At 44.8% G+C, this 288,358-nt stretch overlaps 3 protein-coding genes across 16 annotated transcripts in view; all 3 read right to left on the bottom strand.

Moving 5' to 3' along the window:
- Positions 1-5,811: 5,811 nt before the first annotated feature.
- FRRS1L (ferric chelate reductase 1 like) lies at positions 5,812-36,841 on the bottom strand. The gene is made up of 5 exons (XM_074330800.1): positions 36,450-36,841; positions 22,901-22,985; positions 20,377-20,515; positions 14,549-14,795; positions 5,812-11,748 (listed from the first exon to the last, which is right to left on the bottom strand). The coding sequence occupies exons 1-5, from the start codon at positions 36,685-36,687 to the stop codon at positions 11,576-11,578; spliced, it is 882 nt and encodes a 293-aa protein (XP_074186901.1). The 5' UTR covers positions 36,688-36,841; the 3' UTR covers positions 5,812-11,575.
- A 3,743-nt stretch (positions 36,842-40,584) lies between these two features.
- Positions 40,585-157,620, bottom strand: EPB41L4B (erythrocyte membrane protein band 4.1 like 4B). 7 transcript variants are annotated; one of them, XM_074330802.1, is made up of 26 exons: positions 156,718-157,619; positions 125,944-126,048; positions 116,476-116,518; positions 115,538-115,616; positions 113,560-113,604; positions 111,659-111,711; positions 106,783-106,903; positions 105,609-105,696; positions 105,362-105,450; positions 104,994-105,063; positions 104,726-104,895; positions 102,358-102,467; positions 100,006-100,036; positions 96,549-96,582; positions 92,702-92,766; positions 76,470-76,693; positions 74,293-74,411; positions 68,939-69,064; positions 68,044-68,111; positions 65,156-65,254; positions 60,486-60,666; positions 58,544-58,621; positions 52,214-52,330; positions 49,759-49,827; positions 44,362-44,507; positions 43,049-43,261 (listed from the first exon to the last, which is right to left on the bottom strand). In XM_074330802.1, exons 1-26 carry the CDS (start codon positions 157,021-157,023, stop codon positions 43,192-43,194), a joined length of 2,706 nt encoding a protein of 901 aa, XP_074186903.1. In that variant the 5' UTR covers positions 157,024-157,619; the 3' UTR covers positions 43,049-43,191. The 7 variants fall into 7 exon arrangements, with proteins under 7 accessions (XP_074186905.1, XP_074186903.1, XP_074186902.1 ...); XM_074330801.1 differs by having other exon boundaries at positions 60,486-60,675; XM_074330804.1 differs by lacking the exon at positions 52,214-52,330 and having other exon boundaries at positions 40,585-43,261; positions 60,486-60,675.
- A 38,973-nt stretch (positions 157,621-196,593) lies between these two features.
- PTPN3 (protein tyrosine phosphatase non-receptor type 3) overlaps positions 196,594-288,358 on the bottom strand; it is a 94,401-nt gene continuing 2,636 nt past the window's right edge. For 2 of the 8 annotated variants that reach the window (XM_074330807.1, XM_019734195.2), the window contains exons 2-26: positions 261,458-261,612; positions 256,053-256,160; positions 255,935-255,977; positions 253,338-253,416; positions 248,435-248,479; positions 244,665-244,717; positions 238,869-238,989; positions 237,740-237,827; positions 234,518-234,606; positions 233,295-233,358; positions 231,765-231,937; positions 228,603-228,737; positions 226,353-226,529; positions 219,888-220,074; positions 219,643-219,720; positions 218,449-218,505; positions 217,110-217,266; positions 214,555-214,715; positions 207,184-207,274; positions 206,829-206,890; positions 204,892-205,038; positions 201,362-201,490; positions 200,348-200,493; positions 199,685-199,820; positions 196,594-198,009 (exon numbers count right to left, since the gene is read on the bottom strand). In XM_074330807.1, the coding sequence (XP_074186908.1) occupies positions 197,932-198,009; positions 199,685-199,820; positions 200,348-200,493; positions 201,362-201,490; positions 204,892-205,038; positions 206,829-206,890; positions 207,184-207,274; positions 214,555-214,715; positions 217,110-217,266; positions 218,449-218,505; positions 219,643-219,720; positions 219,888-220,074; positions 226,353-226,529; positions 228,603-228,737; positions 231,765-231,937; positions 233,295-233,358; positions 234,518-234,606; positions 237,740-237,827; positions 238,869-238,989; positions 244,665-244,717; positions 248,435-248,479; positions 253,338-253,416; positions 255,935-255,977; positions 256,053-256,160; positions 261,458-261,595 (2,742 nt within the window). In that variant the 5' untranslated portion in view covers positions 261,596-261,612 and the 3' untranslated portion in view covers positions 196,594-197,931. Of the gene's footprint in view, positions 198,010-199,684; positions 199,821-200,347; positions 200,494-201,361; positions 201,491-204,891; positions 205,039-206,828; positions 206,891-207,183; positions 207,275-214,554; positions 214,716-217,109; positions 217,267-218,448; positions 218,506-219,642; positions 219,721-219,887; positions 220,075-226,352; positions 226,530-228,602; positions 228,738-231,764; positions 231,938-233,294; positions 233,359-234,517; positions 234,607-237,739; positions 237,828-238,025; positions 238,165-238,868; positions 238,990-244,664; positions 244,718-248,434; positions 248,480-253,337; positions 253,417-255,934; positions 255,978-256,052; positions 256,161-257,853; positions 257,901-261,457; positions 261,613-265,595; positions 265,782-280,440; positions 280,459-288,358 lie in introns of those variants that run through there. The other 6 variants (XM_074330809.1, XM_074330810.1, XM_074330811.1 and 3 more) reach the window with 6 other exon arrangements.

Raw genomic sequence — 288,358 nt, forward strand, 5'->3', positions numbered from 1 at the left:
CAATGTTTGCTCTGGTATATTTGGCAGGATTTTTAAATCGCAATTAGCACATGGCAGGCCCTGTTCTAAGTGCCTCATTCCTATTAACTAAATCTTTAGAACAACCCTTCAAAGAAGGTGGTATTTTCTCCTTAACAAAGAGGAACACTAAAACACAGAGAAGTTAAGTACCTTGCCCATGTCACACAGCTAATAAGTGGCAGAAATATTTAAATTCAGAGTCTGTTTCCTATGTCTATCTCTTACTATGCTAATTGGTATGACAGGGATCCTTTGGCATATTTTTTTGAAGTTCCTCGGGGGACTGTAATGTGTAGTGATTGCTGACAACCATTGGTGTAGTTAGTGTGGGAGCAATCTAAATCCTGAAAGAGCTCTAGATCAGAGTCTCGAACTGCCACTATTTCTTTTTGAGACCTGGAGTCAGTCAATTAAGCCCCCACCCCCAATTTCCCCTCTGTCACATGGGAATGATAGTAATAGAAGCTCTTGTCTCAGGAAAGAAAAAGGAAGCTCTGGGGCAGTGCAAGGTGCTTCTGTTCTGTTGGAAAAGTCCTAGGATCCAAGGCTACTACTCATAAAACTTCTCAAATAGCATTATTATTATTATTATTATTATTATTATCAGATGAAGCAAGGAAGCCTTTACTGAGTATTCAATATGGGGGTGCTTCAAAACCCTGCAAGTTATCCCTTTTCCATTTTCAATAAATTTTAAACTAAAAGAAAAAGTAAATCCTTTCCATTGGATCTTTGGGTCTCAGATCACAGTCCTTGTTTTTCAAGTGGTCTTTGGACTCTGACTCTGTAAATATTTTGCTTCTGTTGTCCTACATATTGCTTTGCTTCTTAACTACTTTGTCTGGGGCTGATGAAATTATAATTACAAATTATGGTCATGTTTGCTTTCAGCATTCCATTTTACACTGACTCAAGCTCCCATTTATATAACAATGCCTCAGTCTCCCTCCAAAAAAGTCGTCAGTGATTTCTAGAAAGTCCCAAAGGGGTGCTCCTCAGATACCCAGATACCCAGAGACATGAGTTGACCACCAACCATCCTATGTCCACCCTGCTGCCCACATATCTCACTGAGTTCAGTGCCTGTCATAAGATTTTCAGAGCCAATGTCACTATTTCCAGATGCTGGACACTTCCAAACTTCTTATCCTCAGGATACCAAAGCAGAGCTGGGTTCCACTTAGAACTGGCGAGGAGGTTCTTCTCCCTGACTTGCAAACTCTGTGTCCTTTTGTCACCCATGCCCTAAACCAGGTCAGTTGTGCCTAATGTATTATATCTCCTCTCATGACGAATTCCTTCTCTGACCTTCAGTCCTCTAACCACAAGGGTTCAAAACCCATCCAAAGGGTCAGTGAGAGAAAAAAGACCAGACATCCCTTCTGTGCTCCTCCAACCAAAGACTGGGCTCTTTCCCTCTAGTTACAAAAGAAAAGATCCCATGTTCCATAACAAAAGTATTTATCAATGGATGCAAACAGAAACTGACATATGTATGCATTGAACATGAGGGGGCAGGTGGAGTGTTCCCCCAAATTTTGTTGGGCCCCCTGCTCAACAAATCAAAAATGTCCTTTCACGGTTCTCTGCTTCCAAGTCTCAATGAAAGGCAAAATTGCTGACCATTTGAACACTGTTCTAATGGCCAAAGCAATAGAACTGAGAAGTCTCTGTTGGAATTTCTATTCAAGAATGAACTCTAACAGAAACGAAGTTTGAAGTACTAGAAACTAACATTTATACAGCCTAACACAAGGCTGGGTTTCCACAGCATTTTACTCACCCTTCTATGATTGCACTCGGCACGCTGCCATCAAAGTCCGTGGTTTACATGGGTTCAGTTTTGTGTCCCGAGCACCTGACACAGCACAGGGCATGTGCAACACAGATTAGAAGCTCAGAGTTTGCTGCGTAAGTGAATGAATCAGTGATAGCCTTTTTTAAAAACCTGCTTGTTCTTCCTGTGAGAAATAGTATTGAAACCTTGGGAATGTTTCTTCTAGGTATTCTTATGGTTGAAATCAGAGAAAAATTAAAATACTGGGATGTAGGGCCTACAAACTAAATTTGAAAAGGGCACACACAGTTCACTCAAATATCTAGCTCACAAAGCATGCGCTTTTAGGCATCCCCTTCAAAACACGAGGCTACTTGGGTTTTCCTTGTTGGCCCTACATAGCAACTCACTCCGATGACCTCAGGAAAGAACAGACTCCATAGGCATCCAGGATACAGTGGAGATAAAAAAGATTCAGAGGAGTGGCTCAGGCGGACCCTGGAACCACACTGCCCCTGGCCCTCCTGTTGTGTAAACCAATGAATTTCCTAATCGTTTAATCCAGCTTCAGCTCAGTTTTACATTTCTTGCAACAGAAAGCTTTCTGGCTGAAAAATAATATCTACATCATTGGTTGCTGTGAGGATGAAATGAGAGAGTGTGTCTAAAACAGTAGTACAACACCTAGGACATGGTGAGAATCTGATAGTGGCTCTCAGGGGACTCTTCATTTTGTCCTAGAGAAGCCAAGAGGTATCTCCTAAACAACAATTAATGTCCACAGACTCCCCAGGTATCAAGATAACAGCCCCGGAGGTAAAACAAACATAGGGAGCGGATTCTCCAGGACATTGCATCTTCCTTAGAGTCCTCCATAAACATTTACTGAGTTGTACTAAGCACCTGCTTTGTACAAGGTTCCGGGCTTACAATGGAGAGTATACATCATGTACAAAGTGGTATGTACAGTGCAGAAGGAGAGAGCATATGAAAATGTAATCAGACAGACATGCATCCCGATTCCAAATATGAGTTACCACTTTCCTTTTTAGCAAAGTCCATTGCTAATCAACCACTGAACTCATTCTCACTGAGCCCAGACACAGCCTCAAAATCCTTCTCAGCCGAACATTCTAGGGAGCCACTACTAACTGAACAAAGTAGGCACACAAGATGGAACTTATTTGCTTTCCCTACTATACCTAACCATTGAGTATCTGATACTAGATACAATGGGCAGACTAAAGATGTAGGTAACTGGTTTACAGGAAAATAGTTAGCTGTGTATGTGATAAATTATGAGTTTTGTTTGTGTTTTTAAATCTTAAAAGCTAAAAAATAAATGGCACAAACAAATCTGATACCATGAGGCCCTGCCCGACTCCTTGACTACTCCCCCTTTTCTCTCCTCTTCCCATACTGGGACATAAGAACCCACGTACAGGACAGGTCCTGCCGTTTCACGGAGTGGAGTGGAGCCTTTCCTGCCTCCAGGTTCCTGTCTTTCTAGTCTGGGTTCCTGTCCTTCCATCTGTGCTGTCCAGCTGCAGCTAACTTTCCAACAAAGCCCATCTTACCAGTGTGTAAAAAGGTCAGTAGAAAGATTATCGAGTGGATTCAACCAACCCAGTTGAGACCCATTTACCCAGGAAAGGGCCAGATGAATAAAAAATAGCTTGGGAAGTGCTTCGGGTGGGAAGAGGAGGGAGGCATCCTTTTTTTAAAAGTCTGCAAGCCAAGTGACTTCCACTTCCTCTTCTAGGGTGGGAGGGAGGTCGTTAGGGAGAATGGGCATCTGCAAGGTAAATTTTGTGATGAACAATTATTGCTGAAAACCAGAATTGCCGGTCGGGAAAGTGGTTGGCTTTAAGTGTCCTTCACTGGTGGCTCCTCGTCTTCACAGGAGTGATTATATCTGGAACACTTTATCTGGAATGGTTGAAATTGGAGAGTTAGGGATCAGCACTTGAAATTCTTAACCCGCCCCTTCCTTGGCTCTACTCCCAACAATGCACTCCAACTAAGGCTGAGGCCATCCAACAGCCGGCCACCGTCTGCTGCAAATCAGAGCAACACTGAAAACAAGATGGTGGATGCATTTCAAATTGGCCAGACTAATCCCTCTTTATTTATAAATGAACGATCTTCATTTGAGAACCAAGTCTGGCTGGTTTTGAATCCTAAGTGTCACTTTTTTTGTATACTCTTGTCACCACACTGATGTCACTCCAGCCTCGAGCTGGTCTCTCTGCCCTTTTGCTCACTCCAATCAATTCTGTCTACATTACAGCCAGCGTGATCTTTCTAACGTATAGTCTGATCCCTTCAAAGCCCCCTGACCTCATGGGAAGGTATCCGAGCTCTTTCTACGACTTCCAAGGTCCAAGGTGAGGGCCTTGCCTCACCCCTCCCCACTCCCTTCCTTGTCCTTTATCCCACAGTGATGTGCTGGTCCCACAAGACATCCAGGTGTGAGTCCCTGGACCCTGTGAAGTGTGTCACTTTACATGGTAACAGGCACTTTGCAGGTAAGATTAAGTTAAAAGATTTTGAGATGAGGAGATTAGCCTGGATTCTATGGGTGGGGCCTAAATATAACCACCAGGGCCTCATCAGAGGGAGATCGGACTACGGAAGAGAAGCTCTGACCACAGAGGCAGCCAATTGAGTGATGATGACATGAATACCCAGAGCCATCAGCAGCTGGAAGGGACAATGAAGGATCCTCTTCCCTGGAGTTCCCAGAAGAAAGCAACCCTGCCGATACCTTGATGTGAGTTCTGTAAGATTCAGTTCAGACTTCTGGCTCCAGAACTGCAAGAGAAGACATTTCTGTTGTTCTCAGCCACTAATTGATGGTAATGTGTTACGGCAGCCATAGGAAACTAAGACAAACCTTGTCAAATGACAGTGGTTCCCGAACACATCGTGCTGGTCTTTCTTCTGGGCTTGCTCTTCCCTTTCTGAGAGATGCTTCTTCACACCCTTTACCTGCTTTACTCCAACCCCTTCCTTCAGAGTCAGCTTCACTACCCCCTCCTGCTTTCGTGGCTGTCCCAAGCTGGGTGAGGGTCCCTACTCCAGGTTTGCACCACACCTGAGCATTTCCTCACCACTTACAGTCACCAAAAGGTATTATCATGGTGCCTGACTCCCTAACTAGGCTGTGAGACTCTTAAGGGCAGAAATCAGGAGTTCTTTTCAGAATCCTCCATATTCAGGGTCTAGCATAGGGGTTGGCACATAAGAGTTCTCAATAAATCCATATTTATTGAATGAATTAACAAGTGGTTAAAACTTCTTGACCTCCTGGGTGCAGATGACTTACATCCACTCCACTTCAGCTGCCTTTTCTCACAGCGTATCCCTGGCCTTCGTACCTGCAACTGGGCCCTAAGAAATTTCCAAGTCAAACATCAACTAGGGTCGGGTCTGACAGCTGGGCTATCCACAAAGAATACTGCAAAATAATAATACCACAGGGAGCACCTAAAATACAAAAAAAACAATAAATATTTGGGGTTCTTTGTGGGGGGGTAGGATTAGAGTCTATAATGCCAGAGTCTTTCTTAGCATGATATTCCTTGAGTTTCTCCATTTCGCCCCAGTAGAACCAGCAGCTACATAATAGCAATTTCCATTGATGATTCATAAGGCTCTACAACCAAACTGTAACTATTCTTGACGTATTATATGATTTAGTCACCAATAAGGCTCATAATTGAAATTCTTAGAGCTAGTTAAGCACTATTAACCAAGTAATACACTTTAAATGGGATTATCATAGGCCTCCATTTACTATTTGGTAAAGGTATTAAGCTGAAGCTTTAAATACAGATTTATTTTGCAAATTGTTTCTCTACAAGGATTTTTACCTTCGACTGCAACATGATTTTCCTCTTTGTCAAACAAGACACTGTCATCTTCTCTAAGGTCTATAACTTTAGGAAGGACTTTACTAATGAAAGGATGTAAAACAAACAGAAAACCAAAAATGCACCAGAGCATAGCAATAAGGAATTAGAAACTAACTTTAATTACATCAACAGGAAGAATTCCAAACCATGTTGAGAATTTATATTTTAAAATTTAAATCTAGTTAATATATTCTAATGGTAACATAATCCTCTAAGGATAAAAGTAGTTGTGATGGCAAATGGACAGAACAATCATTTAGATAGCATCAAGGAATATTGCTACAATTACATAAATAGAAATCCATGTGTTTATTACACATCTTAGAGTAAAAATTCACATGGGACAGGCTTATAAATATACATAAATCTCAAAATCAATCACAATTGAACATTAGGTACACAATTATTATAAAACAATTATAACCCATCAATGTCTATTTAAAGGCATAGTTTTTATAAAATAGTATTTTGTAGACAGTCTCAAAAAAGTATATTAATACTCCTGGAGCCAGATTGTTCCAGCATATCAGCGCATCTGTGGGAATAAGGCATGTGGAGAAGCTGCATTTACTCTTTCCCGGGGGGCCAGGTCATTCTATGTGATGAAATGGTAACTGCTCTAGTGAATGCCACAACCCCTGCAGCAGCCCGTAACCCGGGAGAATTGCTCTCTACTCTCCAGAAAAATTTGCCTAGTAGCAAATATCCAGGGGGAAAATCTGAAAACATTAGTCAGATATGTGTATACCATTGTAAGTGAAAAATCCCACAGAAATGGATGATTCACTTAAATGTTCAGTTCTGTTTAAAATCACATTTAGCATAGCCACCATTTTTCATGAACAGGAACTTAAGTCATCTATTAAATATAAAAACCAAGAAGTACAACTTGAAACTAAATAACTGAATAACTAAATAAAAAGTCTAACGAAATACAAATAGCTATGGGTTGCATCAACATGCCATGGGCTCAGTTAACACTAGCCTCAGTTTCTTAACTAACAGTACAGAAAAGTCAAACTCAACCATAATACTTTATACATTCTTAACAATTCATGGAATGCTGAATGAAAGAGGCAAGGCTTACTAAAGGATCGAGGAATCCTTTCTGCAAAGGATCCTTTCTGCAAAGGAAATGACTATAAATTCAAGAGTAGCTTTGCCTGTAATACACACAATGTTTTATCTCTTGGGTTTTAAAGTACTCAAGAAATCAGCAACAAAAACAATCTCGGCAAAGGCCTTCAAATGGCCGGCCATAGTATGTATATATAGGCTTATTGTGTATGTTCAAATATATATACAAACACCAAAAATAATCAAACTGTTCACTAAACATAACCAATTCTATTTAGAGAACAATGACATACAATACAATTATATACAACAAAGTATACACATCTCAGCATTTGGCCTATTGCACTGGTTTCAAACATTTTTCTATTACAACACACCAAGTAGATGCCATTGTCACATGTGTACAATTCCTGTGAGTGTAACATTCCTGTGAGTGTAGCAGATTTTGATAAAACTTTAATAAAAAAATGTCTACAGGGAAATGTATTACTCTGAAACACTGTAATCCCCACCACGAAGAGCAATTCAACAGCAAAAGTTATTCACAACTGCCAGAGTTTAAGTAAAATAAAACTGCTGCTGACCCAGCTCTGAATTAACTACTACCTCTTTCCCATCAACTCAGGAAAAGACATTAGAGTACAAGTGCATGGAAATACCATTATTGAGATAAAATAAGTCAGCTATAATTTATTTTATTTTACAAACAAATTACTAACTTCAATATCTTTACAATTAACCAGTAATACATTACTGGCAGTGTACTTTACAACTGATCATGACACAGAGGTATGTCTCTTAGCTGAGAACCAAGTGTGGGAAAACTGCAGCCCATAAGCCAAACCCAACCTGCTGCCGATTTCTGTATGTATGGCCTGCAAGCTAAGAATGGTTTTTACATTTTTAAACATTTTTTTTAATCTAAAAAAGAATATTTGTGACATGTAAAAATTTGATGAAATTCAAATTTCAGTGTCCATTAAGTTTTATTGGAACACAGCCATGCTCATTGGTTTATGTATTATCATCTACAACAGAGTTGAACAGCTGAAACAGACCACAAAGCCTCAAATATTTACCACCTGGCTCTTCACAGAAAAAAAAAAAAAAAAAAAATGTGCTGAACCCTAGGCTAGAACTAAGAATGACATACAACCTTAGTAGCAATATCTCTTAAGCACAAAATCCTGTATATAGACAGTAAACTTAATTACAGAAATAGTAGTAAAAACCACCCGGGATGGAAATCCATCCCTGAGTTGTCCAAACTTTCTGATTTTCTTAATGACAAAAGCCAACTTAAGATAATCAAATATGGCTCCTGCATTTTACCTGAACTCATGTTGACCAATTCATCTTTGAAACTACGGAGGAGTAATGTAAAGGGCATTGGACTCCATGTTAGAAGACCTGGGTTTTAGGCAAGCCACTTTTAAAAATTAACCAAAACAAATACATTCTAGTCTTGTCCAGTCTGTGTATTATTTAAAAGGAAAAAAAACTACTAAAAGCATTAAAATGACTGGTAAAATAAAGAATCAAAATGTTTTTAAGAAGAGAAAAAGCTAATAGAAAGTAAAATGGACCCCTTTCCCCAAATATAACTACAAAAAGTCCTCCTTTTCATTGTAAATTACTAAAGAGGGGAAAAAAAAACACCTGGCTAATTTGAGTGTGGATAATGGGTTCCATTTAATAAAAGCCTTAATGGATGTGCATGAAGGCATGAGTGTATAGGAAATCATATCTCCTTCCTAGACCTCAGTTGTGCCTTTATTAAATAAGTGTATTGGATTAAACAGTTTCTAAAGTCCTTGCCAGCTCTGGTAATTCATGCCAAATGACCAGCCTCAGTTTTTTCATCTGTAAAATTGGATTAATAATAGAATCGACTTCCTATGGTTGTTGTGAGGATTAAATGATTAATCCATGTAGAGTGCTTAGAACAGCACTAAATGCATATAGCTAGCATTATTATTCTGCTCAGGCATTTTACAAAAACACACTGGTAGGGTCTCTGCCCGGTAAAAAGTACTATGTTAGAAAATGGAATACAGAGATAAAATAGAAGTCGATTCTCTTATATTAGGTAAGAATGAAATGGAAGTCCACAGAGTTTTAACTTCAGAGTTTTAGCTATAAATTGATGATTCTCTGAGATGATGGTTAAATGCTGTTTTGCATCCTTGGTCTGTGAATTCTTATTTCTGAAGAATGATTATTGTTAAAAATGTCAACTATGTTTTGCAGGTAAAACAGCATTGTTACTAATGATCTTTTTATTTATGTTTCAAAAGACAAAATTCAGTATTTGCTAAAAGGATGGCTTATGGTTTGATCACATGGAAGAACATAAAAATGTTGGCTAGTCTGACAATGTGTATGAAATACAAGTCTTCCGAACCATACAAACTTTCCATAGAAGTACAGTTTGTTTATTAATTCATTCAACAAGTGTTTGCTGAGTACCTACTACGCAGTAGTGTCTGTTACAATGATGAGTTACAAGAAATGGTCCCTGCTAGGGAGTTAGCAGGGAGGATGAGCCAGCAATTATATTAACATGTGATGGGGAGGCCTATGTAGGGAAGCCCAGTGTGTTATGGGAGCATTTGGCAGGGACCTAAACCTACCTAGTCAAGGGGATTGGAGGAAGAAATACTTAAGCTGTGACCTGAAAGATGAGTAGTAGTTTAGCAAGCACAGGAAGTGGAGAATGGTTGGGCACAGGGCAGATGAGAGGTGAGAAAGCAGGTCTGAAGAACGGAGAGCAGTTCAGTCTTGCTAGGTCATAGCAAGTGAGGAGTGGTGACAGAAGATGATATTGGAGGTAATCAAAGTGGTTTGCATTTTACACTAATGGCAATGAGAAATCATTGAAAGTTCTAAGCACAAATATGCAAAACTAGTAATCAAAGCAGGAACAATTCGTGAAATAATTAGCTTGACTTGAAATGTAAGAAGGAAAATCCATTAATTTATTCCTTCCCTGCCAGCTAGAGAGACTAGATGAAGTCTCTTTATTTTTAACCTATTTATAGCTGAAATATTATACATGAGAAGGAAATATAGAAAATATTTGCTCTTATTTACAATGTGGATGCCTGCATACTCAGTATCTTCACTACTAAACAACCATTTTAGCTTAGAAGGTGATGCACAGGCTATCCGCAGCCATGACCAAAGGGCTTAGTTATGAGGCGATGGTAGTCAGGTGGAACCAGGGACTTGAACCAGATGTCCTGAGTTTGAATCCCACCCAGTTCCATTGCTCACTTGGTGTCATTTAATTTCACTCCATCTCTAACAAGGATTATTTCTCCAACGTCCCTCTGATGTATTTGGTGATCTGTGCAACATCACAGAATCTCCATGTTTTCCTTTCTTTTGTTCAGCTCCAGAAGAATCTGAAAGCTCTCCCCACACGTAGATTTTCACTTCTGACATGAATTCCAAAGATGGCATTAGAAATCACAATCTCCAGTATTGTTTAATCAAAAAAGACCCACATAGTTGGAGCCAGCTTTAAAGCAATGCCCCACCCCCATCCCCATGCAAGCCAGAGGACTCCGGAACGCTAAAGTAGAAATGCCTCAGCAGCATAACCATATCCATAGATTCTTTACCTCTAAATGGGCTGTTAACACAGACATTTGGAACAAATGAACCTTTGGGTTCCTTTGAAAAAAAGGTAATGCATTAAGTCAAAGCATTATTATAAATTATGCTGACTGCAAATCCAATTTACAAGTCTGAACAAGTCTGAATGGATAATCTAGGTGAATTCACTTTATGGGTCATTTCCCATTTTCTAATTTAAAAAATCTCATATTTAAAAAGTTTCTACTCCAAATATCCAAAAATGTTGATTTATTATCAAAGTGCCTTAAATTTTTATTAAGATGATTAGTCTATTATATATTTAATCATACTCAGCATATGCCGACTCTGACAACAGAATTAGCTGTAACCACAGATGAGTACCTTAATTTACAAAGTACAGGGGTAGAAGAGTCCAAATTTTAATTGCTAAGAATGCCCATATTTTTATCATTAATATAATTTTACATTTTCAGGAACACTCAGCTCTGTTTCTAACTTTTCCAACAGCAATAAAAAATGTTTTCTCATAGCTACTCGCTAGTTGAGAGGAAATTTCAAATAAATGTGAACCATTTTCATCTCATTGTAATCTCCCCCATTCTCCCCATCAGCTGTGTAATTATCCAAAAGCACTTAAGCTTCACGGAAATTTGAAAGTTCTCCTGCCTAAAAGGCTGACTGTGAACTAGGGCCATCCAGTGAATTTCTCTTTAGTAATACTCCAAGTAAGTCTCCTGAGTTATAGTTGGAAGAGTAAAGGTTGTTTAGAGACATGACTTCTATGTCTAGCTCTTTCTCTGCCTTGTTGTGTTATCTGACCAAATGGCCAAGGCGACATGGCATGTGGGTCACAAAAAGGCAGTCCTCCTGGGTCCCAAATCCCATTCAGTCAGGTGGCAATAGTAATTTCCATCAATCCAACTCAGAGATGTGAAGCGCAAATAAGGAAACTTACTCGAAAGTGCTTAGAAAAGTTTTAAGTAGTTTCCAAAAGTATGGGATCATTATTATACAATCCTCTTAAATTAGAAAAGAAGCCTTACTTTGTCTTCCAAAAAGCTGAACTCATAGGTAGGAGTCCTTAAATAATAGACACTAAAATTATACTGCATATTGTTTAAAAATATATTTATGCTAAAGATTTTCTAATCTATTTAATCTGTTGGCTTTGCAGCTGTGATTAAGGGGTTCCCATCAACAAGTAGAAGGTCAGGGCAACAATAAGAAGCAAACAAAATGGAGAGGAGAAGGTCTGATAGGCAGCTGATGGCATAAAAATGTCTTCGTACTTGTAAATACTGACAACACGCTCTGAAGTTGGTGGTGAGTCTATATCATGTCGGGTGATAGAGCCTTTAAGAAAGAAATACAAAGGAAGGGGGCAATCAAAAAAAGAATAGATTTAAAATGATACATACAAACAACAACAAAAACTAAAGAAAAGTCTTTAGTGCTAAATACATAAGCCATGATTATAAAGATCTGGAAATCAAGTATTAATGCTATCAGAATTCTCTGTAATTGCACATTTAACGCAAACTACAGAAATTAAATTTACCCCAAAAGACTGGTTCTCATGAATACGCACACCCCCTACCAAAACAATGTATTGGTCTCTCCATGGCACCCCAGGTTTAAGTCTGCTACTTAGTATTGAATGAATGCTTACTTTTAAGGTTTCTGATGAGTTTTACCTTATTAATATCAAATGCAAAACTCTATTTTGATTTCCAACACCAAGAGCTACTAAGTTTTTCCCTCAAATACGTATTTTTATATGTGGATCATTAACAACTCCTGACCACACTGCACTCTCTTACAGATGGCAGCCTTTCTTTCATTGTCTGTGGGACATAAGGAGTAGCCTGCCCCGGCCAAACCAGAGAAGGGTGTGTGTGTGTGTGTGTGTGTGTGTGTGTGTGTGTGTGTGTGTGTGTGTCTTTCTGGCACAGTTGGATGGACTGGTACAAAAAGTAGGAGGATTAAGATACGAAATAAATACTTGGACCGGAGATTTTTTGGACCTGGATAGAAGTGGAAAAAGGGAAAGGCTGTGTGTAAAGGAGATTAATAAACTGACATTGATTAGAAGTGCCTGACCTCGTAATCCACATGAATATCCTTGTGGTATAATCCATATAAATAATCCACATGGAAAAGTGGGTTAAGGAGACTAAGGCAAAAGAGTTCAGAGCAAAGGTGTGCTTGGAAATAGGGCTCAGAGTGAGGGTTGTTAAGTTCCTATTCGCTGGGGAAGCCATGCCAAACTTGACGTGTCAATTCCCTGCTCCAGTGTCAATGCTAGCTTCTGTTAGCACACATCAAACTCCTCAGGCTGGCACGAGATTTGTCCCTCAACAAATTCCACTCACCTTTCCTACCTAACCTCACTCATTGGTCACCTACATGGACTCCTAGGGTTCACCAAGCACCTCCAGTTCATGCCTTCCTCGAGGGAAATCTAATCCATACTCTCCTTCAAACCTTAGCTCAAAATTTATCCCCTCTGAGAGACTTTAGAGAATAGATAGTTTTGATCAACAGAGAGGCGTTAGAAGGGCATTCAAGAAACAGGAAAAACAAAAGCCTGTCTATGGGATAGGAATGTGCCTGTTTTATTTGGAGACAGAAGAACAACAGAAGTCCTGAATGATCTTATCAGGCAAGGCAGGATCATATTTGGAAAGAGCCTGGAATGGTAGGCTATTATGCTGTATACATAAGAAGATGACCTTCTGAAGTACAGCACTTTCCAATTTGTAAAGCACTTTCAAACACCTTTTTTCATTTACCCCTTATAATAGTCCTATGAAGTCAGTATTATTATTATCCCCATTTTAGATAGAAAGAAATTGGAGTTCAGAATTTAGATAAAGGCTAGATACAGCTACCAAGGGGCAAAACCAATGCACATATCCAAAGTTTTAGATGCCAAATCTCATTATTTTAAATGAGTTCATTTCTCTAGGCTGAGCTATAGTTTATTTCCCAGGGTACTGAAAGTACTCAAAGATATAAATGCAGATCCACTGTCGGTAATCTGGGAAATAAGTAAATGGGAAAGATGTCACAAATCTGAAGACATCTAAATGTTTTCCCAATTAGAAACAGGTGGGAAAAAAAAAAAAGGTATGAAATCTCCAGACCAATCAATGGAAACAATTTGAAGGAAAAAAAAAACAAAACAGATTAGGCAATAGATACTTGACGAGCATAGAGTAAGGAAAGATGCAACTCCCCAGAGCCAGAATAGTTCTAATACAAGGACTGCAAACAACTCACTTCCATTCTTGGTCAGGCCATTAGGCTGATCAACCAGGGGGATTGCTGAAGACATGGTGTTCCATGATTTTAGCAGCCTCTAAAAGGTCTCATGATATCCTTGGGTCTTTGTGGGGGAAATGCTGAAGAGCCTTGCCATCCAAAGTGAGGTTATCAATGCACCAGCATCAGTGGGAAGCTTGTTAGAAATAAAGAGTCTCAGGCCCCAACCCAGACCTACTGAAACTGCACTTTAACGATATAGCCATGCAGTTTCTATACACGTTAAAATTTGAGGACTAATGTGCTAAATTATAGGATAGTTTGATGGATTTATGAACACCAGAATAATCATAAAGTGAGCTACTAATGAAACCCTTGGTGTCAATCTCTTGAGAAGTCTCCAGCATGCTCAGTATTTTTATATATTTAGGGCATAGGAGCTAAGAGTACACACTGACTTTGGAGTCAGACAGACCTAGATTTGAATTTTTGCTTTTCCATTAACCAGTGGTACAGGCTTGAGCAAGTTCCTTAAACTCCCTAAAATGAGGATGATATAACTAACACCTCTCAAGGACGGGTCAGGAGTAAATGGGAACATAGTGAGAATTAAATACAGCCCGTACCCCACATGTACCCTGCAAATGATCTGTTTCATTAAGCACTTAGCTCATCAAATGTCATCTTGTACTGTTCTAGCTATGCATGTATATAACTTGTCCATATGTCCATGTGTATAATAAGTCCATCATAATCTTCTGAAGGCAGGATCATATCTCCTTTTACTTTTATATTATCCAAAGTACTTATCACTCTCTTGCCCACTAAATAATAACCACAAGCACAGCAGTGGCTGGTGTTTAATCTAAATGCCAAAATGTAGGCTTACCCTGAATTGCTGGACCCCAAGCAAACAGATAGTACCAACTCAAATGTAGATCGACAATTGTTTCCTCTCTGGGAACGTTCACAGGGCGTTTAAATCTGCAGGTGACTCGATTGTTCTCAAAAACTCCTTCTTCATCTCTGGCAGGATTTCTCTGAATCTCCTTTGCCCACTGGCCTACATTATAGAAGTGCTGTATGCGGACCCTGCCATTGTCATCATGGACGCAGGCCATGACATCGTCACCACCCTAACATGAAAAATGATAAAGAAAAAAGTCAAAGGTATGTCTTTTGCAAACTTTTCTGCTAGAAAGAAATTTCACTTAGAAACATATATTCCATTACCTCTGTAATTTGAAATCTCACTCCCCAAAATTATTTTAAATGCTATTAAAATGCTTTCACCAAGTGACCAAAGTTAGCATCACAACAGCTGACATCAAGCTCCTCCTGATAGCTAGTATTCTTGCTGAAAATACATAAACTAACCTAATCATAAAGATATAATCAACAAATCCAAATTGAGGATCGTTCTACAAAAAATCTATCCTGTACAATGGGGACATATGGGAAGGAACTGAATTGTCTGGCTTCAGGGCAGGGGCTGGAGGGACAGCTTTCTCCTAGACAATGGCAGAAGCCATTGTTTCTTTGTTGAGCATTCTCCACATCCAGGGTGCAGATGCAGGTGGGCGCCATGTCTGAGTCTCCATCAACCTGGCTAACACCATTCGCCCCACCCTGGTGATTCCCTGAGACTCTGCCCCACTCAACTAGTGGGGCCACACAAGCCACTTTCAGTGGCTTTTCCATACAAATGGCTTATCTTGGCTCATGCTGTGGACTTTCCTAAAATCTACCAAAGGTTCACAAACCCCAAACAAGCAGCATCTTGCCTCAGCATGCTCCATACTTCTTGCTAAGCAGCCTCAAGCGTAGCACTAGCAGCAGCTGGCCTCAATGCACAGCTTAACCTATCACAGGCACCAGAACAAGTGGCAACCGTCCGCAGATCACTTTGTAGCTCCAATCAGTGGCCCTGAGCAGGGCACAGGCAGTGGCTGACCTTGGCCTGCAACAGAGCCCCTCCCAAGAGGTCCCAGAACCAACACACCCAGTGGCCAGCTTCAGACCACACCCAACACCACCCAATAACTTCCATAAACAACACACCCAAAGGGCAGACTAGGCAGGCACCAGAATCCCACTCCATAGGGTCAGCCCCTGCACAACAGCTCCTCTATTTCACAGCTTCCTCTACTTCCTCTACTATAGTCATAGCGAGTCTTCACAATCAATCAGCCTGAGGGTCAATCCCTCCCACTAACATGTAAACAGCAACAAAGGCTTAACTATAACAGGAGGGAACACACAATCCACACAAGGGGACACACCTGGAGCACCTGGCTCAGGTGACCAGGGAGACTGTACCACTGGGCCCCACAGGACACCTACTATATAAGGTCATTCTACTAAGACCAAGAGACAAAGCAGCTCTACCTAATACATAGAAATAAAAACAACGAGGCAGCCAAAATGGGGAGACAAAGTAACATGTCACAAAAGAAAGAACAAAACCAAGCTACAGGAAAAGAACTAAAGAAAGTGGAGACAAGCAATCCATCAGATGCAGAGTTCAAAACACTAGTTATAAAGATGCTCAATGATCTCAGGGAGAACTTTGACAAAAAGATAGGAAACATAAAAATTAAGAATGAAAACATTAAAAAGAACCATTCAGAAATGAAGAATTCAATAACTGAAATAAAGACTACATTAGAGGAAATCAACAACAGTACATTAGATGAAGCAGAGGACTGAATCAGTGATTTGGAAGATAAGGTAGCAGAAAACACCCAATCAGAAAAGAGAAAGAATCCAAAAAAAATTGAGGACAGTTTAAGAGGCCTCTGGGACAACATCAACATACTAACATTCACTTCATGGAGGTACCAGAAGGAAAAGAGAGAGAACAAGGCATTAAAACCTATTTGAAGAAATAATGACGGAAAACTTCCCTAACCTGGTGAAGAAAATGGACATACAAGCCCAGGAAGCACAGAGAATTCCCAACAAGATAAACCTGAAGAGGCCAACACCAAGACACATCATATTAAAATGCCAAAGGTTAAAGACAAAGAGAGAATCTTAAAAGCAGCAAGAGAAAAGCAGTTAGTTACCTACAAGGGAGCTCACATAAGACTGTCAGTTGATTTCTCTACAGAAACTTTGGGGGCCAGAAAGTTTCTATAAAGAAACAAAAACTAAGTGAAACATGAGTTGGCATGAAATATTCAAAGTGATAAGAAGCAGGGACCTACAACCAAGACTACTCTATCCAGCAAAGATACCATTTAGAATCAGATAGATAAAGAGCTTCCCAGACAAGAAAAAGGAGTTCATCACCATCAAACCAGTATTATAAGAAATGTTAAAGGGACTTCTATAAGAAGAAAAAAAAGATAAAAAATATGAATAATAAAATGGCAATAACTACATATCTATCAACAATTACTTTAAATATAAATGGATTAAATACTCCAAGCAATAGACATAGAGTGGCTGAATGGATAAGAAAACAAGACTTACATATGCTGCCTATAAGAGATTCACTTCAGATCAAAAGACACACACAGACTGAATGTAAAGGGATGGAAAAAGATATTTCAGGCAAATGGAAATGAAAAAAAAAAAAAATCTGAGGTAGCAATATTTATACCAGACAAAATAGACTTTAAAACAAAGACTATAACAAGAGACAAAGAAGGATCCAGTAATCCCACTTCTGAAGAAACCCAAAGTACTACTTTGAAGGGACATGTGCATTTATGTTTGTTGCAGCATTATAACAGCCAAAATATGGAGGCAACCTGGGTGTCCATCAATGGATGAGTGGTATATATATACAATGGAATATTAATCAGCCATAAAAAAGAATGAAATCTTGCCATCTGTGACAACATGGATAAAGAAACAAAGTAAAACCTAGAGGATATTGTGCCGAGTGGAGTAAGCCGCACAGAGAAAGACAAATGTCACGTGATTTCATTTGCATGTGGAATCTAAAGAATAAAATAAATGAGCAAACAAAATAGAAACAAACGCATAGAGAGAACATTTTGATGGTTTTCCGATGGGAGGAGTTTGGAGGGATGGATGAAAAAGGGGCAGGGATTAAGAAGTACAAACTGGTAGTTACATAACAGTCATAAGCCTATAAAGTATAGCATAAGGAATATAGTCAATAATATTGTAATAACTACATATGGTGTCAGATGGGTACTAGGTGTATTGGGGTGATCACTTTGTAAGTTATATAAATGTCTAATCACTGTGCTGTACACCTGAAACTAATATTATATTGTATGTCAACTGTGATTGAAAAATAAAAAAATATTTTAAAAAATTAAAAAGAGAAAAAAGAAATCTGTCCTATTATCTTTAAAAAGGTCAATGTCATGAAAGACCAAAAATCAAACAAACAAAAGAAAAGCTAAGTATTTCAAAATAAAGAAGACTAAAGATACATGACAACTAATGGTGTTCCTAGACAGAATCCTGGGTCATAAAATACAAATTTCTATAAAGAGCAGGATTGGAACAACTGGCAACATTTGAAAATGTACAGTACATCGGATAACATTAATACTATCAGGTGAAACGTCCTGAATTTAATAAATTAATACTATCAGTTAAACTTCCTGAATTTAATAAATAAATTGATTTAATCTCCAAAGTTTCCAGAAAATAATAAACTAATAATAAGTAGTAGCAGTAGAAGCAGTAGAGAGGTAAAGCATGTGTGGCAAAATGTTATCATTTATAAAAAAAAGTTCTCAAACTAGATTGTGGTGATTGTTGCATGCTGTGAATGTAATTGATGCCACTAAATTGTATACTTTAAAATGGTTAAAATGGTAGATTTTATGTCATACACATTTTACCACAATAAAAGTATCATTTGGTGAATCTAGGTGAAGCATATATATTGTACTATCCTTGCTGTTTGCTTGGAGGTTTAAAATTTTTTCAAAACTAGTCAAAAAAGTTAAAAGTGTTAATCAATTATAGCAAATGTATGGGGGAGGCTATATGTTGGGGGTCAGAGGGCATGTGGAAATTGCCTGTACTCTCTATTCAATTTTGCTATAATTCTAAAACTGCTCTAAAAAATTAAGTGTAATAAAAAAATAATAAGGCACCATTTCAAAAAAAAAAAAACTTACAGGCTATTAACAGGGGTTCCATTTTGCTTTTCCTATGCATCAGGTTTGGAAAAAAAAATTAATCTGTGCTTCTTCTTGGAATAATAGAAAAAGAAAAGACAGATCTATATTTTAAAGGCCTTTAGATGGCAAAATATCAAACCTAAAATTTGAATGCTCCTCACAATTGTCCTCCTCTGAGCCCCTTAGTCTTAACAGCTGCACCAGGAATGCCAGTGAATTCCAAGACAGGACATGGTCAACTGCAATGCAAGCCAGCTTCTGGGTACGGCACACACCCGCTGTTTCTCCTACTGACACTAAAGTGGGAGATAAATGATGTAGATTCATATCCATGCAGTTTTACCAGCTGGACCCATTGTCTTACTGCCTGGACTGGGAATCGAGGGAGGCCCATTCTCCTGGTAGCCTCTCAAAGAACAAAGCCACTGGGGAGCTCCGCCTGCTTGGGCTGTTCTTCCTACCACCTACCTACAACCCATGTCCAACTGATTAGCAAAGCCTGTCTGCTTGACCTTCAAAATATGTCCAAAATCTGAGCACTTCTCACCACCACCATTGCTGTCATCCTGGTCTGAGCTGCCTTCTTCTCACTGCCTGAGCCTCAAAACAGGCCAGGTGAAGAGAAGAAAAAGAGGAGTCCTCTAGAAAGAGCAGCAGCATGTACAAAGGTACAGGGGCCTAACAAAGTCTGGCTGTTTGGGAAACACCCTGGCACAGTAAAGGGGCAAATGATAGTGCTACAGAGGAAAGAGGACAGAATGCAGCACAGGTACATAGAGAAGCAGAGGTAAGAGATGGACAGCTGCCTGGGTTCCTGAAGCCCTGCCTGTTGCTGGTCATAGACCTTTCTGAGGTCCAGATGTGTTCTTGCCCACGGGTACTGTGGAAGACTGAATTGTAATGCTTCACTCCCCTGTGGTAGTATCATATACCCACACCTTTTCATGGCCCCTTAGTGGGGGAGTGTACATCCCTGCTCCTTCATTCTGGGCTTGGCTGTGTGATTTACTTTGGGCAATGTAATGTTAGCAGATGTAATGTGAGTAGAGGTTTGAAATAAGCTTTGGGTGGCTCTTGCACCATGGATGGCCCTGCCTCTGCCATGAAAATAACATACCTTTGTAGGTGTTGGTTTCAGAATGATTAGAAAAAAACCTGAATCCAACCCATGGGCTAGAATCAAGCCCAGCTGAGCCCCAGCTAATCCCCACAATGTAAGCAAGAAATAAATGTTTACTGTCATAAACCATGCAGTTTTGGAAGCTTTTCTTGCATCATTACTGTGGAAATAGTTGTTGAATACAGGTACCACAAAACACTTCGTGTTCTCATAACCAACTCTTTCTTCTCTGTTTAAGCTAGCTTGAGTTTTTTTTAAAATTTGCAATCAGAGAGTCGTAAGTAATATAATCATTATATTACTTTGATGGATTTCTTTGCTTTGTTTTTGCAAAAGACAATCAAATGCCAGAAATTAACTTCTTTCATTTAAAAGGGTCATGGTAGCTTAGAGAAACATAACCATGCTCATTCTCTAAAATCTCAAGTTGCACAACAAATGAAAGAGAAAAATCCACTTCTATCAGGATGTGCATCTTACCATTTTCTTGTCTGAAGAGAATCCAACCGCTACCCAGCCATCTGTGTCTGCACTCAGCTCAAATTCCACATCAGCCCCTATAATCCTGTAGCTAAGGAAATAGTCACAGGTCTCTGCATTACAGCCCGGTTTGCCGTACCTATAGGAGATATCAAAACAGACATTATTGCTTCTTTACCTACTAATTCTAAATACAGTAAGAGAGCATCTATGTATCAGGCAGGATGCTAAAATGGAATAAATTAGATCTTTGCTACCTGGAGGCTCAAAATCACAGTTTCAGTCAGTGACAAGGGACCTCGGAGATGACTTGCTCCACTTCATCTACATGTAAATGGGGTCCAGAGATGGGAAGGGGTTTGCCTGAGGTTGCATAGTGAGTCAGCAGCTGCCAACAGGACTCGAACCTGGGCCTCCAAACTCCCAGCCAGTGTTCTGTACACTATATTAGAGTCTCTTAAATATCAGTTATTACCGAATTATTCCTAATCCCTTGTAGAGGAAAAAAGTTCTCCAAGTTAACAATATAAATTATTTTTGTTAATTAAATGTATACCAATCCGTTTTACTTTCAGATTTGCAATTAAACTAACATTGATTTACAAAATAAATACAAATTAAACTACAAAGCCAGGAACATGTAAACTCACAGCATTTATGTGCTAAACGATGTGGTTTTACAGGAAGTAAAATTCTGCTTACATGCATGGGGTTTGAGTACAGTGTGCAGGGTCTTTTGATTGAGCATGCTCTTACTACCGTGTTTCCCCAAAAATAAGACCTAGCCGGACCATCAGCTCTAATGTGTCTTTTGGAACAAACATTAACATAAGACCCGGTAGTACATTATATATTATATTATACTATACTATACTATACTGTATCATATTATATTATATTATGTTATATTATATTATATTATACTATATTTAAGACCTGGTCTTATAGTAAAATAAGACCAGGTCTTATACTAATTTTTGCTCCAAAAGACGCATTAGAGCTGATTGTCCAGCTAGGTCTTATTTTCAGGGAAACACGGTACTACTAAACGTGACTCCACCCTCCTCCACTTTCACCTGTCTGAACTGCTGCAAAGCCCTCATATGTACAATGCACCAAATGAATACCTCATCTGGCAGTCACTGAGCAGGAATGTATCATCTACTTATAAAATGCACCTTTACTCTATTGGGCTGCTTGGTGCTAACACAATTAGAAATTCAGACCCTAACACATGGAGCAGTATAAGGTGATTTCCCAGGTAATCAGATTGTAGACACATTAATTTTTTTAAAGGAACATCATTGAAAACACGAATTTAAATTTTCTTACAGAGAACTTGTGGATCCTTTAAGACCTGATGAGCCCCCATTAATGGAACACCATTTTACACCATTTTCAGAATGACAGAAAATTATAGCAACGGGTGGAACAATCTAAACTCAGATGGAAGGCATCTGAAGAAACAAGATACAAAACTGCTAGTATTGATTGAGGAGGGAGGCAAGGACTATGCCACTGTGCTGGCAGGTACTCTGCGCAGCCAGGAAGAGAGGTAAGTTCAAGACACCCCGGAATAGGAATGAAAAAGCTGAAAAGGGTTAAGAAAAGCTAACGGAGGAGTGAATGCGCCAGAAAACAGGTCACTCTGACGCTAGCAAATTCCTTCACTTCTCAAAAATTCCTTCACATCTCAACAATATCCCTCAATCACCAGAATTATATATTGCTAGTATTACTGGATTTTAAAAAATTTCTTAGATGTCCTTATAACCCGAAGAAAGCTTAAAACCCCTATAGTTCAGTTTACACCATCCTCCAAGACCTTGAGCACTGAAGAAGGGAAAAAACACAACCCAAAGAAAAAAAGAAAAAAAACAGACCTTGAGTGCAGCAGCCAACAAAATCTTTACTCAAGGACAATTTGTTTCAGGAAATAAAGAATTCAAAGAGAAGGAGCCTTTTCCAACAAAGCAAGCTATCCGTGTGGGAGACCCACTGTCTACGCTGCTGTTTTCTAGCTCCAGGCCATCATGGCTTGATAGACTACTACTAATGATCAGTAAGGACTCACTATACCCGAGATAACAAGCTAAATACAATAATCACTGCTTCATGACTAGTTACCGTGTTTCCCCGAAAATAACACCTAGCCGGACCATCAGCTCTAATGCATCTTTTGAAGCAAATATTATATTAAAATAAGACCAGGTCTTATATAATACCAGGTCTTATATCAATTTTTGCTCCAAAAGACACGTTAGAGCTGATGGTCCGGCTAGGTCTTATTTTCGAGGAAACAGGGAAGTATCATACAGATATCCCTAAGTCATGATTATTTGAAAAGGAATTAGGTATTAGATTTGTCTATCGCTGCCTGTGCCACCCACGCCCCTGCCAAATAAGCAGGGACAAGTTATGAAGGGATACAGACCCCTGGTTAGAATGACCTGCATGCAATCTCAGTACTACCGTGAGAAGTAAACCAACATCTTAAAGTTACCCAACCCACAGATCTACCAACCTAAAGCATCCCTTAGTTTGTCCACAGTCATCCACTTTGATTTTGGCAAATGGATCCACAGGAGGAGCAGTAGGGAAAGGATAACCTAGGCAGTGAGAATAAATAACGGTTAGCAAGTTCAGTACAACTTTTCCAATGAGAATTTTTAAAAATATATTTACTATTTTTCTGTCACACACGTCTAGAAATGTTCAGGGCCTCGGAAAAGGGCTTTGTTTAAGCCTGATCACCCTCTCGGTGAGAGGACGGTGCAGGGCACACATCTTTTTTCTGAGTCTTACCTGTTACCTGAGAAATGAGGCGTTTCCCTCATTTTACAGGTAAGGAACCTGAGGCACGGAGGGTACATAACTTCATATAACCAATGACTCACCACTGCCCCTTGGGAGTTTAAAAATCACAGTTGTAGTAAAATATACACACTCTAAGGGGAAAAAATTTAACAATAATACATTTATATATTTGAAAGTAGAGGTTTTCCATTTATATACACAATCATAGGATTTTTCCATTACTGTGAACTTCCATTTTTCATTAAGCTATATATAACATTTTCATCTCTCACTAAATTCTTTAAACACATCATTTCTAACAGCTATGTATCTTTCTTGTAACCTTACTTAACATCATAACGCATTTAACTGTACATTGAAGAGTAAGCCTGCATTACGCTTCCAGTTTAGGACAGAAATATTTTTCTCCGAGATTGTTTTCTCCACGCACACAGGAACCATCTGTGATTCATCGTGCATTCTCTGCCCTGCATTGTGTTTGGCACTGGACACTAAACAAATCATTGCCAAATGAATAAATAAAATCACCCATAGGCATTAGGTACACAAATACAAATTTTAAAAAATTACTTGATTTTATTAACTTTTCTCATTATTTTGAAGTTGTTTCTTTGTCATGTTTTTAAAATGAGGTTTTGTTTATTCCGTTCTATTAATTATACTTTAAGAAAAAAAGCCACGAAGCCACACTTTCCTAGCACACAGCTGTATATTTTGGAGTTCATTACTAGACCTTGATCACGTACTAAAATACAGCCTTATCTTTTCACCCTCTTTAAGTAACTGGGCCAAATGCATATTTTTTCTAGCTTATGCTTATTTTATGCCAAGATCTATATCTACTTCAGTACTACAGACTGAATCCTGCTTTAGATGAGTTCTTTGTTTTTTTCTCTTAATATTGATTGGAGCGACTGCTCAATGCTACAAACTATTTTTCACATCTTCATATATGTTCTTCCTCATATTTCTCACTTCAATGCTGAGGCCATTTTTTTCGCAGAACATTTTTCCAGAAATGCAATGACTACTCACATGTTTACGACTCTGTAAGTGACTGACAATCTCTTGTAATGCTGCTTGTGACTCAGGTTCCCCATCTTCCTCCATTTTTTCAAACATATTATCCTTACTACTTCCTAATATCTAGAATAATGCATTGGCATACAGCAGATTTCCAGCTCAATAAATGCCATCATATTACTATTGGATTACTACTAAATTTTGTAAACTGTTCTGAGAACTAATAATTATTGGGTAGGACTGTGTCTATAAGAAGAATGTGTTTCTAAGTCCCAAATAAGAGCAAGTTTTGGAACAAAGCTCGCTTACGAATGTGCCTAACTAGTTTTATTAGTGTTGGCAATAGGCCTTTTCTAGCACTAATTTCCTATTATATTACACACTTCTAAAACTTGAAATGGGAATTTGTGTTCAGTCAAATGTGTTTGGGCATCCATTTAATAACAATATTTTTCTTTTGTTTTGTAAGCTGTTGAATAATAAAGAATTTGACTGGCTTTTGTTCCTGGTTCTTGGGAGAGACTAGATCCTTGGAATCTCCCAAGTAATAAGACTATTATTCATGAGCCCCTGGAATCACACCTGAGTTTCTTCTAAAGATGGGATGACTTGGGATGGGGGCTGGTCACTAGAAAGACCAACCATGCAATTAGAGGGTTGGGGCTTTGAGCTAGCCCCTTCCCCAGGGAGGTGTGGGAGGGGGCTGGAAATTGAATTCAATTCTGTAGCCAATGACTAAGTCAATTGTGCCTATGTAATGGAACCCCAATAGAAACTCTGGAAACTGAAACTCACTGAAACTTCCTAGTTGGTGAACACACTGATATGTCAGGAGGGTGACATGCCCTGATTCCACTCTGCACTGGGAGCCCCCCAAACCTCACCCTGTATGTGTCGTCATTGGCTGTTCAAGAGTTGTATCCTTTATAACAAAACTGTGTTTGTAAGAATAGTACTTTCCTGAGTTCTCTGAGTTCTAGTGAATTATAGAATCTGAGGTGGGTGGTGGGTATTCCCAGATTTGTAGCCAGTTGGTCTGAAGTGAGTATAGTCTTGTTGTGGACCATGCCCTCTAACTTGTGGGGTCTGTGCTAACTCTGGGTCATTAATACCAAAAATAGTTTTCACTATACTAGCTGGGGTTGGCATAAGAATATATGCAGAGTAATATTACATTTTCCCCTAGAATTAAATGATCTATTTGGCATAAAATACATTTGAACCGCGTGCCAACATTTAAGGTCCTGCCAGGTTGCAAAAAGCCTGTCATATTCCCAGCACCATCACCCTAAAACGTTTGCATGATTACCTTGTAAGATAATTACCAAAGTGCCTTCAGCAGAACCTGGATCTGAAGAGTAGGTTCCAGACAAAATTTCTCACTATGCCAACAGTGCTGCCTTGCCATGCTATCTACAGCTGCCCTGCACTGGCCGGTCCACCACGGCCATGCCCAAGGTCTGGAAGCACCAAGCAGAGCAGACTAACGAGGAACCACCCCGACTTACCACCCACCGTCCATATATTTATTTTTATATATGTGTATGTATGTATAATATATATCTTGAAAAACATATAGTTTGTGTATGTTTTTAATCTCCACAAATGATCCTACGCAGTGAACCTCACCCTGTTTCTTATTTTCATTTGGAAATCTATCCATCTATGTACGTGAGAGACCGGTTATTACTCCTGACTGAATAGTACTCCACGATGGGCATATAACATCTTCTATAATATCCTCCCAGGTTTGGAACTTAAAGTGCCTGCAATGTTTGCTTTCTCAAATAACGAAGTGATAAACATCCTTATACTACATGTTTCCTGAAGACATATGCAAGAGGTTTTTGTTTGAATAAACCCCAGAAAGCAACAGCTGGGTCACATCTTTAATTCCAAAAAGCTCACTGATATTAGTATTCAGAACAACGGCACCAGTTTACAGCCCCATCAGCAGTTTACAATCCCAACAGCAGCTGTCGTCCCACACCTTTCCCTGTACTTGTTATCATCTGACATTCTCATTATTTTAATTTATGTTTCCCTAAGTACTAGTGCGGGTAAACATCTCTCTTCATTTCTGTATTAACTAACCACTTAGGTTTCCTTTTCTGTGATGTGTGTAAGTATATCCAGATTCTTTGCTCTTTTTACTACTTGGTTTTTGGTCTTTTTCATGGGAGTTTTTGTGTATTCCAGATATAAATTCACTGTTGGTTTCCAATGTTGCAATTGCTTTTCCCCCAGCCTGCCATCAATCTTACTGTTTTCTGTGATATTCTTCCTTGGACCAAAATCTTTAAATGTGATATAGTCAAGGAAATAATATTTCTTCTTTTGGTTCGTGGTTTTTTAAAGCATTGTCTAAAAGATCAATCTCCACTCAAAGGGCATGAAGCTATTCCTCTACATGTTTATTTATTAACTTGATAGTACTGCATTTCACATTTAAATCTAACCCATTTGGAATTTACTTTTTATATGGTGTGAGGTAAGAAATCGTTCGTTTTTCTCCCTGCATTGAATGAATTTTTCTCAACACCACTTACTAAATGATTCATTATTTCCCTGGTGATTTCCGATGACACCTCAATAACTTATTAGTTCTCATATAAACTTAGGTCTATTTCTAGATTTTGTTTCGGTTTTGTTTCATTTTATTTTATTTGACTGTTCCTGATCCAGGAGCACACTATTTTAATTACTAGGCTTTGTAACCTTTCTTAATATCTAGCAAGGTGAAACTATCTTAGCAATTCGTGGAACTTAATTCTTCTATGTAGTGTATAGAAATCAATTTGTCAAGTTCTCTCCAAAAATTCTGCTGCACTGAAATTGAATTAAATGTATAGGTAAACCAGGGGAGAACTGACATCTTTACAATACCAAGTCACTCCTTCCAAGATCATGGGATAGCTCTCCATTTATTCATATCTTTTCTATCTCTTAATAGTTTAATTTTTTTTTTCCACACAGGACTAGTGCATTCTTTGTAAGGTAAAATCTAGATACTATAGACTTTTGTTGCTATTTTAAGCAATCGCTTGTTTTCTTTTACATGTTCTAGCTTATTATTGCTAGAGAAGAAGAGAGCTTTTGGTTCACGTATGCTGATCTTCTTTATGAAAACCTTACTGCAGTGCCTTGGTTATATTTGATTGTTGGTTCTTTTCAGTTTTCTATGTAAATGTTAATATCAAAAAGATAAAAACATACATTCACACAAAATCTTGTACATGGATATTCATGGTAACATTATTCATAATAGCCCCAAACAAGAAATAACCCAAATGTCTATCTATTGATGAATGGATAAACACATATGCTATGTCTATCCAGTAGAATATTATTCATCCATAAAAAGGGATGAAGTACTGATACATGCTATAACATGAACGAACCTTGAAAACATGCTAAGTGAAAGAAACCAGACACAAAAGGGCCACGTATTGTTGGAGTCCACTTATATGAAAAGTCCAGAATATGCAAATTCATCGAGGCAGAACGTAGATTAGTGGTTGCCTGGGACTAGGTATAAGGGGGGATTGGGAGTGACTGCTAATGGGGACAAGGTTACCTTTTAGAATGATGGAAATGTCTGGAATTAGATGGTGGTGATGGTTGTACAACCTTGAGAAGATATTAAAACCACTGAGTTGTATATTTCCAAATGGTGAATTTTTAAAATGTGAATTACAGCTTAATAAAAAATATAAGTTTTTTTTTTTTAAAAAAAGCAAGCTAATAAGAATACAATGAACAACTTATGCCAATTAACTTAGAAATTTAAAGGGAAAAATTCCTAGAAAAATACGACCAAAGACTGACTGAAGAATAAGAAATCCTGAATAACCCATCAAAGAAATTGAGTCAGGTAAAAAAAAACTTTCAACCAAGAAGGCGCCCAGATCAGACAGCTCTATCAAACATTTAAGGGACAGCTAATGCCAACCTTAAACACATTTCAGAGGACCAAAAAAGAGAGAATAGTTTCCAACTCATTTTATGAGAATAAATAACCTTGTTACAAAACCAAACAAGGATGGTCTAAGAAAGTAAAATTACAGAAGATTCATGGACCTAATAAATGTATAAGTACTATACAAAATTTTTGAAGGAATGGAAAATGATATTCCAGAAAAAGAAAAACCATAAGAAAACTTAAAACATAGTAACATCAGACAAAATATAATTCAAGACAAAACATAAGGGGTAAATAATGTTATATACTGATAAAAGAAACAATAAATCAGGATAAATATACCCAAAACAATATAGCTTCCAAATACATAAAGCAGTAACTGATGGGAATATGTAGAGAAATAGATGAATCAACATTTGTAATTCGACGTACCATTCTTGGAATTGAAAAAAATCAAACTTTAAAACTAAGACAGACGATTTGAATTATACAAATAATAAGTTCAGTCAGATATACAGAACCCACAAATACCGAATCATTTTCTTTTTGAGGCTACAAGGAAGACCCACTGAAATCGACCATATACCGGAATAAAAGGAAGTCAGTCAATTACAGACTCTACATCACACAAATGCTTTCTGACGACAGTGTAATAAAACTTGAAATTAACAAAAGTATAGGTTGGAAAATTACCTGTGGCTGGAAATGAAGAAAAATACCAGCCAACATTAAATAATCCATACATTAAAGAGAAAATCATAAGGAAAATTAAGATACACTTATAATGATCATCAAAGCATTGCATGTCAAAATGTTCTGTATGGACCTAAAACAGAGCGTGGAGGGAAATTAATAGCTTTGAATACACTTACCAGAAAATACGAAAGAAAACAAAGGATTTAAGCATTCAACTCACAATGGAAACAAAAAAAGAAGGAAGTAATGCAAATCTGGATATGAATCAATGACATGGAAAACAGACACACAAAATAGAATGATTACCTAAACCAAAAGCTGACTCTGATAAAAAGTCTAAGATACATACTTTTCTGGCCAACACTAACCAGGGGGGGAAAGGTGAGGATGCAAATGAACTAAAGAAGGGGAAAGTTGGCAGGAGTGCTGGATTGGCTCCCTTTGCCTCTGTCTCAGCCTCTCCCTAGTGTGCCTGCCCATGGTGTTAGAGGCTAGCGTACCTACCACCTTGGCTCCTGAGTTCTGGATGATTTTGATTCTGTCAACTAGATGCATGACAACTGAATTCAGAGCTGGGTTAAGTAGAGCAAGGAAGTGGTATGGAAGACATTTACTGGTTTAATATTTAGCACCTGCTTTATTAAGATATAATTCACGTACCTTAGAATTCACCCATTTTAAGTGTTTTTAGAATACAAGTATTCACATGGTTGTGCAACCATCATCATAATCAATTTTAGAACATTTTTATCTCCCCTAAAAGAAATCCTATAACCTTTAGCTATTACCCAGCACTCTCATCTCCCCTCCCCACCACTCCCAGCCCTAGGCAACCACTAATCTTTGTCTTAATATTTACCTTTTCTGGACATTTCATGTACATACAACGTGGTCTTTTGTGACTTTTTCTTTCACTTAGCAAAAGGATTCTGAGGTTCATCCATGTTGTAGCATAGTTCTTACACACTTATACATACACACACACACACACACACACACACACACACATTGGTTCTGTTTCTCTGAATAACCTGACTAATACACTTATCCACTTTATTTATATTTCTGAAGAATCACTTGGTTCCTATGTCATTAAATTTTGCTATATTTTATTCTTTTATTGTTTTTTCCTTCTACTTTCTTTTAATTATTCTTTCTCTGACTTCATAATTTTGGGGATTTCTTCTTTTCTTATATCAGCATTTTAGTCTAACAATCAACTGCCTCCAGGGGTTTCCACCGGGATATTCCACCAGGAAACCAATTTCCCAGGTCCAACACTGAGCTCCTCCACCTCCCAAGTGTCCTTGCGCTTACTTACATTTCCATAGCAGTCAAGAACCCCTCTACCCACCCCCAGTCTCCCAACCCTGAAACCACAGTCCTAGATTTCTCCACCTGGCACATTTACTCAGTCATCATTCCTTTTCTTCCCACCTTAGAAACCTGAGCCTGTCTGTTGGCTATTGTACCATCTCCTGTCAGGTCCCCCCACCTCCCTTCTACTTCTTCCACCATATGCCATCTTTCTAAGGCAGAATCTCATCTTGTCACAACGTTTTAAAGACCTTTACTAGCCTCCCCCGTTCTCTCTCTCCTATACTTACTTGTCTCCATAGCTGTGAGATATATCGGTTAGACCACCCAGACATGGCCAGCTTTCCTTCCCCCTTAACTTTGTCCACTCACCCATTTTCTTTACTGATTTGGGTTTTTTTGTTCAGTTTCAGGGTTTTGGTGTTTTTTGTTTGTTTGTTTGTTTTAGCTGTTCCTTTCCCTTCTCGCTCCATTTTTGGTGCTATTTTTTAAAATCTTTGTTTCTAAAATTAAAAACTTGGATTGAGACCAAATAATATTGGCTTAGGGCAAAAAAAAATTTCTTTGTACCTTCTCTTTCTTGATTCTCATATGTGCCCTATAAACCCTTCTAATAACTGTTCTGTTTTGGGAAACAATTAAAGTCATTTTTTTTCTCCCTTCAGATATTCTTGTAATTTGAAAGGTACTTATTTTCTTGGTTATTTTTTTTTCAGGTTCTCAGTATGGTTTGGTGCTTTCCATTCTTGTCTAATTCAGGGCACTATCTGTTCCTTCTTTGCAATCCCTTGAGCCTGTTTTGCCATACTCCACGGGGTGGTTAATGGCTTCTGGTTTGCTATTTATAGTCTCTAATTAACTGCTTGGATCCCAGCCCTCAGGTATTAATTTAGTACTTGCTTCCTTGATGTTTTAACCAGAAGTTATCTGTTCAAATCTCTGAGAGCTACTGCATCAGCCTCTTTCTCTTTCTGGTCTTCCTGAATCATTGTTTCTGCTTATCAATCATATAATGAAGTAGAAATGTCATGGGACTTCGTAAAATAGAAAGCTACACACACACACACACACTCTCTCTCTCTCTCTCTCACACGGAGCCTGTTTGGCAAAGCTTTCGCTGTGGCACTCCACCACTTAGGAATCGGCAGCTCCCAACTGCCTGCCCTACCAATTCCAAATCGCTCTTCTCAAGCTCACCCATAAAATACCCCATTCTGCTCGTCCCACTGCATTCCCTAGTACATGTCATGTCAAAGGGGCTCTCCATTCCAGGCCAAACGGACACCTTGCACACCTTACCCATAAAGTCATCAAATCCACGTAGTTCTCTACTTTCTAGCTGTGTTGACTTGAGCTACTTAAACTTTCGGTGGGTCAGTTTCCTTAATTCTAATGTGGAGATAATAGTAGTATCTAAGTCAGAGTGTTGCTATCAAGATGAAAGTTATTATGGATAAGGTACTTAGAACAGTGCCTGTCACACAGTAGGCACTTATTAACAGCTCCCGTTAGTGTTATTATTGGGCTAGGTTCATGGGGGATACAAAGATAAATTACATGTAGATCTAACTATGTACATTATTTTTTAAAATTATTTACCTTTTTTGGTGATTTGTTTCAGTTTTATTTTCCTATCCCAAGTTTCAGCAAGATTCAGAGATCATAAGCTATCTCCTGCCTATAAACCGTATATATACACTATTTCTACTTTTTCTTTTTCACTGAACAAGGTGATATTGTCTTTGTTCAAACCAAAGCACAAATGAGGAGCTACTATAAATTTTTAAAAAGGGCATGTGTGTGTGGTCTTTTATTCTCAGACAACGAATGTCTATGCACCATAAGGGGAAAAGCGCCAAAACATGTGTATCCCAAATGTTTATCCACATGCAATATATGGTCCACATGAGAAGAATATAAGCAGATGAAGGAAACTCTGCCCTTTTCTCCCAAGCTCTGTCTTCTCTTGACTGCCTTAATAGCTCTTTCCCAAGATCAGAAAAATTGTGGTCAGAACTCAATGGTCGGAAACTCTTGACTGGGCCACATTTCACAAGTGGTCCAATCACTGTGCTTTAAAGATAAGCAACCAGGCAGCATATGGCTCCAAGGGCAAGCCAGCTACCACCCTCCGTGTGGTAAGACTCAGGGTCTGCTCCTCAGACCTGGCCTGCAGATCTTTGCAGCAGGGAGAAGAGAGCAGGAGGCTTCACTTGGGGACTTAACCCTCAGCCAACACCCAGTTTGGTTTTTTTCAGAGAAGCCTCAGAATAGGCTACTTGCCCACAATCACGTGGTGATCTGTTCTCCATTCTGCTGCTGTCCTGAATACTATACAGATTCTAGTGGAGAACCTCAAGAGAAAGAGATATGAATGGCTGGGTTCAAGCACTAAGACCCTATTCAAACTCCTAACTGCAGAGAGCAAAAAGGGTCACGGCAGGGCTGGTGTGCTGTGCGAGGATATCCTTGCTAGTGGTAGGCGATGGGAGGGGAGAATCAGGGAAGGCTCCCTAAGAGATGGCATTTGAATTGGGCCCATAAGGATGAGTTGTATAGGCTAAGACAGCGGGAACCCTTAAGAATTCTCAAAACTAGCATTGTTAAACTACAACATAATTTAAACTAAAGAATGAACACATTAGGGGATAATTAGAGATACCATATCAGCCAGCGTGCAGCCTCTGGCTTTGGAGGTTGCGGGCAATCTTGACACTGGGGAAATGGTCGCTGGATAGGGTGCATACTGGTCAGTGGGCTCTCCTGCAGTTTCAGTGAATTCTCCATCCCCACCCTCATTATTCTAATTCCCTTTTTCTAATTTCATATTGCTAAACTATCTTTTCATTAAAAACTCAGTTTCCTGGCTACTTTGACCCTGAGAAGAGGGTGCCCTGCATAGAGGAAACAAGTAACCCCATCACTAGAAAAAGACCATCCCATTTGTACTGATAGAATAGTTTAAAGGTACTATTTCTACCTCTTCACTTGCCACATCCTACAAAAATCAATCGGTCTCCCTCCTTCCTTCCCCACTGAGTTCATCCCCAGAAAAGCCACCCACTACTTCTCGTTTCCTGCATCCACCAGCTATTTTGAGTCTTTGTGCTATTGGGCCTCACCATGGCTCGGGACACTGCTTCCTGACATCCTCTTTCCTTCACCTTCTGGCTGGGACCCTTCAGGGACATTTCCTGTTCTGCTTTTCCCTCTCTGGCAGTACCCTTTGAGGGCAGTGTCACTGATTCCCCCCCCTTTCTTCCGCCTCCCCCCTTCTGTTGTCGTCCCACCCCAATGCGCCCTTCTCCCTGGCCACATGGCTTCCCAGCTAGAAGACTACCCCACTCTGGTTCAAGCCGTTGTTTCTCAATCTGGTTGTGTAGGACACAGCTCCCTGGCCCATGCTGGTATTATGAGCCTTGCGCTCCCTCCCGGCTGAGGCAGTTGGTCGGTCTCCAGTCGTTGGTCGGCTGCTCACAGCAGCTCACGGCAGTTCTCATCAGCTGCCGGCCACAAACACTGGCTGCTAGCCACTTACAGCAGCTTACGCCAACCTCTGGCTGCTCACGGCTACCCAGCTCCAGGGAGAGCTGTTGTTCACAATCTTAGCTGTAGAGGGCGCAGCTCATTGGCCCATGTGGGAATCGAACCAGCGAGCTCCACATTAGGAGCACGGTGCTCCCACCACCTGAGCCACCAGGCCGGCCACTGATTATTTCTAAGGATCTTGGGAAAGTCTTTATTTAAGACCCACAAAGCTAAAGCCTAGGCCCAGAGTAATCTAGGGCACTTCCCTTGAAAGGCTCACCCCACAAACATCCCACCAGCACCCACCAAATAGTTGTAGAATGGGTATATGAAGATAAGTGAGCCGGTCAGAGAGAAGAACAGAAGAATAGACAGTGAAAGCTCAGGGTGAGAGACGGGGAGGAGTGAGAGATGGCTGTAAAAGGAAGTCGGGCCAGAGAGAAAATTCCAGATGAAGGGGTTGAAGCTTCCTCCAGGGAGAAGGTTGGAACCATCACAGATATTTGAGGGTTAAAGCCGAGCTTCCAGTTGTATGTGCAGAATGGGTGAGAGGGGCAAGCAGACAAACTAGGAATTTGTACACACATGGCATGACCTGCTGCCCTGTGCGGTCACCTCACCTAAATGCATCCCCCTCTGTCTCACCAAAGTCTTTCACACTTTCTGGCTAATTCTATAAAGCTTTCCTATGGCTGCAGCTCACCTGATGCCCATGTTCATAAAACTGTCTAGATTATACAATTAACCTGGTCTTATATTGAATTAAAATAAGACAGGGTCTTATATTAATTTTTGCTCCAAAAGACACATTAGAGCTGATTGTCCGGCTAGGTCTTAATTTTGGGGAACACGGTACAAACTCACCTATAACATCTGACCTTGTTTCACTTGTTAGGTCCATGTGCCCAATGAGAATACAAGCTCTCACATGCCATGTCTGAGTCACCTGGCAATGTGCTAGCTAGGCTGATTATGAACAGAATAAATATGTATTAGATGCTTTCAGAAGCAGATGGACTTTGAAATATTTATTCTTTTTCAGAGTGACAGATTCTACTTCTGTTTGTTGTCCTCCTACCCCAACCCCCCCTTCTCCCTGGCCAAATGGCTGCCCAGCTAGAAGACTACATTTCCCAGCTTCCCTTGCAGCTAGGTCATATAATTATGTTCTTGCCCCCCCCCAAAAAAAAGTAAACTGTGATCTGTGCAACCAGCCTAAAAGGAAATTGTTTGTCCCAAACATCCCTTCTATCTCCTTCCCTCAAGGTTGAACAAGCACGTGCAACAACTCAACTTTCACACAGATAAGGATAAAGCCTTAGGGGATGGTAGAGCAACGAGATGGAAGAAACCTAGATCCCGGAATGACCTTGGGGAACACAGCTGTCCCACCAGCCCAGACCAACCAGACTCACATAACACAAAAATAAACTGTCTTATTTAAACCACTGTATGTATGTTGATGTCTCTGTTTCAGCAGTTAAGCCTCTACCCAACTAACATATTTCCCCCAAATCCATTCTCTCCATCTTCCTTAATAATTCCAATTTTTAATCGGGCATATTACTTGCCAGCTAAAAGGCTACATTTCCTAGCTTCCTTTACACACATGAGTGACCACCTGACTAAGTTGTGGCTAATGGAGTGTAAGTAGAATTGTTGTATGGGGCTTCTGGGTAATCTCCTTATAGTCAGTGACTTCTTCGTCCTATTTTTCTCTTTCCTACTGTCTGGAAAATAAATGTAATAGATGGAGATCAAGCAGCCATTTTGGACCATGAAGTTACAAGCTAAGAATTGTGAAGAAGCAGAAGACCGGGATCCAATGTCTCTGATGACCAATTCTGGACTCCTTCTAGGTTTCTTTACATGACAGAGAAACTTCTATCTTATTTAAGCTATGAATGTTTGTTCGTTAAAGGTAGCTAGACCTAGTCCTGTGTAACAGATATTCCTAGCATCCTATTAGTGGCTAGGACACCCAACATTTCAACTTTTTTTTGGATATTCTTCTTAGCAGAAATAAAGGAAAATCACTACTTTCCAAACTGCAGGAAAAAAGAGGCCAATTTCCATTCCTTTTGAGCACAATGAGCTTGGCTTTTGGATTCACTGAAGCAGCTCTACAGGGTGGTCTATGGCTGACAAACCCTCAGTCTCTGGGCCCAACAGGCCCCAACAATGGTGACTCACCCTAGGGACCATAATATGCATAATAACATAAAAGAAGTGGGATGGAAGTAGACAAGGAGATGTGACCCAGCTCTGATGGCAGGGCAGTCAGCACAAACAGGGCACTAAGAGACTGGGGTGCTTGCCATTGCAAATCTAGGTCAATACGGACAGAGGGGAAATAAGGCAAAACCTCTCTTTAAGTCGGGATTTCTGCTACCCACCAGCTGCTCTGATCTCACACACCCCAGGCCAGATGGCAGCCTCCTCCCCCAACACACCCTACCCCAATCCCTTAACAGAAAGGGTGGAAGCCAGATGCTGAAAACTGGGAGGGCCCTTGGCTATCTCTCTCCCGGCCTCAGTCTCCCCATCTGTAAAGCAGGCAGCGGGTGGATGCGCTGACAGCTCTCAAGGCCCCTTCTGTAGGCGGCTGGGGGTCTGCGCCGTGCGCTCTCCGTCCCGGCCTCGACTATACAAGAACAGCTTGCGTTGGCATCTTAACCAGTTCCTCACCCCCGCCCCCGCTCCTGCCACCACCCCCGTCCGCCACCCCGGGTGTCCCCTCCCGCAGCCTCTCATGCTCCCGCAGCCTCACCCTCCTCGGACAGGTAGCGCAGGTCATAGAACTCCCCGGCGAAGGTGCCGTAGGAGGAGTCGTGGCGCGGCACCGCCTCGTCGGTACCTGTGTCCCCCCGCGCGCGGCCCCGGGGTCCTCGGCCCCCCGGGCCCGCGCCGTCATCCGCCGGACTGGCAACGCAGGCGGCGGGACCCGCCAGCAGCAGCAAGAGCAGCGGCTCCCAGGCCCTCGGGCTCTGCCCGGGCGGCCGCGCCATCGCTGCGCACAGACCCCACAGCCAGGCCGCTCGGGCCGCAGCGGGGGCGCGGCGGGCACGGAGCCGGGACTTCGCCGCCTTCGCCGCCGCCGCCGCCAGCACGCGCCCGCCCGCCCCCTGCTCGCAGCCCGCGCAGCCGCGGAGCCGTCGGCGCCCTCTGCCTCCAGGCCGTGGTCTGCGCATCCTCGCTGGGGCCCGGAGCCTCCCCCTTCTTCCGAGCATCCTCTTCTCGCCCGCCCTCTCCTTCTTAGCGCGTTCCCTTCGTCCATTCTTTCTCCCAGTCTCCCCATTTCTCCTACTTCCCTGCACGAGTCTCCCCCAGACACAGAGTTGGCCCTTCTAGACTCTTGCTACTCAAAATGTCCGCGGACCGGCAGCATCAGCATCCCCAAAGAGCTTGTCACCATCACTGAATATCATCATCCCACGGCAGATGCAGGAATTAGAATCTGCATTTTACCAAGATCCCCAGGAAACTCCAATGCACGTTTAAGTTTAAGAAGTGCTCCCCTGGAGGGTTTACCTTGGATACACCGTGTCAGAATTGCTGCCTCCCGCACCTTGTTCCAGCGCTTTTTGTTTTATATAAAGCACTTACTATACCCAGTATTCTTGGGATCGCCACAGAAGGAAATTAAAATAGCAAGATCCCCACTATATAGATGGGTAAACTGAGGTGCTTAAGAGAGGGGAAAGTTGAGCCCAGCTCTTGGGTTGGATTCATCAGCTTCCTCTCCAGATTTTTGGAGAGTGTAATCAGCAGAGGCTGCTGGCGCCCTTACATAACATACCCCCTTTAAAACTAGGCAACTGGTTTTACTGTTTCCCCACAACAAGCACGCACAGGCCCTGGCAAGTCCACACCTTGTCTGATGGCCACGTTGAAGTCTCCACTTTTCTCAAATCCATTCCTGTCACTTGCAATTCACTTTGGTTGATTACTCAGCCACCCATTTATTCACACCAAGCACTTACTACATGCCAGGTCCTGGAGTTCTTTTCTAATGGTGGTTTTGGAGTGGTAACACATTCAGAATGCTAAGCTATTTTCCATTAGAAAACATGGACACAATTCCTTTTGTGCTGGTAATGCAGAGTCAACATTTCAGCCTGTTTTTTTTCCATTTATTTTTATTTTATTTTCTTGCATAAACAAAGAAAATAACTATGGAGGCAGAAACGCATAGAGGTTCCAAATGCAGGCCCAGAAGTCAGACTCTGTGTGGTGGGGATCAGTAACCTCTGTGATGGCAGAGAAGGTTAAGTGAGATGATAGAGGGAAGGATCAACAGCGTTCAAGACTATAAACGGGCATGAATGAATGTATAAGATTATGAAATACAAATATTCAGAAGAAAACTCGTGATCTCAACCTTTATTGGCCCAGGGGAGATGGGAGACAGTGCTGTTACTAAAATAGTGAGAAGTGCTGTGCAACCCAGAGATGAAGTATTTGCTATTAGGTATCAGCTGACGTTGATAGTGGGTTGTTCAATTGAAGTTTAAACATGTTTAGCTGACAGGTGAATTAGATGTAATTCATGAACACCTTAGGTTTCACCAGGTCTTCCCATATACGTACCAGTTGTTGCAAGAAATCAGATTTATTGCTTGAAAAAGGTGAGACGTAAAAAATCAAAACAGACTTCTTCCCAAAAGACAGCTTTGAAGTGTATAAAATTCTAAAATACAAAAAAGCCAATCAATTGAAAATCTGTTAACATGAATCTTTAAAAAAACACCTCTTTCTTAAAAATTGAAATTCCGTTCTCTTCTTCTCCTGTTCACCAGGGAAAGTATGGTCAGTTTTAAATGGACCGACGTTTAGCCAAAAAAAAAAAGGAAGAACCACATTTCTGATTTCAGTGTTGATTCTCTGGTCTGGGAAGCTAAGCTGTTACCTGTTACTCTTTTATTCTCTTGATTTCAATTTTTACAATTAGCAGTGATGGTGCCAGATAGAAGGTAAATGAGAACCAGGTCATTCTCCTGGCAAATTTGTCTGATAAAACCCCTGCCTAAAATAAAGCTTGGAGGTAATCTGTGTATTTCAATGATCTACTCATGTTGAAGAACCTGGGGTCCACAGACTCCAAGTGGGCTATACATGGGCTTCAGGGGTGGTGTGAGGGCCCTGTGAGAGTGCTGGAATAATGTTATAGTGAATGGATTTTCCTAGAGAGAGAATACCCCTCATTTTCATGGGTCACTCAAAGTCTTCATGCCTCTCGGGGGCCTTAGAACCTACTGCAGTTTCCAGTTCCCTACCTACCTGGCCACTTCCTTTCATGAAGTTCTCCCATCCTCTGAAATTGCCTTTTGGAATGTTCTTGTTCTTTCTGTTTTCTTACAAGATTTGAGCCCTGGAGGGAGACCTGCTCTCACCCTCAGCATATATCCCCTCTGAGTGACACTGCAGGTTTTACAGAGGTCCTCTGCTCCCCAGCGATGTGAATCCATGAGCAAACAAGAAATAGGTGATTTCCTCTTTTGTGCACATTTTCTGGGGAAGAACTTTCCCTGAACATTTTGAGAACACTGGCTGAACAAGAGCCATCTATTCAAACAAGAACTTAGAGATGAACCTGAGTTCAATTTCATTTTTAAGATAAGCCACCTTTATTTTCTCTTCTCATCAAAGCCATTTCTCTATAACTTTTTTTCTGTTATTAAAAACTCCCCCAAATCAATGCTGCATCTCATATCTGACCAATAACAGATTATCCCATGCTTCTGATGGTCTAGTAATATATGTGATTTTGTTTCCCACTTTTGATTGCATCAGATATAAAAGCTGTGATCTTGGCAGTTCCTCAATAAGTTAAACATGGAGCTTCCATATGACTGAACCATTCCAATCTCAGTTATATACCCAAGAGAATTGAAAGCACATGTTCGTACAAAAAGTAGTACACGAATGTTTGTATTATTCATAATAGCCAAAAAGTGGAAGCAACCCAAATGTCTGTTAACTGATAAATGGATAAACAAAATGTGGTATATCCACACAATGGAGTATTATTCAGCCATGAAAAGGAATTAAATACTGATCCATGCTACAACACGGATGGACTTGAAAACATTGTGTTAAGTGAACAAAGCAGACACAAAGGACCACATATTGTATGATTCCATTTGTATGAAATGTCCAGAATAGGCAAATCCATAGACAGAAATCCCTAAACAGAAAATAAATTAATATTGCTGAAGGGTTGGGGGGGGAAAGTTATAGTGACTTTAGATATGGAGCATTTTTTGGAATGATGGAATTGTTCTGGAATTAGTGGTGATGATGGCACAGCATTGCCGATATACTAAAAACCACAATATTATTCGATTATACACTTTAACATGGTAATGGTTAATTTCAAGTTCTTAAAAAGCTGTGATCTTTGAGAGGGTGAAAGAAAGATAACGATACCAGAATATTTCTGTGTTATTTGGGGATGATACAATTTGGGATACATTCACATGGTATCTTGTGAATGCTCTAAGACAGGGCCTAATTTTTAAAATCTTCACACATAAGAATCTCCTTTGCAGTCTGCAGCCCACATACCGAAGTCTGCAATCCACACACCCTGTGGGTTGCTGGCGTCCCAGGCCCCTTGCACTTGCTCTCCACACCCCCCAGGAGTCCGTGGCTCACACTCTGGAGCTTTTACTCTGGACTGATTATGTCAGCAAGCTGATTTCCACCCCCTGAACGTTAGTTGTGTGTGTGTGTGTGTGTGTCTGTATGGTGCTGTTGTTTTGGTTTTGAGTATATAAAAAAGGTGAAGCGATTATACCAATTCACTTTTATCCCTATGAATCCACCCGACCCCATATCATCCCTCAGGTCACAATGCCAAGCACCCATCAAACATTTAAATAGGCAAATAACCAGGACAACTGTTGAAACAATGGAATCCTCTTGATTTTACTGGTTAGAGTTGAGCTGCCAAAGGTATTGGGTTTTCATATACAGTATTAGCCAAGTAGTTTGTGATCAGACTTCCAGTGACATCAACCTTTTGAAACATCTGTGAACCCAGGGGGACACGGGGGGAAGAAGCAGGAGACTCAGAGCCTCCTGAAAACAGCGGCCAAAAAGCCCATGCATCCCTCCTCAGAAACAGAGCCAGACTGACACAAATGTAAGCCTGTGGTTCCTGGCTTCTGCGTGAAAACTTCTGTTTTGCCCTGGAGGCTTCCATCAGACAGCAGGAGGTGAAGAGCAGAAGACTCAGAAAGCAGGTGAGGAGAGGAGGAGGGTGCTGGATTGGCAAGAGGTGACAGGCCCAGACACAGGTATCGCCCGCCATACTGTACAGGAACACATTTTGCGTCATGTGCACAAGATAAAGAACGGCTAAAGCTGTTTCAAAAGTACAGCCAGGGGTCATGTGGCATGGGGCTAAAAGGTCCCAAATACCACAGTTGCCCCAGATGGCTTCACTGGTCGAGCAGACAGCAGTTAAGAGCCATCAATGAGAAGAGTACAATAGTCTGTGAAAGGCAAAGCCAAGCCCCACATACGGCTCCTGATGACATCACTGCACCACACTAAGTTACAAAAGGGGCTCATGTTTATAATGATGACCATGACTCATCGAGAAAAGGTTAAATACTCTCCAGGATACTCTGTTTACTAAGGCAGGGATGTGTATAATACGTTTTAGAAAGATTTCCCTCAGAAAAATATCAATAGTTTAAAGATTCAGCACTTCAAGGGTTAATCCTGTTATCTGAATATTTGCTTACATACCTCATTTTACAACAATGCTAGTAAATGAGGCGTTGCTCTTTTTAAATAATCATTAGTATCAAATTATCGGCACCATTCAGTTTTAAGTATAGGGACAGGAGAGCAAACTATATAATACAAAATAAAAATACAGTCCTGATACAAATATACGAGATCAATCCCACTTATCAAGTGGTCTTAAGAAATGGATAGACATTTTACACACAAGGAAGTACAGCTAGCTCATCATCACATGGAAAAGTGCTCAGCCTTGCTAGCAATTAAGGAAATAAAACAACCTTTCAAGAACAACTATACACACCTATTATAACACTAGCAAAAATAAATTAAAATGGCAAAACCCAATACTGGCAGAGCTATTGGTAAATATAAATGCTTATACGTTGCTGGTGGCATCATAAATTGTAAAGGGGATTCAAGCATTCAGAGTGGGTAGGGGGGGTTGAACTAGATGACCTTTAAGGTCCTTCCAAACCCAGAGACTGGATCTTTCTAGAAAGCAATCTAGCAATATAAAGCAAGAGCTATAAAATACTTCATGCTCTTTGACCTTGTGATCCCTCTTTGGAGATTTTCCCAAGGGAAGAACCCAAAGGAAGGACATTTTTTTACAAAGACAGTCATAGCAGCACTATTTATAAGAGTGAAAAATTGGATAGAACTCACATGTCTAATAATGGGGAGAAGTGAGATTAGCCATGTTACATGGATATAAAGATATTTAAATTGGTGAGAGCAGGCTCTGCATTGAGGAGGAGCTATGTGTTAGGTGGAGAAACACAACCGAAGAGTATGCACACGCTGATCACAGCTACGTAAAAATGTGTGCATGCTTATTGAGAAAACTTGGGAAATAATTTAGAGGGCTAGTTTGTGATTAGGGGGTTCCTTTATTCCTGCAAATTTGTTCAAGTGCATAATACAAATTTAAAAACATATTTCTTGAAACTATATAAAAAGAGAGCAGAGTTTCTTCTGGTCAAGGTTCTATCAACAGGATATGAATTGATCAACTTTAGAAATAATTTCCCTTTATGGAACACCCAAATGAATCCTGACATTGAATCATCTTAACCTTGTAGGGATTTTTAGACAATTTAAGCTATAATTTCCTACTTTGGGTTCAATGATAAATTATATGTATCCCAAATAATATCGTATCTAACAAACTGACAAGTGAAGTTATGTTTCAGATGAAGCCGCAGTACATTACATCCTGATGATAACAACTTTCTTTTTAGTTTATCTACTCATGTCTGAGTAAAAAATGAATGTTAAGGACTTTATAAGATCTGTGTATCTACCAATGTAACTGAAAAAACAGCAATAAAGAATTATTCTCTCATTAAAAATGACTCTTTAACAAACAGTCAAAGCTTGGTGTAAGTTTCAATCATACAAAATCACATGGTGGAGATTGATAGCAAAGGATTCTGCGCCATGTTAATCCCTGTGGTCATTAATATATACACACAGGTACCTCTGTAAAGGAATCCCCATTTTCCCATTTTTCTTCTCCAAGGCTTACAAGTCCTGTCTCAACTACATTGAGCAGTAGAAAAACTCTAATACTCAGGAGACCTAAATTAACTTTTCCAATAAAAGTCAAGCCAGAAGTTGGCTTCCTCTACCCATGGAGACCTGGGCAAACAGAGCACACGTTTTGTGCGCTGTGCTGGAGTGAGCACACAAAGCCCGAAGAACGAAAACGACAGAAGGCACCATGCCATCCTCCAGGCAACAAGGGGAGAATTTCACAGTTCGGTCATCAACAGTCTTTTCATCATTTTCTCTCTCTCCAGTTCCTGCCGGAGCGTCTCTGCACTGAAAAAGAGTAGGTGACAAAATAGTGAGGTAAACCCACACAAATGAGAAGCGTCGTCTCCCAGATTCTTTCGTGATCACAGTTCGTGATCACTTTCTCTTTAAGGCTCCTTAAGGATACCCTACATTTACTATCATTGCAAGGACCAGAAATTGTCTAGCTACCTATGGGCTTCCCTCACCAGCCTGAGAGTGTCTCAAGGCACCGCTCTTATGAGCATTCACCTCTGAAACCCCAGAACCTAGCACAGGAGCTGGTGCATAGCCGCCTGTCAGTAAGGGCCTTTGGAATGATTCGAAAGACGTCCAGGGGTGCGACTTCTTTAACTCATGCTTTAAATTGGTTTCGCATGCATTTTCTCCCAGAGTTCCCGCCTATGTTTTAATAAATAAAATTGAATGAAATAAAACTGGCTGCTTTAAGAGGTTGCTTCTGACTTCTTGGCCCTCAGGACCAGTTGCCTAGCTATGGAATCTGTCACACACCACCACCACCACCACCACCACCACCACCACCACGGAAATACACATCTTTAAAGGTATAACCAAGTTTTTAAATAATTTCATTCAGGGTAGAAATAAACTATCAATCTACTGCAGTTAAAAAAGCTCTATATAATCTTGCCCCAACCTGAACTTCACAGGCCTGCTCTCCTGTCATTTACTCTGCTAAGACCACACCAGCCCTCTTATGTCTCCCTAACCATGCAGGCACGGTTCACCTCAGAACCCTTAGACCTGGCTGTTCCCTCTGGCCAGTATCCTCTTTCCCCAAATGTCCACAGTTTGCTCCCTCACCACCTCCAGGTGTCTGCCACCTCGGTGAGTCCATCCCAGCATGTCCTATTGCCCTTCATGGTTTTATTCACACACACTTATTTAATGTCTGTCTCCCCTCCCCCAACACTAAATTGTGAATTCCACACAGGTAGGACTTTTATCTGTTATATTCACTGCACATCCCAAGTATCTAGAATACTATCTATCCTTTGAAGACATTTCCATCAATACAGAGTAAATGAATAAAAGAATGAATAAGAGGTTTGTAGGCAACACCAACCCAATGAGCCAAAAACCTGTGCCTGGTTTCCTGTACTCACCTGGCTGCCAGAGAAACAGGCTTCCGCGTGGTATAGATGGTCTGCACTGTGGAAATGGTCTCTGTCAAAGGCCTCAGGGTCACTGCTGGAATCAGCGGGGAAGACTGGCCAGGACAGCACTGTAATTTACTGTCTCTAAAGTCTGCCTGGAGAGGAAACAGAAAAGAGGAAATCAATCTCAATTTGGATTCCATTTTCACACTGTCAGCTGCTCCGTAAGCGTTACTATATAATTCCTGTTATTTTTTTTAATAATAGCTAAAATCAATTTCCATTTATTAAATAATTTTACTTTGTGCCAGAAACTATGCCAAGCACTTTACATACATTATCTCCTGACAATCCTTTAAGGTAGAGATCATATTTCATCACATCTTAGACACTGTCAATTGTAAGATATACCATTTTTGTATGTGCCACAGAGAAAGAAAAATGTGGCCATTCAAACTTTGTCACACCCACTACTGTAATGAGTTTCTGATTTCAGAGATGGTAAAAGGTGAAAAAAATGTGCAACTTAGAACTGATTTTATGAAAAAGGAAAGTGAGGTTCAGAGAGGTTAAGTATTTTCCCAAGGTCACACAGTAAGTGTTCACCAGTATTTAGAACCAGAGTGAATTGACTCCATGATTGTCATTTTTTCACCACTATCACAATGGTCCCCTAATTATGGTCCCCAGACTAGCAACATCAGTATTATCTTGAAAGTTGGTAACAATGCAAATTCTCAGGCCCCACCAAATACCTTTGGAACCAGGATGTCTGGGGATGAAATCTGGTGATCTGTGTTTTCACAAGACCTCTAAGTGACTGTGATACAAGGTAAAGTTTGAGAACTTCTGGTCTAGAGTACACTGCCTCATTTGGAGAGCATAACTGCTGTTGTTCTCATTGAATAGAATGATATGCTTATTCCTTTTATATAGAAAACTTGGAAGATATATAAAAGTAAATAAAGGAAGAAATTCCATAATCCCTTACTGTCATTGTCAATATATTTCCTCACAGTATTTTCTCAATGCATGCTTTTTGTTTCTTTTGTATCCTTTTGATAGTGCCAGCTATATATTTTATAACTTGATTTTTCACATTAGTTCCCAGTCCGAGCCTCAGAGAAATTTATCACATGGCTTTCTAAAGAAGAGGATTTCATCTTCAAATGAGCACTATATCCGTGGTGACTGGACAGAAGATGAGCTATCTCTCCTAGAGAACCATAAAAGCCACTGAAAATATCACGTACAGTTATAGTTCTCCATGGGTATATATGGCTTGAGTAATGGCGAGAGGCTTGTCTTTGATGGGGTCCTGAAAGGCTATTGCTGAAAGATGCAAGCCCCTGTTTGTTTTACACCTATCTCTAGAGGGAGAACTGACCTGGCCTGGAAAGGAGCTGTGCTAAAGAACTGACCATGAGAACAGGAGCAGTATGCGGTGTTTACCACAAAGAGCTTGCACACACGCCATATGGTTCACCAGCTCTTTCTGGCTCGTCCCTTTCCAGGTACCTGGTAGCACTGCACGTGCCCAACCTCTTTGAAGTTAGGCATGGCCACATGCCTTGCTTTGGCCAAGGAAATGTGGGTTGAAGTGCCATGTTTCATTTCCTCTGAAAGATTTAAGAGTCAGTGTGTAGTTTATTACCTTTTCCCCTCTTCTGCCGCTGTGACTAGCAATGGTCCAGATGGCAGCTGCTCCCTTAGCCTGGGTCCCAGAAAGAGAACAACCCAGAGCAGAGCCCTCAGCCCACCCATGACAGCCACGCAGCAGAGTAGGAAATTCAATTTGTCATTATAAAGCATGGCTTAGCCTATGGTTCCTGATACAGGAGCTGGGGTAAGATGTTATTTTGTTGCTTCAGTGAAGTGGGTTGGAGGTTGGGCTTTTGATGCCACTTTTGATATTTTTCTGGAAACAGAGGGAAATGCAGCACAAAGGCTATGGTGGGTTAAAGTCTCAGCCTGAATCAAGGCAGTGGCACCTAATTATACGAGCAGTCATTGTATTTAAAAAATAAAAAAAATTTTAATTGGGGGGTATCGGGGAACTGTGTATCTTTCCAGGACCCATCAGTCATTGTCCTTCAATCTAGTTATGGAGGGCACAGTTCAGCTCCAAGTCCAGTTACCGTTTTCAATCTTAGTTGCAGGGGGCACAGCCCAGCATCCCTTGCGGGAATTGAACCAGCAACCTTGTTGTTGAGAGCTCACACTCTGACCAACTGAGCCATCTGGCCCCCCCCCCCCCCAGTCATTGTATTCTTCAATACCATGCATTCCAGGTGAAAGAAAAAAGCTAGCTTCACTTGAGAACAATGCTGGAGAGCAGTGAAAATTACTAATATTATTAAATCTCAACCCTGAGTTCTCCTCTTTTTAATATTTGTTGAATGAAGACACGAACGAATGAATGAACTTTCACTGGAACAAAGCAGATAACAGAGGGACAGACCCAGGTTGGGAAGAAGAACACTGGACATTAATTTGACTAGAGCCAGCCAGGGGCCCTCATCCTGGATGGACCAAGGAACTCAGCTGAGTACAAAGCAGAAAGCCAGTTAATAGTCATGAATACAAGGTAGAAACTGGTTTTAGGATCAAGCAAGGAGCCCAGTTGTTGAAACCAGGCTCAAGGTCAATGCCGAATCAACTGCCAGACCAACTTTGTACAGTTTCCTGGTGCTGTTGAACTCCCCAGTAACTGTGGCCAGGATAGGTCTGTAGGTCTGTGGAAAGACCAACCCTTCAGCGAGGTCAAATATCTTGACCTTGGTAGGGAGAAGAGAACATGACACACAGGGTGAGAAAATTAGGAGGCTGAAGCCTTTGAATTTGGCTTCAGTTACTATCTGACTGTCAGTAAGTCCCTAATTATTATCTCCAGTCTAGTGTCGCTCTCCCCTGAGTTACAGACTTAGATAGCCAAGTGCCCATTCATTGTTTACATCTGGATGTTTCCAAGGCCTTTCTAACACATCATGGCCATAGGCAAACTCATTATTCCTTCCAATCCAGTCTTCTATCAGATTTCCTAATCTCAGTGAATGAACCCATTATCCATCCATGGTCTGCAAGTCAGAAATCTGGGAGCCATATTTTATCCTCTCTTTCTCTTATCCAATCCAATTCCTTACCAGCCTCCTAAATATCTCCCCATCCATGTATCTCTCTTCATCTCCACCATCAAAACTTCTCTGGATCAAGCTCTCTGCCCTCTTGCCTTTGAACTGCTGCCCTAGATTTTTAAACTATTGTCCTGAATCCACTTTGGACCAAGCTCCCAGTGCTGTCACAGGGAACATTTCCAAATGCACCTGCCCTGTCACAGCACTGCTTAGAGTCCTTCAAAGGCTTCCCATTTCTCTTAGTATAAACATCAGAGTCCCAACTGTGGCCTACAGGGCCAACATGGTCTCCCCTCTTCAGTGTTTGTCCCTTCCTCTCCTCCCCCCTTTCATGCTCCACTCCCTTGCTCTATGAATTCTAGTCCCACTGGCTTTCATTTCAGTCACTTGAACACAGGATGAATCTCTCCTGCCCCAGGATTCTGATTCATGCTGTTCCCTCTGTCTGCTCCAGCTGCCTTCAAGCCACTCTTGCCCAGTTCTTAAAAGTCCCAGCGTGGTTTCTGACATTGGCTTCCTTCTCCATCTTGGCCCCCAGCTTTTCAGGAAGGGCTTTCCTGGGTGTCTCACGGCACTGCCAAGACTGGGCAGGAGGCCAGAGTGCCCATTATGGCCAGCTGAGGGCAGAGGAGCCAGAGCTTCCAGCTGGGGAGCTATACCCAGCAAAACTGCAGGGGCAGGATGAACATGGGGCAGTAGCATTTAACAGCCTGGCCCAGTCCCTGTATCTTTGCCTTCTGGTTCTTAAAATGCAGGTCATAAGCTGGAAACAGCTTATGACCCTAGAAAAGAATGTTCTAGGAGACTGTTTTTGCCTCTGCCTGGATGCTGAAACCTTCCCATCTGTTTGTCCTCTGAAACCTGAATCAGCCACTACTCATGCTTTCCCTCTCCATGTGGCTGAAGCCACCTCAGGCGGTGACCATCATCCAGCTCATGAGACTGTCCTTTGAGCTACCGCAGGCCACCCACAACCCACCCCACCAATCCTCTAGATTGGCCAGAAACCCTTTGGAAGGAGCCTTAGGAAGCATCTGGTTCTGGGAATTACAAACTCTATCCCTGGGAGGAGCAGAAGGTGAGAGGAAAGAGGAGGGACTTTGGACTCCCTGCTCATGCTCCATACAGACGCTCATTATACACTGAGCTTCTGCACAAGCTTCCACTGAAAGAAAAGAATTCCACAGCTGAAAAGAAGCCTGAAAAATCATTGGACTCTCTCATGCTGCAGTTGAGGAAACCACAATATTGAAATGTTTTAAAAACATTTCAACCGTTTGCAGAGAGTTTAAATAAGCTGCCCAGCCACACAGGGAGAGGTGACGCCTTGCAGCTGTTTGTCACAACAACCTGCTCTTGTGAATCCCACTGCTCGGCCTCTCCATCCTTGAGAAACCACAGTCACACTTGACATGGGTGGGATGGTCGGTGGCAGTAAAGTACTTCCAAGTTCTCGATCCCTTTGGATCCTTCCTCACCAGGATACAAGGAGGATATTACTGTGTCCACTTTAAAGAAGAGGAGATTGGTGCTTAGAGTAGTACAGTGACTTACTTAAGATCACACCATTATCAAGACGCAGGTCCAACCCCAAAGAATAAAAAACAAGGACTCAAACCAATACATGTATATGCAGAGTCACAGGGCACTGCTTACAATAGCCAAAAGGTGGAAACAACCTAAATACCCATCAATGAATGAATGATCGACACACTGCAGTCTATACATACAATGGAATATTATTCCACCATAAAAAGAAATGAAGTTCTCATATATACTACAACATGGATGGGCCTCGAAAACGTTATACTAAGTGAAAGAAGCCAGACAGGGAAGGTCACATATTATATGATTCCATTTATAGGAAATGTCCAAACTAGGTAAATCCACAGAGACAGAATGCAGGTTGGTGGTTGCCAGGGGGCCAGTGGGAGGGGGGAAATGGGGAGTGGCTGATTCATGGGTACGAGGTTCCCACTGGGGGCTATAAAAATGTTTTGGAACTAGATGGAGGTAGAAGTTGCATGACTCTAAATGTACCGCATGTCACTGAATTGTCACTTTTAAATGGTTAATTTTATGTTTGTGAAGCTCGCCTCAATAAAATAACCGAAAGATGGAGACCCCCCCAAGCCCCCAGCTGCTTCCTAACCTCACAGTGTTCACAGTGATCAAAAGAAGCTGTCGGCATGGCTGCCTGGCATTCCACAGAAAAGCACGCCACGTGGGAACAATGCCTGAAAACATGGACCGGTTTTCTGGATCTACTTACAGTAAACTGTGGCCCTGTAACGAAAGGATCAGGAAATGGGGTCACTGTATCAGCCGGGAATGTTTTGATCTTCAAAAAAGAGAAAAGACAAGAATGTTACTTTCAGATTAGAACACAAAGTTTTGAAATCTTTGGCAGCGCACTTTTAAAACCAAACTGAAGGATTCAAGGGAACACACGCAGAGACTTCCTTGCTTGTGTAAGGAAACACACAAAGGTCCCTCAGGAGTGTTGCCAGAAGTTGTATCCGTGCCCATCATTGTACTGTAGACGGGGACTCAGCAGGGATGACGGGCTGAAATCTCGTGTTTGTGGGGCAGCCCGCGCTAACCTCGCTCTGGAACTCCCTTTACTGGCATCTGCCTTGGTCTCCCAGTCATGCTGGGCTCTATGTGTGGCCTGATCCACAAAAGGCCATGATCAGGATGTATAATGAGGCTGTCTGGGGTGGTTGCTGATGGCTTCTCTGCAGCTGAGGGGAAAGGACTAGAGGCTGCTGAGACGTCACATCCTGGGACAGTCAATTACAGTGCACAGAGGAGTGACTTACCTAAGATCACATTATCAGCCTGGACCAGGAGGCCTGGACTAATTGGGCCAAAAAGCATTCCCTACCCGTTCCCTTTAGTTGTTGCACTCCCTGTAAAATCAGGGCAACAGAGGGAGCGCACATAAGCATGTGAAAATCCCACTACCATGGCCTCTGGGAACAGACGGCATGGCGAGCAGAGGTGCCTCGTTCTGGGGTGGCTACAGCACACGGCTGTTCTGAACGAGGGTGGGTGCATCGGCCTGATCAGGTAGTGGTGGGCCCACAGGGCCTTTGCTCCCGTTGTTTCTCTTCGGTCACTTTGTCTTTGACCTGCAGGCCTTAGGGAATGGGAGGAAAGGCGCTTATTTCTTTAAGCTGGCCTAACGGACTGCCAGCCGGCCCAGAGACCTGATGACTCGGAAACCAGCTGTGTGTGCAGCCCCCAGGACACACCGGCTGGTGAATGTACACTGTGCCTCCTGCCACTGGAGGGCTGCAGCCAAAACATTGAGGCCACCACGGCCCTTTGTGTCTCACAGGCCCTGCCTATGGACCCTGGGACAGCTACTTGATGCCCTTGAGTCAATCTAATGGGGAGTAAGGTAGGAATGAGTGACAGCACATCAGACCAGATACAAATCTGCTGAGGTTTCTGAATGGGTAGAGTGGTCTCCACCCAACCGATCTGGGATGACAGTGTCCTTGCAGGGTACACTGAGATGTCCAGGCTAAGCCTGCTCCCCTTCTCCCCAAAATCTCTTCTGCCTCTTTACAATTCTCCAAATTCCCAGAATGGACCCCACACTGCCTTAAGACTCATGTGCCAACTCAGATTGCTGGCTGCCTACAGCCCAGCAAGAGAAGGACGGGGTGCCAAGCTGTGTGGTGCATTCTCTTCGCATGGACTAATGGCTCAAGATGGTGTTCTGAGGCCAACAGCAAAATTAAAAATAGCATGCAGATAAGCCTCTCAGACCATCGGGAAGTAGAAGGGGAAAGAGGTTTACTATTGCTATTAAAGAAATGTGAAAGTTGGCAACTCCAAAGGATTATTTTGTACCTGCTCTAAATAAGAAAAAAATATATTCCAACAGTTATACTCTGTGTTGCTCAGCTGTGGCCAAGCAGAGTCACTCTTCTGATGGCGCTGTCCCTGGGTGTAACCGCTCTAGAAAGGGAGCAAAGCCAAAGTCGCAATATTGAACCCAGTAGAGTCTATAGCCTGAGAAAATAAAATGCCTGATTCAACAGCTACATGCGTTCCCTCCATAGTGACAAACTAGACACCAAGCACGCGTCCTGTGGTAAAGAATCGGTTGGGTAAATGGTGGGCCCTTCACTTGATGGAATACAAATAGTCATATAGAATATGGTAACAAGAACAAGAAAGGAACGACACAACCTTAAGTGAAAAACAGGAGATGACATGGATCCTATGATTTAACTATGTAAAATTATGAATGAATATGAATACATATTAGCAAAACAAAATTTGCAAACATGAAAAAAATAATTGTGATAGGTTGGGGTTATGGGTGATTCCTTTCAAGTCATTATGTAATATTCATATTATCTTGATAAATAGCAGGAAAGACAAGCTTTAAAAAGCTTTTATTTTCAATATCAAAGCACCTAAGATTTTTCTTTCTGGGTAAAGCATCTATGCTCATCAAAGCTCTAGGAAAACAAAGTCTTCCTGGTTCTTGAGACCTAGAGACAGAGGGGTAGGACCGCAGCCCTGTGTCGCAGTTGGACCAGGGCTGGCTGATCTCCAAACTCTGCATCCGTCCTGGAGTGAGAGCACCTGGCAGCAAGTCTCCTCTGGAGGTCTGGCGCTCGTGTACACCCACGAGGCCGCCTCCTGGTGGCTCCTGCCCACCTCGCCTCTCCTGGCCAGGCCCCTCTCCCTGCCAGGGTACCTACCAGCCTCGTTTTGATTGGAGGGTACATGCAAACTCCAGTGGTCTCTTCCTTCATGGGGAGAGAGAGTGGAGGAGAACAGCGAGAGTGGGCACAGTGGGGGGCGCTGGCGGGCTCTGCCTGCTCACGAGGAGAGGAGAGAAGGGGAGGAGGAGGTGGTGAGAGACAGGGAGGAGGAAGAGGAGATAAGGGAGGGGGAAGAAGAGAAAGATAGCACAGTGCAAGACGGATCTGTCAACTCCAGGCTGCTCTCAAGCCAGCCTCACCCGCAGCCTACCTCCAGCCTCTGGCCAAATGGCATCTATTCCCTCCCTCCTCCCTCCTGTCTCCACCTTCTCTCCTCCTCTCCAGCCCTCATCTGTCTTCTGTACTATCTGAGCAGGACGCCACATCAAAACCCCACTCCCGGGGCTGGCAGGTAGGGGCCATCTCCTGTGCCAACTGAACAGGACTGGCAGTGGCTTCCTGGAATGCTGCTGAGTGTTCTGAAGCATTGCCCAGGCCAAGCCAAAAAGAGAGCTGTGGGGAATTAGTGATGCCGGCCATGGTGGCACTACGGGGAGTGGCCACACACTTGAGAGGGTTTGCCTTCCAGGCCAGGTGGCCTCCTGTACTCTGCTAAATAAGGGCCTGCATTACTGTGTATCGGTGAGTAGGTGTCCAACAGAATGCTCCAGGAAAGAGACCTGTCAGCGAGGAGGAACCCAGAGTTTAGGGTTTCATCTGTCATGACTCTAAATCTGTGTTCAGAAAACATCCTGGCCCTGAACCCCCCCTCCCACACCCATGGGCCCAGTGCTTGGCATGTCATATTGCCACTGGGTACCTTGCTGCTTAGCTGCAAGTTACCAAGCATTGTGAGAAAACGCCACGTCACTTGGGATACAAGTTTCCCCGCCCTAGCACTAAATAGTGCCATGCACCCAGCAGAGGTCCAGAAGCTTGTACCGGTGAAGATGAGGTTGGTGAAGAGAGAATGCTCTCATGTTAGGAGGGGGGGCCACTGACGGGGTTTCTTTGGGTTTCAGGGAGGGACCATTCACTCTAGAGAATAAACACATGCATCTTTTAGCTCAAGAGTTTCCTTAAGTAGTTGGTATAATCCTGCCATAATGAATAAAGTACAGCCTCTGGGTAAGTTTCATTGAAAAACGATCAAGAAAATTGCAGGTCTCTTGTCCAACTCCAAACTGATCTAACTCGGTCCTCTTTACCATTGTGCAGCTCTGGACGATTTCCAAGGGGCTTTTACAGCCATTATTTCACAATGGCCTTCCCGACAGCCTTGTGTTACTATTTAAATTTGGGGTGTGCAGAAATAGCACTGGTAAAGTCTACATCCATGGGTGTAGACCTTATTGTTGACTGGTTCTAAATCCGTTCTTCAGAAACAAGTGAGTCTATATTAGTCACCTGCAGTTAAGTTTTACCAGCCTATTTAAAATCCCCCCACTGCCTTTTCTGGCCCTCAGGATAAATCCTCCACTCCACAAGAGGGCAGCCACGGCCTGCCTGGAGCTGGATCCTGTCTGCCCTCAGGCTGTTTCCACCACTGCCCAGTACATCGGGGCCCCAGCTGTAACCACTACACCAGTGACCCCAGATCATAGGGCCTATGATAACAGTAGGCACTCAATTTTGAAGAAAATAAAATCTGGTACAAATGACCAAGAAACATGGACATACTGCCTATAGGCCAAAACGTGTACAGCCCACCAATGTTTGAAGTGACGATTAGAATGAATGACTTAAGGCTTTGCCCAGCATTGGACTTTTATGGTCAAGAAATGTTGATCTACCCTACAAGCATCTCTGACCTTTCTAAAGATGCACCTGAGTGGATTTAAACAAAAGGATTTAAACAAGTGGATTTAAACACTCTTAATTCCTAGTAAATGAACAGGTAATAAGATAACACATGTAATAAGATACTATATTGAAAGACCATTTAATATTTTTCGCCTGGTATTTCCTTTCCTTCTTAAGTCTGTCCCACATTCAGGCAGCTAGGTTCTACTTGGCTTTTGAGTTTCAAAACCTGACTCTGTGGGGAACAGAAAGATTTTGGCCTAGACAAACGAAGATGAAGATATGTAAGGCTTATCCTCCAGATAAGAAGAGAGACTGCCAGTTTGAGGACACAAGAGAAAAGTCAGAGGGAAAGAGAGGAGGGGTAGACATGAGGGAGTATTAAGCAAAGGGACCCTGTGCCCCTCATCCACGGGCTGAGGCTGGGGAACAGGGACTAAAGGGCCGAGAAGACCTCTGGAGAACTGGGGAGGTGGCAGCACCCCACCCCACCCCCAGCAGAATGGCTGCAACACACAGGGATTCACATCCCAGCAGGACAGTGATTGTCATTCCACCCTCTGCACAAGGGAAGCAGAGAGCGCCCCAGGTGTATGAGCAAGCGGATGACACCACGAACTTAAAAACAGATTTCCTTCCCTCTCCCTGCGCCCTGGAGAACATGGATGAAGATGCAGCCTGATTTGACTTGAGATTAAGCTTGAGCCCTCCTGATAGAACGAGGTTCAAATTAAAAACTAAGTTATTGAGACAAATGGAAACCCAATCCTTCTGACACTCAACCCAGGGCTCGTTCTGTGCCCTCCACAGCTTTCCAACCTCCTCCCTGACACATGAACTCTTGACTAACGTTTCCTGACCCAGAAGAGACCTGGGTTCTGACTGGCTCTGCTCTGCCGGTGGGTGAGTGGTTTAAGAAGTCCAGGGACCAGCAAGGGACAAGCCCAAATGAGAAAGCATCAGGAACACCGAAGGCACAGGTGTTTATGGTCTGTCACCTGGGGAGGGAAGCTGGAGCGGTGGCAGGACTCTGTGTTCCTAGGCTCAACGTTATTGGTGTGTAAATATACCCTCCTTCCAATTCCCCTCGTTCTACCAACACCAACACCCCCATGCCTGTGCGCACACTCACACCCCTGTAGGGAATACCAGAAGGAGAGTGGGTGCTGTCTTCACTCACTTGGCTTCTCCCCCACCCCACCTCTTCCATCCCAGGCAGAAGCTCCCATCTGACTATTAAATCTGAGATGCAGATTCTGGGGCTGGGCAGACAACAAGCTGCAGAGGGGGTAGGACTCAGATTGCTAAATTGAGCTACATAATAAAAGAGTTGGGGATTAGAGAAGAAATGGTTTGGGAAAAGGAGGGGGAAAATGCTGCAAGAGTGAAGCTGGAAAGAATATTTTTGTGGAGAGTTTGAGGATGAAGGCCGTTGGAGGCATGCAGCGTGCAAGAGAATTAAGACCGCAGACAAAAGAGATTCAAGAAGTGTTACCAGGAGGTGTGAATTTAATCTTCCTGAACGCTTTTTGAGAGATACCAGATCAAGATCGAACCTTTTTATTAGTCTTGGCTGTTTGGACTATGCTTCTTTGAAAATTTCTTCACACAGATTGGATCACAGGGGTCCAGAGGTATAAGGGTTAAACTAGCTCTGATATTGTCTTGGTGGAACATTGTTGAATGAAGGCAAGATAATTTGTCCCCCTTCTCCCTCTCCAGCTCCCTGGTCATCCAACTCTGTTCTCTCTTCTTTCCCTTGTTCTTCAAGGAACCAGGGCAGTGATGTGGCTTTAGCCCCAGGCCCTAAGTCCAGTCTCTCTTCTGCTGTCCTCCAAGAAACAGACAACGTGACCCTCCATCACCCTGACAAACGAGGGCAGAGAGGGCTGCTGCGTGCATTTCTGTGGCACTGGGAGGAGCAGATGGAGCCGCAGGGAAGAGGACCAGACAAAGGGAGAAGCAGACTGCCCGAGTCACTCTCCCTCTCTAGGACCCTTCAGTACCCACGGAAGATAAGACTCTGTAGCGAAGTAAGGTCAAAGCCAAGGATGCTGGGGAGAGCTCAAATGGACTGGGCTCTCGCCCAAATGCCAGCCCTCCAGCCTACCTTCTGTGTGACCACGCACTGGGAACATGCACTCGCGCCTCAAATCCACATGAGCAAGACAAGGAGAACACGTGCTCACTGCAAACTTCACTGTGACGGGCACAGCTGTGTCTTGGTGCATCCAAGGGCCTCAGTTGTCCTGAGCCTGGGCAGTGCAGCAGCCTGGCCCCTGTTTCAGAGCTAAGTAAGAGCTACCCAGAGATGCAAGCAGGGTTTCCTGGGGAGAGAGAATGAGCTCCCTGTTGCTGGAAGGGTACAAGCAGAGGCCGGACAGTCCACTAGTGGTGGCATTTGCACCTTATATCAGGGGACCTCTGGGTCCCTTCCTTTCTAATCTTCATCTGTTATATTCAAAGAAAAGAGGGTCAATTCAATCTACAAACCGGATCCGTAACATGATGGTCTTTATGAGAATCCCATGACTCCTATCAAAGCCAAGATATATTTTTTTCTTGGTAAACTAACCCTAGTTCTCAGATCTATCGGGCCTTTTTAATAAATATTCAGTATTTCACTCACGCTGCGCCTTCCGCATACAGAATGCTTTGGTCCCTTTTCCCCACTAGCTAACTCCTAACTCATACGTAAACCCTGGCATCATAAAGTGTAGGAACTTAGCTCTCTCCCTTTTCTGCCTTCATAGCTCTCAGCTTGTACCCTAGGGCTTCTCCGGTTCCTTTGGGGGATGCTAACCTCTAGCTAAACCGGATGTCCTCAGATTGCTACTGAGGCTTCCATCTCCCACAACACAACACGGCCTCCCTAGGACATAACCAGGAAACCCAGTTGGATCACTGATGTAGCACCAGGCCCAGGTCGCCTAACTTACTGTCCCTTCCTCCATGCCCCTTGTTGAACTTTCCCAGTCTAGACAGTGCTTTCAGCACAGCCCTTCTCCCAGGCATTGCTCTTCTTCAAAGGGGCAAGTTCCCTAAAGAGGAGGCTAGATTTAGCCCCATCAGATGCAAAGAAGGAGCCAGGACACCTGGGTCCCAGCTCCTTAGTCCCTGTGTGATTACGCTACTCTGGGACTCAGTTTCCCCATCAGTGCAAAGAGGCGATGAGGCAATGCGGAAGATCCGCGGTTTCTGAGTTACCCTGTCTTGGCGATTTGTCTAACGCAAAGGCCATGAATAACTTGGTTCCATCTACGTGAACATGGGGACTAAGTCTGAAGGTTCCCAGAGCAAGGAGTCGCCCACCGTCAGTTCTCAGCTGTTGATCCAAAGGCGATGACTCAGAGCTCTCAGGCTGCACCAGTCTCCAAACGAGAAGGAAAATTGTATAAATCACCAATGGTTTCCTTGTGCCGGCAGAGGCAGGACTGGTGATCATTCCTAAAGCCTGAACAGCAGGTCGCCTCATTTGAAAGCTTTCCAGAAATCCCTCCCATCTGCCACATCCAGTACATCTTGACACCTACTTCCGGCTCTCCCTGCATGAGTTCGACGTGGCTCTCCTGTCGACCTCGGCCCTTCATCAACCTGCCTCCTCTCCCGCCTCCAGCTGCCCTGTCCACTCCCAGAGCCTCCACGTAGCCGGGCTCACAGCAAGCTCTCAGGAGATAGCTTTTGACTTGGCTCATGTTTTGGCTCACAGTCCAAATTTGTGGACCGTGATTTATGCTCAAGTACACTCGGGTATTAGGTTGAGCTGAGCCAAAGATACATCCAAGTTTGCCTGTATCCTCTAATAGAATTAATATCCCACACATGTTAATGGTGCTTTATATTCTTGAAGGGCTTCCCCCTCTCCCCCTCCATCCTTATAACACTCTTCAGCAGACAAGGCAAACAACGACATCCTTGTTTGACAGATGAGACAGAGACTATCCAATGACAAGGTTCCTAAGGAGGGAGCTGAGGTTAGAGCCAGGTCTGGCCTGCATGACTCCTGGTTCAGTCCTCTCTCCCCTGGAACGGTTCCTCACCTGCAGGAATCCCACAGGGCCACCCTCCCTAAGGAGAGCTCTGTAAGCAGAGGATGGAGGATGACAAGGAAGCACGAGGGGCCTGGAAAGCCAGGGTGAGGACTTGAGCAGGTGCGCCAGGCCAGCGCATGTTGTTGGAAGTGGCAAGCGATGCCCCATGGGCAGGCATGCGGGGTGCAGCCCAGGAAGCCAAGAAGCTGAGACCCACGCACCAAGAAGCCCTACAATGCTTGAGGAGCAGCAGAGGTGGGGGCGGGACCCGTGCAGCCAGCTTCAGAGGAAAGGGAGCACCCCCTCCGTAGCTCTGGGAGGGACCCATGGTGCCTGAACCCTCAGAGAAAGCCGATCCTTCAGCCTGCAGGCTGTGGCAGGACCAGAGGAAGAGCCTTCCCAACCGCGATGCCCACTTCCGTCCATCTGTCCCACTGCCAGGATGTTTCTATGCACTGTGGCTTTTCTGGTTTTAGCCAAATGGGAAGTTTACCAGAGGAGTGGCTTCCGTGAAATCCATCAGGAGATCACCTGGTTCCAAGGTAAAGGCACCACCTCGGTCAGAGGGACTCTATGAAGGCAGACAAAATATAGCCCAGTTAGTGACAGCTCTGGGTTGACAGCAGAATTTCACTAGAAAACACAGGTGTTCCCCATGTTTCCTTTCCACGCTTTCTAAGAGTGAACTCAAAGTCATGCCAACCCCCCCCACCCTCATAGTTCAACAAAACATTGCCAACAAACCCCAATTGTTTTTTATGAAAGCTTAATGGGTAGAAGCAGAGTGTGGGGTGGAGAATGGCCAGTGTTTGAAGCTGCAACCAATTTTTCTTAAGTGCTTTGAGTGCTTTTTGGTCTTTTGCTGGGTGGGGAGAACAGTTCAGAGTCCTTTGAATATGGAAAGAGGGAGCAAAGACCCCATCCTGGATCCGGAGGATCAAGGCCCCAAGGCTCTAAACTCATCTGCACGGTAGTGAGGCAGATCTTTATGGGGGGAGAGGGGTGCCTCTGAAAATCACGTTCATTTCTTGGGAAAATGTTTTTTTCTCTTGCCCTGGGGTCTCAGCAGCATGGGGGACCTTGAGGCCCTTTGTGGGGAAAAAGTAAGCTTCATCACCTTGGACGGCCAGAAGGGGGAGCCCTATGGCCTCTGGTAGGATGTCGCCCGCATTCCCCACTGAACTCCTTTCTGTTTTGCAAATGTTTTCACTTCGTTTCCACCATAGTTTGTGATACATGACAGGAGCCTGTGTCTGCACTTGGGACAAAGCAGTACGAGGGACTCCACACAGCAGAGAGGACCCAACTGGGGATACCAGGAGGTGATCTACAGAAAAGCAGGAGCTTCAGTCTGAGGGGTCTAGCCAGGTTCCTGTTGAGGAATATGGAAGTATTCCCAGAGACCTTGGGTGGGACCTGGTGAGAGGCTGGCGCTGGTCATGCAGGATGTGGACCTGGCCCGTTGGTGTCAAGATGTCACTGGGAGTCGTGATCCCTGGAGCTGCAGAAGCCTCGGGCATCCAGTTTGCACAAGCACTATAACCTCCACTGGACCTGACACCAGCCCATGAGCTGGGTAGGGTGGCAGATCTTATTCCCATTTCTAGGAGGAAGAAACTGAGGCTTGGAGACAACGGCTGCAGAGTGACTACTCATTTGAAGCAGCCATAAAGTGTGTGAATGGAGCAGTCGGGAACAGAGTCTGGGACTCTATTCCCAGGTCCCCACCCCCATGCACACACCATTCCTCAGTGGGGTCCACGGACCAAGCGGCCTTTATCTTAGCATCTACTTGGAGAGCAGTAGGTTGGACTGTGTTTGGATCAGATGCTGAAGAGTGACCACAGCTAAGGGTCACTCAAAGAAAACCAAGAGAAATGTCTTGTGGGAAGCCTTTGCCACAGCCCATTCACATCACCGGCAATTTCCTGAAATTTCAGACTGACAAATAGAACACCATTTCCCATTTTCAAACTATTGACAGGCTGTCCAACATACGGAACGGGAAGGAGAGACATCTTTGTTTTACTCCTCCAAATTTGCCATTATGGGAGGAAAACCCATTCCTCGCTTTCTGAGTAATAGCTTACGTAGGGATGATATTCTAAAATCAAAATTGCCCTCAAAAATCTCTTAAATTGCCCTTACCATGTGCATGGCTTTATATTATCCTATTTGTCTCTCATAAATGGTTAGTTTATCTTTGAGCGACAGTTATATTAGGTTGGTGCAAAAGTAATTGTGGTTTAAAAGGTTAAACATAATTGCAAACACCGCTATTATTTTTGCACCAGCCTCATATAAAAAACATGCTTTGGTGGTTGCTATGTTGTTTTACAAATACACAGAGTTGATTCTACATGGATGCCACACACTTAATTTATACTGAATTTGCAGCAAGGGCATCTACTCCTACAGGTTTTTCCCCCCCGTACCTGGGCTCCTGGGGACAGCTGGCTCTGGCCTTCTGAATTCTGAGGTGAGCTGAGTTTGTGGACCTTGGGGGACCCCAGCGGCGCTGAGACTTGGGTGGTGGTGGCTGTGGCAGTGTTGGCTGTCGTAGTGGTGGTCACTCCGACTTCCTCAGCCAGGTCTGGAGGGAGGTCATCTTCATCACTGCGGTTACTAAAAGCACATGAAGCTCTGCTCATTACAATAATAAACAGGTGGTGGGGAGGGGGAGGAGGGTGGAGAGGAGTGGGACAGTTAGGGTGGGGGGTAGGGGACCCCCAAACAGATGTCTACCAGAGGTCCCACTGACAGGATCCAATACATTGACATTTTTGCCAAACTGCATGTGGGCTGGATTTCCTATGACTCGCCAAGGGATTAAAACAAAATGTTTTTCATGGAAAGACATGCATGTGATATTATTTTATCCATTTGTAAGTGTATAGTTCAGTGGCATTGAATACATTTACAGTGTTGTGTAATCATCACCATTATCTATGCCCCAAACTTTTTCATCATCTCCAACAGTAAATCTGTACCCACGGAACAACAACTCCCCATTGCTTCTCTCCCTGGTAACATCTGTTTTGCTTTCTGTCTGGATGAATTTGACTCCTGTAGGTACCTCATTGAAGTGAAACCATACAATATATGTCCTTCTGGATGTGGCTTATTTTACTTACCATCATGTTTTCAAGGTCCATTCATGTGGTAGCCTACATCAAAATTTCATTCTTTTTATGGCTGAATAATATTCCAATGTATGGACAGACAATATTTTACTTATCCATTCATCTGTTCATGGAAACTTGGGTTGTTTCCACCTTTGGGCTATTGTGTTTCTGTGAATATTGGTATGCAAATAGCTGTTTGAGTCCCTGCTTTCAATTCCACTTAGGAGTGGAATTACTGGGTTGTATGATAGTTCTTTAACTTTTTGAGAAATCACTAAACAAAGAAATAATATTTTAAATGGCCTCCTGTAGGAGAGTACATGCAAGGCTTGTAGGAACCCACTGCTCTGAGTGAAGGATGTAATGGCCCCTTTTGTGGTGTAACAGCAACTGTTCCTTTGGTGAGTTAAACTGGTTACTGGGGAGGAATTGGGCACACTTGTTTTGGAGCCAAGTAGCTCTGGTCTTAGACCGTCTCTGATGGAATGTGATGATGCAGGCAAAGGACACTAGAGGGGCAGTCACCATGAGAGAGAAGTCTGATTGGCACCCTGGGCTCATCTCCAGCTTGGGTTTGTGGGGAAGGTTGGACCTCCCACAAGGTCTGTCACGGATGGAAGCCCTTGTGATCTGATCATCCTGGCACAAGACCACAGCAGCACCATGGATCCCCCATTCTTAGTACGAGCAGTATTTTCTCAAACTTAATAGAAACTAAGACAAGGCCCCTATCCCCTAATGCCAACCAGGTTGTTGCCTGAGCAGTAAAGTGGCTAATTCAGCAGGCCTGAGGACTCAAGCCCTGCACATTCCAAAGGAACCACTGGTCATTGACAAGCTCCTGGGTGAACCTCTGGGTCCTTGGAATATTCTGCTTGGTAAGAGTGTCTTTATATACCCGAGACCTTGGGCCATGCCATATCATGTATGCTGCAACGTGATTTATGGCAAACACCTGTTTTTGTATGTACACCTGGGGTTTTGGGTCATACGGTATCATTTTGACCTCTGGGGGGCGGGAGACTGAGTAGTTAAGGTGAGTCACGTGGGTGCTCCACGCCTACCTGACTGACCCCCAATAAAAACCCAGGATGCCAAATCTCAGGTGAGCTTCCGTGGTTGGCAATATTTCACATCTGCTGTCCCACATTGTTGCTGGGAGAGTTAGGCATTGCCCATGTGACTCCTCTAGGAGACGACAACTGGCAGCTTGTGTGAGGTCTTCCTGAACTCCACTCTATGTGGCTTTTTCCTTCGCTGATTTAATCTGTATCCTTTTACTCTAATAGACCATAACTGTGAATAGAACAGCTTTTCTGAATTCTGTGAGTCCTCTAGCAAATTGTTAAATGTGAGGGTAGACTTGGGGTTTGACCAAGTGGGAAAGTTAATAAGATACCATGAATTTGGATACATGCTGATGAAGTAAATCGTATCAGTTACATTAGCCCATTTAATTTTCACAACAAGCCTATATTATGATCCTGTTTTCAGAGAAGCAGATGATATTCAATGGCTAATTGTGAAATTACTTGCTCAAGGTCACATAGCTAGTTAAGTGGAAGAGTGGGGTTATAATTTATTTTTACCTTATTTTAAGAAATTGTAACCGGAAAAGCATAGTTAACTGTTTAGTTTTCCATAAAATGCCATTTAAAAAAACATAGCTCATCTTTCACAGCAAGAAGTCAATTGATACTGTCTAAAATTGAAAAAGACTCCAAATTCTTAATGGTTTTTTTAATTCACCTTTTGTCTTAACTTATATCTTCTGGCAAAGCAACTTATATCTAAAGTTCAAATGGTCTTTAGATTTTTACCTCAGCTTCTGAGGTAAATTCATGTTAAATTTGTGAAATAACACTTTAAAAGTAAAAGCATGATTACTTTCTTCGAGATGACTTTTTAAAAAATTTTAACAATATGTATGCATAGAAAAATGCCTAAAATAATAGTCATCAAATGGGAACATTGCTGATTTTTGATGGTGTGATTCTAGGGAATTAGTTACTTCTCTCTTTAGACTTTTCTGTCTTGCTTGAATTTTTTTAGACTTTTACACTATGTTTAAATAAATAGTAAAGTCATAGTTCTGGAAAAAAATAAAGCAGCTCATCATTTTCTAAACATACTAGGTTTGAAAAGGGTTTCTTTAAAGGAGGCAATTTGGTGAGTCGGTTAAATTTTCTTTCTTTCCAGGCCATGTATTCGTCATTGTTTCCAACATGATTACATATCCTAAATGGGTGACAGTAACATTTTGAGTTTCAAAATGTAAAAGTAAAGGCTAATCCTTACAGCTTTATCATTGGGGGAGCAGATTTTTTTATGGTTTAGTTTGATCCCCAGAGATCGTTAGGACTATTAATTATTTGAATCTTACTTGTTTTGGCTTTCCTAGGAAACAGAACTGCTATACTTTCCAGCAGTTTCTACTAAGGCTAATGTGTCTGCCCTTAAAAACCCCTGCCTCTTCTGCCTTTCACAAGGTGCAAGTGGCAGGCCTGAGATGGCTGTTTGAGAGCTGCATCTGGAGTTACGCTCCTTGCCCTACACTTTGCGCTCTGTACCCTTAGACTTGACCTTTTCTCAGAAGTTTTTAGGTCCTGGAGAAGAAAGGAAGGGGAACTAATTCATCCTATGGCCAGGGCACTGACTGGGAGCTTTATCCACATTAGCTCATGTTAACACTCACAAAATTCCTCAGAGGTAGGTATCATCTCACCTATTTTACAGATGAAGAAAGAGAAGTTCAAAGACTAATTTCCCCAAGAGCCGCCAGCAGTCAACTAGCGAGGGCTCTACCAGGCGCCTTTCTCACTCCAGAGCTCCATGCTTTCCATTGCAGCCAAAGATGCCCCTGCAGCTCACTGAACAATGACACATCCAGGCCCGGTGCCACAGCCAAGGTCAAGAAATGGGACCTGCCATTGTGATTGGTACTGCCACTGCCATAAGTATCACCGCCACCTTACTACAGCATTTACCTGTCTTCTTTGGATTACAATTATTTGCAATCTGTCTTGCCCGCTAATAAATTGTGAGTCCTCAGATGGAAACTGTCAGTCATTTTGTTCCTCCCCCATGGTGGGGGAGGAGCCCGGTGCACATGGTAGGCAGCCAGGAAACTTGTGTGAAGCTGAACAGAACTGGGCAGGCCTTGGCAGTTCTGGGACACTTTGGGAAATGGCTCCTTCTACAGGTCTCATTGTTCAGTGATTAGCTTTGGCTCTGTTGATAGACCATGCTGCTTTTGCACTAATATGCCCATGGAGGCGGCTTCTGATATGGCTTCCCACGAAACCTGTTCCTGCTTTTCATGCTCCTGTAGACTCCCCTGCCCTTGAATGTGCGCTGTCCCTAGTGATCGCTTCTAGTGAACAATGATGGGATGTCATTTCTGTGGTTCGATGACAGACAGCTGACTTTCACCTTGCTAGCCCTCTCTCTGGCTCTTCTTGTGTGCTTTTTCTGATGGAGAAAACCAGCGAGGCCCACATGACTTAGGGACTGAGGGAAGCCACTTCCAGCCAACAGCCAGCAAGAAACTGAGGCCATCAGTCCAACTGCCCTCGGGGAACAGAATCCTATCCCAAACCTCATGAATGAGTCTTCAGATGAGACGCAGCCCTTGCCAACACCTTGAATGCAGCCTTGTGAGAGCCTGACACAGAAGACCCAGCTACGCCCTGCCTGGACTCCCAACCCGTAGAAACGGTGAGGTAATAAATGTGCATGGTTTTAATTAAGCCATTAAGTTTTGTAATAAATTGTTCACAGCATTCAATAAGGAATACAGATGCCAACTATGCAGTGTTTTCAGGGAGAAAAGTCTAGTCTCATTATGACCTAAATTGGAAATAAACTATATTTTTGGGATGGCCATTTGGGAATGATGTAAGGGGCTTGGAAGCATTCATAACTGAACATTTAGCGTCACCTTTGTTGTTATAATTGAAAAACTTGCGGTAAGAACTCACAAACTGTATTGTCTTGTTAACTTCCTCACTCGGGGAGGCTTGATTTCTGGCTTTTCCACCGCTGGTTGGGTCGTTTCCACACGTATAGGAATAGGACTTCTAGAGACATACCAAAAAACAGAACAACATGGTTGCTGGAGAAGAGGGGGGCAGGGTGATGGGTGATAAAGGTGACAGGGACTGAGAGATACAAACTTCCCATCATAGAATAAGTCACAGGAATATAATGTACAGCACAGGGAATAGAGTGAATAATATCATAATAACTTTGAACAGTGACAGATGGTTCTAGACTTATCAAGGTGATCACTTCATAAGGTACATAAATGTTAAATCACTTTGTATACTTGAAATTAATATAATATTGAATGTCAACTATAATTTAAAAATAAAGAAATCAGTAAACAGAAACAAAACAGAACAATACTAACAAGAATGTTTATGGCTTTGTTTTGGCTGTAGGGGGGACTTCTTTCTCCATTAATTTATACCTTAATAAAATTAATAGTCAAGACAGCCATTGTTTTCTCCTCTCCTCTCCACTTATTAAATATAATTTTTAAAATGCTATATAGAAAATCCAAAAACCAAAAACGAATCAGGAAAGAAAACATAGCAAGCAGGAACTGAATAAAACTGGGGTATCACATAAAATGTCCCTGCCAAAAAAGCCCCCCTTCAATATCAGGGATTGATTCATAACCAGGTTTTGCTAGTAAAACGAGTAAAGGGAAACCTGCAGATAATCCATTTTTACTTCCAAGTAAGCTTGTAGCTATGTTTAAACACATTCAGAATACATGTATTTAAAGCTAAAGAACCATAAGGTATTTAACATGAAAAATGCATAATCAGAAGATCTTTAAAACTTGCTCTAAAACATTTTAATTCTATGCATATGTGAAAATGTTAAAAAATTAAATTCCACTTTTATATTTCCTCCAGAAAATGTGCCAGATAACCAGTGGGCCCTACTCAAAACAGTAATTTTAAGGAAAAGCTTTCCCACATTTTTGTCGTGGTCATGACTAATTTCATTTAAAAAATCAGAAATTACCTTCTGGGACCAAAGGACATCAAAACAAGTTCAGGTCCTCAGCAAGGGACCTCTGGCAAGTTAACACGTGCCAGAAGTTAACACTTCTTGGCCTCCGTTTTCTCTTCTAGTCAGTGCCTCATATGGTGACAGGCATGTGGCTAGTGCTGAAGCAGTTTGTTAAATAAACACATGAATGGGCAAAGGAGGGATTGGAGTCCATTTATTCTGAGTTTATGATTTCTTCAAGCTGGAAATCCCGAGTCAACTGAATAGAGTCCCTGGAAGAATTCATAGTCTACTAGGGAGCACACAAGTTGGCTTGGGTGGAATGGTTGGCATCTGGAAAGCTTCACGGAGGAGTTTATCCTTAACCAGATGCAGGGAAGACTTCCAAGGTAGGAGACAGAGTGGAGACCTGAAATTACTGATGGGTAAGCCCACGGTGGATGGAGAATACAGGGGAAAAGCAGGGGCCAGGTCATGAGGGACCTCAGGCTGAGCTGTTTACATTGAAGGCAATGGTAGTCACTAAAGGTTCTAGGCAAGGGAGTGGCATGGTCAGACTTGCATTTTAGGAATGCCCTTAGAGCAACAAAGAGGATGCTGGTGAAGGGAGGCCAGCTGCGAGCATCTTAGAAGGCTAGCAGTTGTCATCCAGGATAAGAAAGGGTGAGGGTTTGAGGTAGGCCATAGTTAGGGCCATGAAGAAAAGAGGATAGATGTGGGAGATAATATGCAAGTCAATTTGACAGAACTTGGTGACCAGTTGGATGAGGGCATGAAGTAAGAGAAAGTCAAGGACTCCCAGGTGTCAGGTCTGGATAACAGGTAGGCAAAAATGTGATTAACCAAGATTGGAAAATAGGTGAAGAGATAGTAGGATAGGATGGGAAGAGATGAATTAAGGTTTTGAAAAGTCCAGGAGGCATCTGGGTATGTGTTTCTGGAGTAAGACAAATTTATACCAAGAATACGGACTGGGCATTATAAGGTGACATAGAGAAATATTCGTTTTATTTTTAGCATCAAGTATAAGAATTCCCCCAGGGTGGGTGGTGGTTCTTAGATCCTCTGGGGTGCTTACTGAAACTCTGCTTTCTGTCCCCACTGCTTCCTCCCCATGCAAAGGATCTGAAACGTCTGGAGTAGGATTCAAGAGTTTTTGTTTATAACAAAAGATTGGTGCAATGATCCCTGGACCCATTTTAGGAAATTCTATCATAGGCAGACCTTGCCCGTGTTAGTAGACTACTTGCCAAGGTACCAGTGGGACTGCCACGATCTATAGGTTGTTTCTCAGGCTGAGAAAGGAAGAGTTTCTATTTTCTATGAGATCAGTATAAAAGGTTTTCCTCTGGGTTTGCGCTGGTGGTGGCCTGGAAGCTTTAAAGAACATCGGTGATTGGTTCTTATACTGTCAAGGTCGTCAGTATGAGGAGCATGTCTATGGACCAAAGGAAGAGTGTGAACTGAGCTGGGACAGCGAGCGGAAGTCAGGTCAAACAGGGCCTCTCGTGCTCTGATAAGGAGTCTGGACTCCACCCTGCAAGCAAAGTGGTATCTTCAAAGGATTTTAAGCAGGGGAATGACAAGGTCAGACCTACGCACTTGAGAAGCAACTCAAAGTGATTTCTTTGTTAGTACAACCCACAAGCAGGCTTAAGGCTTATTTTGAGGCTTAAAGGAAGTTGTTTAAGCCAGTCTTCTTCTCTCTCTCCAGGCTCCCATCCTCTCAGTTTTCTTCTTCCTCTCTGATTCTATTAGCAAATGCCCTCATGAGGAATGTTTCGAGGGTAACGTTGATGATACAGACAGTATTGTTTCCCCATTCAAACAAGAAGCAACAGACCTTACATTAGCATCCTGAAGACTGGATTTCTTATTGACATGCACAAACGTTGATTCCTCTTTTCCAACCTGTGAAAGAAAACAGGCAGGTTAGTCAAAATTGAACGTCTTGGCATGCAAAACTGGTTTCACGTCTCCTACATTCAAAGGATTATAGAACTGTGAAGGTGGATCAAGGAGGTAGTTCTTCAAGTACTCAGTCAATAACAAATATTCTCTGGTGTTCATGTAAGTTAACAACAACAACAAAATGTTTTCTGAGTCATCCCCCATCATGGGGATTAACACTTAATCATTCAAAAGCCGTCAATGCTTGCCTTCATGCTTTTATTGAGCACCTGCTATGTGCCAGCTCATGCTTGAATGAGAAAAGGAAGGTGTGGGAAAAGCCAAACCCACCGTTTAATCCCCCACCTCACATTATAGATCAGGAATAATAATCAGCTCTGTGCTCACATAGCACTTATGCTTATAAAGGATTTCAGAATCTGTCCTTTCATGTCAGTGTAATGAGCCTGGGAGGAATTGTGTCATATGATTTTGATAGAAGCCTTGTCCTCCTCCCTCTGGTGAGTTCCACAAAGCATGGTGGGGGAGGAAGGGACACCCACTCAGCCAGCCTGGCCAGCTGAACACACACTGGAAGGCAATGGGACATGCAGCCATCTGCTGCCTTCGTGCCCATCACAACGTACAGAGCTGGCCCTTGCACTGACTCAATTAACAACTGTACACCAGTTAACAACTCTTTGAATTAAAATCTCTATTTACATAACAGGTGTGGTTACTGTCCCTGGCTGGACCCTGACTGACACATATGGCATGTGTGTTTCTTGCATACGGCATGGAGGAAATCCTGTGCTGTGACATCAAAGACGCACCTGTGCTCCACGTACCTGGGCACTCACTCGAGAGGCATTCTCCAACTGGGCTTTCAAAATGTTACACTTCATATGATCGGCCACCGGAGAAGGCAAAAGTGGGGTCTGAAGCGTCTTCTCAGAAACTTTCTTTTCTTCGGCCTGTGACCCATGAAAATACATGCAAGAGAAAAAAGAAAACACGTTCAGTAACCTTTCCCATTAATCATAATTGCAAATAACACATAGACTTAAACATATAGTGACAAGTAGGTCACCAACTCCTTAAATTTGTACCAGTGCTTTTACTATTTGCAAAGAATTCACAAGCACATCCTCTCACTGTTGTGAGAAGTAGGGAGAGGACGCATTAGGGAGCCCATCAGCCAGAAGACGGGGTGAAGGTTCAAAGAGAAGAGGCTCTTCCAGAGTCATACAGCTAGAGCCATGGGCCAAACCATCCAACTCCGAGTTTCCTACACCCCAGTGCAGTGGTATTTCCCTCATAACTGCTACCTCTTACATATAAATACTCAATTCTGTGACTTGTCGGGTCAAAGGAAAGAGTACAAAATATTAATAAGTTGTGATGAAAAATATAATTCTCGATGAGAAATTTGTGTCTAGGTTACCTCATTGTAGAGTGTCTCAGACTTCCATAATTTGATACCACCTTTACTATTTTTGTCACTTCCCATGTATTAACTGAAACACGTACCTGTAATTCACATGCTCCATCTAAGGGGGATACCCTGGGACTACCTATTTTAAGTATGTCCTAAGCAATGATATCTGAAATCATAGGCTTGGTGACTGTTACATGTATTATAATATACATTGTGATAATGACATAACCATTTCAAAAAGCTCAACCATGTATATAACCTGGAATCATCTTAGATGGTACACTCTAGGAAATAATGTCTTATTATTAACCATACCTATTGTGATCATTGCATATCCCAGTGTTAATATGGTGCTTGGCACATAGCAGGTGCTCAATAAATACCTACTGAAGAAGATTAATCATATATATAGTTATTATTAGAAGAGACATGTGTTTAATAGGAAAGATATAAGATCATATGATTGTTAAGTCAATTTAGTGATATCAGGACTTAGTGTAGAATGTTAGCCACAATGTACCAGGGCCAGAGCAAAATGTTCTAAAGGCTTCAAATTCTTCAAGTTGCAAAATTAATCTTATTCACTAATTCAAAAGTCCTATAGAGCACCTTGGTCCACATAGCAGGGGTGTTATGAAAGCCCTAGAGGAAGTATTGGGCAAATGGCGGGTTGACATGATTTAACGAAGAGGGCATAGAATGCAGTGTCTCAGTGGGACCTCCCAATGCAGAGGAACATTTGGCAGAACAAACAGAACTCATCAATTCCTTGTAACAGCAAGATGAGCAGACAGAGACTTGGGTTTGAAATCTCAGCTCTTTCACTTACGAGCACCATAAAACAAAGATAGTGATGATGATAATGATGATAATAAAAAGAAAAATAATGCCAGTAGCCCACATTTACTGAGAGCTTATTATGGGCCAGGCACTGACTAAGCATTGACTCCACTCATTTACCAATCCATGTGGAGGTAGATACTGTCACTATTCCTATTTTATAGATGAGAAAAAGCCAAGCAGAGAGATGGCAAGTCACGTGCCCATGGTCACACAGGAAGTTCGCAGAACAGCCAAGATTCACACCCAGGACTGGGTGACAGCCCTGACCAGTCAGCCGCACTGGTTCCCCTCAGCCTCTCTGAGTCTCACTTTCTTTCTTCATAAGATTATTATAACGGTCAAATGAGACAATAAGATACAAATGGCACTTTCATGTTAGATAAGAAAATATAATTTTAAAATCAGATATGAGGACACTAATGATCCTAAACTATCAAATTGGGAATAAAGAACTCTGACTCATTTGACTGGACTCAGTATCTTAAAAGACTTAACCATTTCCAAAAAAGCAAATAAGTAACTTATTTATTCTGAAAGATGAGCTTTATTGTACAGCTTTAGGATAAGTTGTCATATGTTTGTAAATCCTGTTACATGAAGATAATTGTTCACTACTAGAATGGGTGTGGTGTGTGAAGAGTTAATATTTTAATTAGATTTAATTTTGCAGAATGATATGCTGGGATACAGGAATTAAATTGGTCCTAAAGCCCATTTGAGGTTTTTTTTTGGGGGGGAAGGGGAACAGGACTTTATTGGGGAACAGTGTGTACTTCCAGGACTGTTTTTTCCAAGTCAAGTTGTTGTCCTTTCAGTCTTAGTTGTGGAGGGTGCAGCTCAGCTCCAGGTCCAGTTGCCAGTTGTTAGTTGCAGGGGGCGCAGCCCACCATCCCTTGCGGGAGTCGAACCGGCAACCTTGTGGTTGAGAGGATGAGCTCCAACCAACTGAGCCATCCGGGAGCTCAGCGGCAGCTCAGCTCAAGGTGCTGTGTTCAATCTTAGTTGCAGAGGGCACTGCCCACCATCCCTTGCGGGACTTAAGGAATCAAACTGGCAACCTTGTGGTTGAGAGCCCACTGGCCCATGTGGGAATCGAACCAGCAGCCTTACGGAGTTAGGAGCATGGAGCTCCAACCGCCTGAGCCACCAGGCAGGCCCCCATTTGAGGTTTTTGACAATTGCTTAAGTGGATATAGTAATACTCATTGTAATGACCAAAGACCTACTTTAAAAAACATTGAATGCTACTAAAATAAGAAAAGAATGAGAATTTAGCATTGATTTTCTCCCGGTATTTAATTATTCTAAACTGCTTTTTAGAAATAAAATTCAAGCTGGCTTGTTCCTCTTTGATCTGGACAAAGCAAGAGCTACTGTTCAGCTCTATGAATTGACTCAGGTAGAGGCCTATATAAATTTTGGAAACTTTTAGTATCATTACGTGAACATGTTTGCATAAAAGTCACCTTTAGGGGAGATTGCATCTGGATTACAGTAAGACCACAATTCCAGCCTGGAGAATGGCTGCGAGAGTGCTGTGCTTTCTCTCTTTTGCATGACCACAGTTTGTATTTTACGTTCAATTTGAATTGTGGAAAGATGCTTTATCGTTCAATATGGAAATACAGATTTCAAAACATACACATCAATGACACTTGGGCTTATAGTTGAAAATAGTCCATCTGTTTGGGGATGTCAGTTGAGGATAAAGAAATTATCAGATAAAGTTTTAAATTGTTTATATAATTGTTTTCATATTTGAAATCTGATGAGATTTAAATTCCTGTGATAATTTTGGGTACCACTTTGGAACTGGGCAGTGAAAATGTCTTCTCACCATTATAATTAAGAACAGGAACTTATCCAAACCTTAGAAGAATCAGAGGATTCTCGATCCTTGAGGCTGGAAAGAACCTTAAGAGTCATTGAAGCCACTGGTCCCAATTGTGGCATCGTGATAAGTTGTGAGGTCTGCTGCAAGGAATGTTTTATTCATGATAAAGCAGCATCGTGAGAAGTAATATACTTCGCTTATGTGATAGGAAAAAGTCAAGGATATCTGACATCACTCTAGCCTACTGGCTTACTAATGCATTTCTTTAAGTGAAAGAGAAAAGGGGGCGTTATAGCTTGAGCTCCAGGGAAATGCTTAATAACTCATAGCTGTCTCCGCTTTGCCTTAACCCAGAGCAAGCCATTGATGTTCATGTTCCACCAAATACTCGTGGTGACTACAAATTGCATAGAGCGTGTGCGTGCTCTGATACTAGATGCTATTATATACTATACTTGCTCCCAAAATATGTTTGGATTCTGTCAAACTCTGGGTGAAACCCCTGTTGAAACATTTATTGTGTGTATTGCATTAAAATAGTTGAAAACCAAGAGACAGAGATAGCAGACCAATCCAGGGGCCACATCATGCACAGGGCTGACTCCCCAGCACCTGGTATGGGCCTGCTCAACAAAGGGTTGTTGATTGAATGCATAAGTGCCACCCTGAAGGAGGACGTCTTTCCAGCTGGCCATCAGGGAGGGTAGTCTAGAAGAAAAGTGGATGAGCAGGGCCTTGAAGTTGGGGTCTCATTAGGGATCACAGGGAATTTAGGCTGCCCTGTGGGGGAACAGGGATGCAAGGGAGTGGAAGAAACGACCCCTGAGTGAAGAAGACTATTCATTTGGGGACTTTTAAAATTCAAATATGCGTACGATATTGGTTCTCAACCAGGGGCGATTTTGTCTTTCAGGGGACATTTGGCAACATCTGGAGACAATCTGGTTTTCACAGGTGGATGGGGGTGCTACTGGCATCTAGCAGGTAGAGGTCAGGGATACTGCAAACATCCTATAATGCACAGGACAGCCCCCACAACAAAGAATTACCAGCCCAAAATGTCACTAGTGCTGAAGCTGAGAAAACCTGGTGCAGAAAATGTAGAAACATATTGACATGCAAAGGGTGCTGGACCAGGAGTCAGGGGCCCACGGATTCAGCCCCTGGTGGGTGACCTTGAGAAAGTCATGTTCCCTCCTCTGGTCTCAGATGTTGAGAAGGTTGAACCACATGACAGATTGAATCCAGCACTGGCATTCTACAGTTCTAAGATAAGGCAGCCCATTTGGATTAAGAACAAATCAAGCCAAAAGAAAACTTGGCTTCTGCCCTGCCCCTCGCTCCCTTTTTAAATCATTCCCTTCCTTCCATCAGCAAACAGTGACCGAACATCTACTCCACCAGGCACAGTCAGAAAGAGATAGGAAGGGCTATGGACTAAACTGTGCCCCCCCCACCACCAAAAAAAAAATCATATGACGAAGCCAGACCCCTAGTGTATTTGGAGATGGGGACTTTGGGAAGTAATTAAATTTAGATGGGGAACCTCATGCTGGGATGAGTGGCTTTATAAGAAGAGGAAGAGAGAAAAATCAATCTGGCAAGTGGGGACAAAGCAGGTGACCTTCTGCCAGCCAGGAAGAGAGCCCTTACCAGGGAACCACATCAGCCGGCACCTTCATCTTGGACTTCCCAGCAAGAAATCAATGTTTATTGTTTCAGCCACCTGGTCTTTGGTATTTTGTTATAGCAGCCTGAGCCGACGAATGCAGAAGGGTAAAGATGGAAAGAGGGAAATGAGGACGTGTCCCACATGGGGCTTTATTAGAAGGAGGGAGACACGGCTAAGGTGCAGCTCCAGCCTGTCGTCCTCAGCACTGAGGGCAGTGTCTCATGCGGTCACTGACCAAAAAGAATGTAAGCGAATGTTTGCTCCTAAGAGACATGCTGCGCAGAAACATCGGAAAAGATTGAGTCGGAACCCCTCTAAGACAAAGGCACAGGGCTTAGGAGGCAAGCAGGGTGATAGTCAGAGGTTTGACTTGCGCCCCAGGTGCATGCTCATCACCCGCTTCGGTCCTCGGCACCTTATTTATGTTGATGTGCAGAGCAGGCCAGGGCCCGGCAGCCTTCGCAGTGTCCAGTTCCAGCTTCTTTAGATGGGCAGCGGCCTCGCTGAACAGGGCAGGTGCTCCTGGACTCAGTTCTACAAGGGGCGGGGTGGGGGGGACGAATAAGAAAAGGTTGAAAGGACACAGGGAACATAGGTGGTAAAAGATGCTTGCCAGAAACTGAACCCAGCACCCTTTCCACCTGCCTCCTCCTCCAAATTCAGCTTGAATCTGTTGAGTTTTCGCTAGCTGATGGGGTGTGAGAACACCTGTGGTCAAGGTTTCAAGGCCTAACTCTCCCATATATGAGCTGGGTGGCCTCGGGCAAGTCACTTTACCTCTCTGAATCTCTGAGCCATTTTAAAATGAGTTAAATTACTTACCTTGCAGGGTTGTTGTGAACCTTTAATTAAGCGAGGTCATTCATGCGCACATGCTTTATTAATGGAAAAGTACTGTGCAAATTTGAAAGATTATGCTCAGGCCAACAGGCATATGAACATACCCTTAAAAATCAGGTTATAATTCTAAAATCAAATTCATTGATTTTCATTTCTGTACTACTTTAGTTTGCCGCTCCTTCTACCAGCTAGTATTTACCCATTAAGACACTAAATATTCATTACATGTTAAAAATTGTGCCAAGTATTGTTTGTAACTGACATCTGGTGAGCTGGAATAAAGGGATGAATGAGACAGATGCACGTGTAGATACTCCAAATAAGGTGATAAAAGGCTTATTTAATTGTTATAGGGGCGAGAGGAAAGGCATTCCTAAGTAAGAATCAAAGAGGGGTGTCAGAAAGTTTCACTGACACATTTTAGCTGGTTCCTGAAGGATGTGTAGGAGTTCACGAGGGTGGAGAAAAGCATTCCAGGCAGAGGGAACAGCAGGTGCAAAGAACAGATCTGGGACATAACAGAGTAGTTCCATGTGGCCAGAGCCTAGTGAGGAGTGGGGGGAAAGGCTGAAGGCTTTGGTAGGAGCCACGCTGTGAAGGTTTGTGTGTGGCTAGAAGTGTGGGCTTTATCTTGAGACAGCGAAGAACCATGGAACGGTCTTAAGGCATTTTGTCAGAGCTACCTGGTGAAAGCTCTCACTTTGGCTGCTACATTATGGAGATTGTGCTGGAGGAGGTGCCCTTCAGTTATCCACATACAAAAAAGATGAGCTGTGGCTTTGGGCAAGGGCAGTGTGGACAGTGATGAGGGGACAGAGTTCTGATTCTTCCAATACCAAGTAGAGGATGAGCTCCCATTTCTGGCTCAGCCAACTCAGACTTGTTTTCTGTGGTCTGCAGGTGAAGGTGCAATGGCTCTTCCTTTTCACCAGCTCACTGACTCACAAAATATCAACGCCAGAAGATTCCTTGGCCATCTGTCCATTCCTTGGACACTCTCTACCCCACTTCATAGATGAGAAAATCGAGGACCCAAGAGGGGACTTGGCTCAATAGTGAGAACACACATCAAAGCTTCTTGACTCTTGCCTCTACCTCAGTGTTTTTTTTAAACCCTATGCGACAAAGAATCAGTTCTTCACCCCCACCCCCACCTGTCACAGACCCATTTTTTTGGTAAAATGTAATAAAAATGAATTTCTAGAAAAATAAAATAACATACAAAATCCAAGCCCACATTTTAAAATTAGTTTGGATATAAAATCACTGTCATATTGCTAAAAATGTTTTCATTGCTTACTCTCCATTTCCATAACTTCTCTCACTGGGACCTGTAACAGTGTACACTGGGTCTCCTGCCATCACCTTGCTCTCAGAAGAGGGATGTCAGAAAGGGGATAGAATGGGTTTTCCTGAAATTAGGCAAGTGGAGATTCTAGCCACCTCCTCACGCCGCTTTCTCTTTTCCATTGCTTTGAGCCAGTGCTGAATGCTGTGGAAGCAGAGATCTGCTAAGGACTGAGGTGGAGAGAGGATTGCTACCTTGTAATGAAATCAGAGTCCACTGGTAAACCGTACTCCCTAAATTGCTCCAGTCTAAACGCACAAGGCTCTTGGCTGCTCTTGCCCAGAGCTGGTAACCTAGCACCGTTCCACACTGCACTCAAAGGGTCTGTCTTAAGGATCTCAGAAAGCCAGCCACCATACCCTGCAGCATCCCTCCCCCTCCCCTCTGCCTTGGCCCCTACTCACTTGTAAGGGATTTACCGCTGGAGTTTGGGGACCTCAAAGGCCCCTCCTTGTTCTCCAAGGTCAGTGAGAGGCCATAGGTTGGGTGGTGCTGGTGCTGGTGGTGCTGGTGGTGGTGGTGGTGGTGCCTTCCCGAAGCTTTGGTAGTGAACGGCGTGCCCCCATTCTCCTCGATACCAAAAGGCAGGCGGTCTGAGCTGCTGAGCCCTGGGGAAGGGAGCGGGTAGCTGTGGAGGGTGTCAAAGTCAGGATTTAGAAAAGCAAAGGGCCTTGATATTCCTGTGCATACTTTAAAAGATGTCCTCAAAGCAAGAAAAACCAAGAGAAATCGGTTCAACTAATAGATCTACAAGGTCACTGTAGAGTCGGACAGAACGGCAACATTGCACCCCAAGAAATGGCAGAAAGTGGATATTTGTATACATTAGAGACCTTAAACCTTAAAAAAATTCTTAACTTTGAAATTAAATAATTTCTATTAAAAAAGATGTTCTGTCAATAGAAGGAGAAAATAAAAAGCAATAATAAAAAACAATTTGTTAACCATCGTATGACAAGATCATGATGACAAACTAGAAGTCTTGGAATCACTTTCTGTTCCTTCTCCATCACCCTCCCCATGCAGAAAGCACCTGTTAATGTTATTGATATGACATCTTTTCATTCAAATTGTTTTTTTGTTTGTTTGTTTGTTTTTAACCAATATTGCCTTATTTGAAGCCCATGTCATCTCCTACTTAGACTCTGGAAACAGATTCCTAACAGCCCCCCTGCCTCTACTCTCTCCTTCAGACTATCTCCCACAGAGCAGTAGCCAGACTACTGTTCTGATTATGTTCTGGAACACGGCACCCCTCCCTCCAGGAACTTCCTAGATGCAACATTTCACACTCAATTTCTGGCCCTCTATTGCCTCTCCATGGACCAAGGTTAAGAGCCCTGGATTGCAAGATAAAATCCAAATTCATTTGTGTCACTCTCAGCCCCCCATGATCTCGCCCCATTCTCTTTTCAGCTCATCTCCTGCTACATTCTCTCTATACCCTTACTCCTTCCCATCCTGGTGCCTTTCACCTCTTTCTGCTACCTGGAGTCCTTCCTCATCCCTCAACCCAGCTAAAATACCAAGCTAAAATACCCCTTCCTCCAGGAAGACTTCCAGCCTTTAAGACCCAGATCAAAGGTCTCCTCCTCACACCTTCAGGCAGAGCTCACCCCTCTCTCTGCTCACTCCTGGTGGCCAGATTTCTACTGCATACTCCTTCACTCTTTCTTCAAGGAGCTCCCATTCCAGTGTGGGAAACACTGTGATTCAGTCATTTACAATCACACTAGGACAAGCTGTGAAGGGAGCATAGAGGTAGAGGCAACTAGTTCTCCTTGGGTGAGTGAAGGTGTCTGGCGTCATAAGGAGGATAGCATTTGGGAGAGAGAGTCAAGTTTTGGTGGACAGTATTGAAACAGAATCCTCTTTCTGACAGGAAACTCCATTCCTGTGTTTATATGAGGTTGATATTTCCCCTCAGGGGTGGGCCTGAGACAGAAGCCTGGCCAATCAAAGTTCTCCATCCATCCAGGTAGAATGCTTTGTTCTGGGATATGATCCAATCAGGGACAATCAGAGTTTACTCTAAGTTTTAACACACAGGTTTTTTCTTCCCTTTTAACAGTCTTATTGTGACTTATGTGGGCCATAGCACTTATGCTTTTATCTCTTCTGCATAAAAAAAAAATTTAAATTATACTTTATGACTGTATTTGTACAAAAAGGAATATATGAATACCATATGTTGAACCATTTTCTTTAACTAAAAGTTCATCTTTTTCTTCTAACTTTAAAAGGAATTAAAACATTTTTGTGGGCCCAGTGCACTGCATCTGCTGGGCCTAACATATACATTGGCTCAGACTATAAGGATGACATAAATTGAGACTACTTATGACCACATTCCCTGGACACGAAGAAGTACCTGTGAGAATGAAGCCCATGCACAAAAGGAGACAAGACGAGCAGAGGTTGAAGGTAGGTGGACAGAGAGAAAAATCCCTAATTGTATCATTTGAACCCCTGGTTCCAGCCATGCCTGAAGCTGCTCTACCACGGAACTTTTTCAGTAAATTATTTTGTTATTTATTTATTCATTTATTTTTGCTGATGTAGTTGGGTTTCTTGCATTTATAACTTGCATGCTCTGAACCAGCGGAGGTGTGTTATTTTGTTATTATTTTTTGTTTATTTGTTTTTTGGAATTTCTCTCAAGTGAAAAGGTAGACATAGACATGGCTACCAACGGCCTCAGAAATAGGATGGGCAAAGGAATGGTGGTGCAAAGAGCAGGATGGCTAGAGGACAGGGCGTGAAGCGAAGAAGACACGCTGACACTGGTTAAGAAGGGGTAAGTGTACCTGCTTATCTGGAGGGCAATGAGGCACGGGGAGAAAGGGCTTACGCAAGGGCGTGGCGTGACTGGAGTTACATTTTGTAAAGTCCCTTTTGAGTGCTGGTGGGAGAAGTATTTCAGTCCCTCCATTAGGAGGCTGTGCCAGGGCGGGCCGTGGACTGTCAGTGGATTGTGTGAGGTGAGGAACATGCTGGGGTGTTTCTAAAGTAGTGTGAGCGGAGCTTCCAGGCCTGGTGCTTAGGGCACAGGGGAAGGAGGGCTGGAGGAGGCCTCGGCTGCAGTGCAGGGTACATTCTAGAAGAAACAGCACTGGTTGTCCCCAGTGGTCCCATGAGCTGCATCTCTGATCCACCCTGGCTGCAACCTGGAGACTTTGGTCAGGACAGGCTTACATCGTGTGTGAGTGTGAGTGTGTGTGAGTTTGTAAAAATGTGGCAGAAGGTGTGACTTTGGCTTCTGGGAGTCACAATCCAGCCTCACTCACCTTTCTAACCTGGAACATAACCAAGAATAGCCACTCTCCCTGTGGAGGCAGCACAGGGGGCACTGCATTGTCACTGAAAAGGCCTGGATTCTGACTTAGTTCTGCCTCAACCTGGGGAGGAACATGGGACAGTTACTCTGGACCTGTTTTCTCCCCTGTGACAAGAGGTGGGTCAGGGGATTTCTGGCATCTTCTCTGGATTGCTCACTACACACTTACACGCTGCCTGTATGCAGACTTATACTTATTCATGACATGTCTTAACTTCATAGCAGGGTTCCTGGAGGCAGGAACGGCTTCGATGTAGCCCACAGGAGCACACAAATTCCCCAAACACCTTCCAGAGGAGCCTGTTTGGGGCAAGCTGACTCCTGTTTTACTTTCAGCCCAAGTGGGGACAACTCCATATTCCCAATCAGAACTAAAGCATCAGGCAGATGTTGACGAATATCTCAGGAGAGCTTCCCAATTGATGGGCCTCAGAAAGGCTGCAAGTGGAAACGCTTATTCTCTCAGAACATAAAGCAAATGGACAGAACCAAGAAAACCTGGAGCCTCAAGTAGCCTTGTCTGCTTACCCCCGTGTGCTACCCAAATCCATCCTTTTCTGTGTGTACGAAGGACGAGAAAAAGACAGGAAGCACCGCCTAGACCACGCTCCAGCCAATTAGCCTGGAATTGTGGCTCTGCAACTGGGACTCTCTCAGCAGAATCTATGCAAGTACCACGTTTTTACAACAGATGGTGTCAGCCAGCATCAACTTTATGACTGAACACTAGTGCATTAATCATGTTCTCTAAATACTCACAGAGGAAAAAAACCAAAAGCTAACATTTTTGAGTGCCCAGCACTATGCATCTATTATTTTATTTATTCTTCCAACAACCACTTGAAGAAGGGAGTATTATTATCTTTATTTTACAGATAACAAAACAGGAACAGAGAGACTAATTAACTTTCCCAACATCACACAGCTAGTAAATGGCAGAGCTGGGATTTGAACCCAAGCAACTTGATTCTAGAGCCCTGTGCTCTCTTACATGCTGAGGCAATGTGTTGCCATGTGCACAAAAGAAGCAGTATAATGACATTAAAAGAGTGCCAGTTAGCACTTAGCTCTGCTTTTGCTGCCACTTACTATGTGACCTTAGGTAATTCATTTCACTCTTCTGAGCCCCTGACATTGCATTTTTGGGTAAACGTTTATTATGCATTTATAAGTCAGAACTACAGCTCAATAAAATAAATAATAGTCTAACTAGTATGCTGTACACCTGAAACTAATATAAAATAATATTGAATGTCAACTATAATTAAAAAAAATAGTCACAGGGATATACAGTACAGCATAGGGAATATAGGCAATAATATTCTAAAAACGATGTACAGTGTCAGATGGGTAATAGACTTATTGGGGTTATATTTGTGAGGTATATAAATGTCTAATCACTATGTTGTATGTTGTTTTGTATACCTAAAACTAATAAAAAATAATAATTTGATCTCTGCCATGTCCAACTGAGAGATCGGACAAAGTGCATTTAATCATTATGGTTTCCAGGATACCGGCCACTTGTTTCAGTTTTTGTTTTATTTGGTAGAGACTAAACAGAGTAGGCCATTAGACCAACATATTGCTACAAGTTCTTATTGAATTCAGTGGAAGCATACGATTTGGCAGTACGTAGAAAGCACATTTGAAAAACTGTAGCTTTTCCATAATGGGTTTGAGAAGAAAATTGTGTCAACATCTTAGATCTTACAAATGTTAGGTCTATTAATTAGGGATAATTTCTTCCAGTAACTTAATGGTTTTATTTATTTTTTTGAAAAGCAACTAGAGAGAAAAGATACCCCTACTTCATTTTAATCTTGTCTGAAAAGGTCAACATTTTAAAATGTTGGCGTGGTTTAGATTTCTGTATATGTACTACTAATTGGCAGAAGAAAAATTTCCCAATTTGTATTTATTTGAAGACATTTTCCAAGCAATCAACTTAGAACTAATTCTAGTGTTAGCACAGGTGATGTCTGAATCTGCAGATTGGGAGCTCGTTTTGATTCGTTTATTGGCTACGTGGGGCCAAAGATGTCATCTTCTGCAGCAACAGTTCCCGAAGCCTATTATAGTTCCTGGCTCGGCACAGAAGCAGAACAAATATTTGTTCAGTGAAATGTTGTAGTGCGTTAAATTTTAATTTTCTCTAGGTAATTTATCAAGTGTCTATTCATAAAAGCTTCAATTCACTTTGGTCACTAATTCCCCAGGTTTCCCTAACATTCCATTATAGTCTCTGCAAAACTGCAGAGTAAAATAGTCCACATCTTAAGGAGTGATGAGAGCCTTCAAGGTTGGGTGGTAGCTGAGTCTGTCCTGTGTGAGCCTAGAGTAGGATGTTTGCCTCCATCCTCCATCTTTGAGTCTGAATTTTCCTTTGGCGAAACTGCTTTCAAATGGTGGCAAATAATGGCTGTAAGCAGAAAAGCAGGCCTTGAAAATTTCCTGCCAGAAAATCCATTTTATCCTGATGTGATTTTTGCTAAGTTTGACAGTGGCTTTCTAATTGAGAAGCGCCGAGAAACTGCAAGGAAGGGCTCTATAACTTTGTGGTGAGATCTAGGATTTTCACAATTCCAGATCAATTTCAGGATTTGAGTCCAAAGAGTATTTTCCATGAGTTCATTTTTGCACTGAGGCTCGTGACTAAGAGTTAATTCAATCTCCTTCCTGCCTTAAAAAAATACTGCCATAAATACAGTTGTTTTCCTTTACGGCATTCACTTCTAATTAACCTAACAGTGCTTTCCTTTCTTGGTTTCTTCCCGATTTGATTTTTTTCAGCTTCTTATTTCTGCATTTCAGTGCCCACCCTTTGCCTTAAATGGAGACTTTTTTTTTAAGGTGGGTAACAGCATTAACTTCCCCTAGCCACTGCTTTAAATGCATCACCATACAGTATCATACGAGAGCCCTCAAGGAACAGTAAGACAAAATAATCACTGCCGTGAAAGCACAGGGGCTAGTGTGTAAAATAATGTTTAAAGAGCAAGTTTTGTTTTGTTTTTAACCATCCTTTGCACTTCAAAAGAGCTATGGCAGATTTGGGCATGAACTGTGAGTGTTATTCTTCCACTCTGTAGATACCATTCAACTCACCCAAACTGAAATCATGATTCATTGCAGAAAGAAGTTCATGTTCAATAAATAAAATGCATGCACCGTTAAGGGCAGGTTTTAGACGTTCTAACTGCACAAGATGCCAATGTGAACGGGAGCTGGAGCTCAACACTGGGTATGTGTTTCTGAGGTGATACAGATGGGATTAATCTATTTTGGTTTTGAGAGCTTAAAAATCTCCTCAAATGATCCTCTCTCTGCTCCCCAATTCTTGTAGGTTTTTCAGAAGCTTCTGTTATAAACATCCTCTTAGCCTCTAAAGCCATATACTGGGCCCGATTTTAAGGGCTTGTTTAATTGCCTTTAATATAGATCCAGCATCCATTATTCAGCCATGGAATGATGCTGGTTGAGCCGTTAGTACAGCAATACCTCTTGCTTCTGAGGTCTCAGCTGCAGAAAGTAGATGTTGAAACCATTCCACCATTCAGTAGGGGCTGATTAGGTAGGTTTCTGTGGGTTTCTTATAACATGAGCCTACGGGGATGTTCCTCTAATTATTCTAACCCTTTTTAGTGGATTGCCTAGACTACAGCAGTTTGGGTAAATTCTGCAGCCTTTCCTCCAATAAAACCACTGCTGAGTCTTGGGATGTGGCTGTGATGTTAGATCCAATATATTAGAATTTTAATTGTAACGAAAAGTTAAATTCGTCCTTCCCTCATCAAATGCACTAGGGAAATTTACAATGTCTGAGTGGGTATTTAAGAAGTCTGAGTGGAAAGTTCTCAACAAACTCCCAAACAGGAAAGGAAACATGGATATTAGAAATCAATTCCTTTATCCTATTTTTATGCTGCCCTTATTCCATCTCCAGGGCATGGTATCACGCTGTTACCTGAACTTCTGGAAAGCTGCTTTCAAAAAATGTCTGGTAAATACCAACTCTTCCCCGCTTCCCTGTCTTCACTATTAAAAAAGCTAAGAGGACATGATTAATTTTACTTCATCAGCCCAATCTTTATTAGAGCATCACTCAAGAATGGGGGTTCCAGGCACTTCACAGAAAACAAGTAACAAATGCCCTTCGAAAAGATGAAAACGTATGCAATCTTGCTTACAGAGAAGTGCAATTAACACAGAGATTCTGGGTTTTACCCATCAGACTAACAAAAGTTAAAGTAGTTAGCCAAGACTAGAACTTTGCTTCCTGTGGGCTAGAGGCCCTGTCAAATCGATGAGAGGTGTGTGTGGGGGGTGGGGGTGGCATAATCAGGTACCGTGTTTCCCCAAAAATAAGACCTAGCCAGACCATCAGTTCTAATGCGTCTTTTGGAGCAAAAATTAATATAAGACCCAGTCTTATTTTACTATAATATTAAGACCGGGTCTTATATAACATAATACCCGGTCTTAATAAGAGCAGGTATACTATACTATAATATAATCTTATATTAATTTTTGCTCCAAAAAACACATTAGAGCTGATTGTCCGGCTAGGTCTTATTTTCGGGGAAACATGGTAGAACGTCTTTGGAGGGAAATTTCATCTAACATTGTCCAAATTAAATATGCACATACCTTTTGACCTAGAGTCTCTACTTGTAGGGAATTTATTCTACATATTGATTTTTTTTCAAGTGCATAAAATAGAATACAAGGACCGCAGCAAAATTGTAATTCTAGAGATTTGAGGCAGCCTAAATGTCCATCAATATTGACTGGTTAAATAAATATATGTGCTTATTTACACACAGAATAGCTCTAGACTGACAAGAAAGGCTAACAATGTTTGCCTCCGGGAAGAACTAGGGAACCAGGGAATAAGAGGGTGAAAAGGCAAAGGAACTTTGAGATATTTTTATTTGAATTTTAGCACTGTCTGGGTTACCTACTATAAAAAGCAAAAAAAGCACAGCGGTTCCCTTTGTTACTTTCTACTTAGTCTCCAAATTGTTAAAAGTTTCCTCCACTTTGTGAAAAATGAAATCTCAGGTTGGGGAGAGGTGGGAACTGAGCAGACACTGCTTCAATTCTCCAAACTTTTGAGTCCCAATTGTACCCGCAGAATGGATTCTCAGTGGTCTCACCTCTGTGCCAATTCTGCCATTTGCAGATGGGAAAGCATTGTGCACATTCCTCTTGGACAATTATTTCCAAGTATTCTCAGACAGAAATATCATTTCTATTTCTTTTTATCCCCTCTCAAAAGATCCCCATGGTGTTTCTGCTTTTAGCTTGTTAAGAGTTTCAGAGATCTGTTTTTATATATTGTGTTAACCCTCTTCCATCTGACCTTTCCTTTAAAACCAAAGCACCTCTTTCCATTGCTAAACGTAGACCACACATCTTAACCTATCAACCTATGAGATATACCATTCCTTGAGCTAACCTTGGAATCTCCTTGCCCTATTTCTCACCACGTGGACTGCTAAGGCCTTAAATCTCAAAAACCACTAAAAACTACTATCAGTTATCATCAAACATTGTGCAAAGTACCTTGCATACATATCATTTAATTCTCCTCAACAGAGAAATATTGTTAAATTCCATTTGGAGATGAGGAAAATGAGGCAAAGAGAAGAAACTGGCCAAGGGTCACATGGCAAATGAGTGGCAAAATTGGGATTTAAACCATGTGAGATTCCCAAGCGTCCACATTTCACTTCGTCAGAGAACTACAGGGCTTGTGCCCCAACCAAACCAGCACTGGATTCAGCAATTCTTTCACCAGCTTGCAACGTTCTGCCATTTTGCCTCTGCAAACTTCCACCTGTTTTCCCACACAGGCTCTAATCTTGGCCTGGGTTATTAGACTGATGTGGGCCCACACCCCATCCCTCCCCAATGGTTGGAATTCACTAGCCCTTTGCTTCTGAAGAACAGAAAAAGGACATGGACTTGGTTTGATAGGCTTGGGGGGAAGTGGTTATGATGCAATTAAAGCCATATACAGAACCACCAGAACCCTCCCATTTTTCTCTGCTTCACCATGAGCCTGAGAACGGACAAAACTATGCTGTGCAGACAGGTCTAGCTGCTTATTATGATGTATCCATCCATTTACAGTTTAACATCACACTTACTTAAAAAAAAAATGTTGACCTCTACTTAGGGTTAAAATTAAGCCATTAAACAAAGGTATAAACACAACCAGATAGGAAACCGTGCTTTTCTAAAGGGAGGTCCTCCAATTTCCCACTTCAGACTCTCTTGGGGTGACTGTTAAAACAAAGGTTCTTAGGTCTCACACCTGACCACTTAAATAGAGCCTAACAATCTCCATTTTTAATAAGCTAGCCAAGCGATTTTTTTGGTTCCCTAATTTGGGGGAAATAGACATATTTGCAGAATTATTAAAGATTTCTTCTTTAGCTGAGTGCCAATTTCATGTTTGTTTCACCTTTTAGATACCCCTGGGGCTTAAAGTGTGCTACCTTTCATGTACAAAGGGTCTCTCTTTAACAGCAGTTTGCTTTTTCTCTATTTCTGTCTTGCCTTGTATTTGACTTCTGTACGAAATGGCAGAAGCCAATCATCCTAGGCCTATGAAGGGTATTTATCTGGTCCTTTTGGAAGATTCGGCCAGTCAGGAAATTAACTTAGAGCCAAGTTTGGGAACTATCGATCCAAAGGGATTCATATGGCTGCTCAGGGAGATCTCTGATGAGCTCAGATCTTAAAGGACTAGTTAAGAGCTGGAAAGTCAAGGGCAACAAAAACGACCTATCATTAGCTGTGTTCAGAGCAGGACCCAGGAGGCTGGAGTCATTGACCTGGAAGGATGGTGCAATATTAACAGGCAGGAAAAACAAGGACTCCCGCCCTGTCCTTATTCCTTCATCTTCATGAGCACCATTTTTCGTTGAAATGGTAGGCCAAGAAACGAAACAGGCAAGAGGATTTTGAAGGCCAAGGTAATTACCTGGCATGATTTCAAGACTTCTAGTTCGCATGGATTATATCCATCTGATGTCACACTTGTAGATATTCTGAAGGATCACAGAAAAACAATGGATGATGCAAGACTAGTAAGTACCCAAGTTTCAAATATGCAAAAAGCTAATTCCATTAGTGATGGAATACTGAGGTTAGTTTAGCTGGTAGGTAATACTCCAGGAAAAAAAATGACTAGTTTGTGAGCTCTCCAGAAGGAAGCAATGGATCATCTCAAAGAGTTTCACTAAGAAAATAATGTTCAATCTCTGCTCCTTTGAAAAGGGGGCTGTTGGTGAATACCTGCGTGGACAGGGTTACCAGACCGCTGGGGAGGGTGGTGAGGTGGAAAGCATTCTTAGACATCTGGGTAGGGGGCTCAGGAGGAGAGTAATGGGGTTATTAGCTCACCGGTGAGGGTGATGAGTTACTAGACTACTGGTGTGCAGAGGTTACAGACTAGACTGGTAGTGGTGGTGGTAGGTGTCTTTCTAGTTACTAACTAGATTTCAGTGTAGTGAACTCTTCATCATCTAATAATAGTCTTGTGCAGACGTGGATTGACAGGATCCCACATGACAGAAAGACTAGCAGTGAGAGGCATTAGAGCACAGGGATGGAGGACACAGGCTTTGGAGTCAGAAATCTGCCTTACCACCTACCGGCTGTGTGGCCATATCCAAGCTGCTCAGTTAAACCCTAAGCCTGAGCCACCTACCTCACAGAGTGGTCAGGAAGATCAGGTGAAGTGACATGTGTAGATCACAAAGGACACGTGTGGTTATTTGTCCCCATATAATGCTGTGGGTCTATATCAATCTATCAGGGTTTCCAGTATCCCACGGGCAGACTGTTCTCTGGGTGGTAGTAACACTCAACATTATACCAAAGCCTCAGATGAGAACCCTGAATAATAGACACAATGAATAATATTCAGATGATGAAGATGAAGCCAGAACACATGTAGTGGCCAATGTCCTACTCCAAGTGCGATGCCCCAGACTGGACATGATTGTTCAGATACCTTTGGACCAGCTCAGAGATGATACATGAACTGTCTGTTATCTGGTTTGATGTTTCCTTTAGAATGAGTGTAGAATAACTCATTTGCGGAACAGACATTCATTGAGCACCTGCTATCCATCAGACACCAGGGAACAAAGGTGCGTACGACACAAAGCTCATACTTAGGAGTGTACAGCCTCTAGGATGAGACGAAGAGGCAGTTTTAATACAAAGTAGTGAGTGCACCATTGGTATATGTATGGGGGATGAGGGGTCGTGGAAGAGAGCACAGAAAGTAACCCAATTTGCAGCTGTGGGAGCGGTCAGTGTCCCTGGGAGAAGCCTGAGTGTGAGTGGAGGCTTAAGGGACGAGCAGGGGTTGGGCACAGGCATGGGAGTGACGGCATCCTTGGCAGAAGGAATAGTATTTGCAAAGGCACAGATGGGAGTAACAGCAGGGTATGGTGAACGTCAGGAACTACAAGCAGTGTGGTGTTGTAGGAGTTTAAACAGGAGGGTGAGAAATGGGAAAATATGCTAGCTAGGGCAACGAGACGGAAGCGGGAGGCGGGGATCCCACAGACAAGGCCTTGGACTTGGTCCTGGGGGTGATGGGAGAACCTGGCAGAGCTCAAGCATCAGAATGACAATCAGATGGTGAGTTAGAAAGATAACTCGAGTGGCTACGAGGAGACTGAACTTATCAGGAGAGACGGAAGTCGAGGAAATCAGGAAGAGCATCTCTCAGCCAGAGCAAAGATGCTGCAGCAAGGTCAGTGGTAAGGAGAGAGGATGGGCTAACTATAAGGAGGCAGAGAAGAACCAACCTGGGGACCACCTGGACGTAGGTGGCAACAGGGAGAAGAGATGGCGACTATGTATAAATCCTTGCCATGGGGAGGAAAGAAAGAACTCGGGCCAAGTTTTGTTTTTTCTTCCCTTTCACTAAACGAGGAGAGATTTTAATTTTTGACATGTGGAGTTTGAGGGGCACGTGGAATATACAAGTTGAATGTCAGTCTAAAGCTCATAGTCTGAATTAGAGATAATGGCCTCAGGGTCACAGCACTATGAAGTCATAATGGGATCAGGAGACCCAGGCAGACCATGATAAGTGAGAAAAGCAGTGGGCAGAGGAAGGACTCCTGGAAAACAGCAGTATTTAACAGGATGACAGAAGAAGAGGCTGTTATAAAGACCGAATAAAAAGTCAAAGGGCTAGAAAAGCAGATATCACAGAAGCCAAGGGAATGGTTTGCAGCAACTGTGAGTGATCACTGCTGTCAAATGCAGGAGAGAGAAGTCCACTAAATCGAGGAATGAAATGTGTACGTGCGATTTAACAAGTAGGAAGCCATAAGTACTCAAATGGGTTAGGCCTCTTGGTTGCAGACAACTGAATCCACTCAAGCTGCTTTAAGCACAAAGGTATTTATTGGAGGGCATTAGACAGTGTACACAATCCCCAGGAGGTCCCAGACACAAAGTTGGAAGTCTTCCTGCCAGGAACAGCAGCTGCGGCCAGGACAAACACCCACCCTCACCATAGGACACTTATAGTGGGAACCCCACTGCCACCTGTGACCAGGTACTAGAACCTTCATCAGAGCTGCTCCAGATGAAGAAAGGCCTTATCAACAGCCTGCAAGAGCCACTCTACCCAGTGCAGCCTCCTTCCAGGATGAGCTTGCTCCGTGCCACCTAACTGAATGCTCGCCTTCAGACTTCTAAAAGCTCACTGTTAGTATCACCTACGTATGTCCTCCACAAATGAAACTTCTGTGAGGCATAAAATGAAGATGGAGTCAAAAAAAAAAGCAAGAATAATCTTTATTCCTTGGAAACACATTTGTAAAAATGTATCAATAAGATTAAAAGATTGAGAACACATTAATTTGTATGCAGCACATACACCGGAGGACCAGCACATCTGCTAAAATGAATACACCTGTAAACAAATATCTTAGGGAGAGTTTATAAGTGATACAGACTCCTCTGTGCAGGGCAGGCAGCTGAGTCCCTCCTTCTGGATAGATTTTTGTGGTAACCCCCCCAAAAAAAAGATCAGATTTGAGCAATGAAATACCTCAAGAGACGTCAATATATCTATTTTTAGGCTTACAATGGGCCAAATTACAATTACACACAGAAAAATGGCCCAAGAATTGATTTCATAGGCCTATCTATTAAGAGAAAAAACGTTTGACTCATGGCTTGAAATGGGGGGAAATAAATATTTTGGTACAAGTGCTAACCTAAAAGACCTTAATTTCTGGTTCTACAAAAAGACTGTGCAACACCCCCCCCCCCCACCATGCTAGTCTACAGAGGACTTTGGCACAACTGCATTAAAATCTTAAATGCTTTCATTTAAGCCATAAATGCACCTCAGATTGCATGTTGCTTTTTAAAAGAGAGAAGTCTAGGGTAAAATCCAACCCTCAAATTCTATAAATTCTGACAATGTATATCCATAATTATGTCTTCTGAAATCATGCAAGTTAGCAGCACCAATCATTAAGAAATTAAAGACTTATTTTTGGACTTGAGCAGCAAATTCTATCAAAACGAATGCTATGCAATTTGTGATTAGTAAAATCTCTAAAACTCAAAGTGGCTAAAACTGTTTTAAGATAGGAAATTCAAAGTCTCCCTGCATTATACAGTATCTAACAAGTTATATACTTTAGCTTCTGAAAGGGGAGCCCTGTTAGAGAAAGAGACCTTGCAGTTTCCCTATGAGATAGTTTAGATGTTATATCCGCAGCCTAAAAATATTAAATTTTAATGAATCACAGAATTTTAGACTTGGAAAGGTCCTTGGTGAACATTTGGTCCAAGCCACTCTTCAGATGAGGAAAATGAGGCCAACAAAAGGGACATGGCTTGTCTAAGATCACACAGGGCAGAGGCTGGACCCCAGCAATCTCCATCCCCCCACCCCCCACCCCACCCCGCCACATCTTACTGGTACTCTCTGCACAGCTATCTTCCTAAGTTTTTCTGGTTTTATTTGGTCCCATTCATTAAATAACAAAAGAAATATCAGGTACAGAGCAATACAATAAACATAGACTTTTACTCCAATTTTAAAATCAGAATATCAAAATGATTCCTGAGCCTTTACCTACCTTCAATTTATCGAGAATGCAGTCAACAGTACATTATGACTAGCTATCATAATTATTTTCAAATATTTACATGGACACTGAAAACACCCTTTCAGAACTAGTCCTTAACGACACTGTTACAATTCATGTGATGCCAAGACACTTTTCATGGAATGGAATGAAACTGTGATGGTGAATGGAAGTGAGATGCTTCAGTCTCTCAAAGCGCGGTCATGAGTTTATCTTGATACATCACACTCTGTACTCCTCCTAAGTTCTTCTGGTTCTGGGTGTGGACATAATCGAAATGGCTGTCATCTCCACTGGCTGATGCTTTCCAATGCGGCCTGTCATCCTGAAAGGATGGCCTGTTTTGTTTGCAGAGTGAATGGTTAGTGGGGGAATGGAAGAAAATTCAGAAATGTGAGTGAAACAACATAAGCACAAAAGGAAATGGGCAGGGAAAAACCACGTGAATGGCGATGGCTGACAACCTGAAATGAAGGGATTTTCTACTCCAAAGTATTTTTAAAATTCAGACACGGGTCCTCTATCAATTCCAGGTGGAAAAAAGCTCAGTCTGTGGTTGTGCCATCCTCCCTCAACAGGTGTCTGGTGATCAGGTCAGTCTGGGGAAAGCTAGGGGAAGGTGAAAAAGATTCCTTAATAGGGGACTTCTCAGGGCTGTTATACTAATGTGCCCTGTGAATGCTGATGCAGCATTTGCCACAGGTGTGGGACCCATAAACTTTCTTTTCCTGGGGTAGGTATCTCAGGCAGTGCTTCTCTAACTTTGGAGAGCCTGATAAAACCCAAAATGCTGGGCCCCACCCGAGTCTGATCCAGTAGGTCTCGGGTGGGGCTGCATTCACAAGCTCCCAGGTGATGGATGCTATGCTGCCAGGCAGGCAGGCCACCTGAGAGGGCCCTGGTCCAGCCTTCCTCAGAATTCCTGTTGTGAAATGCTGGGCGAGGTCATGCCTCAGAAGGAAACTAATAAGATAAACTAGGCAGTAAGAAGTATAACATTCTGTAAAAACAAGATTAATAAAAATAGCATTTCTATAACTCTCTTCCGTTTCTCATGTCTGGAAAATAAACTGCCTTTGCAATACAGAAACATTTAGAATTATGACTCCACTGCTTTAACCTATTTTAAAAAGTTACACGAGTATCAAGTGTTTATGATAAAACTGCACTGCAAATGTGGATTCCCCGGCAAACATGGTAAGAACTATCAAGAACCAAGTGCTCTCATCTGCCTTGCTCTAACCAGGTTTATTTCCATCACTCTGTCCTCTGTACTTTCTGAAAGCGCAAGGCTAGAAACCTCACCACCAAGAAATAACTACGCAAACTGAATTCACCAACTATGTTTCTGAAAGAGCTTCACACATAAACACCAATTAAAGCTGATCTTAAAAGGAACATTTGCCTTTACAAAGCTAGCATTAAAACACTCTCAAGCCTAACTATAAACACAAGGCAGGTGCCAGTTTACTTAGGGAGGGTTGTGGTAGGTTAGGGCAGAGGTGAATAAACACAGCCCTCAAACTAAATCCCACTTACCGTCTATTTTCGTAAATAGGTTTTATTGGAACACAGCCACACCCATTCATTTATCTATGGTCTGTGGCTGCTTTCAAGTTACAATGGTAGGGCTAAGTAATTGTGACAGAAACCGTGAAGCTGACGCTGAAAGTATGGACTATATAGCCCTTCACAGAAAAAAAGTTTACTGACCGCTGGGTTTAGAAAAAAGATCCACTACTTAAAAGCAACCCCCCACTCCATCCCTGAAAAAAATCCTTTCAAAAAACCCACAACAAAAATCCCCAAGCTTTAGTTACATTTTTAGTAAATGAATTCTCAGGACAGGAAAACATGACTTAGAAATTTTAAGTAACATTGCTAAGACAAAAACAAACCCAAAATATCTGAGGTTAAAATGACTTTAAAAAAAAACAATTCATTTTTATGTCATAAAGCGTAACTTTAGCAAATCCAGACTCTCTCCTGGCTTCTTTTGCTTTGCAAATGATTAATCTCTGCCATGACAAGGCAACTCTTAACAGTTGTTGCTGATGCAGACTCTCAATTCATGACTAAGTAGAATTTGAACTTTTCCGGAGAAAAGGAGAACTTGTGAAAAGACAGCTCTGTGAGCTCAAGCACTTACCTCACATTTGGAGAGTGAGGGTGCCACCGGGGCTGGCTGGGGTGGATATTGGGATGATACTGAGGCTAGAAAGAAAATACCAAACGTGATTATTCGATGACCTTTTGATTTCAATGGTTTTCATTCACTTTCTCTTTTACTGGCATCCACCCCAGGAGCCCAGGGGGCTGTGAATGGAAAGGCTATAACTGAACCCTGGCTGGGGGGGAAGCACACGTTTCCCAGGACGATCACATTTCCTGTGACAAAAGCTGGGGGCTGGGAAGCTGCCCTTGGAAGAAAGGTGGAAGCATCTGCCTTGCAAGGGTCCCCTGGAGTACCCAGGACAGGCAATAGTCATGTCTCCCAAGGGAACAGACAAAAGGTGCCACCAGAAAGACAGGGAGAATGGTGGGCAATGTCTTTCTTCAGAAACAATTTTTGTCATTGCTGAAAATGACGCCAGCCATGGGTAACAGTTACGTCTGCTCACAGACAGGGACTGGACAGGGATGCCAGGGCCTTTGGGAGCACGCTTTCTTTCTCCCTTGTTTAAGCAATAAAAATAATTTTCTAAAATGCGATCCCAAACCATCCAGAGCACTTATTATCCTGATAAAATGGAAGGAAGAGATTTGTCCATTTTAAGATGAGAAAATAGATCCAGACGGGTGACTCATGAAATGACCCGGGGTGAAGATGAGATGGGGCTGGCTGGGTAGCAAGCTGCCTATCCACTTCTCACCTGCAGAGGGCAGTAGTTCTAGACACAGCTCGAAGCCACGAGGCTTCCCAAGGCTAAACTTTCTACCTGGCAAATTATGCCCTCCTGACATTTAAGTCACTACAGTCTTGTCACCATTACTCTTTTAATTATTTCTTCACCTTCTTCTCCCTTCCCTGCTGCTTTGGATAATAAGCAGAAGGCGGTTCTCTGTTATGGAAAATTCTCAGCAATTCTGTTCATTCAGTTTTCATGGACCTGAGATGCCCTCCCTGCCTATTCTGTATTCCAGAGAACTCTCCCCTTCAAAGATGTCTGTCAGCAAGCTAAGTCTGCAGCCCCCAAAAGGACATGCTGCAGGAAGAAGGAACCTGGAGAAGATATCTCAGTAGCAGAATTTGAGGGCTGACCAGGGCTTTAGAATATCCCTGATGCATTCTCTTCACATTTCCCTCTCTTACGCGGATACAGAAACCCAGCAAGTTTAGATGATTTGTCCAAAGCCAAACTGTTTAAGGGGTTTTAGTCACACAGCCAGGCCCCAAGTGAGGCTCCATCAACTGTGTCTTCAACCAAAGAGGACGACTGAGAATAGAAACAGACCTTTTGATGTACTGCCTGTCTTCAAAGCGAACCAAAAATATTCAAATCAGGGTGGGTACCTTACCCACAAAGACCCAGAAGAAGGAAATTCCAGAACCTTCCTTGGTCTCCCTTGGTAATTTATGCACACTCTAAAGCAGTCAAGGAGTAGTTTAACAATGTTAACCCAGAAGGTTCTCAACCAGGGTGGTTATGTCCTCCTGGGGACAACTGGAAATGTGTGTATGTGTGTTTTTGCTTCTCACAATGACTGGAGGTTACCTTTAACTATTGGGCAGAGAAGAGGGAAGCTGAACATCATGTAACTCTAGAGACAGTCCCAAACAATGAAGAACTGTCCGTCCCAAATGCCAATAGTGTCCTCTTCGGGAACACAGCAATCCATCCTTTGCAGCTGGCTAACCTTCCTGAGCTCAGAATAAGATAAATGCTGTAAGCCCGTCATAGCCTTTTGAACACCTTTCTCAGCAGTCCGATGCTTATCGGGCCACTTCTCAGGACGTTCTCTTCCCGGTCAATTGACTCCCAAAGCCCAAAGCTTGACAGAGCAACACAACCTCTACGACTGGCAGGGTACAGACGCCCAGTGGTTGCGAAGCTGGAGAATAACAACATGTAGGTGACAGTTTGTGTAGATCTGATTCCAACAAGCCATCATCTGGGTGCTCACTCTGAGCAGCGCGTGCAGAGTGAGATCCCCCACGAGGCTGGTGGGGAGACGGCAGGGGCAGCGCTGCGCTGGGACTGCTTTGCCTCATTTATTTTAATTTTGTTCTCTCCTGCAAGCAGTAAATCACCCATTAGCAACTCTTCCCTTCCCCCACAACATTCCAGCCACTCACACCTGAAAATCCCTCAAAAACAAACAAACCAACAAACAATCTGTGAATAAGAAGATTCAAGAACTTAGAGAAGGCAAGGAGATGGGGAAACCTGGCCTTTCCCCAACCGGGTACAAAGCACCTTTTATGTGTTATTTCCTAAAACTCAGAAGTCATGTCTAGGGCCTGCACATTCAGAATGGATTTCATGTAGAGAAGACAGTATCACAATTTCCTTCTGCAACATAATTTGGAGACCTAGTCGAGAGAATGCACAGAGAGGATCCCCCCCTCATCTAAGGGATTAATATCTACGGTACCAAAAGATCAAGAATGAGACTAGAATCAGGTTCCAAAGTGAACCCATTGGAGGGTAGCTTTGTTACTTGTGACATTCAAAATCAGACTGGTGATAGAAACCTGGGAGAGCAGTGTCCCTTGGACAGTCACACCTGCCCAGGACAAAAAAGCTGATTCCAAGTAAGGAGGCCACCAGACAGGGATGCTGCCTCTAAGTACAGACAAATGACAACCTGGGAAGCAAAGCACACGTCATCACTCCAGGGTTCCCCCACCTGGGGTTCCTTGCAACCACTTTCAGAGCTTTGAAGCTCTCATATACCCAGATCCCCCACTCCCCAACCCCCCCCCCTCCCCCAGCGTTTCTGATTCAATCAGTCCAGGGTGAAGCCCAAGCACTGGTTATTTTTTTAAAGCTTGCCAGATGGTTTTCATGTGCAGAAGGGCTGAGAACTGGTGTCAAGTGAGACGATCAGAGAGACTCTGGGGCAGAGAGGGCTTCTGAAGCGGACTCTGAAGGATATTTTCATGCGCAGATAGGTAGGAGGCAAAGGAATCCCAGGCAGAAGAGTATGGACAAAGGAACGGTGGGAAGAAATTAGGGGGCAAGATATGGGATTCTCAGAGAGCTAAACATATGTTGTGTGATGAGGAGCCGTGAGAAATACATATAGAAAAGGAAGGCAGAGCTTGGTTGTAGAAGACTGTGAATGGCCAGCGAGAGCTACTCACAGGTAGGTTTGCAGGCCCTGGCGGAAAGAGCAGAACTGCAGCCACGGAAACCTATCTGTGCTCCTTCTGCAGGCAACAGGCCTAGCATAATGCTTCACAAAGGTTCTAGAAACCACCATCCCATTGATGTCAATGGGTACACCACCAGTGGGTAGAAAAAAGGGAGCTGAGGAGAGAGGCTAGTTTTTTTATTGAGAGGGGAGTGTCCAATAATCAAATAATCTTGGGGAAAAAGTAAAACGTGTCTTTTTTTTGCAGGATTTCTCAGTACTTTTGACACCCCAATGGATGCTGTAAGACCCAAAAAGGGGAATGAAGGATGCAACATTTCCCGAACATGTGACCAAGACGACCTTTCCTGGAGGCACACCTCAAGCGACTCGTGTTCCCTGGGCCTAGAACACACTTTGGCAAAACGCGGCCTCACTTGAGTGCCCCTAAGAGGTTGTTTGACCACCCAGAAACTTAAACATATGTGCCTGCTGCTTGCCAGTGGACAAGGTTAAGAGAAACGGGCAGAAGGCCAAGAAGAAGCAGGGGTCAGGAGGAAGACTCCCCTCTTATTTTCTCAGAAAAACATGCTATCATTTCTTTAAAATCTGATTATAAACATAATGACTGCTCAATATGGAAGTTTAGAAACTTTAAAGAAGTATTGCATGAAAAGCTTTAGAAGCAATGATCTTACCTGGTAATTATGGACTTCAGGATTTGATTTAGAGCTAAAGGAAAGAAAAATCACAATGTTATCAGGTTGTAAAGCGGCAGTTATTACTGATTCACAAGCATACCTCAGAGATATAACATTACAGGTTCACTTCCAGACCACCCACCGCAATAAAGCGAGTCTCAAAATAAAGTGAGTCATAATCTTTTTGCTGGTGGAGGGTCTTGCCTTCAATATGTTAAAACACAAACACAATGCCTGAAAAGTGCAATAAAGCGAAGCACATTAAAACAAGGTATAGCCATATTCAACAATAAAAAACTAACCCTAAATGCGGCCTACTCTGTTAGGAACTTTCATGAATACTATTCATTTTGGTTATTAGCTGCTTAAAGTGAACATACAACTGAGGAAACCAAACAGCAACTTTCATTTGTCACTTTAGAGCTCACAAATAGAAACAAGTAGGTAATGTGCCAGTGTCCTATTTGTGATGTCACGTTTTGGTGGCAAAAAGGAAGTCTGCCCACTTGGGCAAACCGAGTAATTTTGGCTCCCATTCCAGATCTGCCCTGGCATTGCTGGGTGGCCCACAGCCCCAGGCAGCTCTAGGGATGCCCCGAGTTTTCTCCAGCTGGATGGAAAGCCACCAGCCACTTCTGAGCACCCGCCACCATAGGTTCCACTGTCATCAACAACGTGGCCGTGAGCTGGCCACCCCTTTGGAATGTTCATTCCATACAAGGCTCTGTACTGGGAACCTCACATCTGTTATTATTTAATCCACGCAAAAGGCTATGAGGTCAATCAATGTTACCACCTCATTTCACAGATAAAAGACCGGTTGCCTCACAGAGAAGTTAGGAAACCTGCTCAGGTTCTGTCTGCTAATCAATGGCAGAGCCAGGGCTGGAATGGACGTCTGCTCAGTCCCAAAGTCTCTACTGTTTCCATTAAGCCGAGAAGTTTCCGGGCTCCTTGTGCATGATCCTATTTTGATGGACTCTGAAGTATAACTACTCCGCTAAAAACGATGGATGGCAAAGGTTGGTGTAAAACACAATGTGTTTAATACGCAAGCTTGGCATCTCTGCTAGAAAAACCACACACACAGCACAATCACCGGGCTGTGTTGCTAGGGTGGTGTGCTTGAAATCAAGGTTTATTGCTTCTCCAACAACGAGAGGGAGACATATCATTGTTATGAGTCTTGCTTGGGGTCTAAATGGCTCTGTGTTCCAGTGTTCAGAGAGAGCCAGGCTCTGGGCCAGATTCACCTCCAGCTGAATTGCATCAGGAAGGTTAAGTGTTCTGCCAGGTGCTATTTTTCTGGTATCACCTCTGTAGCCCAGAGCACAGTTTCATCCCTGGCTCCCATAGCAATCCTACTCACTCTGGAGCCCACAGGCTGCAAAGAGCAATTGAATAGCTGCAGACAGTGGTTATTAGCTCATTTGTTCCTAAAGGGTATATTTACCTGGGTTTTTATTTATTTTTTTGGTGGAGATTTGTTTTTACTTTGTTTTGGTTCCCAATATATGTAATCTCCACTAGACACTAAGTGGAAAATGTAATTATATTAGGGAAAAGCAAACAAAACAAGCACTTCCTTAGAGAGCAAAGGAAAGAAATGTAACTCACAAACCTCTGAGAATTAAAAGCAACAGGCGTTGACAGGTGGAGAAAGGTGTAACTACTATTAGCAACTACCTGCCACAGGGATCCTAGAGATAGGGCAAGCCTGAAAGCCTAAACCGAACCCATGCAGGAACCATGCAACCTCCTCCCACCCTAAGCGGGGCAGGACATGACGCACAGCAGTTCTTCTGGACCTCTGATCCCCTTCATTAGATGCTGAGAGCTGAACCCACACACAAGACTCAGACACTTGACTCCTAGCAGAATGGCACTGCAGGTAGAGTTTGGAATCAGAGACATGAGGCTGAGTCTCCAGCTGTGTGATGCAAGGGGCTGGTTATGTTCTCTAGAACCTTGGGGGTCCATGAAGGTGCCTTGGGGTTCCCTGAGGGGGGCAGATGAGTAGCAGGCATTGGCCCCTCCGTCCCCACTCGGCTTCATCCCTAGAAACTCCACTTTCATCCTGTTTTCTATGTCAGGTTTCTTCTGGGGGGTGAAAATCTGAGGCTAAACAAGTTTGAAAAACCGCTGATCTAGTTCAACCTCCTTGTTTTCAGATGAGAAAATGGAGGCCCAGGAAAGGGAAAGCCAAGGCCCCAGAGCTGGGTCAGAGCCACGCTGGGGCTGGGCGGGAGGTCTCCAGATCCCTCGGCCAGCGATCTCACCACTACCCTGGGCGCTGGCTACCCGTTCCACCTCACGCCGTGCTCTGCCAACTGTCCAGAGTGCATGGACAGCCGCGCTGTGCTGACCTCAAAGACCACCATCCCTAACAGCCAAGACCTGTGCAAGTTGAGAGGCTCGCTAAACTGTGCTACTACTGGTCAGTGGCTGGAGCTTGGACGCAAGAGCTGAAATAACTACACTGTGTCATTCTCTCGCATGACAGCTGTGCACTTACTAAGTCAGAACTCACATAAGAGAACAGTTGTTCCAGAGGAAGAAGAGCATATACAAGGCAGGAGAATGGTTCTCACCTGGGCTGCACAGCAGAATCACTCGGGAGCTTTCAAAACCACAGAGATCTGGGTCCCACCCTGTTTCTTAGCCTGGGGTGTAGCCTGCTGAGGGCACGTGTCCAAGCTCACTGGGTGATTCCAATGTACAGCAAAGACCCAGAAAGAACACCTGTGCGAGGGAAGGGGCTGCGAGCTACGCCCCGTAGGCCAAACCTGGCCTACCTGCGATTGTGAGTCAAGTTTCTGGCACACTTATGTGTTGTCTATGGTGGCTTTCGTGTTCCAGAGACAGAGCTGAGTACTTATGAAAAGTGAGAGGATGGCCTGCAAAGTTTAAAATATTTCCTATGTGGCACTTGATAGAAAAAGTCTGCTGACTCCTGAGCCAGAGATTTGGTCTTGTGACAAGTACTCTTTCCTGCAGGAATTTCAATAAAGGTGTGTGATAAAGGTCTTCTCTGTTATATGACTGTAAGAGCTCCCTGTCATTGGGCGAAGCCTGCCTCTGCTCTCGCGTAGCTTTTGCTCGAGAGCATGGCCTTTCTTTCTTCTCATCCCTGCCTGCAGTGCCATTAGCACCGTGTGCTATACACATTCCAATTGCCTTTATCACCCACTGTTATAATCAACAAAGCACAGAGCTACTCAAACAAGGCAGCCGTGTTTTCTAAAAAAACAAAACAAACTGTCTTGGAACATTCTATTGTGTACTTATTGAAAGCCATGGAGATGGTATAGCCAGGCAGCAGAAAAAGACAAAAAAAAAAAAAATCAGGAGACTCACCCGGTGGTTTAATTGTATTAAGGAAAAAGTCAACATTGAAAGTAAATATGATAATTAGAGAAAAGAGCTGTCCCCCAGAGTCTGGGGGGGCACTTACCAGATCTGAGCTGCAATCACTGGGTTGCTTGCTTTAAAACAAAACAAAACAAACAAATAAAAAAAACACAGAGATATGATATCATGAGCTTTATCACTTTTACCATGCGTTAACAATGACAAAGAAAGAGATTTCCTGATCTAAGAGCGGCCTCAACTCCAGGAGGCAGCATCTTCACGTGGGCTACTGCTCCTTTCTGGAGGAAGAGTAACCGGCCTTCCCTCCGTGCCCTGCTCTCGCAATCACTCAGTGAAGCCTCACTGACTGAGCACATTCCCAGGGCCAGAGATGAGAGACCCAGTCCTTGCTCTCAAGGAACTCAGTCTTGACGCAGAGACAGAGAGGCATGAAGGTGGTAAAGGCTGAACTACAAGCATGAATTTACTGGGGACCTCCGGGCAGTCACGGCTGCTGGAGCGGGGGTGTGAGTCTGCGGAAGGGCCCACGCAGAGAGACAGAGTTCATCTGTCAAGACCCCGTTTCATTGTAAAAAGGATGCGGCCTGGGAAACCATTAAAAGCTTCACAAAGATGCCAGACCTCTGGCTGGAGACAATGTCAGTAAAATAAAGGAGGGAATGAGGATGGAGACCAGGAAGGTAAGTGGCAGAGAAGCACAGAAGCTGGAGCCTGGAAGAGTTCTAAAGCCATCGCTTTACGGGGTCAAGCCGTAAGATGCCACCTGTCCCCTGTGGCAGCCATACCAAGGGGTCTTTCCCTGTGTGCCTGGACCCATGTCCAGGGACTGGGAGCTCACTACTGTTTTCAGATAGCAGTACGTGGGGACAGTCAACAAGTTTTTCCTTCTACCCAGGTATTTCTGGACAACTGTGACCCCAATGGACTACAGCACAAGCATAATGCCCGTCAGGGAGTAACACAGCCCTTGGGGCAGAGAGCGTGCCCACCCCTCACTATCCCCCAGCCCTTAACTTGGTTACTCCCACTTCCTGTAATCAATCACCCTTCACCAACGGGCTCCCTTCTCTGGGCACACCTCATCCTCCGGTTTTTTTGAAGGTGAGGTCAGCATTTCCTGGGCTCTGGGTGTTTTTCTCCACTAAAGCAGCCAAGAATGACTTTAGAGCATTTCCGGCTGCCAGGCTATTGCATAGTTGGTCCACAAAGGAAGGAAAGAGTGGGGAACACAAGGTTGAAGACTCTAGAAGGGGAAAGGATAGGTGCCAGGGCCCACCAAGGCCCACAACGTCCTGAGTTATACAAGACAAAAAATACGGAATGGCCACGATGAGTAAACAATACGTAGGAGGGGGCGAGGGGAGCTGAGAAGGCAGAGGCCCTGCTATAAAAGCGCCCACAATTTAGTGCTAAGCTGGGTGTCCTGAATGGAGGAGAAATCACAGGTGGACAAAGGAGAGCTACTTGACAGGGCCTGGAGGCTGGGTTTAAACAGAAAGGAGGCTGGCTTGCTCCTTCTATGACTGAACCTGAACCTGATATCAGCCTCATGCTGGTGTGAGGCCACTGCAGCAAATGACACGACAAGGCTTGGGGAGTTCTGGGAGTGGGGGAGGGGCAGGCATCTAGGACCAGGCTACATTCAAGGGCAGGGTGTGTTTGAACTATCCATGGGACCTGAGCCCAATATTTAAAATCTGCTTGTATATGGTCAAAATTCTGGTTAGCGTGAGACTGATGTCCTCGCTTGCAATTCCAAGAGGGAAGAGACAAGGGACTGTTTTTCCCACCAAGACACAGTATCATCTTCCATAGGCAAGAAACGTATTAGCCTATGATATTCTGAGGTCCCTGGTCCAAAAGAAAAGAAATGTGGAAAACGGGGAGAAGGAAATGAACACATCCAGTGGGAAAGATTCAAGACAGCAGATGGCCCAAATGTCCCCATTCCCATTAAGAGAATCCCCCAGGGGTGTTTCTTAAAAGAAAGCTTTGGAAAACTCAGAGATACAGAGAACAAACTGATGGTTGCCAGAGGGGAAGGGGTGGGTGGATGGGTGGAAAAGGGGGAGGGGCTTAAGAAGTACAAACTTCCAGTTCTAAGTCACAGGGATGTCATGTATCACACAGAAAATACAGTCAATAAGATCGTAATGACTGTGTATGGTGACAGGTGGTTACTAGACTTACTGTGGTGATCACTTTGTAGGGTATATAAATGTCGAATTGCTATGTTGTACACCTGAAACTAATGTAACATTGTATGCCAACTATAACTAAAAATAACATTTTAAAATGAATAAAAATAAAAGGCTTTGGAATGACAGAGCAGAACAGTAGACAGTTCCTTCAAAATCTGCTTCACCAAGCTCCTTGGGGATTAACCAACCAAATTACAATGTAAAATACCAAGGCAGAATGAAAAACACACAACCTTTGAATGTCGAATGTCTCCGGGATGGATAGCGTTTACTAGGCTTCCTCTCAAAGGTGCTGGTTCTCCGTAACCGGGCGCCATGTGTAGCTTGATATTCCGTCCGCCCACTGGAAAGTAAATATTTTATTGAATGTCACCACCAATATTAGAATATCAGTCCGTTATACTTATTTAAAAGTGAACTTTTATTTCTAAAAGCTCCAACATCAATTTCAACTTATCATGACTTGTTTGGTAAAGACACACATTAAATTCCACCTTCTATTTGGAAATAAAATCACCTTTGCCAAACGCGGGCTGTATTACAGGGACAGGTATTTCCATCAAAGGACAGAACCTGCAATTTAGGTACCAGCCACTTGGCTGCACAAACCAAGCTGGTTCGAGTACTTGGAACATCGAAGAGAACACGGATTTGCACATATAATAACCTTTCATAAAACACATTATGTAGACATTTAAATCTTTGCAAAGGCTGTTATCAATGACCACTTAACTAAACCTTGGCTGTCTTTGCTATGCCAAGAGCAACATTGCTTCTTTCACCAAGGCTTTCTGGGTTTCAACCAACGTGCTGCCCAGCTGCAGTTTCCAAGAGGCACGGTGCTGCTGTCTGATCTGTCACTGCTTCATTCCAGCCACTGTCAGTTCATGATTTTTCATACAGAAGGAGCCACGAGCCACTTGCCACCTGCCCGAAGTGCCTCCAGGGGGCGACTTCATCTCCAAACTCCCCTGTGTTCTTCCTCTTTTCAAAGAGCAGAAGGGAGCCTGGTCTGGGCCAAATCCTGGGGGAGTTTCCTCTCAGGATGGAAAAGCCTGCCTTGGCAACCACCCCCACTGTCCTTCCCTTTGGAAGCACTCACTTCCACTAGAACAGACATTAGCATACAGTGCGATATCTCCGCTAACCTTTGTAGTTCTGACATTCGCCAGCCTCCTCAGAATCCTGAGTCAATTCTCAGAAAGGACTTGTTTTTCTTCCCTCCCTTGCAGCATTTAAAAGTACGTTCAAACAAAATAATTCTTTAAACACAAGTGCACAGCCATTTCCTTGCACAGCAGATACATTTGAAATGAGCAAATCTTTTGGCATTTTAAACAGAGTTCAAGGACATGCCATGTGTGGGTAGAGGTTATGAAACATGTGAAGTCTTAAATCTTGTAACAGCTATTCTCAGATCTGTAAATGTGCCTCAGAAATCAAGCTTGGGAGTGCATTTATAAAATGCACTTTCCCAGGCCTTATTCAGACATGCACATGTGGGCACCCATGGATTCAGACGAGGTCAGAAATCCTCCTTTTTCACAAACACCCAGGGAGTTCTCACACGTGGTGAGAGACATGGCCTCAGAATCCTAAGTAAAAATTTATCAGAATACAGTTTTCTCTATTTTCTCAGGGTCTTTTCAGATTCAAACACTAAGCCTACCCTGGACTACTCACACCCATTGACATCTGCTCTCACTCTTAAATGTCACCAAATTTCTTGACATTGGCATGTGAAAGACAACAGAGTAGTGGTTAAAATGGAAGACCCAGATGGCCTGGGGTTGAATCTAGGCTCTACCAGGAAATGGCTGCGACTCTGGGCAGACTGTGCAACCCCCCTGACCCCGTTTCCTTATCTGTAAGATGAAGATAATCAGATGACCTTTCTTCTTCTTCTTTTTGGTAACAGCTTGTACTTTATTACATATGCAACCCTGCCATATCTGCCAGTTGCTCCCCGCTTTCTCCAAAGTATCTTCTTGTGATCAGTCCCCTTAGGGACCCTGAGCTGCTCCCCCGTGGCCAGAGTAAATGGAGTCCCAGGCTTGGGCAGTGGGCAGGGGCAGACCTACAATTCATCCTCACAGACCTACTGTAAATACGTGTCAGAGGACCCATCTTCTACGACTGCTGCGAGGATTAGGAGTGGCACATGAAAAGCTCCAGCGCAGTGAGTGGGGTGGGCAGAGCTTCCCACCACGATGCTGTGTTCCACGTCTGAGCTGCCCGACATGACGGCCACCTGCCTCGTGCGCACTGGGCACTTGAAATGTGGTTAGTTGACACCGAGAAACTACATTTTAAAGTTTCTTTAGTATTAATGGATCTCGACAGCCACATGTGGCTAGTGTTTCCTGGATTCAACTGGTTCAAACTAATTGTATTGTTGTTATTATTATCCCCATTTCATCAATGAGAACAGAGGCTGAAAGAACTTCTTCAGGGACTCGACTAAAGCTCCAACTTAAGAAAGAAGCAGAGATGGGACATCCAACTCAAGCCTCTGGAGGCAGATCCAGGGCTCCCCTCACACAAAACATCACTGCTGCCCTCCTTCGAAACACGCGATCGTGACGTAAAAATACAGCCTACCTGAATCGGAAGCGAGACCCTAGCCTGATAAAGTCGGACCGATTCGATTTGCTATTCCCGGGTGTCCGCAGTCGGAAGAAGGCGTGATGCTCGACCGCACATTTCCAGAGGTGCTTGCAGGTCCTGGCGCTGTCCAGCCGGAACACAAACGTGTGCTCCTGCTCCCGTCCCTGAACGGGGAAGCACAGGGGTCTCGCTTAAATGGGTGCTCCTGACATGGACGAAGGGCTGCTGACAGCACGGAGGAAAACCGGGGAGCAAGGCTTACCTGGTCATCATCCTCCACGACCACCAGTGTCAATTTGCTCTTTTTAAAATCCATTTTGGTAATTTTAGGCCTGGTCGAGAGAAAACAGTTTAGAAGTGCAATCTGCAGGAAAACTATCCACCCATCAGACAGCAGTTTCCTGTCTACGTTTAAAGCTTAGATTTGCTAGATCAAGCATTCATTTGTTCAAGTGTAATTACCCAAGAAGTTTCACGGCCATTGCCAAACACCCACAAACACACGAAAATGGTGTTGTTTTTTAAAATGAATCAGGGTGTTGCAAATATCCCTCAAGAATCATCCATCACATAGAATTCCACCACAAAACAGGAAAAGACATTTTTTAATATTAGACAAAACTAAATTACCAAAAGAATAAGCCTATTTTGTTAGCTCCTTCAAAGATTAATATGCCTGTCGGGGTCAGTCCAAGAGAATATTCACAGCCATCTCTTCCCTACAAACAAACGAAGGGACAATCGGTAGAGGGTTCTAACAGGTCGGCACAGAGCAGAATGCCAAACAGTGTGCTCACCGCATGACGCTGTGTGCCCACTGTTTACGCATTGCTCAGGTGCAGCGAGACCCAACGACTTAAATGCACCCCATTCTTACCCTGACAACGTGCATGTCTACCCCATACATTTCCAGCCACTTCGCTTTATTCAGATAGGAGAGTTCCGCCTGGGCAGGGCTCTTTCCCCTTCGAAAAACCAATGGAAATACATGTAAACCGAAACTCATACAACCCACAGAATTCTGAAGGGCACAGCCACACGAAGGGATTTTATGCAGCAATTAAAGGAACGAGGGACACCGATTTATATTAACACAGGAAGACCTCCAGAACAGACCGTTAATTGAATAGAAAGATGACAGAGCAGAGTTTATAATAGGGACACTTAAGGGAACCATTTTTTGGTGACTAGACACGGGTGTGTATATGCAAAAGAAAAAGGCTGAGTGGACACAGCACTGGTGGCTAACAATGGCTGCCTGCCTGCTGGAGGAGAGCAGAGGTGTGTATGCGCAGGGGTGCAGCAAGGTGACTGCACGCACACATTCCTATGCTGTTTCAATGTGATACAAGAATGTGCGAATGTCACTTTCCATTTCCGTATGCCCTGCAGAGTGACTGAGGGATGACAGCAAAACATGCTAAGTTTCTGGGTCCAAGGGTGACACGAACAGGTATCGTTTGAGGAAGATGGGCCGGGAGGGAAGGAAGGCTCACGTCTGGGAAACCTGTGAGTGGAGGTGGCACAGAGAGTCCCAGCATAAAGGTGTTAGACTGGAGTGTCTTTGGGGGAAAGGAGGAAAAAGCCAAAAGAAAAATGACAGGGCTGGATGGAGCTGTGGTGACCACCTATCCTGAAATATAAGGCTGCACAGCACATGGTCTCAAATATGAGTGTCCCTGGAAGGGACGACAGGGCATATTGCTAAAGGGTTTCCTCTAGAAGTTCAGACCATGGACAGAGGCCTAGGTGTGTGGAACGTGTCACGGCAGCACCGCCTGGCTTTCTTTAGGAGACCGGAGAGCAGTGGCAACCCCGGCAGCAAGTCAGGGCCACGCTCTCTAGTTCAGAAAGAAAACAGGAGCTTGCACTGGTTCTTACTGTACATCTCTGCAAAGAGATGTCGTGTGGGCCTCTGGGAAAAACAGGACCGAAGCACAGGACAGAGGTGAAGAGGTGGAGCTGTAAATTTAGTCGGTAAAAGAACCGGACAGCCCCGTACAGGTGACAAAACAAACATATCAGAATGCTAGATGGGAGCATCAAGGTACCTGCACTCTTTCCATCTCTGGAAGATATCAAATTCCATCGCTTCTGTCTGATTTGGAATGAACCGAAACTCAGACACAAGCTCTGGTGTGTGTTCCGGAAGCTCACACTCCCCAAGTTCCGCTGCAAGTTTCAGAAGAGGGAGAAAAACAGGAGACATTGAATGCTTCTCGTTAACTGCTGTAACCAGGTCCAAAGGCATTTCACATGGTTTGGAAGCACAAGCACCCCTCACATACAATGCTCTCCTTTCAGCAGACCCTCGATCCCACTCCATACTCACAGGCACATTCAGAATCCCCAAGAATCATCCACCCCCACCCTCCCCCAATCGGGTGTAACACCATCACCTTAGTTATTATTCTTTCTCCCGACTACTTCTCCTACCCAGGGAAGCCCTGGCTATATTCCCCTCAGGAAGCGCTAGAGCCGGAATTTGCAATAAAAGACAATTGCAGGGAATAAGGACCTGGCCAGAAACATCCATTTAACAAGGCTCTTGTGAAGGGTGGGTCCAAGCAGCACTCCAGGGTCTGCAGTGCTGGAGAGGACCAATCAAGAATTCAGTACATGCAGAATCCAGGGGGAAAGTATGTTGGGAGGGAGAGGAAAAGAATGAGAGAGTGAGGCAGGAGGGGATGAGGAAGGAGCGGGGGAGAGGCTGCAGGAACAACTGCAGCAACTCAGGCAGAACAGGAGAGGGAACAGGTCACGCAGAGAGGGAGAGCAGCAATGTGGGCAATTCCTGCAAAAAGCCCAAAACATGGACATGGTCCTTGCGCTCGCCAAGCCCCCGTGGAAAGGAGGGCCTGAAAACACAAGGGGCCCCATTCCTCCAGGACACCAAGGAGAAAATCCACTCTCCCCACCTGACCTCTGCAGACCCCCTCAGGAAGCAGACCCCCCGCCCGCCACCCCCCCCAAAGAAAAGGGATCCTCCAGAGGTTCCTCTAGTACTTTGCTACACAAAGGGAGTCCACAGACAGCAGCAGCAGCAGCACCAGGGAGCCTTCTCACAATGCAGAATCTCAGGCCCCTCCCCAGCCTTACCGAAGCAAAATCTGCCTCTTCTTAAGGTGCCCGGGTGGGTGGTGCACACATTACTTTGAAAAGCACTGATCTACAACAGTGGTTTTCGAATCTGAGCGTGTATCAGGGTCACCTAGAGGGCTCATTACACCACACATCGCTGGACCCCACCCCCAGAGAATCTGATTCCATGGGTCTGGAATAAGGCCTGTGAATCTGCATTTCTAACAAGTTCTCAGGTACGTTGATGCGGCTGACCTGGGCAACACACTTCGAGAACCACTGCTTAGCACAACAAGTCCCACCCATTGACCAACTAGCACATGCTTGAGCCCTTCCAGTAGCAGCAACTCACTATGTACCCAGCAGGCCTGCCCCCTTCGGGACACATCCCAGAAGGGGATAAAAATCCCGTCCACACAAAGGAAACGTCACCAAGCTCAGAGCGGTGGTGGAAGGCTGTACGAGACCATGTCTGACACAGGACCTGGTGAATGTTTCCTCACCTGACTGCAGCCCTGCACCTGCAACTCTGAAGTGGACGGCACCCCTAAGACCACCAGGTGGTCTGGGTCAGCGTGTGTAGCCACTTGGCACCTTGCACAAAGTCACCAATGAAGACTCTGCCCGGGGAAGGTGCGGGCTGGGCTCCCAAGGCAGGAGGCCACCACTGACTTCTAACCAAGAGGTCACCCTGAAACTAAGGACCTGGCAAGACCAGAAGGGCAGTCTGGGAAGAGATCGCCTTGATATGAACCCCTCGTCCCTGGCACCTATGGGCCAAAGCGAAACAATGGAGCCCTGCGTTTAGCAGTGTGTCTGCACAAGTCCACTGACACCTTTGAGCACAGAAGGAAGAAGCCAGATAGTAACAAGGTTTCCCTGAGACCGGACATGGGGGCTGGCGGCCCTCCTCACCATGACTGGACTACGCCTGAGTGAGAACCACTAGGAGGTAGCATGCCTGCCTTCCAAGAGCCTGTTAGCAAAACTCAATGCTTCACTCGGTCTGAGAACTGTGCAGCCAGGGCCCCAGCTGTGGAGGGTGGTGGAAATAGCCCAGACACAGGAGGGCTTGCATCGCAACTCTGCTGTGTACTGTCTGGACCTGGGCACGTCACTTAACCTCTCTGGATCTCTGATGCCTTAACCGTAAAATGGGAACTGTTAGACGATGAAACAAGATCATGGGCACACAAAAAATGGTTGACCCACTGTCCCCCCTCCCTTCTTTTGCTTTTTGCCTGCATTAAATTTCAAATCTGCCATAAATGGAGTTCTCCAAAGAGTACAGCTTCCACGCAGGGCCACTGCATCATAACTCGGGAGGTACTATGAATTCAAGGACAACTGCAGCAAGACATGTCCTCAAGGCTCAAGCATGGGAAGAAACATGACCTTTCATTTTATTCAAACCCATGAAGATGCTCTTGTGATCTTTACAGTCTGAGGAAAGCTGGCTGTGCTGTGGTTGAACTGAGAAGCAGGCTACAGCATGTACTGATGGGATGGGGGAGAAGCAGGCCTGGAGGGACAATATAACGAGAACTTCCTGTAGACATCTGTGTGTGTAAGTCGTCAGCCTTTTTAATCTGTACCTGACAGAATGACTGCATCTTACATTACACTTATGTGGTTCGAGCTCACACGGGCAATTTCTTCAGAAAGGGCTCACCGACAGCTGATACCCTTGTCTGCCCTGGCTCTGGAGCAAGACACCTGGCTCTCCTAGAGCTGGGCTTCGCGGGTGTGGTGATGCCTTCATCACACAGGGTGTGAGATGGTAACCTGGGTGCCCTGTCCTCTCATCATCTGAGACAACATAAGGGTTGGTATGTAAACCTCTCCATTGGATTGGGAGCCCCAGGTCTGATACGGGTGCTTTCATCCCATTCACTACCCCCTGACATGGTACCCCCTTACTGCTGGGCCACCAGGCCTAATGATATGACCTCCCGGCGACTCAGAAACTCCCGGGTGGATGCTTACTTGACAAGCTGGAGACATGTGTACCTGGCCAAAGTGGACAGCCTGTTTCCAAGTTCCTCAAGCCATGACACACCTGTATGGCGCTTACCCTAAGGGCCATTGTATTCGGCACATAGGTATGTGAAGCACTTAGCCTTGTACTTGGCACGGACAGTTACAGGTGACAACATCGTCACCTTTAAACCCCATGGGCAGGCTCCCCCTTCAACCAAAGTCCTTGGGTACCTGTCCAACTTCATTCAATTCATTCTTCACTTACCAAGCACTTGCTAGATGCCAAGCCCCCGCTAGAGAAGAATTAACACTGACTAAGGAACGGAAGTATCATAGAATGGGAGTAACCTGAAGTCCCTAAAAACCATCTTTAGGAGTATAAACAGGACCAAACACATGTACTAAACATACAAGGTAGGAAATCATACAAAACATTTGTATATGACCCTGAACAGAATTACATCTTAAAAACTCCACTCAAAATTCATAGGGAGAAACTCGGGCTGTCTGTGGCTGGTGGCTTCCTTCCTTCCTTCCGCTTGTCTGTTGTGTGGTGGTACTGATATTCTATAATAAGTGTGTACTGATTTTATAATTTGAAAAAACTTAGCTCAACTTTTAAAAATTGGTAAATACAAAAGTGAGAAGCCAAACCTTACGAGGGTGTTCAAAAATAATGAGTAATTGTGAATGAATGCATGCTAATTCATTATTCTGTGGGAGCCAATGAACACATTGTACACGAATCCGCAGCATATGTCCAGCTGATGTGCTGATGAAATTCCTTATGTGCAGTTACACGTTAGCGTTCTCTTAATTAGTGCAGGAAACTTTGGCAAGTGTCCCTTGTGCATTTTAAACTAAACTCCACCAGTACATCATACGGACGGGAACAGTTGACGCTGACAGTCAGGCAGGAAACCTCGTACCATCCAAGTCCCTCCTACGTGCTGACGACTCCCGTCGGGGCTTCCGGGCTGACCTGTCTCCGTGAGCCAGAGGTGCGCACTCCAGAAGCCACTGGAGGGGCCACTGGCACTTCTCAATCAAGATGCCCTATAGATGTCTCGTCCACCAGAGCCCCACTCTTCTATCCGTTCTGTCACCTGTCCTTGGTGGCAGCCTATGAGTCATCCCTGACTCCCTCTCAAGACCTAAGTCTAATGACCAGGTCCTTGTACCGCCAGTGCTGGGAGGTTTTTTGGTTTTGTTTTGGCAGGTGTGTGTGTGTGTGTGTGTGTGTGTGTGTGTGTGTGTGTGACCCCAAGCCCTGGTCGGTCTGTTTTTATTACAGCAACACCTCCTCACTGCACTCCCCCAGCCCACCTTGGTCTTGCTCTAGTCCCTTGTCCCCATCATAGCCTTTCTGAAAGGCACCTCTCACCAGGCCTGCCTCCCGATGAAGAGTCTTCAAAGGTGCCCCTACGGACAACATGACATTCATGCGCTTTAAATGGGGTCCAAGGTCGCCCACCTATCCAGCCTCTTGAACTTCACCCTCCGATACCACTCAACTGCTGGTTGCTCTCTGCACACACTTTCCTACTTTGTGCCGTGGTTCCTTTGATTGTCTTCATCTACTCGTCTCCCCATGGGCCTTCCTCTTCCAAGCGGCCTGCAGATCTCTGTTCCTAGAGAAACCACACTGCACTCTGTATAGACATAGAGAGTATCTGGTCCTGCCAAGTGGTCCTCGTGGGACTGCAAGCTACTTGAGGAGGGAGACAATATCATATTCATTTATACCCCCAGTATTCATTTAAACTCCCAAAGTAGAGCACGGTGCCCTGGTACACAGCAGACACTCATTTGTTGAAATGAAAGCAATACCATTAAAATGCTCATTATCGCTAAAGAATAATGTACCTTGTAGACAGAGAGCAGCTAATTCCACAGCCGTTTCATATGGGCATTTCAATCTTGAAAAAAAAAATAAGAAATTAATTCTATATATGAACTTCAATACCAATAACCAAATACAAAATGTCATTAAAGTCATTTTTCAAAAGGAAGTGATATTTAGATATTGATTTTTGTTCCTGGTGGTTTCTATTTTTGCTGTCCACACAAAAGAATGCAAACAACAAGCTGACTTACACTACATATTTCCAGAGTCAGTTCTCATCACATGGTAAAATAACCCAATCTAGGTAGAGTTTCTATCAACCCTGTAGGCAATTTTACTGGATTTTCCAAAAACGGGGAAGTTTGGGAAATAGAATGAAAAGCCTTCCCTTTGTCTTATTATTTTTAAACTTATTTTATCTTGATATAGTACATTTGTCTTTTCAAGCTGCCGTAAATCTTTTTTGAATTGAGATCATAATATTAAAAATAAACAGACAGACAAAATAACTAACATTGCCAGCTGGATACACTCAAGCATTCTCGTAAGTGTATCTGAGGCATAGCCACAGAAGTGTATTACTACTACAAATCAGGATCCCATTTATACTGAATATTACAAATTTAGTTAGAAAAATAATAATGACATACATTGGTATAGCACTTCAGAGTTTTCAAAGCCTTTGCATATATATTATCCAATTTGGTCAATGCATGGAGTTTGTAAAACCTTAGGATGGGTGTTGCCACTGCTCCCCCATCTGTAGAGATGAGGAACTGAGCGTTCAAAGGTCTTGCCCAAGGTCATCCAGCTGGTAGGAGGCAGTGCTGGGACCAAAAGACCATTCTGCTTTGAAGTACAGTGTATCAGGCTGAAGTCCTTGTAAACTGCAAAGTACTATACAAATGCGAGACGTCGCCATTAATATTTTTCCAAACTGAAGACAATTATTAAAATTACGAGGCCTTTTGTATGAGGAGCACAGTACGGAGAAAGGGGAGAGGAGATAAAAATACACACACACTCATACTATGCACATCAGTCAAAGATCTGTATTGCATGGTTGAATAAGGCAAATGTATACACTGTACAATCTACTTGTTCTATCGTGTACGTTCCACCAAAATTTTTGCAGCATATATTCTATGGAGAGTTTGCAAATTCGGAAATCACATTTTAAATTTCCTTCAGATTATATTCAAAATTGTAATGTGTTCTTGTCAATATCAGGTATTGCTTTTTAGATTCAGTATACTTTTTCGTTTTAGTTTTTCGTGTAAGAGAAATATTCACTACGTATGCTGAAAAATGACACAACTGTAAAAGGTACGACTGTTAAATCTCGTTATCTTTAAAATAAATTAATATTACATGTGAAATCCACCACTTCAGTGCCAATGCTTCGTGCTCAACAATCATTGTGTAGCCAAAGGCCTAGTATTTAAAAACCACTTTTAAGAGGGGCAAAGGAAATGAGATGAGATGTCTGAACCTTTCTATCAGAATCAGAATATAACCTCTTTACGTTACTTAAATGCAGATGGTGATGAATGAGACTTTTTGTCTGCCCAAATACTTGTAAGTGTATACATACTAATAACGTATCTTGCTTGCAAATACAACAAAAGCCATTATGAATGGGGCAGTGATGTGATCAGGGAGAGAATTATTCCCAAATACACATCACTTAAGATATTAAATGCTCTTGGAAGTGCTTCAAGCCATATAGTAATCATTTAAAATAAGATGATGATGACAGTGATACAAGTATTAGACTCACTTTACAATGCCTGGTGTACTTTTTTTTGAATTTTGAAAAGGGTAAGAGAGTTAAAAAAAAAACAAAAAACAAAACAGTGAATTATTTAGAAATATACTATGATCTATCCTGGGTTAAGAGTCAGAACAAAAACGTACTTACTTTCCTGAAAGAATGTCATGCCTGAGTTGTAAAACAAACAGGTACCTGACAAACATATACAAAAGTCAACAGAGGGTAACTCTTCCCCAGCCGCTTCCGATCAATCCCCAACTTCCCATCACAAACCCCACCCCACACGCGGCCCGGAATTCTGCATTGTAAGAAGGGAGTCCAAATCAAATGAGAACTTTGGTGGAAGCATCTCCTCCTGGGTCTCCAGGAAGGTATCCCAGAACCTAGCTAGGAAAGTGAGTGCAGGTACGGAACTTGCAAGATACTCGGAGGATGGAACATGGAACACTGCACAGTCCAATGACGGCCTCCACAACACCCTCGGTGCCCCAGAAGGGAGCCAAACACAGCACACAGCGCTCATACACAGCCATGCAATGTGTGCATTTCAACACGCAAGGGGAGCCCCTGGATTGGGCCCTGAGCCAGCCCCACCAGGAGTCCATAGGGGTTGCAGCTGACTGTATCAAAAAGGTTACAGCTGATGGTAGTTAGTCACTGCTTAAGGCTTTTTTTTTTTCTGATGCAGTTTAACTGCAGACCCTATCTTTTAAAAAATTGTGCATGTGTGAACACACACACAGATACACACACACAAATTCTGGAATTGGACTGCAGCTGCTGGTTACAGGGGTAACAGAAAATGGGGAAGAAGGACGCAAATAACACAAGTGGGGTTCCCTTAAGTAAAAAAATTAAGTGTTTTGGCTTAAATAAGTGGTTTGTTTTGTTTTACCAGGGGGATGTGGGCATCAGAATCACTCACGGTGCTTATAAAAACCAAAGCTGCCCACACCGTACTCCTTGCCTATGGGATCAGAATCGCACACACAAGAGTGATCCCCAGAAATCTGACTTGTTCAAAAGCTTCCCAGGTGTCTCTGATTCACACAACCCTGGTGAAGAATCATTGGCTTTGACGACAACGAGGAGCAGTGTGTTTCATGCAGGGCTCTAAAGGGGAACACTAGAATCATTTAATTTGTTTGAACTTTGAAAACAATGGAGACAGTCACTCTCCATGGAAGGGATATAGGAGAATGTGGGTGACCCAGAAATCAGGAGGGAGGGGGCGGAAGGTTCTGGTACATTCCAGAATGTTCCTGCCTGTGACAGGTACTTAACCTGCACTGAACTGAGTACTCCCATCAAGGAAGACACAGTGCTGACGCAGCCAGAGCTTCCAGTTCCTATAGGAAAGTCTAACTACAGAGCCCCATAAGCCTCTCCAGCACAGGAGAGGGTGATAAGCGGTCTTTAAGGTGTTACTTGGGTGGACATCTCCAAGCTAGTGGTCATCTCCAAGCTAGCGGTCATCTCCAAGCTAGCGGTCACTACCATGGACCACCCAGCAGCTTACATGTCACCACTACTGTCCATCACACAGACAATGTCATTGGGGTTCTGCAGACATCAGGCTGGGGTGGGTAGAGAATCTCACTGATAAAAGAGTGGCTGGAGGGAAACTCCACACTTAAATGTTTTTTAAGTCTCTTTTGCTTCAACACTATTTCTAAAGTCTGATAGACAGGGGCAGGCACAACATAGAAGAAATTGTTACTTTGATATGATAACAGTCAAGGGAATATTGTGAAGTCCCTTAAAATAATAAGATGGCAATTTTGGACTGAGAAATGCTCTTCCAATACCTGCCTTCCCTTTTTTGTATCTGAGACAAAAATAAAGTGCCATCAAACAACTAACCAAATTACCTCAAGTCCAGCCAAACAAATGTGACACGAAAAATAAATCTTTTCATTTTGATTCACTAAGAAAAAGGTCAAATTAAGCAAAGTGTGGATTTTCAACAGAAAATAGAGCGAAGCACAGACAAAATGCTAATAACTCAGGATATAAAGACAGCAAATGGAATGCGAGACAAACCCACAAAGTAGAAGACCCATAAATTATAAGCAAGGTAAGTGCTATTGGGGGAAGGGGAGTCTTGTTCTGCATTTTGTCCTACCTTGTAAACTCTTCACGAAGGTTGTTTGGTTCTGAAGAATAATATTTAACTCGAAAATGCAAAGCATAAGCAGGTCCAACTAAACATTTGGAGATGGAAGGTTGAAGATGTTTTTCCCCAATTGTGAAGATCACAGGATGGACAAAAAGGAAGAACACGTAAAATCTATTAACACAGTCACCACGACACTGGGAAGGCACAACAGCACATACAAAGCTAGTACGTTGTTTTCAAACTTGGTTTGGAAAAACTCAAATGGATTGTTGCTGGCACAGATGCTTTAGCTAGTAACCTCATTCTGGAAGAAAACCGTAACCATCTCGATAAATTACTAAGAGCTGACATGTCACTTTCACCCCCGATTGCCAGGATGCTCCAAACGGATTACTAACTTTGTAGAAAATACGAAGTGGACTGAAGGAAAGGGACACACAAACCGTCACGTGTTCTGTGACCTAAATATACAGTAAAAGTACCTTAGAGTGTTAAATTTTTAAAAATTACCCACACGTAAATAACACTGAAGAAACGTGGTCGCGACACCTGTAAAATCGGAGCGAGACCCGACGTCAAAGGTCCCTCCTGCTCTCCTCCTGTCGGAGTCTACTTTATTACTCATTAGGAAGTGAATGTCATAAGTATAAAGTCATGTTTCTGAACAGCAGACTGATCAGTTCTCATTGGCAGGGGGGATCTGATTTCAAATGAGAACATAGTCTGTTTCCTAACATCAACGAAAAATTCTCGTTCAAATTTTAAACTCTTAACACTTGGCCAGCCTTAAGAAATTAAAAATCATCCACTTAAAATTGAATTTATTAAAAAAAAAAAAAATGCTCCCAAGTTCTAGTGAAAACAGAACACCTCCAAACGTTGGCAAAAGAATTTACTGCCCGATAAAAGAAATAAATGAGTAGGCTAAATTCTGCTTTACTTACTTTTCATCTGCTTTTTTATGGGTTTGGAATGATCCAGCCAGTGCTGAAAGGAAGAAAATGCTTCTTTAGGAATATTTCATCAGCAAGAGTATCCAGACCTCAGAGTTACCCTCCTCCACAAACTGTAGTAATTCTACCCATAAAACCATAGATGGGGCCAGATCACCTGTTCTGCAAACTGCTTGGGGTGGTATAAAAGAATCTATGTTCATGTACGTAAGTGCATTTTCTTCTGGGGAGAGAGCCCAGAGCTTCCATAAGCTTTTCAAAGAGGGGCTTCCAAGAACTTAAAACCCTGTAACTGATTGATCTGTAAAATCCCTTCTAGTCAGTGGAGCCACCAACTGCCTCTTCTAAGTTTCTCAAGTTACAATCAGTCTTCTCCCATTATTCCAAGTCTCTATTAATCCAGGAAGATTATAAACCACGCTGCTGAGAATCTCTGGTCACTGGTCTTGTAGTTCTGTCGCCCCAAACGCTAAACTTATTAAACCAAAATTCATGACCCCTCTATTTTTTGACAGGGAAAATGACCCACGTCGACGATGGAAAGACAGGCAGGGATTTGCCTGAGAAACTTTTGCTCTGATCAATGAGGGCAATGCAACATCCTCTAGTTTTTACCAGAAAAAAACACTTCAGTCTTATCCATCCCAGGAAATTATAAAACTATTCCCCTCACATAGAAGTTTCTCTATAATGTCATTGTTGTTGATGCTACAGTGCAAACAAGCCTCCGCAGCTTAAAACATCCACGGAAAAGGGTGTTTAGGACCACTGCACTGTGAGCCCCTCTGTGTGCCCCCCAAGCCCCGGAGGGCAGGGACGTCCGTGCACGTCAGCATCTGTGTTTCCTGTGCCAAGCACAGAGCGTGGCACCGAGCAGGCCCTTATTAGATTCGTGAGACATAAACACATGCTCAATATAATTTTTTTTTTTTTTAATGAAGCAAATAGGAGCTTTTCCCATCACTTGACGTAAACGCCAAACAGGCTGGGACTTCACTGTGAAGAGTCACAGCTGGAATTACACAGCTAAGAGTGGGTTTCTCACTAGCTATTCAGAATCAGAGGCCATTCTGCTGACTGTCAATATCCTTTCAGAGGCAACCGACACTGGGCACCTTCTAACAGCGAGAAAGGACAGGACTAAATTAGTACAGTGTACTCTACCCCTGGCCCAAGAGCCCATTATGACTATGTGGGAGGAGGGGGATAAGGGAACACAAAGCAAGTCACAGGTGAATTATAATACAGTAAGCTGTGAGCAGTGCAATGGGAGATCATGGGCTTCTGTCATCTCCACTCCCCGGCTAAGCCAAAGCCACCGTGTCATAAGAGCAGCAGATCACGGCAGCAGATGCGTCTCTCAAAGGCAGACATACACGATGCTTTCTCTCACTGTCAATGGCTTTGAACTGGAAACGACCTAAATGCCCATCAACAAAGAAAGATGAAAAAATGGCTCATCCATATAATGAAATACTCTTCAGCCTTTAAAGCTGATGTGGGCCTATATTTATTGATTTGGCAAAAGATCCACAGCACAATGCCAGATGGGGGGAAAAAAATCAGGTAGGATCCCATTTATATAAAATGACTATTTTCTATCAAGATACATCCAAAAAGATTGAGAGGGGTTATTTTTGGATGTGGGGCTGTGAATGCTGTTTACTTTTTTCTTTATTACTTTGCTCCATAATTTTTTTACTTTTAATGAGAATATTACTTTCATGGGGGTGGGCTGGGTTGGCACTTCCATTATTCATTCATTGTTTGTCTATCAGGCAGTTTTTGATGATCAATTTGTCCCAATAGGTCTCACTGCTGCCCTCAACCAGGCTGAAAACCCTGGACCTCAGTCCCTGGGAGGGGAGATACAGACTTGATGAAAGTTCTATAATATTTACTTTCCTGCCAAAGTAAGTATCATGCTAATGTCTACGACTAAACCTGTTCTCACTTTCAGGTGAATTCACCATTACCAAGCAAAGAAAGTTCTCCCAGCAACCAGCCTTCTAAGCTTATTAGTCCCAGAGGCTCAGAGCTTAAAGGATCTTGTCCCACTGTTTTCCTGTTTCAAGTCTCATCACATTCATTTTGAATAGAACAAGGTTAAGCCCAGCATTCCGCTCCCTCTACTGTCAAAGTCTTCTCTCTACCCAACTCAAACCTGTACTGTTCCCTTTGCTGTGGTTTTCCAACCCTGGCTGAGCATTACACTCACAAATACCCAGGTCCAACCCAAGACCCATGAAACAGAATCTCAGAGCATTAATGTGTGTTTTTTAAAGGCGCTCAGTGTGCCCATTAAATATTTAGTGAAGTCTCCCAGCGTCCTCTCCTTCCCAGAATGTATCCTCATCATCTTGGGGATCTTGAAACATCCGTGACCCCTCCTGAAAACTGCCGCTTGAGCGCTGTAAAAATCTTAAACGATTTCAGGGTTTCCTGGCCAAATGTCTCCAGCCGGTGTTAACTCAGACAGATCACAGCTGGATGCTCCTACTGGACAGCAGACTGGTTTTCCCTCTGGCCACTCTGCTAAAGGAGCTCCCTTATCCTGTGGACTGGCTCCCATCCTTTGTGCCCAGCAACCAGCCACAGCGCCCTGACCAGAGCAGGACGTGCTAGGATGGAGTCCTGTGACAAGGCTGGAGCTCGCTAAGCTGGGAAAGGAATCCAAAACAGCTCCATTTGAAAAGCTCCTTGGCCCCACGGCGTTCAGACCAGGTTTGCTTGCCAGCATCAGAGGCGATAAGAAACACCAGTCACCATCCTAAAACGAAAGGTGATTAAAACCCATCTTGTATCCAACCAGTTCAAAATGACCTAACTTTCTTCTTAGCTGCAGGAGCTGAACAGACACTGACCACACGTATTTTATCCCACGAGACCACCTCATGAGGAATAGCCGGGCACTAAGGCCCTACGTGGCATTTAGTAAATCGCATCCTGCACTCAGTTTGGAGGCTTGTAGCAGCAGGACCTGTCTTGGATGTTCATCTGCATCGTGGCTAAATATAGCCAGGCTGCCTGTCAGCAAAGCCCAAGGCAAACGGCTCCAGCCCTCACAACGGACCAGTGAAGCTGTCGCTGGAAACAGACAGGTGCATTTCTGAGTTCAAAGGGCAGACATTTAACTCAAACACTCTCAACGGGTGCTAGAAAGGTGGTTTCTGATCTGAATTTCTCATCCAAGTCCATCTGGCAAAACCCCTTCCATAAATCAAGATGTGAGATGATCTGGCAAAGCCCATCTGGTCTAACAGTACCTCACTTCTGGAACTGTCATGCATAAGGCTGGACAGAGAATGTCACTGTCTCAAACCTTGCAATTGGCACCTGAAGTGTGTGGGGGGTTTGGGGCAGATGTCTTGTGAGACTGAGCCCTTCACCTGTGGGATCTCAAGCTATCTCCAGGTAGACAGTGTCAGAATTCATTGTTTAGTGGTGTTGGAAAAAACACACCTTGGACTGTCACATCCATCACTTTCTCAGGCCTCAGCACAGATGAAGGGGGCCCCCGTGGAGAAGGCCCAGGAAGTGCCCAGGCAGAGGCAGGTCTCTAACTCCAGCAGTGTCAGCATCCAGCGCTCTGGGTCTCTACACCACACACTGGGTGAAATGCCTTCTCTGCCCCTGGAGGAACTCTCCTCCTCCTCACCCAGAACAAAGCCCTGTAGACCCATTTATACCAGCTACTCCAGGTTTCCTTGGGGAGTTGTCTAAATCAACTGCAGAGACCCCTTTATCAACTGCTTCACATATAGCACCAATGTTTGCACACAGGCAGGAAACCACTCGCCCAGCCAGCATGCAGAAACAGGCTGCTGGGAGGCCTGCGGCATTTCTTGAGCAATTTCATATTTCTTTCTACTAAAATGGAAGGAGGCAGAAGATCAGAGTTCAAGTCCCTGTTCTGCCACTCCCCTGGTGTGTGGCCACGAGCAAGGACCCCCGAGCCTCACTTTCCTCACCTGTGCACCGAGCTATCTCCTAATACACTGTCTGAAGAATCAACTGAGTGTCCTTGGAAACTGCAATGAACCATTTAAATGGAAGGAAGGGTTTTTACATTTTTCTCTTAGAGTGACATATCCCACGATCAGCAGTGACATATCCCACATCCTACGGTGCTTCCCCGAAAATAAGACCTCACCGGAAAATGAGCCCTAGCATGATATTTCAGGATGACATCCCCTGAACGTAAGCCCTAATGCTCTTCTGGAGCAAACCTTACCATAAGACCCGGTCTTATTTTCGGGGAAACATGGTACGTTCCCTCCAGGTACATCTGAGATGGTAGGGACGCTCAGCAGTGTCCGCACAAGTGGCCGATGTGATGACATTCCAGGCAGCCATCAGAGTGAAGATGCAATAGTCCCTTTGGCATCCACTCAGCCCTTCCAGCAGTCACCATGTCTGTGTCACCCTCACCACAGCCCTGGGACTCTTATCACCCATCTACACAATTCCATGCTGCAAGGACCGGAGGAAAGACATCTCACAAGTCTTGAGAGTAAGGCCCAAAATCACCTTTTCTGGATTGCTTGTTATACACTGCATCGCCATAAAACGCTCCCTGTGCATGTTGGGAGGGGGCCAGGAATGGACTTCCAACGGCCCCACCTCCCCTCCAGAACACCTGCCCCACAGATGGGGAGGGAGGCTCCTGTCCCAAATCCTGCCGCTCCTCTCATCCTCTGGGGCCCATCCCGTGTTTGCCCTTCCCCTGGGATACCTCGTTCATCTCCTCAGTGATTCCTAGGTAGTCCTCCTCCCGGCTCCCAAAGTGGAGGGCTGCGCCCGCTCTATTGCGGCTCCCCCACCAGAATGTGGCAGGCAAGGGACAGTGTCCAGCTCGCTTCTGCACCACAGAGCATGACACCAAGTAAGCTCCACGTCAAAGTTTGCTGAATGGCTACTGACTGAATGTTCTCTTTCCGTGTGTGTATGTGTCACGTTAACACATGTCATGGAACCACTAGGGCCCAGCAGAAAGTGCTGGGCTTTGGAACAAGACCAGGTTCTGAACGCCGGCTCTGTCCCTTACTTTACCTGTTACAAGGTTCCCGATGCCTCTGAGCCTCAGCGTCGTCATTTGTAAAATGGGTCTGCTCTCTGGCCAGCTTTACAGCAGCAATCAGACCAGGCTGTGAGAACAGCTGGGTGGGTGCAGGTTGGTGCCTGGGCTCTCAGAAGAAAGCTTTGCTATGTAAAATTACAACCCAGACCCCAGCTAGAAGCTGAGCAAAAGTGAAATCTACAGAGAGGGTTCCCAGGTGGCCTTCCCGTTTTGATATGGAAATGGAAACAGGAGGCCCCAACTGCTAAAAATAGGCGATGCCAAGAGACTTTGACCTTGCTTCAGGGCTGGGCAGGGCACTATGGAAACCAGGCCTGGCTCTTTGCAAGGAAGCTGGGATGGAAGCTGGTTTCGAAGAGAGCTGTGCCAAGAGCCCTGCTGCTGCCAGCCCTCTGATTTGCCTGTCAGGAGCTGGGTAGGGGTGTCAGGCCTTGCAGGAGCCTCAATTATGAAGTAATAAGCCAACGGCCATGTGGACCATCCCCTGCAGGCCCCCATCCATTCCCCCACTCTCCACACAAACACACCTACCACAATATCCAGTCACCTGCCACCAACCACACTGTACCAGGCCCTCAGGAAATCAATGATACTCCAGAAGCCCTTGCAGAGAACCCGCCCAAAGGGCTCTCATCTACACGGCTAAGGTTTCTCCCACAGGTAAGGTGGCCTTGCAGGTTCCAGCTGACCTCCTCAGCATGTCATCTCTGGGGACTGTGATTACTTCTGCTCCCCCCCTTCAGCCTGCCCCAGCTAGGAAGACGAGCCCCACACCCACGTCAGATTACAAATCCCCTTCTCCTCCCGTAACCCACGGAGCCCCTCAATTTCCCTGTGAAGTAGATGTCACCACCTCCACCGTCCGGTGAGGAAAATCAAGGCTTCAGAGGACAGTGGACTGAAAAGAACACTTAAACCTGAGACCGTAAAAACTGAGTTTGAGTCAAACTGTGCTGCTCACTGAATGACTCACCAAGGTCTGAGGCACTGGGCTCGCCCTGGAGAAGATGGACAATTGGACAGATGGCTCCTAAGGTCCCTTCTGGGGCTAAAGACTATGGTTCTCGGGTATGTGCCCTGTCACCGAGAGTCACCAAGAATCAGAAGTCCTGTCTTAGGGTCTAACCAGAAAGATTTTGTTTATGTGCACAAATAATGAACCCGCGGCCAAACGAGCAAGCTGCCACAGAAGGCAGAATAACCTCAGAGGTTTACACAGAGGAGGAAAAACGCTTTGAGCGCTCAGGATGTGCTGTGTGACAGAGTGTCACCTGAGACGGTCTTGAAGGATGGCCAGAAGTTGAAACGGGGTGAGAAAGCGTGTTCCGGGAAGGGAACCAGCATAAGCAAAGGCACAGAGGTTTAAGTGTAGGCATGACCAGAGCCCGGCCTGGAAGGAGCTCAGCTTAGAAACCTCAGGGATGAGCAGAAGGGTCCCAGGAGCCGCGGCTGCTGCACCCCTCCTGGGGCCTCAGAGGCAGGTGGATGAAGACACTGCACCTGCCTTTGTGCGGGAGGAAAGCACATCCCGTTCACAGTGCTGGATGCTGGAAGGGCTTCAGGGCCTGCAGCGCGTGAGCGTCTGCAGGTGTCTGACCTGGGAAGGATGCCTGGATCCTGCCATGAACATCCCTCCTGCCACACAGTGATAGGGCACGGGCAGGCGGGACAGCCTGGCAGCCACAGGAGCAGAGGCTCACAGCAAAATCCTTTGTGATGGAGTCACATCCCTGGCTTTCTGGGAACCTGAATGGCTGGAGAGGGCATGAGGACACGCCCACCACCAAGGCAACAGGCACTTGGCTGTCATGGCAGAAAGGACAGAGATCTTCTCTTTTCTAACTAGAAAAGACGTGTGGGGAAGAAGACACGCCTAGCTCCTCCTTTAGACTCTGAATCATTGAATGTTAGAACTGGAAAAGCTCTTGGGAGAACAGGTCCAAGAACCCCATTTTACAGAGGAGGAGACTGAGACCAGGGAAGAAAAGGTGGCCTATCTAAAGCCCACCAAATGAGTCAGAGGCAGAGCCTTCGGCAAGGTCCAGGGCTGACTCCTAGCCCAGGGACATGGATATTCTCAAGACAAAATGCCACATAAGTATTATACAGCTTAAGACACACAGGAGAAGGCAGATGGAGAAGCGTTTCACGGAAGAGGAGGGCCGACAAGTGTCAGATGCTGGGGACAGACTGGAGAACTCTAAATTTGGCACTCGGGAAGCAACTGGAAATGGGACCATGGATGCAGGTGTAGGGAGTAAATGCTGGAGAAAGGCATATGCCCTTAAGACAAAATCGGTGAGAAGGACTGTTTTGTCTTAAGGGAATGAAAACAAGGAGTGTTAGCTAAATGACCCGGGTCTTCTCAGCAGGAGACAAGGCCAACTGACAGAAGAGAGTTTTGGTGGGGACTGGACTACACGTCTGTGGTCAAGATTCAGAAGGGGAACCGTGGGACGCTTACAAGTCCATCAGGGGCTAACAAGGCTCCAAGAGCAGTGTGGAGACTTGGACTTTGTCGAACCTGTGATCTGTGCTCGTGCCACAGATACAGCCTGTGACTCTCCAGCAATGCTTGGCAGCCTGGGAGAAGCAGCAGAGGAAACAGATGGGCCTGAGTGTCAAGGGGAGGCCAGGGGACAGTCAGGGGGGCAGGAGAATCAAAGGACAAGTGAGAACACAGTGAGATGGGAGGCTTTGCCAGGTCCGGAGGAAGGCAAGGGCAGGAGGGGGCTGGAGGAGGGGGAGAATAAGGCAGGAGGGGATGGTTAAGGGCCAAGGCCAGATGTAGAGGGACTGGAAAGATGGAATCATGGGACGTTATCCTGGAATGGGGAGTAACAGAAGTCTGGATCTTGGAGTGACTTGGGGGTGACAAGACCCAAAGTGAATCTGGCTGAGGTTTGATCAGGTGAAGCTTCCATGAGAGGAAACAGTGTCCGGAATATTTTTAAGAATCAGCAACTTAAACTCTGAGGTTGCCAGAGGCCTTGAGTGCTAAGGTCAGAGGGCAGCGTACTGGGGGCCCCCACCTCAAAGGAAGCAGCATTGGACAGGAAGGTGAAAAGAGAAGAGCTGGGCTGCCCCTCCCCAGGGCCCCGGTGAAGTAAGAGTCCACAGCTGGGAAATGGAGACGGGATCAGGACCAGTAACTCAAGGAAGTGGCTGGTGTGTTCACACAACAGTGGGGGTGGGGGTTGTGAGGGGAGGGGCTGTCAGCAGACAGGAAGGCCTGAAGGTGCAGAGGGGGCATCCGGAAGGGGGGGCGCCCAGGAGGCATTGTAATCAGGATGGTCCCCGGTATCATCTGCAGACTCAGCATCAAACCAACACTCTCAGGCAGACCCAACCCCAGGCATCGATGTGGAGCATCTCCACTTCCCAGCTGTCACATGGGGCCCTGGGAAGTAGCTCAAATGTGCCTTCCAGGTAGAAAGGCTTTGAGCCCCGCATGAGGAGCGCCAGGTCTCCAGCTCAACCACGTCCTGTCCAGGAACCCACCCTTTCACACACTGTCTAAAATGGCACCACCTCTTACTCTGTCTTTCCCTTTACTCTGCTTTATCTTCCTTCACACTTAGTACTACCTGTCATAGATGTGCTCACTGCTTTATCCACAGCGCTTAGAACGGGACCTGGGGCATAAGACGCACTCAATCAATATGTTTAGATTGTTCAATAAATTACCTGTGAAACCCAAAGCTGGACCTGGTTGGGGAGGGAAACTCTGAAGTCCTTCCTACTTTCTAAATGAGTGATTCTGAGCTGCGTTGAGGTCACTCACGCTCGCACCTCCACTGTGAGCTGCTCTGTCTCAGGCAAAGCAAAGGAAGTCTTGGCTGACCTAAGACAGCCTTCTGGAACCTGCGAGATGGTTCTCGACCACTGCCAAAGACCTGCTCCCACTGCCCCCCTCACCCCACCCCCACGCCAAGCCTAGCTGGGATTCGGCAGTGTTCACAGCCCCCGCTCTCCACACCCAGCAAGACTTCACGAGAAGATGGTGGTGCAGCCTCTTTTGCTGGTGAAAAATAAAAGCATCTCCACTGAACGCATTTCTATAATGATGTCTACCTACTCTAGAAACATGCCCATCTTGCACCCCTACGCTTGGAAATGCTTCCTTAATGCATCCCCCAGGTGCCAAAATGTTCTTTGTCTCTTCCTCTCCCGGTTGTTGGTCCCCGGGTGGGGTGGGAGGGGGGTGGGGGGCATCGTGGATGCGCTTCACACGGGCACCATCCCCACCATCCCAACGCCCGTGACAGCAACAATGTCACAATTTTACTCCTATGCTTCTCTACCAATTTCTAGCAGCTGTGGATCTGCAGTAGCATGAAACACCAATCTGTCCTGAAATGAATCAGAAGAATACATACCGCAACCTGGGCCGAGTCAAGGAACTGGAGGCCAAAGTAATCTGTCTCCACAAGGTCCAAGTGGTACACGATCTGATCAAACAAATCCTGGCCTTTGGCATGTTTCTGGAAGGCAATTGGGTAGATGAAAATTTAGGATGTGACAGCTAGATAAGAAACAAAACATTAAAAAATAAAAAACATCACTTTTCTCTGCATATTGCATATATGTATGTGTCACAGTACACAACATTTTAAAAATTTAATAAGCTTTAATACCAGGGGTGCCAAAAAAATGTATACACAGGACTTGTATTCATCTTTTGTTATCGGTATATATTATTACAATTTTAATACAGTTTTTTCCTTTCTTAAAATGTGTGTACATTTTTTTGGCACCCCTCTGTATAATACAAATTCATGGTTAAATCTAAGTGTTCCCAATGACAAAAGAAACACTGAACAACAATGTCACGGGATGATGTAGGAACCAGTGCTTTATGATGAAAACTGGTAAATAAGGGGGAAAATCGGGCATTGGTCCTGCCTTTAGCTGTGGCTCTAGGTATCAAAGAGCAGATGGCAGCATATACAAAAATTAACTCAACATGGATCAAAGGCCTATGTAAGAGCTGAAAAGTATGAAACTCTCAGGATAAAACATAGGCACAAATTTTCACAATCTTGGATCAGGCAATGGTTGCTTAGATATCACAACAAAAGCACAAGCAACAAAAGAAAAAATAAACTGGACATCATCAAAATGTAACTTTTGTACTTCAAAGGACACCAAGACGACAAGAAAGTACAAAGATAACCCAGGATGGGAGAAAATTTTTGCAAGTCAAATATCTGATAAGGGACTTCTATCTAGAATATATAAAGAACTATTAAAACTCAGTAATAAAAAGGCAAACATTCAATTAAAAATGAGCAAGAGAGACAGATAAATCGACCGATGGATCTCCATAGCCCAAGGAGCACACGAAAAGACGTTCAACATCATGACTCTTTAGGGAAAATGCAAACCAAAGCCACAGATGGATACCATGTCATACCCGTTACATGGCTATAATAAAAAAGACAGATAATAACAAACGTTGGAGAAACTGGAACCCTCATAAACTGCTGATGGGAATGTAAAATCGTGCAGCCACTTTGGGAAACAGTCTTAACAGTTTCTCCAATGGTTAAACATAGTTACCATTTGACCCAGCAATTCCGCTCCTAGAGATACTCGTATATTCAAGAAACACGAAGGCATTATGTTCACACAGAAACTTACACAAAAATATTCTTAGCAGCATTATCCATAATAGCCCCCAAATGGAAGCAACCCAAATGTCTATCAATTGATGAACGGATAAACAAACTGTAGTTTTATCCATAAACTAGAATATTATTTGGCCATAAAAAGAAATGAAATTCTGACACATGCGACAACATGGCTCGACCTTGAAAGCGTTACACTAAGTGAAAGAAACCCATTACAAAAGAGCACATATTGTATGAAATGCCCAGAACAGGTCAATCTAGAGACAGAAATTAAAAGTAGTGGTTGGTTAGGGCTGTGGGGTTTGTGTGGTGGCAGCTAAAGTGAGCAGGGGTTTTTTTGGGGGGGGTGGGGGTGGGGGGGTGGGGCTTAATGAAATGGTCTAAAATTGATCCTAGGGATAGATGCACAACTCTATGAATATACTAAACGCTACTGGACCACACACTTCCGAGAGATGAACTGGATGAAATGTGAATTTCAACAAAGCTATTAAAAATAGCAGAGGGGCAGTTTTTCTCTGTAGTAGCATTCCAACAAGTAAATGAAAAGGAATAACAGAATTGCAATATCACAATTTCGCAACTTTCCTGAATGGCAAGCTCTAGGAACTGGGCAGCAGTGGCTACCAGCATTCTAGTAGGAGACAATCAGCCATCACGTGCTTCCTGAGGAAGAACAGCACCCCCAAGACCCGCTCTGGCTCCCCATGCCTCTCTCTCCACAGGGGAAAAAGAAATCAAGCCTGGGACTGATTCAAGCACTAGATCCAACCTCCAACTGCAGAAAATTCAGAAGGATGTTCTAAACTACCTGGGGCTGCAATCAGCAAGATCAAACCTGTGGGAAATTCTAGAACGTCTTAGGACAAACGACCCAGTTTCTTTAACAGAATACGGACAAGAGAAGAGATGGAGAGGATACCTACAGATTTTAAAAAGAGAAAAAAGACATTTTTTCTTTTCCAAAGGCAAAACTAAACTGCAATGTTCAAAGATGCCCACATGGGTGATAAAACTCGGAAAGAGAGTAAAGTGATCACAATAGTCAGGAGAGTTGTTGCTCTTGGGGCTGGGAGGGTATATGACCTGGAGGGGGCATGGGGAGGGTGTGTGATGGGAGGGGGCACGGGGAGGGTATATGACCTGGAGGGGGCACGGGGCGGGTGTGTGATGGGAGGGGGCACGGGAGGGTATATGACCTGGAGGGGGCATGGGAGGGTGTGTGATGGGAGGGGGCACGGGGAGGGTATATGACCTGGAGGGGGCACGGGGCGGGTGTGTGATGGGAGGGGGCACGGGGAGGGTATATGACCTGGAGGGGGCATGGGGTGTACTTCAGGCTGGCGGGCAGTGTTCCAGCTCTCGACCTGGGTGGTAGTACAGGGCGTCTGCCTTCCAGTAATTCATTACACTGTACCTTTGTTTTATCTGTACATCTGTATTTGTGTTACACAAAACAACAATAACAAAAAGTAAAAACAAATACCAAAACTAAGTCACTGGATTTCAGCCTCTTTCCTTTAGACGCTTTTTCCTTCTGGAAATACTCCTCTGAAGGCTCCATTTGACATAAGCCGATGGCTGGATATGCAATGACATTCTCTACAGCGTTCTCAGAGAAACAAGACGGGCGGGTGGGCAAAAAGAAGAAACAACCGAATGCCAACCTCAAGGACACAGAACTGGGGCCACCCAAACTCCAGCACACTCTCCAGCCATTATAAACAATCGTTACGAAGCTGAGCTAGACATAAGGCAAATTCTTATGACACTAAAGAGACGACAGAGGAAGAAGAAGCAGTGATTCCAACCACATAAAAATATGTGTGCGGTTATGTGGATTGCTTGATAAAAACAGGAAATTTGCACAAACTGAAATGGCTGTATTAGGATGGAGAAACTATGGATGGTTTTCTTCCCAAGTTTTCTTTAACACTGATCTTTTGGAAGTTTGTTAGACAGCAAATACAATTTTTTAAAAATCCCCATCCTGGCACCCTTCCTCCTTGCCCATAACAATCCATCTTCTGGATTTACTTTTTCCTATTACGATCCAGCGCTATTGGCCCCGTGTAACACTTATTATCATGGTGCCAATGATTCATTAGCAGGTTTCCTACTGGGACAGAACTAGTTAGTGTAAAGCTTGAGCAGCAGGATGTGGCAGGAAGAATTGGGCTGGGAGGGAGCTAGAGAGTGGCGCTCTAGTCCCAGATGTGTCACTATTGTGACCTGAAACAATTCATAATTTCCCCAAATCCATATGGCCATCCTGGGCCTCTCCTGCAGCTGCACATAAGACATCGTGCCCTGAATATACAGGGCGACGAAAACGCAACTGGCCCTATATCCAACCTGCTCCCCACCTGGGTCTCCCTGTTTTGGTTCAGGGCTCACCATCCAGGTGTGTAATTTTAACACAGAGTAGGAACTGTAAAAACACACTTCTGCACATGGCAAATGAGGGAGGGTAGCTCAAGTTTCTGTCTAGGTCATTCCAAGTCTGACTTTTCTGATGTCTTTCTAAAATGGCTCTTAATTTAGAAGGAGCTCATGATGGAGGTTGGGAAAAGAACCTTTCTAGGGGTGGTAAGACCCTTCTGCCAAGCTGGATTAGCTCCTGTATTGGCAGACCCTCAGCTGGACTCTGAGGTAGCAGACAGAGGGTCTGGGAGACAGGAAATACCATTTTTCCTCACCTATAAGCACTTTCCCCAATTACCTCCACCCACCAAGTATGCTCTCTGCTCTCTTCTGCTGGAAGGGAGAATTCCCAGTGGCCCTGCCCAGCTCTAAAAAGCATCTGATAAAATGATGAGGGCTGGCATCGAGGGGTGCTCAAAGCAGAGGTCCCAGTGGGTTAAGGGCAGGCTGAAGAGAGGAGGGTCAAGGCCACAGCACTTGAACCCACCATCTCCCACTCCTCCCACCCTGCAGAGTGGCCACTTAAAATTGAGAAGGCTCTAGATAACCCACCTGCTCTGCCACCCAGGACATTGCATCTGGGGCAGCCCCTAGCAGCCCACAAACTGTCAGTTCAGGTTTAGCCCAAACACCTCCTCCTTTGGCAGCCTCCCCAACTCTCCCCCTCCCCCAGGGCAGTAAGTGCCCCTCCTCTGTGTTCCCACAGCGGGTGCATGCCTTTATCACACACACCTGCCTCACACTGCATCACAGCTGCCCAAGCTCCTGTCTTACTCTGACCTCAGACTGGGCACTCCCTGCGGGCAGGTCTAGCTGTGTTCAGCTGAGCACCACCTCTCCTTCCTCCATCCCCAAAGCACAGTGTCTGGCTGACACCCATAGCAGGCACTCCATAAATGTGTTTGCTCTGGATGGGCCATGAACAGACAAACAGACCGATATTTCACCAGCGACAGGCCTAAAACTCAGAAGATACTCATTAAAATCTTTTCAAATTAAGTATTGCAGGAACAAGCGCCTAGGGAACCATGCTGCACTTCCAAGGCCATTTACCTAAACACTATTTTGTGGCTATTATGTGAAGTGCTGTCTAGTGGTCACAATAGGAGATCCATTAATGTGACAAGACTGGAAGCCATTCCTTGCGGCCTCACTGTTAACTAGGTCTCCTCTTCTGCGACGAATCCACTCATTCAACAAATATTTACCAACGGCTCATCAAATGCCAGCCATTGTTCTAGGCTTTGGCCTCCACTGGGGTCACAACGTCTGCAAGAGAGCAGCTACAGGAAGCCTTCCCCAAAGAAGTCCTTCCCCCGGGAGCAAAGTCATCCAAACCACAGGTGGCAATGCCACTTAGCTCCCTGCCTTCCGAAGCAGAATACACTGAAGGTGAAACCTCACTAAGTCCAAATCACCATTCTGGCATCCTGCGATGCTCCATCTACCTTAAGACATGCTGTCCCCAAACACAGCAGGGCAGAGTGTGCCACCCTGAAGTCTTGTACCCACCTTGCCCAGTTCTGCTTCCTCCCATCTCAACACATCACTTTTCACAAGGACCAACAACCAGTGGTTTTGAGTCAGCACGTCTCTCGGAAGCAACTCCTTCTGATCTGCCAACAGCTAAAAATAACCGAGCCCATTAACATCACGTGTAAACTAAGAGTCGAGAGTTGCCAACGAAAGACTGGGTCAGGCAGGCAGCCAGCCGGGAAAGGTATGGACACTGTGATATCTTCGCTGGCCAGTCCGAGGTTTTCAGCCAGCCTCCTGATAAGGAAGACGGACGGACAGCTGACGTCTTCACTGTCCCAGCAATAAATTCTCTCTCCTGACCCTTTTAGATAAGAGGCCGCTGGCACTGCCTTATTGCAACCTGACCCAAGTGCAATGTAACAGGTCGACTGTGGTCCCCGAAGCACAAAGAAAACAAGCCAATCCATCCCAATCTCATTAGTCTCCAATAGCAATTAAGACATCAGGCATCGCAGGAAAGGCTGAAAGGAGGGAAGAAGCTGTGTGACTGTTCCAGTCCCGTGGATACATCCTAGTTGTGAATGAAAACGGAAAGCATGACATCTGGGCAGCAAAAGGACTTCAAGAGCCATCTCCTTGCAAGCACCTGAGACTCTCCTGGGTCCCCCTGCTCCCCACCCATCAGATGACACGTCCCTGCACCCGTCTTCAGAAAGGCTCTCCCTTCCATCTCTACCATGGCTCAGGCCACATCACCCCATACGGACCCAGCAACACCCCTAGTGTCTCACTCCGACACCCATCCTCCCCGTTGGCCAGAATGGTCTTCACACCACACAGCCCTCATCTCAGTCACTTTTCTACACAAGAACACCCACCACAGGATGAAGTGCAGGCTGCTCAGCGCGGTGTCAGGGACTCCGCACCATCAGTACTGCCCAACCCGAGTCCCGTCTCATCTCCTCCAGGCCCCACACGGACCCTGGCTCATCACAGGCTGGATCCTGCTCCCCAGCTCCACCGCACACACCATCGTACCCAGCAGGGCCCACCCCGAGGGCTTGGCTTGTGTCGTTCCTCTGCCTGGGTGCCCTCCTCCTCCATCCTCATTCCTATCCCTGCCTGCAGCAAGCCAGTCCCCAAGGCCCCTTTCAAGTAACAATCGTTCATTATTAAACTTCTTGTTGGCAGCACCGCATCACATTCATCTTTACTCCGGTACCACCTGATATTCTGAAGTTCAATACACATAACGGCTGATGTGGATTAAGGAGGATCCTCCGTTCCCATCCCACAACAGTCTTCAAATGACCCACTTTTAAGAAGTCTGGTCTTCCTGGTCCATCTCCGCCGGGAATTCTCCAGAGAAAGCTGGGACCTGAGCACAACACCCTGACGCCATGTCTCCTTTGGATCCCTGTCGGTTCTCACGCAGACTAGATCCCTGGTGTCTGGGAAACCACACCACCCAATGGCCTATCCTTACGGCTCACGAACATGCTGTGCCTGACACACAAAATATTATGGGGTTCTGGATGTTGATATATGGGTTAAAAAAAAATAACCAAAATAATTGTGGTGAGGGTTTCTGAACCTAAATGCAGGCTTTGACATTTGTTCCAATTAAATTTCATCTAATTAAATTGGCCCATGATTTATCCTGTTAAAAACACGAGTCCCAGGCTGCTATCCCAGAGATCAGTTATCGATCCCAGTTTTACAAGATGTGGGAAATTTGATACACAGGAGGGAATGGGAGATGGTGATGGGGGCTGGTATCTTTCCTTGGTTCTACAGTCCGGAAGCCACCCACCTGACGGTGACTTCAACCGGTTATGAACATACACAGTTGTCACACGTGGGTGATGCCCTGGGGCTCTTAGAGGCAAAAATGTTGGGTTGGGAACTCAGTTCTACCTCTTTTCTAGCAATATGACCGTGACCTTAAGCACCCCTTCAAGTCTCAATTTCTTCACATGAAAAATGGGGTACTCTCATCTGCCCTGTCAACCTTGCAAAGCCACTGAATTAATAATAATAATAATAATAAAAAAGCTAGAGAGCAAATGAGCACACATTGTAAACAACAGTGTCCGTGTGGGGACAGAGCCAGGAGTGTAGTTTCCAGGCTCTCGGCCTCACGTGGAAAGGGGCTGGCTCAGGTAGTAAATGGCCATCAACTGTGATCGAATGGCCATCAACTGTGGCTAGTTGGCCGTCAGCTGTACCCAGTGAGCCACTGGTCACTAATATAACTGCCGTGGCTACACTAGCAGCAAATGGGGCTAGCAAGAAGATGGTGGCTGGGCTGGCAAATGCGGATTGCAGTTAGGACGGCGGACAGTGTGGTTCCTGCTTCCTGTGTCTCCAACCCAGCCTCCAGTGAGCGTATAGTAGTATGACTCCCCTATCTATGGCTCCGTGGGTGTTCCTTTTTGGCCTCACCATATCCTGCGTTCTTATGTGGGGAACGGGAGCAGAGACCCCGCAGGGCGCCCCGCACGACAGTCCTATACACACACAGGAATTATTATTACTTTCATCCAAACCTGATTTCTCTCACTTGTCCACAGGAATAACACAATGTGGTTTTTACCAACTGCTTCACAAAAGTCGAGGTACAGGAATTCCACGATCAAAGCAGCCTAGTAATACCCTTTAAAGAAAAACTGAAGCTAGTGTAGTGCAGGGATTTTGTAAACACACGTTCGTCCCCGGAGATCAATTCCTTCCTTTCCAAATCCTTAACAACCCTAGTTTAAATAATGTCAGAACTCACCTGGGATCATTAGTTGGTTTCCTGATCAGCAGTTCCCAGAAGGCACCTGCCTTACAGCCTGTTTCCACGGTTTCTAGGAAGTGCTAATTTCATGGTTAGTTACCAGCTCCCTGCCCCCAAACCCTCACAGCTCAGTACCTGGCTAGTTTTCTGAGCCATAGTAGGAAACTAGCTCTCTATTATATACACACACAGTGCACAGTGGCCCTGGGGGGGGGGGTCTCTGTCCCCACTGCTATTGCTACTCAGTCACCATAAACAAATATAAACTGTTTAGTCCAGGACGTCATAAACATACATATCTGAAATTACCAAATAAAGTTACCTTGAAATTTCATGAGTGAGAAGTAACAGTAGTCCCCCCTTAGTTATGGTTTCACTTTCCGTGGTTTCAGTGACCCACGGTCAATTGCTATCTGAAAATATGAAATGGAAAATTCCAGAAATAATTTGTAAGTTTTAAATTGTGTGCTGTTCTGCATATCATGTTAAAATCTCAAGTGGTCCAGCTCCATCCTGCCCGGGACATGACTCATTCCTTGGTCCAGCGTCTCCACACTGCAGTCACTCCCTGCCTGTTAGTAGCCGTCTCGGTTATTAGATCAACTATTGCAGTATCGCAGCGCTTGTGTTTAAATAACCCCTATTTTACTTCATAATGGCCCCAAAGCACAAGAGTAGTGATACTGGCAATTCAGAGATGCCAAAGAGAAGCCCTAAAGTGCTTCCTTTAAGTTGAAAAGGTGAAAGGTCTTAACTTCATAAGGAAAGTAAAACAAATCACATGTTGTGGTTGCCAACATTTATATAGTAAGAATAACTCTTCTACCCATGAAATTCTGAAGAAAAAAGAAATTCATGCTAGTTTGGCTGTCGCACCTCAAACTGCAAAAGTTACAGCCTTAGTGCATGATAAGTGCTTAGTTAAGATGGAAAAGGCATTAAATTTGAGTGGCGAACATGAACAGAAAATGTGTTCTGACTGTCGGCAACGTGTGGCGCCACAAAGCATTGAATCTATAGAGACTTCAGCAAGGGGTCCCCTGAAAGGAGTGACCGCATTCACATAACTTTTATTACAGTATATTGCGATCATATAATTGCTCTAGTTTATTATTAGCCATTTACTGTTCATCTCTTACGGTGCCTCACTTATAAATTAAACTTTATGATAGGAATGCATGTATAGGAAAAAATGTAGTAATACATATATAGGGTTCAGTACTATTTTTGGTTTCATGCATCCACTGCGAGTCTTGGAGTGTATCCCTGGGGGGGGGGACGGGACTACTGCACCATCTCAGCCATCAGCAAGATTTCGTGCCTCAAAACTGGAATGTAGTGATGATGCACAGACCCTGGAGAGGTACCCATAATCTGCCAGATCTAAGGCTGTCCAGTTCATAAATCCCACCCCACAGCTGAAGAGCGTCAATGTTTACCAAGGTTCCGTGAGCCCATTTCACAGAGCAGTAGACTTGGCTTCAAAGAAGTTATGTGACCAAGTTTATACTGCTTATAAGTGGCAGAACAAGAGTCAGGACCCAGCCTTCCCGATTCTCGGGACAGAGTTCTTTCCACCTCATCACACCACTTCTCTAGTCAACTCATTTGCCTCTTTGGCTCCAAGCGCATGCAGTGTGTCCTGCAAACAAGAAATATTTCTTACGCCCAACTCAACACACAGATACTGAGCACCTACGTCATGAATGGTCTGAGCTACAGCTGGGCTACAGGGCCGCGTGGTCTACCAGAAACAGACTTCCCGGTGGGGTGGCAATCCCCGTTTTGTTTGAAGGGTAGGAAAGGTGCGGCAGAATGGAAAGCCAATTTGCTCACAAACTACCACAGAAGCCAAGACACTGTAGCAAGGGACATAGACAGTCTGGGCGGCTCCTGGAAATTCAATTCTGGTCAAACAGAGCACATGTTATTAATTTCCTGATTTGCCTGGCAAACAATCTCTTGGCAATCAGAGGAAGCAACCAAAACAACTGCCCTTAATTTTGATCAACAAAGAACAATCTTAGAGGCAAGTGACTGTCTTCTTGTTGTGTGAGCCAGTGAAAGGAGGCACCTGGTGGTCAGCTCTCCCGACAAGCAGGGTTCTCCGCCCACCATGGGCGCGGGTGCCCAGTGGGTCACAGGAGGTCGGGGCAGGCAGAGTTGCGGTTTCACCATTTTACCACAGGACACAGCCACACTGCCTTCAACTAACGGAGAGATCGCTTTAAAACACTGAGACTCTGTGTTGCATTATTTACTCTTGGTCAACCTCTGTCCCTGCCTGATAAACCGTCTGTGGGCCAAGCTGTAGGTAAGTTACATATCAGCAGAGGTTCAAAGCTCTCATTTGATCCTTTACCAGCACCGCCCTCACAGGGCTGCTGGGAGAATTAAATGACCCCACTGGCCATGATCCTACGAACCTTCTTTCAATCAACGTGGCATACCTAACATCTCCTAGTGACCTCCATTTCTGTACGTCTGTAGCTCCTTCCAAGCACGCTTAACACAAAGGATTCAACAATTACAGGGAGTTTCCCATTTATTCCTCAAGATGCTGAATGAAGTCCAGACACCACACAGTACTTGATCCCAGATGCCCTGAAAACTGGTTTCACCCAACGCTTCAAATGTTCTGCCTCCCACTCTCAACAGGAAACATCAAAGTAGCACAAGCTGGTCACTCCTCAATCTTTTGGTGATACTGGTATCAGGCACATGTTTATATATTATCCCTAGTGGCAGGGACATTAACCAACTATCTGACAACTCCCTAACACAAAAGTCCACTGGACATATCCCTTCGAGCTCTGGATTGGGAGCCCTTCATGGCACCTTTATTATGACGCAAGGTGAATCACATAACCTGTCATACTGCTCTCGGCCCAAATGCGTCCACTCAAAATCCCTCATGAATGAGAACGAGGAGCAGGAGGCTGCCCTGAATGACCTCTGAAGGCAAGTGCTTCCTACCCCAGTGGCCTCCTTCCTACACATCAAGACAGGTAAGTACATGGGGAGTGACAGGTCCCAGGTGGCAAGCACCTAAGGTGTTAGTTTAGTGTTATTCTTTGGAAACTGTGGTGCTTACAAACAGGGCTGCAAGGTCTCTGCACTTTTCCCTGGAATCTGGAAGCACACGGCACTGCTTCAACCCAACAGAATATGGTGTGAATAATGTTTTGTGATTTTTAAGGCAAAGTAACAGTTCTCTTGGGATGCTTGCTCTGGAGGTAGAGCCAGCCACCATGTAAAAGGTCCAACTCCCCCGAGACTGCCGTGCTGGAGATGCCACGAGCAGATGTTTCAGTCAACCATGCCAGCGGAGCCCCAACTTCTAGTCGTCACTGCCAAGGTGCCTGACGTGTGCTACGCCATCTTGGACTCTCCACACCAGCCCAGCTTCCAAATGGGTGACCTTGGTCAACGCCAGGAGGAGCAGAAGAATCTCCCAGCTGAGTCCCACCCAAATTCTTCACCACCAGAATCCAGGAGCTATGGACAACAGATAACGAGAATGGAAAGCATACATATACACATACAGATACAGCAGATGTGTATGCCATGCGTGTCTATACATAAAAGTGTCTCATAATCTTAAAAAATGTTTCTGAGGAAATCCCCACATTGCGATACTAACTTCGGTATCACCTGTTTGGAGATAAGAAAACACAATAATAAACCTACGAATTCTCAAAAAACAAAACAAAACAGGATAAACAAAAAGACATTAAAATCGATGGTTGGGCTATCTGAGGCTGCCATACTCTGCATTCACTAACCACATATTAAGAATTCAATAAACTTGGCTGAAAAGAGGGGAGGAGATTGTTACGGAGTAAGAGTCTGAAGAAACATTATTTACCAAACGCAAGGTATGGTCAGGAGTTGGCTCCTGATTCAAACCAACCAACCATGAAAAGGTTTCTGAGATGAATGGGGAAAACGGAACAACGACTTGATATTAGATGACATTGTTCATTTGTTCAGTATAACAATAGTATTATCTCATGCTCTCTCTCTCTCTCTCTCTCTCTCTCTCTCTCACACACACACACACACACACACACACAGTGTGTATATTTACATGTAAGAGATACCCACTTAAGTATTAAGAGCTTAAATGACAAGCTGTCCGGTAGTTGCTTTAAAACACTCCAGAAAAATAATAATAAATGGGTGTTATATACATGACCCTGTTTCAGCATACTGTTCTCTCTACTCTGTGTATTGGAAGATTGCCAAAGTAAAAGCTTAAGGGAAACCTCACAAACTGCAAAAGAGTGGAGGGTTGGATGATGTCAGCAGCGTCGGGCCTGACTGAGCCTTGCCTTCGAGAATCCAAGCCACTGGTTGGGAAGAGAAGGCTATGTCCACGGTGAAGGTGAAAGTGCAGTGGGATGCAAAAGGGGAAAACAACTCCCATCCATTGACAATTAATATTCTTTCAAGTCACTAAAACAACATACAATAAGCAGACCTCTGTCGGGATCCAACTCAGCACCTTACGTCACTCACATTTCATCCCAACCCGTCCGTGGTGCAGCTTATAAAGGGGCTGCACTGCTGTACCTTTGCACCCAATTTCACAGACACAAATAACACACTTTTATAGCGAGAAAGAATGTAAACTAGGAAACCTAAATTTGTTTAAGTTTTGGGTACTCAAGTTAACATTCTACCTCTCTAATTTCATGGAAACAACAACTTTCATCCCGGAGAATATTTCTGAACCTTGAACTAAAGCACCATCATCTGTTACCCAGCAGAGTAAAAAACATTTGCTATGGAACAAGACAAGCTCCTCGGCGGACATGCTCAGATAGCCCCAGTGACCAGGATTTGGTTCGGAGCCCAACTCCACAACCAAGTTATCAAGGAAGAACGCAGGGAAGTTCTAAAAATCAGCAGATTCAAGTGGCTCATTTTACAGCTGGGTAAAACGATGCCAACGGCAAGTCCCATTGCCAGGAAGCCACTGCAAAGCCAGGAATAGAACAAGATCCTCATGACCCTGAGACCAATAAATTTTCTTTCTTAGGATTATCTCAAGATGACTGCATTATGGATGTCACCTGAATAGGCAAGGAAACGGCAAGCCTAGAATTTCTGTTTCTGAAAGATTAAGAACCAAATACGCAACACCAAAAAAACAAACAAACAAACAAAAAAACCCACCACCCAGAAATCTCAGTGTTGAAAACTCCTTGACTGTGAAAAGTACTTAGTTTGGGGAAGAATTTTTGGCTTTTTACATAGTGCACCAGGCGAAGAAAAAAAACACAACCCACCCCAAACCATTGGAGAAAGGAAAAAGAAAATGAAACAAATTTGTGCCTGACTAAACAGTAACATGCAATTAAAATGATGGATGTCTTGGTGCCAGAGGTTGAGTTTGAAAAAAGCTGCTGGAATAAGGGCAGCCCTGAAAATAAATTGCCAAATTACTTTTTGCAGCCAGATTTCAGATTCCCCCCCTGTGCAATTCTGAAAGCAAGTAACTCCACATAAATATGCAACAAATTCCCAGGAAACCCAGCCAAAAGGCGGGAAGAAAAAGAACTAAGTTTTGGGTGGACCACGGCCCCCACCCATCCTGCATCTTAGGAATGTGACTGTATTTGCAAAGGAAGGCAGCTCAGCGCTGCCTCTCACACACGAAGCTTCTATAACTACCCTTCCCGTAAGGACTACCCTTTCTCTATGGAGCCCTTTAGAGCTCTGAAAGCACAGTCTGGATGCCACAACACACCCTGTGAGGCGGTGGCTGAAGGCAAGGGCTCTCGGGGGTCTGGGGGTCTGAGTCCCAGCTCTATTACTCAGCTCAGGTGGAGTTTGGTGTCAGGAAATGTCTTACCTGGTAAGAATGCTTGAGGACGAAACGAAGGATTTAGTGGGGCTTGGCCCCACGGTTCACCCACAGGGCACGGCCTGTGATGGAGGTGGCCTCATTTTAGGCAGCAAGCTCATACACCGAAAAAGAGGAGCTTTATAGGGGTTAAAAGACGGGAGCGATGGTGTCCCCACCAAAATTCCTAAGTTGAAGCCCTAACCCCCAGTGCCTCAGAATGTGGCTGGAGTTGGAGACAGAGCCTTTGAAGAGGTAATGAAGTTAAAATGAGCTAATTAAGGTGGGCCCTAATTCTGACTGTCCTCATAAAGAGAGAGAATGGGTCAGAGGCAGAGACCTCAGGAATGCCAAGAGGGAAATGACCCTGTGACCCTGTGAAGACACAGCGAGAGGGCGGCCATCTACAAGCCAATGAGAGAAGTCTCCGAGGGAGCCAATGTTGCCAGCACCTTGATGTCCGCGTTCCAGCCTCCGGACTGAGACATAAATTTCTGTTGTTGAAAGCACCTAGTCTGCAGTCTTTCGTTATGGCAGCCCAAGCAGACCAACACAGGGAGGAACACACCTTCAGGCGAGGACCAGGTCTGAATCTGGGCTCCTCCATTCCCTCACAACCATCATGATCCCAGCTAAGCCCCTTCACCTTTCGGGACACGTTTCCTGCCTATAAAATGGAGATAACACAGCACCCTTCCACCGAGCAATGGTGAGGGTGAGCTGACAACATTGCGCAGAGGGCCCCACCCCACATGGTCAGCACTGGCTACCATCAGAGCCAGGGCTGTGCCACAACCCCGGACTCGAAGCTCCAAGAACTTTCCAGCACATTCCTCTGGAGATCCAGAGCCTTTGCTGGGTGGCCGGCGGCCTACAGACACTTTGCATGGTGCTCCCGGGACGGACTTATGGTGGGACCTGTTCCCAACAGGACGCTGCTTGAACCACAGTGCAGTCTTGGAGCCCAAGTTCCTGGGGTGCCACCCATGGCTGGTGTTCCTCACGTATGGACAATGAACCCAGCTGGCAGATTCGCCTGCATTTTAGCACTTTTACTGATCACATCAACGACTAAGGCACAGAATTCTAGGGCTATTTACTTGGCTCTGTGTGTCTATGAGATTTCAAAATGCTTAATGACGGGAAAATCACCTAAAACCTCTAACCATGTCTATGGTGAGCTTGGCAGTTAGGCTCATCCCACTAACTGAGGCACCACCACCCATTCACTGAGGCTGGGTATACAAATAAAGTTGTCTTTTTATGCCTGGCCTTTGACTTTCTTCTCTTTCCTTCTTTCTTTTTTTTTTTTTTTTTTTGGTGAGTCAGTAGTCTTAAAAAAAACGTCTCCTCCAAGAAGGCAGAGAATGACACGTTCCGATGGAGAAAAGGAGGGTGTGATGCTTACAGCCTCTCCGTGGGTTTGGATTTGTAAAGATGGCATTATCAAGATAATTCCCCTGCGGTAAGTGACTTGTTAGTGTAAGCAGCTGAGAGAAGAATGTTGACTGTACGTTCACCACACAAGAAGTCAGCCTTCCCTTATTCATTAACTAAGAAAAACAGTTTCCAATCATACATGCATTTTAAAATCAACAACTGAATAACAAGCAAGGTACAAGCATTAACTAGTATTGTTACGGAATGCATCTGTAAAATAGAATACACAAATAGGAAATTATTTACAGAATTAAACGCCTAGGTCTGACAATTCGTGAACTTGTTGCAAGGATGTTGCTAACCTTTTTTTATATCAGAGGGATTATTCATTATGAATTTGTACCAACTGGACACAGTTAACCAAGTTTACTATCTGGAAGTGCTCAAAAGGCTGCGTGAAAAAGTTAGACGACCTGAACTTTTCACCAACAATTCATGGCTCTTGCATCAGGACAATGCACCAGCTCACACAGCACTGTCTGTGAGGGAGATTTTAGCCAGTAAACAAATAACAATATTGGAACACCCTCCCTACTCACATAATCTGACCCCCAATGACTTCTTTCTTTATCCAAAGATAAAGGAAATATTGAAAAAAAGACATTTTGATGACATTCAGAACATCAAGGTAATACCATGACAGCTCTGATGGTCATTCCAGAAAAAGAGTTCCAAAATTGCTTTGAAGGGTGGACTAGGCGCTGGTGTCGGTGCATAGCTTCCCAAGGGGAGTATTTCGAAGATGACCATAGTGATATTCAGCAATGAGGTATGCAGCACTTTTTCTAGGATGAGTTCGCAAACTTAACTGTCAGACCTCCCACAGTAACGTCTCCTCATTGTCAACTGCTATGGATTGACCATCAGCTAACCCCAATTTTCCCCAGCTCAAGAAGAACTAATTCAGCTGGAACGGCTTCTCACACAATACCCTAATGCCCCAGGACTTCAAATCCTGGTCAAAAGGTATTCCTACAAGACCGCTACTAAGCCAGGCATTGAATCCGTCAGCCCTCATACTTCTAAAAGACCTACAGCATGTAACAATAGGAGAAAAATCTGTCCAGTGTCACAAGGTGCCACCCACGTGGTAGGCACTTTGAGGAATGTGTGCTGGAAGGTGCGGAATGGGGAACAGGAATGGCGCACAAACAGGGAACCTCACACCGGTGCAGAGGGTCATGAGGAATGGGGGCAACTGGGGACAGTCACCCCATGATACAGCCGACTGCTGCTCTAGGGGAATTCAGATTGTGCACTCAGATCTTTTTTAAGACAGTCTACAAATTAGAATTTTTATGTGACACGTGGCCAATTTTCAGAAGCCTTTTACAGACCTCTAGTCTCCTTTTTTATTGAAGCATGACATATATAGATAAAAGAGCACAGCTCATATGTGTACAAGTCAAGGAATTATGAGAAATGAACATATCTGTGCAACCACCATCCAGGTCAAAAAGAAAAACAAAAACACAGAACATGACCCGCCTCCTGGAAATCTGGGCGCCTCTTCCCAATTTCCACCTGTTCCTTCCTTCCCACAGGTGCCTCAAATTTGTTTGGCTTGTTTAGAAGTTCATATAAGTAGAATCGTAGAGCATGTACTCTTTTAGAGCTGCCTGGGTACATGGCGACGGTGCCCCTCCAATTCACAGACCTTGTATCTCTGATCAAAAGCACACAGGTAGGTGGTGGACAGGAAATGAGACCCAAGTGAATTCATCTTTTGTGGATTCAATCACAGCAGAGAACAACTTGGAACCACAGAGGCCTGGATGAGTCAGAGATAAGAAGGAATTAGACATGGGTGGAGTGGGATGGTCAAAGTCCCACAGAAGGGGAGGGTCTATTCCTGGATCATAGGGACAGCATAAGGACAGGGAACAAAAGGACAGGAGAGGTGGCAGATGACAGTGCGAGGAAGCCAAAGTTCAAAATTCATGGTCACCAAACACAGCAGAAAATAAGCAAGCGCAGAAGAGACCACGGCCAGGGCGACTGGGACCAACCCCGTACCCAGCGAGCTTGCCTCTTCCCCAGAGTACAACAAACAGGCCAGATTCTGGGAAGGAGAAATCAACGACGATTACCTTGCATGCTCTCTTTTTAAAAAAACTTTTTATTATGGACAATTTCAAACAAATACAAAGAAAACAGAATAGTGTATAGTAAACACCTGTCACTCAGCTTGAACAATTACGAACATTCTGTATCATCTTTTCCTCTCCTCATTCCTCCCCCAGCCCTCCATTCATCCTTTTCACTCGTCTTTTTCGGGGACGGTGGCAAATTTACTTACATCAAAATGCACAAATCTGAGCTGCTCCACTTTGACAGATGAAAACGTCTGTGTAACCCACACCCCGTGCCCTTCAGCACACTCCCATCTCCCCATAAAGTTCCCGGGTACCCCCTCCCAGGCAACCCCTGGTCCTCCCCACTCCCCAGAAGCAAGAGCTTTTCTGATTTGTTTTCTCCACAGGTTAGTTTCACCAGTTTGGGAACTGCACATAAATGGAATCATCTAGAAGGTACTCTTTTGTGTAAGGTTTATTTCCCTCTGCCTAATGTGTGTGAATACAAAAAGGTGAGTTCTTAAAATTCAGTTTGGGCCAAACTGTACTGACGTGTCTTCGTCACCCTTCTCATGCCATCTGATGTGGATGGCTACAGTTTTGAGACCAACACTTGAGACAAAAATAACCCACAGTGGGTGCAGAGCCATAATTTTCAATGAATTAATCAAGTCTTGCTTTCTTCCCTCAGTCCCACGTTCCAGATACCAGTTTCTGCACCTAAAATGTGCAGATACAACCACCCCAGAGTTCTGACCAACAAGAGGTGACTTGCAGGGTCCTCTGAGAAGCAAGGCAGACCCTCTTTCTTCTGTCTCCTGCCCTGGCTCTTCCCCGTAAGGGAGAAACCCTAGGTAAAAGCACAGAAAAGCTGTACAGTTCTCTGCAAATGCAAGACACATCTCACTCCACTGCTTAAGGAAAGAGACGTATCCTTGCCTCAGTCTGGAATCCATCCAGGCCCTCCCTTGGTTCTGTGTATACAGCAGGCCCTCAATAAATGCCTGTGACTCTTCATTATTTGCTCTTGACATTTTCTTTATTTCATTACTGCCTTGAAAATGTCAACCCCACCCAGGTTTGGAAGGCAAATAGAGCAGCATGGCCTAGAGCACAGGCTGCCTTCCTCTTGTCATCTGTAAACAGTGACAGGAACACTAGCCCCAATGCTCAGGGACTCCGTGGGAGCTGAGACAGTCCACGGTCAGCAGCCACCCAGAGGCTGGCAGAGAACAAGCTTTGACAGATCTACAGACGTCAGCTCCTGTCACTCTGCTTCGGCCTCCCAGCGAGCCCTGTCAGACACAAATTGCATTCAAACCCTTTCCAGATTCCTCTCCAGGTGTCTGACCTGCTAGCCGCTCACACTGGCCTCAGCTAACACACAACCAGGAGTGAATCCAGGTTTTGTGGCACCTTATACCATTTGGAGGTCTTCTTAAAGAAAGAAAATGCCAAACACATCTTACACTTGGCAAACTTTACAAAACCAAGGACCAAGCAAATATGGTACTAGGCAGGGCCCTTCCCTACTGCGGCTCCACCCCCAGGTTCTCAGTCTCACCAACGTGCCATGCACAAAACATGAGGGTCACATCTCGGCTTCTCCATCAATCCCACTCCTAAATCGAGCCACCAAACCCACTGGATTTCACGTCTTCATACTCCACTGTATCTGCCCTCCCCGTCCATGTGCAGAATCACCTTGGTTTAGACCCACAATGCAGCTAACAGCGCCTTAGCCCGACCATCTACCTTCGATCACCTGGCAGAGCCAGACTCCAAGCCATCTTGGCCTCCCTTCCAGCCTTCCCCTGGGAGCTGCCTTCTGCTTTCCAAACACCTCCTACTCTTGCGTTCCTCAGGGGAGCTGGCCACACGGTGCTCCCACCTGGACTGCCAATCCTCCACTGCTCCATGTCAAAATCAACTCAACAGTCACCCCTCCCCCAAAAGCCATCCCCAGTGGAAATCCATCTCTACTTCCCAGGAAGCCCAACCCGGGTTCCTTCATTTGTCCAGCGACAATGGTGCCTGAGTCATTCTGCCTCGTATTATGATTAAAGCTGTTCATTCTCCTTTTCAAGATGGCCAGGAGACGTGCAATGCCATTGAAGAACAATTCCACACCCCACCCCATAGGAGCTCCTTGTAAGCAGGGCCTACATTTGTGACCATTTCATAGTCCTCATACCAGGCCTCACACATACTAAACGATCCCTATGTTTTGTTGTTATTTTTGTTTTCAATAAATAAATAAATGACATAGCTGAGATAAAACACGTCTTCTCAGTAAACAGAAAAGGATCATAGCTGTCCAGAAAACGCATGTATGTGGAAGAGCTCACCCACTGAAGTGAATTAATAAGGTGAATGACAAGTTGCAATAATTCAAGTACAAGCAATTCTTTTTCTTTCAAAAGGCAGCACGTCATTTTGGCTTTTTTTTTTTCTTCAGGAGTCTCTTTAATGAAGAGGAACTATGCACCACAGCTTTAGAACAAAGCTAACTACTTCTGGGCTTCAAAGCAAAGTAAGTCCTATGTAGACTGAGATATCCTTAACAAATACTTTCCACCTTGGGTTCCCTGCTCTCCCATTAAAATATCCCACATCCCGATCTCCTTTGCTCAGCTTTCACCCTCGAGAAGCCCCTGGGATCTGCCACTGCCGGCTTGTGGGCATGAACTGAGTCCAGTCCCAAGCCAGTCTGGGCGCCTCCCTGGACTCTGACCGGCCACTCTCACTGCCATCCACTCAGCACTGACGCCACCCAATACAGATTGCAGCTGACGGAGCAGGTGGCTTGGGCCCCGGAGACCCCGGCAAACAGGAGCAATAAAAGGACTGCAGTTAGTGAAAGGCTGCCAGAGTGCGCTGCAGGTTAATAACTAACCCTCGTGAGCCTTTACAGGGCTTTCCTGGGTGAAGCCCGTGTCCATTTCATGGGAAGGCGACAGGGTAAGCAATGCTTCTGCTGGGTCTGGCGAGAACCATGGCTTGCTTCCCGAAGGGGTAGGGGAGCCTTGGAAGGGCAAAGAGGCTTGCTGCATGTCACTGAGAGTAGGAGCCTGGAGGGCTGCGTGCAGGAAACTGCCCTTATTACACACTAATTACTGCTCATTTGCCACAGGTGAGCAGCAGCTGGCTGCACGGAGCAGCAGTGAGTGTTGCAAGGCAGACAGGAAAGATCTGCCATCCCAAAAAGAGGTTTTGGACCAAGTGGCCTGCAAGCACTGCTTTCGGGGAAAACCCAGGGGTGCCTGCTGCACTCCTCTCTGCCCTATGCCTAAGGTGTCTGCAGGCACCTCCAGCCAGGAAAGACGGAAAGGCTCACTGGGGGCCTGAGAATGTAAAGGAACCCAAACAGGAGCGAGCTAGAGAAGGAAAGACTCCAAGGTCAAGGGAGACATTCAAAACCAGGGTCAAGAAGCTGATGAAGAAACAGAAGATGAACGCAGAATTTAAAAAAAAAAAGGCATTCTTTTATCAAATCTACTAAAAATTTTCCAAAGACTGAGTTTCAACCTTTTCAAAGAAGCAACATCCAATGGGAAATGAGGATCAGCGGGCAGGGGCTGAGCAAGGAGCCAAAACCTTGGGTGCATTATTTCAAGCCTCAGTGCCTTTGCATATGCCACTCTGGCCACCAGGAAAGCTGTTTCCCCGCTGTTCTCTCTGAAATTTTCCAGGTCATCCATTTTCCCTCCACTCTCCCCATCTTAGGCCTTCCTTGGAGCTTATTATAGTGACTTATCTCCAGTCAGGTTTCTTGAGGGCAAGAAACCTGTCTTAAGTGTTCTGTGTGCCTTAATTCAGATGCTTCATTTAAATAAGGCCAGTTTCCTGTGCCAACTGTAGAACTGAAGCAAATACCTAGATCCTGCAATAACTCACCAAAAGCCACCGGCACCAACTGACTTCATTCAGGTCATTCACAGAGAAACTGAAGTCAAAACACTAATTCCTATTTAGTGAGGAAAGGCCTGCAAGGGAAGCATATGGATTAGGAGATGTAAAGAGAAGTGCTCTCTGGTTCCACTGAGCTTACCTCAGAAGAAGAAGTGGGTATGAAAGACAAGCTCATCAAGACCAGCAAAGAATGAGCTAAACATGAGAAAAATACAACTCAACTAAAAAACAAACAAAAACAACCAGGCAAAAATCATAGAACAAAGCATTCCAGAAGGAAAATACAGATGGTTCATACACACGTGCAAAGATACTGAACTCCATCAATAACTGGGGGAAAGTGAAGACCACAAGGACTTCTAACTCCCACCAGACTGGTTAACAGGAAACAGGAAAGCTGCACAGTAACAAGCTCTGGAGAAGAACGGATCAGCAGACACTTTTATATGCTGCTGGGACTGTGGAAAAAAATTTCACAGGATCTTAAAAGGCTCTGCCCACAACCCTCCCAGCCATTCCACTCATGGGTACACACCCCAGAGAGATACTTGCTTGCATATGTGCACCAGGAGACCAATTCCAGAAGGCTCAAAGCCGCATTTTTTTCTAATAGCCCCCAAACCGAAGACATCCCAAAAGTCCACAACAAATGGTACATTTCAATAGATTCCTGCAATGAAACAACTCCACAGCAGTAAGAACTACAGCTACCTCGTCCATATGTATGAATCTCACCAACAGAGCAGTGAGTGAAAAATCCGTTTATATAAAGTCCACAGACCTGTAAAACTAACAACGTATCGTTTAGGGAAACAAACCTATGCAGCAAACCCATCAGAAGCAGAAAGGAGGAGAGACCAACCTCAGGAGAGCGGGAGGGAGGGGGTGGGATGGGGAAGGGCACAGGGGGTTTAACAGCATGGTGACGGTCTTCATTCTTAAGCTGGGTGGTGTGAATGTGAATGTTCATTCTATTTTTCTTCTTTAAACTATTCGTGTCATAGACACACTTCTGGATTTATGTCTCACCATGAAAAAATTTAGAGAATGCACTGCACAGCGGACTTGCCAACACTTCGCAACTCAGACAGAAATGTAAGGGGGGAAACTAAGACCAGACAAGCCAGAAGAAGGATGAGCTTGAAGCAGGACAGTCCCAGGGCAGAGGGGCCAGAGGGCCAAGAATAAAACCAGGAGGGAAGGGCATTCAAGACTGAGTTAGGGTGGCCCGGACTGGCACAAAAATCCAGCACTCGGATAATGGATGAACAAAGTGGGGCATACACATACATCGGAATACTATTCAGCCATCAAAAAGAATGAAGTTCACACACATGTGCCAATGTGGATGAACCTGGAAGACATTATGCTAAGTGAAAGGAGCCAGACACAAAAGGGCATATACTGCGTGGTTCTCCTTACACGTACCTGGAAATGTCAAGTGCATAAAGACAAAGTTGAATGGTGGTTCTCGGAAGTTGGGGGCGAAGGAGGCTGGAGGAGTTAGTGTTTAATGGGCACACAGTTTCCATTTGGGAACATGTTCTAGAGATGAATCTTGGAGATCGTTGCACAAATGTGAATGGACTTTAATGCCACTAACTGTACATCTACAAAATGGTTAAGAGGGTCAGTTTTCTGTTGGTACTTACATTTTACCACAATTTTACAAAACCCGTAATTCAAGACAGGTGCAGCTGGACAAGGGAGCAGGTAGGGTAAAGCGAGGCACTGTCAGGCCTACCTCACCCGCCTGAGCTCACGTAAGATATAATGACATGCGATCACGAAGCAGGCAGACTGGAGACCCCACGGACCCGAGAGGGGCCAGCTCTGCAGGCCCCTCCCGCCCGGCCAGCAGTGGGGACGATGCCACCCCTCGGACTGAGCTCAGTGCTGGGCAACAAGGAAGCTCTGGATAACCCCGGTGGAGGCACAGGACCCTTGGGATATCATTTTCCAGTTCTTCACTTCAAAAAGGAAAGCCTGGGCACTCAGCCAGCTATGACTTTGGGGAAAAGAACCTGCAAAAAATGCTGAGAAATGGTAGACAGAACCCAAATGCTAAAAATGCTGAAAGAGCAAAGAAGTTCAGAAGAGACTGGGGGTTTTAGTGCATGAAATTCTGACCTGTCAAATCACAAAGGAGTCTGACCTTCCCAGGGAGTTCCAAGGAGCACACGTGTCAAACAGGAAGGCAGGGTGTGCACAGCCTGGGCCGGAGGGAAGAACACTGGAAGATGAGTTAGGAAACCTCGATTCCATTCTGGCTCTACCACATTTGCTAACTAGCTGAGTGGCCCAAGGTCATTTGCCCCCTGAGACCAGGCATAAAGAGGATAATAATACCTTCCCAGACGGTGGCAATTAAGGGAAGTACCACAGATTCTGCCAGCCTGGGGATAGGATTTCCTAAGAGGTAGAAAGGTGCTTTGCGTATCAACCTCCAACCCTAAGACACACACACACACACACAATAAGGGGTGGATTTAAGTAATTCAGAATAAGCACAAAAGAGGGGACAAACTGCTGAGACGTGTGTCAGGAAGGCTTGGATGGCAGGGGAAAAAGGATACACACACCATGCTTACAAACATGTATACAAAGATTTAAGGGAATGAAGTGAAACCAACCACTTACTATGCAGCAGGATGAGAATATGAAAAATGCTTTTCTTTGTGATAATTTTAATATTGTGCTATTGAGCATTTTCAAAAAACAGGCCTACTTCTGACCTGAGTGTTGAAGATTTATGGCCATCAACCCAGAATACGCCCTGGGTGAAACTATATTCTGAGGTTCAAGGGTCCCCTTCCACCTCGGGACCTCAGGGGCAGGCTCAGGACCCACCTACCCACTCCTCCCACGCTCGGTGCTGCTGTCAGAGGAACCCCCAGACCACAAAGCTCCTCCGGCCAGACTGTCCGAGCTCAAACCTAGAGTTTACCTTTGCTAACCATGTACAGGGTCAAGTTTCTTAAACTGTGTGCTAAGCCACGATTCCCTCCCCTCTACAAATCAGGGATAACACCAGTAACTGCCAACAGAGTTTTCGTGAGGATTCAACAAGACAATCATTTAAGCACTTAGCACAGCACCAGCAAAATGCTCAGTAAGCCTTGGCTCTTACTAAGTGCTCGAGACGAGACACTCCGGCTCTTCAAGGGTTCCTCATTCATATTTTAAGATTCAGGGACATACCAGGCGAGCTCATAATCCTCCCCTACCCCAAGGAGCCCAGACCCAGAGGGAGGGGGTTTTCTAGCTCCCATCCTCCATGCATTTGCACCCGTTCCTTCTGCCCCGACACCTTCAGACCAAATCTAACAGCTGAACGCCTATGCATCCTTTGGGACAACACGAGGTCACTTTGGGCACCCAACATTCTCCAACTCCACCCCACAGTTCAGTGGCTCACCCTCTGCACTCCTCTCCCTCATGTGGGGTGATGAGTCATCTATTTACACTGTCTCCCCTTCTGCATTGGGACTACCTCACCCCAAATGCATATTTGTATCTAAAAACAAGGAAAAGATGCAGATGGCTACACACTACAATTTTAACAGTGGTTACCTCTGAGATTTTAGATGATGGTTTAACTTCTCTTGCTTCTCTACCTTTTATAATCATTCTGCTTTAAACATGTTCTAGTGTGAAATGAAAGTGAGGGAGGAAAGCACAAGTCAACCTGGGGGAAAAAACCCAAAACACCAAGATGGAGCAGCAGCGGATCCTGCCTGCAGGCAGCTGCCACAGGCAGAAAGGAAACCGGAGTACAGACAGACCAGGGTCCTGCAGGAAAGAAAACACTCCATCCAGAGGGAAGGAGGAGGCAGGCAGCCAGGCTCTGGAGAAGGATGCATCACGTGTTTTGAGGACAAATTGTGGGTGGAGGATTTCTGTGGTTATCGAGTGGATTTTTTCCTAAGTCCCTGTGCAAGAATTGAAGGGGAAGTCCTTCTACCTGTCCCTCCCCCCTTTGGCCATTTCAGACTTAAACAGACCTGTGCCTTCAGCCACGGCAGTGCACTAGGGACAGAATTCAATGAGGTTATGCATGTGAAAGTGCTCAGCAAGTTAATATTTATTCAGGGTCATGTTACTGGGACTGGGGAGGCTGGGCAGACACCTCCCCACCCCCACGCACACACCCCATATTATCACTGACAATCTAGAAGGTGTGGACCAGAGTTAGTTAGAGGTCACACCTATATCCCATTTGGGAAGGATGTTCACCATTCACCTCTCTGCCCCCACCCCCAACCCTCCTTTTAAAACAAAGGTATTTTTAAAAATATACAAACTCATCACCCATGTAAGTATCCAAGGCTCCCCATTGTCTCAATCACCGTGTGGGAGAGGGTGGGAGTGGGGTAAGCACTGGGAGACCACCTTGAACCAATACCTTCCCCCTCAGGGTCAGGAAAAAGCAAGCCATCCAGAGGCCTGGGATAAGGCAAGGTCCCTAACTACCCATGGCTGCCAGAACTTTGGGAGAGGGCAGAAATGAAGAGGGGCCTTCTCCTATTTCCTGGGTGTCTTATATGGTCCCCAATTTATTCCCACAAATGAGGGGGAAGCTATCATGCCCTCTAAGCTAGAACTCCACTCTGCCTCCAAGGCTGCCCCTCCCCCAAACACTCCAATGACTCCACCTGTAAACTGCTCTGACGCGCTAACCCTGGTCCTGGCCAGCTGTCATCCCCTCGCGCCTGGACTATTGCGACAGCATAACTGGTCTCCAGTCCCTCCTCCAGCCCAGCCTCCACTCTGCTGCGGAGAAAACAGGCTCCTTAAAGCTCAGGTGTGATACTGTCAACCCCCAGCTCAAAGATGGCCAGTGACCCCACACACACACCCCGAATTGCCTACAGCAGTAGTTAACAGTGGGGCTGCCCTCTGTTCTCAATTAGAGAGCCAGTGCTTTTCAAAGGATGTGAAGCGACCAACTTCCTCAGAATCACCTGAGGTTCTTGTTAGAAGTTCAGCTTCTTGAACTACTGAACCAGACATTCCGAGAATGGGCTCTGGGAATTTTAACTGGAGAAAAGAAAATCCCAGATGACCTTTGTATACATTGAAGTTAGAGAACGATTTTTGCTGTTTCCCATTGTTTGGGGAAATGGGTCCTACTTCCAGCTGCCAGGAACATATCTCACCACCCTGCTGGATCTGTGTTAGGACTAGGGGGCCGTCTTCTTTCCTACCGCTGATCCCACGCTCACCCCCAAAAGCTACACGATCGGGGTTACCAAAGTAGCCCATTCCAACTCTTTGCTGAGCGACCAAAGGGAAGTCACTTCTTTTCCACAGGCCTGTTTCTCATACACAATGGATGGGATGTGGGCTGTCCAGGGTCTATTTCAACTCCAAAATAAGGCCTATGATCTTTACGCTGTATCAGCATGTTCTATAGGGTCCTAAAAACCTAAGAACCTGCATTTTTCTATTTGTCGGGGGTGCGGGGGGTCATTCTTTTTCCATCCAAAATGAAATTTAAACCCATCTCTCATACTACATCCAACTTCTAATTTCCACCAAAGGAGAGCCGAGCAATGTTTAGCCTTCCTGGCACAGCTTTATTTATTTATTTTTTTTAATGTTCATTACTAAAGAATTTTCCAAACCCTTTCCACAGGCCAAAGAGAAGGCGCAAGACGTAAACTTACCACCTACCAGCAACCCTTCAGCACCCTGCCGTTTACTGATGCTGTCTGTATCCTTCTTGTCATGTAATGCTCCCAACATTCCCATTTTAAAGACTAGAAAAATCAAGGCTCAGAGAGCTGACATTGCCCAAGGCCGCACAACCAGCCTGCAAGACTCAACCAATAGCTCTCCTCATCCTGATATGCCCCCTGCTTCCACTGTTCCACAATGAGTCAACGTGGAGGTCCAGAGACAATGAAAGCAACTGCACCAAACGCAGTACTGGCCAACAAAGCTGTGCCCTCCAAGGCCTAGTGGGAGTGCTAACCAGCCAGCCACATACCCTAACAGCTCTCCACACAGAGCTGCTGGAAGACTGTGCACGCAGGGGTGGGGGGAGACGGGGCTGAGCAACAGCCGCACGAGCAAAAGTGATGCCAGGGATTTAGTCAACAGAGAGCTAATATGAGTCAACAGTGGGTGCCGCTGCCAAGCACGCTAATGGGATCTTCAGCTGCATTAATAGAAGGAAAGTGTCTAGGGCAGGCTGAGGGAGTCCTGCCCTGCTCTGCCCAGACCACACCTGAGGGCACCTTCCAAGTCAGAGCCAGGTTTTCTGAAGAGGAACGGCTCCGAGTGGCACTCTGCTTGGTAGGGTGAGCCAAGGCCTCCCCTGGCATCTAGTATATAAAGCCAACCCCATTTCAACTGCATGTTATAGGTGGGGTTTTTTTTGTTTGTTTGTTTTTCCTTTTCTTCTTTTTTTAAAAATTAATTTTATTAGTTTCAGGTGTATAGGTGGGTTTTTAAAAATATCTTTTTATTCCCATGTTACCAAGGATTGAGAAACAAGTGACTATCCATAGCAAAGGTTGAGAACATTCAGGCATGAGAGGGGCCGTGGCCCACCACCAGGCAAGGGGCTCCAGGCCTGTCAGAGGACCGCTGGGAAGACAATTACAGTTGTTTCTTCCCTTATTCAATACAACAATTGGGCTGTGGCTTGGCCAAAAAGTAGACTTCACACAATAGGCATACTAAAAATGCACAAGGGACACTGGGTTTGAGATTGTGTCATCTCAAGTGTCAAAGTCCCCAGGAAGTCCTCCCAATTCCCCCAGCCCATCCGTCCCCAACACCCTGTCTTGGGTGAGCCTGTCATATCACTTAGCATCACTTAGAATAAAAAGCTATGTTTCCCAAGAGCCCCAAGGCCACCTCCAATTCACGTGTGTGTCTAAGGCACAGCGTTTGGTACACTGGAGACACCCAGTAAGTGTTGACTGAACAAAACTGAAGTGCCCTGGCAGTCACAATGAGAGGGGTGTTGTATTCAAGGCAATTTCAGAACACAAGTGTCGTGACCAGGGCTAATAAAATGGCTCATGGCAATGTGTAACCACTTTTAGTATGCTTAGCAAAGGAATTCTTGAAGCTAACACCACCAGAGAGTTTTAATTACAAAGCAGCCACACTCAGCCTGGCAAGTGCACTGAATGCCTGTAGAAATGACTGGAGACAGAAAATCCAGCTTAGGGGTATGGCGGACAAAGGTAAAAGCTATCTGTGTGCCAGGCAGCCATGCAACACCAGAGCCCAGGGAAGCGGTAAAAATCCAGGGACCCAGAAGAGGAGAATAATGACAAGTGGGGACAAAGGCCAAAAAAAAGGGAGCCTCGTGAAATGGGTTCTGAGGAAGGAAGACACATGCTACAAGTTCATGGGGAGCTGGCTGCCTGGTGCTAACCTTTTACTCCAAGAATTAATTATAAGAACTAAAACTCTTATCTGGGAAGCCTAGCGTAGGAGATTGTGGTGCAGTTCTAATATCTAATGAATCTTTAAATGGATGAGCTGTGCTTACCGGGTGATTTTTCTTCATCTTTCCTCCCTGAGGGTTCACATAACAAAAGCCAGCATTTGCTTTTTATTTGCCTTTGGAGTGAGTGTTTTGTGTGTGTGTGTGTGTGTGTGTGTGTGTGTGTGTGTGTATCTCTGTATAGATAAAATGTGGAATTCACTAAGTCACATATTAAAGCATCAAGAAATCTGTCATCATAAGAAACCCTGGTAAATATTTTTTTGTCAAGTAGCCTTTTATACAGTGAAGAAACCTTTTAGGATGCAAATACCCCACGACCCCCTCCAGTGAGGGCTCCACCAGCTGTAGTAAGGCAACACTCCCACCCCGACCCGACCCGTTCTTTTGTGTACCTGTTTGGGTCTATTTCACCACACATGCACTTTACTCAGTTTGCATTTTTCATCCCAGAAACACCACTTAAGCCTGTCTCACAAACCTGACAGAAGCAATACATTTTATAAACGAACCATCCCTGGGGAACAGACGAGAAGAAAACCATCAGCAAGGCGCACTGTCAAAGTTCCCAAGGAGAGCATTCCTTTCCCAGATCCCAGGTGCAAAATGCATGACATCCTCTCCACACACAAGCTGCCCACTCCAGAGGCAGCCTGCTCCCCTCTCCACCCCTCCCACCTCTCCAGGCCTCCTCTCCCAGCTGAAGAAAAGCTGGAGAGCCTCAATCTTGGGCAGCAGTAACATTTTAATGCTATTTTAGACAACAGCTCTAAGCTCCGGAATGTTGGCTCCTTTTCCATGAATAAAAAAACCCCAAAAGGGTATTATCATAACAAAATGATATCCTATGGAGAGCACTAGAAGCCACAAAAATAAAATTGCCATAAATTGAAACTGTCTCAAAATGAAACCTACACAGGCCAGGCAGGCTCTGATTTTCTCATCTAAAACCCTTCAATGTTCCTAGTTCTCTCGTGAAGTCCAAAGACTTGCCCCCACCGGGAAGGCCTAAATGCTTTCTTTGGAAGTCCAGGTTACGTTTGTCCCCCCACTCGAAACTCTGGAGATGATCTGTAACATTCATCTAAAGCTCAATCACGGCTGTGTCCTCGGTCACACCCAAAGATTCCCAAAGGCACCATCTGCCGCAGCGCCTGGTGCACAGTAGGCGCCCCATTAATGTGCAGATTTGATTTGATCAGATCTGGCCCCTTGGCTAGAAAGACACGTTGGTAGCTGGACAGCCTGGCGGGGACAGCCGCGCCGGCCTAGCTCTCTGCTGGATGGGGGTGGGGTGCAACCACCTGTGGGCAGGAGGCCGGGAACTCAGGCCCCGGCGCCGCCGCCACCCTGGGGTGCCTTGTAAGCCCCAGGAATGTTGCCCTGGGGAAAGTCCGGCTCTCCAAGCCCCGTGGGCGCCCCAGGGCCGACTCCCAGCGCCCCAGCAGGGGCTCTGCGGGAGCAAAGTTGGTCAGATCCAAGAGAGTCGATTCTAGAGTTAGCTCCCAAGTCGGCGTAGCCCCTGCGAAGTTGCCGGCCACAGGGGTTTTGGGGGATGAAGACTGAGGGAAAAGGCACCGACAGGGGATCAGGAGAGAGCGGAAACGGTCCCCTGATTAGCTCCCAAACTTGGGGCACCTGCCGGGTAGCAGGCCTGGTGGCGACTTCGCGGGGGCAAGGGGGCCACGTCAGGGCAGCCCTGCATTGCTTTGAGATTTTTCTAACCAATAACTCAACACCATAAAGGCCCCCGCTGGAATCTGGGGGGCGAAGGTAACACCTGTCACCCGCGCCAGGGGGCGGGGACGAGGGAAATGGGTGCGCTGGGGAAGGGGTGAGGCCCAAATGGTGAGGTGGGAGCCAGAGAAGGTGCAACCCAGCAGCGCAATGTGTCAAGGAGAGGGCGCCGGCCTGGGATGGGGTCCCGGAAGACACGGGACGGGGAACCCGAGAGGGAACCTGGATTAAGGAGTATTCTCAGGGAAAGGGGGGAGGGGATCCCAGAAAGGTGCTAGGGGAGCGTCCCAGAGGAAGCCATATGGGGAAGGGGATCGGGGTGCCAGTGACCCGAACCGGCCCCATCACTCACCGGCAGGTCGACGCTCACTTCGGTCCCGTCGAGCAGGAAGACGCGGCAGTAGAGGGTGGCCTTCGCGGCGCCCGCGGCGGAGATGTGCACCGCCGCGCCGCCCGTGAGCAGGGGCCCTCCGCCGGCCGGGAACACGCTGCCCCCGGGCGCGGCGGGCAGCGGCGAGGAGGCGGCGGCGGCGGCCGGGCCCCCCCGCGGACCCCCGTCGCGCTCGTCCCCCAGCCCGGCGGCCCCGCGCCCTGCCGCGCCCCGCGCGTAGAGCTGCATGGAGCGGCGGCCAAAGGTCCGGCGTAGGAACCGCAGCATCCTGGCTGGGGGCGCCCCCTGCCCCCGCCCCCTGCGCCGCCGCCGCCGCTGCGCCCCCGCCCGGGAGCACCCCGCGACGCCGTCAGTGCCCGCGGCCGCCCGCGCCACCTCCAGCGGGCTGCGGCCCGGGGCTCGCTCCCGCCGAGGCTGAGGCCGCGCTCCGGCTGCCTGCGGGCGCGCCGGCCCGGCCAGCGCCGGCTGCGAGTGGCCGCAGGCGGGAGAACGCGCTCGGGCGGCCCCGGAGCCGTCCCGCCGCTGCCGCCGTGCGCTCTCCGGGGCTGGCGGCCTGCGCTTGCTGCTCAGCGGCCGCTCCCGACGGCCAGCGGCGGGCGGCCCGAGGCTGCGGGGGGCGCGGGGGCGGGCTGCGGGCTGCTCCCGCGCCGCGCCGCGCGTCGGCCGAGGGCCAGCCGGAGCAGGGCGCCTGCGTGCTCCTGGCGCACTCACTCCCCCTTGCCGCGCCGCGCCCAGGGCCGGAGGAGGCCCAGCCGAGCGCCCGCTCCCCAGGCGCCTTTTCCTGCGCCCGCAGCCCCCGCCTCCCACCTGGGAGGCTGCACCTCCAGCTACCACCACCACCACCGCCGCCGGGACTGCAGCACGCCCTCCTCCCTCGGGGCTGCGCCGGGTAATTGCAAAACGGGTTTGTGCTGCCCCCTGCCGGCCCGAGTGCCCCCTGCTGCTGTAGGTGTGCTCACGTGTGTACACGTAGGTGAGCACACACGTGTTTCCGGCGCCCCGAGCCCTGCAGACGCCTCTGTGTCTCCCCTTACCTAGATAGGAAAACAGGGCTCTGTGCCCTCCGGGGAGCTTTGTCCCGCAGGCCAGAAAGAGAGAATAGCGTTAAGTGAAGACCCTCCTGGGCCCTCAGTTTCCCCTTCTAGAAAAGGAGAGTGGTGGACCAGGTAATCTACAAAGTCTCTGCCACTTACATTCAGTTTAAGATTGCAGAGCTGGCAGGTCTCTTTCAGCCATTCCAGTCCAATGGGCTCATTCCAAATAAGGAAATTGAGGCCAGGGAAGGAGGGGGAGTACTTTTGCAAACTACTACTCAGAAAAACCCCTTTCCTCAAGGAACTCGTGTCCAGTATTGTCGCAGAGGCATGCATAAATAGCCATACCGAGAAGGCTAGTAAAGGCCGAACAAGTTACTGGGAAGCAGAGTAGAACTGAGGCCCGAGAATGAATAGGATCGGACACACTGAGAATATCGGAGGTGGAGGGAAATGTTTATAAACGCTGCCGCTCAGGTATACACGTTCAAGGCCTGCTTCTGGGTAACTGGGTTGTGCAGTGTTGCTGGAAGGAGTGTAGAAGACAAGGAGGCTGAAAGGAGGTCAGGCCTCTTGAGAAGAGTAACACTACTATTTTCTTGTGCCTGACACTGTGCGAAGCCCTTTCCATTCATCATCTCACTTAATCCTCAGGACAACCTGGTTCTATAGGAGATTTTATCCCCATTGTACAAAGAAGGAAATTGAAGCTTAGAGAGCTTAAAAGACTTGCTCCAGATTTCATGGTTAATAGGGACTCGTTTGCAGGGCTTCAAAGCCGTTGCTCCTAACTACTGCCAGGCTGAGGCATGTGGCATGATTGGCAAGCAATGAAGGTTTCAGAGAGGCCTGGATAGAGGCAGTGTCCACAGCAAAAGAGACAGAGAAAGAGGAAGGGATGATTTTCCAAGGCATTCCGAAAATAGACATTTACTGAAGATCGGGCACTGTCTTAGGTGATTTCATGGATGATATTTTTATTAATCCTCACTCCAACCCTTCCAGATAGTTCTATTTCTCCCCATTGATTTAGGTGGAGTTTGGGGCTTAGAGAAGTAATATCCTAGCCCAAGGTCTCAGGGCTCCTGAATGGCAGCAGCCAGTACCCTCACTTGTTGCTTAGTGTTCCCTCTAGGATTCTATAGGGGTATACTGTGTGACAGTATACTCTGAGGGGGCACCTGCCAGTCAGTCTTCAGATACCCACTCTACTCTCCTCCCCACAAGACTTGACTTAATAGAATACCATCAGCAAGTTGGTGTTCAAAGGTAGCCCAATCAGCTTCCTGGTCTCTGAAAAATGTCCCCTCCCACTCAAATGTCCACATCCCAATCCCCAGAACCTTGCATGGCAAAAGGAACTTGGCAGGTTACATTGATTAGATTGGGAGTTTGAGGTAGGGAGATTATCCAGGATTATCTGGGTGGACCCAATATAATCATAAGGGTTCTTATAAGAGGGCGGCAGTAAGGTGAAAGTCAGAGAAGGGGGTGTGACAATGGCAGCAGAAGTCAGTGATGCATCCAGGAGCCAAGGAATGCAGGTGGTTCCTGGAAGCTGGAAAAGGTAAGGAACAGATTATCCCCTAGATATTCCAGAAGGAACACAGCGTAAGGACAGGACTTTTGCTTATTTGTCCGTATGTCCCTACCCAGCATCTAGACTGCCGTCTGGAAAGTACATAGTAGACATTCAATAAATGCTCGTTGAATGAATGCAGGATCTCATTTCAATGTCATAACAGCCCTGTGGGGTAGGGATTGTTGTTGCCTTTTAGAGATGGGGGAAATGAAGATTGGAGTGGAGCAGGACTCATGACTCCTGACGCCAGATCCCATGGACTACGGACAGTACCACGTCATTTAGAATCACTTGGGGACTCCAGATGGCTTTAACTTGAGCAGTACCTCCTCTGTGTCAGACACTTCCTATCACTTCATTGATCTTATCGAGTCTTCATCACAATAGTGATTTAAGCACTGAAGAGAGACAGAGGCTCCGGCTTTCCTTTGATTAAATTTCATGTTGCCCAAATTTCAATTTCAGAATTTCAAATTTGATGAGCAAGTTTGCATTTTGTCTGCTCATAGTGTTAGGTACTTTATTTAATCTTTGCCTTTTTGACCTAAAAAGACCCATCCCTGCTATCTGAGCTCTATAACCAGCCCTTCAAGATGTTTAGTTGCCATTTCTCAGACCTCCTCCATGCTCAATGTGAATGGGCCAGAATTGCATATCCTGTTTGTCAATATATCACTCTTTTATGGAACTTTTGGTCCTCAAACTATTATTCAGAACCCCCAGTATTTCCACTTTGTTTCTGTCTAGAACTATCTTGGGCTGAAGTTCTCCAGAAACAGTCTACACTAAATTCGAGGTCCTTTCTTCGGTCATAAGCAGTAGCTTGACACCCTCAGTTTCATGGACAGTATTTGGAATTGGATCCCCAGTGTCACCTTCTTGTCTTTTCTCTGTTTAAAGCTCAGCTACCACGTCTTTACTCACCTCCTCAGGTTCATGAGTCCCTCCCATCACTACTCCAGAGCTTTGTGTCATCAGCAAACTTTGGAGAGTCCTTATGCACTCCCTTCCTCCAGGGTAGTTTTACGGTGTTAATTACACAGCCCTTGCCCTATCTCTAAGGAACTCCTTTCAGAAATGTGCCATTTATCCCTCTCCTCTGTTTCCTGGCTCATTTCCTAGACTCATTAAAATTGTGCCCTCATTCTGACTCCTTTTCTTTTCCCATAGAACAAGATTACACTTTAATGTATGTTCCTATTTACTCCCCTGTGAATCTTTCTTTCCATAAACATTTACTGAGACCTTACTATGTATCACAAAGCTTTCCCTACCCTTCTGATAAATGTGGGCTCATGGGGAGGGCGAAATGGGTGAAGGGGATCAATAGTAATGTGATGGATGGTAACTACACTTACAGTGATGATCACTATATAGTGGATACAACTATTGAATTACAATATTACACACCTGAAATATATATAATGTATACCAATTTTACCACAATAAAAAAAAGTGTTGGCTTAGCCTTTGTGCTATTGTTTCAGAATAATGATAACTATCATTAATTAAAGATTGTGTAGTGGGCAGCTGTGGTTTCTGCCAGCCTAGCATCCACTTTCCTTCTTTGGGTTACTTTGCAGAAGTACTTGATCACCACTCAGAGACTTAGTGGTCTAGGTGAAGCTGACTCTACCCCTGTCACAGGTATGACCTGCTACTGGCTCAAGAATAAGCAGTAACTCACATCAGGCCAATCAAGGTCAGTCCTGGAATTCTTGTTGAAATGACTGGGAATCAGCGGTGTGAAGCCTGGAGCTGCTTGCTGCAGTCCCATCTTGACACCACATGGAGAGAGCCTGAGAATGACAACCAACACAAAGAGAAGCAGAGCTCAGAGATGGACAGACATAGATTTCTGATGACATTTTGATTTTGACTGCCTGGATCCAGCTGTGCCTGAAGCTACATCTTGGAATATACAATTTAAGGAGTGAATCAGATGAGAATGAAGACTTTCCAGGTCTCATTCATGAGCACAGGGCATAAGTATTGTTTTGAATAGGCACTCACTTTATTCATGGTTTAAAGGACTCATCTCCAAGCAAATAATTAGCAAAGTGATGCTCGTCACTGAATTACACAGAAATAAGTGGAGAGTTAATGAGTCATCTAAACTTTTAGATCCAGAGGTGGCAATGACAATGTTTTTATGAGTACAACTGAACCCCAAATTTATATTTGTGGCCAACCCTTTCCCCCTGCTCTAGGTCACATTTCTGACTGCCTCCTCTACATCTAATCTCTAGGTCTTTATTCCAAACACCTACTCTCCAGCCTTCTGCCTAGACTCAAGAGATTACTATTTGGAGAGAAACAGGCATGTCCCCCACTTCCCTGATTCCAGCCCTAGCATGGGTTTCTTCCCTGAAGGGTGTGCATCTTACTTTGGGGGAAAACATGTGGCTTTGATGCGATAGGCCTGACATCTATGCTGGAGATGCACTCAGAGAGTGGAAGGGAGCATCTTCATAGTACCTGCCCACCGGGCTGCCCCCTGCTTACATCTCCAATGTTAACCCCTCTTACGGACTTTCCTGATGAACTTGCCTATCTCTTACTCTCTCTCTCTTAGCCAAGTGCTTATCTTTTATTCTTTTCTATCCAGTGGTCTAAAATCAGTGTTGTCCAGTGGAACTTTGGCAATGATGGGAACATTCTATATCAGGTGTTGTCCAATATGGCAGGCACATCTAACTATTGAGTACTTGCAAGGTGGCTAGTGCAACTCAGGGACTAAATACCTAATTTTATTTTAATTTTCATTCATATAGCTACCTGTGATTAATAGTCACCATACTGAGTATCACAGGACTACCCCCGCCCACCCACCCATCACCTACAGCTGGGTTCATCTCCCTAGCCCCTGCTCCTCCCCTCTTGGGAAGGTCTAGTTCCAAGTAGTCCTAGGCTGCTGACATTAACCTTCCCATGCCCAGCCAAGTCACAAGATATGACAGCTCTGATCCTATGTGTCATCAAATCACAACCCCATCCCCTGCCAAGTTGGTCAAAACCAAGGTAAATTGTTCTTTTGGGGAAATACCTTGGCAGCTGGACTGGGGGTGGTGATGGACTGTGCTTTTGAAATCCTGCCACAGCTCAGAGTATATTGTGGGAGTGGCATTTCCAAGTGAGGGTCCCATGACTCACCTGAGTGAACATTGCACAACCAAGGTACAGGAACCACAGACACGAAAAGAACTCTTCCCTACCACCTCCTTCTCGGTTGCACACTTCAAGGCGTAGTTCAAGCTAAGGAAAGAGAAAATGTGAGGACAGAGAAGGTAGTGGGTGGGGTCAGATGCATGCCAGTGAAGGTTTGAGAGGACTGAGGTCTGGGAGATCTAAAGCAGGCTCGCTGGGGAGGAGCTGGGGCCTGGCACCGTAAGGCGAGTAGTGGTGGAACCAGTGAATGAACTATGTGGGTTTAGGAGAAAATGGAGGCAGGGAAATGGAGATGGTAGGTTCAGACTACTCATTTTAAAAACTTAGCATCAAAGGAACGCAATGAGTTATCAAAGAAAAAACTTCTTTGGGATTTCTGCTGAATTTTAGTCCGAGACTCACTTTTTCCCCCCCTTCTTCCGCCTCCCCCTCCCACTCCGGTTCAAGCCGTCGTTTCTCAGTCTAGTTGTGTAGGACACAGCTCCCTGGTCCATGCTGGTATTATGAGCCTTGCGCTACCCCCAGTTGAGGCAGTCAGTCGCCAGTCCTTGGTCACGCTCACAATGGCTCCAGCCACTCATGATGGCCACTGGCTGTTCAGGGTGGCACAGAGTAGCCCAGCTCCAGGGAGAGCCGTTGTTCACAATCTTAGCTGTAAAGGGCGCAGATCACTGGCCCATGTGGGAATCGTACTGACAACCTCACATTAGGAGCACAGTGCTCCAATCACCTGAGCCACCGGGCCGGCCCCGAGACTCACTTTTCTCATCTGTAAAATGGGTAAGTACTACTAACCTCCAAGTTTTGTTATGACATTAATATGACAAAACACAACTGATGCAAAGAAGAAATATTAGGCGGAGGAGTAGGGAATACGGCAATAGCTACAAGGGACAAGGGGATCAAGCAGTTTTGGGAGGGTCTTGTTCTTATTTTAATATTGGGGACGCCAATATAAATGAGGAGAAAAAAGGAATGAGAGAGTATCAGGGCACAAACACAAAGAGAATATTTGCGTGGGGGAAGGAGTAAATGGCATTTTCTGAAGCTAGATGGAAGGCTGTGCAGAGAGAAGCTGGGTGGAGTTAAGAATGGACAAATGCTTATCAGAGGCACTCTGTTTTTTTCATTCCCAAGGGAATAATAAAGAGGATAACACTTCTTTATGCTGTGCAGAGGTTTATGGTTTATGAACTACTGTCACAGACATGACCGCACTTTAATTACTCTGCACACTGGCTGTGAGGTGTTCTTATCCCAGTTTATAGCTGAGCCCTGGTTAGGGCTCAGAGAAGGTGTGGGGCTTGCCCCAGGTGACATGGCTGGTAAGCAGCAGCACACACTTGGATTGGCTGGAACCCACAGATCCCACAGTATTTGTCTGGGCCTCCTTCCCTCCCTCATTGCCCTCTCCAAACTGAAACCCGGCCCTTCCCTGCAACCACGCCAGCTCCCGCCCTCACTGACTCACTGGGAGAGGGCCCTGTTCTTCTTTACTCCCCAGAGTCAGTTTCTGACCTTCAAGACTCCACCCTCTCTTTCATCCCTACATCTCCCTCTCCCCTAGCCCATTTCTCCCTTTTGATTAAGCTGTTAGAAATAAAGGCAGGGGTTTTAATGATGTTAAGAAGGGAGCCACTGCAGGCCTGCCCTGCCCTGCCACTCCCCACTCTGATTCCCAAGGGAAACAGGCACCAAGGGCAAATGGTAGGAGATACAAGCTGTGCTTTGTTTTTGCCTGGCCTGCCCAGCAGCCAGGGCTCTCTGATAAAGCTGGGATGGAGCCCAGGGCCTGCCTGAAGGCCTAAGAAGGCCTCTCCCTTTCCCTAAGCCCTCCTTTGTTTGGGGGATGTTTCCTCCTTCTGGTCAGTAGCTGACTAGAGAAGCAAAGGCCAGTGTACTTAGGTGTGAGCAAAAGGAAGAGAAAATCACATTCTTGTGTGTCATTTTTTTTAATGCTCATTGAACCCACACACCAGTAAACTTGACCTAACCGTAGCCCTGGAATCTGACCAATCAGATTAGTATTCCATCTTAAGGTGGAGAGTTGAGAAGAAGTGGCAAGGAGACTTTCCTGCTGTGGGGAGCTGGGCAGAACCTTTCTCTGCCAATTATAGCAGTCTAAGGAGGAGAAATTTCCAGAACCTCCTCCTCTCTCATCCCTCACAGTTTGTAACCACCCAACCCCAACTCTTCCACAGCCACTGCTTGATCCCCTGGACCACTGCCTCAGCCTTCTCTGCAGCCTCTCCCCCTCCAATCCATCCCTTACCCGGTCCCCAGAGCAACTGATTATTCTGAAAAGGAAATAGACCACACATCATTCCCCTATTCGCAATCTTTCAGCAGAACTGATGACAAGGGACACTGGTCAAAATGACAGAGTTCTAGGAGTCTGGAAGGGGGCCTGGTGCCAGCTATGTTTTGTATCTGGACAAATTCCACATCAAGATTTTTAGCCAGCCTATATTTACTGGGGAGACTGAACACATTTCAAACCAGAGCTCACCCTCACTGTCCGCAGCCTTGTCTTTCAGTGGCTCCCTATTATCTACCGGAAAAAGGCTGTCTTAATCCGGCCCTGCCTGCTGCTAGAGTCCCAGCTTGGTCACTTAACGCCACCTCCTGATTTCTAAATTGTTGCCATTTTTCAGACACCCTAAGGCTCCCTTCAAGCCTTTAGATGCAAATCTATCTCCCTCAAATATATTTTCCCACCTGCAAACTCTTATTCACCCTTCAGAACCCCAGATTGGCCCCCTCTGCAAAGCCCTTTCTGACCTTCTCTAGATAAACCTGGTTGTTTCCCTTCTCTGTCCTCTTACAGAATTATGTGTACATGTTATCTCCTTCTGCCACATGTATTGGGCAGTCTCTTTGTGCTATGAACCATCAGTCCTTAGTGGTTTGCAGATGATGGCAGCTTGGACCAGACTGGGGGTGGGGGGAATGGGCAGAATTGAGAGGTAATATGGAGGTAAACCCAATGTAATGCGGTGATGGACGGGCTGTGGGGGCAGGGGATGCCGGTGTCAAGGGTTTCTGGCTGCTGAATCCCCTTGCCTCCCAGAGTGAGGGCTCCTAGAAGGTGAAAGCCATGTCTTGTTTATCTCTTCATCCCTTACTCCACGAGGGACTAGTTGGGAGAATTCCTTCAGAACGGGGGCAGGCCTGAGCCTGCTGGGAAAGCAGTATCAGTGAGCCACACCAGAAGGGGATGGGAGGACAGAGGCAGAGAACAGAGCCAGGCCTGAGGAAGGGAGAGGGCACCTGGTGAATGGTCCTGGGTGTGTATTCCAGAACTTTCATGACAAGCTACCTCAGTTGTTGGCTATCTACTCCTAACCTACTCCTAACTTGCTCCCTCACCTCTATAGATGGGCCAATGCCCACTGGATACTAGAAAATCTGGGGTTTGAAAACTAACTTTGAGACTTAATTCTACCCCTGTCCACTACCCCCGACCTTCCTCTCCCTGGGCCTTTGTGTCATGGTAATGTGCTCCCCTTCTTCCTCTCTCTCTCTCTCCCCACAACCGCTCTCTTTTACACACACAATGGCTGACACATGTAGATGCTCATTAACTATCCATGGTCCACCAAGCGAGTGTGGGCATCATGCAGTCCAGTCCAGAAGCATTGTTCAGAGGTGGCATGTGAATCCTGGCTGTGCCTCTTACTTGCCGTGTGACCTTGTGCACAGAATCTGAGCCCTCTCACCTTAGTTTCTCATCTGTTAACAGAACATAATAATATTATCGACCTTACAGGTCTGTTGTGAGAAATAAACAACATGAAGTACGTCAACTATGTTTAGTAAGAACCCAATAAACGTGAGTTGTTATTGTTACCATTTCTGTTCATGTAGTTACTGATAATTTTATATCCATTAAAAAAATATGAAAACCTTCTGGGTTGGAGCTTGGCTGGCCTGGCGGGGGCCCAGGGGACAAAAGGGACAACAAGCCTTGGGCATGGGAGTGGAAGTGAAGTCAGCGGCCCAGAGCCTTTGGCCTGGGGGTTGGCAGGGTCTGGGAGAGAGGACAGAGAGGAAGGGAGTGGGGGAGAGAGAGAGAGAGAGAGAGAGAGAGAGAGAGAGAGCCACCACTGTGGACAGGGAACTAGCTCCCAGTGAACAGAAACCCTGCAAACCGGTCTGGGCAGTCCCTGAGCCAGGTGGGGTCACCTGGTCTGGTGGCATCCACAGGGAGCAGCCTGACGGTAGTGGGGCTGGGCTGTCCTTGGGTGATGCCTGCGGCCTCCTCCTCCCACCTGGGAGGCATGAGAGGAGTTCACTAGGCCTGGCCTATGACAGCCCTTCTGGATCTGGGAGAGAAAGATTGCTTTAGGGAAAACTGGGGCACACTACTACAAAAAAGCCACAGTGCTTAAAGTCTGACAGAGCTGAATTCCCAATCCGCTTCAACAAGGGTGCCAAAACCATTCAAGTAGGAAAAGACAATATTTTCAATAAATGGTGCTGGGCAAACCAGAGAATGAAGTTGGACCCTTATGTTACACTATATATAAAAATTAACTTACAATGGACCAAAGACCTAAACATAAAAACTAAAACTATAAAACTCTGACAAAGGGAGTTCAAATATGGGGACCCACAAAATGGAGGCCGCCTCAGTGCCCGGCCCACATGACCTGAGTCAGTCTGCACTTATGGGAAACACCTCATTGATACACCTCACATGTATCAATCACAATTCTCCAACTCAGCTTTAGCTAGCTTACCTTACCCTAAAAAGATAGGACCCTCTAGCCTATAAGGAAATTCCCAGGGTCCTAGCCAATCATGCCTTGTTTTGAGGTTGCATCTTCTGACCTCTGTAAAACTGGCTCTTGCCCAAAATCCCTCAGGAAGCGTGGTCCACAGCTTGTTAGACATTGTGTTCCCTCATCCACTCATTGCTTTCCCTTGAATAAAGGACATCAAACTCATTACCAAATTGTATTATTTTTGTCCTTTGACAACTCCTAGAAGAAAACACAGGGGGAAATCTTCATGACATCACTGGATTTAACAGTGGTTTCTTGACTATGACATCGGAAGCAGAAGCAAAAAAAGGAAAAATATCGATAAATTGGACTTACTTCAATAAAAATCAAAATGAAAAAGTTTCGGTCATCAAAGGACATTATCAAGAGAATGGAAAGAAAACCCACAGAATAGGAGAAAATATTTGCAAATCATATAATCTGATAAGGGATTAATATCCAGAACATATGAAAGACACCTAAAATTCAACAATTACAACAACAAAACAACCCAATTCAAAAGTAGGTGAAGGATTTGAAAAGACATTTCTCCCAAGAAGATACACAAATTGCCAATAAGCACATGGCAAGACTGGCTTAATATCACTAATCATTAGGGAAATGCAAATCAAAACCACAAGGAGATAGTTACATGTTTTTGAAAGAAAATAAGTGATTGGTTATAAACAAAAAACAAAACAAAAGAAAAACCATGAGGAGATACCACTTCACACACTTGAGGATGGCTATTCTAAAACAAAACAGAAAACAAGTATTAACGAGGATGTGGAAATTTTGGAAACCTTGTACATGGCTGGTAGGGAATGGAAAATAGTACAGATGCAGTGGAAAACAGCTTGGCACTCTCTCAACAAGTTAAACATAGAATTACATTATGATCCAGCATTCCACAACTTGGTCTATATACCCAAAATAACTGAAAGCAAGGATTCAAACAGATACTAATGTTCATAGCAGCACTATGCACAGAAGATGGAAACAAGCCAAATGTCCATCAGCAGATGAATGGATAAACAAAATGTGGTCTATCCACACAATGGAGTATTATTCAGCTATAAAAAGGAATGAAGACCAGACACATGCTACAACATGAATAAATCTTGAAGACATTATGCTTGGTGAAATAAGCCAGACCCAAAAGGACAAATATTATATGATTCCACTCAGATGAGAGATCTAGAACAGGCAAGATCATAGAAAGTAGAATAGAGGTTTCCAGAGGCTGGGGAGGGAGGAATGGGAAATAAGTATTTAATGGGTACAGAGTTTCAATTTGAGATGATAAAAATTTCTGGAAATAGTTGTGGTGATGGTTGCACAACATTGTAAATGCACTTAATGTCACTGAATTGTATACTTAGAAGTGGTTAAAATCATAAATTTTATGTTATGTATATTTTACCACAATTTAAAAAAAAATCCTGCTCCAACACATACAGTATGATTTTGGGCAAGTCGGTTAAGTGTTTTGTGCCTCAGTTTCCTTAGCTGTGAAACAGAAATAATAACTGGGAGGATTAAATGATGTCAGATAGTTACAGTGCCTGGGGCACAACAGATGCTCAAATGTTATTTTCCTTTATTGCCTATTTTTTTCCCCAAAATAAAAATAACTATTTCTCCTCTTGGCTGTAAAATAAATAGATACTCATTGTGAAAACATTCTTCTCTGATAATATTTAATAGAATAAAACAAACATTTTAAATAATAACATAATCCTACCATTCAAAGAAAACCAGTTGTCATTTTGATATATATCTTTCCAGACAGCTTTCTTTATTTTCCCATATATAGCTCAATTTCCCATCTATAATATAACTTTATTGTTAAGTAAATTGAGTTCTGTAGGTAAAACAAAAAATATAATGTAAACCCATTTTAAAATAAAATATAAAGTATAACATGACAGTGTAATAAACACAATAGTCTATCAATATAAACATAGCCTAGAATTTTAAGCAAACTTAGAATGGTCTGTATGATTTGACATTCCTGCCCTCAAAAACTTACGTTCTAGTGGTGGTCGGGTTTGGAGGTGACAAACTAGTAATCAATAAAATTTTTTTTTTTTCTAAACAAAAATGGGATCCTTTTGCACATGCCATGTTGTAGCTTTTCTTCTCACACCACAAAATATCCTTCCAACATCCTTATTGACTTTTCAAACATAGTATTTAAAGGATTTCCTAAGACATGCCTGTGTTTTGTCATTTCTGTATCGATGTCTGAAATGGAGTAACTGTGCGATGCCATGTTTTTTTCCCTGCTCCAATGTTCTGAATACTGCATGCTGAAACCAGTATGCTGAATACACACTGAATTTAGTGTGGGCGTTACCTCTATGCCAGAGCAGGGTTTCTCAAAGTGCCTTCTTCAGGACGCCATTCCTTCAGTATACAAAGATTCTATGGCAGGCAAAACAGATTAGGAAAGGGACCTCCCACATCCTCCTCTTCCATGTTCACTGAGTGTTTGTTAAAGGAGTGTTGAAGACGCTGAGAAGTCCTGCAGTTTAGAAATTGGCTTAATTTTGTTTAATCTAGTTGTCTTATTTTTTGGCCACATACCAAACAAAGTGGCATCGTTACTGGGTGAGGGTGTGTGTCAGTCATTGTGTGCAAAACATTGCTGGAAAACTCTACGATAGAAGTTGAACTAACATGGAAAAAGGCCGCTTTTCTGATGGGCGGGACTCTAGGATGCTGCCCCTGGAAACTTTGAAAGCTATGTTGTGTTTTTCAAAATACAGGCGGGAAAGGTTTCATAGTAGGAGAAGGGGGTGTCGAGAAGACATTACTTTTGGAAACTCAGGGAGAAGAGAAAGCGCAGATAGTAATGGAGACCATCTCAACGATTATCTTAACTATAATCAAAGATGATGCAAATTAAAGCAGACTTCAGGCACTTTCTGACATTTACTTTAAAAAATGGGGAATTAGGAGGGAAATACAAAGTGGAATTCCCAATGCTGACAAGATTGAGGCGGACCTGACATCGTTAACCAATGACACTGCAAATTTACACAACCTGTTGGAAGGCAATATGTGACAAGAACCACAAATGTAAGTATCTCTTTGACTAGTAATCGCACTGCGAGCCACCCATCCTGAAGAAATATTAAATAGAAAGCGTTACACTAAAGTACTATCAACAATAGCAAAATACTAGCTGTATCTTACGCTAAAGTGTCAAATGGGAGGTGTGAGCTGAGGGAGAAGTGTCCTATTGGAGATGACTAAGTACCTATGGAATTAAAACAAAATGGATATCAGTGTGTTTGAATCACCTGAGGAATTTTAAAAACCGATTCCAAGGCTCTACCCCATTTTTGGAAAATCATCTTCCGGCAGAAAGCTCCCCACCTCAGCCACTATACTTGGCTCCTCCCCTCTCATCCCCCACCTGCCATTTCCAGTGTCAGATTCTCTCTGCTTCTAGTTTAGCGTCCAGAGAGAGGGGATCTGGGCCAGCCTGTGAAATTGGCTGCTCTGGGGTCAATGCCCAACCCTGATCCAACCAACTCTACGTGGTTGAGCAGAATCGTACAAAACACAGTCTCCTATGCCTCCCTGCCTCTCTCTTCTCACAGGGTCTGTGTATGGGACAGTTTGCCTGGGTTGCGAAGGCAATCATGAAAACATCCTGTGGATTTTGGGCGGGGCTGGGGGTGGGGGAGGCAATTTATGTGATTCCAAATTTCCGGTTGACAAGAAATCAGGCTGAATCTTTGGAAAGGCTCAGCAAATGAGCGTCCTTTCTGGGCCAAGTGCTCTGACAGAGAGAAAGAACTATTCCATAGCCATTTAATAAACAACCACTGAGACAATTAGCAAACCTAACCCTCAAGTAGCATGGATTTTGGCCTCCCACAAATTTCTGAAATGTCGCTTTCACTCATGGCAGGGTTTTTAAGTAGCACTTTCCCAAATGATTTGAGCAAATTAGCAGTTTGGAATATCATGCTCAGCTTCAGTGATCCTTGCCAACCTCATCCTACTCAGAGAAAGCCATACTTACTCTTTTCAAAGCAGAGTGTGTAATGTTGCTGCTTGCTGAAGTCTGGCCAGTGCGGTAGGGTTAACTGGGGAGAGGCCTTGGCAATGGAGCTGCCAGAGATAAACAAGAAGGAGCCGGATTTCCAGGGAAGCAAGAAAATAGAGGAGACTGGGAGGAAGAGAAGCTGCCCTCCTTCCCTTAGCATCTTGAGGTCAGCGAGCTGTCTAATGTGAGTTCCACCAATCACAGGCGGCTCTTTAAATGTAAGTTAATGTCGATGGAACACAAACAAAATGAACAAAACAAAAACAATGAAAACTTCCGTTCCTCAGTGGCAATAGTCACATTCAACTGCTCAATAGCTACATGTGTCTAGCAGCTGCATTACTAGACAAGCAGATGCAGACCATTTCCATTACTCCAGAAAGTTCTATCGGACAAAAATGTAGAGTAAGCTGTGTTCCCTTCCCACTACCCCTACCAAATGTTGGTCAAATTGTGCCCACTCCGTGGGGACAGATTTCACAAGGCCAGTTTGGAAATCTCTTGATGGTTTAGCATTTTGCTTGGAGATCTAAGAGAGCCAAAACCATGTAATAAAGTTCCTGAGGAGGGATAAGTCACCACTCAGAGGTTTCCTGGGTGGAGAACTCCTCAGATTGTCTCTCGGCTTGCAGAGAGGAAGGATTACTTGGTTCCTCCTTTTCCTTCTTTTCTAGCAACACAGTCATAGTTGTCATTTCAATGAGACCATGATTTATTTCTGTGTCCCTCTAACGGAGAGGAGCTTTGAAAGGGAGATGGGTCCAGGGTTCAGATACTATTAAGATTTGGGGAAAACATGAAAAGTTGTAGCTTAAAAATAAACTAAAGCAAACGTTCGACTCTCACCAGGCCAACCACCAGTACCAGGCTGCCCCGGGAGGCCTTGGGAGGGTGTGTGTGTGGGGGGTCACGTTAACTCCCTTCCCATGAGTGGCCATGCCAATCAGGAAAAGCCTCAGGGGAGTTTCACTCAGCAGAGCTGACCCTCATCCTCAAGTACACTGTTTAGAAGATTACAGGGACATGCTATAGAGGTGCCAGAGGCCCCACTTCCAGCTGCCTCTTCCCTTATTCTAGTCCCAGGTCTGGAGACACAGGCCCAGCAGCTCCTCTGAGGAGGGCATTGTTCACTGGCCTGGCGGATGCTGCAGGCCCCTCCTGCTTAATGTGCCTGCTTAACAGAACTGCTTCCCTCTGCGTTCCCAGCCTGCTCCTCCCAGCTTGCCTGAACCTCAGAACGTGCTGAGCAGAGACTGTCTGATTCTTCTGGAGCAATCCAGCCAGCCCCATTGCAAAACACACTGATGATATCAACCCAGGTTTCCTATCTGAAAGGCTTGACTTTTTTCCAAGAGAAGCCTTACTATAATAGATTAATTAGATCTTCGCCTCTCAGGGATCTGGCAAATAAACAATGTTGCATGCATACCAACGATAGGTATAAAGAATGACTAGTGTTTTATCATCAAACTTAACCAAGCTGGGTTTAACATGAGGGGCCGTAGGGAGTTAAAGTACCCAAGGGGGGATCGGGTGGCAGGACAGTATGGAGGCAAATTTACTGTATCTCCAACCCCCAGACCCTTTGGATAAAATTTGGCAGCGTGCAAATCTGAAGGCTTTTATACTTTGCCTGAAAGTGAGCCTACAGTTCTTGATCTTTAGGAAGCGTAATGCTACCCCGGATAACCGGGTAGATCTTTCTGAGTTACAGCCCCCTTTAGCATTGGAATACGCTGAAAATATTAGTAAAATATATTTGTTTTTGACATCTTGAGCTTTCAGGAATGTTTTAGAACAGTGATATTCAGAGATCTGTTTCCTAGAACTAACTGGGACACAAAACTTCTCAGGTGAACTTTCCTGTGATTGAAAAATAAATTTTTCTAGTTCCCAAATAAATTTCTATTTCTGGTGATTAAAAAAAATAAAGTAGATATATAAGGGATAGCTAGATATGGAAAACTCAGCAAGCAAGATGTCCAACCAATATACAGGTTAAACATTTGTTGACATGTAATAACCATACGAAAAAAATTCTTGAAGTTTATAAGAATGAGAGTTTTCTAACGAGAAAGAAATCCTATCACAGATCTTAAGCGCATTTTTCTGTGATCCATGAAGCAACATCAGAATGCTTCCGGGCCATTTCAGTATGGCCCAGTTACCTTTCCAGCCTCCTGTTTCCATCCTCCTACCACTCTGTTTCATCTTTCACCCATCACCTCCGTTAAAACACCACCTCTTCCAGCTCTGTGCACATACTGTTTCCTCTGCCTGCTGTGTCTTCCTTCACCCAGCCCCACTTTCTGACAGCTTACCATACTCCTACTTACTGTTTAAAATGCAGACAATAAATGGGTGCTTTCAAAGTACAAAGTAGATACACCACAGCAAATTTGAGATATGTAGCAGAGTGAACCCGTTCAGCTGGTTTCAACTTATCAGGAAAGTCTGGCTTCTCTGAGTTTTAAATGGTGAGTCTCTCCCCTTCCCCCCCACCCCAACTCCCTTCCTGGCCCTGGAGGAAGCACAGTTGTTTTCCGTGTACCATTCCTGAGCTCTGGCCCAGGTACCTCTGCAGGCGACTCTTAGAGTCCCCAAAGGGGCTGCTTTCCCTCCCTGCCTCCCACACTCAGAAATCGCTCTCCATAGATCTGGCCAGATGACTGGACACATACGGAAGACCTGGGGGCCCTAAGGCTGCTTTGCACCAGAACCACTTCAGAAGGGGCCTGCAGCCTTCCTGGTTGGCATAAGAGCCCTTTTTTGGCCACAGCTAACTGAAGGATCTGGCCTCACCTCTCAAACTTGGATCAACCCCTCAGTGGAAAGGCCTTAGGACATGTTAGCCCCAGTAAGTCAACACTGCAAGAGTCTGTACCCTAGAACTGAAAAAAAAGGAAGGTGGTGGCCCTACCGAGAAAAGAAGAATTCTCTGCAACTGATTATTTTGAGGGCTATCGATGAGCCGGAAGGAAAGAAAATAAATCTTACTGAACACCTACTACGCACTTATATAATTTTTTGCATTTAATCTTCACAACAACCTAACCAATAGTATTGTTTCCCCCAGGCCTGCCTGTAACACTTACAGGGCGAGGGAACGCCTACAAAGGGAGGTCCATAGATCATACGCTTCAACGTTTTCAAGTTAAAAATCAAGCTGAGCTGTTAAAGTATGTGCTAACCTCCTAAATTGACAAATACCTTCATGATGGTCTGGCCAAGTTTGAATTTAAAATTCTTAGGCTCAGCAGAGTTCCGAGGTAAAATGGGGTAATAATGCAGGGAGAATGGCCCCTTCTCTTGTCAAGCCTGACTGTCCTAAACCGCCAGGAGGACATGCCTGTGTGAAAACCGGATGTCTCTGCTCTGTCTACCTCGCTCCCGACTACCCCTTCCCCAGCAGCTGCCCTTGGCCTCCATCAGACGGCAGACAGGCAGCATTAGTACCTCCTCAAGAGCATGGATCTGGGAGTAGCCCCCACAGACCCACACAAATGGGTTCAGGTCCATTTGGACAGGTAATTTCAGGGGCCTACGTGGGAAGCATGGGTTCTAAGGGGCAGGTCCCTTTGGCTCCATGAACTCCTCACCGAGCAGGGAGAAATATAGGCAAAGAAAGCCCAGAACAGGACCCTATACATTATGGGGACAAGAGCAGGGCCCCCTCTTGCCTGAGCCTAAAGATTTTACTATTTATCTCCTGCACAAATGAGTGGCAAGCCAAATAGCGCTGACCAGGAGGGGCAATGCCCAGGCAGATGAACCCAGATGGAAGAGGTACAGTGCTTAATCCAAGGGGAATAGAAGACCCCATCTTAATCAATGGGCGACGCAGGGTTGACACAGCAGCACTCTACATTCTGAGATGAGCTTGCTGAGCTCATCACTGAGAAACGGGACCCTGAGAGGTTAAATGTTTCACAAAGGTCACACAGCTAGAGCTGGGCTGTGAACTCACATCTGTCTGACCCCCAAGCATCCCTGCTCTTTCTGGACCCCACACTACTCCTTGAAAGACCAAAGAGGAGGTAGCGGAGATTAAAAAGAGAAGAGGATGCAGAAAATAGAGGGCTGAATTTTAAGGCTCTGGGATTTGATGAATCTTGGCTTTCCTGCCTGCAGCGCAAACCAAAGTCCAGTTCAAGGGATTACCTCAGGGGTATTCCACACAGGTAAGCTCTTGACCTTGTGCCACCCCCTGGCCCCAGTAGGTTATACTATTGCACCTAAAATGCACAGTCCTCCCATTAGGTGCATATCTGATGTTCCCCTAGCTTTTCAACCTGCTATCTTTAAGTTTTTGTTTTAATGAACTCTGACCTTTCTGCTCATTCTTCCAAGAGATCTGCCTGCTCCATGAAAAAAAGTGGCTTTGGGTGTGCCAGCTAATGAAGCTTTCCTCAAACAGGGAAAACTCGCAGTGACACAAGGCATTTTTTTCTTCATTAAATTTAACTATTACAATTATAACTTGTTTATAGATCTCCAATTGGCTTTGCCAATAAAGACCAGATGCATTATAAAGCAAGATTTAAAGAAATAAGACACCTAAGTACAGAGTGGAAATGTGGCTATTAAATTTATATGGCCATCAATCCATTAAAGCCTTGGCCTTCTTTCATTATTATCCTTTTAAGGCCAGTGGCTCTCAACCTTGGCTACATATTGGCATCACCTGGGGACTTTTAAGAACCACTGAGAATGTGTCCCATCCCCAGAGATTGTGATATGATTGCTCTGGGATTAGAGATTTTTAAAAACCTTCCAGGTGATTTTATGCAGCTAAGATTGAGAACCATTGTTGTTAAGGGAAAGTCTTAACCCTACTTGTGTTGCTTTTAGCATTTAAAAGTACAGGTTCTTGAGCCTGGGTAGAGCCAGGTTTCCCAAAGCTTAGCATTTCTGCCAACTGTGAAAATGCACGGCCTTCCTAGGTCCTGTGAGTATTCTGGCGTACAGTCAAAACTCTTTCTGTGTTTATAGTTTTAAGGAAAGAGGGTCTTAGTTTATCTCCTGCACAAATGAGCAAGTCAAGTATATTGAGCCAGGCAGGCCCATTCCCTGGGAAGAGGGAGCCGGGGGAAGAAGAGGCAAAGTCCTTGGTCCAAGGACAACAGATGGTGCCATCTTAATCCTTGGGGGAGGCACGGCAGTACCCCACATTCCCAGGTCACTTTTCCCTTCTCAGCTGCATCTGCCCAGCCCCTATTGGCTCCATGGGCTCTGGGCTGGCTCTCCTGTGTCAGAATCTTCTGCTCTAAGAACCGTATAAGAAAGCTGGGAGGCGCCATAGAGGAGGCTCTAAAGGCTCAGGTCCCTGCCCCCACCTCCTCTGAGTCAGTCCAAGAGCCCTGGTCACATGGCTTGCCACCCACTCCTTTGCTGGTGACCTGAGGACAGTTACCCACCACAGTCTCTCCAGTACAGCCACTGCAGCTGCAGCGAACTTGTACAACGAGTTCCACAACAAGGTCTGCCCTTCGGCTCTGGGACTGCAGTTCCCTGGGGCTGGGCTGGGGCCTTCTCAGAGCCCTCTCACATCGCCTTTCTTCAGAGACTGAGTATGGCCTTTGCGGTCAGCCAGTGGCCATTCACAGATCGAAAGATTCCTGACCACACTTGTCGTCAGCCAAAATGACCAACTGAGCTCGGTTCCTCACCCAAGATGGGCTGAGGGCTGGGAAGAAAATGCCCACATTGTTTTATTATGAGATCAGGCAGAGCTTTCCCAGTGGTGAAGGGAAGCCCTCAAATGCCTTTAATATTTCTGCCAGTCTTGGCAGGTTTTCAGTCTTCAATAGGGCACAGAAAACTATTGTCTCCCAAAACTCTCAAGCTCCCTCTAGTGTATACAATCTATCGGGCATTACTTGAGCATCACAGTTTTGAAGGACATACAGAAATAATTAGAAATTTGGACTAAGACTTGACAGATTATGATAATCATAGCAGTGATGTTTATGACAGCAAAAAAATTATAAATAACCTAAACAGGGAAGTGGAAAAATAATCATGCTACATTAATGGTGTACAACTTAGAAATATGTGTATGAAAGACTCTTTAATGATATGGGGAAATGCTCCTGATACAATCATGTTAATGACATAATACATACATTGAGATATAAACAGTGTAAAAAACACATGTAAAGCAGGGAGGGATGAATAGACAGAGGGCAGAGGATTCTTTCGGGCAGTGGAAATACTCTGTATGATATTATAATGATGGACACATGTCTTTCTGCATTTATCCAAACCCATAGAATGCACAACAGCAAGAGTGAACCTAAAGTAAACTATGGTCTTGGGGTGCTTATGATGTGTCAATGTAGTTTCATCCGTTGTTAGCCACTGAACCCCTCTAGAGGGGGCTGTTGATTGTGGGGAGGCTGTGCATGGGTGGGGGTGGGGGGGGTGCGAATCTCTGCACCTGCCTCTCAGTTTTGCTGTGAACCTAAAACTGCTCTAAAAAATAAAGTCTTTTTTTAAAAAGTTCTGGAAATAGATAATGGTGATGGTTACACAACATTTTGAATGTATTTAATGCCACTGAATTGTATACTTAAAAGTGGTTAAAATGGTAAATTTTATGGTGTTTATATTTTAGCACAATAAAAAAAAAACGCTTCAAAAAAATATGTAATGCGTGCTTTGAAAACGTTGAAAAGAAATGCCCTAAATGTGAGCTGTCTTTAGGAGTGAGATTATAGATGATTTTTATTTTCTTCTTTAGTCTGTATCTGAAAGGCTCACAATGAGCATGTAGAAAAATGTAATTAGAATCTAGAATCTAGAATCTGGAAAAGCAATTTTATCAGTCAGGGTATCACTAGGAAACAGAAGGCACACTCAGAATAGTTTGAGGAAGGTTCATGGACAAAGGGAATAATTACAAAGGTGTGGGAGTGATGGAGGACTCCAAGAGATGTTGTAGGACCTCGAGTATACAAACAACAGACCTATCACCACCCCCAGGCTGAAGAAGAGGCAGCAAGGAATAAGAACCCAGAGAGGCAAGAGTTATGCAGAGCAGGCCATAGTGTGAGGACCAGTGACCTTCAGTTGGGGCCACAGCCCACCAAAGGTGACCTCTCAGAGTCACTCACCTCCCTCCTCTAATCTCCTGCTGGGGATCCAGTAGGACTGAACCCACTGGAAGCCAGAGCACAGGGAGACCAGGCTGTAATGCATACAGGTTGGCATCCGGAGGCTCCAAGCAGAGTGCAGAGGGTAGAGAGTGAGCTGGAGGGCCCTATGGAAGATCACTGGCACGATTTTTAAAAGAATGTGTAAAAGCTCGAAGAATTGATTGATTCGAAGTGGGGATGGATCTTAGGGGGTGTCTAGTCCAACTATACTTCTCCTATTTTGCAATGCATCTTTCTCAAGTCTTGCGAAGACAGCCACCTGACCTTCGCAGGGGTACTTTCAGGCATGGGCTGCCCCTTGCTCCAGGAAAATCCCACCTCTCTTTGAACAGGAATGCTTATTAGGGAGTTGTACGTGAAGAAGCAGGATGATGCAGTGGAAAGAGCAGAGACAGAACACCTGGATTCAAATCCCTGACACTTGGTCAATTTATTTATTTATCTTGGTCTGTTTTCTCACATGTAAAATAGGAGTGATGCAATTTAGCTGACAGATTTAGTGTGAGGATTAAGAGATGACATATCTGAAAGAATTAAATGTAATAGCTGGCACATGGGAAGCACTCCGTAGATGCTGAACCCGAACCTGAATCTATCTCCTGGAAAGTTGTATCCATCGGTTCCATAGTGACCCAGGGCACCTCCTCCTAATGACTGACCTTCAGATGGTTAAAGATAAAGGGAATATCCCCCTGAGTATGTTCCCTGCTTCCAGTGAAGCTTTTCTATTTCCTTTGACCATTTTTGTTTTTCAGATACTTTATCCTCCTCCAAACTATGAGCTGCCTTGGTTCTTAGATGGCCCATATCCATGGCCAGAGTGGACTGGTACAGAGAATGTACTAGACCCATGCCAGCCAACTGGTTCCTGCTCTGGGCTTCTCAAACTGGGACCACAGCAAGTCAGATCCTCTCTCCTGGTAGGAGCTGAGGGATGTGTGGTATGGGACATGACAGCAGCCATATTTTCTGTTGTGTGGTGGAAAGACGCTGTGCAAAAGAGAAAAATGAAGGTGACCCCGAGAGGAGCAGAGAGATGGAGGGTGAAGGACCGCTGGCAGCATTCAGGCATCTGGGTGTAGTTGTCTGGAAGCCCAGTGCTATCCCTGTCCTTCCAGTGGCCTGTCACTTAATCCTTCTTGAATTCTGTAAACCAATAAAGTCCTTTTGTCTAAACCAGTTCACAAGGGGTGTCTGAGACTTTTGAATAAAAGAATCACATTGACCACATCTGAAAGCCTAGAGCCTGGGCTGTAGAGGTCAAAAAGCCTGGGTTTGAATCCTACATTAACCATTTACTGGCTTTGTGACCTTTAGCAAGTTTCACAACTACTCTGAACCCATTTTCTTCACCCCTGTAATCAAAATAGCATTCGGTACCTTGTCACTGTACTGTAAGGAATAAGAAATAATCGTGTATATCAAGTCCAGTTCCGTCCCTGACACAGTAGACTCATCCCATTGGCAATAGCAAAGCAAGTTTTATCTTTATTATTACTGAGTTTGTGGTTAACTCAGATATTTATATGTGCTGTCACAAATTTAATTTCGCCACCCTTAACTTGCACTGACTTTTTGAGCCTAACTGTGGGATTTTAAGAATTTCCGTACTCACTTTCCCCTTTGTTAACTCCAGAGGCATTGTTTAATAGGAATGTGGACATTTTTTGAAAGGACAGATGCTCCTCTGTCTCCTAGGAAGCTTCTGACTTGTGTTGTTTTCAGAGTTTCATGACCAGAGAAACAGAAGCAGTCAATGTTTAAAGAAGTCTTTCTCCTCTGCTGTGTGCAAATTCTTGGGCTCTTTCCCAGAAATGACTTTCCAGAATAATTGTCCTCGAAAGCTACACACAGACGGCCTGTCTACTGAATTGCCACACATTGGAGTCAATTCACAGTTCCTATCATCCATCCACAATGATGATGACAATCCACAAAAAGCCCTTGGCTTGGAGTTAGACGATTCTAAGCTCAGTTTTCAGCTCTAGAAGTTTCTGGTAAGGATTTACTTGAGGTGTTGAAACCTCAGGTGGAATGATTCATTCACTTGTAATTCATTCAACACGCATATAATAAGCATACTTCCCGTCCTGAGCCCTGTAGGGATTGGTGCTGGAGTTATAAGACAAACACCTGCTACTGACCTCAAACAGATCATACTTTAATGAAAGAGATCAGTAACATATAGCTATAATTTAATGGATATAATACTATAATTAATGGTAGCTGCTGCAATAAACAAGCCCTCCAAATCTCAGGGGCTTATCATGAAAAAAAGTTTGTTTTCTTGCTCATGTAAAGTCCACTGGAGGTTAGAACACCCTCTTTCCTTCTTATAGCCATGCCATATGGAACATATTGCTGTCACAGTGGAGTAAAGAGAGATGGAGGAGGTAGATTGGCTCTTAACTGTCTTAGCCTAGCAGTAACACACATGACTTCTGCTCACAATCCTTTGGTTAAAACTGGTCACATGATCTCCCCAAGGCTAACTTCCATGGAAGCTGGGAAATGTAGAGAGCTCATAGATCCTTGGTGTGCAAATATCTAGCACTTGTCTCTGTCCCCATAAGTAATGCTATGATACCAGTAAGCAAGGGATCGTACATTAATTATGACTCTTTGGACTCGACTAACAGAAACCAATTGGAGTTAGCATAAACAAAAAAAGGCAGTTTGATATATGAATGTAAAGCATTTCGGGGTCTCTTTGAAAATCAAATGGCAGAAATGCACCTGAGCATCAGGCAGAGGTTAGAATCAGGAAATGCAAAGGCATTGAGATATGTCTCTGGACTCAGTACCACTTTGTGAGGAGAAAAGAAGTAGCTGGCTTTGAACTTCATAGACAATCCATTAAGTACGCTTTGCAAGGAGTTCAATTATTCCTGATGAGGGATATTTAATCAGTGTGAAGGAGAGAGGGAGGGAGGGAGGAAAGACATTCCAATGGAGATGTCCGCCCTGAGATTATTTTTTTTTTTTTAAATATTTTTTATTGTGATCAATTTGCCCTGAGTTTTGAAGGCTAGAAAGGAGTTTTTTAGGTAAAGACAAAGAGCAAGGTCATTCCAGGCCTGTGTTCTTGGCTAAGGAGAAAAACAGCCTGATTTGGGATGAAGGGCTCAGAGAGGCTGAGGGAAGAGCGAGTACGTATGGAGTGAAGATGTGTGTGTTGGCCTGACCCAGTTTCAAGGGAAGTTGAACTCCCAGTATTGAAGCATAGGGAAAAAGCAGCTGAAGGACCAAAGGCCAACTGCAGGAGACAGAAGGGAGCAGCAAACAGTCAGGTGTCACAGATTTGGTGACACTTGTTCTCTGCAGCCCATGTTGTGTTCGACAGGGAGACCTCTGCTTGCCCAAGGGAAGGTACTCCCACACCACGAGCAGCCACTTTGCTTTCTTCCATCACCCAGGCCCGTGACAACAGCCTGCAGGTCTTAAAAGTCCCTACAGCTGTTTCCTTCTGCAACTTGCTCTGTCTGAGGGAGGCATGATACATCCTCACATCTGAGGATACTCACAGCTCTGTTTTTATGTTGTATTGACCCTCTCACAAACTATGAGATAGGGCAAGAGGCATTACCTACTTTTTCTACTGCTATCCAATATGGTAGCCACTAGCCTTATGGGGCTTTGTAAATTTAATTACCCTGAAACAAAAAATTCTGTCGTTCGGTCACACAAGTCACATTTCAAGTGCTCATTAGCTCCATGTAGTCAGTGGCTACCATATTGGATAGCGGCGATGTAGAACACTTCCATCATCCTTGGAAATTCTATCGGACAGTGCTACATTAGAATGTGAACTTCACATGTGTTTTTACCTTGTGCTTTGCGGTAGCCCCAGCCCCTGCAGCAGTGCCAAGCACATATAGCATGTGTTCAACAAAGAGTTGTGCACAGAATGCATTGATGAACAAATCTCCATTGACAGAGGAGGAAAAGGAGATTCAGAGAGATGTAACTTCCATGGGTGGTCCAGCAAATATGTAACAGGGCTGGGACTCCAACCCAGGCCCTCTGCCTCTAAGCAGAGGCCTTGTTCAGACCCCTGCAGCTGCCTTAATTTGCCCCCACATCTGACAAGAGGAAGTGGTCCTCTCCTGTCTTCTTAGCAACCCCCGGCTAGCTGAAAGCCACTTTTAAAAAGGGCTTATGATGTCTTTTTTCCAAGACAAAGGGAATAGAAAAGGTGGAACACACAGAAAAGTAGAAAGAAAAGTTATTCATTCCTCTAACACTACAATCAGCTCAGTTAACATTTTGGGATGTTTCCTCCCAATCTCTTCAGTACAGAGGTGTTTGGGATTTTCCACGGGGTGTGTCATTTGATTTTGAAAATTTAAGAATTTACTTAGGCCAGAAACTTTGTGCTCCCTTCTCCCAGCCTCATCTTGAAGCTTCTGGGCCCATTTCTCTTTTTAGATATCAGTATGTCCTGAATTCATGGGTATATCCCCCTCCATAAAGTGTGCAACAACTGTGATGTGGTAGGGCTGAAGGCAGGGGATAAAAGGGTATTCCTGTGGGTGGTTGGGGCTGGAGATTTCCTACCTGCCTGAGAGGGGAGTCCAGCCACAGGCTCTGTGCTTGCAGGAAGATGAAAATGAATTGTCTGCCGAAAACAAGCAAGAAGTCACAAAGGCTGCCTCACCGTGGAGGCAGGACCAGAAACACTTCACCTCCTGATTCTGGGCCATGTGCAGATGTGGGGTCTCCATCCTACCACTTGTATGAATGGAGATTCCAAGTGAAGAAATTGATATAAAAACTTGTCCAGAACTGGTACGTCTCGGGCGACCGAAGGGTCCACCGAACCACAGGATACGGACACGTCCATAGTCACGAGTGTTCACAGAAACCTGATGAAGATGAGCGTACAAAATGCTTATAAACCCACATGAGGAAATAAGGCACAGGCAGTCAGCAGCTGCAACAAATAAAAGACTGCACCCCAAGAACAAAAGGTAATAAAACAACTTGAACAAAACCTTAAAACAAGCAGGTTTGCAATTTTTTGAAGTGATAAAGGAACAGATACTTCTTTAAGCCTTAAAGCCAGAGCAGAACAATATGAGAAAAGAACAGGCAGGTTTGAAAAGTGTTTACACAGAAATTCTAAGGAAGATATAATTCTTGAAATAGAGTGAGAGCCCATGAAATCAGAGATGTGAGGAAAGAATGGGAATGGCCTTTTAAAGGATGTTTCTGTTAATAACAATTGTTTACCTTCCCTATGAACCAGGCAGTGTTTCAGAGATTTCAAATATATTAACTCATTTTATCTGCCCAACCCTATGCAGTGAGCAATACTGTTCCATACTGAGGAGGCAGGGACCATTCCAATGGACTTGTGGACTGGCCATTCCCAAGCCAGTCAAGGAATAATAATAAAACGTTATGATGTTAGGTATAAAACAAAGCACTTTACATTTATGTACAGGATTATCTCATTGACGCCTCGTTTAATAATCTCATTAATCCTCATAACAACCCCTCGAGGCAGGTGTGATTATCACCTGCATTTTGTGGCCACGAGGCTGAGCTTACAGACATTAGGGCAAGATGGTGGAGTAGGTAAACGCTGTGCTCGCCTCCTCCCAGGACCACATGAAAATTACAACTAAACTATAGAACAATCAACCTGGTGAACCATCTGAAGACTAGCTGAACAGAAGTCCTATAACTAAGGATATAAAGAAGCCACATCGAGACTGCACACACATTCAGAAAGCGTTGGGAAATATTACATACAAAGGCCAGTTTCTTCATGGTTCAGTCTATCCCTGCCTAGGACTGACTATACAGGAGGAGTCTATTCAAAAAATTAGTAATTTATGCACTTATGATATTTAAAAATTGCTATTCTCATTGAACTCAGAAACAAAAGCCTGTTGTGTTCATGGGAAAATACAACAAAATGTATATATAATTAGCTTTGCTAAAAATACCTAAGTGTTTAAAGAGACTGTCGAAACTCGTAATGGAAACATATCAAATATGGATCATTACTAAAAGGATCATTTCAGTCTCAGAGGTTTGCATATGTTATAAATTTTTAAGTACAAAGAAAGGCAATAGAAGAGTTCAGCAACTGTGAAAGGTAGTCATCATACAATATTGAATGTGCGATAACTGGAGTGACAAATTGTAAGCTAAAATGCAAGAAAATAAAGAAATGCATTAAAGAAAAATTAAGTTATTTTGAAAATAATAAAAAATCAAGGATATAACTTTTTAATGACTATAATTGGTAGTTGATAAAAATCTTTCATAGGACTCTGACCACTTCTGCCATCTGACTTCAACATATTATTGTTCTGAAATAATAAAATGCCAAATCTAATCCTGAAAAAAAAAGGAAAAAATTCCCTGGGGTTTCCACAGTTACCAAGCACTGTAATTGGGATTTAAATGAAGGCAAATTGAAACCACAGCCCAAGCTCTTAACAACAATGCTAAGAACGAGTGGTTGTTCATTTTGACTTTAGTTTTATGCATTACTTATTACTGAATACCAATGTAGTCACTGATTTGAAAGGGACCCAAGGGTCTACAGTGAAACATCTGTCTTTCACCTCTGTCCCTTCCCCAGAGGCAACTAGTGTTCTCAGTCCCTTGTGTAACCTTCCAGAGTCATTCCGTGCCTACAGAAGTAAGTGTCTATAGAAATAGTTACAGACAAGCCTATCTATCTACATAGATGGATATTTTTTCCCCCTTTTAATGCAGTGGGAAGTTGCCTCTACACTTTGTCCTTATCTTGTTGTTTTCGTTTAACACTCTATCTTGGAGAGCCTTCTCTGTCAATAGAGAATAATAATAAAAATGATAGTACAGAATATTTTCCATGACTAATCATACAGCATAACATAGAAGTATAGAATGATAATAACAAAATAATAAAGGCCTTCCTTGTTCTTGTTATGACTGCAGAATATCCCATGGTACATCTGTATGATGATCTCTATGCTCGTTTGGTTTCTAATCTCCTGCCATTACAACGCTGTGGTCAATAATTGGAGACACATGAGGACTCTGCTCCTGAAGGTTGAATTGCTGGGTCAAATAATGTGCATTTGTGACAGTAGGTTGTACTATAAAGCAATTTGTGACTAGTTAAAAATCATGGGGACCTTTTGAAAATTTTTTTTTCTAATTAAAAAAATGCATAGTAATTGTGGGGGAAAAACTAAAATCACCCATAATTCATAAACCTAGAGATAGTCACTGTTAACATATTGGTATAATCTTCTGAGCCCGTTTTTATGTATACACCAATGGATACACCGTGGATATTATACTACTTACCTAGTTTTTTATCAAGGTTTTACACTGACTATTACATCATAACCATTTTTTATTTTATTTAAATATTTTTTTAAATGGCATTTTCATGATTGTATACGATTCCATTATTTGACCATACCATAATTTACTTACCCCATATCCTCAATATTGGACATTTACGTTGTTTCCCATTTTTTTGTATTTTAGAAAGCTTTGCAATGAATATTACTGTATTTAAATCATTGTTCCTTTTTCTGTTTGAGTTTTTAGTCATTTTTAAAATTCTAATCATTAGAATCAATGACTGAAAGTCAAAGTATATCCTAGTACTGTTTTATTCTAGTTAGTGGAATGACTTCAATAACTAGAAATAGAAGTTAGGTTAGAGAATATCAACATTTTGGAAGCTCTTACTGTATACTGTTAATAAGTACTTAGTATATCCTGCTCCCCTAGAAGGTTGGACCATTTATACTCTAGCTTCCTCATTTCACCACTCCCTTACCAACATGGATTCTTATCTTATAGGATATTCAGCAAACGATGGCATCTGTTGCTTTGTTCTTATGATCATATATGTAATGCTTATTTATTATAAATAATAGGAAAAGAGTGAAACTTAAAAAAAAAAAACAACGTATAATCCCAAAATTTTGGTCTAACCACTATTAAAGTGTTGTTGACTTTCTTGCCAGGCTTTTCTCTATTCCAATATTTTCCATAAAATTGTCATTAAATATTCTCCAAAAACATGACTTTTATTTTTGCCAAGTTGGAGCTGAAAATGGCATCTCTTAGTTGAATTTTTTATATCTGTTGCAAATATTTTTTCCAGTTTCCTGATTGTCTTTTTTAGTGTGTTTATGGTGTTCTGAATTTTTATGTGACCAGATCTAGACATTTTTTTCTTTCATTTCCCCCTGAGGATAAGGGTGATGAGGGTGTTAAGTAATATAAAAAAGGAAGAGTGTTAGGGAGAACCGAATCCTACCTGAGACTGGCAATGTAAAGAGTATTGGCCTGTGTTCATTCAACAGGCATTTATTGATACCTACTTATCATAGTGTACACGTGTGTCTGTAGGGGCACAGAGATGAACCATGCATGATTCTCTCTCCAGGAGGGAGATAAACGGAGCATAACCAGTGACTCTAACACAAGAGAAGCAACATATTCCAAGCCATCAGAGAGGGCCAGAGGACGAAACATTGCTTCAGTTCAGGCAGAGGCAAGTAAGGATGGCTTCCCGGAGGAAAGGGCATTTGAGCTAGACCTGGGCAGCTGGGAAGGCATGGAGCATGTGGATACGAGGAAAGAAGAAAACAGCTGTGAGTATCTCTGAGGGTAGATGTTGTCACACTCCTCCTAGGAGGGGAGCAAGATGACACTGTGGGGGCTTTGGGCCAAAAAGCAAAAAAATAAACCTCATCCTTAGAGTGTGATTGGCAACTAAGACTGTCCCCAGCTCACAAAGAAAGAGTTGTGTTAAAACAGATTATCTTCATGTGAAGGTTTGTGATTCCTAACTGACTTATCCATTTAATCCACATCATATTTGCAACATTAACAAGCAGGATACCTCTTGATGGTGATGTAAATCAAAGCGGAAAGAGATTGAAAGGTTTTCTCTCTTTCTTGAAGATGGGCCCTTGGAGTGATACAGTTTTAATTCGAATAAGATGGGGCATGCACTCAGTATTTTTTTTGCAACTCTGGAGGAGTCCTCTGGACACTCTCCAGGCATTTATGCAATGAGGCCAGCATATCAAGTGCTTTGGGCAGTGAAATGCTCAGTGTAGGGCACAGCAAATGTTAGGACTCTTTAGAGTTTACCCAGAACAACTCCTCCTTCCTCTGGAAGATGCTTCTGTCTCCCTCTCTCCAGTCCAGTAGTCAAGTTTTGTGAGGGTGAGTCTATGACTCACTGACAACCCCCTGGGCCACAATGATTGGTCCAAGGGGTGAGCACTTAACCTGTGCTGGTCCAATCAGAATGCTTCCTTGAGCAGCACTGAATGGGAATGGAGGGAACTGCTTTCTTTCCTTTCTGGCGTTGGGGCTATGAGAAAGAGCCATCTACCAAGCCATCTGAAGACAGCCAATATCATGAAGGCTGAGTGAAGCAGAAACAAAAGGAGCCATGAATCTAATCACTTCATTGAGCTGCCTTACTTCTTGGAGTCTCCCTTCCATTTTGGCACCACCTTACTGTCCTGCCCAGGAGTCCCCCTTTTTGGTTTAAGCTAATCTGAGTTGAGTTCCTGTCACTGGCAATCAAAAGAATCTTGCCTGACACAAGGAGAAGTAAGAGGCTATGATTCTTACATCTAATTTCACTGCCAAGTTTAATGTTTTTCACTTCTTCACTATATGTGCATTAGTAGCACTATTCTAGCCTTTAAAAAATTATACAAGTAATGCATGTTCATGACAGGAACTTAGACTGTGCTAAGAAGAAGATATCCACCTACAGCTCTGTCCCTTGAGACAGACACTCTTTGAGCTATTCTCTCTCTCTCTCTCTCTCTCTCTCTCTCTCTCTCTCCTGTGTTCGTTCTATCTATCTATCTATCTATCTATCTATCTATCTATCTATCTATCTATCTATCATCACAGTAATAGGTAATACAGCACTTATGTACCATGAATAGTCTAATTTTCCCCATAACTCCACAACAACTCTATGAGGTAGATATTATTATCCCCAGTTTATAGACCGGAAAACTGCAGCTCAGAAAAGCACAAAAAGGTGAGAGAACACAGGCTCAGAGAGGTTAGGTATCTCACCCGAGGGCTTACAACTGGTCAGTGGTGAGGAGCTGAGCTTTGAATGTCGGCTCTGTGGCTCCACAATCTGTGTTCTTAGCCACCACCCTATACTGACTTTATATAATGGTACAGTCACACAGTAATACTATTCTGTAGCCTGAGTGTCTTACTTACCAAAACATCATGGATTCTGTGTATAGGTGTCGAGGGCTTCCACGCCGACTTTCAGAGCTGCGCAGCACCCTGTAACACAAGGGCCAAGCTTCATTGAACCAGACTCAGACTGCCACGCACTGAGATTGTGCCCAAATGTTCACTACAAAAACACCTAGCTGAAAAAACATTTAAAAACTGTCTTGATATCACAACACAAGACCCTTAAGCTATTCCCTTAGGTCAGATTCCTAGAAGTGGAGTTACTAGGGATGGGGTGGGATGGACGGGGGTTGTAGATGGCTTTGATGTCTGTCACCACCTGTCCCTCAGAACAACTTAAACTCTCCTTCCTGGGGACTGATGACACTCCTTTTTAGTTCGTTTGTTTGCAATTTTAAAATTTAGATGCACTTCACATACTATAAAATGCGTCATTTTTAAGTGTGCAATTTAATGGTGTTTAGTATAGTCACAATATTGTATGATTATACAATATCACCACTCTGTAATTTCAGAACATTTTAATCGCTCCCAAAAGAAACCCCACGCCCATTAGCAGTCACTTTCCATTCCCCTGCCTCCCAGCCCCTGGCAACTTCTGATCTACTTTCTGTCTCTATGGATTTGCCTTTTCTGGACAATGCATATGAATGGAATCATACAATATGTGACATTTTGTGTCCGGCTTGGTTCACTTAGTATGTTTTCAAGTTTCATCCATGCTGTAGCATGTATCAGTACTTCACTCCTTTTTGTTGGCCAGATCACATTTTGTTTCTCCATTCATCAACATTTGGGTGGTTTCCACTTTTGGCCCATTATGAAGAATCCTGCTATGAACATCTTTGTTATTTCTTGATGGTATGAAGAAAAGAGTGAGGAGAGCTTTTCCTGAGACGAATGAGGCAGAAAGACGACGGTAACGTAATTTTGCGGGGGAGGGCTCTTCTGAGGCGAATTTACTTAAGTAGTGAAAGATAGAAACACAAGAGGTTGGAGATTGAAGTGTCTGTGAGGAAGGGATCAGCTCCTTGGCCCCTGTGTTCCTGAACTTCTGGACAACGCGGACATAAGACAAAAACAGAACTCCTGCACGCTTTTTGTTATCGAGGACAACCTGGATTTGATACGAGAAACAAGGGACTCCTGGACTATCCCTTTCGTATCTCTTTTAGAATGTGTTTTTCTAGGCATGTCTCAGTTGTTTCTGTTTCAAGTTTTTGAGTTTTTATGGTTGGTTAATAAATAGCGTGTCTCTTTTGTTTAGGAACTTGACTTACTGGCCTTGATTACTATCATTTACACACCTCCCACCTTCGCCTGGAAGGTCTCTCACCACAACCAAAAACCTGCATCTGGTCTCGGTGACACCTAAGAGCTGAGACAATTTCCTCGCTGGAGCTCCAAAGGCCTAAGTCAGAGAGACCTCACGCTCTGGACAGGATCCAAGCACTCTTCTTGTGGGCACTGCCTCTTCATACAAGGTAGTTGTCATATAGAATTTAGTCCGTAGACTACAGGAACAGGAGATAGTTTCATGACCAAATAGAAAAGGAATTCCTATCTGGGATTTGCGGCTAGCTGTAACTGATGACAGTTCCAGTTGAGCAGATTTTCGCTGTATAAGGGATGGTTGTTCTATGTCAGGTGGGAGTGCTGCTGTGTTTTAGAAGGATGGGGAGGATATTGGCTAGCAAAATGTATGAACTATAGAGCACGTTTGGTTTTCGTCACTCAGCTTCTATGTTTGGAAACACTTCTACCACGAGGCAGAGGTCACCTCCCACATCTCCCGTTACAGACGCTGAAAATGCCAAATGTGTGCCTTTCCAGGCGTGGGCACATGACCTGGACTCTGCCCATGAGAAGCTTCTGTTCCACAATTCAGAGCTGCCAGCAGTGTAGATCCGTTCTGGTGAGGGTGGCAGGCAGCTGCAGGGCCAGCTCTCCCCAGTGTCCAGGGCAGGATGGACCTCAGTGGTGCCCGCAGTTCACCGTGCTCTGTGCTCAGAGGCAGCCGCGACGGAGTCCATAGGAACCAGCTCCGATTACCAACCGCACACTCTAGAGGCACCACCCTTCTTGCCCTGGGGCCTCCCATTGTTTTTGTGGAATAGGGAGAAGACATTTCCTCTCTGTGTTCACAATTGTCTGCTTGGCATTAAGTGAGGGGATGCAAGTTAAAGCCTCTGAGGCATGAGGCTTATTTTCAGCAAAGGTTTGTTCAGTCAGAATCTTGGGCTTGCCGTTGGGTGTTCTGGAAGAAACTGTGGACCCATTTCTCAAAGCATAAGTGAGAAATGGATGGAGCTCCAGGTGGGGCCATCACCCACTGATGAATTTTCTGTAGGGCTCCGGAGCAGCGCAAAAGATGACCTCATGGTTCTTGTGGCCTGTGTGAGTAAGCGTGGTGAGCACTGCGACCGCACAACTCCAGGGACATTGGACATATGTCAATGCCAAAGATGACATTGTCTTCTATGGAGGAACAGAGATGCTAAAAATGTGAGGCTGCCCATCGCCGCCTAGCTGAGTGATGGGATACATAACTCAGGGACCAGGTTGGGGTGGGTACTGCTGATGGAGGCTGAAGGAAGGCATGTCCCCTCCTCTCAGGGAGGGAGGAGGAGTGTTGTCCCACCATGCTGGAAGGGGAAAGCTGAACACTTCTAAAGAAAATCATACATAGTGCCTGTGCCAAGACCACCGAGAGTGGAAACCGATATTGGGACCAAAGCAGGAGACCTGTCCCCAACCCCAGCTTGCTGCCCCCTTGTGAGAAGTATTCTCTTTCATATCTGCCCTGCCTGTGGGTTTCTAGGGGAGAGTGAGGCCCCTGAGAGTTCGGGCAGACAGGGTGGGGTGGGGAAGGAAGTTCAGAGAGAACTGGACTTCTGATTACAATTATGATAAAATATAAATTTGCTGCTATGGACTGAATTGCGTTGAAGCTCTAACCCCCAATGTGATGGTATTTGGAGGTGGAGCCCTTGGGAAGTAATTACATTTAGATAAGGTCATGAGGTCACAAGGGTGGGGCCTCTATGATGGGATTAGTGCCCTTACAAGAGGAGTAAGAGAATTAGGGCTCTCTGCCACGTGGGGACACAGTAAGAAGGTGCCTGTTTGCAAGGGGAGAACTCTCACCGGGAACCAAAGCTGCCAGCACCTGATCTTGGACTTCTGGAACTGTGAGAAGGAAATGTCTGTGTTGAAGCCCCCAAGCTGATAGCATTTTGTTATTGCAACATGAGGAGACTGAGACCACTGCATATTCACCCCAGACAGGTTATTTTAATAACCAGATTTGATTACAGAAATCATTCAAACGGATTAAAATATAAATAAGAATGGCACAAAAGACATTTCCTATAGCTGATTGGGGTGCTCAGGACCCAGAAATGTCTCCACCATTTTAAAGAATTTTCACATTCAGATATTGCAATCAGAGACTCCTCAGACTGGTTACATGTGTGTCCCTAACGTTAGACTGTAGACCCAAAGAACAATCTCATCATCTTCCCCACACCTAGTTCTCCCTGTTTGTGGCACCCGCACACACCCAGTTGCCCAGCCTAGAAACTGGCCCCATCCTTGCTCCTCCCTCTGTACACCCATCAGTTATCAAGTCTTCCTCTTAAATGTCTAGGCTAAGCCCACTTCATCCTCACTGCCAACACCTCTCCCCGGCCCTCTGCCCCTGCATCCCAACGGGTCTTCTTACCTGGCTCTCCCTCTGGTTTGGACAATGATGTTGGAAGTCCTGGGACAGCCTTGGGAGAAATCCTGGAGGCTTCCTTGACTGGAGAGAAATCCAGAGGTTTAGGGATGAACCAGCAAAGGCTGCCTGGGTGGCTACAGATGAAGACTAGCCTGTATCATTTGGGGCTGGGGAATGCGTAGGGATCTGGGGTTTCTAAAAGAGGTGAAATTTGTGTTACCCGTCTACTTGTATCCAAATGGTGTGTGTGTACAATGGATGGATGTTGATCCTGTCAGGAGCGATCAGTGCTATCAAGATGGTGGATCAGCCTTGCTTAAATGACATCACTGCATTTATTCTTGTGTGCTGGGTCTTGAGCAGGGTTAAGTCCTCATGAATCAGCCCACCAGTAGATCTGAAGTCAAAGAATATGCAGGGGAGGCTGCTGATTGTGCTGTCATAATCCTGTCCCCTTCTTCAATAATAAAACTCCTAAATGTTGGCTGAGTAGACGGCCACCCAGAATAAAGACTGTATTTCCTAACCTCCCTTGCAGATAGGTGTACCCATAGGATTAAGTTCTGGCTGATTGTTTATAAATCTCTCTTAAAGAGAATAGGGCATTCTTTTTTCATTTCCCTTTCTTCTTTCTTTCCAGCTGGAATGTGGATGTGATGGGTGGAGCTGGAGCAGCTATTTTGGACTGTGAGTTGGAAGGTGTATGTTGAGGACAGTGGAGCCACCAGATTGGAGGAGCATGGGTCCCAATGACCATGCAGACACCGTACCAGCGCTGGATTCCTGTGTTTATCTGAGAAATATTTTGCTCTAACCATGTTTACTTTAGTTTTTGGATTCAGAATTTGATACCTGAAAGTGGGATGCTGCAAATAACATCTAAAATGTGGCACTGGCTTAGTGGAATAGGCAGGCCAGTAGATAGCAAGGACGGGTAGTGGCTAAACAATTGATGAAACTGTCATCCGCAGTAGCTTTGAGGGTGGACAAGTTGAGGCCACGACAATGGAGAAAATGGTGGGAGAGTGCAAATATATGACTATTGCTTCTTGTTGCTTTTCACTCTCTCATAAAAGTGAGATGACTTGGAGCTAGACCCAGCCAGACTCAGCAGATGAGAAGAAATCCTTTTTTGCTAAGGGAAGCACGGTCTATAGCCTGGGCTCAAAATTATGGTCTTAAAGCATAGAAATGCTTCTGTTCAACCGCTTCTATTCTCTGAAATGCAGCTATTAAGAACAGTGGCTTTGAAGTGGCAGCCTTAGCAGGAGGTAAGGCTGGGGGCAGCAAACCATTTTTCAGACTTCTCTGTCAGAAAATGCAAACCAGGTAGCTCCAAAGATCAGATTAAGGCCACCTTTCTTTGAGGTGGCCAGTGTAGCCACCTTTGAGAAAGAGGCATAATGAGAGCTCAGAATGTCAGTCTAGACCAGATATTCAGCTGTGGGTACTTGGTGAAATTCTACTGGCAAAGAACAACCTTGGAGACGCCCCAAAACCGCCCCAGGAATAAGCAGGCTACAAAGGCGATGCTGTCCTCAAGAAGTCCGCCCTCTGCAGTTACATCTCAGATGTGGCCATGGAGATCAAGGGACAAGGAGATCCATCCAGAGAGCCGGAGTGGCTGTCAGGTGGCTCTCAGGAGACTCGTGGGCTTGCCAGCGGTGTCTTTATTCTTCCTGTGCAGTGGCCTTTGATATCCGCTTGGAACAGTATTTCCTGTTCTCCCCTCTTATGAATTAGTTTCCAATGGCTGTTTGCCTCGTTCTACTTCGTAGTAAGGGCTGTGTTTGGAGAAGATAACTTGTCTCCCGTTTATGGGTCATTAGAACTCAAGAAGCCACCCAGAGCTGATGGAGACCACAAATCACCCAAAGGTGATTTTAGCTTATGTTTCATCCCCTAACTGGGGTGTGGGTTGTCTACCTTGGAGAGAGTGGGCTCTATGTGAGCCAAGAAAGGAGACCAATGGGTTGAGCTATGGCAGAAACCACTAATCGTCCCTCAAACCCATCCTTTCCTTGTTTCTCAGAAAGAGAACTCCTGAGTTCAGTTAGGCACATGGCTTCTTGGAATAAAAACTACCTGTCCCAGACTCCCATGCAGTAGGTATGGCCCTGAGGCTGTCTGGTCAATGGGATGTACAACATCCAGATGACACACACCTTGAGAGAACGGGCCTTGCTTTCTGGAATGAGAACATGGCTGGAGCTGCCACTGTGGACCTCAGCGGAGAAACTGCATACTGGGGACGGCAGAGCAACAAGTGGGAAAGAACCTGGATCTTGAGGCTCATGGAGCCACCCTGGCAGCCCTGCATGATAGAGGGTAAAGAAATTTCCACTTTGTGTAAGCTACTGCTGCCTTTAGAGCTGAACCTAATTGTGATCTAGAATTTGCCACCGAAAGTCAAGACAGAGACCAGTGCTGTGCATGGTCATGCTGCAGACCACACGGAAGGAGGAGCTGGTGGAGAGCACTTTCTTGCAAGACTTAATATTTACTTAAAAAAAAAAAAAAAAAGCAAACAAAACACGGAAACACTTCCAGAAATCAAGACGATTATTAGAATAAAAGTGTCAACACACAATAGTGTTGCATAACTCGAATGTTTTTATATTGATCAAATTGTTTTCAGTAGTCGCTAGCAGAATGAAAAACATTCCAAATGTACCGAAAAAATATTGCTGATCAATGAAGACACTTTTCAAAACACATGAACACAAATCCTTTTGTTGCTCCAAACAGGACGTGAGTTATAAAGATGGCAGGCAGTCCAGCCATGAATATCCCACACGTGTGGTTCCTCAGGCTGAGGTCCAAGTTTCTGTCCTCTTTACTGAATCTGTTTTCAGCTTAGGATGGCAAGAACCAGAAGTGAAAATCCTTGTCTTTGTATTCAACAGTGTCAAGGTCTGAGGGACAATCTCTTGGGGACAAGTCCCAGAAATGTGATACGTCTCTCTCCGGTAGCTATACATCTTTGATTTAGGATTAATTTCAAACCTCTGGAACAGACTCCTAGAATGGTAAACACTGAAAGAACCAAAGAACTCACCTAGTCCAGCCCAACCTTCTCTTTTTATGTGTAAGAAAATTGAGGGCTGAGGGCAACACATCGTGCCTAAGTTTAGGTCTAAGCCCCAAACCTGCCTCTTAGGACCTTTCCCCATTGCTGTTGCCTTTTTGTTGCCTCTGGAGGATGAAGAGGTCTGTTGCTTGCACTCAAATGATAACTTCTGAGCAACAGAAAAATGTCAAGTAGCAACATAGCAGCAACAGCATCTATACTAATCTAAAAGCATATTTAAGTATAAGTTACCGTGGTAGGAATTAGAGACCAGCACAAGTTTGCGATCCATACTCCCCTCACCCACTCCCATTCCACCCGCAACCAAATGGAGTTGAATATTTTTTTCTGGAAAGTCAAAAACACCAAGAGCAGGAACTAGAGGGTGACATCAGGAGAGAATCTCTCATCTTGATTAAGTCAGTATATTGATGCATCTAATTAGATCTTCTGGAGAGCGCCAGAAAGCAGGACGCAAACGCTTCTCCATTCACACCCAGCAATATTTCCCAGGCAAAATATTTATCCTGAATATGACGCTCTTTCCTTAGAACTACAGAAAGGCTTTTTAAGTATAATTGCTTAAGTGTATAAGATGGTGAGGGAGAAATCTTGACTACAGAATTGGCAGTATCTACACACAGTATTTACTTGCATATTTTGCCCATTCTCTTGTCTTGTTCATCCCCAGTATTTCGTGGATTTTGCTCCTGGTAATGTCTGTTGGGTCTGAACTAATAGCCTGCACAGAGGCAGAAAAAGGCTAGTTGCTACCTTTGGTAAACTAAAAATATTTTTGGAATTTGCTGCGGGCCAATTAACAATGGGTCATGGGCCGCAGTTGGCCCGCGGGTCGCAGTTTGGACACCCCTGGTATAAGTCTTTATCCCTCTGACAACCACGAATCTACTGAATTGGTCCAGAGTTTGCTAAACATAAAGATGGCTTCACTTCTGTGCACTGTCATATAACAGCCTCCCTTTTCTATAAATCCTGTTAAGGCACTGGCTTAGCTTCCTCCTCTGGACACATAAAAACTGCTATTTAAACATACCACATTAAAATGTTTATGTACTTTATTTTCCTTAAATAATAATTTGCTACAATCTTGTCACAATTTTTTTTTAAATGGAACACAGTATTAACAAAGGCAGAATTCTTTAGGACAATCAAAATCATGGTGTACTTAGAATAAATTAACATCAAATTGTGTTTATTCTCAGATAGTCTGATCCTCTCCTTTGAAATGAAACGGAGACCATTGTACCTGAGGGTGAATGCAAACATTTGTTCTTCTATACAGAGACTCATTCTTTATATAAACTCCACTGTCATATGAATCGTTAGGAATCCTGAGAAACATTCACCCACGGGCACACGCACATATCTACACACAGCCACAGACAACCCTATAGAAGCTGGGTTGCCCATGGTTCAACGACCAGAAGACCTTTCCTCAGAAGGGCCAAAGATTTTGAATATTTAGATGCTATCCCATCTCCCCTCAGGAAAATCGTAATGTTTCAAGTGTAGTAGCTTGAAGTAGCAGCAATCCACATAGAAGATTCAGTAGTCGGCGCTTCCGGTCTTGGGTGCTGCGTGTGCAGTGAGGTGAGCAGCGGCTGCTCCTACAACTAATGCACAGACAACAAACCAGACCGTACCCCAAGTCTGCGTTCTCAGAGTCTCGACTGAAAATTCACCCGAACCTCATCCGGTTCAGGCACTGCGCGTGAACCTGAAGAGCGTCACTGATGCAGGCAGATAGCAGGGAATTCTGGATGCGATTCTCAGAAACGCGAGTATCAGAAGTAGCAGGGAGATGGGACAAAGAGAGGGAGGGCAGCAAAGGTACTACTCGTCCTTCCGCTTCAGAACCCACTCCCCCGCCGTTCAGTACATTCATCGTGGTTTCCTTCGCATCGAGGGGGTGGGTGAACGCAAACTGTTCCAGCGTGGCCTATAAGCACAGGAAGCTCGGCCCTTTGAGTCCTATACACATATACATACAAAATATCCAAGAAACTCGAAATCGCCACACCATCTTGTTTGTGGGAAGTCAACAGCGCTGCGGGAGCCCCCTTCTTAATTGCTCAAGGATGGTTTACAGGATCATGGCGACGTCTAGGGAGGACAGGCCCCCAACTGAGATCCCCTTCTGCTTAGTTCTCCCAAGAGGAATAATGGGCCTAAATCACGCTAGCCCTGCATGCATATCTATACAGTTCCTATGTACACAATACCTTTCTTATAGAAATTTAAAGTGCCTGGGTTCAAATGTGCCCATTCCTTTCCCACGCCACAGCCTACAGATTCCTCTTGCTGCTTCCAGAGAGAAGGTCTGTCCTTAAGGAGGATGCCCTTGGGAAAGAGGAATGAACGTTTTCACAGTTGTCTTAACTGGGATCCAGCATTTGGACTAAGCCTTCTTCATAAACACGAAGAATCGCTTCACACACAAACTTGTACTGGCTCTGGAAGAGAAAAGAAAGCCGTCAAGTCCAGCAGCAGCTCCATTACCGTTGCATTCCACCACATACATAGTTCTTCTTTCACCTCATTCCTAAATACCCCCTGAGCTCGAGCTCTGGGCCAGGCCAGACCGTGCCACGTGCCAGGGAAACAGAGTGGAGAAGACACACCTGTGAACCCGTTATTCCTGTAAGATGAGCGGCTGCTCCCAGACAGGTATAGACAAAGTGTCATGGAATCCTGGCAGAGGGAGGCCCTGGCAGTCTGGGGCAGTCAGGGAAGGGGTGATGGTTGTCACAGGTGACCATTCCAGCGTGAAGGTGCCGAGCAGTACGGCCCACTCTGAGAAGTGCAGTCAGGGCTCACGGGCCTGGCCTAGAACACGCAGGCATGGGAGGAGGGGCCATGCAGGTGGGCCAGGACCAGGTCACACTGGGCCTTGTGTTGGGGGAGGATGTGGGTTTTGTCTTACAAAGAAGAGCCACTGAAAGCTGCTCTGCAGAATATGGTTCTTTATATTAACAAACACCTAAGAAACTTATGTTTTAGTGATGTGACAGGGTGAAAAAAAGCATTTACAATGTGCTTCACTAGCCAGGAAAATCTACCAAAATGATGTACTTAACATTTTTTTAACCAGCAATGATGTCTTCCATGGCAGAAAACGGCCTTAATAACATGACACTTTTCTTTTAACCAGATTTCCTGGATACAAATGAATATAAAACTACAAGAGCTCACAAGTATTGCAGAAATCTTATAAACTTTGTCCACGAGCATGTGAGGATAGAACTGGCTACAACATGGAATTCCACCGCTTTCTTTCCAACGCTTCCTCGTCCATCCTGGAGGTTTTTACCTTAGAGGCCACTCCTCCAGAAAGACTTCCTTGACTTTCTAAAGTTGGCTTTGATTTTCTTCCACTGAGTTCTTAGACTCCCCTTGGACTTTCCCCATTGTTGCTGAGACTTATAATTGACTAGCCCTGTCCTCCTAACACCTACAAGCTCGGGTCTCTCCTGTTTGCATAATTATCCACTGAATAAATGAGTATGGGATGGTCCCCCTTTTGCAGATGGGGTAACTGAGGCTGGGAGAGAGGTTAAGAGATTATCCAAAGGTGGCCCAGTAGTTGGGGGAGCGTGAATCATGCTCTTTGCTCACCAGCCCACAGCCTTTCTTGGAGTTCTGCGGGAAAACCACAAGATTTTCTCTTGAGGACACTTGTAGTGCCAAGTACCCAGGTGTGACATATGTGGGAGAAGAGCCCACAGGAAGCGTGAGCAGGGCCATGTGACACATTTGTGAGCCAAAAGGCTCACTTAGGAACAGGCGAGTGGTGTGAGACCCTCAGGAGACCTTACTTACTTCTCATGGACAAATGATGGGCCAGTGGTTGACAATGCAGAATGCAACCAGGCTGCTCCCTGGCCAAGTGGCTGGCAGGAAACAAACCATGGAGGTAGCAGAAGTGGAGGCAGTGAAAGGCAGAGGCCAGATGCAGTGGGCTTTGAAGCTGTTCAGCCCCGACAAGCTCTGTGACCATGAGCAAGTGACTCAGTCCCCTCAAGCCTTGGTCACTTGACCGGCAAAGCCCTTTGCGCAGGCCTGGCCCAAGGCAAGTGCTCAGGAGGCATCGGCCACTGTTACTATTTTTATTATTGGATTTCCACTCACTGATGTTTGCACCATCATGGCGCGCTGGTCTCGCATTTTCCGGACAATATCCAGTGGGTAAACGGGCAGGTTTCTCTCAATTAGGCACATGGCTGTTTCCATGGTGACCAAGACACCTGTTCGACCTATTCCAGCGCTGGGGAGAAGAGGAGCAGAGACTTGGGATTTGCTCAGCCAGCATTTCTGCCCAGCCCCGCTCAACTCCTCACTAGTTCTCACGTTTACTTGGATGGAGCTTTCCCCCGCTTTACCTTTAAGAATACAAAACACACACTCAGGGTGAGTTCTCAAACTGGCTGAGGAAGCCTCTCCTCATGGAGTCTGAGGGAAAGGGCTTAAAACCAATGGAAAGAAACCCACCTTTAAGTGCAAACTCCACCACCCCCCATCTCATTCGCATCCACGCATCCATCGTGAAGGTCAATTGACTCAGAACGGTGAAGATGAGGGAGGGGTTTTCTTTATCAGCTCTGTGCTGCATTCACAGGTTTATGCTTTCACAAAGTTCCAAGTGTTTTGACATAGGAAATAGACGTTTGTAAAAGCATGTATCGTCTTGTGGGATTTAGGTGGGTTTGATGTCTGCTAACTTTCTCCAGGCCTTTCCCAAGGAGCACAAGTATTTAAAAAATGAAAAAGCCAACAAGCCGTGGCTTACAGTACCTGCAGTGAACTAAGACGGGTTCAGCATCCACTCTCAGAGACTTCACACAGTTTACAAATTCCAGGAAGTCTGAAGAGTCATCGGGCACGCCGTGGTCAGGCCACGCAACGTACTGGAGATGTGTCACAGTGTGCTTTTCTCTGGTCTGTGGAAGACGCAGACAGGTCTTGGTAAGTCAATCCAGATGGGGGGGTAGGAACCACCGGCCCCGCCCTGGCCTCCAGACGCTCTTTCGTTCCCTGTGCACAGCCCCATGGTGGCCGCTGCCAACTCCCGCTCCCCCTCCTCACCTAGTCTCCCAAACACCTACTCCCTAGGGCTCAGCTAAGGCCCCCAGCCACGGGGCTGCTTCTCCACACTCTGCCACTGTTGAGCTCTTCCTGTTGACTTCTATAGTACTTGCCATTAGGGCCACACACGTTAGCTTTTTTTAAATTGGCAACATATACATAACATGAAGTTTACCATTTTAACCATTACTAAAATGTACATTTCAGTGGTTTTACATACATTTACAATGTTGTACAACCATCACCACTACTCACTCATCAAACATTAACTCTTCATGCTCTCCTCCCCCCAAATCCTGGCAACCACCATTCTCCTTTCCGTCTCTATGAATCCGACTGATCCAGGTACTTCATACAAGTAGACTCAGACAGTATTTGTCCTTTATTAGTGTCTGGCTCATTTCCCTTAGCATCATGTTCTCAAGGTTCATCCGTGTTATAGCATGTGTCAGCATTTCCTTTCTTTTTGAGGATGGATAATACTGGATCGTATGAACAGACCACACTTTCTTTGGTATGCTCCATTCATCCAGCGAGGGGTATGGGCTATTTCCACCTGTTGGCTATTATAAACACGGGTGCTGGCTCTTTTACGGAAATGCTTGCCAGGTGAAAACATAGAGCAGAACTAGAAGACCAGCCCCACCCAGGAGTACAGTGGATGCTGACCGGCCTCTAAACACTGCCCTCCCCAGACCACTCACCGTGGGGCACTGCTCTCACCTCGGTGTTCGTGACCAGCATTTCTCGGAGCACATAAGGGATGGTGCAGTCCTCTGACTGACAGCGGATGTGAAAGCTGCCGTGTTCCACGACGTCGGGGGGATCGGGCCAGTACTGGTGACATTTGGTCTGGAAGGGAACACAGGGTGTGAATTGACCTCCTCTGCAGGGTGGTGTACACGAGCAGTTACCTGCACAGACGGGTCAGGCATCCGCCCAGAGCCCTCATTCACACCAGGTCTCCTGCGGGGAGAAAACTCAGGCGCGGCCGCCCTGCTCTGTCTGTTCTGAGGGGCAGAGGGACAGCCCTTCCTCTTGTGGAGAGTAGGATGGGGGTCGACCTGCCAGTGGCCAGGCCACAGCCTGCAAACCAGCCTGCGGCTGGAGGCTGGAGGATGAGGAGAGAGACTTATCTTCTTCCTCACCAGCGTCCAATTGTTGGAAGAACGGGCGAGGCCTCAGAAATGGGGACCTGACTTAGGAGTGACCGCCTCCAGTCCTCAGTCAAGCCCACTCCAGTCCCTGAGGCCCCTTCTTTGTTCTCAACACCCCCTTTCTACCTTACCCCCCCTCCCCGTCCACCGCACCCTCTCCAGGTAGAGGCCCCAAGGGACAGTGGTTAAGAGCACACATTTGGGAGTCAGACAGACCTCTGCTGGAGTTAGCCATATGACTTTGAACGTGCTACCTAACCTCCCCGATTTTCACGTTTTCACCCAAAAGATGAGGACAACACCTGCTTCACAGATGGTGACAGAGGCTGGAGATAACAGGGTGCAGTGCCAGGCTCAATGTGCGGGGTCAGGTCAATGGTTATTGACCGATTATTATTGCTGTTGCTATGAGTCTCCAATCAACTTACAAATGATCAGAGATTCCACCAACACGCAGATGAAATAAATCCCTAACCTGAGATGAACACCCCTTTGCATTTGAGCAGCATCTTCTAGGCTCTCAAATGCCTTCGTACATGACTCGTATGGAGCTGATACTCCCCAGACAGCAGACAAGGAAACCGGGCTCAGTGGGATTAAGGTTCTAGGGCTACTGTGGCTTTCCCGAAGCCTGGCTGATCCCATGCCCCCCCGCCCGCCCTGTTTTCTACTCCCCCTTCCAAACCCTGAAGGTTGTTCCATAGCCATCTGACTCCCACCGCTGGATTTGAAGCAAAATTCAGGGCCTAGCAATCCCTCCCATCCTAGTTCTGTCAGTCAAATTCTCACGCATTCAAATTTTTTTTTTCTCCTAACCTACAGGCACACATCAAATGTCACAGTTTGAAATTAATAATTTGAACTTAATAATTTGAAATGAAAGCAAGCTGCTGGGAAGCTGGAGCTAAGAATTTACTTCTGAACCTTAAGCCTGGGCATTTTCGTTAGTAGCCATTTCCCAACTTGGCTTGGACCTGAAGGGGCTGCTGTCCGTAGAACCCAAGACATAGTCGACAGCCACTGGCCATCCATGCAGGAGGCGTAGAGCTCTGCTGCAGGAGCCCCAGGGTCCTGCCCGCAGGATGACTAACGGGAAGATATCCTCTGAAGTGATCAGCCCATGCAAGGCACAGCCACAAATACCTCTATTTCCAGATACACCCAGGGAAGTGACCAGAACTGGAGTCTCTCTTTATCCCTTGGTCAAGTTTAATCTTAGGTCTAGTTGGATCTCAAAGCACTGGCGGTGTAGCGGAAAGAGTAAGAAGTTAGTGGAAATCCTGAATTTCAATCACGGTGAATAAACTTCACTAACCCGCTGTGTGATCCTGGCTCAGTTACTTAACTTCTCTGAGCCTCAGTTTTCACATTAAGGCTGCTGCTGTGGGGAGAGTTGATGCTCAAACCTAGTATCTTTTGAAGAGTATATACTAAGCACCAAATGGTGCTTTTTATGGACAGTATATTATCTTGGCCTCGAAACAACCCCATGAGGTAGGTAATACTGTTGGCTTTATTTTGCATATGAGTAAACTGAGGCTCAGAGTGGGAGTCAACTTGCGTCAGATCATACATATAGGAAGTGGGGCATACATAGATATAAAAAATAATTCCCCCCCTCCCCAAAAGAAATACTATTGATGGAAGGGGAGGGAGAAGGGCTGTTTCAACTGAAAAATATCTCCAGCGCTCTATTTCCTTATAAGGAAACCATGAACCTGAAGGGTGAACACCGTGCAAAACACTTGGGGTAGGAAGGACAAGAGGGAGGCATCAAAGCCATCCTACAGAGGGAGCATCTCGCAGACCACGGGGCAAGTCAAGGCTCTGGAGAGGCCACCTGCACGGGCAGACATGAGGGCAGCACAAAGGGGGCGGGGGGCCCTGGCCAGCCACATGCCGGCGGGGAGTCCCCCTCTACTAAAAGCACAATATGGAAGAAAACAAACGGGACATGCTGGAAATGTTCTCTCTCAGAAAAAGTGCGGGGCAAGGCTGCTCGCCTGGAGGGACTGAGTGCTGACACCAGAAGAACCAGTGGGTGGAGGCGAGGAGCGGCGGGACCTCAGGATGAAGGGCTCCGATCACCTGAGCGTTTGCAACAGGAGAGGGAGGAACCACGCAGGTTGGATTTTAGAAGAACAGGTTTCTAACAATCGATAAACAAGAGAGGTGAGTTCCCAGGGCCAGTGACTGTGAAGCGAATGCAATGACTCATGGGAGATGGGAATCGCTCACGCAGGAACCCGATGGAACCAGCCGGAATGGATTCAGTTAGGAAGAAAGAGCTGGGAAACAAAGAAACCCCCCAGGTCACGTGGAGACCACAGGAGCTCAGGTTCAGAGCGGCCACCAACAAAAGAGAGGAGGGGGACATGATAAGGACAGAGCAGGAGGGGCAGGGCCTGCAAGAGCAGCCAGAGGAAGTGGGGCCTCTTAAATGGAAGAAAGGGCCTTTTCTGCTGAGCTGGAACAAGCAGAATGAGGGAAAGAAGGGAGTGCTATCCAGGGCAGATCATGTGTCACTAACCATGCCTGTTGGAGCTCTCTTTTCTCTGCGGAGAAGAACGACTTTAAGCCGGGAAGGGTAGGCCAACTTTAAAGGGGAAAGAGGCCATCCCTCTCCAAATTAAGCCCCTCTCAGCTCTTTTTGCGATGTTTTGCTGCAACACAAGCAGAGGTTGACAGAGGGTGCAACTTCTCCTACATTATACTACCGCTGTGAGCCTGGCCCCGCACTGCTCTGCCCAGGACCAGCACTTGTCCGGGGCTGGGTGAGGCCATAGTCAATGCAGGGGTCCTAAGGCAGGCGAGCTGAGGAAAGGGGAACTGCCTTCTGGCTCGTTATGATGGATCCAAGCCAGGAGTGCAAGGGGGTGTCTGATCATTCTTCAGCTTGGGGAAGGCCAGGGAGTGGGCAGGAGTGTGGAGCTTCCCATCACTGGAGGTGTCCATCAACAGCTCCTTACAGGAGATTTGTGGGTCATGGAGGGGTGGGACTAGGTGACATTTAAGACCCTTTCCAGCTCTGAGATTCATGTTCCGCAGAACACAGTGTGACATGCACACATTTGAATTGGAAATCAAGCCACTTACCCGCCCTCGCTCTGTGAGAGTCGTCAACATGACGATAAGTGATAATTTCTGATCCCAGACGATTTGCCAAAACTGTGCACAGGTATGTGGCAGGGGACCCTGAGCGGCAATGTATTTGTTCACGAGGTTAGCAGCAGGAATTTCCATCTGGGAAGAGATTGTTACGGCGTTAGACTCTGTTACTGCCACAGACGGACGGGGAACTGGATCTTTAACTCTTCTAGTTGGTAACTGACATCACACCAGACTATCTCAATAAGTGAAAAAATGCTAGTTTTAAAAATCCTTGAAAGACATGTGACAACAGTGCTAGCATTAGATATTTAAGATAACTGTGTGGTGATATGTGGTAGGTGATCATCAGAAACGTACCTACAAGACGGCAGAAGAGTATAAATCACTGTCATTGCTGTATCCTAAATATAATCAATACAGGTTATCAGCATTTTCAGCAACGGGGACCCATCGTCATGCCCAGATCTTTCCATACGCAGGGTTTTCTACCAATATCTTTTTATTTGACTTTGAAGCGTACACCGTCCAGGCTTCTACCACCAACGCCTGCGGCACACTGCTTTCTGCACGCCTGCCAGTGCTTGTGTCAATCTTTTCTCCTCCATACTTTACAGAGGTATAATTGACAAATAAAAAACATATTTAAGATGCACAACGTGATGGTTTGATGTACATATACACTGTGAAATGATGACCACAAGTTGACGAACACACCCATCACGTCACAGCCTTCATCTGAGTTAATGTTAATGTTAAAATGTTTTCAATTGTCTTCAGTGTCCCTCCCCCATCCTGCTCCGCTTTTACTTCCGTCCTTCTGAGCTGAGTCCTTTCTATGAAAGAACACTCAGAACCTGCTGAGCTTTGCCATGGCCCTGTGATTCCCTCATTCTTAGGTGGGGAAGGTAAACGGAGGTGCCTAATTCACGGTTTGGCTGGTGCTTGTGTTAATGGCTTCCTCAACTCTCCCCCGCCCTGAAATAACTCAAAGATATTGGACTGCATAGTCTTACTGCCCCCATCGTTTCTGACACTGTTTTCAAGACACCCAGAATGGTCAATGAATCAATGAATCCCACAGATGTTTTGGAATAAGTGGAATCACTGATCTGTCCCATTTTTATTAGGGAAGCTCTTGATATTTTGCTGTTGAGAACTTACCTAGAGAAATCATCTGTTCACTTGGATCATGGGTTGGCAAACTGTGGCCTGAAGGCCAAACCTGACTGCTGTTTTGCAAGCCAAGAGTGGTTTTTGGTTTTTTTACATGGTTGCATTTTAAATGGCTGTCTAGTTACCTCAGTAATATCCTCAATTTTGCCTCTCAGCTTGCAAAGATCAAAATACTTACTATCACGCCCTCTACAGAAAAAGCGTTGCCAACCCTTGGTTTTAGATAAAGAAACTGAGGTTCACAGAGGTCAAGTTAAGTTGCCCAAGATTCATTTTCAGAGTGAAATGAATGCTTTCCCCATAACATGTGAAATCTTTTACCTTTTCTTTTTGGGTTAGGTGCACAGAGGTGGTTTTATTTTTCTTACTTTTAGATGGGATATATAGTAATAACATGGAGGAAAAACACCGACAGTTACAAACAAAGCACTGACAAAAAAACAAAAAAACCAAAACACCTAAAAGTTAGCAGCGGAAGATGGGAGGCAATGGAGTCAGAGATACGGAATCTGAATTCTGGTCTCACCTTCTGTTAGCTATGTGACTTTTCAAAAATTATTTATTTTCTCTGAACCTTAGTTTTATCCTATGTAAAATGAGACTACTCTGCCTTCCCTCAATGGCTGTTGTGCTGCAATCAGGGAGTGAACAGGAAAGCACTTCGTCAACTACAAAGCACATACTACTGTTATCATGCTTGATACAATGCACGTGTGCTTTCTTACTACCCAGATTCCTAACTTACTTACGTTCACATAACTCGCATTAATATAATCTTCATTTCCCTGCAGTAATACCCGGGTGGTGTCATCTGTGGGGGAGAAAAAAAATGCACCGATGATTCCGAGCGTTATTTTTATCATACCAAGTAAATGGGAGTTCAGTCCCCAGCCCCATCTGCAGCTCTCGCCTCATTAGCATAAACACTATTCCCCAACTGTTCCGAGTCTGAAATGGCTGCAATAAAGACGGTGGTGTTTACAGACACACTGAAAATCGTTCCAGTATACCAGACAATCTGTTTTAAAAAGGGAAACATTATCTCAGTGTGCCCGGGGGGAGGGAGGGGGGCGCGGGAAGGAGGCATTCACACCAGATACTCACAAGGCAGCACATCTTTATATCGGTTTTTGTCCAAATTTTGAGGCAGCTTTGCAAACGTGATGGCCAAACCGGGCTTCTTTCTGTACAGTTGCTACATGACAAAGAGAGAAGTGCAAAACCATTGCAAAAGCCAGCCATGAAGGGAGTAGGGAAACGTACAGTAAAACTTACCACTCATGGCACCAAAATCTTAACATTTAAAAGTGACTATGTTATATATGAAAAGAAAAAAAATCTTCCCAATAAGAAATTCTACAATCCTATGAGAAACTAAGTTCTTCAATAACTTTTTTAGCACAAGGATCTTGGGAATAAAAAGTCATAAGGAAGGGGTCTGAGTCACACATAATGGATCATGCTAAGTAAAACCTCATTTTCAAGACAATTACTTGACAAATGCTAAAAGTAAAGAAAAAAAGTTCATTCTCAAAATTGAATGGAAATCATTTATATTAGTCTAAACACAGTTCCCTCCAATTCAGTGGAGTGAACCATATTTTTTGCTTAAAAACAAGAGCAATTTCATTCATTACTTCAGAAGTATATTTCTACAGTAAAAAATGTATTCCAATACACAGTAAACTTCATTTAAAGAGGTATTCCCCTGTACATGCAATCCCGAGCAAAAAATTCAATTAAAGCAGCCTTTGAATATCTACAAGCACATATTAGATACTTTTGCACAGTACCTGATGTGATTTTGACAACAGCTCTGAGAGGTATTAATAGTATCCTTATTTTGCAAGCGAGGAGGCAGAGATTAAACGCTTAGCTCAAGATCACAAACCACAGGCTGAACTCAGATATGACTCTAACGCTTGAGTTTTCCTTTTTCTTTGAAATCACTTTACTAAGGTATGATTGACAAGTAAAAAGTGGTCCGTATTTACTGTACAAAACTCAGTGAGTTTAATGATAAGTATATACCAATGAAACCACCACCATCAAGGCCATAGACAAATCCATCGCCTGCCAAAGTTTCCTCCTGCCCCGTTCAGTTTCCTTTCCTACACAACTGTTCACTATACACTTTGAACTCGAAAGTGAAACACTATTCACCAGTGGTTTTTATTAACTTCATGGGAATTTAAAAACAATATAATTTTCCCATGTTGGAAGTGATCTATTTTTTTTTGCAGAAAATTTGGGAAATTCTAACTAACATAAAGAAAGAAAATTACTAGTAATTTCACAACAGAGGTGTCCCTTTTCATATAATTTCTCCAGCTTATTGTTTTCTGTATATACAAGCATACATAAGCATATATGCATACACATAATGTGCAGATATTTAAAAAATAAAATAAAAAAGGAGACTGAACTGTTACCACTTTCCCTACTATGTTCTGTGGAACCTGTTTTGAAAGATGCTAATAGGAACTCCTGAGAAAAAGTTTCAAGGTCAAAGAAATTTGGGTAATACAAGCCACCTGATGTCCTATGAGTGTCCAAGAAGACTAGTCCGGCCATGCACAAGCTTATTTCTGATTAACTAAGCATTTCTCAAGCTAATTTGGCCATGGAGAATCTCACATCTCACAAGAAGTGTTCTGATTACCCTAATATTGAAACCTGTTTTTTCCTACTTATTATATGCTGTCTAGTTTCCTGTGTCATTAAATATTCTAAGTATTCTCTATATACATGCTTTTTACTGACTCAATAATCTCTAGTTTCTCATAATTTAACTTTTACTGTACATCTTGATTAGGCTGTTTTCCATTTTTTTACTCTTATAAATTCCCAGGAACAGAACTACTGCATCAAAGCATATTTTTAAGGACTTTGCAAACTGCCCTACAGGGATGTTATGAGAATGGTTAGTTCACCAAATTGTGGCCAATATCATCAACTAAAATCTGTTTGCAAGTTGAATAGGGAGGCTTAACGTTATTTTTCCCCTTAAAGTTTTGAAAATTTCATTTCTTGTTTTATAAAGTGGCCTCTGTTGGTTTTTCTTATTAGTTTTTTTCTTTTTTAATTAAACAAACAAATTGCACAGAAATCACCAGGAGAGAATTAGCAAAGAGATTTTTGGTAACGATTACTGTGTCATGTCTTACACATTCACCAAATGTTTAGCATTTCAATCTCTCTCCAAGCTCACCTACTGGTCTTTATAATTTCAGTTCATAATCAAGCAGCCACTGGACTTCTTAAATATCTGCAAGCTTTGATGGACTCTGAGCTCATTCTAGAAATAAAGTCATGACTTACAGGGAGGTATTGGTTTGATTCTGAAAGGAGGAGAATATCTGAGTCAATCAAGTTCCCCAAAACGACATTTTGGTTCTAACGAACAGCACAGAGGTGAAATCTACTTAGGCAAATATAACATAATCAGAAAAGCTAACTTAGAAGTAAAAAGAAGTTTTTTTCAAGTAAGTTTGGGACCTTCCATAGTGTCACTTTAAATACACAGCCCCAGATGCAGAGCCCACTGCTGGCATGCCCACGGATTCTTAGTCCCTTTCACAGATGAAGAAGGACAGCATGTCGGCGCGGCACTTGAAACGTCAAGTTTGTTCCTTGTATTCCATACACATTATACGGTATCACACTTTCCTTTCTTAAAAAAAAGAAAAAAACTATTTGGACAATTAATTTTTTAAATGTTTTAAGGTATGAGTGCTCATCTTGAAGGTACAATTGCCTTTACTAATTTCTACATGTGTCAATTTCAACGTCTCATTAAGTCTTCAGCTACTTTGTCCTTCCAAGTCAACTCTTACAATGATCACAGGACTCAGTGAGTCACTTGTTTGGTCACTAATGGACGTTTCCTGTAATGGGTGATGTAGGAGCGTGTTAAGGAAAAACAAGTCAGAAGAGAGAAAAAAAATGGCTTCTGGTTTGGATAAAGATGGAAGTTGCTGAAGTGGGATGGGCGAGGCTCCCTGAGACATGACCTTTGGTCGAGTCTAACTCATCAGTCAGGGAGGGAGGGAGACAAGCTCGTCCCCATTTTCCATCAACTGCGTTCCTCAAGTCTCCAAAGAGGCCTTTAACCGAGCAAGGAGGCAGGGAAGTTGCCAGTCACCTGGTCACTGGAGAGGATCGGCCTAAGGGTTCTTCACTGGGAAGCTGGTTCTCAAAGGACAAGTCAGCATCACCACTTAGCTTTTATCCAGGGACGTCTATGCGGAATGCATACCCTTCTCCTTGCTTAAATAGAAAGCACAACTCAGGCAGGAAAAGCATGTTCCTCTCAGGAAGGAATGAAGCTGGGGCTGAATGGATGAGTCCTGGAGGTGGTAATGGACTTGGAGCTGTGTTAACCCCAGAGCTCCTTTTCATGAGACAAAGAGGAATGCCCTCCCTTGGCTGAAAGGAGTATAGTATCCGGGTATTTTGAGGCTGATTACAAATGCTACCACACTGCTTACACTGAGTAGCAGCCAGGTCACACAGTGTAGCTGCTGGAGGGAGGCTGGGTTGCACCAGGCCATGGTGACTGGTGACAGTGGACTAGACTTTTAACATCAATTCTAATCCTTGCTCTCTCTGACCAGCTGTGTGGCTTCAGGCAAGTCCCTTAGCCTCTGAGCCTCATTTTCTCCATCTATAAAGGAGTGACCTTGATAATTCTGGCCGTACCTCTTTTACAGAACTGGTGTGAGTGTCAACAGAGACAACATATGTGATACACACTTGGTAGATTCCAAAGTGCTATGCAAACGCTCATTATTAAGTGTGATTTCGTTACAGTTGGGACCCAATGCTTTCTGTAATACGTGTAATTGTTTACTGAAAGCCACGGTAAGGACAGAGGAATTCCCTTAATGAAAAATTGCTTCAAAGCAAACTGCTGAAAACCAGCTCATCATGATGGGAGGGATTCCGTCCAGCCCCCGGGCAGGCCCTTTGTGTGGTGGAGTGGGTGGTATGGCACCTGTTAGGCACCAGCCAACTCTTCCTGGTCCTGTTCAGGGCGCAGCCCCCATCGGCCAAGCCACTCACCTGCTGACAGCACTAGAAGAGCATGTGAGGAACCAGAACTGCCAGGACTCTGGAGTCAGACAGCCCCAGGTTCCAAACCCAGTGTGACATGACCAGTTCTTGTCTGGAGATTGGGCATGTTCTTTAGACTCTTGGAGCCTCTATTTATAAATAATGATAGTTGTTACTTTTTAGTGCGCCCTTACGATGTGCCAGACAATGCAGTAAGGATTTATCTCCTCTAATCCTTACAGCCACCAATGAGACACCCAACTGACAGATGGGAAGGGGAGGCCACAGAGGTTAAGTGACATGCCTGAGGTCACATAGGAAGTGAGTGGTAGAGCCACGATTTGAAGTCTGTTTGGTCCCATGTGGCTGGATAGCTTCTCAGATCTTTTCTAGCTCTGACGTTGTCCTACTCTAATAACAACTGTCACATGAAAATACATTTTGTTGTTTGCAAAGGTTATAAAGAGTACAAGCTCTTGAGTTAGCCTGCCTGGGCTCCAAGCAGGCTGTGCCATTTACTGAGAGAGAACCTCCCCCAGACTCTGATCCTTAATCTATTCTAGTGGGTATCAGGACAGAATCTATCAAGGGCTGCTGTAAGAATTCTATGACATTTATGCACATAAAGCCCCTGACACATAGTAAGTGCTCATTAAAGCTTTCCCTTTGTATTAGTTTCTGGTTTGATCTGGCTTCCTTTAGAATTCTTCTCTAGCAGCTGTATAAGACATCTTTCCCCCATCTAGAACAATGGTTGTTAAATTATGTTCCCATAGTCTAGGGGTCCTTGGGCCAGTGTGGGGAGACTGAGGCAGGGCTCCATGTACCCCACCAGCTGCATCACAGAGCAGCTCTGCTGTTGTTGATTCTGCATTCTGGAATTCTGCAAACGTTATTGAACAAGAGGGTTTTCCTACTCCTTCTAGGAAATATATAGACTAAATGAAGGAAATGTGCATATCACTAAAATTTCACCCTAAAATTTCTATGTTCTCCATTTCTTATGCTGTCGCCTACCTATAAGCTCTAAAGGTAAGACAGGATGGGCGCAGTGGGACAATGGTTCTGGTACGATTGTCACCCTCCCACCCCCTAGCTTGGCTTGTACAGCAAAACCTCCTGGTGATATTAAGCGTAGCAACATTCGGGCCTCATCCCAGTGCAGCGGATTCAGCAGCTGTGGCCTGGGCTCAGTGTGACGAGCTCTTCAGGTGACATCCATACAGGCGCTCAGGGTGTCACCCTTTGATAAACACTACTCAAAAATGGGATAGAGGGCTACTTCTCTCTAAAGTATTTTTAACCTTCTTAATGAAATTCAGTGAACATTATTCAAGGAAAATCTTCCATGGTTTTCCCATATGTAAAACATAAAAGCGAGGCCACCTGAGGGGAGGGGATTTTCTGGAGCACGGGTTAAGACCAAACTTGGTCTTTTTCCTTATTAAGAGCCCACAGCGCCTCCCTGTGGACAGTCTGATCAAAGATAACAGTTCTCGTGGGGAGTTGAAGAACTCCCACACCTGGCGGAGACCCAGGGCTCCTCGGCATGCTTCTCACCCCCTGGGAGACCTGTTTCCCTATGAGCTTAGTCTGCTCTCATGCCGTGACTGTCCTGGAATACCCGCCCTCCATTCCACACTTAATCCCATCCGTCCTCTATTAATACTACATCTCCCCCCAGAGGGCATTCTGGAACCTTCTCACCTTCAGTTTCTAGAGAACATATATTTTGTGCAATGAAATCTTGCCCTATCTTGGTCTTTGGCTGTTTCTGGGACTCATGATACCGCCCAGGCCCCACACCCAAATATACCAAAATTAGACTGTATACTTCTTGGGGCCAGAAATCCCACTTCTCCATCCTTCACCATTTTCCTGATCCAGTGTTTGGCACGGGGAAATACCTAATACGGGCTAGCTGAATGAACGAGTGAATGAATGACTGCAAGTGTCTTTCCCCTTTCACATCCCCTCCAATAGCAAAAAAAGAATAAAACTGATATATTATCTGGCTTTTAAGTTCTTGTTTCAATTATTTTGGATAGTGTTTTTAAATATTAAATATTAGTGTTTCAAATGTATTGAACTTTTTCTTTTAAAATCTTAAGCCTACATGGCCTCCTGCCGGCCACTGGAAAAAAAGGGCTTTCTCTCTGTAGATACTCAGTATACTCGCATGTCTATCCTTCTACCCAAGTAATTATATGATTCGTATCCTCCTATCCTGATTTCACTTCCACAATAGATGAACTTATTTTTTGTCCACATTATCTGTCAAGGCTGTTAAGTTTAAAATTCCCTATTGATTTCTTTTTGTGGATGAGGTCATTATCTTCATCTTCCTTATGGGTTTTCCCTTTTTACAGCTGTTCAATACACATTGCTCTAAAAATGCACTCTGTTTACATTCTATTCCTTACACCATTATAAAATAAACCTCTCAAAATTCTTTGTTTCACATTCCTTTTGGCTTAATACTCATACTATTCACTCTTTCCTGAATCAATGTACAGTCACATACGTATGACAAACTGCCTAGTTTTGCTTCTGTGACGTTTTCCTTTATATGGATAAACAATGCATTAAGGATGTCTGCTTCTGAACCCTATGTGAGACTCTCTTTCCTAATTTATGAATCCAGACTGTATATCGGCACTAATCATGATCTGTTTTCTCTTATTGGCCTGTTTTCTTTGTTCTTCGGTTCTCACATTTTTTAAAGGTAGAAGAGAGCAGAGTAGTTCATGCAATCAGCAATAAGCATGAACTACTCTGCTTTCTTCTACCTTTAAAAACTGTGAACAATAAACACATTCTATTTTCATTCTGTTAGTGATCAGATGAGTAAAAGTGACTTAAAAACTGAGGCTTCGTTGGTCCTACTTTGTTCTGTAGAAAGTCTTTGCCTGTACTTTTGTCAATAGTCTCAATCCTATGAGTGGAGGTCCCTCCTGGGGAAGGAAGATGGTGTCTGGCTTTGGTTTCTACTCCCATTCACACGGTTCTTGGGAAGGCACTTGGGAAGGCAAGCTGCTGTGCCTTTATGGGATGACACTACCTGCTCCAAATTACAGAGTGTGCCCGGCAGGGTCGGGCATGGGGCTCCTGCAGTCTCCCTCGGGCGCTCACCCACACGCCTCTCCACTACCTTCTATTGCTGGGCCTTTCAAGCTTTTGTGTTGGCAGCTAAATATGCTCAGATCCCTCCTCCTCGATTTCTGACACATTTCTCCATGACTACCGCACGGTACTAGAACAAGAGGGTGAGGCAGAGTTCAGTGACGGGCTGTGGCCTCCATCCCTGGCTTTCTAGGCCCGCTCCACAGCCCTGATGCAGAGCCCCTCCTGCGTTCCCACGATGGGCACAGGCCCCCAGTGTCACGGCTGGCTCTGGGACGGAGGCCCCGCTGCTCTTACCTCGAACTGGATCAGCACTGTCCCACTTTCGAGGCCCTTCTTTAGCTGTTCCATGGATCCCTCCAGGGTGTCCCCACCCTCTGGACACACAGGGAAAATGGCCTCTGGGAAAAGCTGGTTCAGTTCATCTTCAGATCTGATATCACCCGTTGAATGGACAGCTGTAATGGACAAGAAAGGGTGCGTCTGGCGTGTGTGGCAAAGCTCTGGTGATCCATTTTGTCCCCCGAAATTACACTTATGACACCTGAATGCAGATGGTTTAAAACATCTTATTAAATGATTAAGCACACAGTAATCATTTTCACCATAGACACTGCTTCTTGTTGACTGATTCAATATGTGTCAATTATACAAAATGACATACTATTCCGGTTAGTTTATGATGGTGTTTAGTACTCCGAGGCTTTTGCCAAAGATAAGAGACAGGGAAAGAATGTTTTTAAAGAAAACGTATCTTCTCCCTTTGTTCTCTCTGATCTGCTTCTTTTTTACCCATCCCCCCACCCTTTTCTCGGTTCCTTTTCCCTTGCTCCCTTCAAACAGGCACTTCCCTGGTGTGAGGTCTGGGGCACTATCCATGACACGATTGTCCCAGAACTCAGTCAGTCTCTAACTCACGGCCATTTTCAGGTGGGATGTTCCCAGGTAAACATCTCTAGGCCTAATATCTCTGCACTTCAGCACCACCTCTTCAGTACGAATCCTCCCTTCATGTCAGACTCCGAGTGAATAAATATACTCTAGGACCCCCACGCCCTGCACCTTCACAATACTTCCCCAGCGTCACATGCCTCTTTCCATCTACAGTGACTTCCTTCTCCAGTCTTTCAGATTGGAAACTTTGGGACCATCTCTGAATTTTCCCTTTCTACCCAGAAGGGGATGTCACTCCCTTACTCGAAAGCTTTCACTGGCTCCCTACTACCTTCCAGGTAACAGGAAAAGAGCGGAAAGTAACAACTTGTGCATTTCCCCACCGAGTTAGACTGAATCCTCACAATGCTGACCCAGCTGTCATTATCCCCATTATACAGATGAGGAAACTGACTCTCAGGGCAAAGGAGTTGTCCTGTCAGGGCGGGACATGAGAATTTGGTCCATATCTGTCTGACCCTAAAGACCACATTCTTTTCCCTGACCGGAGAAGCTGAGCTCTTTTGCTACTTTCGTGACTTCTGTCATATCAACTACTCCCTATGCTGTTTACTTATTTTTCTTTCAAACAACTCATATTTTGTACTTAAACGTTTATTTAAAAAATAAGCTTATTATCATTACAGTTACAGAAGACCAGTGGCACTGCCCCTCTAGCTCGCATAGTCTAAAAACATCCATTTTCCTCACCTCAGACAGCCCAGACTGCTCTCCCACTGGCCCCCTACGACTGCCAGCGTACCACAGGGCACATCATGTGGCAGAGGGGCCTGCTCCCAACTGCTGGAATCCTTTGTTCTCTATTATCTTGCAGCCTTACCCACCACACAGCAGCAGGGCAACTTAGCCTCTCTGACTGGGTTTTCCCCATTTCCTCACTCGGGGATAACAATACTGAGCTTGTAAGAGTGTTCTGAGAGCTGACGAAGATAGTTATGTAAAGCAACTAGCACAGTGCAAGGCATTTCACTGGTGCTCCACAGACATCAGCTACAACCGCTACTGAATACCTACTGTGCACTGAGCAGGGTGCTGGGGTTTGGTGGGGACAGGGCGGTGGGGGGCTGGGTAGGGACCTGGAAGGGCCCGTAAGGCCTCATAGAGGAGGGGGGATGAGAGCTGGCACCGGAAGGGAAGAGAGAAGGCAGGAATGTGGGGGTGTGGGGGTCATGCCTACACCTGTGAGGCCAGAGCAGAGATGGAGGGCCAAGGCTCTGAGTCACACATTGCGCACACCTGAGGCATTTCAGGCTGGAAGGAGCATCCAAAGACCTGGCTGATCAGTTTATAACAACAACAGTAACAGTATTCAATAGTAGCCACCCTTCAAACGCCTACCACCTATCAGGCAGCATTCTAGGTGCTTTCCAGTATGAGTATCATTTAATCCTCACAAGAACCCTGTGAGGTAGGGGCTGTTTTATCCTCATTTTACATTAGAGGGAACTGAAACATTGACAGGGTAAGAAACTCGCTCAAGGTCCCTCAATTGGTAGGAGGCAGAGTGAGAACCACCGCAAGGGAGCCAGGCCCCTGCCCCCCTCGGCTTACTGACTTTCCAACAAAACCAAATGCACTGATCCTTCCACAAATGGCTGAAAATGCAATTGCCTGCAGGGCCAGGCAGCTACAAGGGGTGGGGGCTCATGCCTTGTATAAAGCGGGTGGTGGGTGCTGCCTACCTCCAGAGGACTGGCCGTGAGGGGCCAGGCCCTGTGTGGGGAGATCTTCAAACTTCTCAAGTGAGAGGTCAGACATTCAGGTTGTTATGTCAAGTGCTCGATTTTCAAATGGTGGCTACAAGCTCAACATTTTCCAAACCAAGGCCGGGCCAGAGAAGGCCCTGCTTTGTGCAGGCAGCGTCCCTGGGGCTCCTTCCCACCAAAGGTTCCTATTACCTTTCCTCCTGATCACCAGGGCCAGCTCCCGCGTGTGGGACTCCCGGCTGGCTTTGATGAACATCACCACTTGGTCGTGGGTGTGTTCTGAGATGTCCCGGCCATTGATTAACACGATTTGATCCCCTTCGTTCAGCTTAGGAATGCAGGTGTCCGCCTGAGTGGAGGGGAAAAGCGAGTTTCTTCGGTTAGCACAGCATGGTCCTCAAGGGAAGAACGCTGCTGCTCTCTGAGCCTCGACACTTGAGACCATGACCAAGTTCTCCTTTCTTCCCCGTCAGGTATTATCGTCATTATTTTTACATCCACTGCTACGATGACGTGGCAGCTGGCTGGTTGTGGGATTTTAATGAAGTGGAACGTTAAGTTATGAAACACTCCGGAATAAGGCTAAGAAAATCACAGAACCCATTTCTCTGTGGTAGCCAACCTTCACTTATTAACGGGACGTTAATGACCGTGATGCTTCTGATCTTTCCTAGATGGGCTGTTAGAAAATGATTTGTCAGCTAAAAGCGAGTATTTATTTATCTTCAGCCAACCTTCACTTATTAATGTAATGGAATGACTATGATGCTTCTGATCTTTTATTTCCTAGATGGGCTGTGAGAAAAATGATTTGTCAGCTAAAAGTGAGTATTTATTTATCTTGCAGTGGAGAAAGCCTTTGTAAGCATAATGCCAAAGGCAGAAGCCATTATGGAGTGGAGCAATGCACTGAACAGTGTCGGAATAAAAGCCTCCTTATTTGAGAGGGGCCATGAGCAGGAAGATAAAGGAAACTGCCAGCTGAAGGGCTGCTTACGAGTAAAACCCCCAAACTGGTACCTTCTGAGGAGGCAGAGTGACTCTTTGGTATTCACTGCTTTAAAAAAGCAAATGATCTGCTGAGGACGCGGGTGGGGGTGGGATTGTGGAAAGGGGTACAGGGTCTCCATGTGCCCACTCAGAGTGGGAACAGCAAACTCTGTGCCTCAGTTTCCTTCCCTTGAGCAGTACTTCTACATTATAATGTGCACACCGACCAGCCAGGGATCTTGCTAACAGTGCAGCCTAAGGTCCAGCAGGTCTGGGCGGGGCCTGAGATCTGCATTGCTAATGAGCTCCCAGGGGCTGAGGGTGCTGGACCCTGGGCAGTACGGTGGCAGAACACAGCTTCAGGGACGACACTGGGCAGCCAGGTTCTGGAAAACATGGGCTCTGTTCTTTCTTTCCATCTATGTGCATGCATTTACACACCCTCTTTGAAGCTGGCAAAAGAGAAACAGGACACCAAAATAGAAATCTGTTAGATTTAGGGGAAAACAAATATGGGACATAATGGAACGTGTTTACTTACAGGCGACTCTGGGTTTATCCTAGATACCACAAGAGGCATCTTTTGATCCACTCCTCCCTGTAAACATGTGAGACGAAAAACAAACAAACAAACAAAAACTTGAGTAGTTCATAGCAACAAACACATGCAGCTCTCTGGCACAGGAGAGGGCTCCCATTTCACTTAATCCTGTTCTAATCCCAGGGAACGGCACCCTGTCACAATTACAAGGCTCCTGAGCCCTCTGAGAATATTGGGCTAACGAGAGGACTGCTCAGAAGCCTCCCGTGGCCGTCCCCACATCCCATGAACTGCAGGCGCATTTGGATGTGCAAGCTCCTTTCAAAAAGGCAACCGTCTCCAGGAAAAGGAGTCCAACATCATAGCCTCTAAGTGCTGTGGGAGAGCGAGTTTTCAGTGGAGAAGACAGAAGCCACAGAAAAGGTCGCACGCTACAACGGCTTTTGACCTCAGAGAGCAGGTTCATGAGCAGGGCTGCTGGGGTACAGGAGAGGCGTGTATGGTGGCCGCTATGGGGTGGGCAGCAGAGACCACCTGCCCTCACTGTGCTGTAGGGCAGAGGTTGGTAAACTGTTTCTGTAAAGGACCCGTGAGCATATATGTTGGGCTTTGTGGGACAGAGGGCTCTGTTGTAATTGTTTGACTCTACCACCTACTGCCAAAGGAGCTATAAACCATTTGTAAATGTATGGGTGTGGCTGTGTTCCAAAAAAACTTTATTTACAAAAACAGGTGGGATTTGGCCCCTAGGCCATAGTTTGTAGACCCCGCCTAGAGGCAGGCAGAGGAGGGTAATGGCTGCACAAATGACTCTGCGACTAGAACCGCTGTTCTCTCTTCTCAGCTCAGCAATGCTGAGGGGCTCTCTTCATAACCTCTCTTCAGGGGGAGATCTGCTTGACCACTGTGTGCCTTCATCACTCTGAGCCTTAATATGCATCTATACAATGGGTTTAAAAATACCGACTTCCCTGCTTAGAACTCAATAAGGTGATATAAATAAGTGCAGAGCAACCGTCAAGCACAGAACAGGCACTTGGTGTGAGGAAGCTGCCACAGCCATATAATAAACCTCCCAATTCTGAGGCCTGAGCCGATTTCCTGATGCAGCCTCAAGTATGCAGCACGTGTCCAATGGAAATGGAACTGTCATCTACAGAGCATAAAACTTCCTTATAAATACATACAGCATACCTTTAGATTAAATCCAAATTTTCCATCTTCATCTGGTGTAATACGGATCAAGATTAAGTAGCCATCACCATTATCATTCTGGAAAAGGTTGGAAAGTGGTCAGTTATGTTCCTTCCCTCTCCTCCACTGGTTGGTGATATTTTCTTTTAGTCATAACTACTTAATTGCCCAGGAGGTGCGTACGCGTGGGGGAGCCTGGGTGGGTCACCTGGCGACTGCAGGGCGCAGGAGCTGAGTGAGCTCACCTTGTCACAGTAGTACTGGCTGGAGTCCTCGGTGGAGCCCCCTCTGGTCACCCGGTGGAAGTCTTCCAACAACTGTTGATCGACGCCATCTGGGGAGCAGGAGCCTGGAGCATTTGAAGATGGAGACACAGAACCGGATGACTTCCGGGTCAGGCAGCTTGGTGCTGGATTGTTTTCGGATAGACTCCTTCATCATGAAGAAGGAGGAGATATTTTATTAACTGGATTAATATTTTATCAGAGTGAAAACATGACTGATTGTTGAGGCCTGGCATCCCACGGTTGACATGAATCCTTGGAACCTGAGAAGAGCTTCAAAGGTCAACCTCAGGGCTCCAGCACCCAGAGTTCACTGGCTGCCCTTGCCCCCAGCTGGCCTAAATATCACCACCTTTAGTTTTGGGGAAAAGGGACAGGAGGGCAGAGAGGACTCGGGAGCTGCTGAAAACTCAGCTCTCTTACCGGCTACATTAAAAGGGTGACAGGGAAATGTGCCAGCTACTACTCAAGGAAATGGGATTAATGTGGCATATTCAGGGCAATTTATACTACTCCCAGTTTGTGTTACTTGTCTGTGCCCCTATTAATTGCCCACACTGAGACTGTATGTTTTTTTTTTCTAATATAGGTCCTTATGTATCTTAGAGCTGCACTGTCCAATGTGGTAATCACATGTGGCTATTTAAATTTACATAAATTCAGATTAGTAAGTCTTCAAACGTACCAGTCACATTCCAAAAATGGTTAGTAGCCAGCTGTAGCTAGTGGCTCCGGCACTGGACAGCACAGTTATAAAACATTTCTATCATCGCAGTAAGTTCTATTGGGCAACGCTGTCTTAGAGAATTCAAATTAATAGAACTCAGTAGGTCTCTGTGGTCATCTGGTCCAACTCCCATTTCACAGATGAGAAAACTGTAGTCAAGAGAAGCTGAGTGACTTGTCCACGGTCACTCAGTTTCCCCGTCACTTAACAGGCGGAAGTCTGACGGACATGAGTCCCCGAGCACCTCTTTCCTCTCCAGGCCAGGCCAAGTCTGCTCCAAAGGTAGGACCCGCGCTCCCCCAATCTCTACCCTCACAGAGCTACAGGGATCAACCATCTCAGCATCACTGCACAGGACACTCAACTTCTCTGCACCATGCACACCCACACGAGACCCCGTCCAGAGCCACAGGCCCAGCAAAAGATGCCTTGAAAAGCCTACAGAATATGGGGGTTTCCTCATGTTCTCCAGACTCTTCCAGATGAAGATATTCAGTGAAACAGACAAAAGACAATTGCTGCTGCCTCTTATTAATCTTTATTTCAAGCCCTTATCTATGGATTTTTCATTAAATTAGGGCTTCTGTTTCCTCGCAAGTTCAAATTCGCTTACTTTAAATGTAAAATCTGTATCATATTCATACAGAATGATTCACAACCCCAATTTATTTGAATATAAAAATTCAGTGAACAGACCAGTGTAGGAATATGGCTACCCTATTTCCCCAAAAATAAGGCCTAGCCGGGCAATCAGCTCTAATGCATCTTTTGAAGCAAAAATTAATATAAGACCTGGTATTATATTATATTATGTTATATCATATCATATATCATTTATCATATCATAGCCTATCATATATTATATTAATAAGACCCGGTATATTATACTATATTATATTATGTTTGACCTGGTATTATATTATGTTATGTCATGTTATGTTATATTATATTATATTACACCTGGTCTTATAGTAAAATAAGACTGGGTCTTACATTAATTTTTGCTCCAAAAGACGCGCTAGAGCTGATTGTCCGGCTCGGTCTTATTTCAGGGCAACACGGTAGGAGCAAGTGAAGAGTTTGACCTTAAGGTTTTCAAGTTGCTGGCTCAGGAAGGAGTGTTATGGATGGGAAGACATTTCAGAGACAGGATATTTTGGAATTTAAGCTGCATACTAATGGCAAGTTTTCAGACTGAAAATGATGAGACTTTAACTTACTTAAAACAAAGCTAAAAAAAACTCCCCCAAGTAGGGTAACTTTGCCAAGTTTCAGTGTTTACAAGAGCACCCCCTACTGGCGAAAGTCTAATTGCGTGGCAATTGCTAGACAAAATCAAGCCAAAAGGGGTTTAGCAAACGTTCTAGGGGAGGATCTGAACTTGAAAATGAAGAAGGTGCAAGTGGCAAACACACTTCAAACATCTGGAAGACTCTGGAGGGTGATAGCAATGGAAAAAGGGAAGGGCATGTAAGTAACACCCAGAAGATCAAGTTGACAAAGCAGAAGGGAACAGATTTTAGTAAAATTCTAATATATTTTATATTCATTATATTTAATTTCTGATTTTTGAATGCGTGGATTACGTCATATCATGTTTTCAAGTATTTTCCTTTTTCAGTATAAAACATAATGGTCTATCTAAAAAAGCCCACAGAACTAACTAGCAAGAATATATTCAAAGTCATTATGTGCCCAATCCTATTTTCTAAGTAGGGGTGGAGAGGTCAGTTTTAGATCGCAATTTATTGAACACATGACGATACTTTTTTGGCTGATCAGCTGTGTACAGACGTTCCCTGTAGGCGGCAGTAACGTTCTGCTCAGCGTGGAGGATGAACAGATGGTGAGGAGGACATCGAATGACGAGAAGCAATGAGAAGGTGGCAGCTGGACGCAGCTCAGGATGCCACGAGTGGAGACACCAAACCGAGAGGGCTTCCTCCCTCCTTGGGGCAGGGCATGAGGTGCTCATGAGTGAGAGCCTCCTGAGCGAGGAGGGAGATGAGGGGAGCTGTGGATAGAGCCAGGCTTCCATGGGATAACCGTGAAAGGAGTAGGATGAGCGAAGTAAGAAGACAGTGTGGCTGGAGGAAGCCGGTGATTGGGGAGGAGGGAGCAGAAGAGGCTTGTTTCTGAGCCAGGAGGGGTCACTTGTCAGAGGAAGGGGGACTGTCACTGCCTTCCGGGAGCCAGAGCAGCTTGGGAGAGACAAACCACCCCTAGCGCCCTGGAGATAAAGGGACAGAGACAGGCTGACAGGCAGACAAACAGGTATTCGCCCTCAGGAAACAGATGCATCAGAACTGTAAATGGGACAAGTTTCAGACACAAAATCCACGATAGAATTAACTTCTCTGAAGAGAGGCAATGTTAAAGAAATTAAAAGTGGCAGGACTGAACATGAAAAAAAGACTCCCATGTGATGCTTCCATTACCACTCTTTCCTAAGCCCTAGAAAATTACAAAGACCTTTACCCCCCATCCCCCCAAACCTGTGAAATACAGCAAAGCTGTGCTCCCACTGAGGGTTTCACAGCTCTGACCAGGCCACTGGTGAGGAGGCATTCACTATGACAGTGTGACAGAATAGAAGCCATTTGCCAAAGTCCCTATCGATGCACAGAAATCATTTTTTTACAAAATTTTTAGTAACAGTAAAACACACATAAAACTTGTCATCTTAAAGTGTAGTAGCGTTAAGTGCGTTCACATTGTTGTGTGCACAGAAGTTCTGAAATAAAAAGTGACAGCTGTCCTCTGTCCTGTGGAACAGGAAACTCCAAAGAAAGAGACAAGCACACGGCACAGGCATTATGACAACACGCACGAGGAGCCCACGCACAAGGAGCATCCTGGGACCCATTAAAACAACCGTTATAAAAAAAAAAAAAAAATAGCCAAGTTCTCCACGTACAACCCACATCTGCCCTAAAATTTGTTTTCCTCTGGAGTCTGTTCTGCAAAGTCATTTTTCCTTTAGGGAATATCCCGTCCAATTTCTCTGGGTGGTGGGGGTGGTTGGTTTTTGTTTTTGTTTTTGTCATAAAGGAAACCTCCTTCTCTGCAGATTTTGGCCTTTGCTCTGAAGCAAGAAAAGGACCACAGAACGGCTGAGAGAACCTTGGGAGGAACAGCCTACAGCCTACAAAGCAAACTGCCAAGGATTCATAACTACAATCACAAACTTTGCTGTGCTGCTATAAATATGGGACAAACCGGTGGGTGACTCATCAGCTCAGATGATGTTCAGAGACCCTGAGCTTCGCCCCTTTGGGTTTATAGCTGAAGTCTCCCCACTCTTTCCCTTCCTCTTTCTTCTTCTTGCTTAAACGGGTACAGAACATTACACTTAATTCTTCTTTCTAAAAGGAACCCTCCTCGCTGCCTGTGATATTATTCATGTGATTTCTCTGACAGAATCCTTTTTGCGTCTTGACATAAATCTGCTGTATAAAACATGTCAAGCGTTTCTTAAACATTTTGCAAATGCTCTCTGAAGTAACCACCACAGTATTTTTTTTTTCTACCACATACAGAGCTTTCCTTTATACTTTGGGCAATGGAGAGCCCCCAGACTCTCAGGCAGGCCAGCTGCCTCTGAAGACCCAGCAGGAGGAGGCTTTCCATCAACAAGAAGGGGTCCCCTACCTAACTGAGGTGGTGGTGGGGGCGGGGAGAGGGCTGTAATTTTTCAACTGTTCATCCCACCTTCCAAGCACAGTCGCTAACTTGCCTTGGTGAGTTGCTAACTTGACTCTATGAGCTGCTAACTTGACTCCGTGAGCTTCTGTCGCCAGCCAGTACACCTGGCAAAGCCACACAAGGAAGGCTGCCTTGGAATCGTCATTATTTGCTATTTTTAACACTTAGCTGCAAAATAAAAAGTGCCCCAGGATGACACAGGTCTCATGGAGGAGTTTCAGAAAGAATTGATGTGCAGTGCGTAGGGGTGAGCAGGGCCAGAAATTACATACATGAAATGGGGCTTGAGAAAGTGAATTTTAAATTTCATTTGAAGAAACTTAAATTCAAGCAGCCACGTGTGGCCAGTGGCTCCTGTACTGGACTGCGAAGATATTCCACAATTCCCTGATGAGAATGCAAACCACAGGAGGAAGACCGGACGCCAAGTTGCGACTGGGCCCCCCCCCCAGCCCCTGGTCAGTCCTTAAACCCTGCCCTTTCATCAAAGCGCCAGAGCCCCACTGCAGATTCCAACTGGTTCAAGTCATGCACGCCTGCATTCGAGCCTTGTATTTCTAGAACTGCAAAGCCAGTGTCACACAACGGAACTCATATCCTTCCACGGTAGCCTCGACAGGGCTGCAAGCTGGAGCGAGAGACAGTGATCACTTCAACAAAAGCATCATCCAAGTTCAGGTCGCAAGAAAATAATGACCAGAGGGATTTTTTAACTAGAGGTGTTAAGAACACAGATATGCTGGAAACCACGTTTGCTGTGGTCAGGGACAGCAAGAGAGGAAGCAACCTCACACATAAGTGGGAAACAAGATTTGCAATTCACCTGTGAGGGCTCCAGTACAATCAGGATGCATTTAATGCTTGGAACCAGTAGCGAGAGTGGTAAAAACTTACAGCTTAACTGAAGCGCCTCCTTGCTAACCCTATGCTGTTGGCGTAGGCCTCATGTTTCTGTATTTTGCGCATAGTATGGGATTTCACAGAAGGGATACATAAGGACTACGGCTGACTTCCCAACAGTTGATCCATTCCTACTGTACTTTAGCTTAAAACGTCATTTTATTTCTTTATGATCTATGTCTTGACCACTTCAAGAAATGGTTTGAGATAGCTTACTCTAAAATGCATAGATATGCTAGAACTGTGAATTCATTAAAACAAGAGAGAGAAAAAATAAGACCCATCAATAGGGCGAGGAAGGAAGAGGAAGGACTACAACAGAAACCCGGGCCAAGGGGAGCTAATTCAATGCAGCGTAACATGGAGTTCTGAGCTCCCTGAAAATTAAGTCAAAGAGGGGACTGGTGAATTCGATATATCTTACTGAATAATAATAGGACTCAAACCAATATTTTAGGAGAGATTCACCCCCTCCCTCCGCTTTGAGATGTGAGAGGAGTTGGTCATCTTCAAAAAAGGAAAGTGGGGACGAAAAAGAATTTAATGCAAACTGTCTTTGACAAAAATTGAACAGAAAAATCAGAGATGTTCTATGCATGTGTTTTTCTTCATACTATCTATTCATTAAGACCAAAAAGAAAACAAAAACGCTGAGGGCATACTGTGGTTCTGAGAAGGCTGTCTGTGGAGAGCTAAAAATAAGCATGTTTCTAGTGGTCTGGAAACCGGCAGTGGTACAACCTGGACAGTCTAGAGAAATACTGCAACGGTTAACATGTCTGTATTTCTGGAATGTGGAAGGACTTACACTCGGCTTTGCTCACTAACTGGAGAGGAGACTATTTAAGAGAGCTAACAAGTATTGGGAGAGCAGGAGGCCTTCCGAAGTGCAAGCCCTAGACCACAGGCACACAGCTTGTCTTCCTGTGGGGGAAGGGAGGGTGATGTCTGTTCTCGCCCCAGCAGAGCATTCTAGGGAGCTGGCTGCAGGCTCCAGCCCTTGACTCCTCTTAACCCGCCACCTGGGTCTGAGAAAATCCCTCCACAGCCCAAACAAGCAGATAAAATGAAAGCGAGTAACACAAGTTTCTTACTCTCGGTGTGGGCTTTGGTTCTGAGAAATCTCGGAATCGCTGTCTTTCGGGGGGAGGGAGCCCTTGTAGGTGTAAAACACATCCTCGGTTTCGGTAATGTAGGTCATTTCGTTGGCGAGGTTATCCGCGGAAGAGTGCCGTGGCTTTCGGATTTCGTGCCGGAGCCGAGGACTTCTCCTGGGTAGAAAAAAGTGGAGTGTGAAGCGCTGAAAGCAAATTCCACTTAAAAACTTTTATCGGGCATCAGTGATCTAACTTTGTGCCCTGACCTTTCTAAGGCCTTGGCTGAGGCTGATGGAAATTAAGAGCTGGTTAACCCATTACTACACCAGAATCCAACAAACGCCACATGGGTCCCTGACACTCTCAGGCCAGTGGTACAGCCCCCGCAACAGTAGGCTCAGCTTTATAAATAGGCAGATGAGATTGGTTTATGCCCTTTGGGAAGGCATGGGGTGTTGATTTAGGGTAAGTCATTCTTCTGGAAGGACTCAAGCCCTCAATGCATAAATAATAGGCCACTACTGACTGCTGATCAGACAATTTTTCTGATTCTTTTGAACAGCATAAATACAGGCTCTAGAAGCCAAGGTACAGTTTTGGCAAAACTAAAACCTTATTTCAACTACATCCCTTCCTGTGCATTTCACCTGATCCAAGAGGAAACGTCTGCTTTGTAAAATGTATCCCGTCTGGGGTAGTAGAGAGATGTAACAGCATCACCCTGTTCTGCCACTAGCAGCCATAGCTGTGTGACTTTAGACAAGTCACATCTGCTCTCTGCGCCTCAGCTGTACCTACCTGCTCCTGAGAATGAATCAGACGAGGCAATGTTCTCAGGATGCCGCGTGCAGCACCTGGGCATCGGCTCTTGCAGTGGGTGATTCCAGGCCGTTGAGCTTTCTAAGTTCTATTTTCCCTCAGTTTTTCCACCTTCCCCGTGTTAGCCATTTCTCCTTGGGGCTGTCAGGGCCTCCACTATTCGCAATCCCCTGAGCCTGGATAATCAATAACACTGTGTCCAAAGTAGAGTAGAAAGGCTCGTGACTCCTCAGGAGAGGACCTATAAATAGCAATAAGAGCTTCCGGCCAAGGGTGTGGCAACATCAAACCCCGCTGGCCTCCTGGATGCGGTCCTGGGCTCCTGCTCTGGGGCCCTGGCATCGCTGCCTAAGAGACTTTCAGACAAATTATGCTGCTACTTCGTAGCATAAATTTACCACTTATGGACCTGGTGCCAAGCAACAAATCTACCCAGTCCTGTGAAGATTTCTCATACTAAATACCATCAGCATCCCTGCCCAGGGCACGTGGCTCCAGGGGGAGGTGCTTACCCAGTGGCCCTGCACAAGAGTCCTTTTTTGCCTGTTATGTTTACAAGGTCCCTTAGTCCTAGCACATCCCTGCTCGAAAATTTACAGGTTCACCTGTCTTTCATGAAATGAACAGAGAGCCATACTCTTCTTCCGGCGTGGAACTGGGGCCATTTCCAGCTTGGTTTCCCCCTTCTGCTGCTACTGTCTGGCTGTTTGGGAGGCATTTGCAAAAATGGCCAGATGTCTTTAGGGAACGTTATAATAAATAATTCCACCTCATCCTGTGTTTATAGCTTACTAATGCACTTGTACATTAGTATTTCACTTGAGGCGATTTTTATAATCCTTTTACAGAGGGGGAGACTGAGACTAGGGAGGTAAAGGAACTTGTTAATTAAGAGAAGAGCCAAAATCTGAGTCTGGGTCTTTCAGCTACAAACTGCCACTTCTTTCCTTTTAGCCAAGTCCACATCATAAAAGTCGGCATGCTATTTCCCCGTGTCTATTTGCTACTGTTGCTCAGGGTCACACATCCTTACCTCAGTTATATCATGTATCTTTATCAGGTTTCCCCAAAGTTTATTTTGTGTGATGTTAACAGGAAACATAAGATTAAATACAGAGAAATGTGTCTCTATCACAGGACTTGTTGGAGCATTAATGTGCCATATCATTCCAAGGGGGGCATTTCAGTAGGCTGCAGTTCTCAAATTTATTTAGACCAGGTAACTTTTAAAAGACCACCCCAGCATTAGACACAAAGGACAATGTTTAGCTAGACCTGTGCATCTCAGGAAAACAGTTACTTCTGCAACAGCCAAGCCTGCAAATATAGACTCTGATTGTAGGCCATCTCTATTTAGGAATTTATTGAGTTTTTATTTTCAAAAGAGGTTAAGTGCTTACTAGCGGGTAGTACAAAAAAAGAACATACCAGTTGGGAGTAATAGGAGGGGACCGAGAAGGCAGACTCTTGGTTTCTAAATGCTCCACAGATAAGGATCTCCGCATGGCTGGGTTCCAGACCATCCCTCCAATCACCTTTTTGCAATACTGGTTATTTACAGACCTGAAAAACCAGATGCAGTTCACTTTCTACACTAACATGTTCAACATGAAAGAAATTACAGCGTAAGTGAAGCAAACAGACTACACACACTCCCTCTCGGATGAGAGGGTAACACTTTGACGACCTCAGCCAAGGAGTACAAGGGTACAAGCGATTCCTTTCTGTCCTGGCTTTTCCCGATGTTTTCTCTTCTGGTGAAGATATTTTCTTGTCCTTACTACTGCGAGCTACCAAGTTGCTTCCAGAATATAACCAAGCCTTACCAGATGAGAAAGAATTTCAGAATAACAGAGAGATACAGTTCAAGTGAGCTCAAGGAATTCTCACCGGACTCACACTGGCATGAGTACAAACATTAACTATCCTTCTAGGTGCTTCCCATCATCCTATCAGCAGAAGCTGTCCCTGTAAGTCACTGATACCTCTTTGAGGGAAGTCCTGAGACTGTTTAGAATTTCAGGTCATGTTCTTTGTGCTACTCTGAAGGTTGCTTCTGAAATTTTATTTGTACCTAGAGAACTTAAATCTTAGCTATCTAGACTCCTTGGAGAATGAGCTACTTGAGAAGATGGGAGTTTGAAACCAGTTTAGGGGAACTCAGTTCTGGCCTTTCTAAATTTTAAACAATATTTCAACACCTTATTAAAACATGCTACACATTCCTTGCAGCCTGAAAACAATAACAACAACAACAACAACAAAAACCAGAAGAAAAACCAAATGAATACAAACACACAAGAAACACCTCCTAGGATATCGATGTACTAATTTACAATAAGAAACACTGTTTGTACCCTGATCAAAATGCTGGCAGCACCGTTGCTAGGAGTATCTACATGAGAAACAAAATTACCATTGCCTGAGAGCATGGCATCAGAACGAGGGCAGCAAGCTAGATGATTCAAAGGTTTAATGTAGCAGTTCCCCAAAGTATGTGTCACAGGTTATTAATAGGTACTCTTGGGGGAAAAACAAAAGTGTTCCATTGTCCTATACGCTTGCAAAACACTGAACACGTTTCTTTTATGTGGCACCTTTCAGGGGGCCTAATATGTAGCTGCTTAGATGTATCTCTAAGGCTTTGGCAAGTCACGGAAACTAAGCCTCAGTTTCTGCATCTATCAAATGGAGACAATGAGGGCTGAAATTTGCCAGTGTGCTGCAGCTGACATTTATAGTAAAGAACTGCTGACCTGTGCCCCCGAACCAGCCCCAACATCCCAAGTGACCCCCAGTGGCACATTAAAAGATGGCTGCAGTTTCTTTGAGTCTGGAATCTGGGCTGGCCTGTGACTGCTGTGACCCAGAATAGCGGTGCCAGTTCTGGGCTTAGTCTTTAAGACAATCAGCCACTTCTGCCTTAGGCTCTTGGAGCCCTGAGCCTCTATAAGAAATCCAACTATCCTGCTGGAGAGTCTATACGAAGAGGCCCTGAGAACACAGAGATGGTGAGGGTCCAGGTGAGTCCAGCCTTCCAATCCTTCTATCAAGGCCCCAGGAATGTGACAGAAGTCGTCTTGGACCCTCAGATCCGCCTAGCCACCAGATGCAGATGACTGAGAAGCCCCAGTCTATACTACACAGAGCGGAAGAATTGTCTGGCTAAGGCCTTCCCGAGTTCCTGACCCACAAAACCGTGAGCTATAAGGTGGTTGTTGCTTTAAGCCACCAAAACAGCGGTAGCTCTTTCATGCTACAATGGATAACCAGACCTCCTCTCCCCTGAACCCCATGAAGGCTGCATTTTATAGATGAAGAAATTGAAGCAGCAAAGTAAATTAAAACTAAAGTGACACAGGTAGCATTTGAACCTGGGCTGCTCGGCAACAGTGTCATTGCTTTCAATTGCTCACTATGCCACCTGCCGGCTGGTCCAACCTAAGTAAACACTACCTTCCAATAACCTGTGCTCTTGACCTGTTCCATAATAGAGCTATTGAATGTATATAATACTAGAGAGTATTATAAGAGCAAAAAACTTTGAAACTGTTTGCTCTTGGTTTATCAGAAGCTGAGAGAGAGCATTTAGCACCATAAATACTATCACTGATACTAATAGGAAACTTGCTACTTATTGAATCTAGAATGTTACTAAATGATTATCAATGTAATAGGGAAGTCACTAGAATAGGCTGATAAAGTCCCACATATCAGATACTGTCTCACACAGAGACATTATTTAGTCAAACAGCCACATCAACAATGCAAAATCACAAAACAATATTCAAACCAATAAACGATTTAAAAACTGTAAGAATTGGATCATTTCTGCTACAGCTTATACTTAGGGGGCAGTTTTGGAACACATGAACACACCAAAATATAAATTGCATGATTAGTTTATTTAGAGAATGAATTTGAATCTAACTTAGAAGGTGAAAATTTGTAAGTTAATTTTTTTCACCATATTACTCATTAAATATTTTGAAAATTATTTCTGTAGATAACAGTACACACATAGGATTGTTTTAAGAATTAAATATAATTATGTGCATGGTACAAAGTAAGCCGTCAATAACTGTTAGCAGTAATTATTACTGTTATTTCGTGGTTGCTATAGATAGCATATCCCAAAGTCACTTGACTCTGGAAATCTGTATTTCTGTTCATTCATCCATTATTGCAGAGCATCTTAGGGAATTAATGTTCTGTGGGAGCAGCAGTCTTAGTGGCAACAGGCCAGAAAGCCCATATGCCAGGCACTACGGTGACCCTGAGTCATTGCCACATGCTTCCCTTATTGTGACCTGGTGTGGGAGCAGCTGCAATTCTGGCGGCTTGGGCGCTCTGAGGACAGCAGAGTTGAGAAAGCAGAAACAAGTGATGGGAATGTGAGTAGTCTCTGAGCATGTGCGGAAAGAGATACCGATGCCTCCAGGGACCTTTCAACCATGGTGCCCAGATCCTCCTGTAGCTCCGTCCAGGGCCTGGGGCAACAGCATCCCTTCCCCTGAGAATGCCCACCACCCAGTGGTGACCCCGACATGTTTACATCTCAGTCTGGTGTGGAGACTAAGGGATACTCACTTTTTGGGGTTCCTAGAGCCCAGCGTCCAGTACTGAGACAGAACATTCTTTTCCTGAGGTAGTAACTTCTTTGCCTGAAAGAATGTGTGGTGCTCGACACAGGATTTCCACAAGTTTTTGCAAGATCGGTAATTTAACATGTTGAAGGCCACAATATGTTCCCTGGATTCAGTCTGGGAGGAAAACACAGAGTAGAGATTTCATCTGCATAGATGTAGGAGAAAGGGCTCCGGGCGTTTTACTCCACGTCAGTGGCAATCAGGGAAGATGCAACAGACAGCAGAAAACCAGCTTCAGAATGCCTCAGGCCACCACCCAGTGTTACAGGAATGCTCAGGAGCAGGATTTGTTCACCATCTTATTAACAGAGTAAGGTGACCACAGTGTACTCCTATCAGTATCTGTGGGCCTTCATGAACAGTTTCATTTCCAATGGGCTTACATTTCTAGGTTGGATACATTTGGAGCAACCAGATAAGGGCTGCCTGATACATTCCTTTGAAAATTTAGCTCTGGGAAATTCTCCCCCCCTGGAGGGAGACTCTTTCACCTATCAGATAACAGAAATTCTGTAACACTTTGGATTTCTCTATTTGCTTTCCACAAAGCACAGTTAAGTCTAGTGCTCATACAGAATAATCACTTTATTTGCTTTACACCTTCAGCCTGCCTGCATTTAAGTTTTCTGTTTTCATGTTAAATTACCATCTTGTGCATTCTGGGGCCACGCTGAATCTTGCACTGGGGGCTCAGGAGACCCAGATTTTAGTCCTTGTTTGTTCTGGGCTTTAGTGTTCTCATTTCTAAGCATGCACTGCGGTGGGGAGCCACTTTAGGTAAGTACATAGTATCTTTGAAAAATTGGGACATGAACATGGTGACAGTAAGTGAAAAACATGTGGCATAAAAAGACAGAGGGTGGTGTCGTGGGAAGAACAGGCACCGCTGATTTAAATTCCAGCTCCTCCACTTAGAAGCTGTGGAAGCCTCAGTTTCCTCACTGCTAAGTCCTTTTCCCCTCATGTGGAGAACCAAACTGAGTTATCTAGACAGCTTGGATCCGCTGAGGAGACCTGCCGAAGGCCAGTGTGCATTCTAAACACATCAAAGGGAGAAACTGACCATGGTGACATTTGCTGCTGCTCTGCTCGGTGCCAGGTGCTTTGCCCAGTGCTCTTTCATTTAATCCTCACGATTCCCTGAGAAGCGGGCGTTACTGCATTTCTATAAATAAGGTAACTCGGGCTCGGGGAGGTTAAGTAACCTGCCTCACTGGTAAGGGGATGACCCAGGACCTGGACTCATCATCTCTGACCTCAAAGCAAGTTACTTCTCCCACCAGCTAAGCAGGGTGAGTTATACAGCGACCTGCTGGGTCCTCCAGGCTCCGACTTCCCGTGTTCTCCCCACTGTATGCCACGCTCTTCCCTCCCTGTTAATACATGTGGCAAACTGCCTTTATCCGCTGAAGGACTAAGAGCTGAAAAATGGCTAACATCAAGAAACAAAGCAAATGTAGCTGTAACTCACCTGTTTCTGTCGCTGATGTATAAAGAACTTTTTCCTTTTGAAAGAAATTTTTAGAATGTTCACCCTAAAAAGAAATAAAACACAAAAAAAGCACCTCAGCGATCAGCGGGGCTGTAGCTGACACCTCCCAATGTGTGTCCTCTACTCCTCGATCACGATGACCGGGGGCACTCGGCTTCCTAGAGTTTATTTCAGTGTAGAAAGAATGGCGGCCCCATCGCCTCGGCCAAACACCAAGTAGCTGACTGAAGCCAAGTATCACAGAAGGGCCACTGGATTATGATGTAGCTTTTAAATAACAAGAACCATAGGCAACGCGCTCTTTCCTGGCAGCTGCTTTTGTGACACTGCAGCTCCGCATGAGCTGGTGTGTGCCTGGGGAAGACAGCTGAGGGCAGTGTGGAGCTGCAGAAAGAGGACAGACAGAGCAGCCAGACAGACCTGGATCCACGTCCCAGATCCTGTTACTTCACAGCTGTGTGTCAAGTAGCCTCTCTATTATTTGCATAACAACGCGATTACAGCCAGCATTAACTGAGCATCTTTATACACCAGGTTGCCTACTAAAAGCTTTACAAGCAGTCCCTCAGCGAAGCCTTGCAGCAGTCCTGAAAAGTACGCTTTATTGTGCCCAGCTTTCAGATGAAGAAATGGAGGCTCCGAGACATCACCTAAGCATTCAGGAGCAATGGAATGCTCGGAGCTGGGATCTGAGCCTGTGCTGTGCTCTCAAGTGGTCCACTACAAAGTTTTCTGAACAGTGGGGACAGCACTGCCTTCCTCAATGGAGTTGTCTTGTGAGGATTCACGTCTTGGGTCCGCCAAACTTTGAGACCAGAACTGAACACTTGGTAAAAGTTCAATTACTCACTAAGGAACTGCACTGAAAATACAGTTCCTGCCCAGAGAAAGTTCTCTGAATCCTGGCCAATGCACTGCCCAGGATTCCTTAACTCCAATTGCCTTGTGCCATTTTACCCACGTTTTCATAAAGCATCTCAAACCACAGGGCGACTGGTGGGGGGAAGGAGATGGCAAAGAACAGAAACTAAGTTTCCCAAGCACTGAATTGGGATCAAATACGAGGTCAGAGGTAAAAACTTGGGAGAAAGTCTCTATCCCCTCTTTAGAAAATAAAAGTTTATAATTAGACGTGAGATTACTTTTGTTTAGCATATTTTAAAGCATGAATCAGAAAATAACGAGAACTAGTCTGCACTTACCAAGGATAGAAACTTGTGCAAATGTTTTTTCGGTACACAGCAATGCCCGCGGAAGCAATTCCAATCATTAACTCTAAATTGTGCAGATCCTGTAAAAAGGAAGACCTCAGATTCAGTATGTTACGGTCACGCTCACGTCCTCCGGTGGTAACTCAAGCACCCACACTTTTATAAATAGCAATATGTAGACGCTCCAAAGAGAAAACGTGATGGAAAACAGGCAAAAGTTCCCTCTTAACAGATACTCAAGATCCAAGTACTTAGAACCAGATTCTTCTAAAGGGAATGCGCGCTGCCTGACAGCCACACCTGTTCCACCAGTTTAGAAAGTTACCAGGCAAGCCCACTCATTCCACAGAATCACTGAAATAAACATTCAATTTTAAGTGTTCAACAATCCGTATTAGATATCATATTAAAATCAGAAGGGTCTCGCCCTCTGCACAGCTTTATACAACTCTCAACTCCCATCACCGAAACTCACTGAAGAGGCTTTAGCTATTATAACGAAATGTAGAACTGCTGACTCTAAATCCAATGAATAAACATTGCTTATAAATCCAATAAATTCAACACTTATTAAGAACCTGTGTGCTAGGCATTGCCATGACAAAGATACAGAAGGAAGATACAGTAGGAAGATATAGCGACTAGAAGCTGTGTAAGTGTGTTTGGAAACAAGGTGATAAAATTTTAAAATAAAACAGTTCCTTCCCTTGAGTCGTCTATTACCAGATACTTGTAAATATAAAGAAGGGGCAGAGTTTGACTCAGTTTGCACTTACTAGCTGTGGTTTTTTTGGGCTACTGAGTCTTAACTTGTCCTTTTGTACAATATGAATTATCAAACCCACCTCTAAGGGTTTTTATCCAGCTGAAACTAGAGGATATAATGTAGAACAGGGCCTGGGACACATAGCTTTTGAACAGTGATGTGCACATGGGAATTAGAAAAATTGACCAAAGAAAGTGTCGATATAATGAATGGAAAAATCCGGAGAGTATTCACTATTGGGTACCCAACTGAAAATCATATGCTTAAAGCAAAACCAAATGTGTATGGTGAAAACCAGGTGAAAAACAAATCTGGTTCTAAGTACTTGCATTTAAACACGATACCTGGGGTTAAAATATAGGGAAATAGTAAGCAGGTGGAACAAAAAAACAAATTAGCAAATGAAATCAAAATTGAGTGCAGAATAAGGAAATAAATGAATGGTTTGGGTGAGCTAGTGACCTGGGTCTCGAATCTCTTTGTTCTGTGGTCTTTCAGTCTGCACCTCAATCCTGGCAGCACGAACAGTTCCTGATTGCTCAATTCCTATGCCCATCCCCACACGTCCCAGCTCCACTTGTGGAAGGCAGGGCCATGTGACTAGTGCTGGTCAATGTACTATATGGTCAGAGCGATGGTGTGTCTCTTCTGAGCCAAATCATTTAAGAGCCGGTGTGCAACCCTCTAGTTTCCTCTTCCCTTGTGACATGCACGTGGCCATGTGTTCCGTGGGTGACACTCTAAGACAGAGGCAGCCAAGACTGCTAAGTCACTACATGGAGAAAGCTGCCCTGGAGAGTCACTGGGACCCACTGCAGGCTTTGATCTACCAAGAAACTTTGTGGTATCAAGTTTTTGAGATTTAGGGGGTTTTGGTTGATGAAGCATAGCCAGGGCTAACCTAACTCCCTCTGATACCTTGGAGGTGTCAGCCAGGCAGGTAGTCATTTGACCTCAGGACCCTCAAAGGGCACTGGGGATGGGGAGAGCACAGATCAACTCAGGCCGATATAAAACCCAACATTCCACTAGAGACAAAACATGATTTGCAATTGGAATAAAAATTACCAACCAAGTCCCAAAGTTGGTATTTTGTATGACCCAGTATCATTTTCCTACTTTAGTACCTATGTAACAACTCACCAACCAGTTATGGGACCGAAGGAAGTGATTCTATAAATTGCAAAAGTATTATATAAAGTTTGATCATTTACTCAACTTCCCTGAGCCTCAGTTTTCTCATCTGTAAAATGGGAGGATAAGAATACTGATTTCACAAGGTTACTAAAATCTTTAAATGAGACATTATGGTCTCATGTAAAAGCATCTGGTATCATGGCTAGTACACACCATGTGTTCAACCAATTATTTGTTTCTTTGATATGATGTGGGTCAATTACAGGTAAAGAAAGTAAAGGTCAGATACCAATTAGACAGCCCTGGGGGCGTGTACTAAAGCCACCACTTATGTGCTATGTGACCTTTGATAAGTCCCTGAGTATCAGTTTCTACATCTGTAAAACGAGGGTAATGATAATACTTACCTCATGGCATTACTGTGGGAAATAAGTAAGTTATGTATCTGGCAGATAGAAATTCCTCAGGAGACGACAGATATTAGTCAATCATGTTTAAAAGGTCACAGCAATATAAAATATTTTTTTTGATTTTCATAATCATACCATAATTTTTTAAAAATGATACTTAAGTTATTAGCTGTAGTTTGAGCAGCACTGAAACTAAATAGTAAAAACTTTAGCTCATGAAAGTGTTACTTAGAAAATAGATTTATACTCATTTTTGCTTCTTTAACCATAGCATAAAATGGCTATACACAAATTCCTTGTTTCTAATACCCCTGACTCCACAAAAGTAAAAAGTCTTTGGGGCAGCCGGATAGCTCAGTTGGTTAGAGCGCAAGCTCTGAACAACAGAGTTGCCAGTTCAATTCTCACATGGGCCAGTGAGCTGCGCCCTCCAGAACTAGACTGAAGACAACGAGCTGCGGCTAAGCTTCCAGAGGGGCAGCTGGATGGCTCAGTTGATTAGAGCACGAGCTCTCAACAACAAGGTTGCTGGTTCAATTCCCACATGGGATGGTGGGCTGCGCCCCCTGCAACTAAAGATTGAAAACAGTGACTGGACTTGGAGCTGAGCTGCGCCTTCCACAACTAGATTGAAGGACAATGACTTGGAGCTGATGGGCCCTGGAGAAACACTGTTCCCCAATATTCCCCAATTAAAAAAAAAAAAAGTCTTCCAAGTACAAAGGCAAACATGAATAAAACAATTGGATAAAAAAACAGCAAAACTCAATATTACTTTATAAACTTTCAAATGTCTAAAAAAGGTCTTTTTCCCCCCAAGAGTTCAGAAGATGTTTTCAAACTTTCAGAAATTAAAAATCAACATAATTTTTTGAAGCAAAATGCGCCAAGGATACATACCCTACCACTGTGCAGTTCCACTCCATAGAAGTCGAGGGTCCGTGCTATGTTGATAAAGCAAGATTCGGCTTCTGACTGTTTCAGCCCACTACAGAAGAGAGAAGATGTTGAGTTCACCCAATAGAGGACATTAACTCCAATTTTTAAAATTAATAAAAATCTGAAACATTTGATAGCATTACTATAAAGTTATTAAATGCCTTATGTTATTCATCTTAACCCTAAATTCTACTAAACCAGGTTTTCCTTCTTGCCCACTGAATAGGACTTCATTTAGCAAACTCACTTATTAAATAACACTTCTCATTTGATAGACTCTCAATATTCAGAGACAGAAGACAGGTCACTTGTCGAAATCCCGCCCTACTTATTCCAAGCTGCTTAATTAATACATGCTCTTTAGACCTTTCTGCCTTTATCTCTCCTGTTAGCAGCAGCCTCAAACTTCCAAACGTCATTGTACTATTTTAGGATGCTGGCTTCTGCCTGGGGAGCAATTCTGGGAGAGAGGATTGGCAGTGCCTTTTAGAAGGGACGCTGGGTGCTTGGCCTTTGTTTTTATGGCCTTCTCAAGCATGTGAGGTCCCTCGAGACCCGGCCTTCTGGTCAGCGGGCCACCTAAGATGAGGCAAGGGAGAAGAGGCCAGATGGGGCATGTTTGTTGGAGTGGAGGCTTGGCCAGAGGCAGCCATGGATACCTGGTGATCCCTTCAGGAAGTGAAGTAGTTTCATGACCTGAAGCCAGAGAGGGCTACAGACTGACCCATCTGCCTGTCTATTCAACCCTACCTGAAGGAATGGCCCATTTTATTGAATGTGGTAAACTGTTAAAAGGTTTGCTTGGTAGGGTCAATTTGTGGAGCAGTCAGATTTAAAAGGGCATTTCCTTCAAGAGGTAACTGATTTCAATGACATCCTGAAAAAGAACACAGCAAATCACCGTGAACTCTTACTGGATTCTACACTTTACAGAAATGCCAGTTACACCAAATCTACATGCTATCATAACAGCTCAAAGATTCACCAACCGCCAAGATCTTGAAAAAGGATTCGTGAACAAAAGAAGGAGAACCCATCAAACACAAGGGGACATGGGGTCTGACAGTACACCACCCATCCCTCCTCTCACCTGTGCTGCTCATGGAGAGATTCCACCTTCGTTAGAAAGTCATCGCTCTGATCTGGTATAAACTGGCAATCAGAAAGATAGCCCCGGAGATGAATGGAAGAATTATAGTCTCCAAAATGAGCTATGAAGACAGAATGAGGAGAAAATTGCCTTTTCAACAGGGTCTATATTCACAAGCATGAATAGCACCTCAAGAAAACCATTAATTGGAAATATTTTTCTGAAAAGTTCTGCCACCATGTGAACTTGAACTTCCCATGAGCTCCAGATTCCACATCTATTATTTCAACCCTCCCTATAGGCTAAAGGCTGCCACGTGCTCCAACCAAATTCTCTCTCCCTGAGGCCACACAAGGTGGAAAGGGGGAGACTGTTCAAATCTACGTCCTGTTCTAATCCCATGTCTGTTTCCAACCCACGCAGAAAAATGCCACTCTGTACACCTAGCACGGTGCAGGCGCTCTCTCTCTAGCACTTCGAGGTTATTATAACACTGGACCAACCTGCTCTAAAAAAAATGGGTGAAGGCAGAAGAGAGGTCATGCTGACCCATTTCCTGGAATTCAGGAAGTGTGGAAGAAAGGAAACCAGGACGTGTTCACAGAGGCCCTGGGGTGGGGAAGAGGGAAGGGAAGGAGGAACATGAAGGAGGGGAGTGGGTGGGGCTGAAGGGTCTCGGCCCTGGCAAGGCTGAGGGAAGAGTTCTTGGGAAGAAGGAAACATTCTTAGGGGAGTCAGAAGATAGGAAGACCGATGCTGGGCTGTCATTTGGACCAGAGGGCAAAGGAAAGAGGGCCTTACAGAGGAACTCCCAGACTGGTCTCTGGTCCAAATGGTCCTTCTTCCTAAAGACCCTTGACTACCACCTGCTATCTATGTGTGAAAAGTATTCCTGAGAGCTGTGCAGTGCCCAACCTGCACAAGTGTACATGGCTGCCCAAAGGACTCAAACCATCTGGGTGTCTGGACTGTTGAAGAGCCTGGGAAAACACGCTGGGGCACCAAGGATCTGGCTTGTGTTTCCCTTCTTCAACATTTAGTTTTTCCATCTGTATAAAAACAGGAGTGAGAAAGAAAACTTCTAGCTCTCATGGGCAATTAATCTAGTATTTCACTTACTTGACAAAACACAAATGACTATTTCATCTTTTTCCTAAAAATATGAACCCAGGTCTTTCCAAAGGTTTTAATGAATTCTTCCTGCAGCTGGCTTCAAGGCCAGGTGGCTTCTGAGGACTCGTGATTGTTTTAGAGAACCCATTCAACACAGATTTCTAAATCAAATGACTCCTTTGTCACAAGGACAGTGGGTGGGGAAAGCTGAGGTAATGTTTCACGGCCAATCTCAGAAGGAAAGAAGATGAGCCAGGTGGCCACTTAGGTGAATTTCATCACAAAATTGAAAAGTCAGGTATCTTTCTTTACATCGACTCAGCCCTGCTGACCCTCGGCTGCCATCACACCCAAGGGCTGCTCTGAGATCCGCACTGTAATGAAGGGATCAGTTTCCTCCTTACACTGTTTCTTGAGGGCTGGGAGTGGGTCAGTCCCATCTTTGGAGCCTAGCTCCGAGGCATGGCACATAGTCGGTGCTCAGGGAGGTGATGCTGGGAATGGATTTGTACAGAGGTTACTGCAAAGTTCAGTTTTGGAAGGGGAAGAGGGCAGAAAGCCAAGTGATCTATGCATGCCGACTTGGTCAAGGGCAGACCACAGGCCGTGAAGGCCCCCCGAATGTGGCTAAGCTCTGGACACAAGTGTCAAGGCTGCATGATGGCAGCACAAGCGTGGCTTACAAATGAGCTTGTGCATGGCGAAGCGTACAGCAGTGCATTTCCAGGAAGTAATTCAGATGCCCTGATACAGGGTCCCCAAGGAGGAAAGCTCAAGCAAGCCTTAGAATCACTTCATCCAAATTCCACACATCAGAGGGGAAGAAACTAAGATCCAGAGAGAAGGGACTTGCCCCTATCACAGAGCTGTTTTGCAGCAGTCAAGACCAGGACCCAGGGGACCCATGCCCCATTCCACCAGCCCGCCTGCCTGCCAGGCCCGAGCTGCTGCTGACCATTTGCTGATGAGTGATCACGTCCTCAGAAGGTACCTAAACGCTGCAAATGACTTTCCTGAGCCTCAAGGCAGAGTCCTATTAAACTTTCCTCTGTTGGTTTCATTAGCTCAGGAGATCCTCTTGGATCTCGATTTGGTTGTCTACCATATTAGCTAACAGTCCCAACCCTGTGCCTTTCTGGGAACGTGAACAGCAAGGTTCTCTCTTTAGTTAAGTCACTGACAAACCTCCCTGTAGGTTGGTTTTCCTTTGAACTCTTGGTTGGCTCCTCTGTGTAACATCCTGTGCTAACCACCAGGGGGAAACAAAGTTAAACGGTCAGATGCAAACATTTGCAAAGCACAGGGTGGTTTCCACGTTGACTTCAACATTATCCCACCAGATAACTCAGTGGTGGGCAATGCTTTCATTCCCATTAAACAGATAAGGAAACTGAGAGTTAAGGATGGGAACTGCCCTGCCCACTGCTGTTCAGCTGGTGACTTGGAGCCTACACTCCGACCATAGTCCACACTACTTACTATACCACCTTCTTCTGTTGTTGGGGAAGCAATACATGCAAAAGCTAATTGTAGCAGAAAGAAAAGGAAGTAAGGGTTTATATGTGGGAAATACCTCGTCTTTTACGTTCCAGGCATTCTTCTGGCTACTTTTTATATTTTGCAAGAAAGAGTGAGTACGTTGCAGGTACTCAAATGCGGCATTTCAAGCTGTACAGCTGTTCCACTGGGAAAGCCCTTTACGTGCGATTCCTCCAACTCCCACTTGATCTTAGAGGCTCTTCTCTAGGAAGCTTTTCCAGACTCCCTCCCCTCTCCTCCAGGCAGATGGAGAGCATCCTCTGTGCTCATCCTTACTGCCAGCACTAGCTCGTCCATCTCTGCCTCCTCCCCACACCCCAGGCTGCTGTGGGCCCCCTTGCCTAGAGAAGCTGTGCTGTCTGTGTACCCTGAGCCCAGTGCAGCACCCACACGTGGCAGAGGCTCAGAGGGCATTCTGGAGTAAATATGTATTTCCAGAAACTTCATTCTTTGAGCCTCAGAAACCCTTGACAGGCCACCAGCCATCTTCTACCACCAAGACTTTTCAGGTGTTTCACCCATAGATCATTTTACTTTTCATCTAGTACAAAAACGTGCTTTTAGCTGATGCTCAGATAGGACTTGCTTCATATTAGGCATCCCTCTCGGGACAATTTGGCAAAATGTACCAGATAAAATACAGGCATACCCTTTGATCCAGCAATTTTATCTCCAAATATTAATCTTATAGAAATATACACAGAGAAGTGTTAAAAATATATATATTTACTAAGGGTGGAGGAATAAAGAATCTGCACTTGAAACTGCTTGCCTGACAGCCCACGGTATTATTTACATGCCAGTCACACTAATATTTCCACTGAAGTCTGTTTGTACTTTTTAGGCACTGATCATGCTCTTTAGCCCCCATTCTATCAGTCTTTTGCAGAGGGGCACCCGACTACTGAAGCTAAGAAGAGGATTTTCCCCCCCATTCTTCAAATTTACTCAAGATAGATGTTTATAACAGGCAGTTCTTTCAGCTTTCTTTTGGGCAGACATGAAAATACAGTCATGGTTAACACTTGCGACGTGCCAGGCGCTACTGTAAGAGCTTTACATGTGTTAACTCATTTCGTCTTCATTACAACCCTATGAAGTAGACACTGTTATCATCCCCACTTGACAGACGAAGAAGCTGAGCCTTGGAGAGGCTCAAGGTCAGGCAGATGTAAGTGGAAGAGCCGAGACCCAGGTGCCATGGCTTAGGTCTGGGCTCTCACTGACTCGGTGAACAGCAACAGTGCAAGGGTCCAACTACAAAGAGTATCTAGTTATAGATCGCCTTCACATGTATTATTTGGAGCCATGTTGCAAGTTGTCATAATCACCATCGTCATCTCCATCTTACAGGTGAGAAAACCAGGATTCACTAAGTGGCAAATGGAAAAGCCAGAATTTAAATCAAATCTGACTGCATCCAAAGCTCCGTCCCTCATAGTGTTCCTGCCCCTCAAACCTGAAGCTCTAGCTGTGAACACCAAACTTGCTCTGAGATGTCAGGAAGCTTGGTATCCTCAGCTGACCAGCCTGGCAGACGTGGAGTCCAAAAGGTCTAGAGATCACTAAGAACACAGCTGACTGGCGGCCATGCCGTTTCCCAGATGGATGTGACATAGCTGGGTCTGTTCCAGATGTGTTGCAGGGAGGGGGGAACTTTCAAACCTACCCAGGCCCATCACTGTGCAACCTCTTCTGAGTTTCCCATTGGGGAGAAGGAGATGCAGCCTACAGGGGGAGACTAACGCTTGGGTCTTGTGTTCATTAGTGAGGAGGGTCACTGGTAAAAGCCTCTCTTCTACTTCCTGGTATCACGCAGGTGGGCAGGTACGCGGCAGGTCCAGCCACCGGGCTCTTCATCTCTCCCATTTATTTCTGTTCTTCGCTGCTAGGGGAGGAGGCAGACTCGAGGCCACCCTGAGGAATCCCTGTCAGCCTTCTCTTGCTATTTTGCCTCTTCTGAGGCCAGGGTAGGGCGAGGCATTCAGCCAGCACCTGCTCTGTGACCTGACCATCTTGTTCTCTTAACTCGCTACCCCACAGTCAGCCAAGATGCTGTGGGGCTTCGGGGACAGTAGCGGGGCTTTCTTAAGTCTTGAGCTAGCACGCAGCTCTACGCGAGTTCTCGCTGACGCACTGTCCTGGCACCACACAGCTATGTAACTATAAAGTGGGAGACTGCTCCTTCCATCTGGCTAGGCAACCTTTGCACTGTGCCCACCCAGCATCTCCCACTGGGCCTGATGTGCAATATACGCTCAACAAAATTGTGCTGTTTGACTCTTCCTCCAGCTTAAAACGGCCTTGATGGAAAAGTCCATTTGGACTTTCCATCCAATGTGGCAGCCATCAGCCACATGTGGCTATTTAGCACTTGAAATGTGGCTTGTCCAAATGGAGAGGTGCTGGAAGGGTAAAATCTGACTGGTTTTCAAAGACTTGGTATAAAAATAAAAGTAAAATACCTCATTAATAATTTTTACATCCATTACATATTAGTAGTTTGGATACACTGAATTTAAATATCTTAAAACTAATCTCATCTGTTTCACTTTACTTTCTTAATATGGTTACTAGAAAATTTAAAATGATACATGCACCTCACATATTTCTATTGACCAGTGCTGCTACAGACTCCTGTGTATAGAACCCATCAGATCCATGGAAACGCTGAAGATAAATTCCTAAGATCCCAGCAGTGCATAGAGCGCCATCAAGCAAGAAGCAGGAGTGACCGCCAGCAAATTCCATTAACTTAGGTGGGTCTCGGTTTTGTGTCTGTAAGAGGTGACTGGTGGAAATATTTGCCCCACTGGGGTTTGTTATGGAGATCAAATCCATTACGTGAGCGAAGCCTCTGGAAAACGTAAAGTGCAATACGTGTCTTCTGTTTTATGGGCTCCCCTGAGAGAAAACCTCACACCCATAGCTCATCTGTTTCCCTTAACCACCATCCCTGAGCTGAAGGAGAGTATAAGGGTCAGAGTGGAATTATCTGGACAACCAGAGCTACGCTTGCCCGACAGCGTTCCTGGGGAGGAGGGGTAGGGACTCGGTCCAACAGGAAAGGCCAGTGACCGACTTATCTGATATCATCGGTCAGAACCACCTGTCCATCTGCGAAACACTCCCTTTGTGACTTACATTGTACTGCATAAGATGCTAGCACCACTGCGGAGCTCAGAGGGCAGGTCAACCTGTCAGGAGAAAAGCACATTAGGAAAGTCACAAGAACCAACAGCCCGAAACACTCATCGATCACCTGTCTTTTCTTTCTTGAGTTAACCATTAAAACACAGCATGAATCACAACAAAGGCAATATTATGATATAACTTAATCTCAAACAGTAAAGATAACTGTAACACTAAAAGTTTTTAAAAATTAAGAAAACTTCTTCATGTTTAAAATAATATACATCAATACATATACCATGAAGGTCTAATGTTGGTCAGGGTTTTGGCTGAGCAAGAAAGGCCAGGCTCATAACCTGTTTCCCTGAAAATAAGACCTAGCGGGACAATCAGCTCTAACGTTTCTTTTGGAGCAAAAATTAATGTAAGACCCAGTCTTATATTATATTGTATAAGACCCGGTCTTATTTTATAATAAAATAAGACCGGGTCTTATATTAATTTTTGCTCCAAACGACGCATTAGAGCTGATTGTCGGGCTAGGTCTTATTTTCAGGGAAACACGCTATCACTAAGAGGAAAAGTGAGAAAACTGTATTCTTAGATCAATGGGCAGCCTTTGTATCTTTCTAGTAAAGATGTGAGACTTTTCGTGGGCTCTCTAACTAACTCCCCAATGTCTACTGGCTCTATGATTCTTGATTTACCCACATTCCTGAAGGATGACACCCTCTTAAAGGGTGACACCCTCTTAGAAATAGAAAAGCATTTTGGATTTTAAAACTCCTGTGAGATTTAAATTACTTAATTAAACTAGTTACAATTCTTTAAGATTCCTAAATCTATTTACTTCTCAGAAGCTTTCCATCTATCCTGAATGGTCTGTCCACCTCTCAGTTTTCCTGCCATCCACTAGCAATCCAGGGACTCAGGTTGGACTGGTTCTTCTTTCCTCTTAAGCTCACTGCCCTCCCAAACACCCTACTTTTGCCAATGAATGCATCCTTGTCTTGGTCACATTTCAAATCCTCTGATTGCTCCCTTTTCTCCCCACAACCTAGGGTTCCACGGTCTTCCTAGAAGCCCCAGCAGCAGACTGGGAGCAGGGTGGCAGAATGCTTGGGGAAGGAGCTGAAAGCAGCAGCAGAAGTGAGGGCGTGCAGGGTGGGGAGACTCAAAGTTTAAAAGCATTCTTCCCAGCACCGCCATGGGAAATGGAGAAAACATGCAGTTTCCATGGCAGCCTGTGAAGTTCTGAAGATGTGAGTCACCCACCCCCACCTCTCTGACTCGTCTGGTTGGCCCTTCCTGTCCTATTGCACTGCGTGTGGGTCCCGTAGCTGCCTATGAAGGCAGCCTTCCCTATCTGAGGGGCCCCGACGAGGACTTCAAAATGCTCTCTCCAAGTTTGGAGCTATATCCAGGGAAACTTCCCATCTATTCCTTCCTCTGGAGACCCCGAGAGTCCACGGGGAGAGCAAGTATCAGCCACTCACTCTCCTACCAAGATCGGCTTCGGTGAAACCTAAGCCAGTGTCCTTGCTACAGGGATGGGACTTGCGGAACAACTTAGCAGAGAGGCTAAGGGGGTTCAGTCTAGATGGAAGAAACAATCCTATGAATAAGTTGGAAAGAAAAACACTGCCAAAGCATAGTGCAAATACAAATGAAAGAGCACTGAAAGCCTGTATTCTACTCTCAGCTCAGCCACTAATGGGCCAGGTGTTCCTGACAGACCCCTTCCTTTCTCTCCAGACTTTAGGGTCTCCGTCTGTTGGACAAGATCACCCATCTCAGCAGGAAGAAGCTCATGGCCTGCGTGCTGCCTACCACTGACAGTTCAAACAAGTCAGGGAACCACTTGACACTCAGGGGAAACGCTGACTAGATCCACCAAGTCTGCCAAAAGGTCCACAGCTATAAAGGGCCAGATGCGCTCCCGAGAAGCATCTGGTAACAGGAGGCCCTCTCCTCTCCTCTTGGAGGTGGTAAAGGCCGCCTGCGGATTTGACAAGGATGCCAGGGATCGAAGCCAGGAAACCCGAGGCCCTCAACAGATTTCTATCGATTCACACAAAACTGACAAGGAGTATTTTGTTTGGAGAAGAAAACATGAAGACAACCAACTTGCAATGTGTGGAGCTAGAAGGCTCTACAGAGGCAAGGACCGGGCCTCATTTGACCAGTGCAGTGCCTGGCTCATAACAGGTGCTTGCAAAAATATTTGTGAGAAAAACAAATTAGTGTGTAGGAGAGAGAGCGACGAGTTCCAGAGGGCAGCCTGGACCCAGGAGCGGGAGGTGGGTCATTTCAACCTAGAGTCGCCCTGGCATGTGAAAAGGCTGCTTCATGGAAGGGTGAGATCCCCGTCACTCGGAGTGCTCAAGCAGACGCCCAAAGGCCTGCCGGTTGTGCTAGAGAAGAGATTCATCTTTCCCTTAGTGGGAGGATGAGCTAAATTGGAAACATTCTCTAATTCTATGACCACTAGATAGTCAAAGGTTCTGCCTATGCTTTCTTCAACAGGTCTCCTGTTTCTAACTGTTTCTCCTCGCCCTCAGCCGTCTTCATGGCCAAGCCCCCAAATCTCCGGCCTGGACGTCTACAACAGCTTCCTGAAGGGCGGAACCCTCCCTTCCATCTAGACGGAAACACCTCGGCCTCTTCCAGCTTGTTCCTTGTCCACTGACACTCTCTTTGTAGCTGCTGCTCTTACCACATCCTTCCTGCTTAAAAACCTTCAACAGCTCTCCTCTGTCTGCTGGATACAAGATGCATGACGACATTTGACGTGAAGAGCCCTTTCTCTCTATTCCCCCGTAAGTTCCCAGCACGAGATTTCCAACAGGGACTGTGAGGGCTGAGGTATCTTCTCACTGTCCAAGGAGATCCAACTCCTCCTTTGTCTCCCAACCCCAGTCCTGGCTCATCACAGCAATCTGCAGAGCCTTTTCTAGCCCGCACCAGCATCTCCTTCTCCTAACCTTATGACAACTGTGGGGTGCACTGCCCCTATCGGTTCTAATTGCTTCATGGGGTCTTGTCTCACTTCCCCAACCAGACTGCAAGCTCCCTAATGGAAGCACACCAGAGGCTTCTGAAGACGCTCCTCAGTAGAACTAAACTGACAGGAGGAAAGAGGGGACAAGGAGAATGGGGAAAAAGATGTGGCTCTTCCTACCAGTTTACCTGCTGCACTTTCTTTCATAAGTAAGCCAAGACAAAACTCAGGATTTGGAGGAGGTTCAGGGACCACTGGCTTGGAATTTCGTCTCCCTTCCTGAGCTATTCGCAGATACTTCCCATACTTTCCAGTCACTGAGCGGGTCCTGATACACAAGAAGTGCTAAGTCATGGGCAGATGCTCATGTCTTTGAGCAAAAAGTATCCCCGAGAGGAAATGAATCATCCACAGGTACTAAGGGGTTCGGAAGTAGACTGAAAGTAGGCCTGATCTGCCTTCCTGAATGAAGTCCATTTTACATTCTGGGTCCCTCCCTCCCTTTAAAATTTCTCAGGTCTTTACCAGAAAGATAACTGCACCTTTTGTAATAAAATTGAAACAACATAAAATGAGGTTTATCAATCCTTAGCCTCTCTAAACCAAGACCAAGTTAAACACAGATGTCCAAAGCATAATGTCATACAGGATGCTGCTTTCAACATCCACTCTTTGTTTACATTTGATATTGTTATCAGAAATGCATGCTCATTCGATTAGAACCAGGAATTTTGCTAATCTGGCAACGGACAGGAAAAGAAGAATACAAAATTCTCATTACCTTCCTTCACAAATATCCATCTTCAGTTGTAAGAAATACAAATGCCTATGAAACAATTATTTTCATTAATTCATCATACTCAAATTGAAACAAGCAAAATAAAAAACAAAACTGATGAGTCAAGGACAAGACCTGTACATTTGAAAAGCAAAATACACAAAAGCACATTTTTGTCTAAAGAGTCGGGGGCTATCTTGCATTTTGTAAAGCTGCTCCTTCAGTAACAATGGCTCAGGTGGCTGCCTACGTCTTGACTGGCAGGGGCGCTCTGCAGCCAGCCTCATGCCAGCACATGCTATCCTAGGGACGGCTGAGCAGGGATGGATGAACAGGGTGGCAGCAGCCTCCCAAGCATTAGCTGGCACTGCTGCCAGTGGGCACCCTGCCCTTAGCCTGGGCCTCTCCCATCAAACTTGGGGTATCCAAAACCACCAGGACCTATAGACATTCTGCATAGGCAGCCCCCGCACACTGAGGGGCTGCTGTTCTGAACACGGCATTTGCACACCCACGTACCCTCTGCATGAAGTTGCTGAGGGGAGGAGGGTCTGTGAAGACATCTCCTTGGCTGGGGTGCAAATACCCAGCTGGGTTTTTTCCTGTGTCCCAGGAACTGTGGGTGCTCCCGCAAAAGCATACACATTCATCAACTACAGGCTGCCAAGACCTCCACGCTGGATGCTGTACTTCTCTGTGAGTGATGTCACTTCAAAACCCAGGAGCTGATTTGTAGGCAGAGCTCATAAGTTGTCACAGGCCCCTCATCACCCTGTGACACTCGGCGCAGGGCAGGCCGGGAAGGGCCCTGGAGAGCATTATTATATTTAGGGATGCAGCATACAAGTGACACTTGGTTGCTAGCTCCCACTCTTTTTCAAAGCCTGGATTCAAATGGGATAGACATTCCAGTGTCTGGCCAAGATGACAAAAGGGAAACTTCTTGAAATATAATACAGACGCAGCATAAGCGCCCAGGGGCAGGAGAGAGATAATTTTGGCAATTTAAAATAAATCAGTCTCATTATTCCTTCCAATTTATATGTTTAAAGGTCAAGGCACTGGTGTTTCGAGACGTGAATGCTTCCCATGGTATCACAACTTCCTAGTTGCACAGTTCTGGGGCATGTGTGTGGTACTTTCTAACTTATTGCCTCATTTCAGCCTCATAATAACTCTGTGACGTAGGTACCGCTATGTCCAATTTTTACAGATGAGGAAACAGATAATAAGATAGGTGATGTGAAGGTCAGCTGTGTCTTATTTTAACCTGGACAGTCACGCTATGAAAAAATCTGACTATGTGACAAATTTCTTATGCGTCTAATGACTGAAAAGCTTAGGAACAATGACCTAACTCTGCTATTCTTACTTCGACTATAATTACCATCAACTACCCTTCCTGTGTGGAAGCCCAGCATTGAGAAATGGGTAACACCGATTTGCTGATTCAGGCTCCCTCCATATTGGAACCTCGATTATTTTCCACCTACAAGAACATAATCAGTCCTTTCTAGTTTGTTTCTATGTTTATCCAAGCTGACATTCAACCAGAATTAAGTGTTCTCTTAACCTACAATGCTACTGAGAGAAAGAAGAGAAGGGAGAGAGTTAGAGATAATCCAACAGTAAATCTGGGCTTTCATTGACGAGGCCAGCTAATCGGAGTATCTTCCTAGGGATATAAATGAGAACAAGAATGTGGACATCACCATTCATCAAATGCTACTTTGTCATAAATTCAGCAAAGTTTCTGAGTAAACCCCATGATGTCACCACCAAGAGATCAGAACAGCGGGATGAGACCCAAACTTAGCAGACCTCCTAGAAATCTTAAAGGAGGCTAATTTTGAGTCTGCCAGTAAATGAAATTGTTTAGAATGATCTAAATTTATCAGAAACAGCAGTTGTGGAGGCTCACAATCAAGGAGACACTCATTTAGCAACTAGAATAAAGGAGACATTTAGAAGAGATGCTGGCGTGCCTGTCTTCAGAAACGCAATGCTCACTCCTAGAGTGCACCCCATCCATGAGCTCGACCTCAGAAAAAAGGCAATGAATGCCTCCTTTCCTGGCTCCTTAGAAAACAACAAATACTGCCTCTATACTCCTTTTTTGACTTTTAAAGAGCTAAATTTCTAAAAGGGAACTTAACTTTTGGACAGGCAACAGAGCCAGCACTTAATAAGATACTATGTGGAGCAGCCGGATGGCTCAGTAGGTTAGAGCACAAGCTCTTAACAGGGTTGCCGGTTCGATTCCCACATGGGATGGTGGGCTGCGCCCCTGCAACTAAAGATTGAAAACAGCAACTGGACTTGGAGCTGAGCTGCGCCCTCCACAACTAAATTGAAGCACAACGATTTACTTGGAGCTGAGGGGCCCTGGAAAAAACACACTGTTCCCCAATTTAAAAAAAAAAAAAAGTTCATTAAAAAAAACGATACTGTGTGCCAGGAACTCTTCATTTAACAGGCAAAACTCTTCATTTAAGTAAAAAGAAAAGACAAAACTAACTCTCTCTGTCTCTGTCTCTCTCTCTGTCTCTGTCTCACACACACACACACACACACACACACACACACACACACACACACAGTAGAAGCCTGGCCCAGCTCTGTAGGAGCCACAAGGGGGGCTGTTGCCATGGCTCCTGCTGCATTAAGAAAAACCTGGTCCTCAGTCCCAGGCAGTGCAGCTATATTCTACACCACACTGGGGTACACCCATCTTAAGATGGGAGGTGGGGTGGTGGGGTTGGGTGCCAGCTCTGAACCAGGGAATTTTAGGAGAAACACACGGACAAACCGAGTTTTATCTGGGACTTAGGTAAAAACAAAAATCTATTACTCATCTTGAGCCCAAACCTGTCCCTCTAGCCTGCACCCATCAGCCATAATTCTAGCACCGAGCACATCTAATTTCCCCTCTCCCATGACAACCCTTTGCAGAGCTGAAAGCAGTCTTAGTTTCTCCCCAAGTCTCCTCTCCATCTTGAACTCCCCACATTTTCCTCAAATGTCAGGGAAGCTCGGCAAGAAGATTCTGTTGGCTCCCAGAGGGAGGGAGCTTCTTTCTTTCCTTTCCCATGGTGTATGGAAGTAGACGCCCAATGAGTGAGTAAGAAGGGCGCTGGAGAGGGGCTCTTGGATTAGGCTGGCCTTAGCAACCCCTTCACTCAGGTTCTTTCTTTGGGGGGCATCACAGGGCGGAGACAGGGTGATGGGTGACAATTTAGGCAGCACAGTTCACACTTGGGGTTGGAACCTACCAGTTGGGAGTAAGATCAATTTAATGGGCCACAATTGGATTTTTAAAAGGAAAGAGAAAACTTCAGAGTAATTTTGCATTTACTATTGTTTTATGAAATGTCTGCTTCAGTAATTTACATAGTATACCTGTGTACTGCGTAATGAATCAAAATGTATTTTTACTGTGGGGTTGTAATTTTAAAAAACTCACTGGTTAAAACCACACAAGTACACATGTATCTACATACACACAATATATATAATACACACACACACAGATATATACATAGTATATACTATATACATAATCCATCATGCCATTTTTAAAGCATTCCTTGAACAGAACTTGGTATTAGTAATGACCTGGGGAAACGGCCGTGGTAGGGTCATTTCAAACACATATTCTTATAGATTATGTCACCAATTTGTGTCCGCTGCCTTATGAACTGACCTGCGAGGGTGAGCTTGACTACACTACCCCTTAGTCCACAAGAGAAAAGGGCCAGTAGGGGGAAAAATTCAAAGCACTGTGTGCATGTCCCACACTTACTCAGTGAGTCACGCTGGACATCTCTCACGCTGGCTTAAACTTTAACTTTGTGGTAAACACAGTCAAATCTCCAATGTCTGCTATTGTAGACAGAAGAAGGGCACAAAGAAGGCAAAACAGAGTAGTAGACTAATATTTGGGCTTTAAACATACTGCAAGTTCAAATGTGATCATGTGATTACAACTGAAAAAAAAAAAAAGAAAAGAAAAAGCAAGACAGCACTCTGTGGCTGAGCTACTGTCGCTTTCTTCGGGGTGGTCTCATGGCCACAGTGAGCACAAAATAGGATTCCATACGCCTGAACATCCTTTGCATTGTTTCCTGGTGGAAGAGTTCCCCTCCCTAAGAAAAACACAAGCATCAATAATAACAGGGCTCAACGTTGCCATGGGGGAAGGAAAGTAGAGGCATGGCTGAGTTTGCACAGTCTCTGTTCAAACAGAGACAACTTTCCCTGACCAGCCCCCTCCATTCCAAACACGGCTCCCCACCCAGAAAACTCACGTGCCAGTACAAAACCAGGGCCAGACGCCAAGGCCTGAGGGGTAAACAACGCCTATCACAGCCCTCTTTCCCTTATCTGGTCTGCATATTGCCTGCCCCCTGCTGATTCACAGCGCTGAGAAGCTGGCCCAGCTTGCTCTCCTTTCCAGCTCCTACCAGCTGGGGATCTGACACCTCCGTTGTCCTAAAGAGCCTAAGTTCTAGCCCTGCAGAGATGTCATGCTACTTGATCTGCACACGACTGCTTTACAGACTTGTCTTCCAAACCCTGCCTGTATTAGAAGAAAATGACTGTGTTCTTTGAATAGAGGAGCTCAACAGGCAGAAGAGACTGAGGTGGTGGGGGAGGCAGGAGGAAGTGGATAGGAGTGTGCTGGAAACTGCACCAAATCAGGCGGTGAGAGAAGCAGGCCCACGCTGACAACTCATTAGCCGATTAAAATGTCAATCTGTGTACCCCAGTTTTTCCTTGGACCATAATTGTTGGTGCAGTTATACTGAAATGAAGTACTTGGCCACAGTGATAAAATAAAAGAGTACATTTTAGTGGTTACTCATTTTTATATACTAAATAGAAAACTTAAAAAAAATGTTATTACCTGGTTTGTTCTTGCTGCAGTGTGTTGGGATCAGGTATTAAAAATCTTACTCGAAAATGCAGGGTACAGGGGAAACCTCCTACAACATTTTTCAAAAACAAATTAAATTTTCCCTTTAAAAAAGTCAATGTATGTAAGCTGCTACTCTCCCATAAGTGACGCATTTTTCACTAGACCACAGGTTTTTCCATCAATAAAAGGATTCATTTTTTAAAAAAAAGGAGTGCATAAGTTAACTGTTCAGAAATCTCCACTTCTACAGGAAGTAAAATATTTTCACAACATCAGCATAGAACAAGGCATTATCTACTTCCTATTACATGTTTAACTTAGGGATGTGTTCAAACAGTGCACTCCATTATCTGTATTAGGAATTTGAAAAAAATCCTTACATCAGCAGATTATACAAAACTTACAAAGAAACACAATTTTACAAATAAAGCGATTTTATACTTTTCAAACATTTTCACGTACTTTCTTGAATTTAAACACCGCCATGACTACGTAGGCTAGGATGTAAGTAGGCTAGGATGCTACTGATAGCATCCTTTTAGATACAAGCCAACAGGCTTAGCGATGTTAAGTAACCTACCTTAGGTCACACAGCTGAGGACAAAACCCAGAATTTTAGCATAGGGGCTTCTGATTCTGCTGTGCCACATTTCAAAATCATTTTTATACGCGAAAACATGTCATGCTTTCAATGCAAAGTGCATTCCAAAAGTGATTAATATACTAGTAAATATTACATAATTAACATACGCAAATATGGCTTTATGCAACAATACCAAGAGTCAATCCGCTTGTATGGATAAAATGAGCCCATTTCTTTTGCTCGATACGGCAGCAGAAAGTCAGGTTGTGCTGCTAAAATCCACGCGCTTCTTCATGGCAATTTCACCCCCTCTCCATGACTCGGTAAATATTCACGGGCCTAAGTGCCCAGCCCTTTCTTGCTTTCTGAAACTCAAGCCGTCCCTGCTACCTTATTTCATCCTGGGCCTCACTCTCCCCTCTCTTTAGTACCTTCTCTTTCTCTGGCTTTTGGCAAAGACTTTAATTGGTGTGTGTGCACCTATGAATGTACTTCTGAACAGGTGCCAGGGTACCAGAGTGGGTGGTGCTGTAACTCTGGGTGCTGGCTGACCACCTACATCAGGGGATAGATAAGTGCTCCCCTGGCGTTGGGACGCCCTTTCACCACACCCCCAAGCTGTCGCTGCGTGTCTCAGGCGTGCCTCCTCTGTGCACCCAGAGCATCTAGCATGTGCTCAGAACTATCTTAGTGCTGTCTGTCCCCTTTTCAAGGTCCCCACACTTGGCTGTGAGTTCCTTGAGGGTAGGGTCCAAATCTGATTTGCACCAGATTCCCAGAGCTGAGCCCAGTGCCTTGCCCAAGACTGAGCCCAGGACTGAATGAATGAGTTAGTAAGAGAATGAATGACACCTACCCATGCCTGTGTGCACTTAGCCCTGTGTGAACTCAAAGGGGGGCAAGTAGTTATCTGCACAACAGCTCTGTGTCTCTCTGTGGGCACTTCCACATGCCAAAGACACAACTCCTGGGAGGTAAGGACTCTGAGTCCCTGGCTCCAGGTGAGAGCAGCCGTGGGCTCAGGGCCAGGGCAACGTGTCTCTACGTCTTCCCATCTGGGGGCTGGGGATGTGGCATGTGTGTGTGCACACTTTTGTGTACAAATCCACTTGCCCTCACCCCTCAACCACTCACTGGCTACCTCCTGTGGGGAGGGCACTGTGAAGAGTGCAGGGAGGATGTGACAAGGACCCTCACCTGCAAAACTGTGAGCTCCTGGAGAAAGAGAAGCAGAAAACTAGGAGACGAAGGCACAAAGAAGATAATGGTAAGTGTAAGGGAGGGAAGGGTGTGCCGGCCTCCAGCAGGGGAAGAAGTGGGATCTGAGTGACTTTGAAGGGCAACAAGGTTTGGATATAAGGAAGCGGGAGGGAAAAACATTCCCAACAGAGAGAACAGAATGAGGAAGGCACAAAGGAGTATGTGCGGCCAGCAGGTCAACCAGGTTTGTCTGGGGCATAAAATGCATAAAGGGGAAAAGACCATGATGTTGGAAAACCAGGCTGAGAACAGATCTGGGTGGAGGATGGGGTGAAATGTGGCTTGAAAGCCCACCTAACTGGAAGTTAACCTTTACTGGGACTCACTGATGGTTGATGAGCTGTATGTTATAATTGTAACATCACCTACCTAGTGATTGGAATTGTGCTGCTGGAAAGGACTAGAGGTGTATGTGTCTGTCTTTCCCACCCTTTCACTCTGGGCTAAGAAAGGCCATCCTTCTTCCCTTGTAAAAAGAAAGGGGGTTCCCCAACTCTTGGCTGCCTTCTTTCACCTTTCCCTTCCTTGCTCACAGCTGGTGAGGAGCCGTGGGGGCTGGTCCGGAAGCATCTCTGCTCACTCAGAAATCAGACAGGGAGAGGTCAGCTGGCTCACGTCACCCGAACCACCCAGAGTCCAGGTACCAGATGTTATAGGCACACTGATGATCAGAGAAGAGAAATGGGCCAGGACACATACACTAACACCTAGCGTTCAACTGAAATGAGCAGGTCACACCCACCTTTTAACTGCTTCCTGAGGGGTTTGTTGGATTCCAGCCATCTCTGTTGGGTAAGAAAACATAAGCTGTAAAACCAAGCTGCGCACAAGCCCAGCAGGTCTTACGGGGTGGTACTCACGGGGGAGTCCACGGACTCATCGCCATGCTGCAAACCAAAATACTCCTTTTCGGTCACGCCCAAATGGTTGTACGCCATATCCAGAAGAACTTGACCGGTGTCTTGCTTCTAGGGGGAAAAAAACGTCAAGTGAGCAAAATTTTAAAATGAATTGAGAACTGACAGTTAAAGGCTTTATTGCAGGCTTTACAATATTCAGAAAGATTTTATGCGCACACATATCCCACAGTAAGAAACACTTTAATAAATTTTGAGTTAAGAAGCCACATGGTACATATGGGAAGTAGGGCTAAGAAAAACGACATCAATATAACTTAAGACAGTACTGTTTCATTTAATTTTCTAAGACTCGTTCCTTCCCCTTAGCTGAGATTCCCAAGTGACGATGTCGAAATCGGGAACCTCAGATATGACAGTGAGAGCAAATGCTCCGTGACCGCCCATGGCTTGTGCACAGCACAATACTAACGCCACATGGGTTTCTGTTGGCTCCTTGGGAGCCATGGAAGGGCGCTCAAGGAAGAAAAAAAAACCTCTCTAACAGCCACATGAAGGAAGGGCCGAGAATACTCAAATGCCACCCAAAATATCCCAAGAGTGACTTAGCATGTGATTGACACCCTGGGGGATTATCTGCCTCACTGCTCCCTGTCATCTGAAGTGAGAAGCCAGTGGGGACAGTCAGCCACACTTCACATCCAGAGCAGGACTCAGCCACCTTCAACACCGGTGTTGAGGGAGCAGGCACAGTGCTGTGCATGGGTGGGGACAGAGTCCTAACAAGCATCCCTTCCTGCCCTCCCAGAGGCCAGCTGTGGAAGCAGCAACTGCAACATGGTGTATCAAATGCTGTCAAGTGCCGGGAAACGCACTCAGTGGACAGTGACCACACAGAATAACACAAACGGCCAACTCAACCCGGGGACAAGCGGAGACAACCCCCGACCTGGGCTGAGTGACACCCCTTCCCTCCAGCTGCAGGAGCTAAGAAAAGCCATTTCAAGCAGGCAGCCCGGCACAAAGGCACTGGGGTGGCAAACGGCATGCTGTGCTTGGGAAATCCAAGTTCTACTTTAACAGGCTGACTTCTCAGGAATCCTTTGAACCAAACCATTTAACTTAAGGACAAACATGAGCGAGAAACGGACCGCATATAGAACAAGCAAAGGCAGCTCTTTTTTTGAGTGCACATAATGCACCTGAAAATAGGTCACAGCGACCAGGAGGAGGGCATTAGGTAATCGTCAGGCCCCCTCCTGCAGCCTCTCCTTTGTTTGGTGTGGTCCCGCATTATCTGGTCTGAAGTGTGGGAACACGAGACACACCATTTCCTGAACACATCCCCTTTCCCTGCCTGAGGGCCTGGACCTGCCAACTTCCTCTGCCCAGGACATTGCCATCACAAAGGAAGCATGACAGCGAGGAAAACATGACCCGGCCCACGTAGTCTGAATGATGAGATTCTCTCCCCCGACATTATGACATGCTCTCTTGGTCACAGCTATCTGCTCCCCTGGCTGACATTATTTATATGACGTCATACTTAATATATATTAACCCTTCTAATCTATCAAACATCTACCAGGAGTCAGACATGGTACTATGTGCACTTTTTGTACATGATCGCTCGTCTTTGTGGCAACGTTGCCAAGTCGACATCACTATCCCCTTTGCTGAGGAGCAAACAGAGGCCCTGGGAGGCTGCGTGCCATGCGCTCTCAGCCTGACTCAGGTCCGTTTAATGCCAACGCCTGCTCATTCCCACTAGTCTGCATCTCCCTTCTCGGAGTGCATAACTCACCCATTCCCGTATCTATTCTGCACAACTCGCCCAGTTCTCAGAAGAAACTGAAATATAATAAAGGACACATTTATAATGAGAACAAGCCTCCCCGCCCCGTCCTCACCCCACAAGAGGCCATCTTCGCTATACCAGGTCACTGCCAGTGACTGGCTTGCTCCCGGGGCTGGGCTAAGGACACCTGACATACAGGCCAGCTCCCCTGACCATGCCTGTTCCTGGTCAAAAGGAAGTCCAGGCTAAAGCGTCTGAATGACACAGTGCAAACAATCCCCACGAGGAGAAAACTATAAAACGACGGAGGTTCGAAGCTGCCACTGGCCCCAAATTCAAGTTCAATGTGAGTCAGCTTTGACCAGGCTGCTGGCAGCTTAAGGAAGCAGCGCTGGCAGCAGCGTGACGGTAAGAAAGATACTCACGACTCAGAATGACTGGGTGTCCGCTGAACGCCAGGCTCTGCTCTAAGGCGTGTATGACGGTCACTCTGGATGGGCGTCTTCCTTGTTCCCATTTACAGGGCTCATCCCTCCTCCTCCTTAAACAGGCTCTTACCTGGGATTCCCAGACTCTCGCTCTTAGGCTCCCCTCCCTCCCCGGTAGCCCTTCTGCATCTCCTCTAGTGCTCGTTCCTCTCCAACCTTCAAAGATCAAATCTGGTTCGTATCTTGTCTACTCACTTCTCAGGTGATCTCATCCAGTTTCATAGCTTGAAATACCACGTCTACCCTGGTAACAGGCACATGTGTAGCCCAACCTAGACCCTTCTCTTAAACTCCCGATTTGTATCTCTAATACCATTTCTACATTTCTATGTAGGTGAGTAACAGGCATCTCAGATTCAACGTGTCCAAACCAGAACTGATTACTTCTCCTCTCGCAGACATTCCCGTCTCTATAAATTGTAATTCTGTCTGCCAATTGCTCAGGCCAAAAACCTTAGAGTCACTTTGAGGTTTCTTTCACATCCGAAATACCATCTATCCGCAAATCCCATTTGCTCCCTCTTCAAAATACTTCCAGACTTGGTTAACTCAGCCACCTCGACACTGCCACACTATCCAGTTACCCTGAATTGCTACTGTTGTCTCTTAGCCCCTGGCCTCAGTCTACTGTTGATAGAGCACCAGAGTGATACCTGAGTTGGGTGTGTGCCCAAATCTACCAATGCCTTCTGCCTCACTCAGAATAAATCAGTGCCCTCAGAATGACCTACAAGGCTCTACACATCCCCACCCCCAGCCCAACACCTGTTAATCCTCTGACCTTATCTCCTGCTAGTATCCTTCTTGCGCATTCCACTCCAGATACATTGCCTTCCACACTGTCCTGTAACCACACTAACCGGGATTCTGCCTCAGGGCCTTTGAACGGCTGTTTCTTCTACCTGGAATGTGTATCCTCCAGGGAACTATAGGGTTCTTTCCCTCAGTTCCTTTAGGTGAGGTCTTCCCTGATCACTTCTGTCAAATGACAACCCCACCCCTGTCCTTCGCTGGCACTCTCTATCTGGCTGTATTTTTCTTCTAAGCACATCATACCACTGAAATGGTACACATTTGTTTATGGTCTATGTCCTCCTCTAGGGTGTAAGCTTTGTAAGGGCAGGGACGTTGCTCTGTTTTGTTCACTGCTGTATTATTTGTACCCAGAACAAAGCCTGGCACATAGTAGGTGCTCAGTAAACATTCATATTCATGAGGAAGATATATAGCTGAGAAATAACTCCAGGCTGACAACATACATTTTAACAAAGGAGTAAGATATAAACTAAGCTGTCAGTTTACAGCATCTGGGAGACAGATTTGTGACCTTTGCAAAATTGGTTCAATAACACAATTCTACAGATAACAATGTTGAAAAGGAATTAGGGTGATATAGGACAAATTCAGTGACCCAAAGCAGTTGCTTTTTGAGGGAAATATGTATGACCTTGACAAAAGGTCCCTAAACCAGTGGTTCTCCAAACTACAACGTGCATCCAGATTACATGCAGAGTTGTAAAAATGCAGATTCTCAGGCCACAGACAATATGTTTCAAAACACCCACGCAGGACAGGGAATTTCTATTTCTAACATGTATCTTAGGGAGTTCTGATGTACTCTAAGAAATACTTACAAGGCCTGGGCTGCCCAGAGTAGGAGCAGTGAGCTATAAAAGACTGTTTAAATTTTAAATAATTAAAAAATAAATTTAGTTCTTCAGGTACACTAGCCATATGTCCTGTGGTCAGCAGCCACCTGTGGCTAATGGGTCCTGCACTGGCTCGTGTCGCCATAGAACATTTCCCAGCACTGCAGAAAGTTCCTCTGGACAGTGCTGCCCTTGAGCATGGCTATTCCCCAAAGTGGCCTGAGAAACAGGTCACAGGCCTGTGTTCTTTAGATAACGCTGCCCACCCGCAAAGAACGGGGCCCTGGCCTTTGGGAACAGTCCTGGGTAGCTGTGGAAGTGGACGGCGGGAGCTGAGTAAAAGTTGGGGAATGTCTGTTTCTACTGTTCATTTCCACTCTCTGCCAGGAGTGGGGCCCAAATGCCCACATCCTTAGTCGTCAGCCTGCATCTTGTCCCCTGAAGGCAGATGCCCTGGCCCAGGCACCTGGCAATGGTCCTGCTCCAGGATTAGGAAGGAGAAACAGCACCCACCTTTCTGTGACTTTACGCAAACTGCCCTCTTCCCTTGCCTGCTCAGCCATCAAGGTCCATAGTGACCTGAGGTCAGCAGGAAGCAAATTTAGGGGTGGGGCAGAAGACGCAGGGGTCCGTTTTTGTTACCCTTTAAATTCTATGGCCTTTTATCACCCCTTCGCCCGCTATTATTCTCTCATCCCCCCATCTTTTCTGATACCTTTCGTTGCACATTGAACTTTCCAAGCTGGCAGATGCTGGCAGCCAGCCCAGGACTGGGGTTGACTCCCTCAGGCCTGGCCAGAGGGTGGGAGAAACAGGACATGAGGCCACGTGGTAACTGGGGTGGGGTGGGGGCAGCAGGGACTGCTACTGTTCAAGCATCATACTGCTGGCCTGGGAGAATGGCGACCCCGTTCCTAACCCTGCCTCTGCCACGGGCTTGAGGCTTCTCCTAAAGCCAGCCCTCCCCACGCCTCTGAGGCTAACCGGCTCACTACCCTCCAGAGAGGACCCACGCATGTGCACATTTAATGAGCACCTGCTGTGTGCCCAGCCCTGTGCCAGGCCCAGAGGAAATGACACTTCCTGTCCGCTAGGAGCTCAGCGTTTAAAGAGCGAAGTAGAACCTAATGATTACAACTACTGTGAATACAATGTGATATGGACTCCAACAAAGCTCATACAGGGCACCCATTATTGGACAAAGAGCTCAGGAAGCTGACACAGACGTCACAGAAAAAGTAACAGCTAAGCATCAGACAAGTTCACGTCACAAACAAGAGGGGAAAAGACACTCCAGGTGGAGGTGAGAACACAGACAGAAGGTTTTAAGGGTATTTCCAGTCCAGTCTCAACATACAAAGTCTGTGATCGCAAGCTTTCATTTTAAAATAATTGTTTCATCTTAAAAACCAAGAGAGGAGAGGTACTTCCTAGCGGCATGAACTCAGAAAAAATTAAATCTGGAGAACTTACATTAACTTTAAAGGTCTGTACCGAGCCATCTAAAAAGCGGACGCTGCAGACGACTTCAGATCGAGTTTTCTCTTTGGGTAATTCTGAGGTGCGTATATTATTAATTCTTCCACCCAACGCACGTAATCGGGAGGTCATAACTATCGTTGAATAAGCTGTAACAGAAGATATACCTGTTAGTGCTCTGATAGGCAGACTGCCAGTTACATATGAACACGCCGCACAGCCTACCCACCCCTTACCTGCCTGCTTTGATCCTCACAACTGTCTGAGGACCTCATGGGTAATGAGAACTAGATAACAGACCATGTTTCTGTTTGAGTTTTGAATTCTAAGCTCTAAGCAAAATTTATTGTTCAACCATAACATGCTCATGGAATTATATGGCTTGTTTGTATTTTATTACCTTCCTGGCCTAAATCTACTAATTTATATATATTTCTCAGCTTTTAATTATTTTGTTTTACTATTTTGTGTATTTCTGTATCCTATCCCTAAGGTTTTACAGAACTAAATGTGATGTAAAACTGATTAAAAATATAAAGACATTTATTGATAAATTAGACTACACAGAACTTCTACGCATTAAAAGACACTATTTAAAAGAATAGAAGGCAACCCCCAGAAATATTTGCCATACATATACATTTACAAATATATAAAGAGCTTCTATGAATCAGTAAGAGAACCTGTTAGACTATGGGAACCATATTAGTTGTCAAAGAAATGCAAATTAAGACCACAAAGCAGCAGTACCACATACCCACCAGAATGACTACAATGAAATCTGACAAAGCCAAGTGTTGCCTAAGATATGGAGCACCTGGAACTCCATGCACGGCTGGTAAGTACATACTGTTTGTAGCTACTAAAGTGGAACATATGTATACAAGGTCTGACAATTAAGTTCGCGAACTCATCCTAGAAAAAATGTCGCATGCCCCATTGCTGAATATCACTACGGTCCCCTTTAAAGTACTCCCCTTGGGAAGCTATGCACCGACACCAGCACCTACTCCACCCTTCAAAGCAATTTTGGAACTTTTTTTCTGCAATGGCCATCAGAGCTGTGGTCACATGTATTACCTTTGATGTCCTAAATGTCATCAAAATGTCTTCCTTTCAATATTTCCTTTATCTTCGGGTAAAGAAAGAAGTCATTGGGGGCCAGATCAGGTGAGTAGGGAGGGTGTTCCAATACAGTTATTTGTTTACTGGCTAAAAACTCCCTCACAGACAGTGCCGTGTGAGCTGGTGCATTGTCGTGATGCAAGAGCCATGAATTCAGGTCCTCTAACTTTCTCACGCAGCCTTTTCAGCACTTCCGAATAGTAAACTTGGTTAACTGTTTGTCTAGTGGGTACAAACTCAAAATGAATAATCCCTCTGATATCAAAAAAGATTAGCAACATTGTTGCAACAAGTTCACGAATGTAACTGTTAGACTTCATATAACAAGTCTACTTCTAAGTATATTCCCAACAGAAAAATGTACCTGTGTTTCACTAAAATATATGTAAAGTATCTTCATAATAGCTCCAAACTTGAAAAGACCCAAATGCTTCACAATAGAGAATGGATACATTGTCATATCATGCATGACGACATAACAAAGGAAATAAAGAAACTATGGTTACACACAATAGGAATGAATTCCTCTCACATGATGTTGAGGAGAAGCAGGTAGACAACAGATTACCTATAGCGTGAACATGGTTACGTAAAGTTTAAACACGAATCAATGGTTATAGAAAACAGTAACGAAAGGGGCACAGGGTCCTCCGTATGCTAATAATATTCTATTTCTTGATCACAGTGCTAATGACACTGGTGTATTCACTTTGTGAAAATACATCAAATCCTACATTTATTACTTGTGCACCATTATGTATATTTTAATATCATGTTTATTTAAGAATACATGTCTGAAGAAGGAATTGGAGGGCGGGTTAGAATCTGACCATGGTATATTCAGGGAACAGTAAGGAGAGTGGTTTTACTCGTGAATGTGAATGCAATTGTGGGTGGTAGATTCATAGCCTGGAAAAATGTGCAACTGAGCACATGGTCCATGAGGCCGGTAGGAGGGCCAAGGGTTTAGGACAGCTCCTCAGCTTAGGGAATAAAGAAGTGTCAATTGGACAAGGTCGGGCAGAAGAGCAGATAACGATGAAGGACTTAAGAGCAATTCAATGTTCTTTTTTATTAATTCTCTACAAACGTTCTCATGAACGGGGCCTTTGCACATGCTGTTCCTTCTGCCTGGAAAACCTCCTGCTTTTCAAATGATTAACTCCTATTCACATCTCAGCATTCAACACAAGCATCACTTCCTTGGGGAAGCCTAGTGTCTGTAGGAAATATCACTTGTGTTACTGGCTCTCCTCTATGGTGATCATACTGTCACATTTATAACTGATGATGTGATTAGTTAACATCTGCCTCTCCCACTAGACACTAAGCTTCAAGAGGGTAGGAACCGGGTCTGGTTTTGCTCGCTGCATCTCCAACATCTAGCTCTGGGAGGCAGTCGATGAACTTCTGCATCAATGAATAAAAGCAAAATGAAAAAGTGAAGCCAAGATTTATAGTTTGGAAAACTAGCAATCCAACCTGGTAGACAAACAGGTTGGTGAGAGCAGGCAGGAGGAAGGATGGGATAAGTGGGGGCTTCAATTAGAACGCAGTGTGGGGCTGTCCCGTACACAAGTGCCCCTCCAACTGTAACATGCACACAGCTGGCTGGGAGATTTTAAACATGTAGACTGGGATTCAAGGAGGCCTGGCTGAGGCCCCAGAGTCCGCATTTCTCGGTCCCCCAGGTGATGCTGAAGCTGCTGATCAAGGGTCCACACTGTGAAGGGCAAGTCACAGACAACTGGAAAAGCAGCACCAAATATCAGGGCAGGGCCAGACCTGGGAATCAGTAGCAACTGCGGGATGAGGACAAAGCAGGCAGGAGGCCTGAGAATCAAGCCTCAGGGAGCCACAGAGGTAGAGCTGAGCTGCAGGAGACGAAAACACAGGGACATGAAAGCTGTGTAAGAACTTACATCCAGGAGGGAAGGGTGCCTGGGATCCCCTCTCCTGATTAAGCTCTCGGTGAACCTCCATTCTCCTGTAGATACCGTTTCCCTGAAAATAAGACCTAGCCGCACAATCATCTCTAATGCGTCTTTTGGAGCAAAAATTAATATAAGACCCGGTATTATCTGATATATATTAATTTTTGTTCCAAAAGACGCATTAGAGCTGATTGCCCGTCTAGGTCTTATTTGGGGGGAAACACAGTAGGAATAGGGAATCTCATTTTAATTAAAAAAAAAAAAAAAAAAAAGGCCTGGGACCAGCAGTGGAAGGAAACTGGTTCAGTAACTTAAATTCCACCCACCCCCACCACCTCCACCTTGCCATTTCCAATGAAAACGTCATCAGAAGCAGGGACACACTTTCTGAGTAATACCAAGTTATCAAAAGGCAACAAATGTGTTCCACAATGCTTTAACCATACTGAATTTAAAATGTCAAATTTATTGTTTAGTCCTTGTCTAAGAATGCCAGGTGGGTTACAATTTTCTTTTTTTTTTAAAGGAGGGCGCAGCTCACAGTGGCCCATGCAGGGATCGAACCGGCCACCTTGGTGATATCACCACCACGCTCTAACCAACTGAGCTAACTGGCCAGCGCCATTTTTTTTTTTTTTTTTAAAGATATAATAGAACCATTAGTGGGAGGTATACATCAGTCACCTGGGAAGCTTTTAAAAAATATGCGTGTCCCGGTCCCACCCATAAATAAATGGTGGTTCAGTATCCTGGGGTGTGGCACAGAATGGCATTCCCATTGGAAGCTCTCAAAGGAAGGGCCAGGCAGTCAAGGGCTACAGGAGTGAGTTTTCAAGGCACTTCAGGGTTTGCTTTGGAGGGTCAGACTTACTAGAATATAAGCTCTGCAGCATCTGAGCCATTCACTGTGGGGACACTTGTGAGAGTCAGGCAGTTCCTCAGAACAGCTAAAACAGAGCTAATGACTCTGGACAGAAAAAAACCAAAGGCGATTTCAAATAGGAGTCACCACATGAAAGTCACATGGGCTGAAGCACTCACTGCAGGCACTGAGTTTTCAAACTGTTCCTCACCTGGGTGCTCCGTGTCACTAGCACCAGCGTGGGCCCTGGTGGGTCTTGTGAACATAAGCACAGTTCACGGCACTCCCTGGCATCATCACGCAGCAGCTGACAAAACACAGTGGATGGACCAGCAGCCCAGAAGAGACACACTCTTTCCTCCTCACATTAATCTCTGTTGCATAAAGGGCTCGGAACCTAATGACAATGTCATAAATAGGCATTTCATGAAATTTGCAGAAATGTTTGTCCCACAATTGTTCCTCAAGCAAACCCTGATGAGAGGAAGCCCATGTTGAATAAACACATAATCACGCCGCGAAATGTTTTCAGCTTGTCTTGAAATTGTATCTTAAACAATCCAGTCAGGACAATGGATGCTGACTAACTGCTCCATTTCCTGTACCACAGCAATTGGAGAACTCAGGCTTTCTATGGCTTCCTTTATAAGCCTCTTAATTCTAAACAAAGCCACAACCCCATCAGGAACAGTCTGGCCTCTTCAACCACAAATGATTACAGCTGTAGCTGATGCATTTTACAATATGGAAGCTAAGCTTGTTCTGTGTGTGTGTGTGTGTGTGTGTGTGTGTGTGTGTGTATAATCAAACAATTACAGCTTTAGAATCTGTTTTGTACTGTAACAACAGAGGTTCTACTATAGTTTTTTATCAAAGGTTATACTTGCCAAACATAGAAAGGGGCAACATCGCCCTTTGTACACACCAGGAGTCCAGTAAATCCTTACAAATGTATAAATGTTCCGTTTCTTAAAATTCTTTGTTTTAATAAACACAACTTGCTCAAGTTGAGCGAGTTGCCATAGATTTGAGCTGCTCTACAAACTCACTGGACCCAGAATCAGCAGCACATTGCACACTTGACCACAGACGGCCACACCCCGGGCCTGTGAGTCACCAGGGCCCTTGGGTAACAAGGCTTCTACACCCCCACTCTGGGCTCCTCATTTGCCCTGGCGCCCGAGATGGGGAAGAGGTGATACTCTATTTCCTAAGGGCCTACACACTAATCCAGGGAACTTTGTTCTTTCACAAGTCCACCCCCCAGACAGAAGGGAAAGGAGCACATTCTTCCCTGTTAGAGAAAGTTAGAAAGCAACTCCACTCCATTTGGATCGTTTTAAAAGAAAGTATTAAGGTTCTCTCATACCCTTGTTTGTTAAATATAAGAACTTAGATGCCCTAATTCAAGAGTGCAAGTTCCAGTTTAAAAAACGAATGAAAGAAAGCAAGCAGTCCTGATTCAGAAACACATAATGTACGAGTGACTTAGGTGGAAACCACAGGTGGCTGGCTACCTGAACCTTCAAGCTGACCCAGGCCAATGCTACCACCTAGTGGCCACCGGAGGAAACCATGTCACCTCCAACTCTTCCTCTTTCAGGAATAGACAGCTTTGCTCCTGTTATCACTCGTAGTTCAGCTCATTTCAAAAACCTCTCTCACAATATATAATGCTTTCTCTGTGGCTCAAGTCCTTCCTCCCTTCCTCTGACTTCTTCCCTAGTGAACCCAGAGCTCTCCATTTTTAGGGGGTGTGGGGGGCAATTTATGAGCCCCAACAGATACCTGATCAGCTGGAGAGGGGCATCTCTAGCACAGAAGGGTAACAAACACTCGGGCCACGCTAGACCGATGACTCATCAAATTAAGTGTGCTTCTCGTCAGCTACCAATATTTCATGTATTTAAGATAAATGTTGTATTTGTTTAGTTGCTAATACCAGTATTATTTTCCCCTTTGTTTAGTTGCCAATACCAATACACAGCAGTTGGGCTGCTTTATGGGTTAACCAAGTCTGGGATGGGGGCGCAGGGGGGGGCAAACCCAGGGCCCTCAAATCACTCAGGACTTTACTGGTACCTATCGGGAAACAAAGAGCTTTCTGAGTTGTTGGCTTGCACCTCACAGGACAGCTTCTAGTTCTGATCTGTTTTAAGGCCAGGCCTAAGTGTTCTTCTCTGAAATAAGTGGTGTATTCCCATCTAAAGATAAAATTTATAAGCATCTGGATGAGGACCGATCATTTATCAAGCCCTAGATTGAGACTGGATCAAACCATAAGAATGTATGCTTGATCAAACTGTAAGTACATATGCTTTATTAAGTTGCTAAAAAAGAAATACTGATTAAAATATTTCTTTAAAGTCTCTTTTTAACCAGAGACTTAAAACTTTCATGTTCTTAAGCATCACCTGGGTAGCTTGTTAAAATTCTTGGCACCACCTACAGAGATGCTGGTTTAGTGAGAACTCAGAAAATGGTATTTTAAAACTTAAAAAATTTTTGAACTTATAGAAAAGCTGCAAGAAAAACAGAACTCGTGTATTCCCCCTGTTGGCCTGGATTCAGCTGTTAACACTTTGCCACTTCCACTTTTATCTCTCCTTTCTAAATACCCACCTCCATGCTTGTAACTGAACACTTGAAAAGTTGCAGACATCATGCCCCTTTATCTCTAAATATTTTAGCATGTACCTCCCAAGAACAAGGACATTTCATAATCACAGTTTTATTATCACACTGGGACAATTTAACATTGCCAAACCACTTATGTAATATACAGTCCATATTAAAATTCTGCAACATTGTTCTGATGTCTTTTGTTTCTTCCCTCCTAATCCAGGATCCCAACCAGGACCTTGCCTTGCTTTCGTTGTCGTATAGAAATTGCGTTTTTTAATAAGCACCCCAGGAGACTCTGTGCAGAAGGTCTAAGCACCACACAGTGGAAAACTCTCAACCAGATCATCTTCAGGGTTCCTTTCGGTTTTAAGCATCTGTGCCTACAGCCAGGGGCTTGGTTAGGTCAGCATCCTAGGTCAGTTTTCCTGTCTGTATTACAAGTCGATCCCAGAGCTAAAAAAGAGTTTCTACAGCTTAGCACCTGGTCCTGGCAAAGCACTTCTTAAGGCGCTGAAGTAACAGACTTTCCAGTCTATATGTCAGTGCTGGGATTAGCACTGTTGTCATAACAGAGAGGAAGAAAGCAACATGAAAATAACATCAGTTTAGAAAGGATTCTATCACTTGATATTATATAACCAGATGTCTTGGCTTGTTCACTCAAATTAGCTCACATCTTTCCCAGACAGCAATTCTTACCGATTCAGAATATCCAAGTAATTAAAAAAGAAAGAAAAAAAGAAAGAAGGGAGGGAGGGAGGGAGGGAGAGAAAGAAAGACCCCACAGTGCCTTCTTTATGCACACTTTCTCAGAAACGGGTGACAGTGAGCTACCATTGTCATAAGGAAGAAAAGAAACCAAAGGAAATGAGATGTACGCATTCTGTATAATTAGGCTTTGCAAATGTTAGTAATGAAACTCAGCCCAACTAATTAAAAATTAGTGATTTTAGTTTCCATAAATCCCATTTCACATTATTAATTTTAAAGTATGTGCCACTGATAGCAGAATTACCATACAACTAGTCCATGAAATTTAATTTTCCTCATGACTACAATTTTCATAAATTTGCCAATACTACCTTCTGACATTTTTTCCACTTATTTAGCTTTTTAGCTTTCCAAAGTACAACATTTCATAAGAAAGATAAACATATTAACTTATTTTAAAAGCTACCTTGTAATATAAACATCACTACCAAATACTTACTAAATTAGAAAAAAAAAATCTATTCATTCAGGGAGGCATTTTCGTATTGCTCATTCAACATTAAAGCCAATAAACTAATTTATCCTGAGCCTAAATCCTGAAAAATTAATTTTTAAATAACATCTTTACAGCTTCAAGCCTGATAATAAATACAATCATCCCAACTAACAATGGAAACACTGGTGCACAAGACTTATTTTTAATTTGGGTATCCATATATAAAAGTACTTAATACCTTTTATTTATAAAAATGCTTCCATGAATGCATTTATGCACGTTTTTAACTCTGACTTCACAGTATTCTGACCACATGGGAGAAAATGCTCACACAAGCCACTTTAATAACATAGCTCAATACTCAAATTATCTTGCAATTATTAATCCTAATAACCCAAAGTACAATCTTGGGATCCAGTCATTTGTTCCATAGATCCTATAATTTGTTCATGGAGTGGAATTCCAGCTGGAGCCCCCAGGAAACAGGGTGGGGTAATTTGTAGGATTAGTTTATTCAAACAGAAACCCGCAATGACCACCCCTGTTCTCACACAACTTCAAAATGTCAAATACTTTTCTTGTTATGAAGTCAGGGTTTATTTATAGGTTCGACACCATGACACTTGTAAAACTAACAAAATAAAAGTTATACTTGATACTGGGAGGCTAACACGAAGTAGTTTTAAGCTCCCTGAAGGGCAAGATAAAGAACGCTGTGGGAGCTACAGGAGTTTCAGGAAAGAGGTAATGTTGCTATAAAGAGAAACCAACTTCTTATGTTCCATGAGCCGTGTTTTCAGGGTTGGAATGACAAGCTGGTAACTTACACACAAAGTCTGCTCCTAAGAGATCAGAAAACTCACGTTAAACTTGTGAGTATTTAAGAATTAAGTCATCACCTTTCCCCCCTCTTTTACTCACAGTATCACACAGAGAGGAAAAAAGCACAAATTCTGAGTACACAGCTCTCCAGAAGCTGGACAGGAGCCCCTCAGGCCCCTTTCCAAACATGACCCTTTCCCCAGAAGTGACCACTCTCCTGACTTTGAAGCCCATTTTCATGACATTTTTTAAAATAAGATTTTTAGTTGGGGAGGTTTTGTTTTATGTTTAGGAAGTTTATCATGATGCAGCAGTAAATGACATCCCCCCCAAATTTCGCAGGACTCGACCCTCCCAGGGCCGCCTCTGCGTGCATGTGGACGCTTCTGGCAGCCTGTGTTGTGTGGGCTGTAGAGACATGAGAAGGGCTGGGCGTCGGCCTCCCCCCAAGTATGTCTTTGTACCATGCCGGCTAAACTTCTCTTGTTACGTGCCAACTCAGCGAACCCAGAAACTTCAGGGGCCAGCAAGCCTGCCTCCTGAGAGAAAAAGGAGACACACGCCAGCCCAAGCAGGAACTGAACCCAACCAGGCTGAGAAAAATGACTTCCAGGGCTAACCACCAGACAAGCTATCCCAACAGCCTGCAAGCAACTGGCCAAATTCCCATCCCAATCACAGGAATACAATTTCACAGACTCATCCATCTTGTTTATAATTACGTTTAGTTTATAATTACGTTTTAGTTTAGCAAAGGAGTTCCAGACCATTTACTTACTCAGTATTCATTTACTAGGCACCTGCTCTGTGCCAGGCCAGAAAGTGGGGTGGGTGTGGAGCAGAGGTGCCTAGAGTTTCAAGTTCTAAGGGAGATGAAAGCCCAGGTGCCAGAGGAACAGGAGGAAGGCTCCCGACTGGGGTGGAATTGGGGGGTACAGTTCACCAAGGCTTCACAGGGAATTTTGCAGGACAAAGGGAAATTGGCCAGGTGGAGGCAGCAGTCCAGAAATGGCACTGCGTGTACAAAGGCCGGGAGATGAATGAAGCACATGGGCATTTTCGAGACTCCAGGTTTAGTAGGAGTGTCAGGAATAACTGAAATCTCAGAGAAATCTTAGGAAGGATATTAGCTTCCTCAAAAATTCAAGGGGCTAAAAAAAAAAAAAAAAATTCAAGGGGCTGTCACAAAGAAGAGGAATTATGAGACAGTGTGAGGCTACGGGAAGCTCAGCAGCGATGGAATCCCGCAGAGATGTGGGTTGGAAGCCCAGCTTAGCCTCTTATCAGTTGTGCGAACTTATAGAGACACCCACCCTCTCTGAGACTCAGTTTCCTTATCTATAAAAGGGAGGAAATGTTCTCTGCCTTCTAAGGTTGTTTTAAGCACTGAAGATAAAATGTCTGCAAATTAACTGACACCTAGCAGGGCCCAATCAATGATACATATTGTTACTATCGTTAGACTGATTACTTGAGATCCCAAGGCTTCAAGGGGTAGAAGAAGAAACGAAACAGAAGAAAGAGTTTTTGAAGAGTCAAGGCTGCACCATTATGAAGGGAGAGGTTCGGGGGAGCGGGAGCTCCCCATCAATAGAAGTAACCAAGCAGAGAAGCTGGATAAGACTGGAGGAGGTCGGATGGATGAACTTTGAGCTTCCAGGACCAAGATTCTGTTATGACTTCTGTTTCAATAGTACTGAGGTTAAATTTCTGTACATGTAAGCACTACTCAGAGCAGCACTGTTCAAAACTGGATTTCCTTACATTCATTTCTCATGGGAAATAATTCTAAACAGATACCTCATATCTCAATATCAAAAAAAAAAATAACTAAACTAAAATGGCCCATCAAACCATGAAACAGAGGCTAAAATAACATGAACAGACAAAAAGCAATATGTAAAGCTCAAAATATAGATAATGGAATACGTTTTACAATTGAGCAGTTTCTACCTAAAATTAGGCTACCAATCTCTTTTCATTCTCCCTCTGAATAGTTCAACTAGGCCCCAAACAGACTGGAAAACAGGATGGAATAAATTTGCTCTACAGGGACATGAATCAAGTTGCATAAACTTTACAAAAATACTGTGCTAATATTTGCCCTCGGGGCACAGACACGCCCATTTGGGTGTCAGTCCATGATATTTCTATCTTAGGCTCCAATCACCACCCCTGTGCACCTCAAAGTAGAAGCCTTCAGAAAACAGCTAAAGTCACTTTGAAAGATTTGAGATGTGCTAATCACTGCGCATCCCAGCCAAGAAGCTGGAATCTCACAACCGGACCATCCCGCCAGCTCTGCTCCTGCCAAGCAGTCTGAAGCCAGAGGCAGTCTGGCCAGAGAAACACAATCCTCAGCACCAGGAGCCCTCGCCATAATTTTATCTCAAGGAAACACAGAAAAATATCTTCCAACCCTTCCCCCCAAAGCATCACCCTACTTGTCACTAATTGGCCAGGTGACGGGGACGTCACCAGTCCATTTTTCCTTTCACTTGGTTTCCCAGCTTAGAGCCTCCAAGGCTCCTTCCAGCTTTAAAATCCTCTGCCTGTGGGGTTTTAATCCGAGAGGCCGTCTCAGGTTACATTAGGTACAGTAACCCTGCTGGTTGCCAGCGCCTCTAGAAACCAAGATAAAATGTATTTTTATGCCTTGTAGTCAGATTTCCAGGGCTTTCTGTCTTGGTGAGATGGGGTCAGGAAGTTAATGAAAGGAAACTGCATTAACGCTAACAGACTTATGAGTATAAAGCCATGCCAAAATGCTAATCAGAATAACAGTATTCAGGAATAATCGAACGAAAATATCTCTTGTTGCTGCTATTGTTGCATTTACTTGTACTGAGGCCTTCCACAAGCTGGGAGCTGGGACTACAGACCAATGCACCCCATTTCTTGATTTCCAGGTGCACTCAGCAACTGGGACCAGGAACACTGCTGCCTGGGGGCTCCAGGTGGCCAGGGATTTCAGTTAGGCAGGTCTGACCAGAGGCCTGAAGGAACAAGCCAGACCTGGGTTCCAGTCTCTCCTCCGCCACTCCCAAGCTGGTACGACCTTGGACAAATTAAGTCTCCGTTTACTCACCTATAAACTATCCTGAGGAGTAGTGACCTCATAACCCAGTGGAGGTGCTGGCCCACTACAGACACTTCCTCAACACCAGCTCCTATGAGTACTGCTGAGTATTGCCACTCTTTCCCCCCACCTCACTCCTAGTCCCCAGCCTGTTCCCATTCCCAGGCTTCCGGTCCTGAGGAGCAACCAAAGGCCCTACCTCCAGGGCTTCAGAGTTTTCCAGATACTTTCACACCCATCACTCCTAGTTCTATTCATGCTGACTGGTCTGGTGGGCAGCACGCTAGTCTCATATTACAGATTGGGAAATTAGACTCAGAGAACCTTGCCCAAATCAGAATCAGCGTGCAAAAGGGGTAATAATACGTAGTCCCAAGTTCAGGGCAGGGAATCACATACCTGCCCACTGAGTCTTGGCCCACATGACTGGGAGAAGGTGAATTACAGGTGATTCACTGAGGGGAAAAGGCCCCACTTAATCACTATTGTCTCCCACGGACTAAAGGTATGTTCTTACCCTTTGAGATAATCTTCATAAACACTCCCCATAGCTCACACGTTGGTAAATTTCCTCTTAGGGCAGAAATGGTCCAGGAAACCTTTTCCTCTTAATTAATTCTGCAACATCAGAAACCTGAGTAATGACTTGGGTATGTATTACCATATTTCCTCCATTCTAAGATGACAATTGATTTAACAGGTATTTTAGAAAATTTTAAAGAAACAGTACATCCAAAGTACATTTTGTGAAGATCATGCTGATTTCAGAGAAGTTAAGATGCGAACACATGTCTTTCAGAATTGCGGAAACATAGTAAATGAGTTCCTCTCACGTTTGCAACAGGCGTGGACTGAAGGCCCTTCCAGCTCAACAGGCAGCCACCCCAGGGTTAATTATTCGCAGAGTGGGCCACCTCATTTCCTGATGCCAGGCCCTGGGTTTGGCTTGGGGCCTCGCCTACCCCATGACCCACAGCTCTCCTTCTAGCACCAGCAAGTACTCCCTTCTGCACCCGCCTCCGGGGATCTCAGAACTGCAAGGACTCCCAATGCAAGCCCAGGTGCACTATAGCCTCTGGGAGGCTGGGCTTCTCAATGAACTTGAGCTCAACCAGACCCCTGCCCGCTCACCTCTGGGGCACACATGCCAGCTCTAAGCCAAGGATCTCATGACAGTCAAGGGGTGGGGAAACTGACAAACTCGGGGAGTGGGGTGGCATCCCGGGTGTGCCAGCAGCCTGGGTCTCCAGGAGGATCCAGGACAGCCTCACAGCATCCACACCTTGAGGGTCTTTCAACGAGCTGCGGGACATGATTGGTCAGTCAGCGCAGAATCCACCTCCATGGCTGTGAAATAAACAAACTGGCTCTGCCCACCTGAAGGTTAACTAACCCTGCAGGGGAAGAAGGAGGGGGCAGCTCAGTAGAACAGCTGCCACGCAGGGCACGCTCTGATGTGCTCACGTCAGATAAAACCAACAGCACTGTCTTGTTTGTTTGGAGACTATTTTTTTTAAATAGTTGTACTTACAGTGTCTATACAATCATACAGCCCACTCTTCCCACTGTCAAACACTTCACTGGCATGTTATGGTTTTACAATATTCCATCCAGTGAAATCACAGCCATGGCTGGGTGTTTGGATGGCTTCTAATTGGTAGGGCTCAGACTTCCCAAAGAACCCACAGTAAACCCAGAGAGGGAAGGAGAACGTGATTAAGGCCAGGCACAAATGTCAGTGAAGTAGGGCCCAGCTGAGCCCTACTTTAGGTCAAAAGGACCAAAGATGGGGTTAGACCACCACCTGGAAGATAATGGCAAAACAAATGAGCAGGTAACTGATAATTTGGGTAAAACCACCAGATTTACTGTTTTCTGTCTTTTCTGCCTGGCAGAAACTTTTTCCACTGGAAGGATGAAATCAAAGGGCATGGGAAGGCATCTTCTATGAACCATGACACTCTACCTAGCATCTCATTCGACTCCCACATCAGGAGAAAGAACCAGGCTAAAGACTGCAAGGACCATGCCTGAGGTGACCTGGCACAGAGCAGAACCCAAGCCCAGTGGCTCCTGACACTTCCTGTCACACTTCTCCCAGACGTCGCACTACTTGCTGTGGTATCTTTCATTGCAGTAAAACAAACAGAACATAAAACTTGCCATTTTAACCATTTTCAGTATACGATTCAGTGGCATTAACTACATTCACAGCGTTGTGCAACCATCACCACGACCGAGTTCCAAAATTTTGTCTTCGCCCACAAACAGAAACTCTGCACCCGTTAAGCAATAACTCCTCATTCCCTTCCTCCCCCAACCTCTGGACACCTTTACTTCCTGTCTCTATGAATGTGCCAAATGCTAGGTATTTCATATAAGTGGAATCATACAATATTTGTCCTTTTGTGTCTGGCTTATTTCACTTGGCATAATGTCTTCAAGGTTCATCCATGTTGTAGCATGTGTCAGAATTGCCTTTTTGAGGAGTAGTAATATTCCACTGTATGAACAGACCATTTTGTTTCTCCATTCCTCTGTTGGACCTGGTTGTTCCTACCACTTGGCTATTGTGAATAGTGCTGCAGTGCACACTGCTGCATGAACATCTGTTTGAGCCTGTTGTCAGTTATTGTGGGGTGTACACCTAGGAGTGGAACTGGTGGGTCATAATGGTAATTCTGTTAAGCTTCTTGAGGAACCATCAAACTTTTCTACAAAAGCTGCACCATTTTATATTCCCACCAGCAACGTAAGAGGCTTCCAATTTCTCCCAATCCTCACCAGTACTTTTTTTTAATAGCCATCTTCCTAGTTGTAAAGTGACAGCTCACTGTGGTTGATTTGCATTTCCCTAGTTACTAGTGATGTTGGACATCTTTTCATGTGCTTATTGGGCATCTGTAGATCTTCAAAGAAATACTGTGTTTCCCCGAAAATAAGACCTAGTCGGACAATCAGCTCTAATGCATCTTTTGGAGCAAAAATTAATATAAGACCTGGTATATTATATTATATTATATTATATTATATTATATTATATTATATTATATTACATTGTATTATAAAGACTTGGTCTTATATTACAGTAAAATAAGACCAGGCTTATATTAATTTTTGCTCCAAAAGACGCATTAGAGTTGATTATCTGGCTAGGTCTTATTTTTGGGAAACATGGTATATCTTCAAGTCCCCTGTCTACTTTTTAATTGGGTTATCATAATTTGAGTTGTTGAGTTACAGGAGTTCTTTATATATTCTGAATGTTAAATCATTATCAGATACATGACTTGCAAATATTCTCTCCCATTTTGTGGGTTCTTTTCACTTTCTTGATAATGTCATTTGATGCACGAAAGTTTTTTAATTTTGATGAAGTCCAATTTATCTATTTTTCTTGCTGCTCATGCTTTTGGTATCATATCTAAGAATTCATTGCTAAATCCAAGGTCATAACGATTTACCTGTAATGTTTTTTTGTTTTGTTTTTTTAATAAGGGTTTATGGCTTTAGCTCTCATATGTAGGTCACTGATCCATTCTGAGTTAATTTTTGTACATGATTTAAGATGGGGGCTGCCCTGTTTTTTCCGGACCGGGATCCCTTCCCCATCCTGATCCTCTGGCAGAGCTAGCATCACTGCACTGGATCGTGAACTTCATGAAGGCAGGGTCTGGGTCTGGAGCTTTTAAAAATCACCCTGTGGTGTACACAGCCAGCCCAGTGCCTGGTACCCAGCAGGTGCTCAATAATTAACTGAGATGAATGGATGGCTGAGTGGATAAACTGCACCCCCCAGCGCTTGTTACTACTGTAACACCACCCACAACTGACTGAAAGACTCTCGCTTGTCACAAAGTAGTAAATCTACTAGGCTAAACATATTAAGAACTAAATATGTAACAACTGTATTTATACACTCCTATCATTTAAACTAAAATGATCCAAGATCTAACGAGCATACTTAACTAATGACAGGGCAGAGGGTCCCAGCCCTGGAAAGCTCAACACGTCCTTACCAGTTTCCTAGTTCAAGTCCCTCACTGCACAAAAGAGGACACTGAAGGGCAGACGGAGGCAGTGACTTCCCAAATCCTGGACTTCAACTCCCAGGGCTTTCCCCACCAAACACAGGCCTCAGTGATCCCTCACTGCAGATAAGCAACAAAAAGGTAAGACATTAGTCCAGTTCCTTCCAAGGGGAGGAGTCGCCTTCTGGCTCCAAAACCTGCAACAAAAACCAAAGCCTGGGTCCTCCATAGATCTTCGGCTCCACAGGGCCACCTCCCGGCCTGCTCACCAGCAGCCCAGCGGCTCTCTCTGCTCCAGCCACACTGCCCCATTTCCTGTTCCTGGGTTGCACGCAGCGCGTTCCCACCTCAGGTTTCCATAGTTGCTCGCTGTGCCTGGAACACCCTTCCCTCAGACATGCTCCACCTGCTCTCGTCCCTATTTCTTCCTGGGTCTGCTCAGCGAGTCTCCCCATGACTCCTCATCTCCCTTTTTACATGGCTTCCTAGCATTTATCACCACCGGACAGACCACATTTGTTTCTTGCCCACTTCCTCCCAATTCCCACATCACTACCTCCTACGAGAATGAAGTTCCTTGAAGGCAGAACTTTTTAGTTAACTGCTGTATCCCTAGCAACTGGCACAGTGTCTGGAAAACATGAGGTGCTCAATACATATCTGAGGAATGCATCGATTAAAAGGATAAAATGGGGGACACCACACGATTTACTATCTCGCTAAGCGGTGCAGAGGGGAAGGCAGGCAGCTCCAAACTCACAGGTGAGCGCTGCCTGGACCTGAAGCCAGAGGCTGTCCTGGGGCCCTGGGCCATCGTGGGTGATCACACACTCCTGCCCGTCTCAGTCAGGCCCGAAGTGCTGGCAGCTGTTACTCTGCTGACCTGGCCACAGAGAATGGAGTCTTTCCCCACAGGTGCTTAACAAATGTTCGTGAAATGCACACACAAATGAACGAACGACTACTGTACACAGGGCTTACGTCGGTACTTTTAGAAGGCTTGTCTCAGCGCTCCTAAACATTCCAGCCATGCTGGGAGGTGGTGTGGCTGAGTAATTCCATTTCTGGGAACCTCCTGTCGTCATATACCCAGAGACATTTATAACGTTGAAAATTACTACCAAAAAAGTGAATTTCCAGCTTGAGAGGGCCAGGTAAGTAAATCACAAAATAGCCACAGGATACCCATGAAGACTTCATAATGACACGGAAAATTATTAGAATATTAAGTAAAAAAGGCTGATCATAAAATCATTGTAAAAATTGTATCTACAGTATGACCACAACTATAAGTATAAGTGAACTCACAAGAACATGAAAATATAATTGTTAGTTTTTCTATCCTTTCAGTCTTTCTGTATTTCCTAAATTGTCTGAGTAATGAGTTAAGAGAATCAAATGCACAGAACTTTAAAAAATACTGTCACTTGATGTTTTATTGGTACCCAGAGTACGTAACTGCTTAAACTTGTCCCCTGACTCTCTGCCACCTCTTCTCCCGTTTCTGCGTTCACATGATCCTGCTTCCTCTTCTGCAGCTTGCACCTGGCACCAACAGCCTTCCCAATCCTGCCACAGCTCCGGCCTTGTACCATACCTGCGACCATTCCTTCCCTAGAAACCCAACTCCGAAGCTGGGCTCCGCCACCTGACACTCTCCTGGCCCAGAGACCCCAGTCCAGGCCTGACTCCACTTCCCAGCTCTGTGACTGTGCTATGGGCAAGATACTGAACCTCTCTGAGACTCCATTCACCCCTCTGCAAGCTGAGGTTGACCCCACCTCACAGGGCATCTGAGCCTCAGGGGGCTCATGGCCCCCACCTCACAGAGCTCTTCTGAGGTGGAGGTTAAATATGTCACGACTGTGAGTGTGACAGCTCTAGACCCTGCCATGGGGGCCCCAACCTGCTGGCTCCACCCAGCCTGGGGAAGCTGAAATTCTTTATCCTCAATCTGCCTAGATCTGGGCACCTGTTCTCTCCTGGAAGCAGAAGGAAAGCAGCTGTGCCCTTGCGTCTTAGAACACCACAATGGGTTCGCAGCTGAAGTTTCCATCTCCCCACCGAATCCTCCCTCCTTCAGGGAACTCACAGCCCAACTCGCACTCCTCAGAGCTGATGCCCAAATCCGTTCCCCAGCACTCACCCCTCCCGACTCCCCACTCTATCTTCTCAAGTCCTCCCAGCATCTCTGCTTGAGGTCCTGCTGACTCCTGAAGCCACCTTCCCCCATTCACACCAACACTCTCCCAGACACCCAACTCAGTGCTTGGCTCTCAGTGCTGTCCTTTAGTCACAGGGCTTTACACATTCTTCCTGCATGAACATTCTGCATTCATCCCTCTCTATGATGCCTCAGGCATTTAATGAGCACCAACTGCTGCCAGGCTCCGTGGCAGGTGCTGGGGTTCAGAGGTAACAGGCTATGTCAGGCCCCTGCCCTCTGGGAACTCACAGGCTGGTCAGAGAGATGCATGAATCACATCTCTCCGCGTGCTAAGTGCTGTGAAGACAGGAAGCGCCACTGGCTGCTGGGGCCTTGTCTGGGGGGTGACACAGCTACCCCGACAGAAGAAAACAGCTCCTCAGTGGATTCCAATGGCAAAGCTGGACCTTAGAGGATGGAGTATCAAACAGCAAAATCAAGGTACCTAATACTTATCCCAAAGCCCTCCAGGGCCAATACTGCCCCTATCTGTTCTCATCCACAATCCGATTCCAATCTCACCCGCCAGACTCCAAACACCTGTGCACACCTGCGACTCCAAGGTATCTCCAGGAAGCTAGGCAGAGAGCTGTGTACTTGTACTTGTGTTGCCTTTTCTATACCCTCTTCTCCATGAGTCTCTCCAGCATAAATCACGTTCTGGGTCACTGCCACTCACAGTGGGTCCAACGGTATCACCCCGGTGCTTGTTAAAAATGCAGAATCTCAGTCATCTGTATGCATGTTCAAGTTTGAGAGGCTCTGCTTTCCACCCCACATCAACGCCCTCCAGGCCTTCGCTTCCTCCTCTTCAACTCCAATGACCTTCACACCCCATACTCCGCAAGACGGCACCACCTCAGCCCCCACCTGCCCAGGGCAGCACACACAAAGCACAGTTCTCTCCATCTCTGGGACCTCTGGCTCCACCTGTGGGCAAATGTCACAGTCTGGTCCTTCTGTCAAGCTTACTGAGAGGGACAGATGGCAAGCAGTGACCGATGATAAGCACTTCCTGAGTAGTTATCATATGCCACCAGGAGAAGGGCTTGTCATTATGGAACTTGACCTGTGAGGCGGACATACCTGTCATTCCAAGTGTGAAGATGAGGAAACCAAGAGGTCAGGAGGATCAACTGGGGTCATAGAGTTAGTGGAGGTGGGGGGTTCTGGAGGTGACCCCAAGCTTACAACCTGCACCAATAGGTAACAATTAACACCACGACCTCGCAGAGAAAATTCTGTGCAAGGAGGCCAGGAGCTGAGCAAGTACAGCTGCATTTTATGTAGGGAACAGTCACTTGGCCAGGACCTAGAAATGAGGGAGAAAAGCAGTCGAGAGCAACTGGGAGGCAGACCCTGAAACCCTTCAGTGGCAGACTAAAGAGCTTAGACGTAGTGGGAACGGGAGGTAACGACGTTTTCCGAGCAGGCTGGTTAAAAGCGGCCACACCTTTCCCTGACATCCATCCCATCCCCTCGGCCCAACGACCCTGATCCTTCACCATTTGGGACTTGCTTCTCGGACCCTCCTGGTGCGTCAAACGCAGTCAGATTCTCCCAGGTACACTTGGTTCTGTACTGCCCTCCATGATCTGTACCCCTCTGCTCTCCCAGACCAAAGCCTAGCTCTCAGGGAAGTCACCGTAGCAAAGCCTTATTAAGAGTCATTACATTACCCAAACTTGGGGAATGTAATCAATAATGTTATAAAGATTTTGTAGGGTATCCGATGGACACTTGTCTCATTAGGGAGACCACGTCAGGGATGATGTAGATGCTTGATCACTGCACTGTACGCCTGAAGCTGAAGCTGAACAATAATGAATATATATATATATATATATATATATATATATATATATATATATACATATATATATACACATACATACACACATACATATATAGGGATATATATATATATATATATATATCGTTACAAGAAGCAGAGTACAGCATTAGGAATAGACAGTGGAAATGTAACAGCTATACGCAATGTAGTAGATTGGGGGAGGGGGGTTATCACTGTGTGAGGGATACAAATGATAAATGTCTATTACATTGTTTTGCACACCTGAAACTAAAAAAAAAAAAAGTCATTAAAAGGACTTTAGAGTGCGCCTCACCAAGGTCCAGCTGCCAGGAACCTTTTCCCTCCTCTCCTGTGATTGGTAGCACCTTCCCCCAAAGGGCTCCCCTCCAACCCAGTCTTCCCATATCAAATCGTCAGTTTCCACACTTATCTCCTAGAGGAAGTCCTGAGACTCACCTTCCCCTTCAGCCAAACACCCTAAGGAGGCCCAGCTGGGCCCTGGGGATAGAACAGAGTAAGGGGCGTCTGCCCTGGAGAAGCCGACCCTGAGTATGCACCCCTTTAAAGGGAAAACATGCTCATGACCCCTCCACCCCCAACATTCGTGCACCTGGACCTATTTGGTAATTCTTAAGAAACAAGCATTTCTTAATCTTTGAAAATGTCTTTCAGTAGCAGATACTCACTGCAACAGCAAATCTGCCTTGAGGACTGAAAATTTTAAGATTAACTTTGTTTAAAACAGAAGACGTTAAAATTACAACACAAAATTTTTCAATTCTTGCATTATGTATAGATTGAAAATGTTGGTAGAACTTGTGAAACACAGATCTATTGGAGCGTTTGACTATTCAACATGTGGTCTGTGGACCAGAGTCTCAACACCACCTGGGAACTTGTTAGACCCCAAGAATCAGAATCTGCATTTTAACACTAAAGCTACGGGAAGCCCTGGCTTAGAGCATATAGTGTGCAGAGTTCGGGGTAGAGAGGGGGGAAAGCAAGAACAGATGGTGCCAGGTTACATGGAACCCGCAGAGAGGGGAGGGATCCTATGTATTTTTGTAGGGGACACCTTCTGGTGGCAATGTAAAGGAGGTAGAGGCATGAGGGGCCTTTTGGGGACAGTAAGTAAAAGTGGAGGCAAATGGGAGAAGTTTAGGAACTAACCCAGTTTTAGCAGGGGTGGAAAAGAGGGCAGGCTGGGGGAAGGATTTCTCAGGCATGATGGGCAGATCAGCCTGGTGCACTCATTAGAAACGCACATTTTCAGGCCCCACCTGAGAGTCTGATTCAGAGCCACAGAATCAGAAACTCTGGGGGCGGAGCCTAGCAGCCTGCGTTTTAACTCACGTTGGAGAAACACTGGCACAGAATACAGGCATCCTTTGCTTGATTGTGCTTCATTGGTTCTGTGTATTTCACAAACTGAAGGCAAGACCCTCCACCAGCGAAAAGATCACAACTTGCATTATTGCAATACTCAATTTATTGTGGTGTCTGGAACCAAACCCACAATATCTGAGGTATGCCTTTATAGAAATTCAACAGAAGGTATATGTCACTTTTTCTATATGAAATTAAAAAAAAAAAAATCAGCCTAGCAACTTCTTTGTAAAAGAGCAAGAAATGCATAACCGCTTCAATGTGAATACAACTTATTTCTACAGTTAGAGAAATGCTAAAGGATGTTAACAAAATTATAGAAATATACAATCCATCTAATAAACTTCCTTAGATGAGATTTAGAAAACACACCTAAGATCTGGGGGCTTGAAACTATACAACATGGGTACCAGCCCCTGCTCTGTGACCTATATGACCTGGAACACGCCACATCCATTTCAGGGCCTGGCTTCCCATCTGTAAAAAGAGCTGGGAAAGGTTCTTCTGAGGTTCCTTCCAGTTCTGACACTGTGTGATGCTTTCTGTCCTGTAAAAAGTGATCTCCAACTAAATGCTCTTACACAGCTCTGCCTTGTGGGGAGTAAGAACATTTTAAACCAGTAAAGCATAACAGTTAACTAGAAAACCTTTCCAGAGTTTAGTAAGTGCTAGTGTCTTGAACTCTCCTTTGATAACTGGCTTTTCCAATAAAGCCACCGATGCCTAGAGTTATAAAAATCCTATACTGCACTGGACTGTGTTCATGAAGTCCACATGCCCAGGATGCCCAGGAAATACCTCTATACCTTCACATTTTCAGCCTACAACACTTTTTAACCCAGGAAGGCCGGGTTGATATTTTTTGCTAGGCAGAAAACGGGTTAAAGCACCAGACGATAAGGACCCCAGTGCCTGCCACCTCTGACCAGAGATGCTGGGCACTCGATATTGCAAATAGAGGCTTCCTGATAAATGGCCCCCTATTGACCTTGTTACTGGGATTCCTAGACGCTGGCTTCCTGCCTGGTTTCTCTGCATCCAAGTCCCTGTCTGCACCTACCGGTCATCTAATGCCCATCCTCTTTGCCTGGGTCCCCAATGCCACCTGCTTCCTTGCCTCTGCCAAAGGCCAGCGACTTGGTTCTGATCTTGGAACGAGGGCTGGGAGAAGGACGTGGGTGTTTGTGCAGGATGGACCAGGAAGAAGTGTGAGCACCAGGGAAAAAGGAAGAAAAGGTCTGGGGAGACTCTGGTCTCCTGTCCCACCTCCCTCACACACCCCAGCTCTTACATTCCATTTGCATTTGGTCAGTGGGAAGCACAGCTGGCTTGTTTGCCCCCCTTGTGTATCTATCATAGACCCCACCCCTCCTCCTACATCCAGGGTACGTAAGTGACTATCTGGGCTCTCACAGTCCCCATGGCAAGAAGCAGGGGAGGGGAGGGCTGAAAGAAGGCTGGTGTGGCAGGAGCAAAGCTGGGGAGGGAGGGGCATGCCAAAGGAGTGCAAGCACAGAGGGGACCAAAGCCATGAACATGGAACCGCAGGCAATGCCAAGGAGATGAGTTTTGTCTATATCCAGTTAGGGGATTCCTAGTGCAAGAGGATTCTCCCGATCCCCCTGCACGACCTCCACCCTCAGAGCACATTTGTGTAGGGTGATCACACACCCTCATTCGCCTAGGACAGTCCCCAGCTGAGGCTAGTTGATTAAACGCAATTATTAATAGCTGCCCCTTTTATTCTCAAAATGTTCTGGTTGGGATGATGAATTCTAGTCGTCCTATTCTTGGCCCCCTAAGCCTGCAAAGTTAGAGTCCCCATTAGAGAAAGCCGCTTATCATTGGGAGGGACCTCCAGGCCTAGTCTTGCCTGTCATCAAATGTTCCATTCTCCTCTCCAGCATCCCTGCCGAGCCATCACCCGGTGTCTGCTTATATACCCCTGAGGAAGCCCCTTTTCCAGGAAAGTTGTATTATAAAAACAGCACGATTCAAACCGAAAAACAGTATGATTACCACGAAATAACAAATCTTTCAGCAGGAAAAGGAGTGGGAGTGGGGGAAACTAGAAAACCTGCTGACTTTTTCCCTTCCAGCTCCTTCCATCTTACCACCTGTTCATTCAACAAATATTTCCTGAGTGTATTTGATGTGTCAGTGGCATGGGAGACACAATGGTGGGTTAAAACAGACAGACTCATAATTGAGGGGCATTCTACAAAATAACCGGCCTGTACTCTCCCAAAACTGTCAAGGTCATGAAGGACAAAGACAGGCTGAGGAACTGTCTCAGTTTAAAGGAGACTAAAGAGCCATGACAACCACAGGCAATTCATGATCTGGGGTTTTCTTTGCTACAAAGGACACTATCAAGACAACCAATTAAGGTCTATATTGATTTCTTGATTCTAAATATTGTACTGTAGTTATATACGAGTTCCATTGTTTTTGGAAATACACTGAAGTATTTCTGGGGAAAGGAAGAGTCTATACAGAATCCTTAAATGGTTCAGGAAAAAGTATATATACATAGAAGGATAATGTGAATGGGATAAAATGGTACCTTTTGGGGAATCTGGGTAAAGGGTATATGGGAGTTCTTTGTTCTATTCTTGGAACTTTTCTGTGTCTGAACGAGGTCAAAATAAAAAGTTAAAAGAAAAAAATAAGTAAGAGGAAATTTTTTTTTTTTAGTTTTTTTTTAAAGAAAGACTGACTTCGCAAATCTCATAGTTGGGGAGACAGGTACTAATACAAATAATTACACTAATTAACTGCAAAATTGCAACTGTGAAAAGTGCTGTGAAAGGAGAGCATCTGGTGGCAGGAGCGTTTATAACAGGCAGTTTTACCAAATCAGGAAGGTGAGAGAAGGCATTGTAATAATGGAACAAAGCCCAAAACAGGAGTTAACTGGGGAGGAGGGAAAGAAGGTTCCAGGCTCTCATAGCCCCTGATTTTTCTTCTCATTCCTGACACTTTAATTTTCTACAATAACCATGTATGAATTTGATAACCAGACCCAGGGGAGGGGATTGGTGAAGGGGATGGGGGCCGGGGGAGCCAAGTGGGCCAGGTCTGGGCTCAGGCTGTCATCATCTCCTCTCCAGGCCCACCAGTGGTTAGGATCAAGGGACAGATGACACAGCTGGTTGCTTGGTTGCCACCTCTCTCACCAAGAACCTCTCAGGTCTAGACTGAGGCGGACTCACCTGAAGGAAGTGAGGTACAGGGACTAGGTCTTCACATCCCACTCCCCATGTCAGACCAGTGCCTGTAACCAACACAGCATCCATCCAGCTGGCCCCAGCCTCTTTCTCTTGTACTGGACCCTGCCCTTGGAACGTCCCTTTAGGTCTAAGAGCTAGGACTTGAAGCCCTGCCTTGGGAATGGACCGCCACTCAGCCACCGCGACTCCCGGCACCGAATGCCAAACAGAGTGCTTGTCTGGTGGGCCAGAGGCCTGACTACAAAGGGAGGGGACCCCCTTTTCTGTGCCAAGTCCTGCCTTAGTGAATTTTCGGTCATTAGCTCCTTTAAAATGGTCCATTTAAAGGAAACAGGTTCTGTTATTATCCTTACAGTTAAATGATTTGTCTAGGGACAGACGTGGGTTCAAATCTTGGCTGTCCTACTTACAAGCACTGTGCCCTTCAGGTAGTCATTTCATCTCTCTGAGCCTCAGCTTTCTCACCCCATCTGTGAACTGGGGCTGGTAGGAAATCACAAGATTCTGTGGCTGAAAGGTACTGTTTATTCCCTTTTGAGGCTCCAGTGGGCTCAGTACAGAAAATTCACTCCAAACTACACACTGCTTAAATATTTACTAAAAGCTGTGTATCCTGACAGTAAATCATGGGACCTGAATTTTCCAGGGCTATCCCAATTTCAAATCCTCTGTCCTAACTTTCCACATAAACCATTGAAATGTCTCAAAAATTCCACTCTCTCAGTACCCAAACAACACCTCCCAGGCCTCCTCTTGCACAAAAAAGCAGCACAAACATTCTTTTTCAGACGACAGATCCCAATCTTTGATTCAGAAAGTGTAGTCAGCGGAGCCCTGCAGGCCACCTGAAGGAAACGGGGTCAGGGAGAAAAATCCATGGCAGTCAGCACTCCACCACAGCTCTCAGACTCGGCTGTTTCCCAGCACACTGGTGTGAGGCGTAGCCAGAAGCTGTACAATCAGAACATCACCCACAGAGGGACACAGACTGGGGCTATGAGCTCTGCCCACCTACCTACCAAGCGGCCCCCACCCGGGGAGGCAACATGGGCCCGGGGGTTGCCACGAGAATTAAATGAATGAGTTAATATTTGGAAAGCACTCAGGAGCAGTGCCTGGCGGCCAGGAAGTGCCATATTAGTGATGAATAACTAAAACCAGAGGCATCCTGGCAGAAAGTGCTTAGGCCTCAGAGACAACCCAGAGGCGTCACTCCTTTCTGGGGGGAAAAGAAGGAGAATGGGCACTGACTCCTGGGTTGAGGGAGGCCAGGCGCCCAGCAGAGATGGAGGAGTACCCTAACACAGGAGGTGAGTGGGTCCTGCATTAGCCACGCTCAGAAGGCGGGACCTGGGGAGGAGTCGCCACTCCTGAAACACACATGGTCTCTTCATGCCTCTGAGCCTCTGCACCTGCTGTTCTGTCTGCCCCCTGAATGCCATCTTGTTCTACCTTCAAGGCTGAATTCAAATGCCAGCTACTCCCCATGACATGCCTTGATGCCTATCAGAATGAGTGGTTGCCTCCACTGGTCTCTCTTGCATCTGGCTTTATCATCTTTTAAAGCAGTTATCAGACGATAGATGGATAGATCGCGCACGCGCGCGCACACACACACACACACACACACTCACACACACACATGCAAATGTCACTGTATTCCTAATTCTGCCATGAATCCTTCCAAGATGTGTTCAGATTTCATCTCCGTAACCCTAGTGCCTGACACATGGTATAGACTCAGTAATTGTCTGAATTTGCTGTTAAATCTGTGCTCACAGCTGGTCTTCACTGGAGGCACAACCAGAAGTTGTGTGATGCAAGATCTGTGGGTTGTGGAATCCATGACCAGATCTGATTGCAGCCAGGGGCCTACCAAGTACTCCCTTTAGTGCCCCATAAGGCAGACGAAAGGAGACACCTGTGACATCAGAGCCTGTGGTTACCGGGACCCAGACCAGAGCAGTGTGGACACTGACCAGGTCCTGTCCCATCCCTATTAGAGTCGGTAAGAAGAGCTGAGGCTTGGGAAGAACACCAGCAGGCTGCCCCGCCCCCACCAGCCTGTCACCATCAGGGTAAGTGCCTTAGGCATTCCAGCTCCTGCAACAGACCCTGGGAAGAGATGAATGGGGGTCGGCCCTGCTGTCCAGGAACCACTGTCTGGTGGAAGGAAGGTCAGCACTGGGATTATGGTCAACAGGCACTCTCCTAGATAGAGAGGGAGGGACCACACATTGCTGGTCCCTTCCCAGCCTGCCACCACGCTGAGGGTTAGGAGAAGGTAGGGTACCACATGTCCTGTTCCCTCCAATCCCCAAAGCCAAGCCCCTCTGATGGACATTGTCTATTTTAGAAAACAGAATCCCTCGTGGGCCTGGACCTGAAGTTCACAAGGTCACAATTCATCCCTCTTGCTCCTGGCCCCACACTACCTTTGCTAGCTCAGTTTCCTTAACTGCAAGAGAGGGAGAAGGACGACACCGAAATTAAACAATGTACGTGAAACCCTCTAGTTCACAGTCAACAATCAATCTCCTCAAATCATTTACCAGCCTGGAACCCCAAC

The sequence above is a fragment of the Rhinolophus sinicus genome, linkage group LG04 (genome assembly GCF_036562045.2).
Source record: "Rhinolophus sinicus isolate RSC01 linkage group LG04, ASM3656204v1, whole genome shotgun sequence".
Lineage (NCBI taxonomy): Eukaryota > Metazoa > Chordata > Mammalia > Chiroptera > Rhinolophidae > Rhinolophus > Rhinolophus sinicus.

Excerpts from the sequence above, each read along its gene's own strand:
- FRRS1L (XM_074330800.1), bottom strand. The coding sequence starts at position 36,687 with ATGGCGCGGCCGCCCGGGCAGAGCCCGAGGGCCTGGGAGCCGCTGCTC. Across the intron at positions 20,516-22,900 it reads CAAACTAAGGGATGCTTTAG|GTACGGCAAACCGGGCTGTA; the intron begins GTTGGTAGATCT and ends TATCTCCTATAG. Across the intron at positions 14,796-20,376 it reads TCTCTTCAGACAAGAAAATG|GGTGGTGACGATGTCATGGC; the intron begins GTAAGATGCACA and ends TTTTCATGTTAG.
- EPB41L4B (XM_074330801.1), bottom strand. The coding sequence starts at position 157,023 with ATGCTGCGGTTCCTACGCCGGACCTTTGGCCGCCGCTCCATGCAGCTC. Across the intron at positions 113,605-115,537 it reads CTTCGTGAAGAGTTTACAAG|GTACCTGTTTGTTTTACAAC; the intron begins GTAGGACAAAAT and ends TATGTTTGTCAG. Across the intron at positions 43,262-44,361 it reads CCTGTTTCTCTGGCAGCCAG|TGCAGAGACGCTCCGGCAGG; the intron begins GTGAGTACAGGA and ends ACTCTTTTTCAG.